The 285,901-nt window shown below is 47.0% G+C and overlaps 2 protein-coding genes and 3 long non-coding RNA genes across 15 annotated transcripts; 3 read left to right on the top strand and 2 right to left on the bottom strand.

The window, feature by feature from the left end:
* Positions 1-45,565: 45,565 nt before the first annotated feature.
* Positions 45,566-69,132, bottom strand: LOC127479953 (uncharacterized). Its single transcript, XR_007907733.1, has 3 exons — positions 68,668-69,132; positions 67,054-67,162; positions 45,566-45,602 (listed from the first exon to the last, which is right to left on the bottom strand). It is a non-coding gene; the product is annotated as an uncharacterized LOC127479953 (long non-coding RNA).
* Positions 69,133-69,556: 424 nt separating this feature from the next.
* Positions 69,557-91,490, bottom strand: SEC16B (SEC16 homolog B, endoplasmic reticulum export factor). 2 transcript variants are annotated; one of them, XM_051805842.1, is made up of 26 exons: positions 91,357-91,490; positions 89,744-90,077; positions 88,402-88,508; positions 87,764-87,869; positions 87,533-87,647; positions 86,527-86,656; positions 85,439-85,596; positions 84,792-84,853; positions 82,951-83,086; positions 82,166-82,396; positions 81,403-81,500; positions 80,371-80,452; positions 80,139-80,256; positions 79,729-79,840; positions 79,436-79,541; positions 78,641-78,781; positions 75,713-75,826; positions 74,990-75,062; positions 72,606-72,857; positions 72,080-72,150; positions 71,565-71,693; positions 71,291-71,398; positions 70,390-70,471; positions 70,189-70,286; positions 70,000-70,077; positions 69,557-69,658 (listed from the first exon to the last, which is right to left on the bottom strand). In XM_051805842.1, the coding sequence occupies exons 2-26, from the start codon at positions 90,010-90,012 to the stop codon at positions 69,590-69,592; spliced, it is 3,045 nt and encodes a 1,014-aa protein (XP_051661802.1). In that variant the 5' UTR covers positions 90,013-90,077; positions 91,357-91,490; the 3' UTR covers positions 69,557-69,589. The 2 variants fall into 2 exon arrangements, with proteins under 2 accessions (XP_051661802.1, XP_051661812.1); XM_051805852.1 differs by having other exon boundaries at positions 71,565-71,690.
* RASAL2 (RAS protein activator like 2) lies at positions 91,432-275,499 on the top strand. 9 transcript variants are annotated; one of them, XM_051805739.1, is made up of 19 exons: positions 91,432-91,628; positions 197,723-197,850; positions 204,928-205,051; positions 231,470-231,576; positions 242,604-242,713; positions 251,160-251,313; positions 252,864-252,962; positions 253,770-254,324; positions 255,996-256,140; positions 258,724-258,868; positions 259,741-259,977; positions 260,721-260,922; positions 263,245-263,444; positions 264,718-265,579; positions 268,898-269,032; positions 270,383-270,585; positions 271,039-271,126; positions 273,153-273,183; positions 275,050-275,499. In XM_051805739.1, the coding sequence occupies exons 1-19, from the start codon at positions 91,619-91,621 to the stop codon at positions 275,178-275,180; spliced, it is 3,666 nt and encodes a 1,221-aa protein (XP_051661699.1). In that variant the 5' UTR covers positions 91,432-91,618; the 3' UTR covers positions 275,181-275,499. The 9 variants fall into 9 exon arrangements, with proteins under 9 accessions (XP_051661699.1, XP_051661671.1, XP_051661653.1 ...); XM_051805711.1 differs by lacking the exon at positions 91,432-91,628 and adding an exon at positions 116,617-116,933 and having other exon boundaries at positions 263,266-263,444; XM_051805693.1 differs by lacking the exon at positions 91,432-91,628 and adding an exon at positions 116,617-116,933.
* On the top strand, positions 95,146-97,278 carry LOC127479902 (uncharacterized). The gene is made up of 2 exons (XR_007907713.1): positions 95,146-95,572; positions 96,964-97,278. It is a non-coding gene; the product is annotated as an uncharacterized LOC127479902 (long non-coding RNA).
* On the top strand, positions 102,191-114,405 carry LOC127479918 (uncharacterized). 2 transcript variants are annotated; one of them, XR_007907726.1, is made up of 4 exons: positions 102,191-104,012; positions 104,524-104,606; positions 108,680-108,781; positions 111,876-114,405. It is a non-coding gene; the product is annotated as an uncharacterized LOC127479918 (long non-coding RNA). The 2 variants fall into 2 exon arrangements; XR_007907725.1 differs by having other exon boundaries at positions 104,524-104,671.
* Positions 275,500-285,901: the final 10,402 nt, after the last annotated feature.

The raw sequence follows: 285,901 nt of genomic DNA, 5'->3' as shown, positions 1-285,901 counted from the left end.
GGGGGGTTAACAAGCTCCAGCTCCTGCGAGCAGCCAGCGTTTTTTGTCCTTTCCTATTAGCTCACCCGAGCATCCCCAATCTGAGACACAGGTTCCTACGACAGATGGCCTTATTAGTGCCCATGTATGGCGACAAGGAGACCACAACAGGTGGCCCAGACAGTAACTGAAACACTTCACCCCACTTGCCCCAAAACAGGCTCAAGATCACGCCAAGGGCAACCAGGATCGAAGCACGAAGAAGATGTCATGTGTAAGTAAGTCCAAATTACCCTTGCGTGCCTTCTGCCCTGTTACGGTCCCAGCTGGAACATGTTGTCCAGTTTGGGATGCTGATCTCCCAGACAGTGTGAACAATTGGAGACAGTCCAGAGGAGACAGACAACAGTGACTGGAAATCTATAGGAGATGGCTGGCAAAGAAGGATGGAAAGCATTTGTGATGCTGAGCGTAGAGAGGATGGAGACATGGTTACAGTCTTCAGACAAACAAAAAGGAAAGGGAAAAAAACCACCCAAAACCAATCCTACCTGTGGAAAGGACAAGAAATCCTGAGCTTAATTTAAAACAAGGAATCTTTCAGTCAAACATTAAAAAAAAAAGCTTTCCAAGTGTACAGACAGCAAAAGCACCATACACTTGTCAGAACTCCATTGCTTTCTTCAAACATCCACTGTTAAATTAAACCCTTTGGGCTATGCTGCAGAAGACCCCATAACTCAGCCGCGAGGCAGTCGAGAGAGTTACGAGCTCATTCTGCACTGTGACGTGGGGAATGGATAGTCCAACGCCAGTGAAAAAGAAATTAATTTCCAGGCCCATCATAAAAAACACCAAAAAAACAAAAAGCCACACGGCAGCTGCTGCTCAGAGGGACCTTTAAAAACCCTTCCAGTGCGAAAAGGTCAGCGAGGGAGGGAGCAGGCGCGTGCTTCCAGGGCTGGCAGGAGCTGGGGAATGGAGAGCAAAAATCCACAGCAAAGCTGGGCCTGCTGGAGTGGTGGAAAACCAGAGAGCAGAGCAACAATACCCACCTGTCCTCTGTAAGGTGACTCACCCACCCTGCCCAGCTGTGCTGTCGCAAGACCTCCCATGGAGTTTTGGATGCTCTCTCCTCCGGCACACACAAGTCTTGCTCCGAGATCAGGCCATTTCCATGCTGTGGCTCAGGACTGAGCCCTGCAGGTCGACTCTAACAGCTGATGGGTGCCAATAGGAGGCAGGAGCACGTGGGTGCTCTCAGCAGCTGGAGGAGGAAGAGGTTTGGGATGTCCATGTCCAGCAAAATAAAACAGTACATGCACTTCTACATACCCAACCAAATCAAGAGTATATTTCTACATATCCAACCAAATAAAACCCAAAAGAGGCTTTTCAAGCCTAAGGCCAGCCTGGGTGCCCTCAAATTCTCCTGAACTTTACTTGGAAATGGGATTTTTACAACCCTCCTTGGATTTGGGTTGTGGCTGCCTGCTGACCTCTGGTGTGAGTCAAAAATACAGGCATTTTTCTGTCTGCCTCATCTTGGGTGTGCTCTGTTCCAGACAGACTGGCTGGAGCCAATTCTTGTATCATTTCTCCAAATTTGTCCAAGCCAAAACTGCTTCTTGTGCTCCGCGGCCCAAATCTCCATGGATTTGAGCTCTTCATGTATTTTTGGCTGGATCTGGAGTCCAGGGAGCTGAGAAATTCTTGGAGGAACCAAACTCTGGCTATTTGCTTTAGTACTCATCAGAAAACACAGCACGATACAGATCCATGATAAAGCATGGATCTGATGGAGAGTCCCATAGTGATGCAGACAAGGTTTTTTGCAGCAGGTTTCACTCCAGATTGAGCTATTCCAGCACGCCAGACCTAAATTTTAAGCCCAGAAAAATTCCTCCTGAGTTTCTGCTCACACACTGACCTGTGTTCGTGTGAGGCTTGGCTCAGACCATCACACCCACTGTATTTTGCAAGACTAAATGCAGTCAAAGTCAGCTCACATGAGAAGAAACTTCTGGACGTCTTCCACCGCTCCTTTTCTTGCATGTAGCATGGTGAAACTAGGAGACATGTTTGCAGTGAACTATTATCCTCAGCATTCTGCTTCCTGCTTTGTTTATAGAGACTTTGGGGAGATTTGTGTGCCTGGTGATGAATTATAGGGAGGAAGACAAACATATTTTACTGTTCTGGGCAAGGAGTGCTGGAATCCTGCGGACATCTGGAGGAATTATTTGCAGAAAATTAACGTTGTTTGTCATTTGCATGATGAACTTCTGGATCCCAAATGAATGATGGGAAGGAGCCGGTGGGAGATGCTCATTATCCCTGATGGAGTGAAGCCCCTTGACACGATGCTAAGGTCGCCATGATCTATGGACCTGCTGACTGACAACTGCGAGAGCTCTGGAATTGAACACACGGCATAACTGGGGGCGTAAGCGATCTGCCACATTAAATGCCGAGGCGTTAATAATTGTTGCTTGCCTCTGATTGCCAGAGTTTCGGATGCACTTCTTCTGGCTGCCTCACAGGGCACGTTTTAACTCCTTCCTGGCTCGCTTCGGGGGAACTCAACACTCAAACACACGCGCAGGTATCCAGGCAGCCTCATGGATTAAAACTTCCAGGCTTTCTCGTTCATCTCTTGATGTGCCTTTCGGGATCATGCTCCCAGCAGCTCCCTGACACAGATTCCCCACCTCTGCCTCTGCAGCAGTTCCAAATCCCAGGTGGCAGCACATGACGTGCCATCACCAGCCCTGCGCTCCAATTCACAGCGTGGCAGAGAAGCCCTCAAAGTTTTCCCAGCACTCCAGTGCAGCACACCTTGTTCCTCTGTATGTTAAATTTGCCTCTTGGGAGCCAACTTCAGGTTTCTCTTCCTTGCAGCTCTAACAAGTGCCGAAGCCAGGGAGCAGCTCTTGGAGAGCTGGGAGCACCACTAGCTGCAGGGCAGGGTAGCAGGGAACCAGAAGAGTCGAGTCTGAGAAATGTCATCTCACCTAGGACATGGCTCTTGGTCTCTTTGAAAAGCTGAAATATTCTATGATCTGTTTCTGAGTTGTTGCTTCTAAGTCCTCTGAAATCAGTGTTTCCCAAAGTGGGGGGTATGTTCCACTCTGCTTCCCAAGGAAAGTAGCACAGGTGGGGTGCAGAAGGGGTGGGAAGTCTTTCCAGAGGAGCAGAGCTGGTACATGGCACTTTTATTCAAGGGGAGGTAAGAAAAGCAGAGGGCACCTGGGCTCAGATTGAATTCACTCACAGAAGCACTGCCTCAAGTGCTTTCATAAGCTCCTCTAAATTCATTTCCCAGTGCTTTCACCCCCTATCTCTAAGCAGAGAGAGCAGCACTCCCCTTCCTCACAGGGTGCTGGGAAGAGGAATTCACAAACATTTCTGAGGCAAGAAAGCAGAAGAATGTCTGCTTGATGAAAAATGTAATGAAATCCCAAACGTTTTGGTCACCAGGACCATCCCATCATTGCCATACAATGAGGAAAGCAAGGGAAATTCTCTGCTGCAGACCACAGCCTCCCTGGGAGCACGAGGGGGCTGGGACCTGAGGAGGGATGGTTACACTGACAATACTCTCCGTGCAGAGGTGCTGCCAAAATACACTGACACCTTCTCTTATGTCTAACGAAGCGCCACGCTGACTGACATGGACAGAGAAATTCCTTTCTGGAACATCTCTAGGCCGTGATGGGATGAACAAGTGGATGGGGTGACGCAGTTTGACTTCGCCTGAGAGACAGGGACGAGAGCACCCTATGGATTTGGGGCAGGGGTGGGAGAGGCAGCACCATACCCACCTGTGCTTTGTGAACAACTGCAGCTCACGGCATGGCTCCACTCCAAGTTCCTTCCCTCCTTACTGGGGCTGGAGCTGAGACAGGGAAGAAAAATGAGCATCTGGAAGTCCATATGAATAAGCTAATGCCGCAGGGCTGTCAGTCATGTGCTAATACCCTTAGCTAAAGAAACATATTGATCCTGATTGCCTGGAATTGCACTTGAAAAGGGCTGGGTGACATTTCCAAGGAGACACGAGCTACTTTCAAGTCAATTAGCGGCATTGGAGGATTCATGCCGAGGGGACACGCTCACCTCCGAGGAATGCCAGGAGAGAATGAGAATTGAATTAAGCCTTTTCATACACCGAGAAACAAATCCTTTAATGGCCTGTAACAGCTGACAGGACACCCAGGGTCGCCAAAAGCATGCTGGCAGCAGCTAGGTGAAGAAGCTTCCCCGTGATGAAGCTGGGGACTGCAGAGCAGCTGAATCACTGCGAAGGGCCCAGGAGGGCAGGCAGAGCTGCACAGGGTAATCCTCCAGGAAAAGGGAACAGGAGGAAGCAAAGTTTAAGTTCCATGTCAACAGTGCGTGTAAGGCTCCTCATTCCTCTCCAGGCACCTGATCTCCCTTGGGGCTCAACGGGAACGTCACAGCCAGCACATGTCACGTACCACTGAGCAGCATGACCCTCGTGGAACAGCATTTAGATGAGGTCTTTTCCTCACTGCCTTCCCCAGAAAATTCCTTCCTCCTATGGATCCTGGAGCCTAGGACCCCAGGCAGGTTTGAAACCAGTACAAGAAATCCAAAGGTGGGGAAATTAAGGTAACACTGCAACCTCTCTGATTTTTCTATCTGCGGGTGCTCTGACCCACACTTAGTTTCCATGGTTCCTTTTATGTTCCTATAAACATGAGGCTTGTACCTGAATTCAAGGCTTTCTGGACAGCTTTACAGAGATGATTTCCTGCTCTCTCACAGCAACTGCAGTCATTCTGTCTCACAAGCCAGGGAGCACAACCCTTCGATCCCTGTGCAGGAGGGTGAGGAGCTCCAGTGAAAAGCCTTTCAATCCTCCTGCAAGGTGAAAGTGTCCCCACCAGCTACAGACTGACTGAGAAGCCTCAGACCTGAACAGGTCCCAAGAGTATTTGAATCTTCCCGAGCATGGCACAGGAAAAAGAAAATGGAAAGAGAAGCCATCCCACATGTTTTCTCCAGCCTCAGTTCTGCAACCTCTCAGACACTGTGGGTTTCCCCGTGGTAGAATCTCTCAGCCATGAGCTCAAAGACATCTTCAACACACTGGTGACATTCAGAGGCCCCAGAAATGCCAGTGTTTTCTTCTAGGTGTTGCACCAGCCTGGGGAAAGCTGCCCTTTGCCCCCACCTTCCAAAGCTGAGTAGTTCAGCTAAGCCTAAAAGCCCAGTCAAGTCCCCAGCCCCTTCCTCATCCACCCACCTACCCCAGGGATGCTGCAGTAAGAGTTCTAATGGGGCCAATCCTTCTGTGCTGCAGCAGCATAAGTTTAATCATGAGATTTTCTACCCATCCTTGCCACGATGCAGGTTTTCCTAGTCCAGCACAAACCAAGACCCTCTCAGTGCTCCCCTGGCTTTCCCACCTCCCCTCTTCTCCCCACTGCTGCTCTCCTGAACTGAGTGATAGAGACAGCCAGCACCAGTCCCAAAGGAAATAAAATGGAAGTTGTTCCTTTCAACTCAGCTGAAGAAAAGAGCCCGTGTTTATAAACCTGCAGGCTTCAGGCAGAATAAATGAATCTCCTAATAGCCCCTGCAGACAGGAGGAGGCTTGGGAAATGGATTCTCCCATGGGCTTGCCATGGAGAGTCCCTCCGAATTTTTAACCGAGCGATTTCTCACCGGAGTTTCTTGCGTGGCCAGAGAGAAAATGAAAGCAGAATTCTGACACACATCCAACAAGCCCTGCAGAGCCAGGGCCCCTGTTCTTTCGGTGACACCTCGGACCACAAACGTCTCTCCAAAGCACAGCCGAAAAGCTCAAGAAACCCATTTTTCCACTAGAACGACAGAGTGCAGAGTGTCAGGCTCATTTTGCAAGGACTAGTAGGAGCCTGGATCTCAATTAAAGCTAGCAGGGCTCAAAATAGCCTTTTGCAGTATTTGCAGTCTGTAACATAAAGCCTGGGTCATATTACTGAAAGCACCTGAGAAACACAAACGGCTGAGGCTCAGCTTCAAAGTGACCTTTGCTTCAACACCTACATATTTTCCTCCATGGATGGAATATGGTTAAAAGCAACACACAACGACCATTTAATATACTGAAGAAGTTGGTCAGACCACACTGATGCTTACAGGTAGAGAGCTGATGCACAGCAGTGACTTTTCCAAGGCTATCCAGTAAACCCAAAACACAATCAAGACTTAACCCCAGGTCTTCCAAATCCCCTCTCTTCCCCCCCAGACCATTGCACTTTGCTTTTTGCTAGCTATTAAAAGCCAGCTGAAGTGATACAGTATGGCTGCATGGACATGCTCAGCAACCAGTGCTCTAGTGAGGAGCACAGCCAAGAGAGAGAGAATCTGTTCCCTCTGTGAGATGGGAAGAAAGTGGAGGGGCACAGCAGGGTGCTCCTGACAAGATGGGAAGGAAAGCAAAGGGTTCTTTTTATTTTTCTTTTTTTTTTTTTTGCCTTTACTGTGAAGAGATGTCTGCACTTCACTTACTAACAGGAAGGCTCAGCCCCAGCTAGAGAACAGCAGGAGGGACTAAGAAACAGGGTCTTCTCACCGTTTCTCTATAAATACCAAGCATGAGCTCCTGCCCATGAAAGCAGCCCATTACATTTCTGGGGCGCTCTCACCCAGCCATACAGGAAGCCAAACTGATTTAATCACCCTTTCTGGGTTTCAAACAAAGCAACATCATCTCCCCAAACACCAGCAGCACAGAAGAACCCACCAAGGGACTAAAACATGTAAGAAAGTCACCTTTGATTATCCCAGAGTCTGTGGGGGCAAAGGGAATGGTTCAGCTCACTTCCAGGCTTGAAGGACCCCAATCTCATCTGCATGGAAATGCCACCACGTGTGCTGGCCTATTTTACTGTGTTTTAATAAAAGAGAAGTAGTTTCCTCTGCTGCAGAGCACAAGATGCAGGAAGGACTGGCCCAACCACACAGAAAATAGTCTGCCATGGTGGAAGAGGATCACGGATGCTGTAGGAAGGGAAGGAGGACAGACAGAGGGACCAGAGGTGGATGTGCTTCACTGGCCAGATGATGAGCCACTGGGTTGATGGGTGGATGGAAGGAGAAATGAGCAGGTGTCTGGGGGAGCTGGAGGGATGGGAGAAGGGGAGGACCTCCACCAAGTTTCAAAGCTGTTTGCTCTGGCCCCAGTTGCCATTATGAATTTCTTCTGCCCTTGGCAAAGATGATTCAAAACCCAACCTAGTATGAAGCTGGAGGAGGGTTCAGGTAATTTTTTTTCCACAGCCAGCTTCAATTCTCATCAAATCCCAGTTCACCCCAGCAATCCCTGTTGCAGCAGTCTCAGCGAATCCAACAATCCCAGGAGCCCACATCCCTGCACTGGGAAAGGGCTTAAACACACACAGCCCAGGGGGAGATCTTCCCCTACCTTCTCATATCTAGACCTGAGGGTTCAGCTTTGTCTTCTTACATAGATATTTTCGTGGAGGCAGGAGAATTAAGCTTTATTAAAATAAAGGCTGTGATTCTCTCTGTCACATGCACCCACGACACGGGAGTTCAACGTGACATGTATCACCAGGAGGGCTACCAGCAAAACTGCAAGAACTAGTAACCAAAAGGCCTGGGTTCAGCCCAGAGGCGAGGAAAAGACACAACATGATGAGGGGCTGAACATCTTGCAGTGCTCTCACGTGTGTCCTCGGGTCAGGTGTGGAGCCCAGACAGCAGTGGAACAATGCTGATCGTGTTTCCCTCACCCTGTGCCATTCATACTCTAAGGCTGTTACAGCTGCAGCCACGTGCTCCCCACACAGCTACAGACAGAGAGGATTTTATTCTCTCTGGAGCTAAATCTCTAATCCAAAAACCTATGGATAAAAAACAGAGTTGGGAAAGGAAGCCATGACCAGCTTTCAGCACCCAAGAAAGCCTGCACAGCCGCCTGGGTGCCAATAGGACAGAGATAACGATACTGAAGTGAAAAAAAATCAATTGTTCTTTAAAAGCTTTCTGGGACCATTAGTTAATTAAGCTGCCAACAGATAAAGGTCTATATAAAATGCTCCGATCACCTTCAGCACCCAAGATTAAACAAGAGGACTCGTGTGCACCCCCTGCCTACCTGCAGATTCCAAAACTGTTCATTCTCTGCATGCTCTCCTACTTTCACAGAGCACCAAGAGTTAAAAAACAGATCCACACTCCTCCAGCAAAAGCAAAGGCACTGCCAAGCACAGGAACACCAGGGAGAAGGCAGGCACGCGGCTTGCAAGCTGCCCAGCTTTATTATTTCTTGAAACAAAGACATCTCTTAGTGCAAATATTTTTCAAGGGGTGCAAGAGATTAAATAAGTGTGACAAGTCAGACACATCCATTCTCCTTTTGGGATCATCACCTGGGAGATGTTGAGCAATTTATTGCTTTGCCCATCCCAGGTGTTCCTGCCCTTGGCGGTGGGGGTCAGAACTAGATGATCTTTAAGGTCCCTTCCAACTTGAACCATTTCAGGATTCTATGATTTTATGATTCCAGGCCCACCAGCAGCCACATTCCAGCTTTCCCCATAGATGTTGACGTGGCCTCATTATCCCCCAAGGAACAGTGGACCTACCCCATCCCTGCTATGCTCCAGTGGCCTCAGCAAAGTTAAACTCAAATAGGGCCCTTCTAGAAAGTGCTCCCCTCCACAGGGTAAACTGAAAAGGAAAAAGGGATTTGGAAATCCAAGAATGATGGGAGTAAAGAGGGACTGTCATCTAAAGACCTTCAATTACAGGGTGTTCTTATGAAAGCCACAGAGCACCATGAGGTCTCGGCAAACAGGAAAGTCAAAGACTCCAATTACCTTTTTGAAGACCCTTGAAGAGGCTACAGGGCTAAGCAGTGCTCTCCCCAAACCTTGCCTTTCCAGAAGTGATGGCTTCCCGGGGCACCTTACCTTGCTGATGACCCACAGAGTCCTTGCCACCACATTTCCATCCTCACATTTACATCTCGCTCAGGAGCTGAAGCCAAAAGTGGTGTGGTTTACACACATCTGCTGAGACGAGGAGCATCATTTCCTCCTGGCTCCCCACGTGAATCACAGCCCCCTCTGGGCAGTGCAGAATTGCTTTTGAAGAGCAGCTAGAAACACTTCAGCACTTTCTGAACAGATGAAAGGAGGGCTGTCGAATCCAGCACATTCGGGGGAAGGGAGAGCTGTTGCTTCCCGAAGGCTGTTTACAGCACCAGCCCAGACTGGCTGGGGCAGCACCAACCACTGCGGCGCCCAGGGAAAGTCACCAGCACCACCCCACACCTGTGTTTGCCATGGGAAGGAGCAGAACATTACTCAAAAAGCATCGAGTTAACATTCAAATCCCAGGAAACTCGTACCCCCCCTGCTGCCACCCGGGTTTTCTGAGGCTCTGACTCCCAGCCCGCTCGAGTCAGAGCTGGCCCCCGTTTTTACAGCTGGTTGGAGGGCAGAGGCTGGGAAGCACGGAAAGAGGACCTCTGGGGGAGGACTTGGGCACGTCCCAGTACTTCTCTGAAACAGAGTAGTGGAACAAGCTCCCAGGACATCACTACAGCATGACACGGATGCAGAGCAGTGCACTGGTGGCAGCAGAACCGCCTTTAGGGCAGTGGCACCCCAAAACCAGCAATGAAACCTTAAGACAGAGCAGTAGCATTTTACCCTTTGTTTATCCCTATCTACCAAGGCCTTTCAGCCATGCACAGCTTAGGAACATCTTTCATTCCTTTGCTTAAACTCTTTCCAAACCCATTTAAACTTCAGCATCCACAGTATCCCATAGCAATGAGTTCCACAGTTTGTGGCATGGCAAGCAATTTCTACTCTTGAAACACCCCCAGAGTCATTTCACTGCAGATGCAGAACGAGATGAAAAAGCAGGAGGCAGTCTGGAGGAGAAGAAATTAAACCATCACAGCTTTAGGAAGAGCTGGCAAGGAAAGGTTAAATGAACTAGGTTCATTCAGCCTGGGAAAAAAAAAAAAAAGAAAAAAGGAGAAGACTAAGGCACAGAGGCATAACAATCCTCCAGTAGCTTGCAGGTTATTAAGACAGCAGTCGATTGTTCTCTGTGTTCAGTGGCAGAAGAAGAAACAATTTAACTCGGAGCAAAGAAAGCTTAAGCTTAGACATTTAAAAAAAAAAAAAAGACTAAAAACTTTCTCCCTAGAACAGATACAGGGAAGTTGCAGAACTTTTCACCAGAGACTTCTACGTAAAGGTTAAACAAACACCTGTGTGGGGGGAGAGAGGTAATTGATCTTTCCTCAATGCCAACACACGGAGTAGATTATCTGCAGAGGCTCATTTCAGCCCTCTGTGATGCCAACAACAAACTTTCTAACTGCCTTCTTCATGCATTTTTAATTGCATTTTAATTTTTGTCCTTGTATAGCTTGAGACAAGTGTAAAAAACGAAGCTGTGGCTAATAAATCAGAAATTACATGTTTTCCATTTCTTCAATGTAATAAAAAGATGTAAAAGTGAGAACAGATATATGTTAAGCTATACAGTTGTGCCAATAAATATGCATGGGTGTCGCGTCCCCTTTTGCTTTGCCAAAAATAGTACCAAATTATGCCAACCAATGAGAAACCAGGTTTCATTAGGAAATGAACTTTAAAATACAAGATTAAAACGTGGTTTTTAAATCAAGATTTCCTGCTTGCTGATTTAAACATGATTAAAATGGGTGATTTAAATCAACCACCCTGAACAAAACATGCCTCCTTCTCAAGCCTTTCAAGTGGAGAAGACAGTGGTACCCTGAAGATCAGTCAGGTAATTCCAGTTTCTACTGCTCTGCTCCTTCTCCATCTGAGCAGTCCTACCACATCAATCCATCTTCTCTGAAGAAAAAGCAGTTTCCATCCCCAAACCTGACAGTCCCAGTCCCTTTCCTTACCCTTCTGTGGACCTTGTGCCTGCAAAGTTCTCCCGCCCAAGGAGCATCGCCAAGAAATTTCAGGCTGCCACAGGATCAATCTCAAACAAACTTCCCTGTGACAATTATAATCAGATCCTCCCTGGATGCAAATAGTGTTTCTGAGCGTGGGCTCCAATCACAGCTCGTGAATAATTATGACAGGATTTCAAAACCTGCCCTCCAGAACAGGAGGAATGTGGAATCAACATATCTGCTCGAGGGGCTGGAGGTACACGGACAAGAAGGGAACTTCTGCCTGCCAGCAAGACACGGAGAAGGGATACCCAAAGACCTCGTTACAAATGGATATTGGATATTTCATCCCAGAGCTGGTCTGCAGCATCAAGGCTGCTTCACATTTCTGCAGAACATTCTGGTCCAGGGATGGGCAAGTCACATCTCCACAGTCCCATCACAGACTTTATGTAGAAGAAGCTTTCCCAGAGCTCTAAAGGGAGCTCCAGATTGCAGAGATCCTTTGATTTTCAGACAGCTCTGTCAAGACCATCAGCAGAAGTACAAGACACTGGTGTTTCAGCATGCTCTTGTCCATCAGAACCAGGTTGAACACCAGTTCACTTCCCTGGGCCCATGGGCACAGAAGGGACTGAGAGAGAAAGCAAAATCCATGGGCAAGACACCTCCCAGCTTTCTCTTTCCTCCAAATCAAAGATCTGCCTGTGGTTCTGAAGATTCCACAAATGGATCCCATTAATTTTATTTATTTACTTATGTATTTAACTGATCTGAGCTACAAGGAACAGTAAGCCACCAAGGAAGCTGAACTTCCATTACTGCAAAGCCACAGGAAGGGATCCAGTCTACCTGACCGACCTCCAAGGGCCACATGGAATATCCCAGTGCCAGAATCTGCCCTTCCACATATAACAAGTGGAGAGAGGTACCCTGAGCTAAACAATGCAAACTTCCCAGCACCAGCGTGTGAAATGGAAGGTAGCTTGAGATAACAGCTCTGGGAATCACAAAGATCTCAACCCCAACCAGTCCATCCAGGAAGGAAACACCTCATGGGCATTTAAACTGTCTTCTCGTGGCAATTTCAATGTAACAGAGTAGGAGCGGGAAAAGGCATCTGCAAGGATGGTGGTGGAAAGCAGAAACCAGGACAAGTTGAAAGAAATAACCAGAGCGTTTCAGAGGGATTGGACAGCACAGAATTAACTTGACATTTTCTCAGCGCATACTGAGATTTCATCAGGAACAAAACAATTCTACCAGATGACATTGCAGCACAAATCCACCAAACTGAAAATTCAGGATTTCATCTCCACTAAAAAATTTAGTTTTCCTTGGTTTGGCTGTTAAGAATCAAAACTCAAAGAAGTCTCAGGATTTGGAATGTTTTTTCTTCTTTCTTGTTTCTTATTCCTGACATTAAATGAAAAAGAAAGAATGGCACCCAGGCAGGGTTCACATGCCTTTCCCTTCCTCCACCTCTTATAACTTGCCAAGACTGCTCTAAACAAAAAATAAAGTGAAAAGAGAAGCTAACTCACATTACAAGCTGCATTTGCAAAAAAGTCGAGGAAACTTTGAATCAAGGACAGAATAGGAATGAAAGGCAACAAAAACACTACTAAAAATAAATTTTAAGCTCCTCATTAGGAGAAGTCCTTCTCCTGTTTGGTAAAATCGAACCCTTGGCATTTTTTTTTTCTTTGAATTGATTGTTGTGCTGTTTTGTGTGGGTTTTTTCCCCCGTTTAATACTTCCCTCTGCATTAAGCTAGACCGCACAAAAGGGCACTGGGCAAGTCAGGCTCGAGATTTTCAGCTTTGGCTGAAAATCCAAAATCTGTTGTTGATTGCTCGGGTAGAAGAGTAGAGAGAGAGAGGCCAGAGTGAGCTTTAAAAACAAATTCAACAGCCTGAGAGGCATCTCTTTCCGTCTGCCATCCCAAGCAATTCTCCTTGCAGCATGAGAAGCAGGCCAAGACCTGAGCATATTTTGCAGATCCTCCTGTGATTTTGCAGACTCACCCCGCGATGAGGGGAAGAGCCACTGTCTCATCTGCCTCTCCTTTCTCCCAGCAAGCAAACTGACTGCCTGGCCCCGGATTCTGTCATTAGAGACAGGAGTCGTTAAGAATTCATGCCCGCTGCCAACACTGCATTTTTTGGAGAGGTCCTGCACTCAGGCAGAACTAATGAGCAGGCAAAGAAAGAGAAGAGCAGCTAAAGCAGAAAACACGCACACAAATACAGCCAAAATGAGAATGCAGACTTATCTGTAGGTCCTCTCTCCTCCGAGGTACTTCGGCAGCACCGCATAATGAAATGTTTACCCGGGGGGGAAGGATGATTGTCATACCTGTTATACGGATGGGGAGGCTGAGGGAGGAAGGATCTAACCGTGCCCAGACGGACTGGAGGGCTGTGTTCGAACTGGGGCCAGGTTTGAAAGGACCGATCCTGACATATTCATTCAGCCGAGCAGACCACAAGGTGAAGGCAGTGCCTTCAGATGGCTCCGAAGGCTGCGAATTCTCAGCTGTAAAAATAGGCCAGATAATACCTGTCTGAAGGGGTTTTACCCTGCTGTATGTGCAAAATGCTTTGCAGTCATTGGACAAAGGATTTTATCAAAACACAGCCAGAGGCTGGTGAGATATTAACCTCCCCCTCTTCCAGCTACGGCGAAAAAAAATCCTGCTGGTTTCTGGGAGCAGAAGGCAGCGCTTCTTCCTGCATTTCTGTGCGGAACAGCCAGCCTGTGGAACATGTGCTTGCCACTAATAACAACCCTAACTGCAATGGAAGAGCAGAGAACTTAATCACATATAGAAATAGGACACGCGGAGACAGGATTCACAGAGGGACGGGCTCCCTTTGCACCCATAGAGCTGTTTACATAATGAAGGATGCTCTGCAGTGTTCACATCTCCGTGTACAGCTCTGCTGAATTGATGCTGCTGGAGAATCGTAACGAAAGCATTTCTCACTCCCATCTGTTTCCGTTGTAAGCCATAATGTTACAGCAGCATTTATTCCTTCTTCTCTTTCTCTTCCCCTGCCTGCTTTTTCCCCAAGCATCCAATTTTTTTAGGCCTATAACCCTGAAAATGATGAAAGTCTCCCATTGATTTCAATTGGCTTTTGTTTAAGGGCTTGATAGCAGAGAGAAAAATTGAATGATCATTCACTGAATGAGACAGATTTGGCCCAGTTCCCCAGCTGGTGTAAATCAGCACAAGCCCACAGAACTCGGGGGCTCCCTGCCCTATGCTGATGGCTTAGTCCACTTCTGTGCACAGGAGGAATTTTAATGATGCTGCCCTGCCTAGATGGCACATGGACCCAGCGTGCAGGTTTTAATGCTGCTCAACGGCTCCAGCTCAGGACTGTGCATGATCCGCCTCACTCACCTTCGGGACAACCTGTGCCATGGGCTGGCTGCCCAGGTCCTTCCCAGCAGAGAGACCCTGCCCCCTGCCATGAGGTATTCCAGCCTACTGGATCATCGCTCCTGGCAAAAGGTAGAGCATTCTGCTAATCCCAGTATTCCAACCAGGATGCTCCTAATATGTTACACCAATACTCTGGACTGTGGCAGAGGAAGGGCAGCACCTACTTATGTGTTTGTTTTGCCTCCTTTCCTCTCCTTGCTCACCAGAGGGAATTAGCCCACCTGGTATGGGAGCAGGCAGACTGTGCTGGCAGCAAGGTAAAAGGCACAGGGAGGCTTTGCAGCAGCACATGCCTGAGGCAAGACAAGAGGCATACCAAGACAACTCTTCCTTAAACTCTTCCATGCTGCTGCTGGAAATCCCCTGGAATTACCTTCCAGCTATGCTGCAGATATTCCTTCTCTCCATAGCCCACCTGTAGGCCTGTCCAACCTGAGCAAGGTGCTCCTGAGAAGGGCAGGAGAGGATATGGTACACTACAGCACTGCCATCAGGGTTTGGGGTCTCAGTAGGAGCGAGGAGGCAGGACACAGGGTCAAAGGTAGCCAAACCTCTGCCAAAACATGTTTTGCCATGAGTTTTCACTTACCTAATTAGAGACATACTACAAGAGACAGTCTGGAGGAGCAAGAATCATTTGTCTATGAACCTCTAGCATCGATCAGCTGGATCTTTCTTTCCTGACAGAGGAGATTGCTATGGTAGCCCAGGAAAGGAAGGGGAAAGCCAAAGCAAAGAAACGTTCATGCTAACAAGAGGAAAATCTCCCCTGGCTGGCATGTCTCTTGCTCACCTTGATTAGTCGAGCAGGATATAGACATAAAATTACAATTGCTTCCTCCATTCCTCCTTGCCCCTCCCTTTGTGTGGGGAAGATGTTAAAAACGTCAGGCTTGATTTACCCTGACACACTGACTGACTCACGACAGCCATAAATCCTCCCTACCAAACCAAGCTCTACCTGCCACACAGCTGCAGATGGCAGGGGGAGGAGGGGGGGAACGCCGTCTCCCCCTCTCTCTGTGCACATCAAGCCCAATAACTTCTTCTTTCACCCACCTCCAAAGAGGAGACAGGCAGCTTTTGTTCAGGCAGCTGACGCTGCTGCGCGAGTGTGTTTTAAACAAGGCCACGCGATCTCTCCTTCGCTCTGTGCCTGTCTGTGCTCATTTTTGTTGATGCAAAGAATCCGGGGATGTGCTGGAGCACACACGTTCAGCTCAATCTGACCACTGCCAACTGAATTACAGCTCAATTTCACCAGGGTGATTAGCTTCAAAAAGAGTAAGGAGAGAGGGGGGGGATGTGGAAAAAGTAAACGCCAACCTATCCTTGTGCAAACTTCCCAAGCAATAGCTAAAGTGTGCTTTGGATAGGATAGCAATAGAAAGCTGTAGCCAGGAGGAAAGGAACAGGGGTAGATAAAAGAAGAGAGGAAAAGATGTAATAGAAGTGGATGCGGTGCAGTCTGGGATACAGTTCTAGCACATCTCCAGAGGCCGAAGCAGTTCCTACAGGATAGAGATTTTCTTTTAAAAATACTGATGGGCTGATTTGCAGAGCCGTCTGCCTCTCAGGTCTCCCACAGAAATGACTCCTCAAACATCATTAACATGTGTACACTGCTGACAAAGCCTTCCAAATATGACCCCGCAGCCACACTGCCCGACCACGGCAGCCGACTCAAACAGTGCCCAAACGAGGGGTGAAAAGGATCTGCCTCCCCTGCCCAGCCACCACACACCATCCTCACATCTCAGAGTTGGGATGACACTCACACACATGGCTCTTACCTCTCGAGGCCACTTCAGCCCCATGGGCTGGTGGTGTCCTCCACGTCCCCGAGGCTGGATGTTTCTGGTGGGAATCACGATGTGGCATCATCGCCCTTCCTTCATCACCTGCCCTGTGCTCCCTCATGGCTCCAGTCTGATGTGCTGGGGGAAGACACTGGGACATCCATTCCTGAGGAAAGACAGTGCTGTCAGTCAAACCACATCCTCCAGCTCCCGGCCTCCAAGCCCCGGCGTCAAGACAAGAGGACACAGCAGGCACAAAAACATGGCCACAGCCTTGCCGAGGGGAGGAGAGGGAAAAGGAGACGAGGGATGGGATATCTATGGCCCTCTTCTTGTTGCAAACCCTTTGGCTACGTCCAGCATCCCCAAGGATCTGCCTTCCATGATGATCTAGTCCTGCTTCACCTCTAATTCTCCCCTTTTGGACTCCACAGCAGGATGTGGTGATGAAATACATATGTACTTATGCATGTCAGGAAAACTGACTTCCCCTCATTTTCTTTAAACCTTTTACCTAATGAGTCCACTGGGTAACCCTCAGAATCCAAATCCATCCATGCCCCCTCTTCTACTCCTCTCTGGACTGTACATGGTTTGATCACCTCCCTCTCCTCTGTACTCATCCCCATCTGCCCCTCTACTCAACAAACACGTCTCAATCTGAATAATTCCCCTCTGCATGGAAGCTCCCCCTTTGATCACAGGTTTCCTATACTCTTCCCAATAAAGGTAGTCACAACTCCAGCAGGGGCAATTTTAGAGAGACAGCTTCATTCTCACCCTCCTGGTACCACATCTAATTCCTGGGTTTGACCACTCCTGAACAGAGGTGAGACATCCAAAACCCACACCAATGCTGGCAGGGCAGTGGCCACTGTGCAGAGTTATTGATGGAGCCCAGCATCCCTTCCCACAGCTATTCCAGATACTGAAGGATCAACAAAATTGGTCATGTTGTACTTTCAGGAGGTTGCTGGAAGGATACTTTGTCAAATTACTGGAGGGACCAACAAGATGCATTCTGGAGCTTGGGGCTACTTGTATTTACTAGCAGAACCACTACTGAGTTTATATCTTATCTACAAAAACAAACCCAGAAACCTCTCCATCCCAAGAGGGAGAAAACACCGTTTGCACAGTACAACACAACACAACAATTCTCAGTGACATTGGCATGCTGAGCTTCCTTTTGCAACCTCCTGGTTAAGAAAAGTTCCAAAAAAAAAATGTGTGTTGTGCGATAAACAAAAGCAGCCCAGCTGGAACTCCTGTGATACAGAATCCTGTTTCTCTGTAGTTATTTATAAACTCTTCTTTCCAATAGTCGGGAGCTTCTTAAACTAGAGCAGATCAATACACCTGAAAAGGTAGAGGCAGATCAGAGGGAATTAGATGACATTGGTGTATGCATCTTCAGAAATTGGAAGAGCTGATCAAAATGGATAAGTCAGAAAAGCCTTTTTTCCCCCTTTTTTTTTTTCAATTGGGTATTTTCTCCATTTCCAAATGAAATTTTTTAAGTGTTTGTCTTAAAAAAAAAAAAAGAAAAAAGAAAAAGAAGCCTAATTCCTTTTCTTTTCTTTTCTCATCCCCAAGCCCAAGTAATTTCTAATCTTTCCCACTGGTAAATGGCAGAAGTAAAATTTATCATGGCTTTGGGAAGGGTGGCGGGGAGAAATCTGACACGGGTCTTATTTTCACTAATTTTTTTCCACTCAGATCCAGTCACTGCTGGTTTTTTTAAGCTGTTCAGAAAAAGAAAAGCAAAAGCCTTCTTTTCCCAGCAGAAGCACTGCAGTTTTTGGACAGATGTGGTTATCCTTCATGTGCAGAAACCTTACGGGCTTCCCGGCTGCTGAGACAGACCGGAGATCACCCCCAGCCATGGGAATGCGAACACAGCGTCAGGGTTTCTCTCCTGCGAGGCCACAGAGGGAGCCCAACTCTCCAAGTTGCCTCCCAGCCACTTCCCCGGGCTGTCTGCAATCCAAATCAAATCACATCTGACTTCAGGCCAAGTTCGGGAAGCTCGATTATCTTTCTCCCCCTGCACGATGGGAGATGGCAGGTTGAGGGGAAAGAGGAGGAAGGAGTGAAAAATTAACACAAGCACTTAAGATGTTATGAAACTGCAATATGCATCTCTAGCCTGGCCCCCGGTCCTCCAGCCCATACATTATTTAACAGAAAAGAAAGCACAAATGAGCCAGAACAATAGCCTGAGGGTGGGAGAGGAATGTACATCTATATATATATATATATTTAATTCCTTAAACCATGCCCATTAGTTTTGTTTCTTATTTGGGATACTGCATTAATCATGCTAATATTTTACAGCCGGGCTGTACACTTTAGCCATTACTTTAATCAAAGCCATCAGCGTACCCAGGAACACGCTACCAGGTGGGAATAGCTGCTACCGCTCGCTGTTAATTACTTTGCATTTTACAGCAATCAGCAGCAGGGGCTGAGATCATAATAAATTCATGACTTATGGGTCCATAAAATCATTACCGTAGGAAAATATGTTTTATCAGGCATTCGTCGGGCTGCTGCTCAGAGAGAGATTTCTTGAAGGAAATGACACCCATGAAATTAAACCGATCCTTGCAGTCAGCAGAAATGCTAATGTGGGCACAAACAGAGCCGAGGTTTGTGTGGAGAGGAGGGAGGGGAAGATGGGGAAGGATTTTGCCAGCCTGGAAGGAGGGGAGGTGCTGGGGGAAGCCTGCTCACACCCAGACAGGCGGGACAGAGGGAGGGCTGGAGGGAAAGGGAAGAAAGGAGAGCAGGATGCAGGGCTGCTAAGGAGTCTCAGCACCTTCACTGCCACGGCCTGAACCTGCAGCAACGATGCTCCATGGGGCATCTACACACCGGGACAGAGAGGGAAAAGTTACTCATGCCCTTATAACAGGAGAATCACTGAATCAGTCCTGAGTTAGAAGGGATCCATGAGGACCATTGGGTCCAATGCCTGGCCCTGCACAGAATCTCAGCATGTGCCTGAGAGCACTGTCCAAATGCTTCTTGAACTCTGGCACGGAGATAAAGACACACCAGTGAGCTGATGTGCAGCAGCTTCCTCAGCCCGGGCTATACTCCCTCTCTGATGGCAGTTTTCCAGAAGGGAACACAACCCATTCATGACTAATCACAAAGTCTCTTAGCTTAAACAACCCACCTGTGGCTTTGCACACAGGTAACTACAGCTTGGCCTGAACTTCCTATTCCCAAACCTGGTCAGCTGAAGGCAGGAGTTTTAATTCAATCACCTAAAAGCCCAGGCAGGTTATGTGGGATGCCAGGGATGTGATCAGGGCAGGACCTGCTCCACATGCAGCACGGCAGTGCCATCACAGCAACGTCGAGAGCAGCAGCGAAATCAAGCAGTGCCAAATTGACATAAAGCAGCAATAAAAGGAGCCTCAGGATTTGAGAAGCATGAAAGGAGCCTAAATGAACTTGCTGAATATTTTCTAAGCCTTTTCTGCACTCGCATAAAATCCCATGGCACCTCCAGAGTCATTAGCCCTGCCAGTTCCTAAAAAACAAACAATAAGTTCACTTCTAATTTTTTTCTTTTTTTTTTTTTTTTTCAATCTAAGATCAACTGAGTTTTCTTTGGCAAGAAGCCACTGGCTCTTTAGAACTCTCGTGTTTCTTGGCCTGTGAAAATGAAAAAGTGAAATGCCAACTAGAAAATACCCCCAAAGTGTTAAATTGGCCAAGGCCTTGTTTTTTACTCTTTGTTTCACTCTGAAAATACTAAGGAAGCTCAGTCATAGCTGGTTTGTTTGGTTTATTCGCCTCTTCCAATTACACTGTGCAAACAGGGAACATTATTTAGTGTTATTTAAGCATGAAATTATAACAGATCATTTTAAATATCAAGGCCCTAAAAATAAATCTTTCTATCAAGGCACAGCAGGTCTAGATCTACTAGCTTGTTAACATCCACCAGGGTGGGCAGAAGGCAGGAAAACCCCAGTAGAGAGCTCAATGTTTAAGAGATTTGTTTCTTTCCTTTCTGGGATCATGAAAACCTGAGCAGCTCAGCTCTAGGACTGCACTGGGATCGGAAGGGACACGGAAGCAGAGCCAACAGTGCAAACCTGATGTGCCCCAGACCATAATCCTGCACAGTGTCCTGGGCTCTCCCACTTCTACACAGCCCAGAGGAGCAACATCAGCCTGTGATCTCCAGGGAAGATCTCTCTGGGTCTCACCTCCATGAGACACGGTCTGTGAGAGGGGTTTTGTTATTCCTTCACCTCAGGTGGCTTTCCTAGAAGAAAAGGGTGCCTGCAGCATCTCACACAGCTCTTTGTGGTATCTACACCTGCATTCCATGGAGAATGGGTCCCCATACCCTTCTTGGCCAGACCACGTCATGGTTCCCTCTCAGGGCACTGCACCTGCATTCCTTTCCCTAAAAATCTAGGGAGACACAGGAAAACACAGAAAAAAATTAGCCCATACTGGCCAAAAAGAGAAGCGAGGGACCTCCACCATGGGAGATGTTCCCAGGTCTAGTTTAAGCTCATCAGAGATTTCCACACTATAGTCCAATGAGCCAACACCATACAGAAATAACAGCCTGACACCAACATTCATTCAGCTACATTGTCCTACATCAAAATGCCCTCAGTGTCCTACCTGGGGCCTCAGAGCAAGCCCCAGGGCTCGGGTTGCAGAAATGCTTGTGCCAAAACCTCCTGTGCAGTCCCATCAGCCACAAAAAACAACCCCAACCCCACCCTCCAGCCCCACATGGCGAGTTCCCATCCTTCTGGACCGGTGGCTGGATCAGAGGTGACGTGCCAACAAAAACTCTTTGTGTAGAACAAGCTGCGGTTAAGAGCAGGTTGCAGAGGAGCTCTGCTGTCCCCAGACATGCTGCTTTTTCTTTGCACACTGTCTTTACCTTAAGAAACCCCAATCACTCTAATCCCTGGGAGAAAACTGCTCCAAACACAGCTCAGACAGCTGCTCACTGCTTGGCGTCGCTGGCCCGGCTTCAGCTCTGGCTGAGAGCGAGCAAGGAGGAACCAGGACCTGCAGCCAGGTGCTCCATCAGCTCCTCAGGAACTCCTAATCAGCCAGGGCAAGGAAGCCACAGCCTCTCTGTGGGATAAACTGGTTTTCTTTGGGTTTGACATCTCTAGTTAACCCCTTCCCTACCTCTCCAAGTCCCAGGAACGGTCCACACTTCAAGGTCTCTCTGTATCAACACTCCCCAAGATTCAGAAGGGCACAAAACACAGTGAGCCATAAGGAAAACATTTGCCTAGAAAATACCACACTCCAGCCAAGCCTACCTTCACCCTCAAGGAATTAGCCCAAATTACTTGGGCTAGAACCCTCCTGTGGGGCCAAGGGCTGGACCATCCCCTTTTTGCTTCCCTGTAGTGGGTTCCAGGTTGGCTGTTGCTATTGGGGCCATAAGTAACCTCCTCTGACAGGTGCTGCAGCCTGGAGATTTCCCCTTTATGGTCCTACCTGGCTATAAATATCCTTTTCTTCTTCAGGGAAAGAGCGTCTGACCAGAAGTGTATGAAGCTTCCTGACAGGCTGGGAAAAGAGAAGAGGTTTAAATGTCAGCTAAAACAATCTTCATTTTCTTTTCTAAATTTGCAAAGCTCCCCGAGTCACTGGAGTGAGGCATTTGCCTGTTTGAAGTTCAGCCTGAAAATCCTTTTGCAAAATATTTGCTGAAACACAATAATGTTGGAATTGGAGGGGATTAAAACGGCTTCAGTCCTTGCCCCATCACCCTGAAGCCCCTCTTTAAGAGGGTTTCTGTAAAGGCAGAGACTTAGGTCCCCATGTCTTGAAGGCACAATACAAAGGAGAGAGGGACAGAAATAAAAACGTAAAGCTCCTAAACATCACTATTATTGAAATGCCTCATTTGACATTTTGACTGTTTCAATTAGCTAACAAGGAACGCTCCACTTAATCCACCCTCAGATACTCAAAGAAACCAAGTCTTTCCCTTCCCCCATACCAGATCTGGCCTGGCAGCTACTTCCCAGCCTCAGGAGAAATCCCAGCCCGGGTGATGGCTCCTGCCCTGGGGGAGCCAGCAAGGCAGAGCTACCCAGCCCAGTGCTGGCTGACATTAGGGAACATCCTTCCCCCAAACCCCACCTGCCTTCGGGCACAGCCTCAGAAACTCCAGAGAGAAAGCAAAACGACACCCAAAAAAACCACTGCTAGGGCCTTTTCTCACCATTTTGGGAAACAAAAGAGGAATGTGGTACTGTCAGACCATCAAAGAGGGGCCTCTCTCCCTCATTGGGATCAACCAACAAGGAGCCCCAGCTAGTTTGACCCGCGTCAAGATGAAAAATCACCCACAATGATTCAGTACCCACAGGAGAGGAGGAAACACCGTGAAAACACTTCCCACCTCCTGCACAAGGTTCTGGGCTAATTCCACCAGCTTTATTTCTCCAGGATTTACTCCCTGCTGCGATTTTATGCCAAGGAAGCTGGAGTGCCGGGAGCTCTCCCGTCGGCACGTGGAACGGCCGGAGCTTTCCTCCTCAGAGCGTTTTACGACCTTTAAACACACACACAGACGCTCCCCATCCCACGGGTGAGCTGCTGCCTGGAAGGGGGACTCGTGGCCACTGCAGGGGAGATGCTCCACACTCCATAAAGTCAGGGCGGTCGCCTCAGGCTGGGGGAGCTCTTGGGGAGATTGATTATCCCACCAGGAGCACTCTGATTGCCTTGGGCAGAAAAGCAATCCACCAGCTCTTCCGTGGCTGGGCTCTCACAGGCAGCTCTGCAGGCACCGACAAGAGGATTTTCTCCCACGTTTGGAGGTGGAGGAGGGGGCAAGGAAGGAGTGACACACGTAAAGCCATGCAGATGTTTGGTGCCCACAGGACAACACCTCACCCAAAACACTGGAGCCCTGGAGGCAGTGGACTCTTACAGACCTCACTCAGGCAATGCTGTCCCTCCTTTCTTCCTGTTTGAGGGGATCAAGAGACTGAGAACAAGAAGTTGCATTGCTGGGTTAATGGTTAGACTTGATATGAAAAGCCTTTCCCAGTCTTAATTATTTAAAGTGGATTTAGGTGTGGAGAACTACCACTGACACCCCCTTGCTCTAACTACAGGGACTTCCAGGTCCAAACTGGAATCTGGCAGAGAGGAGTAGGAGCCACCGACAGACCACAGAGCAAGGTGGAGGCAACATACCAAGAGTCAGTAAAAGCCCTTTTTTTGGCCTAAGACCCAGGTTTCTCCCCTCCTGCCCATAAAGAATGCCTGGCACAAGTGATGGAGCAAATCCTGCCCACTTTGTGTGAACCACAACCTCGACGTGTTTGTTCTGTCCCAACTAAGGGCAATACTCTCCACGGGAGAACAGCAAAAGTGGGTCCATTTGGAATTGCCTGTTCCACTGCTACTTCAATAACTCCCAAACCTGTGGCAAGCACAGGCTATGTTAGCAAGAGATGGAATTTCCTCTACTTATGAAAAAAAAATCAAAACAAACACAAGTGTTTCCAGGATCACCTTTCCCAGTTCAATCTGCCTTCCTTCTGCATGGAAACAAGCTGGTTTTGAGAGTTGTGCCAGATGTCCCCAGCTCCTGAATACCAAGTGAATTTCCATCATGTGGGTCTCCACAGCAAAAGGCTTCTGCTGTAGTTCAGGAAAACGTGTGTGCCAGGCAGCACTCACTTAAGTGAGTGTGAGACTGTGCCAGGAGAACAAATGGCTTATAGAGGTGCAAGAAGGCTTTGTGGAAAACTGACCCTAATCCTCTTCTGAAATAGCTTGGCTATCTTTGAGCTCCGAGCCCCAACAAAAGGCACACAGACTATGGTAAATAAGACCAGTGAGAAACTCCACATCCCTGAATCCAGCCTCTGAGCAGTGCTGCAGTTATATCAAATAGTCACTCCTGCTCAACTTCACTTTAAATCAGTCCCAGTGCTTCCCTGTTCCATGACTGCTGGAAGGGATCTGTACCTTCTGGCTTGTCACCAATCTCCCAAGCTCATGGACAGCCCATAAATAGCTGTCCTGGTGCCAACATCTCTAAATAGTTCTTCTCCTGAAGTGCATCACCTCTCAGCCTTGATTTTGTGAAGCCAAACTCTGTGTGATGGGATGTTCACGCCTCTGAATTTCTGAGCAGGGCTCTTTATACCCTGTTCTCGTTTGACTTCATTGGTCTTGAGAAAGATTGGCCAGAGTACCCCCGCTATTCCTGAGGTGGTCTCACCAAACCAGCTGGACTAACAGCAAGACTAACACTTCCCCCCTGTCAAGCTTGGTGCTCTGATCACTTCCTTGTGGAGCCTGTTCCAGTACCCAAGCTCCCTCTGGGTGAAGAACCTTTTCCTAATGCCCAACCTAGACCTCCCCTGGCACATGTTCATGCCATTCCCTCATATCCTATCACTACCTCATTTGAGCTTTACTCCTCTGCTTTCCCACCACAGAAAGGCAGTAGGGAGAGATAAAAGAGTCCTTAATTCCTGTGAAAGGCAGTTGAAATCCCACCAGCTCAGCCCATTGCCCAGGAGCTCCCTTACCCACAAATAGAGCTGTGCCTTCATGAAAAAAAAAGCATCACTGGGCCTGCAGAAGTGACCTGGCAACAACTCCTCCCTCCCAGCCTCCCAGACAATCCTCAGGCACCAAATACCTGGTGCATCCCAAGCAGAGGCACCTCTATTAATCACAGCCCTGTGCAGTTAAAGTTATTTAATTCAGAGATGTGAGAAGCTGCTCAACTGTTTATGTCCAAGGGTTAAACTTGCCCCAGCCGCACACTAAACACATTTTTTACAATCTGGCAGTGATCCTTGCCTATTAAGCATCTCTGGCTTCAGAGAAGAGATATTGATTTATTTCACTTTTATGGCTGGAGGTATTTATTCCTATTTGCTTTCTCACTTCTTCACCCCAGCTGGGATGGGGGAATGAGGAGGAGAAAAAGAGAAACATTACAAAGCTGGTGGAGCCAAGAGGTGATGACTCACAGTTTTCTGATGGAGGGCACGAAGGCTGGGACAAGGGAGGTGGGGACCAGCTCCGGGGCTTGGTCAGATTTTCTCACAGCTTTTATTTTTGCGATGAAAAGAGGAAAATATGTGGCTGGAAGAAAAGGAAATCACATCAAACTTCAGAAGGAAGGTTCCTATCGAAGTTGCGTCCCCACAGGGTGCTTTGTGAGTTAGAGCTTGATTGATTTGTACCAGCTAAGGACCTCAGCAAATCTCTCCTGTGGGAAGGATCTCAACACTTTCCTACATCTCAAAGCCAATCTAGAAAGGAAGATAAAACCATACAGCTGCAAGGGAGAGCATGGACTAACATCCCTGATTTAGCCCATTCCCATACTGCTGCAGACACCTATTTCCAGGCAAGACTCCCGGGCACTCCAGTGTCTAACACTCTCTTTCCATCTCCTCCTGCTGTAACTGATGCTGGAACTGGCTTTGTTCTGCAGGGCCAGAGAAAACACAGATTGGCATTTGCACCCTTCCAGATGTTCCTTTGCAGGCAGGTGAGGTGCCATGAGACGCCTGGGGACGTGATGAAAGCAACAAGAGGACAGTTCAGACCCTCCAAAGCATCTCCAAAGCAGATGCTCTGGCTCATTGCATTACCCCCATTTCACATGCCCAGCTTGTCCTGCCTCCTAGTTGGGAGTTTGCTCCTCAAAAATGCCAAAAAGTCACTCGCTATAAAAACAATTTAAAAAAAAACTCACATCCCTTTTCAGCAGCATCTAATATCAGTGCATCAGCCTTAAGCTCTGCCACGGAAACTTCTCACAACACAGGACCAGACATAAAGCATCCTGCTCTCCTGTGGCTGCCTGGACTACTCTGGGGACATGATTTAGTGGTGAACACAGCAGTACTGGGATAACAGTTGGACTCAATGATCTTAGAGCTCTTTTCCAACATTATCAGTTCTGTGATTTTTGGTAGCTGGCGAGTCTTGGAAGAGGAGGATTTCTATTCCCAAGTGCCTGTAATGTGGATTCAACACACGCCTGGGGTCTGTAGGCACTATCTTGGGATTTTTGGGCACACAGATCATATCTCAATGTCTCAAATCCCACAGCACAGAGTATGGGGACAGAAAGTGAGCAAAGGCCTGACCGAAACAGGGAAAGCTGAGGAAAAAAAAGGGAGGTGAGTGCCAGGGGCTGTGGGGAAGAAGAGTAGAGGTACCTGGACAGGAGAGATGGAACAGGTCCTGCTGCAGCAGGGAGAGCTGAAAGGGGTTTGAGGGAGGTGGGAGGTGCATTTTGGAAGCTCTTGGGAGAGAAGGGTTGGGAGCTTCAGACCCAAAACAGAGGAGCAGCAGCTCTCAAAGTCAGGGCTGGAAAAAAACCAAACAAACCCAAAACCCAAACAAACCCAAATCAAAATAAAAAATTTCCAAAAACAAACAAACACCACCAAAACAAAACAAACCCAGAAAAGATTTCTGGGCAGAGCACAGAGCCATTCAAAGATCCCATCTTTGCACCCCTTTTAACCTGCAAAACCTGGAGTTTCCTATCAGTCCCAAAGGCTGCAAATCTCTCCCAGAAGCCTTGTGCATCCTCTGACAATTCAGCCCAGCCCTGGGAAAGCAGAGTTTGAGCTCCCATCCTATCTGTTTATTTGTCATCCCTCCCGCTTCAAAGCGAAGCCCACATTTCCATTCGTCAAACACAACATGCAAATTCAGAAGGAATGAAAGGAAGAGGTGGGCTGGTGGCAGATACGCGGAGCTGCCACTGAGCGCAGCCGGTTCACGCTTCATTAGCGTCCTCTCTCACCAAGCTGCGAGCACAGCCCTGCAGTCTGGCTACGCACAGACAGGGAGGGAGGGAGGGAGGCACGTTTTCCATTTGGAGCCCATCTCCCCCCCCTTCCCAAACCCGGCTAACCCCCGCTGAGGCTTCCTTGGGCTCAAAGGTGCACACTTGTGCTCCAGCATCTCCCGCACTAGTTAAATATACCTTCAGGCAAACGTCAGGAGAGAGCCCAGTTTGAAACTTACTGCGTTGTCAGGATGACAAGTGCTCTGCCAGGCTGTTAAGTCTCTGCTGCCCTTCCTGTGTCTGTTCCCCCTCCCCTTCTGCTCATTAGAAGTTCCCTTGATAAACCAAGACTGGGTTGTTTTTTTTTTTTAAATCATTTAAATGTTTTCTTAACTTCAAAACATCGACAGCTGCAGGACTGAAGGAAGAAGAATGATGTTTTTACACTGATCCAGACAGAGATTCAGCCCACTGTGACACAGCACAGCGGGTTCATGGACAGAGAAGAGCCCCAGGGTGTTGTGCTGGTGTGGCCACAAGCAGGAGCCCAGCCTGGAGGTCTCAGTCCCCAACATGGGCTGGCTGCTGCTGGCTCACCCCAGCCTGGCCATCCTGCCAAAGGAGTTGGGAGCCAGTCATCCCCTCAGCTTTCTCCATTCTCACCTCCAGTGTGATCTTCAAAGCCTCCAGTTTCTGTCCTCTACACAGTAACCTTCATAACCCCAACCCGTGTCTACGCAAAGCTGGAGTCCAGGATGGATCCAGAGTCTGGATGACACTCATGAGCATCAACAGCACAAAGCCAAAAGTCCTGATGAAGGAGCCCACAAGCCAGGCAGGAACTCAGACTGAAAGACAAGCACCTGGAGGCCCAAAACACAGGGCAGGGACAGAGCCCAGCAGCCAACAGCTTGGTGACAACTGATCCCAGCATGGGATGCTGTGACCTGCAGAAAAATCTGTCTCTCTGTCCTCAATGCCTCCCCTTTACCCTCAGTAAATTCTGCTCGTGGCAGCTCCTCCCCACAGGGCCCCACCAGACCTCAGGGCAAGGGGGCCAGACCCTTACCCCTTCCTCCAGCGATGGCACGGAGTCTTCCTCACAGGGAGAGGCACTGAGGGTCAACTCTGTTCTTGGCTCTCTGCAGGGGAAGATCACCAGTTTGGCTTTCTCCTTTCCTGGCCTGCTTCTCAGCCTTCCATGCCTCCAGGTCCTTGGATTTCTGCTCTTGATTGCTGGATCTTTTAAGCTTATCAGCTAAGGATGGAATTAAATGGTTTTGAGAAGCAGAAACCAAACTCTCCTTGAAAACAAGCTGATGCACTGAACCTTCCTACAGGCCTTTTCTATTGCATCCTTCTGCCTGGGTTCCTCAAGGCAACAACATAACTCCTTTTCCCTGTTAATGTGCTGGAAAGCACCTTGACAAGCAGCCCATCCCCTGGAAGAGCCTGCTTTAAGTCTTGGATGAGCCATGGAATCAAAACAGCTTGAGAGGGGAGATGAATTCTCCTCTTGCCTTCTTTGACTTCAGTAGCTTTCACAGCATCTCCAAGCAGCAGGAAGTCCTGCAGCTGCAGCTAAATGGCCATGGGAGTCTCCCTACCTCACCTGGGCTTTTCCCACGTGGTAATCCCTTCTCCAGGGCTGGCTCCTACTCCTTCTCTGTGAGCACACACAGCATCTGGCACTGGGTCTTTAGCCTGCACAGGGGCTTCTTGGTGCCACTGACAAATAAATAACCATGATTAGCTCCTCTAAACGAGCATTCCCATCTTCTAATAAACATCGTAAAAAAGGAGAAATGAGCCTTAATTCACTTTTATTGTCACAACTGACATGTTGCAACATCTTAATTGGACTGAAAAGAGTTTCCAGTAAGGAGATGCTGTTTAACTAACTCATTAGCAGCAGTCTGACAGAGAAGGATGCTCCAGTTTTAGGAGGTGAAAAATAAAAACTGATCCCACTGATTCCCCACCTGTTCATGCCCCAGATAGCCCCAGGAAGGGATACACTGAAGAGTCTCTTCTTTCTCAGGCACACAGTAGAGTGTAGCACACACCCAAACATCTGCCCTGTGTTCCCTTCCACCAATCAGTAATGACCCCAAAAAGGCAGCTACCCTCAAATTGAAAATATTTCTCTAGGCTGTGCTTCACCTCTTCTCCAGCAGCGTTTCCACCCTGAGGTCCTCGCAAGGTCATGGGAAGGAAGGCAAGGATTGTAGCTCCTCACTTGTCTCCTCAAAAAGCAGAGGGACTGCTTTGCCTCACATACAAAAAAATTAACCCAGAGACTGACAAAATGCCACCCCAACAAGGCAAACTTTCCAGTAAATTCTGAAAGCCTGGGGCTGGAATGGAAAACGCAGTGTAGATGTCACAGCCCAGGATCAGCAGCACCCGAGCATCTCTGCCTCGGACAGACAGACAGCTCTGTGCCAGTTGTTCCACCCAGCAGATCTGGAGCAGCGCCTGGCTGGTTTACTCCAGCTCTCTCTGTCCCAATGCAGATAAATTTAGTTTTCTGCTCTCGCTGCCTGGGGAAGAGCAGGGAGGGGGAGCTGACATCTTTCAAACGAGACCTTAAAAATAAGCTGTCTGCACGTCTGGACGTTGAAGAATCCCAGGCAGAGCTTTGTCTGGATAAAAGAGCTCATTCCAGCCCCCTAACCAGGAGGTACCCTAACCAGACTGGTACCCACCCACAAACAGCTGCAGTCATGACAGGCATTTCTTGCTGTGCCCAGGGAGCTCTGGGGGTGCCACCACACTGTGTGTCGCATACACATCTGGTGACAGCCCCTGCTCCTCGTTTCTTAAGCTCTTCACAGAGATTTGGAGGACAGGAGCCAGAGCAGAATCAGGAATAAAGCTCCAGATTGCCCATTTTCCACAACTGTCACCCACTCCAGTCACTAGCCCGGCCTCCCTTCCAGCAAGACGCTTGCTTTCCCTGGGGCTCAAAGCTGCTCTGTAAAGGCAAGTAAGCATTTGATAAAGAAAATAACAGGATGAATAAAACCATGTGGTTGTACAAGAAAGCTTTTGCTCTGATCTTTAGTGCTGCAGTATGTTTTGACCTACTATTGCAAGACTCAGCTACATCTTCCCTCCTTCCAAACGTGACAGAAGGCAAAGAGGAAGCCGCGGCTGATGCCGCAGAGGCCTGTGCTGGGATTCCAGCTGACAAACAGCCTCAGCAGGGCTGCCCACACACACACACACACATACGGATTAAAACCCACACCCTCCACTCTCCTGTCACCTGCAGGAGGAAGTGCACGGGTAGGTACACATATACACACATATTCTGGGCATGATTCCCCGCCCAGACACTCCGTGAGGCACCAGGAGCCTCCAACAGGTTTGTACGCGAGGAGAAACACACCCACGAGATGGTATACTTTGTAATGAGGGCTGACATTCACCAGCTACCACAAAAATCCTGCATTACCAAGAACAAAACTTACAGGCAGAACCACCTCTGCTTGGCCAGGGCAGTTTTACAGCAGGGTGAATGTGGACACAGGCTCCAAATGGTCCCAGTAGTGATGGACCTCCCAGTCACCTAAGACATATGAGGAGCTGAGGTTTGGTTTGCAAGTGGCATCTGCTCTTGTGTGGCATCCAAGGGGCAGATCAATGATTCTAAGTGGCCTTCATTGTACAGCCTCTCCAAGCTGTCTGGCTACTACACAACCCCCTGGTTGATACAGAAGGAAAAGGGGCACTTCGCACCACTATCGGAGGCTCGCAGAGTGATGAAAACCCCAAAAGCACTAACAAACTCCTGGGATCTCACCCAGGACAGGATTTCAACTCAGAGGTTTGTTCTAGAGAGCTTTAGCACCAGCTCCTCTTCAGCATGGGCAAGCTCTGAACCACACACAGACTGAGTGCATTTTGCAGTGGACTCCAAACCCTTGCTGGACATGCCTCATCTGATTTACTATTGCTGCCAAGGAGAGTGGATTTATTCCCAAATTTAGCAGCTGCCAAATCAATGTGAGAGTGTTCACAGGGGGATTTGCCACAAGCTTTCGTTAAGCCAGGGCAGGACTTGCACATTGAACGGCCCTTCCCTTGGGAGGCACCAAGCCCACAGCAAGCAGTGGCCTTGCTCCATCACAGCATTGGCTGCTCATTAGGTATCTCAGTCCTGCCTAAATCCAGTGGTGATCCTCTTCAGAGCTGGTCCCTCACCCTTCACAGGTGACACAGTGACAGGAGACAAGGAGTTGACACGGAAAAGAGGACTTCTAAACTTCAACCCCAGTTTGGCATGCAGGGTGCATGGCAGCGGGTTTATTTGTCAGCAAACAAGTCTCCTTTCTTCCAATCAACTCTGAGGCAATAAGAAGTGGGTTTCAACATGGCATAAATCTGCCAGCAGCATATCAAGGCTTCAGAACAGCAAGGGCACAGACAATTGTCCAGTGGAAAAGAAAAAAAAAAAAAAAAAAGGTCAGAGCAGTAACTCTTGCAGTGTTTGTTCCACAAACAGAGAAGGTTTACATGGCTTTTCTGGGCAATTATTGGGCGGGAAATAAATCTCTACAGAAACTCATCACCTTCCCTCGATTTTTGCAGCGGACTGTCTCTGCCTCACGCCCCTAAGCAACGTCCCCAAAATGCTTTGCAACAAGATGTCAGTTACACAACCCAAGGCTGAGCCCCAAGAGCTGGTGCAGAAGTGTATTAAATTTAATAGCATTGCTCCAGGTAATCTATGACCGCTTATAATCAATTGTCCATGCCCGCTGCAGCATGACTGGAGCCATTTTCCCAGGCTGCAGGTGCAGGACTGGCAGAGAAATCTTCTGCATAGGCTGGAGCAGGGAGTGAGCTCTCACATGGCCTTGAGTGCACAGAGAGGTTGAGACAGGCAGCTCACCTCTGCTGCCACGCTCCTGGAAAGCCAGGGTCTAAAGTCTCCTGGATTGGAGAGCCCTGGCATAGGCACGCCAAGTCCAAAGAGACTATTATCTGTGCTGGGGGGAAAGCAAGGAGGAGCCAGCCTCTCTCCTTTGGCATCAGTTCAAGGAGGCAAGAAAAGGATCACTGTCTGGTTTATACTGAGGGAAATGATGCACAGGGAGATAGGAATGATTTCTCCTCTGCTGTGGCAGAGCTGGGAAATTATCAGCATCTCCTGCAGTGCCTGAAACCCCATACCCATTCCATACTCTGCAGCACCAGAGTCATTCCACTGCTCAAGACCAGCTCCAGGCTCCTCCACAGCACTGGCAAAGAGGAGCATGAGCAGCCCCAGGTGAGGGGCCAGGCTGGGAGAACCAGGTCAGGCAGGCATAGGGGAGAGGGAAGGGATAGAGAGCAAGAGAAGAGCCATGCAGGTAGGAAACACTGTGACACACATCTCAACACTTCCCTTGGCTGAAGCAGTAGGAATTAGCTCAAACCACCACCAAAAGCTGAAAAGGAGATGGCCTCAGATCCTAGGTCAGTTGATATCACCATACCTGTTCAAGCAAGATCTGGGTCTATTTCTGGTCCACAAACCAAACCTAGTCCTCACAAGGTGAGGGCATACATGGATTCATAAAACTCTGGGGAGCCACAACATGTACAAACAGGTGGCCTGATCCCTTGCTCAGACCTTTGCTGAGTATGGTTCTTGCCTTCCACCCTGCTTGGCTCTCCGGGGAACCTTGACAAGGGGCTGGATTCTGTTGCCAGCTCCCAGGAAGGGGTGTAAGAGGGGAAGAGTTACAGCATTCCAGTCTACACGTGCTGCATCTCACAGTGCCCAGAGGCAGGAAGACATCCCTGGTTCTCCAGGTCTTCCTTTCCTCTTCTTGAAAACAAATTGGGTTGAGTCCATGATAAAATGTGGTCAGGAGATGCCAAGTGAGCTCAGTCCCAAGCTGGAAGCAAGGCTGTCAGTGCAGCCAGTGAGGGACAGCAGCCTTCTGGCTCCCTACATCCTTTCTCCCTTGACACTGATGGACAAGGAAAGTACCTGTCACGTTGGCATCCCAGAGAGAAGATAAATGCAGGCCCTGAGGCATGCTCTCCATACAGCATCACAGCAGAAGCCCTGGGAAAGGAGGAGGGTAGTGAGCCCAGCATCCCCCTCACTCAGGCACTCAGCAGTGCTCTTTGCAGGGAGGAAGGAGGTAGCAAGTGACAGCTCCAAGTGTGCAGGAGTTATTTCAGTCCCTTCTCCAGCAACATTTTCCTTCCCTAAGCTCCCAGCTCTCCTCCAGCCAAAGACAAGGCCCTGTTTCCACACACTGAGAGGAGCAGACTTTTCTGTCAACATCCTCAAGCACACACGAGAAACAAGCTGAGCATCAACAACACTAAGCCCTTTACCAGCAGCTTCCAGTCACAGCAAGGGACTCCCATCACCTCCAAAATCCCTGGTACCTCCTCGACCAACAGGCAGTTTTCCAAGTGATCAAGCCCAAGCCAATTTCATCACGTGGAGGGGAAGGACAGCCAGAAAACTACTGTCCAGCCAGCTCAAACCGCTGGTCCCCTGGGGTCACAAAATCCCAGCCACTTTCACTGAGGAAGCGATAACAGGCAGCGGGGTGCTAAGCTGTCCACTTCAGATTGGAGTTAATCTCGGAGCTTCTCCAAAGCCTGGCACGAAAGGGAACGGTAGAGCTCGCCTGAGAAGCAGTTGCTGGCCTCCTGAACAGAAACATTGCCATCTAGAGGCCCCTTGCCTTGCCTGTGGAAGGGCTTGGGAGAACATGGGAGGAATTTCCATGCTCCCCAGGCACCTGTGCAGTAGAAGAGAGCTGCTAGCAGGGACAGGAAACCTGAGGTTTGGGAGTGCAGCATGGGCCAGACTCCATGAGATTTCAATCATCATTGCTTAGAGAGCTTTTGGGGATGTTGAAACACTTGGGTCTTTCTTTTGTCCTCAGGAGAATTTGGCCAGAGCTTAGGTAACAGTCATTCCTCCTGTTTTGGGGTGTCTGAAGGCTTGTCTTGCCCTTGGCAACCCACCTGGAGAGACGTGAGCTGGGGAATCTTACCTACACCCACGGGCAGACCTTCCTGAGGTGACCAAGATGTCCTGTGGGGAGACACCACTGTAGATGCCTGTGAAATAGAGATGGATGTGAAAGCACCTGGCTCAGCACTTTGAATCAGGCCCATACTCCACAGAAAGACATTCTCCAGAACATTTTTTGGCCCACACTCCTCTCCAAGTTAACAGCCTCTCACATGCTGTCTCTATCAGACAAGACCAGAATGGCACACCAACCAGCACATCCTCATCAGCAGAGAGAGGCAGGTTCTCCAGAGAGGAACACTGTTCAGGCAGCAAACAGCTGGGACACTTGCAGGGTTGCTAGCAGTGTCCTCCACTGGTGTGTTCAGTGCTGCAGAAATCACATCTACCCCAGTGCAGGAGGAAGGGGGAAAGCACAGCAGCCTCTGTCCTTTCCAATGACACATTAACAAGCAGCCAAGGCCCAGCATTGCTCCTGTGGCTGAGATGGTGGCCTCAACAGCAGGGGCAAGCTGGACAAGAAGGTGGGTGGACCATGGGTGAGAGAATGCACCAGGGAATTCCGCTGAGGTCAAAGGCAACATCCTCATTTCAGGTAAACCAAGGCTGGCCCACTGAATCCATCAGCTGCAGACTGGATTGTACCAGCAAAGAACAAGAACTGGAGCATGCAGCCTCCAAGCTGGAGAAACCTCTCAGCTCTACAGAGCAGCCTGAAAGCAAGGAGCAGATCTCTGGCACTTCACCTGCTGGTCTCACCCTCCAAAATCCCCAGCAATAGCAAGGGCTGCACTACTGTGCAGTCACTATCACACCCAGAGAGTACCTGGACCCCTCTAACTCTGCCCCATGGTGAGCAGGATCCACCACTGCAGTGGTGTGACACATGCCAGTGCTCCCTCCACCTTAGCAAGCTCACCTGGGAGCATCAAGCACATCCTCAAATCCAGACCAGTGCTTAGTCGGGAAGCTTTTGTCAGCAAAGATTAATTTCTGTGGTTTGCAGGTTTCTACCTGAGCTACCTCAGAGCTTGAGCTCTCTGGGGAGGAAAAGAAAAAGATAATAAAATCCCCTGAATGCATTGATCAGAAAGAAAGTCTCATCGGGTATCCTGCAGTCCTCTCACGTTTTTAAACTGGTGAATCACTGGAACTACTGAAGAAGAGAAAAATCGCCCAGCCTGAGCCCTGGAAATCTCATCTGGGGAGGTGAGAAACCAGAAAAACACACTTGAGCACAGGTTTTGAAAAGAAACCACTCTTCAGCCTTAATTAGGGCTGGTCCAGGCCAGGCAGCCATTAAGGTGCTTGTGCAGGGAGCCGTGGTTAGTAACGGATGAGTAAGAAGACACACCGGGATGTAAGCAACCAGCGCCTTCGAGGACTGACTCCCCTCTTCGAGGGGAGGCTTCTTGGCAGCTTTCTCTTCCTCTCCTCCACGGTCAGCAGGCTGGTGATGGATGTCTGAGTCCCAGCCCTCCCCTCCCACAGCACATCATTTGATTTGCCGCAGACGCGGGGCTGGAGGTCCCCGGCAGCGCTCTGCGTGCCAGGAGAGGTCACCGTCTCTTTGAATAACGTCTTCGTGGAGTGCCAAGAAGTGACATCAAGCTTTGCCCCTTGCCACCCCCCTGGCATCCCAGGGATGCTAGTGAGAGTAGGGGTTAGAGGAGGCGCGTTCCCCGCCGTCTCTGGCTGCCCATCCTTGATTTATACCTGCTGTGTCAGACGGACATTTACAGACCTTGGCGTGGCTGCACTCGTTGCCTGCTGGCACCACGGCTGGCGGAGAGGGATGGGGAGATTGGTCTGCTCTATGCCAGCCCAAGACCTCCTCCACATCCCCTCCACAGAGGAGAGCTAATCCCCTTTCCCTTCCCCTGCCAGCACTGCTGGGCTTGGTCCAGGGTAGATTATTTGCATTATTTTATCATCTGTTTGCGTGCTGGTGTTTAACAGGAGAGCGTCTCCTGGAGTGAGACCATGCAAGAGACCATGTTAGACAACCCAAAGCACTCAAAAGATTTGCTGCTGAGGTCCTGAGACAACATGTGAGCCAGCATCACACTGGCACAAGAGACACATATCACACAAAAGGCACTTGCATTCCTGTATTCCTTTCCCAAAACTTCCCCCTCCATCCCAGCACAGACTTGCAAGCCTGTCTTCTGCTCTCTGACCCCGCTTTGACAGGCACAGCTGGTCCACAGATCAGCAGATCAGACAAACAAGTGATGGCACGTGGCTCACGAAGCCAGAGAGGAACAGCCGAAAGACAAAGGAGAGACCCAGCACAGGGAGAGCACAGAGAGAGCCAGCACTGTGAGCAAGGACCCCTGACCCCGGGTCGAGGGTGGGAAGCATTTGCACTTTCAAGTTACTAAATGGCCTTACTTTAAAACAACCCTGAATATCTCATAACAGGACAATCTACAGCTGTGTTTTCTCCCTCTTCCCCTCCAAATCCCACTTTTGCTGCTGCTCACCAGCCCAGACATGAACATACGTTGAGCAGCCACCTACAAACACCATGGAACCCCTCTGAAGCCAGTCAATATTTATGGTGGCGTCTCTGCTGTCCTCTCCAAGTGGCAGGACTCAGGGATGATGGGGGGGTTGAGGGCATCAATACAAGGCTCTCAACCTGAAATTACAAACACTGTCCCACCGCTGGGTCACTCACCACAAGATCTTCCACCACCGCAGCCAGCTGGGACCCTCAGCAGTTTTTGGCTGCAAAGTCAGCATTCAGACAGGGCTGGTGCTGCTCTCCCAGCCAAGAGCTCCACACTCAAAAACCAAACTGCAGGTAGAGGAGCTCCGGGATGGGTGGAAAGGGAGGGGGGGGGAAATGCTCACTTGTCCCTGGCAAAACAGCACAGCAGCCCCAGCAAACACTCGGCTTTGAGGGCAGAGGAAAGCACCGGCAGCTACAAATTACTAATCAATGTCGGGTAACAACAACAGCAGCTAATAACGAAGGGCTGATCAGCTTACTATGGCAGTAATTATTCCTGACACCAGCCCTCAGAAGGAGCATCCAGGCTTAGCACACTGTCTACCATGATGATAACCCAAGATAACTAGAGAAATTTTGTGCTGGAGAAAGGGAGGGGGAAGAGAAAAAACCCTCAGCAATTAGCAAGACTTGTGGCGCTAATTACACTGTGAATGGTGTGCATTGTGCATTAGCTTTGTCAGAGCTAACTGAGCCTTCCCTGTGACACCAAGGAGGGATGAAGTGCCAGCACACCTTTCACAAAGCAGTGGTGACAAACGGTTCTGGCACCTGGTTATTTTTGAGAACAACACAACTTGCTGCTCCGTACAAATCCTTTGCCATCATGATTGCCTGGGGAAAAGCCTCTCACCTCCTTAGTGTAGGAGCAGTTCAGCCTCTCATCACATCACTGGGCGGTACTGAGCCCACCTAACCTGGGTACAGAACCAGTTCAGGATGAGATATAGCCAGCACAAGACTAGAAATCTTAATTCACCATCATGTCTAAGGTGTGTACCTTGAAAACATGCCGCGTTCACCCACAGCCGCTCAGGATCCTGCGGCCATGACGCTCTGCAGCAGCCCAGGCACAAAGATCCCCATCCCTTCCAGCACAACTAATGAAGAGAAGTTTCCATCAGCGTCCCTCCACCAGCACAGGAAGAACTGTTGCACCCGGCAGGGGTAGCAGAGTGAACGTGTGAACACATGTGTGCTTCCCCCACGCGTTTCTCCCTGCTAGAACAGCGACAAAAAGATCTCACAGCCCCCCAGGTTTGTGATCACACGTGTTTCTCACCCACCTCTCTCCAGGCAGGTGTAATTAAGTGCACCGTTTTCTCGCACCCTTCATTCCAGGGGGCTGACAAATTGCTCTCTCAGCAACGGTCTGTGTTTTACAGACGTGAGCTTCTCGGCGAGGCAGCTGCTCCAGGGTGTGGGTCACTGGCACATGGAATTGTGAGTTCCGTGAGTCCAGAGGTGAGTGAAGAGGCTGCAGCACTGCTCCACACAGATAATGCAGTCACAGCAGCAGCAAGGGAGGCTATAGCCAGTTTAGACCTTGTCCTCCCAGGACCTTCCTTCTCCTCCAAGGCTCGCAGGCTTTGGCACGTTAGAGGGAATGGGAACTTTACCTTGGCCGTGGGGTCTTTGCAGAGAGCCTGCACCCTTGTCAGGAATACAAACCAGACTGGCAAGATCCAGCACTTTGAGAGCTGCTCATCAGCACAGAGTTTTGCGGTCTCCAAACTTCCTAATACTTCCCAAAGGTGAGTCCTACTCCTCTCCCTCCCTGCAAGCCTGTGCCAGCCCACCCTTCCCAACCAACTCACAAAACTGTGACACATCCCACGATCCTAATACAGGGCAGCGTCAGGGGGACACAGCTACCAACCCTTGCACAAACAAAATCCTATTACAGCAGGGATCCTGATTCCAGCCTTTATTTACAGAAATTATTATTACAAAGGATCCTGAGGGAAATCACAGTGCTGGGCTGTATACGCTGAATTCATCATCACTAGGTAAGAAGCCTCATAGTGTTTTGAGACACACTGAGATGCAAATAACATCTGAGTTGTATGTCATGGAAGAAGGGGAGAAGAAGGGGAAAAAAACAACCACAGCCTAAGCTGTCGCAGGAGGAGAGAAAGGGAATGGCATGTGTATTTCTTTTGTCCAGCCCAAGGCAATTTCTATCTGCAAGGTGCACTAAATCCTTTGCACCGCTCGATTAAATTTACAGCTGACCTAAGCAGAGATTGTTGTTCTGCCAAAAAAGAGCAGCCCAGCCTCAGCATTCTCCCAGGGCCAACGGCCATGGCCCCGTCCGGGCACGTGGGCAGCCCAAGGAGGGCGAGGAAGGGAAGGAGGAGGAAGATGCTGCAGGGCTGGAGCAGTTCAGAGCCACTACCAGGTCCCATATCACGAGCAGTGCCAGCACCGACACTGAATGCTGTGCTGGAGCATCTGCTCTCAGGTGAGGGAATACAGATGAGGAAGGGGAGCAGAATACCACTGCATCCTCCTGAGATGCCACATTTGGATGTGCAGGGAAAACCAAGGCATCAAGCATTCTGGGGGACCTTCCTGCCTGCAACTCATGCATATCCCAGCGATGCTCGAGCACCAACACGGTCCAGCAGTCAGAGCATTCCCCTGTCACATACCTCGACTGGCTGATAGGAGCAAAGAGGGAAAAGGATTGTGATGTCCAACAGGGAACAGACAGGTCTTCTTGGGGCAGATCAACCTGTCAGATTCATGCTGTTCAGGCATACTGAGAGTGAGGAGGAAGAAGAGTAAGAGGCATCTGACCTTACACAAACTTCCTAAAATTTGCCAGTGAAAGCAAGCGAGGCATCAAGGAAGGGGAGGTGGTCTATACAGTGAGATCTCATGACAACACTGCAGTCTGGGTACCATAACAGCATCAGGGTTATAAATCTGAGAGCTGACACCAGACTGATTCTGTGGATCACACCAGGCAGCACTTGAGTGACGCACACCCACTACAGAGAGACCTTCCACAGGAGAAAGGTCTTCACCCTGCAGATGCTTGGAATAAACAACCCATCATCACTTTGCTGGTACAGAGCCAGAAATGTTGACCTTAATGTCATTTACACAGGCCAAGCATATCCTCACAGCCCCTGACCTGCACACATTTCCAAATTATGTTTTTTTCAGCCATTCGCATCCACCTAGAAATTAGACACTCCAAAGAGTCTCCTCATGGAGAAGCTTCTGTGTCACATCATCATCAGAGGAAGGCAAATCCTGACAGACAACAGGAAGGTCCCACCAGCTGGCACCAATCTCTCTAGCAGAGAACCAGGAGAAATGGTGCTGCTCATGGACAGCCCAGGTGGGACTGGCACGTCACAGAAGGTGCAAGCTCAAATGCTAAGCCAGACTTCCAGAAACTGTGGCTAGAACCAAACTATTCCTTCTTTGTGTCCTCAGCCAACTTGTGTCTCCTGCTGCTTTCTCCACCAGGAGGAGAGGCCGTGGTCTTCCTCACATCTATGGACTGCAGCCAAGGCAGCAGCCTGGACAATGCAGAGCAACACAAGTGTTGGCCCCTGCAAAGCTGTTCATCAGCATTTCAAGGTGAATCTGACAACACAGCTGGTTTCCTAAGTGTTAAGAACATGCTTCATTCCAGCCTTTCATCTCAAGCAACACTCAGCGCCAAAGAGCAGCTTGCCAAAAGCAAAAAAATCACATGCAGGACGAAAAGCATCACCCCTGGGAAATCTGCATCCAAGGAAGGCTGGAAACCTCCCCCCCAAATCTGACAGAATTCGAATCCCTCCCCTGCTGAGCCAGTCTCTTTCAATTTCTTCAGTAGATGCATTTCACGCCTCACCTGCAGAGCGACTGTTTCCCGGGAAAGGAGGAACCATGGAGAAGTTTGAGCACGGCATACAGCCAAACCTGGATTGTGCCTCTTGGTTTTTACCGCTCCCCCCCCACTGAGGCGTGTTAGGAGTGAGATTTCAGAGAGCCCAGTGAATACTGTCCCTGCCTGAGCCCCCAGCCAGCAGCCCTGAGCTGGCAGGAACAATACAGCCTCTTCAGGAACCCGTCCTGCTTATTGTCTCCTCACAGCACAGTCAGAGGCTAAACTCACCCTCCAACAACAGAGCTGCGGATGAGTCATCCTCGCTGCTGGCAGCTGGAATGATAAGGATGAAATGGCATCGCTTATCAACAATGAGGTGGCTGCAGGACCCCTGAGACAGCCCAAAACTGGTACTAGGAAACAGCCCAGAACAGGGACATTCTCAAAAGCCCTCAATCTTTTGTCCAACTCCTACACAAGCTCAGCACTGCTTCAAAGCCTAAAACCAACTTACACTTATCTGCTTGCAGAGACAGCAACTGCCTCTTGCAACTGCCTAAGGAGGATTAAATACTGTGGGGCTCAATGATAATTTTAGCACCAAATTGCAGCAATTTTTTAATGTTTTCAGGTTGGGAATCCTGCAGGGTCAACAGAGGTGGACTCACAGACCACAATGGCTCTGACTAATCACAGCCAGGCTGGCTGCCTGGTTAAAGACCTGGATTACTCCAGTGGGAAGCTGATCCTAATTTAAACTCAAACCCATGTTTTACAGCTTCACATGGCAGCTGCCAGGCTCTACCTTAAGTACCTTCTTTGTGACATAGCTCTTTCCTCACACTTCTGGTGAGCCACTAAGAATCAAGATTACTAGCAAGGTCTCATAATTGACAGGTGTAAGACAGACAGTGAACCAGTGTGATACACTAAACAGCTGAGCAACTAAACCTGCTGGTTAAAAGTACCTGCAGCAGAACATCAGTCTTTTGGGGAGGTCTCCTTAAGACAGCCCACGTTAGTATTTATTAATAATAATACCTAATAATACTAATATCTTTCCACTCACACACTTTTCCCTCAAGATGCAAGAACAGGAAGCCCATTGCAGAGAAAGAGCCACACAAAGTACTGGATATTTCAAGAGCACCTCCCCAGTTCCAAAAGCAGCCCCTGATGTAGCCCTTGGCCTGAAAGACAGGTGCCTGTATTCCTATTGCCTGTGGAACCCTGAAAAGTCACGACTCACCAGAATTTTCCCCCCTGGAATTTGAAGCATAACAACCTAGATGGTCATTAAGGCCCCCTGAAGTCCAAACCATTCCAAGATTCACAGTGGAGTGGGTATGTGAGAGATCACCTCTTACCCAAATATATATAATTTTGGTTGACAGCTGTAATGGACATCAGAGCCTTGCTCTCAGTGGGATATTCATCTGGAGCTCACCTCTGCTGGATCAGCTGTCTGACCGGAATATAAAGGCAGGCTTGGCACTGAGACTGGTGCTTCAGGGACTGAGAGCTGATGCCTTCCCAAATGGCCAAGTGAAGCAGATAAAGGAGCTGCAGGTTGATTTGATGATTTAATCAATAAGATAATTATATTAATTCAATAGTTTGATACCGAGCCACTTCCTTTCTGTTTGATTTAACTGCATTTCAGAATTTTCATGGCTGAGTTGATCAAATAAATAAAATGGCAAATTTGTGCTAATTAATTAATATCACATGTATTTTCCTTAATTATGGATTGTGGGAGACCCAGAGGCGGGGTGTGCTATCACCCAGCAACCACATTATCACAGCCATAGATTTGTATCTACAGTCCCCACACAACCAACTACCAGTGCCAAATTCATCCAAAATGCAGGATAACTGTACCACAAGGGGACCTGGCAGAGAACAGAGATGCTGGTGCATCCAAATCCTCTGAGTGTGGGCATTTACTCCTAATACAGAGAGGTCCAACCACTTCTGGTAATGGAGCAAAGACAGCTTAGTATCTATTTACAGGGAAAAAGAGTAAAGTGTCTTCCTTCAGGAGACTGGAAGAGTTTAGGGGTTCATTTTTTAGCCTTGTACCCTAAGGGAACACCAGCTAGAGAAGCCAGTCAGCACCAGCACCACCCCTGCCCAAAGGCACAGTTACATGGCGAACTCCATCCCTACTATTAGTGCCCCAGAGAACCACTGTAAGAGGCTGAAAAACCACGGTAGGAACCTCTACCTTGTTAGACTGTAGGGAATCCCTCCCCAAGGCAGGGAGGAGATACCAGTAGCCACTCTCCCTCTCACAAAGGTACTCCTCCTGTGGTTGGGCAGCCACGTTTGAGAAAGCAGACTGAAGATGCTGGGAAGGCTGGTGCTGTCTGCAACGACCCTTGTTTTTTCTGCCTTTCCCTAGGAAGGACAAAAAACCACACTCCCACACTCCTGCCTGCAAATGTATCTATAGAGTAATTCCCAGTGTTACTACAACCTGCTTTCAGGCTTGATTCTTTCTCCTCCCCCTTTCTCCACTTGAAAATCCGCCAACCCCTGACACTGCCAGGAGAGTTGCAGTAAAGGTGATCGTGGGTCAGCCTTCTTCAAACAATTCCAGGGTCTTCTTGCCAGGTTCCTCTCTGGGTAATACCATCCCTCCAGCAAGGAAGAAAAGCCTCTAATTAAAAAGACCTGGACAGCAACCCACCAGCTCCCACTCCTGCCCTGATCAATGAAGCTTGCTAATTAAAAGCAGTTGACCTGAGCAAAGAATGGCTTGGAGGAGATTAGCCCAAGGGAGACAAGATTTAAGAATTAAATTACCTGACTGGTCTGTTTCATTTTATTTTACAACCCCGGTTTTTCCTCCTCCCCCACGCAGGTAAATAGTGGCTTTGAGGACTCAGTCCCAATTTGTAAGAGCAAAGGAGCAGAAAACATGGTCCCGCTGCTTAATTCACTGTCAGACACCACAGGCTGAGTTCCTGGGGCTGTCGGAGCAGCTGCTCTGTCTGATCACCAGGTGACAACTGAAAAACGGGCCTGGTGGCACCTAATTTCTCCAGTTTGATTAACTAGTCCTTTGCACCCTGTCACATCAATGGGGCTGGGAACGAACACATGGGCAGTGCCTCAGACACTCGCCCCGACTCCACAGCCAGGGTCTCGCTGACATATTTATCTCCTCCTGAAATCCCTGGGACATTTATGCCCAGCAGTCAAAGGGAGATGACTACAACCCAAAAGTAATAGTGCTCAGGTCAGTTCCCCATTATCTGGTTTGATCAGTGACTCACCGGTTTGAGGATCCCGCCACACAGGGATATAAAGTAGGTAGGAATTCCTAAGGCAAGCCTGCACACAGCAAACACTCCAAGTCTCTTGTCTGGGGTCTTGCAGGATGCACTGGAATAGCAAGGAAGCTCTTTATAGAGCTCTCACACCTTATTTTCAGGGTTTCTTTGCCCTGCTCACGTCAGTAGGCCACACAGGAGCTCAGCACCCTGTTAATAGGAGGCAAAGGAGAAGAATGTAAAGCTTTCTTGCTTCAGGAGAATTGGATGGAAACACGAGTTTTTTTCCCCACACAATCAGAAATTCCAGTGCAAACACGAAATATGTTCTCCTTCAAACACCAGTATTCAAGGGCCTTCACCACAGGATAACTTTAAGGGGATTTGCCCAGAGCATATACATTTGCACGGAGAGAAAGAATATTCTTGAGAGAAACAAGAAGCTTCCTCACCAAACACTTGGGATTTTGTGTACATTCCACACACAGTTTCAGCATTCATTTTATGTTTAATATCACTGTCTTGGAGCTGAGGGGAATAAGACCAAGAGCAGGAGTCATGGCAATCCGATTTGTATAGCTTATTAATCCACTACCCTTTTTTCTCTGGCATCCCATTTATTTCCTCTTCAGCTCTGGTGTGGCTGCAGAGCCCAAAGTGTCTCCCCATAGTCCTGACTGCTGATACCAGACCTGCAGAGCCCTCTCAGCCTTCACTCCCCAATGATTATTCTCTCTCCTTTTCACCTTCATGCAGACTGCAGCAACTTGCTCACCATTTTCCAGCCAGCACAGCTGGACATGCCTGACACTGGACTGATCATCAGAGCAAGGCACTTTCTATTTCAGCTGCAATTCCCAAAATAAAATAATACTCTATTGCTTCTTCCAATCCCTTGGAAAAAAAACTAAACACTGAGTGTAGGGTGAGGAAGAAGTGACTTCCACAGCATCCAGTAAAAGGAGTTGGTCCAGAATTAGGACCCTAAGATGCTACCTCCACAAAAAAACCACAATGCCAGGCAAAGAAAAAACAATTCAGAACCAGAAATCTAAACACAGCCAAACTACATCTCAGCAAGGCAGTAATTCCCATTCTTCTCCATCAAGGAAAGCAGCACACAGGCATGTAATAACAGACATGGAGTCAAACCCAGATCTGCTGCAAAACCAGAGCTCTGACTCCGAGGTGCCCTAGATGCCCATACAGCTGGTAGGGCTCACCAAACCCACGGGGATGTCATGGCCCAGGCACTGTTTAAGCTGCATAAACAAAGATGTCTGAGATGTTAGAACATACTGTTACTCAGCCCTAATTCCCCAGCCTCTGCCCCTGAAGTAATCCCACCATTTTTATGACCAGGAGGGAGCCAACTGCAAACCCAACCACTTTTCCTTATGAAAGGAAGAAATTTTATCACAGATGCAGCAAAGCATCCTCATCTGACCTGTGAAACAAGAGATTTCTCTAAAGCAAGTTGGTCTCTCCAGCAACACCTCCTTCCTGCCCAAAGGCAAGAGAAGTACAGGGAGGCATGAAAAGAAGCCGTGCTGGATATTCCATCAGAGGAGGGTGCTGAGGACGTGCAGCCCCTTCCAGCTACCTGGCTGAAATCCAAATGCTGGATTAGTGTTTCTGGCACACTGCTACCAGGAGGCAAAGGAGAGAAACTTAATGCTTCTTTCTGGCCTTTTGGATCTACAAACCCCTCCCAGGTATCAGACAGCTCAGTCCAAAGCGAGGCCAGAATCAGAAATGAGACACACTTGTCATATAAAATTTCCAGGTATGAGGAACAAAGCTGAATTTCTACCAGGCAGAGATGCTGTAGTAGCACAGCAGCAGCTGGGAACTCCAGGCAGGTGAAGGTCAGGGCTGCTTGGCATCCGTTACAGTCAGGGGCCTCTCAGAAAACCAGAAAGAGCAGAGGATGAACACTTCCCCTTGGCAAGCTCGCTCCTGTCCAGCTGGATACAATGGGCTTTGAAGGTTGGAAACTCAGCAGGGTTGGCTGCAGTGAAACAGGGAGAAAAAATGGAAATATGGAAGAAGAAAAAAGTTTATCTTCAAAAACAAAGTGGTTTTTGTTCATCTTCTCTTTGGTCACCAAGTTAACTCCAGCTGTGGCTTGGGTCTGGGGCTGAAAGGAGAATGGTAGCTGGAACCCCTGGGAATTGGAGTCACTTATGTGTCTTCTTTGTACAGAGTTACAGCTCACATAAAAATGAGGGTGGCAAGCCCTGAAGGTGCCCTTTAGCCACGTAAAGGGAAAAGTGCTGCAAAAGACAGACCTTGATAAAACACATTCCAAATGGGGACACATTTGGCATCCCTCAGGGTACGTGACAGCTGTGCAGGCAATCATCCTGACAGCACCAGGCAGGGCTTGGGCTCTGGCTTCAGCCCACATCCATTCCATGGGTAAGAACAAGCACAGGGACTGGTGTTACACTCAGATTTGGCTCTGTCCTACTTCTCCCACCAAATCTCCGCAAAAGCAGCGGTTTTCCACCTCCCCCCTTGGACACCCAACAAGGATCAGCAGCTGGAAGCCCCTTACCACTGCCAAACCCAGCACCCAAGGACCTGCCATCTGTGTTGCAGCCTGCCTTTTGTACTGATTTGTTAAGTTTTTGCCCTGATTGCACGCCTCGGGCAGGCGACAGTTGCTTTGTGCAGGACTTGGAGGAGGGAAGTTTTACAGCTTGGCTGCTGCCAACGCACAGATGTTACAGGCTGGGTCACGGCAAGGTGCTAAAGGCCTTCAGAAATGTTGCAAAGCATTAATTATGTTCCTGCAGCTGTTCTTTAACCCTCGTCCATGTCTCCTTTCTTCCAGGGGCTGCCAGAAAGACAACTGTGAACGGGAAATCAAAGCAGGAGGCTTTCAAAAGAAGTAAGGCAGAGTCTTTAAAGGTTAAAAGAAACAGCACCCTGCAAACACAGAGCTTTTTTAAAGCTGTTTGTCCCTGCCACTTGCTGGACACCTCCTCCCACTTCGGTGCAGTCCTGAACTCCAACAGTATCCAAGGTGAAATGGAAGAGGTCACCCAAATTCTGACATTTCAGAGCACGTCTCAGCTGGGAGGTTGATCTATAGGCTTGGGGATGCTTTGTCTCGCAAGACTGGAAGGAATGGTTTGTGGCATGGGGTTAACCAGCTGTGCAGATGCAGAGATGAGATCTGGGAGGGGTTTTCCTGGTCTTCCACAGGTTTATGTGAACCTGTCAGAGCAGGTCTGGAGGAAGCCACGGGGGTGCTCAGAGGGATGGAACACCTCTGCTATGGAGACAGGCTGGGGTTGTTCAGCGGGGAGACAAAAGGGCTCCAGAGATACTTTAAAGCCCCTTCCAGTGCCTGAAGAGGCTACAAGAGAGTTGGAGAGGGGCTTTGGACAAGGGCCTGGAGTGACAGGACAGGAGGGAGTGGCTCCAAACTGAAAGAGAATAGGTTAGATTAGATATCGGGAAGAAATTCTTCCCTGTGAGGGTGGTGAGGCCCTGGTACAGGCTGCCCAGAAAAGCTGTGGCTGTCCCATCCCTGGAAGTGTTCCATACCAGGTTCAATCTCCTGAACTCACCTCAGGTTCTCCAGCCCCCTTGACAGCCACCATGGGGTCCCTGCAGAGGCACCTCTCCAGGCAAGGGGAGTGTTGGAAAACCTGGAGCTACTGCTGAGAAAGCAGATCTGTCTCTACATCACGGTGCTATTGAGAGCTGCCACTGCAGGAAAGCAGAACTAGTTCATTAAGGTCTGCACCCAGATTTCTGAGCCCTGCTGAAAACCAGGACCAATGGGTATCCACACACCACCAGGGCAGCCATTCCTGTGCTAAAACTGCAGCCTGCCTGGGGAGGCACCTCGACACCCCACAAACCAGGGGTTCCCAAGGGGAAAGTCTGCCCCTTGCTAATCTACAGACCAGCAGCAAATTAAAGCCCCAGCTCAAACATGGGCATTCATGGACATAACATATCTACATGGGCCAGGCTGCAGCTGTGCCACAGGACCATGAGTGGGCTGATAAAACCCACCAGGCTCCTGGAAGGCCTCTCCCTCCCCTATTCCCAGTGCTTTAAGCTGCAGTCAAACAGAGCACAGCTCCTTTTAAGACTTGCAGATGTGTTTCTGAGTCTGGCTGGGCAGCCTGTGGTGGCGAGAGGGAACGAGATTGCCTCTGGAATCCTTTGTGCTGCAGCTCTCCGTGCACAATAGGCTCCCACACACTCGGGGGCTAAATAACTTTTGTATGCTAGAAATGAAGAAAGGGGGGGGGAGAGGAAAAAAACACAGGCACAACAGCAAACAAACGAGCTGAGAGTGAGGTGATGGGAAAAGCAGGCGGGAATAGCTATGTTGTGCCCGGACATACATTCCAAACAGCATCTTCCACGTTCAAAAGGGCATAAACTAATAAAGAATAAGTTTTTGCCTGACAGCTCCTGGACACGCCTTCAGTCGGGGGTCCTTAGGACGCAGCACGATGGCCAGGGCTTGAACCTCTGCATAATGGCCCCAGACAGCTGCAGATACCCTCAGCTGCTGCTGGCACAAATGTTCACTCCTCTGCATCACTTCAGAGTGATGATAACTAAAAAGAAAAGAAAAAAAAAAAAAAAAAAACAAAAAAACCCACCAAAAACCAGTGTACAGGCCTTGAAAGGGAATGCAGGATGGAGTTAAGCACTCTCAGCCCTGGGGCCATGTAACACCAGACGGAGCTATGCTGACAAGTAGAGATTCCTCCAGGACCCTCAGCCCAGATGCCCAAATAGGATGAGAGCCCTCCCACACCAAAGCAGTGAGCAATGGCTTTTTCCCCTGCAGTAACACCCCTGGGGAAGCCTGACCCTGAGCACACATCCATTTCAAGCAGGACTTGGGGATCAGCAGTGCCACCCTAATAGTCCCTGGGTTTGGGCTTGCCTTCCTTGAGCAGCTGCCCCAGGGCAGCCAGAGGTGGGCCAACACCAGATTCCCACTGAGACAGACCAACAGCCAAACAAAATCAGATTAAAGGCTTTGCAAGAGCAGTTTTTGTGTTAAGACATTTCCTGATACCCCTTATGACATTTAAGATAAGACTCCTTAAGGTATTTAAGACATTCTGCTTAAATATCCAGGAGACAATGTCTTCATTTGCCTAATCGAGCTCTGGAAACCACGTGGCCCAGGCTGGCTATTTTAAAACAACATTCAGCTGAGGCTTTTGTTTCCGACAGAATAATTTAGCACCCTGCTCTCGCTGAGTACTCTCACCCCCAGGTACCAGAGCGATCAGAAAATCACACAAGCACAGATTCATTAAGGGTGGAAAGGACCTCCAAGATCACAGAGCCCAACCAATAACACAGCAACATAACTCACATCACCTGTGATCCAGGAGCAGAAACTCCTGCCTGCCCAAAACAGCCCCCCAGCAGGGACAGGCAGAGAAGCAGCTTCTCCAGCCCCCTCCTCCAAACACCAGCTTTCCTCTTTCGGCTTCTTTTTTTTTTCCAGCATTCTTTATTTATTTTTAATCTGGGGTTGGGTTTTTTTTCCCCCCCCCGACTCCAAGTTCAAGTTATTTAAATTTCACAGAGGGGCTGACATCTTCTGATGGAGATGATCCCATCGGTGTTATTGTCTGGCTGCAGCTTCTGGGAAACAGGCAAAGGCACGAGGGCGGTTGCTGTTTTTAACCGGAGGCCGCGTCTGACTCGAGCGTTTGGGGAGTTAATGAGCACTGTGCAGAGGGAGGGAGGGCTGGCAGAAAGCAAACAGGGAAAGCTTCATTTTTACATTTCATTATTTTTATAAGAAAAAATAAGCCAGGGATCTTAAGGGAGGCATAAAGGGGATTTTTAAAAATTATTTTCTTTTAATAGCAGAATTTGCAGCTGGAAGAACCTGCCGAGATGTCCCGTGCCCAGAGGTTAATAGCAGGAGCTCCATGCAGGATATCACAGGTTACCTTGCTCTTCTAGTCAAGATGTGGAAGGGAGACACCCCTCACCCTATATTAGTGGGTCCTGTTGGGGATGCAGCTGCAGTCATGGTCAGACAGGGAAAGCTTAGACCTCACCTTCTAGGAATCAAGACCTGCACCAACTTGCAGGGTACAAGGAGTAAACCAGACCTGCTAACATGAACCCCAAGGTATTCACACACACACAGAGTACAGCCCTAGAAGACAGTCCTCCATAACTCACCCCATCCATCCAACACCATCTCAGACACAGGACGGATCTGCACAATGGGGGTCACAGTCTCCAGGCTGCCCCAAGGACTGCAGGCACTCTGGGAGCTCCCTCTCCAGCTCTGAAGGGGGTTCAGGTCACTCAGTGGGTTCTCAGCACCAGGCAATTAGTCTCTAGAAAAGATGGCTGAGGCCAGCAGGCCTGACACTACTCCCCTTAAAGCAGCAGGGAAGAGGTTAAAAGAGAAGATTTATGGGCATATATCTCTGCCAGAACCACCAGGTGATCATGTGTACACATTTCTCTACTCTAAGACCTAATTTTCCACCATTTCCCTTGATTTGCTGTTCCTATTCTCCCATTTCCTTGATTTAGGGCCCAATTATTTCTTGTCCTCTTGCCAGTGAAACAAAATATTTCATAAGCACTCCTGCTGCCTCTCCCCACTCCCTCCCTCCTTTGGATGCTGGTTTCAATGCCTGACTCATGCTTCGTGTTCTGTAAAATTTAGAGTATTTTAGTGAACACCTAACAATGATTTTACCATTTTTCTCAGTGATACAAATGGGATTTGGCACCAAAGAGCTTGCTGTTGGAACTTAAGTGACTCTGTGGCTGCCACAGCTCTGGCAAATCTTTGCAAACCAGTCCCTAGGGGTTGCCACCTGGACATGACTTCCTTCCAGTGAGTTCTGTCCTTCGAGAGGGATGAGCCACACATCCTGGGCTGAGCTGGTGGTGACTCTGTGCTAGGACAGGGAGAAGGGCAATCAAAATCTATAGTTCACCCAGGACAGCCCCAGCCCTCCAGGGAAGAGTTGGGAACTGCCATCCATATGCAAGGGAGTCCAGGGTCTGGTCCTTAAGGATATAGAAAAGCTCTGCCCTCATTAAAAGAAAAATAAAGAATAATGTCTCTGGTGGGTCCCCAGTCTAAACTTCTAAGTATAATCAAATCTTTCAAGTGGTTCATCCCAGTTGGACTCCTGGGACCCACCCCAAAACCACAGTAATGGACAGACTGGCTTCTGTCAGCCCACAGAGCACCAGTCCTTCAAAACATTCCCAGGGAAACACCCTCTCCTTCCCGTGGAACAATGGTTTTACAATAGATTTCCATCCTTCTTCCTCCCACTTGCCCAGGCTTGCACAATCACAGCACATAGCATTTCTACAGCATCCTCCTACTAGTTCCCATAACCACATCCAAACCTGTCACAACACAACACAACCATGAAAAAGACAGTTAAAAGTTCTATTTCAATATTGCCAACTTTTCTCAAGGAGATGTATCCAAAATGTTAGGTGAGATGGAGCACAGATCAAATCAGGGGTTCCTTAGGCCTCGAGCAGGGAGAAAAAGCTCAAGATTGCTCCAAATCATGTGGAAGAAGGACTAAAAATTGGGTCTCCTCTACTCTCAACTCATGCAGACCCTCAGGAACTCAAAATTCCATGACCATGAGCTGCTTACCTCTAACTGCACAACACAATTCATTCAGCCTTCCCTTTTTCCTGAAAAAAAATAAGGAAACCACTCACTGGACGTGGAGCCTTTACATCCAAGCACCATCTGAAAAGTTTCAGATTTGAAAGTTGTAGCTCACCAGCTGGCTCTAACTCTGTTCACTCTCCAGAAGGGATGTCTCCAGCGATCCCAGTCCTTCCAGTGTTCGGCAGTAACGAGGAGGAAACGTCTTGAGAAGAGGATGAGGAAGAGGGGATAGAGCTTGGTACCCTCTTCTTAGTTATTTTGAGCTATGCCTGTTGTCTTCCCTCACACACATGATAACAGCACATGGAGAAGTGTCCAAACCTGATTTCATGCTCAGATTTGGGGTCAAGCAGGCAAGAGAGTTGGACACAAGCTGGGAGAGGCAGAGCCCTGTCAGAAACCAGGCCTTGAAACACTGCAATGGGAAGCCCTAAGAAGGTCAAAGCAACTGTTCACACATCCCAAAGCAGGCATGGGATTTGGTCTTCACACCCACCATGGCTGTTGGCAGCTTGTTCACACATCTCACAGAGCCTGGAGGACAAGCTGAGGCCTGTGATGCTGTTTAGCCACTCCAGACCCGCTGCTGTGTTGTGGGGTTGGGCAGCTTCACTCCAAAAAGCTTCACAAAATAATTGACCACCAAATGCCACCAGAGCGAGGACACTTCGGTCCTTGGTAACCCAGAAAAGGGCTGAGGTTCGTTGGGGGGCTCTTTATCTGAATTTAAGAAGCAGAAAACTAGCCCTAGCTAGACACAGCAAGTAAGAAGGGAAAAGAGGGGAGGAAGAAACCTGAGAAAGGCTCAGCAGACTGCCTTGTGCAAGGCCACAGTCTCTTCACAGCTGGGGTTATATAAGGCAAGACCCCCTCTATTTTGAGCATGCCCTGGGAAAAGCTTCTGGGACCCCATCTGCTATTCTGCAGGGCATCAAACCTGCTCTGGACTCCCTCTAAGGATCAGCCCAGCTGAGGGCCACTGAAAGCCACTTTCAGCCTGGGGAGGTTTGGGGATCAGCACCCCCCAGATCTGTAAAACCCGGAGCCTTTGGAAGACACCAACCAGGGTAACTTCATCCCTCTTCATAATGTGGTATGATCAGCTCTCTAACTGCACTGGCCTGGGGGTTGGTAGATTAATGTCACTTTTCATTTATCACGTGGCTGTGGCTGGCTGGAAGCATCACCTCCAGGGGAGGCTGACTCACCCTAAGCACACTGTTTTCCGTAGGGCCAGTCCTGTCCAGTAGACCAGCTTCCCTTCAAGCTGCCTGTCAACCTAGCACAGGCTGGACAGCCCCTAAAGCTCACATACCACAATTCATATTCCTGGCAAGTACCATCACAGGGCTTAAACCCCCTGAAAAGGATTGGAAACAGTAAAACCTGGCCATTAGGGTAGTTTTTTATGGGATAGATGTTCTATGTTGTAAATAGTGTTTAGAAGGACCATTACACCCCCACCGCTGCCCTTCCTCAGACGAAGGAAGATAAATGTCTAGATGGATGTTCATAGCCCAGGGCAAGGGAAATACATCCTCTGGAACAGCTGGGAGAAGTATTGGAGAGCAGAGACAAACAGAGACTCCGCTCAGAGGCAGCACCATCAGCTTGCCCAGCACCAATACACTGTCAGACCCAAACCACCTGCAGCAAACCCACACCACAGCCTTTGAACCACTCTCCCAGCAGCTCAGGTGCCGAGATGTCAGGGAATGAGATGCTCATTAGAGTCCAGCCCTGACCCTGGACAAAACAGCAGTGTCTGGAGTGGCTCAAGATAACAAGACCACCCTGCTGACAAAAGAAAGCTCTCCCATTTGATTTGACCACTCCAGAAGCACGGGAGGAACTGTGTGGTCCCCAGGGAGCTCACTAAGCCAGCATTGCTGTGGGAAGCGGGTGCCGGTGCACCAGAGTTTAAATATAGCTTCAAAAAAAATAAAATCAGCCTCTACTCTATCAGATCAAGAGAAAAGTGTTTGCAGGGTAAACCAAGACAGGAGTGCTTGCTTAGATTTATGGGGAAGTGGAATAACAAGTTGGAGAGGTCTGAACCCAATCCATCCCCTTGAGTGGAAGTGTAACTACATAACCCTGAAGTCCAGCTACAATTTCCTTTGCAGCCTGGCGAGATCCCAGAGGTCCCTCCAACATCAGCTACTCTGTGATTCTGTTGGATGCAGGATTAATGGTACCCTATTTTGATGCTGGGAATAGGAGGGATATGGTTAGGGCCACAGCAGATCCTCTACCACTTGTCCCACCTCATCTGATTGAATCCAAACCTTTGCTAGAAAGGAGCTCCAGCACTTTCCCCAAAAGGAGCTGTTAAAAGACATTTACAGCCTTGGAAGAGTAGATGTCCACCAGAGGTCAGTTTTTCCATTCATTTATGGGATGGATCAGATGAAAAGAAACAGGGGCAACACAAACCTTAAAACACGCAGGTCCTCAAATGCTGAAATATTTCCCAGTCTTTTCATTGCTAGATTGGGGAAAAAAAAAAGAGACAGCGGGGAAGAAAGATGTAACTTGGTTTACTGGACGCTCCTAATCGAGCTCCAGCGTCTAGGATCAAAGATTAGTTGATTAAAATCCAATTTCAAAGCTTATTAACTTTTGAATGAGAAATGCTGCTATGGTGAGCTTACTCGGGCAGGCTATTTCTGGCTTGGCAGAAGCGGCTGGCAGGGAAAAACAGCTCTTTGCTTATCAGCACCCAGCTTAGACCCAGATGAGGCAGGAGGATTTCACCTCCTCAGAACACTTTAAATCAAGACTAAACGAACAGAGGGACTTCCCTTAAGCTAGATATTAAAACCACCTGGGCATTTCCCCTTCAAGCCATCACAGCTCGTTTGAAAACCATGCAGAGCCTTTGTGTTGCTTTGCTAAATTACCCAAAATTCACTTCCCTGCAAGGTATTCTGGTCAGGCTGAAAAGTGACAGCTCTGACACGAAGTCTCTGTGTATCTTCAGCCCATGTCCTCCTTGCCCAAGCAGCTCCTTGTCCTTACCACCACAACCAGCTCCGTCCCAAAGCACAAGGCACAAGAAAACCTTGGCTCTGCCAGCCGAGGGAGATGACAAGCCAAGCTGAGATCTGCTTGCCACAGGGTTTTATCCCAAGGGACATAATCCCAACTCCTACCCTAAGAACCCTCCAGGAACCCAAAGTATGTTTTAAACAATGCAAGATATGGCATCATTTAGGTTAGAAGAGATCTCTAAGATACAGGGTGGACCTGTGTCCTGGAGCTTTGGAGTCGAACATATTCCTTGTCCTAAGGACAAATGAGGGTTAAACACTGCTCTTTGGGGAGCCAGTTCGTCCCATCCCCTCCTGTGTGAGCTACACCTCACAACACTGCTTACAGAGAGTTTCCCCAGCCTCTCTGCTCTTTCGTGGGCGCAACGACTGTAAAAATGAGAACTGAATCACACAATTCCATAGCAAACTTTTTCAGGTGCCTGTTTTTCCCCCTCAGGTACACAGTTTTGCAGAACATCTCTCATCCAGGGAAACAGTATTTAAGGCCACCTGTGCCCAAACAATGGGCTTCACCTCCTCTGCTGAAGGGACTGAGTTTATCAGCTGAATACAGCCACTGTCTAGATCAGCTGTTGATGGGGACTCAGACCTGTATGGCAAAGGTGGCAGCTGTGAAGCACCAAGGTCTGGACTCTTGTCCTGCTCACGCTGAGACACGTGATGGATCCTCAAAAAGCAGCAGGACAAGCAGAGGTTAACACCAAAGTGTGGGGGGCTGAAGGCAATTTGTGCTATTGTACATTAAAGAGGGAAGGCAGCAGGCAGTCTGGGTGACCAAGTTCGCTTTGAAGAGCGGTTGGTGACAGCTCCGTGACAAATACCTTGTCTCTCTGGGAGGCTCAGTAGCTTTTTTCCCCGTCTCCTGCTCCGCTCCAGCAGACACTGCCCAGCACAGCGTGGCTGAAGGAGCTCCACTGCACCACAGGCCTTTCACACCCAGCTCCAAACAGCCACCAGACCAGGAAATGACACAGCAAACAGCGACGTGGCCCTGGTTCAATTAAATCTTATCTTTAACCAAGGAAAAAGGAGAACAGCCTTACAACCTGCCACCGGTACACACAAAGTATGCAGGAGCTCTTCAAAAGGATTTCTGCTCCTGCAGATCAGGCACAGGCTTTCAGAAGAGGAAAATCAGTTATTTCCACACGTCTTTTTGCAACACTCAACCAGGTTCCTGCAACACATAACGCCTCTGGGGAAGGGAGCAGTGTGGACAGCACAAACCAAAGGCCCTCCTGTTCCTGCCAAACCCTGAGCATAACAGGGAGAGAAAAGGGTATAGCAGCAAATTCCACCTGTACATGTGCACAGCAGGGATCTAGTCTCTGAAACTGAGTCCACAGAAAACTCTGAATAGAGAGAAAAATGTTGGTAGAAAATGTAGTAGCATCAGACCTCCCTGCTGGTGGTGAAGCAGCCACTGCCTTGGGGAAAGAGCATGTGTTTCTCCCCTAAACTGTGCAGAGGTTGGAAAGGCACAAAGTTTTTTCTATAAAAAACAGCTTTTCACTTAAACTACCTCTACCACCAGAGTCTGACTCTCCTGTTGTGCAACCTATGCCACCACACCAGCCAAAAGGGCCAAGGGTCCTCACACAGCCTGGGAAAGGGCCAGGAAGTCAGCAGAGGTTTGGAAGTGCCATCCTTGAGCTCCACTGCACGCTCCCAAGACCAGTGACCCTGCTCCCTCCTGCCAGCTTACCCCATGTACTCCAGCAGCAAACCACAACCAAGCTGTGAAACAACACTTGGAAGCAAAGACAACACCAGATCAGCCAGGCAAACACTGAGGAGAGGTGACAGTAACAAGGAAGGTTATGTTTAGCTTCACATCTGTGCTGTTTGGAGGCTGTCTTCACAGGGAGGAGAAAAAAAAATAGCTTAAGAATAAATCTTTTACTTGGAAAACATCCAGCCTGGGAATAAAAAACAAGAGTCTAAGAGAATGAGTAATTGAATGGAGAGAGACTGTTGAACAGGAGAGGTCAGGGGATGCAGGGAGCACACGCAGGACCACCAGCACGGGGAAGATTTGGGGAAAACAGCCATCCTTGGGGCAGACAGACATGGCCCTGCACCCCTAGCCTGGCTTTCTCACCAGGGTCATCTTCTGAAGGGGAAGGAATGAAGCCCTGCGCTGTTTCCACTTCTCACAGACATACCCCCCCTCCCACAACAGAGGGAAACAGCTTCATTCTTCCCTGAACTCTTCCACCCCAAAGCCCAGCAGAAAGTCAGATGCCAGGCAGGAACTAGGAGCTCCTGGTGAAGCTCCTGCCCAATGTGGAACACATGCAAAGTCACCGAAACCAAGTCTCAGTCTGGAACCAGCCACATCCCACAGCAGCCTAACATCACAGAGACCACCTGCACCTCCTCTGAAATGCCCCAGTACTTCCCTCTCTCTCCTCATTCAGCCCCATCACACCAGGTCCCACCTGGATCACATCCTATTGCAACAGCAAGTGTCAGCAGAGCAGTAGAAAGGCACCAGCTCAAGCACATGACTGCAAGCACATTCCCACCTAGTCTTCCAGTGTTCCAGCATCCACCAGGAGTCAACACATCACGGCAGCAATAGAATCCCTCCCTGCCCACTGCACTCCAGTCCCAAGAAAGCAACATCATGCTCAGATAGAATTCCACGCAACCAACCACCTGGGCCACATAAGCCACCTCCAGACAGGCTTGCCAGGGATATTTCCCTACTACTGCTTCAAAGCCAAGTGACAGATCTGAGCCCCACTGCTTTACAGGTGGCTGCAAATCCAATTTCCTCCCCAAAATCTAGGCATCTTTCCACCTGCCTCTACCCCATGTAAGGATGGAGTGACTTGAGAGATGAGCCCAAACACCACTTAGCATTAACCCTCCACGTTCCAATCAGAACCCCAAATCTCTAATTTACTTTATCCTGAAGTCACTTAAATGTAAGCATCACTTCAGGTCCTACTTGTGTATTTATTTTTTTCTGGTTGCAGATATAATTGTTGTACTAAGGGCAGCGGTGCTGTGATTATAAATACCCAAACTCCCATGCCTATGTATGTGCAGGCACGCGTCCACACACGCTCCTTCTCCTACCTCTTGAGAAATGGGTCTGTTCCGCTTTCTTCTGCTACTGATAAAATATTGATTAGGGAATTTGAAAATTTGAAATGATTTAGGAGTCCCTGGATGGGAAACGTAATGTACTGCGCCGGTCGCATTATGAGCCATCCATCACCTGTCAGCAAGCAGCAAGAATGTGACAGAATCAATACAAACGTGTCTGAAGATGGGTTTAATTCATTTCCCTTCCCCCTCGGGCCATGGCTGGAGCATCCCAGCTGGAGGAGGAGGAGGGAGGCTCGGTAACACCAGCCCAACCTCAACCCACCCAAAATGCAAGGGGGTCAAACCTCTTCCTTGGCAGCCCGACCACATCAGGGCCAAGGGCCAGGGTGGGTAACCTTGGCCACGCTCCCCAGGGAGCCAGGAATTGCTAAATGAGACCCTGAGGGCTGCATTCAGCTGCCCCTGTGCCCTTAGGTGGTCTGGGGTACCAAGATCTCCACGTGGGTCACAGCTCCTGCATAGCTCCTACTGAGGCTGCTTTGACTGACTCAGGCATGTTGTTATTTGTCTGTAAACGCCACCACCCCCCCCCCCATAGCTGGTAATTCCAGCCTCTCCCAGAATTAAATCCAGCACATTTTACCCCATGGAGCACTCCCAGGCACTATTCTGCTTTTGGAGGGACCAGACTGGGCAGAAGACAGTATGAATCCCCCCTTACTTCCCTACTTCCCTTCTGCATCCCCCACCTTCAGTCAGCAAGGCCCAATCCAGCTCCTTGTTACACCACAGAGCTTGGTCCTTAAGTATGCATTGTTCTTACTATCGAGAGCTTTAAAATAAAATAAAAAAAGGAAGGGGGCAGAACCCACCCGTAGGGCCATATATCATCCTCCCGCATTTTGCGGATGGATTCAATTGGCCTGTGATCCTATTTTGCAGATTCCCTTGGAGCACTGTAATTCATCCTGCAAGGCATTTCAAATGAGACCGGACAGAGCACTGGAGGAATGACAGGAGCTGAGCTCCCCGGGAGCAGGGAGGGTGACCAGGCAGGCCATTGCTCACGTGTTATTAGAGTTAATTATTCCGAGGGCACACCACAGGAGCTGATGGCAGCACAAGGGCAGCACAAACAAGGCCAACAGAGTGGCTGCTCCCAAAAGCTGCTCCTCAGCTCAAGCCAGCCCACTGAGGACTGCAGCATTAACCCTGGCTGCAGAACACATGGTGTGCCACGTGGGATGGAGTCAGGGAAAAGGGGATGTTCCACACCACAAGACACCCTCTGACCTGCCAGCTGAGGGGTGGAAGACCCAACAGCCTGCTGGGGGGGAGCAGTGAGGATCTCCAAGCTTCCCCCTTGACTCTCTCTTCATCCCAACAAAAGGAGGACAGCACTGGCCAACGGATACAGGAGCAAACACTCATCTTTCGGGCAGCATTTTTCTCCTCTGTTCTTCTGCTGTTGATGTGGCTGCAGGTATGGCTTCCTGGACACAACATTCTCATTTATTTTGATTTTAATTCCATTATTTAACAGACTGCAGAATCCTTGGCCTCAACTACTGCGACTGTGCGATTCACTCTGGATACGTCCCTTCTACCTCACCGTCCCTAATAGACTCCATAAACGGTTTCCAAATCCAGCAGAAGTGGTCTATTTGCTGCCTAGTATACCATGTAATCTTTTGCAGAGGTGGTATTGATCTTATTAAACCTGCAGCCTTTGAGTCCTCAGATGTCTCTCAGCATTTGCTCTCCTACAGCAAAGCAAAGAGCCTCTTCCAGCCCCACAGCAAGGCGCAGTTCTGGCACCAGCCCACCCTGACCCGGAGACGAGACGATCACTGCATTCCTGAGAACAATTTAATAGTCAGTAGAGCCATGACCGTAGGGTACTTAGTCAGAAGCAATACCTCGTCTCAAAAAGAAATGTCTGAGTCATTTTAACTGTAAGGGACAGAAATTAGGGACTAATTCAGGCCGTAACAGGTACTGAATGCTGAGCTCAGAAGCAGCTCTGCTTGTGGCTAATGGATTTTGCACAGTGAGACTGGCTCAGGGCTCTCAGCTCATCGCTCCAGGACGCTCACAAGACCCACTCGCAGCTGCTTTGCCAAATTTTCCTCACCCGTCCACAAAGGGAGAAACTCATAAGATTATTTGCACGGTCCCTCTCCAAACAAGCAACCCTTCCCACAGCACACAGGCTGGCTTCAGATGAGAGAGGAGAGGCTGCAGGAGGCTGGGCAAGGAAAGAGGCATTAAGATGCAAAGCACAAAGTTGGAGCTCTCTAAAAATATATACGTATACACACACACATCTGTATACACAAGTACACGAAGCTCACCTTCTTGGAGGGAAGGCAGCACCACGGTGTGCTGGGAAGGCAGAGGCGTAGAGCACAGTCTGAGCAGATGTTTACCTGCCAGAACATCAGCGCTGGGTTATGTTCCCAGGCTGCCCTGGCAGCGACATCCAAGGAGAGGACAGATGGCAGCTCCACAGCGGAGTGTTAGGACCATGACTAGCGTCTTTCTTCTAGACAAGGCTCTGGTGCTGCCAGCTTAGAGCAGTCACTGAAGGAGGGGGTGATAAGTGGCCACTGTCTGGCCCAGAGGCGCTGGGGTGCCGAGCAGAGGGGAGAAGGAGGCACGGCTTCCACCCCTCCGACACTCACACCGACCCAGTTGTGTCAGCCCCTCTTGTCAGCACATCCGTCACCGCGCCGGCTCCCGACGGGGCCGCAGGACCTGGGAAGGTGGCTGCACATGTTGGACTATTTGTCTTCTCAGGTTGTTGGGACAAGGGGTCTGACAGCCCTATTAGTTATCTCGCAAAGCAGAGCCCGAACACATCCTTGGAGAGGGGGACGGGGAATAACCCCAAGGAACAGCAGAACACCAAAGCCACATGGCTCCCATCTCCCCAGGGAAAGGCAAAGCAGCAGTACAGCCTGAGAACTGAAATCCTTAGTACATGGGGAAGAGCTCTGGAAGCTGAAGCTTTCACTCATCACCTGTCATCTTTCCTTAGCCAAGAGTGAGTTGCTTCTGTTAACGGGCAGGGATGATCCCACACCTTTGGCACTGACCTTTTTGAGCCCTGTTCTGGGATGTGCCCAGGTCAGGATGGGCTGGGAGACCTAGACTATTCCTGCACCATTCCCAACTAACTCGAGTCTTCAAGAAGGCACAGCATTGTTCTGGGAACCAGCCACCCACACACATACACACTGCTGTGAGGAAGAAATATTGATCCAACAGCCCAAAGTAGTCATCCACACCTACGTGGTGCCCACACACCCTGGAAGCAGCAGGTAGGAGCTCTCTCTACACCAGAGGAGAACTGGGATGTATACAACAGCTCATCAAGACACTCAAAGCACCAGGCACAGAGGTTGGATGACTAAGAAGTGTACTACAAGTCTTCAGGACACATCAGTGGGAGGTGTTGCTTCAAGAAGACAGCAGCAGAAGTGCCTTGCTCCCAAAACTGCCAAACCCGTGCTCCTTCAGCCAGTACAAGTGTTTCCAGTGCACACCTACACCCAGGCCGGGCATCAAGGCAACTCCTGGCTCCCATCTGAGCTGATTTCTAGGTAGGGATCTCCACATGAGTGATTATAACCCAGCTAATCACTGTCACTCAAGGCTGCCCCCCTGCCCTGCCAGTACCTCCAGCAGAGCAGAATCCCAGCCAGCACCAGGTCCAGGATCTTCCCCAGCCTCTCAGGACACAGCCAGAAGCCAGAGACCAAGCAATGGCTTTGTAAAATGGAGCATGTCGTGGGTGGAGAGGAGGGGAAACAGCTCTTTGAGCTAATAATTTCAATTGCCTTGGGAAAACAGGTTGTTAAAATGATAGAAATAAATGGGTTGTTTGAGCAGCCTCAGAAATGCTTTCAGAAAAAGCTTCCAGGTAGGAACATTGATTGCAAATACTTATTAACTGCTCCTTCATTATCAAAAAGAGATGTGATACATATGTTTACATATTTTGATGCATTTTTATTAATCCTACTTACAGTTTAATTCTCTAAACCTGCCCAGAAGAACTGTCACCGAGTGACTCCCTAAACACAGCCTCAACTTCTGCACAGGGAGGCGTGGGCATTGGAGGAATCACTCGAGCATCTGCCTGTACCAAGGAACACATGGCACCAGTCTTAGACCTGAAATGGCTCTTTTGATCCTGGCCTCCCAAAAAAAAGGGGGTGGGGGGTGTCTCACTTCAGAGGAAGTGTGGTAAGGTCACTTACCCACCCTTGTCCACTCGTGACAGCCGTCAACCAAGGTCCCTCTAACTCCCTCCTGTCTCCCACAGCAACCGAGTTGATGCTAATGCAAAGAGCTGAACAGAAGGTGGAACGTGGAGGTGTTTTCCCAGGACATTTCTCCAGCTCCTAGCAGCCCAGCACTTACAAACTCCCAAGCTGTAAATCGCTTCAGGGCTGTGTTTAGGCCCATCATCAAGAGTTATCTGCCATGAAATTGCCAAGTTCCTTTTTAAAGGTTCATGATATTTTTCTGGCCACCACAAAATCCCAGGACAAGTTTCCAGGGTTGAATTAGTTCCCACACACACAGAGTATGTAAAGCTGTTTGATTTAAACCTGCAGTCCATTATTTTCTTACCCTGCAGGAAACAACAGACAATTTCCTCCTAATCACCTTTTTGGGTGATTTTATTAGTGTCTCAAGTCCTCCTCATTGATATCTTTTCCAAGCTGGTGAGTCCTGACCTAGGCTACCCTCAGATGGGAGCTGAGACACCACGAAGTTACATAAAACACAGCTCCTTGCTCTTGCCAGTCTCTTCTCCAGCAGCAACGTCAGTGGGAGCGATGCCCTGTGGTGGGATAAGTGTTCTCCTCTGGGGCTCCTCACTGGAGCTGCTCTTCCCACAGAGAACCTGAAGGTCTGTTTATTTTAAGCAGGGCTTGGGACATGCCCAGGCAGAGGACAGGCAAGGAGGATCCCTGCCCCAAGTCACTGCTTCAATCAGAGATAAGATTTCCCTCCGAGGGAGGGACAAAAATCCTCACCTCCTGGCTACTTTGTTTCTGTCCAAAGCAGAGGCATCCTGCTGATAGCCAGATCCCTGCAGGCTTCCACAGCCTCCATCCCCCTGCTGGAAGCAGTGGGTCCTGTCTTGCCCTCCCTTCCAGTAATCCTGCCTGAGGACTGCAATGTTCCAGCCCCAGACTGCCCTCCGAGTACCAGAGATGCTGGTACGGTCTGCAGTCTCCACCTGCCACAGAGATCACAGCCAGCCCACGAACACATTGTTTTCAAAAGCAGCAAAGTACTGCTGAAAACCCCGGTGTGCCGCCGATTCTTCATCATTAGCACCTCGTCCAAGAGCACACACGGCACAGCTGGGGCTCGCAGGAGCAAACGGGAAATGTCCTCTCTCCACGCACGGCTCTTACAGAACGCTTTGTCAGCAGGGGAAACCCAGCAGGGCCCAAAGCAGTGGGGCTCACAGGTGCAAACCGGCAGGCACAGCACATCCCATGGCCAGCATTCCCTGGCTAACACTGGTTCGAGCACTAAAAAAAGCAGCTGCAGTTTTCTACACCCGTTGCCTCAGTGCTCCGGTTTTCACACCATTAGAGTAAAGGCACCAGGTCACAGCAACCAGATGGGTTTGGGCACTGAGCTCCAGGCCCTCAGTGTCTCTGCAGGGTCCCAGAATGGATCCAAACTCTTTGCTACAAAAGCTCAAGTCACCTGTTGGCCAAACCCAGGCTTATGCCTCAGCCACACACCTTGTAGACACCTCTGCCAGACAGCCCAACACATTAGGCCCAGAATGCCATTCTCTGTGTAGTTCAATCCTAATTCAACACCTACAAATCCCACTGAGAAGTGAGACAGAGCATCTCTTTTACCAGCAGCCAAGCACACCCAAAGCTTTGGGCTTGTCTGTACAGCCCATGCAGTATTTCCCCCACAGAGAGAACACAGTGGCAGGACTTTCCACACACACAGACCTCATCCCTCCCTCACTGCAACTGCGTGGTCCCAGGGGCCTTAATTATCCAGCATCCTTCTCGCAGGGAGCTGCTCTCAGGGAACATTTGCATGTTCGACTCCTCTGGACAGGTTCCGAGGCAGGCAGCTAATCCTCTCCCAGGTCTCAGTGTCATATCAATTTCCCCGTTCGAAGCTGAGCTCTCTCCATCAGGGGTTTTAAACTAATGAGACATACCAAGGCCTTCAACTCTGGGAATATCAAATGCAGTAGGATTCAGTTTCGTTTGATTTTCATGTGGTTTTCCCTCTGTAATTAACACCAGACAGCATCCAACTTCTCTTCACCCTACCGCTAGATACCATCTCTGCTCAAGACAAGCATGACAGGAAAGATGATGCTTTTACCCTATGCACCCAAAGGCTTCTAGTATTTTTTTTTTTTGCTTTTTTCTCCCCTTCATGAATATAATCCACATCCTCAAAGTCATATTCAGACCTTGAAACCTCCAAGAGCAGTGGCACAGCTCCCTCAGGGCTCACAGGTACAGCAGCCCCTCCCGCTTCTTACTCATAAGGATTATGCTCCAGAACACAGGCAAAAGGTCTGAGAGGATTTGGGAGGTCAGTCTTTCCTAAGATCCTTAGGGGGCTCAGGGTCTCCAGTGTGCCCTAGCAAAGATGAGAAGCATGAATCATAGAATCACTAAGGTTGAAAATGACCTATAAGACCATCAAGTCCAACCATATCTGTATCCATGTGCATCCTTCCCTAATGCAGCCCATTAGTCTTCCTACTGCAGCAGGTTTTCCACACTGCTAAGACACAACAGTTTGCACTGGCCATAGGCTTAGAGATCACACAGGCCAACACCCACCTTTTTTTAAGCCTAAATGAGCTCAGTTGTGCCACATCCAGCAGGATGTGCCAGAAAGGCAGTGCTCCTTTTGATTCAGAGGAGTTTGGAATGGTCCCTCAACGTAGCAAGGGGCTGCACAGCAATATAACATGGTCAGGAAGGGGCAGTTCCTACAGGCACCAGCATTTGAAGGTTTTGAGGGAAACGTGTATATTTGAGTGCCCATTACTAAAACCAGGCACTGCCAAAATCTTATGGCCTCAGTTCAGCAGAAATCCCTGCAGAAAGGGCTCCCTTGCAACCTCTATAGCCAGGGAACACCTGAGGCAGGAGGGGAAGATACTACTCTTAAGCAAAAGCAGAGGCAAGTCAGGTCTGCATTACGCCAGGAGAGAAGCAGATCCTTCGTCACAGACAGGAAAATAAGAGTCACCAACCCTCTTCCCCACACAGCTTGACTCTGGGCTCTCACTGCAGGAGCCACAGAAGGGTTTAGAGCAAGATTTGTGGCGCTCTCTCTCTCTGTTTATCTTTTGGGGAGCAATTTTGCTGCCATTCGAGCACAGATATTAAATATACTCTTTTTAAAAGCACAGTGTACTCTGTGATATATTCCACAATAGCATGTAAAAAGCCTCTTTTTTCCAAAAACCAATTGTTTTATTCACAAAAGCTCAGTTATCCTGACTTTTCCACACAGCGTAACAGAAGCTGGAAGGGACTTGCCTGGACTAAAGCAGCCTTCAGATTTAAGATCATGCTCTTCACTTGTACTTATATAACAGCCACATCCCATTCCTAATGGTGATTTCCATACCAGTAGCCCAAAAAGACCTTTTTAATACAAGTTGCATTGCATCTGCCCTCTCCCCAGTTCCACCTCGGAAAACTTTTAAAGTTCTGTTAACCAGATCATTTGCCACCTGAAGCTGCAACCATCAAACTCTCCTGCGCCTGCAGCACCCAAAACATGCCCATGGATGTCTGAGGGATGGATCCCTCCCTTGCTAATGCTCACAGTGCTGTGCCCCTGCTTTGGAAAACACCAGCCCAGCCTCATCTTGCTGTGACAGGAGCCTGCAAGTTCTGAGTCCTGAGCAGCACATCGGAGCAGAGTTCACCAACACTTTATTATCACTCCATCATGGTGTTCCCTGCGCTGCCCAGCAGCTCCAAATGAGCCCTCCACGGCCGTGACAGCGCCACAGGACCACCGGGGTTTCATTAATATTCATGTCCCAGTGACACTCCAGCGAGCAAGGAAAGCTCGTTTTCGCCGGCAGATCATTAAACCGAGGGAAATGAGTGACCTCGTAAGACCAGCTGCGTCACCGATGTCACCGGGAGCTGAAGGGACAGCGACAGGGTCATCACCCAGCACTTCTTTTAATAAATAACAGCTCTAAATGAGCGTGGCCTTGCCATGCCCTGCGGGCCCCACGTGGAACTGAAGCATCACGCACAGAGATGCCCGAACTGCAATGCCGGGCACGGCAGTGCCTCCTCTCAGCAACCCTGACAGCAGGATGCTGCCGGAGGAAGCCAACTCCAGCAGACCAGGTGTGTAATTCTGAATTAAATCTTTGCTTTGGGCACAGTCAGCCCAGCCCAGGGAACACACGCACCTCCCTCTAAGGGCGGTAGCGTTTAGGAGCACCCCAGGGCTTCCTGGAAGCATCCCAGCTCAGGGTGTTTAACAGAGAGCTTCCCCAGGCAGCACTGCAGCACTCCACGTGCGGAGACTGGATCTCGGATTACAGCCCCTAATTGCTGCCATCAGTCACGGTAACAATTAGCATCAGGTTAATGCATTTCCACAGCTCTCAGGAGAGGACGGGGAAGAAAAAGGGAATCTTAGTCCCGGTTTACCTCGAGTTCACCGGGAGGCCATAAGAAAGCAAGTCACGGGCAAACCTTCCAGGCACCCAGGTTCCCCCAGGATTCCTCCAAATAAACCAAAGCCCCACAGGAAAAAATCTGCTCCTCCAGCCCTCCTAGTCCAAGCAGACAGACTACCTCTACGTTTGTACAGGAAAAACCTAATGGAAGATCACCTCTCACAAAAAACCGAGACACCACCATCACCCACAGCCGCTTTGTTTTTTAGTTCCTTCACTGATGTTGATCCCCAACTCAGGTGCACCAGGTAAGGCTGATTCAGCCTCTAATCTTTTATGACTCTTGATCTCCAAACCCCCCTGGAATGGAGAGTGCAACAGGCCACATTCAAGCAAGGAACCTCCTGAGCCCCGTGTGCATGGCTGCACACCAAGCTGCCTCTATGGGGATTTGCTTACTTATACTCTACTTCAGAAAACTTTTGCTAACTGACTCCTTATAACCTCGGGGATCAAGTGTAGAGTCAGAAACTAAAGATCTGAGGAGCAATCCTAAAACCACAGGATTTATTTCTAAAATTATTTGCCAGATCTGCAACTTCCTCAAGCAAGAAAAAGCCCTGCATTTACCATTTTCCTCCAAAAAAGAGACTGCCTGAGGAACAGGACAAACCATGTTCAGTCTTGGAAAAGCAGGATGTTTAAAGCCCGAGCTGAGAGATTTACACACTCACAGCCTCTTTAAATCAGCTCAAAGGTCTGGGGGGCTGCAAAAAGCCTGTACAAAGCCAAAAGGCAACAACACACTGCCCCCTCCAAAGGGCTGCCCAAAGCATCCTGCAGCTGGGACCGAGGGACATAGAGGTTTGTGGGTGAAGGGCTGCAGCACACCGGGCTGTGAGACACACAGCAGGGTGGGGGTCCCTCTCCCTGCACCCACGGTGCAGAAGCATCCCAGAACTAAGAGCCCCATCCTCAGGAAACTCACCGGAATTGTGTGTTGCAGTCAGCCCGACTCACACCAGCACAGCATCCCGGGCTCAGCCGGTCACTCCCAGCTCTGCAGTCCTGGGAGCCAAACCTGGAGGCGAGCGACCCTGGAAAGAGGGAAAGCCAGGTAGGGGCACCTATACCTACCCAGGCAGGTACCTCGAGTTTGCATCGACCTCGATACTCTGTTTTTATTAAAAGTCAACAGCCCCAGCGCTGCAGAGGCTGCGGGTCTGGGGGAGTTTTAAAGCCACCCGCACATTCCCCCACTGCCCCCTGCCCTCCCCGGGGCTGCCCGAGGCAGGCTGGACCCGACCCCACGGGCTGGCACAGGCGGGGTTTGGCCCCACAGCCCATCACCAGTGGGCTCCAGCCCCACAGCCTACAGGGCTTGGACCCCAGCCTTGCACCACGGGGCACCAGCCCCACAGTCTGCCATCAGTGGGGCCCGACCCCACGTGCTGTCACGAGTGGTCCACAACCCCAGCGATCTGTACAGGCAGGTTTTGGCTCCCCCGCTCCCACAGCAAACAGGGCTTGGACTCACACAGTCCATCACAGGCTGGTCATGACCCCCCAGCCTGTCACGGGCGGGTCCCAACCCCACAGGCCATCACAGGCAGGTTTCAGTCCCAGCTCCACAGCCCGTCACGAGTGGGACCCAACCCCATAAGCCTGCCACAGGAAGGTTTTGGCCCTACGGTCCATCACAAAGGGGCCCCAGCCCCACGCCGGCTGCACGCCGTTCCTGGCCACACCTCCCCAGCGGGTCGTGGCCCCACAGCCCCTCATGGGAAGGGCGGAGCCCCGTCACGAGCCGCGCGGGGACACGCCCCCAGCTCCTCTCCCGACGAATGGGCGGTCCGAGATTAGCATACACCGCAGTGCGCGCTGGGAAGCGCCGCCCTCACCCTGAGCTAGAAAGAAACAAGACCACTGAGGGTTTATATTGCCGGGCAAGCAGACGCTGAGGCGTCCGGGGGAAGCTCACCGCCGAGGCCACCACGGGGTGCGCGTCACCCTCGCCCCGCCTCGGGGAAGGTCTGAGGGAAGGGCCGCCCGCGGCCCCAGCAGGGCCCCGCCCGCGAGGGGCGGGTGAGCCACCAGCAAGGGGGGGCGCCGCGCGGGCCGGCCCGGGCAGGAGAAGCCGCGGCGGTTCCCCGGCGGATGCTCGTGGCCCCGCGGCGCTTTGAGACAGACTCACGGCCGGCAGCGCTGAGTCCAATGGGTGAGGTGGGGCAGCGCCCCATAACCCAATTCAGACTACTCTCCCCCGGACGCCTTTTTTTTTTCCGTCGTTCCTGTCCTTCCACACCTCCCCCGGACACCGACTTTTCAGCCCTGTAATTGAATTTAAACCCTCAAACCGGGGCTCCAGTGGAGGGACAGATAAAGGGACTGAAAAAAAAAATCTCCCTTAGGAGGAAAGGCTGAGGGAGCTGCGCCCGCTGAGCCTCGAGAAGAGACAGCTGAGAGGGGCGTGTACATCACTGTGTACATGTATCTAAAGAGAGGGGGGTGCCAGAAAGGACGGAGACAGGTTCTATCTCTGTGGTGCCACACAATAGGGTGAGAGGCAACAGACAGAAACTGATGAGGAAGAACTTCTTACCTGCGCGAGTCACCGAGCACTGGAACAGAAACCAGAGAGGGTGCCGAGTCTCCCTCTCTTGGAGATATTCCAGAACTGTCTGGACACAACCCTGTGCCATGTGCTCTGGGATGACCCTGCCTGAGCAGGGAGGTGGGACCACTGCAGTCCCTTCCAGCCCGACCTGTCCTGTGAAACACCACCACCACTTATTGACTTGAAATCCCCAAATCTTATTTTGCAACATCCCCCACCAAATGGGTGACAGAGGCTGGGCCTGCAGCAACCGGATACCCTTTTTTTATCACCCTGCCCAAGTTGTTGACTTTAAACCCCCAAGCCTCTCCCCACACTTCATTGACATTAAATCTCTCAATCTTATTTTACAACAACCCTCCCCACAAATGGATGGCAGCCCCCAGACACCTGTTTTTGTTGTTATGTGAGTCTCCAAAATCCTTCTGCATCACAGAAGAGACTCATGCCCCCTCCCCTTGTGCCTTAGGAGGGTCTCCAAACCTCCTCTGATCGAGCTGAGCACCAATAACTCCACCAAATCTGCACTCAGTGCTGCACTGCCAGAGAGACACGAACCCACCTCGTAACTTACACAGACTCTCCTCAGGGAATTTAAACACTCACCCTTAGGCTCCTCCCTGCTCTAAAGACCCCAGGTGAACTCATTTAGTGCCAGCTGGATGATTGCAGAAGGGAGGCTTCACAGGTGGGGTCCCACCTGGGTCACCAAACTTCATCCCACCCCCCCAGCTTGTATTGATTTCAAACCCACAAACCTCCCCCTTACTTTACCAGGTTCCCCCCACAAATGGTTGGCAGACGCTGCCAACCTCTGCCACCACCCTCCCCCTCCCCAAAATAACCACAAACACCAATTTGGTTAAAAAACTTCCTGCAATTGATACGTGCCACCCCTCCAGCCCCCTCACAGTGGGTTGGGGTAGCGGCGCTGGGAAAGCAGCCTGGGTTGGGTGGGTCTGGCAGCAGCAGCAAGCTGGGAAACAGAGAGAGAGAGGTGGTGTAAGCGTCGGTTGTACCCCAAAATGTGGATTTGCTGCATCAGGATGCAGCCACACATAGATCCGCCCCACCACTTCCATCCTCTATCACTCTCCCATCACTGTCCTCCACCAATTCATTTTCTTATAAAACCCCTCAGACCTGGGGCTGGTGTCCCCCAAGTCCCCCTGCCCACGGCAGATAGCCTGAAATCTGGCATCACCCCAAAAGCCAGGAGACACCCCCCCCTCCAAACCCAGAAGCTGTCCCCCCAAAGCCAAGAACCACTCCCAGCCCCATCCAGCACCGCCCAACCTCTCGGGGAGATGCTCTCACCTGAGAGACCTGGGCAGGGTTGTAGAGGGGGATTGTCCCCAGTGGTGGGAGAGGCCCAGGGTAGCCTGCCTGGAAGGGCTGAAGAGAAAGAAATTTAACAGCCACCCCCCAATTTCAGAGCCTCCCCAAGCAGAGAGGTGTCCTGGACACCCCTCATCATGCACAGACACATCCCCCTCCTCTCCTCACCTGCTGTCCTGCTGACTGCCCTCCATCCCTGTCCTGTGAGCCTGTCACCTCCAAGGACACTGGACTAAAACCAAAGGTATTTTGAACCGGTGTTCCTCCTGGGGCAAGAAACAACAACAAAAAAACCCCACACCTTAAAGTCAAGAGAAGATTCTAAAAGGTTGTTGGGGAGAGGGGTGAGGGGACCTACACAGCACCTACCGGGATTTCTGGAGAGAGGCTGAGCCAAAGGGTTTGTCCCAGCTGTGAGAGGGGCATCGGGTGGGGATGGCGATGTCCGCTCCTGAAACCACAGCCACCCGTTTAGAGCAGGAACTCCTTGTGTGGTGAGAGAACCCCTGTGCCAGGTACCACACACCACACGTCTGGGGTCCCACTCTGCACCCAGTCCTGCTGGAGAGGTGCCCCAGGAGCTGCAGGAAACCCAGCTAAGGAGTGGCTACAGGGTCAGGGTAAGCAACCCTGCCACAAAGGTAAACCACCCCACAGCTCTGAATTAGGCAGAAGGCTGGACACCAAGCCTGGGTACAGCATGAAGGGCCACCCAGGTCCATGGATCCTCCTCCATTCTTCATTTCCTGCTAGTTTTGGAATAATATCCCAGAATTTCCTGCTCTGGGACTGTAGGTCTTTCTCAACCAGGAGGAAACTTTCAGGGGTGGTGGACCTAGCTCCAAGCCCACCCCCAGGGATGTGACACCCTGAGGACTTGGCCAGGACTGGGATAACCACACATGGCTGCTTCCCCCTTGCTGCTGTGCTTCCAATTAAAGAGCTTTTCCCATCCTTTCAGCTCCTAAAACCTGCCACTCAGAGCTGTGTTCTGCTCCAGTGCAGAGCAAGCAATCCCCGTGGAGTTTGCCAAGGGCTCAGAGGACCTCCCACATTAAAGAGGCTTTATAAATTTACAATTATTATTAATCAAGGATTCACTTCCAGGCTGAAAGGGCTCCCAGTCGAGCTCTGTCCCCACACAGAAAGGGACACGGCCACAAAGAGCTGGGCAGTGGCACAGCCTCTGGATGAGTACAGCAGCAGCAGGTGATGGGGAGATGTGTCATGTGGGGTGTCACCAGGGCCAGGACAGCATTTTGTCCCCTACCTGTGATTCCAACATGGAGGAGTCTGAGTCTGTCTCGGATGAGGCTTTGGGAGAAGTTTCCTTGGTGGGTTTCGACCGAAACCAGCCAAACCACCTGAATCCAGAGCTCTGGGAAATGGAGGTTGTCACAAAGGAAAAGAGAGGAAAGGGATGAGGTGGTGAGAATGCCCTGGGGCCCCCCCAGACACCTGCTGGGAATGGGCACCGCTTTGCCAGGGGCTGGGCTGGCAAAGGGACATGCAAGCTCAGAGCTCAAGGCTCATGTCGTGCTCACCTTGTCCTCATCCGGCTTCTCTGCCTCCTCCTGGGCAGCGTCCTCGCTCTCCGAGGAAGGCCGGCTGTCATCCAAGGAGACAGTGGAGGTCTCCGAGGCAGTCCGAGTCCTTGTCTCTAACTCCTCCTGCTGTCACAGACTGAAGCTGCCACGTGCTGTCCCCAGAGGGGCCACACAGGGCATGGTCAGGGTGCCCCGGGAATCCTCCATGCCAGGATTAGTGGAGAGCATCCCTAGGGAACCCTGCATCCCTTACACAGAGAATCCTCCATGCCAGCATTAGTGGAGAGCATCCCTAGGGAACCCTGCATCCCTTACACAGCAGGTGTAAGCAGGAGCACACACAGCAGGGCACAGCCAGGCACTCCAGTGGTGGGAAGCTGTCCCCCAGGGGGACCACTGACACCATGATGGGGGGATTCTGTGCACGTTCAGTGTGTGGAAGGATAAGCCACCAAGTCCCAGATTCCCCCAGGACCCCCAGTGGGATGGTGTCCCTGGCCCCTCTGACTCACCTGCTCTGCTGGGAAGGCTGGCTGCACGCTCCTGGGGCACAGCAGGTCATCCCAGGGCTCTCCACCTCCTCCTGCAGGGCAGAAGGGAGGACAGAGTCAGGGTTTGACCCAAGGAGCTCTTATGTATCCATCACAGCTATTTCCAGTGCTTCTATCATCCCATCCCAGAGCACAGTCACCCTTGTGGTGGCCAAGATGTCCCCCAAGAGATGCAAAAGGCCATTTTGGTCCCTGTCCCTGCCAGCACCAGGGAGGTGAAGGCTGAACTGGTGCATCTTAAAGGCAATTTCTAAGGAAGAAATTCTTCCCTGTGAGGGTGGGGAGGCACTGGCACAGAGAAGCTGTGGCTGCCCCATTCCTGGAAGTGCTCAAGGCCAGGTTGGATGGGGCATGGAGCAACTTGGTCTAGTGAAAGGTGTCCCTGCCCATGGCAGGGGGCTGGAACAAGATGAGCTTTAGGTGCCTCCCAGCACAAACATTCAGGGATTCCGTGATTTTTTCGGGGAAACAAGGCAGCAGCACTCACCTGCTGGCGGCACTGGCTGCGGAGGGGGCTCAGCAAAACCCCCTCCTGGAGGGGTGTCTGTTCCTGGGGAGGATGTGGGGGGCTGCAGCTCTTGGCCAGCACTGAGCAGCGGTGATTCTTCAGCCTGAGCAGGGGCTGGGGACCAGGGGGACACATCCTCCTGGGAGCTGGGTCCCTGGGGTGGCACAGATTGGGACCACGGGTCGTACTGGTAGCCTTCACTCCGTGGAAGCTCACTGACAGGCTCTCCATCTGCAAATAAACCAACAAAACCACACCTCAGGAGCTTACAATTTTTATAATGTTTATAATTCCATCAGACTTCTGCACAGAATTATCCCCTTCTCCCTTACACATCAGTGGGAGCTGGGGGAAGGAGGAAAGACCCCAGGGATCAAGCAAGGGAGGAGGTAGGACACAGCACAGCAGCAGGAACCTTTCAGAGGCCTCAAGGAAGGTGGGCTGGGAAAGACAGGGGGGGAAAAACCTCCTGGGAACGTGCCTGAGGTTGCAAAGGAGCTCAGAAGGGGAATGATATGGAAGCAAAGAGCCCACAAGCAGCATATGCACCAGAATTTCAAAGGAGCCTGGGGCCTTGAGCCTTTTCCTTCATTCCTGCTGCACATTCTGAGCAGGAAAGAAAATTCACCAGGAAGTTTTATTCCTGCTCCACAGCAGCGCCCATGGATGAGTTTCTTGCTTTAAGCAGATTTATTCAGGGCTGGGTTTTTATTTGAAAGGCTGGTTGAGCAAGTGGGATTTGTTTTATTTAACACACACACTGGTCCCAGGTGGGAGTCCTGTTTATTCCAGCTCAGCAGCCTCCTGCCAGAAACACACTGAGCCTGGAAAACTTCTCTCCCATTGCCATGAAACATGGCAGGCAGGACCCAGATCCCATAGGGAAAGACTATGGCACCTCTTGGATGCAGTGCTACCAAACCCTCTGTTTTGCTGCCAGCATTGCCTCCAGCTTGCTCAGGGTTGGCTTCAGTGAGCTGCTCCCACATGGCCTGGAGATGCTCAAGACCCACAGGGAGGAGGATGGATGCTCAATTTGATGCTGCCTGGCAAGCTCAGCTGGAAAAAGTCAGGGAGGACAGCCCAGGCTATAAGGATGGAGGGGGAGGTTGTCGTGACCATGTGGATATCCCTCTCTGGCACCTCATTCAGGCTTTGTCTTTCCAAGATGGATGGATTCAGCCCCAAGCCAGCTTTCTCTGCATGCAGAGTCCCTCAGGTGGTGACTCTGGGCACCCTTCACAATGAACAAAAGGGCCAAGCGTTGGCAAAGTGAGCTGCAGAGACCACACCGAGCAGACTTGACTGCTTGGAGAAGCCAAGCCAAGGGGATCATCACACCTGGGACTTCCTTCCAGGGAAGGAAGATCATAGCCTCAGTCCTGATAGCAGCAGAAGGCAATCAGGATTGATGATCCTTTTTACTACTTGGGAAAGCTCTCTGAAAAGGAATTTGGCAGCAGCAGGGGAAGCTGATAGGAAGCAACATCTTGAAGGAATTAGTTGTGTTTCATCCTGTCTGCACCAGCCTCTGTTCTCCACTCTTCAGTGCCAGCATTCCCAGCAGAGAGCTAGATCCAAGCAGCAGCAAGGAGCAGGGGGCTGTGCAGAGGTTCCCAGCTGATGGACGTGGATGTGAAGCAATGCTGATGGGTCACCAGCCCCTGGCTTCTCCTCAGTGGGAGATCCCAATGGATGCACTGTCCAGCTGGGAAGGGAAAGCTCTCCAGCTCTTCCCTTCACACCAGGGAAGGGTTGTGTCCCTCATCCTGGTGTCTCTTGGCCCTCTGTGTGAGCTGATGCTGGAGGGGACTCTTGGGGTCACCAAGAGGCAAAGCAAAGGGGTCAAAGAGGCAGCAGGGAAGGGGAAATGCTGGGGCTTCACCAACAGGCATCCTGCAGCTCTGCACACAGCAGGATGAGCTCCTTCCCAAATCCTTCACTCTGTAAGTGTGAAATCCCTTTAGTTCAGCTCCAGTTTGCACCCTCACAGGACTGCCTGGGAATGGGGCCATCTCCCCTGAGGCTCAGCCAGGAGGCACATCCCTCATCCAGCACCCACCCCCAGCTCCTCTTCTCCTCCCACAGCACCCACAGGGACCCCTGAAGCTGTGGTAATTAGGCCCAAATTACTCAGATTTTGTGTGAGGACATGAGTATCAACCCCTCACTTCGCAGCCTATGCCTGAGGGATGCATCCAGGCAGGAGCAACCTTTGAGCTCTGGGGGATGCAAGGAGCAAGGAGTAACTGCTGGAAAAAACTCCAGGGAGTGGGGAGCTGCTCCCCAGCCCGTGACAGCACAATTCCACATATGGAAAAGCCTGCTGTGGTGACCACAACCTGCTGCTTCATTTTCTTTACCTGCTGTGGGAGGAACAGCACAGGAGAGCTCTGGCTGAGCAGGGACCACCTCTGGAGGAAGGTCATCTTCCACCTGCAAGGAGTCAGAGGGAAAACATGACAAAACAGAAAGAAAAAAGGATGTCACAGAGCAAAAACCAAGGAAACCACAAGGCCAATGTAAAGGAAAGCATGGTGCTTGTGGGTCTGGGCCTCACAGCCTGCACCAGACTGCAGGTGAGACCTACACCAGCACAGAGACAGCTCTGTCCTAGCAAGTGAGGGTGGGCTGCAGCACCACTGGGAGCAGTCAGGAGAAATGAGATGGGGAAGGCCACAAAACCAAAAGCAGGCATGAAACCTGAACAAAAAGCATTCATCCAAGGACCAGGTATAGCCGAAGGACCCAGGAGTACACCCGCGAGGTGACACCCCACCAGTGTCCTCTGCAACATCCTCCTTGCAAGGGGAGATTATCACCCACCCACACACCAGCCCCTGCCTGCCCCCCTTGAGCCAAAAGAAGGAGTGTTTTCTCTGCTGTGAAGCTCTGCTCACACTGAAGCTGCAGGTCCCACAGCAGAGCCCACATCTCGGGGCTCGCAAGCCGAGAGAGAGGACGCCGGGGAAACAACAACCTTTGAGCATCCCTCCTTATCCCCTCAGATTGAGGACAGAGGAGGATGCTCCTGCAGACAAAACAACACAGACCAGCTGTCCCACTCCATCCTCACTCCTCCTCACCTCCCACTCCCGGCAGCAGGCTCGGAGCTGCTCCAGCCAGTCGGGCTCCAGTGTCTGGTCCTGCTCCGGCATCTCCAGGAGCAGAGGGTCGGAGAGCTTCAGCCTCTCAGCCAGCTGGGGGGCCAGGAGGACAACAGAGATCATCACACATGTCAGATCCACAGGGATCAACTGGGCACACGGGTCAGGGGAAAACAGCATCACTTCACAATATGGGGGTAAAAGTAACACCAGCCTCTTGTGCAGGGCTTTCTCCCTCGCCCACACTGCCACAGAGGTGCTGGCCCATCCTGTGCCCTGCAGGGAGTCTCAGCAGGTCCACAGAGATGCCAAAATACCTGTGGCCAAAATGCTCCTCACATCAAACAGGCAGGTAACTATCATCATCTTTTTCCCACCTAACAGCCAGCCTGGGGCACTGCCAGGTTTGCAGGACACCCCACCAGGAGCCCTGGAAAGAGCCCAGCCTGCAGGGCTGTGCATCAGCCCCTCACCTACCCCACAAGGATGGGCAGGAGCTGGTGGTTGTCTGATCTGTGCTTACAAATCTCTGAGAAGATTTCACAGCCTCCCAGGCCTGTTTCCCTGATGCTTAACATCCTTAGAGCTAAAGAGTTTTTTCTTAATATCTAAGTGAAATCTTCCCTGCTACAAATTAAGCCTCTCTATCCCTGCTCCCGTGGAAGCTTCGGGGACAGCCAGGCAGCATCCCCAAAGAGCAGCCTCCTGCATGCCAGAGGGCTGTTATCTCATCCCCCGGGCCCCTTCCCCCCCCAGCATATCTTGCCTAGAAGAAATAACCCCGGGGCCTTCTTCAGAGGTCATTTCCTCCTCAATCTCTTATCACCCCAACTCTCCTCTACTGCGCTTGCTCCAATTTGGCCCTGTCTCCCAGTCAGGACATAGTGCCCCAGCCAAGACCCCTGAGACCCCAGCAGAGGGGGATTATCACCTCCTTGTCTCAGACATGCAGTTTTTGCTCTTAAAACCCTGAGTAGCACTGTAACATTGGCTTTTTTTTTTTTTTTCCTTTTGTATCAACATCCTGTTATGCTGCTGCTCGGTATTTTTTCCATACTCCACTGTCTCCCCCAGGTCCCTCTCTGCAGTATTGCTGCTGTGTGTTTAATTCCTCCTGCAAAAGAGGAGTCCTGCTGCCCTGGCTGCAGCCCTCTCAGTGACATGGGGCTCCAGCTACCATCAATGGAGCAAGAGGTTCTTTTGGAGCAACCCAGAAGTCCAGGGTGAGATGAAGGGCTCCCTGCAGAGCTAAATCCCAGCCTGAAGGAATTGCTTAGACAAGAGTCCAGTTTTAAGACAGCTGGATGATGGGAGATGACACTCAAAGCACTGCTCTTCATCCACATCTTTACTGAATTTTCTCTTGCTGGCATCAACCCACTTCTTGGAGGTTTATCAAGTTATCCCCCAGCTCCTTCATGCTCATTTATCTTTGACACTTTGCTATGAGGTTGCTGCATCAAGGGCCACCAACAGCCATCCAGAGGTGACTTTGCAACTCAAAGTCACACAGGTCTTTGCAGCTCCACAGCACACAGGTCTCAGCTATCCCTTCCACACTATTCTCCATCAGACATTTCTTTCTATTCCTGAACTTTTTAAAAACAAACTCCAAACGAGCAGAAAACACACTTCCCAACTCTGATGTTACAGCAAGACACGACCTGCACAGCCAGAGCCCAGCCTGGGACAGGGCCTGGCCATGGAGAGCAGAGTAACCCAGCACCCAGCCAGGAGTTTGAACTCCCTACAGACCCACTGTCCCACCTCTTTACAAACACACCTATGTTCATCCTAAATCAATTGCAGGAAAAAGGAAATTATAAGCATGATTACTCCTAAACGGGAGGAATGTTTAATCCAAAAGCTAATGTGCACTTTGATCCAATATTAATGAACCAGCACCTGGTTGTATATAGTCCCTAGCTTCAAAAGAGGGGAAGTCTTAATCAAACACTAATGTGTATCATAATTTGTAACACAGCCTAAAACATCAAAGACAAGAGCGTCTACGAATGCACTAGTTTTTCAGATGAAAGTGTTTTCTCCCAGGAGAAGCATTATCCCCAGCAGAACAGCAGATCTGAGAGGCTGTTACACAGTAAATAGGCTTCAATGATTGGGGGGGGAGGGGGGCCGTGCCAGCCAAGTTTTGGGTGATTTCAGCAGCACCTGTTTCAGATGGGCATCCTTGCTGCCCCTCACCTCAGGGGCACCACAGCTTGTGCCCCTTTCATGGAACCACAGAATGGTTTGGGGTTGAAAAGGACCTTGAAGATCATCTCATTCCAACCCCCTGCCATGGGCAGGGACACCTTCCACTAGCCCAGGTTGCTCCAAACCCCATCCAACCTTGTCTCAAAGGATGGAGGAAGGCTTAAGCAGCCCTGGCACTGCCCTGGTGATGTGCACAGAGAGGACAGACCTGGTCTCCCTACAGCTCCCAACCTTCCCAGGGAACCTGGGACGATTTGCTTCACCCCTCCCTGCCCCAGCACCCTCCTCATGAAGCAGAGGACTGTGCTTGGTGCTGCAAGCTGAGACATGCTCCTACTCACTGTCACTCCAAAAATGCTCCCAGCAGGTAACCAGAGTCATGGGTGATGTACTGGAAGGGAAATGTGAAGCATTCCAGAACTAAAAGCATCTTTTATTTCCAAATAACTCTGCCCCTACTTGGCAGTCAACAAAATTCCCTTGCTTTCTACCCTAAATCCGTGGGGATTAGAGACCCCAAAGAGGTGTTGGCTTTGCTGTGCTCCACCCACACCAGGCAGCAAACCCTGGGGGGCTGCTCAGAGCTGCCAAGCACTGCCAGCCACAGGAGAAACCGAGGATGCTTCCCACCACACCAGCTCCTGAGTGGGTATCACACCCTGCTGAGGATGAAGGATGTCCCAGACTCACCTTCATCACCTGCTGGGCCAGGACAGGGTGGGTGGTCGGGTCCTGGTGCAGGAGCACCATGGAGATCTGCTCACAGTACTGCAGGGCCTGGGCTGGCAGCCCGTGGTCAGCCAGGCGGGAGGCATAGAGCAGCTTGTACACCTGGGGAGAGGGAAACACAGGGGAGCAGGGAGAGGGACAGGGATGTGCCTGGGGGTGCCCTCTGCCATGGCACATCATCCCAGTGTGACTTGGAGCACTCAGATCATGGGTCTCGTGACCTGCAACTCAGGGGCACTTCCACCCGTTCCCATGGGGGCATCCAGCCCCACCCCCTGAACCAGGCAGGTGGTGGGGAGAGCACAGCAGCTCCATGGAGTCACAGAATGGTTGGGAGAGACATTAAAGATCATCAGCCTCCCTGCCATGGAGGCAGAGACACCTTCCACTAGACCAGGTTGCTCCAAGCCCTATCCAACTTGGCCTGGAACACTCCCATGGATGTATCCACCCAATCCATGCAGTGCCTGAGGCAGCAACAGCCAGGTGCTGGTTTGCCATGGGACAAGCCCATCCACCACCCAGAGAGCAGGAAGGCAACCAGACCTGAGCAAGCACTGATCACACACACTGTGCACCCCAAAATCTGCCCTGGGTGACCCCCCTCTGTGCCAAAGCAGCCTCCCCATCACTTCCAAAGCCCAGCAAGGGAACAAGCCCCAGGAGTAGCCTGAATTCTTGGCTTTATGAGGATGGGTTCATGTTTTGGGGCAGGTCTGAGCTGCTGCACAGGATGTACTTGAGCGTCTCTGCTACCTGGAAGGGGAGCAGGAAGGATTCAGGCTGTCGTAGCTGCTGGCAGTACTCCAAGATTTCCATCCTCTGGATGGCCTCCGTGCTGGCAAACCGGGCAAACACCTGGCTGCAGGGAAGAGTAGGGTCAGCAAGCAAGAGCAGAGGTCCCTGCCCAAAAAGCCCCACACAGCTTCCATTCACAGCAGCAAAACCCCAAACAGGGATTGCTCTGGCATAGGAGTGAGATCCCAGGGGTGGGCAGAAGGTGGGACAGGTGCCCCTGGCAGGAGCATCAGCCCCCCGGGCTCGCTCACCGGTGGCTGCTGCCCAGCAGGGCCATGCGGGCTGCCTTGTCCCCGAAGTAGCCAAAAGGGATGTCTGCCATCAGGTAGCAGAAATGAGCTGCTTCAACTGCTCCCTTGCTGGCTGGATGGGAGTGAAAAGGCAAACATTTAAGTCCTGAGACATCACACGTAGTCAGTGTTGTGCTGGAGGCCCCCAAGCTCACACAAAAGCCCAAACCCAACAGCCCTGCCTTCCTCCTCTGTCCATGCAGACCCCAACCCCTCCCTTCTCCGTGTTTTTTGTCCGTTTTCCCTGACTGCTGATTTCTGTACTTAGGTTTCAGTTCAGTGGTAGAACTAGGGGAGCCTGAGCAGCTCCAGCTCTGATACTGTAGGTGCCCACTCCCCCATGACAGCTGCTCCCAATGGTCTCAGCTCACCCAAAGTGTCTCCCATGGTGACGATGGCTCGGTGGTTCAGCTCCACGTCTCCAACCTTGTTGGACAACATCACAGCCAGGTGGGGCCTCCAGTCCCCCCACGTGGCATCGCCGCAGCACTGGAGGGAGACGGAGGAGAGCAAAGGTGAGCAGAGATTGTCACCACAAGGTGGGTGTCACAGGCAGGTGACAGCACAGGGGAACGTGCCAGGGGCAGCCTCCTGCTCACAGACCAGCGCTGCCTGAGGGATCCTTCCTGACATGAGCTGGAAGAGGGTCTGCAGGGGGTCATTGGTGGCCAGTGTGCTGGTGAACCTGCAAGGAGACAGCAGAGATAGGGACCCCAAACCCTCATTCACCTCCAAGGGCATGTCCCAAATGCTCCATGAAAGTGACGTCCTGAGGGACTTTCCAGCAAATCACAAAATAGTTTGGATTGGAAGGGACCTTAAAAGATCATCTCATTCCAACCCCCTGCCATGGGCAGGGACACCTTCCACTATCCCAGGTTGCTCCAAGCCCTGTCCAACCTGGCCTTGGATGCGTCCAGGGATGGGGCAGCCACAGTTTCTCTGGGCAACCTGTGCCAGGGCCTCACCACCCTCACAGGGAAGAATTTCTTCCCAATATCCAATCTAAATCTACGTTCCTTCAGCTTAAGCCATTCCCCCTTGTCCTATCACTCCATGTCCTTGTAAAAAGGAGGCAGAGAGGATCATCAGCCCACGGGGATGACGATCTGCATTACCTCCAGAGCAGGCAGGTCTCCAGGACAACAAGGGATAAAACCTCCTTAAAAGGATTTGGGTTCCACAAGACAGAAAATTTCTGCTTAACTCTCCCTGAAGGGATCAGCCCAATCCAGACTAAGTACGTTAATTCTGCCAGAAAATGTTCATACGAGTGGGATGAACAGCTGGGACCAGGCTGGAGCACAGGGAAGATGGCTCAGCTCCCCCTGCCCCGTGGCTGCCTTTGCTAGTGCAGAGGTGAAGCCAAAGACTCAGAATAAATCAACACCACACATCCAGGGAATGGCTTTCCTCCTGCTTTCCAGCCCTCACTTGGTTTCTCCTGTCCATCAGGAAGACTGAAGGACTCAGGCCTATCTGGATGAATGCTCTCTCCCCTCTTTGCCCCCTCTAAAAAGCTCCACCTGAAATCAATGCCCTTTTTGCAGTGCTCTGGGGCTGAGGGCACTGAAGGGACAGCAGGCTTGGCAAAGCCATGGAGCATCACACCCTGCTTTGGCTTCTCCCACTTACCCGGTGAGCACCCAGCTGTAGGTCCGAGGGTCCATCTTGCTGGAGAGGAAGAGGGCATGGCCCCACAGCTGGTTTCTCATGGCCCAGACCAGAGCATCCTGCAGGCCAAGGGGGAGGAGAAAAAGGGTTTGCATTAACTCTGCTTCCCTGCCCTCCTCCATTGCCAGGGAATCCTTTGCTCCCCCAGCTCAGAGAAGAGCCCATAACTGCTCTGGCTGTAATTAGTACCCTTCAAAAATCTCTTCCAGAGAGATCCCTTTATCTTTCTACCTTGAACAATTACAAGAACTTGGACCTTCATGGCAATATTGTCGCTTGGGGATTTGCAGGACTCCTGATTTTCCAGCGGTCTGTGCTGCCTGCTAGCTCTCAATGCCACCGCTGGGGGATCCCAGCCTGGGCACTCAAATTCCTCTGCATCCAACCCTCCTGTCTTCTCCTTCTGCCTTAGGTATCCCTGGAGATCATAGCTGCAGATGAGGTTGAAACTGGAGGATCTTTAAGGTCCCTTCCAACCCAAACCATTCTAGGATTCTATGAAACTAAAGGTGCAGTGCTGGTAAAAGCCTCTGCATCACATCTTCACTTGGATCCCCCATCCCAGTTCCCAGTGGTGGGAAATCACTGCCAAAAGCCCTGTTGTACAAACACAATTTGAAGGGTCGATCCCACAGCCACCTCTTGGCCACCCTTCCCTTTAAAACCCACCTGAAGAGGACAAACCCTCAAGCCCCATCTGTCCTGGGTCCCACTCACCACTTACTTTCTTCCTGCCATAGTAGAGGAGCTTGGTGAACTTCTCCACTATCTGTGCCTGTGTCTCCACCACGGGAGGGACCTCCCCGGTGATGAGGTCCAGCGTCCCCGCCTGCCGCGACGCCCACTCGTCGTCCATCAGCCCCACCAGGTTGGCTGCAGGCTCCTGCCTCTTGTACTTCTCCTCACGCCTGCAGTCCTGCATCAGCAGCTCGGCCGTGTCCGAGCCCACCATGGACTGGGAAAGGGAAGGAATGAGGCACTTGGAGGCTGCCCCACAAGCAGAGGTTGATGGCCCTTCCAGCCCAACACCCTCACAACACCCACATCCTCATCCCAGCGCATCGCCCCAGTCAGGTCAGCCCTGGCCACCAGCACACAGGTTTGGAGAGAAAAGGATTCAGCACAACTAGGAACACCTTCACTGCACTCTCTCTGAAGACCTTATCCACCTGCTTCCAACAGGCAACCACAGATTAAGATGGGGTGGATTTCCATGGATTAAGGGAACAACCCCCTTTTACATGCAGGTGCTGGCTGCTCAGCGAAGGTGGTACTAGTCCCTTTCATTGGGTTGGTGGTGGTTCCTGAGGATCAAAAGCAGTCACAGAGAAGAATTTGCTCCAAATATCCAGGCAGCATCAAACTGATGGATAGTGCTATGGAAATGGGATTCTCTTAAGGTACATGCCCCCCTTAAAAATAGCTACTGGATCAAGAGGCACCTACGGGATATACAACTTGTCTCATTTCTCAGATCAAAAAAGTCATCTCCTTCCATGGGATACCTACCCCATTCTGCCTGCAGAGGAGGACCAGGAGTTTCCAGAGAAGAGCTGAATCTCTGCCCCTCTGTGTTGAGGGGTCACAGCCCACGGCGATCTTCTGCTGGCAAAATGTCATCACATCCACCTTGTGCAGATCTTCCCTACAGCACCAGAGAAAGGCATCAAGGAAACCCAAGGCAAAGCAGTCTAGGACATCATTCAGGCTTAAAGAGTCCCCAGGTTCACTGATGGGAATGCCAAAGGTTCCAAGCAAGAGCTGGAGAAGATCCCCAGTACCAATGACCACATAGCAGATTTAAGCTCAAAACCACCCAAATTTTCTCATTATTACAACTCTGCAGGTTTCTGTGTTTCAGGGATGCCAAGTGCATTTCAAGCCCTCTCTGTGCCCTCCTAGTAATATTTTCCTCCATCCATCTGCAAAGAACTCAGTTTTGCTTTGCTGGGCTGCCATTACATCCATGGATGTCTGAGGCTGCAGGAGCAGGCACAGTCTGTTACTTAACTGGCAGAGTGGAGGGTCACACTTGTGACCACAAACTCTTTGGGACTGAAACATGAGCAGAAACCTTTAAGCTGGTTGCAAGTCAGGCAAAATTGCTGTTGTACAATAAAATTGCCAGAGAGTTGGAAAGAAAGCATGGATGAGACAGGGGAGAGAGACTGGGGATGGGGAGAGAGATGTTGATCCTGATTCAACCAAACCAAGGTATTATATGGAGATTCCCAACATACCCTTTGGCACGAGTGGTAATCCAGAATCATAGAATGGTTTGGGTTACAAGTGACCTTAAAGATCATCCCATTCCAGCCCCTGCCATGGGCAGGGACACCTTGATCTAGACCAGGTTGCTTCAAGCCTCATCCAGCCTGGCCTTGGACACTTCCAGGGATGGGGCAGCCACAGCTTCTCGGGGCAGCCTGTGCCAGGGCCTCCTCACCCTCTCAGGAAGCCTTTCTTTCCAATATCTAATCTAAACCTACTCTCAGTTTGAAGCCATTCCCCCTTATCATCACTACAGTTCTCAATGAAGATTCCCTCTCTGTCTTCCCTGTAGGTCCCCCTTCAGAGACTGAGAGGTTGATGTGAGGCCTCCACGCAACCTTTTCTTCTCCAGGCTGAACAGCCTCAATTTTCTCATCCTGTCTCCATAGGGGAGGTGCTCCAGTTTCTTTATCAACTTCATGGGCCTTCCCTGGACTTTCTGCAACAGTTCCCATGTCCTTCTTATGCTGGAGAAACCAGAACTATACTCAGTATTCCAAGTGAGGTCTCCTGAGAGCACAGTGCAGGGGGACCTCCAGGTCCTCTACCCAGCTTCTGTGTATATGCAGCCCTTTTGCTCAGTAAACAGTTTTTCCTTTTCTCTCCCTGCTTGGATTGTGAGTGGCCTGAAACACACTGTTGTAACCAGTACAACACAGACACAACTTGATGCAACACACCAGGGCCCACACTGGATGAAGGCACATTCTGTGCTCAGCAGTCTCAGGGGACAAAAACCTTAGGAAAAGCTTAACCACAGGTTGACCCAGGACTTTAGACTTACAAAGAGATGCAAAAAAAAATCATTTTTCTGGGACATCAGTACAAAATAAGGTCAGACATACAAACCACATGGAACACACACCCCATGAATATTCAAAAAGGACCCCAAAACATCTCCCTTTATCCAAATCAACCCACACAGCATCAAAGGGGCTGGGATCCCACCCTGAACTTAGATGTGGCCTTTGCAGATAACTCAAAACCACAGGGACCCTGGAGCCTGCCTTGAGCTCATGTCTCCTCTGAAAGAAGACAGCCAGGAGGACACAGCTCCTGGACCTGTGGGTGCAGCATACCTGGCCAGGGGCCCTGGGAAGGCTTGCAGCTCCTCCAGCTCTTTTGTGCCATGAAGGAGTGCCTGAAAAACAGAAGCAAATTCAGCAGCTGGACTCCAGCAACCAGGCCAGCCCCCCACGGGCAATCTGAAAGCCAGTGCCTTGGCCAAGGGCTCCGTGGTGCCAGTGAACCCACTGTCTGTGCTGCCTTAAGGGAAACCCCGAGCACAGACCCTGAACCATCACACGGACCCAGGGCTAAAGTCCAGGAAAGAAATGCCTGCTGAGATGGCATCTGCCTCCTTTGGGAGGAAAAGTAGGAGACTGAAATGCTGTGGTAGGCTCTGGGGATGGATACAGCCTCAGGAAGCACCTCAGGAAGGGTGAGTGGAGTTGTCCCTCAGAGTTACAGAGCACATCTGTCCCCCTCCATCAGAAGGGATCACTGCAAGCAGGTGCCAAGGGTTACAGAGGTGAAGGCTGAAAGCAGAGCCTGGCACGATGCAGACTCAAAAATCCACGTGAGATGGAGAGAAGATGGGAGCAGGGGACAGGAAGGCTGCTAAGGAGGCTATTTGGGTGATGAACGGTGTTTGCAGCCCTCAGGGCAGGAGGAGCCACTCCAGCGAGGGGACCAGGGGAGTCTGGGGGTCCAGGCTGTGTCATACCTCCAGGCTGTGCAGCTCAACGTGGGCCAGCTGCCCCTCTGCAGGGTGGTGGGGACGTGGCAGCACCAGGTGTCCTCCAGCCCCGAAGCACAGCGACGTGTGCGGCCGAGAGAACTTGAGGGGAACGGCCAGGGTCGGGGTGGGCACCAAGGGACCCCCTGCAATGACACACAGGCCACTGTGAGTCCCCTCATGCCAACCTGTAAGGACTTATAGAGCACAGCTGCCTGTCTCAAGCACTGTCAAGGCCACAGAAAGAACTTGCCATAGGATAAGCCACCCCAGCAGGAACGTGAGACAAGCACAGGAGGGAGGAATCTGCAACGGGAAGGTGCTAATTCCAGGCTTGGCAAGGTGAGATCTGGTTAGCACAGCCTGGTTAATGCATCCAGACAAAAATTCCACTGTGGCAAGCTGTGGGAAAGCAAGCAACTGCTCAGACACATCACCTCAAGTTATGGGAACAGCATCTGCGACCACCTCATGGATACCCAGAACTTGGACTGTATGAAGTTGGTATCCCCAGAAGAACAACTCCAGGACTCCCTCCACTAAGAAGCCCAGGGTGAAGAAGGACCAACAGGATGCTGCTGGATCCACAGGTGGTGAATGTCTTCTGCTTGGTATCTCGTATCTCCTCCTCTCCAGGCCCTTTCCTATTTCCTTCTCTCTCTTTACCTCACATTTACTGTTAAATAAAATCCATACTACTGACTTCAGCATATGATCTACTTTGCACCTTAATTCAAGCAGAAGTGTCTGTCAATCAGATCAAAACATGACTCCACCTCACATCCACTATGGAGGACATGACCAGCTCCCACCTTGTCCCACAACTTCAGTAGCTCTCCCTTGACCCCCCTATGCCAGAACTGTCCCCAAAAGCAGCAGGTGTGCACAATAGGTCCTGCACCTACCCAAGCAGAGCCCCCAGACCACGCTCCCACCCCACAGCCCCACAGTCACACCTTGTGCCTGCAAAACCTCCTCCAGGAACAGACCAAAGCTGTGAGACAGCCAGTCTCCTACCCCCAGCCATTTATTCCTTTGCTCCCTCCTTGTCAGATCACCCCCCCCCCACAGCTCACCTGTTTGTTCCACGTTCCAGCTCCCTGGGAGCACAGGATCATACTGGTCGGCACCGTCACGGATGTACTGGCTGAGCTCGTGGCTGCTGGAGCTGAGCCCTGACTCGTGGTACTGCAGGAGCAGGCTGGGCTGCAAGGAAGGGAGAACACAAACCTGGCTGAGGAACAAGGGACACCTCTGCTTTCCTGCTCCCAGGGCAGTGGGACAGCTCTGCTGCTCCAGGAAAGTGCCCAGCGGGAGCGGCAAAGCTGATTCCCAGCTCATGCCCTGCAGCATCTTGGGTTTATCCTGGCACATAACCTTTGCAAAGGCTTGGAAAAATAATTTACATCAGGCACTGGTCTAGCCTGACAGCTGTCCTGGCCCTAAGATGAGCTCCTCAACACAGCCAAGGAGATGGGGCTTGAGAACCCAAAAAAGCATCACCCAGGACTAAAATCACCACAGCAGCTTTGATTTGATATTTTCATTTGATGTTTTAATTTTTCCTTGGCAAAACAGCAATCAGGACACAAGTGTGATGGAGCAGGACTGGTTTGACGGAGCTGACACTGACACACAGCTGCCAGCTACCCAGGGAAGACTGAATCACGGAATCATAGAATTTTTTAGGTTGGGAAAGACCCCTAAGATCACTGAGTTCAGCCATTAACCTAGCCATTTGCACCACTACCCCAAGTGCCACACCTACGAGCCTTTTAAATCCCTCCAGGGATGGTGACTCCACCACCTCCCTGGGCAGCCTGTGCCAGGGCTTGACAAGCCTTTTGGTGATGACTTTTTTCCTAATATCCAACCTAAACCTCTCCTCCCAGCCCGGGAGATGGAGTTCATAAACACTAATAACCCATTAAAATAATCCCCAGGGACTGTTAGACACTGAGTGCAACATAGCAAAGTGTCCCTTTTCTCCTCAGCTGGAGTGGGGACAAATGAATTGCTCCCCAAATCTCTGGGAAATCCCCCAAGCCTCTTGTCCTCCACCCCTGCCCATACTGAGGTTACCTCCTGGGGTTGGCCACCAGCCTCCCCTGAATTGCTGCCAAGGGTTTCTCCCCCTACCCCTTCCCTCCTGGCAGCCGAGGTGTAGCTCTCCTCGTGGGAACCATAGGTCTGCATCCTGCAGGTGGGAGCAAAGGGAGACACCCTGAAGGTCTGAAATTTTGGAACCAGCCACAAACCCACTGATTTTGTGGCCGATGGTTGCCCCAGGTTGCCCAGAGTGCCCACTCTTACCTGTCCTGCCCCGGGGGGCCTGTGGCCAGGTTGGGGTGGTAGCCTCTGTAGTAGTGTTGGCCCTGGTAACTGGTGCTCTTGCCATAAGGCTCTCCCTGTCTTGGGTCTAGAGAGGGAATCAAGATTTAGCACCACCCCTCCAGAGCAACAATGAAGAGCAAAAGAAAAGCCACGAGTCCAGCAATCTGCCATGCACACCCCATTTGCTTCCAAATTATCCTGGCATATTGGAGGTATAACACCCTCCTGGACATGTCTGTCAACACAGCACTGATGTCCTCTCCCCTTTCCTCCCTTCCCTTCTGTTCAGCCCCAAAACTCCAGGAACAGCAGAAAAGAGGCCCTGGCCACCATGATCACACAGCACCATCAAGCTCAGCCCGGAACCAGGAATGAAACAGGATTTTAGCTGTGGAAATGAAGATCAAACATTCCTTGGGTGGACCTAGGTCCTGCTCAGGTTTCCTAAATGCAAACTGGCAGCCTGTGCTGCACAGGTAGAACACCACCCAGGAGTGTGAGCAGGAAAAAGCCCTGCACATGTGCAAGCCCTGGGAGAAGAGCCCACCCCAGAGAAAGCATCACTTCTTCTGCAAGCAAGCTGCCTCCATCCTGAGATCCAAAGGATAAACCCATACCTCTGTCACCCTGCCAGGCCACCGGCTGCCTCTGGTGGCTTTGGTAGGGATAGTCATCCCTGTAGCTGGCTGCTGGATACTGCCAGTGGGGGTCTTCATATCCTTGCCTGAAAAACAACACAGCATAATCTGAGGAGGGAAGGGCACCACTGTGGGTTCTGGACCACATCTGGGGTTAAACCTGTGCAAAGAATGGGACCTTTGGAGGCAGGAATGGGGATGGAAATAAAGCCAGGCCCCCTGCCCAGTGGCAGGGCCAGACACCGATCCAGCATCGCACCTGGAAGGAACAGTAGGAGGCCTGGATACCTTCCCATCCCCACCTGTGAGAAAGCTGTGCACTGAAGTCTCAGGTGATGCCCAGTTTCAGAGAATCACAGAATGGTGTGGAGTGGAAGGGACCTTTAATAGTCGTCTCATTCCAACCCCCCACCCAGCCTGGTCTTGAGATATTCCAGGGATGGGGCAGCCACAGCTTCTCTGGGCAACCTGTGCCAGGGCTTCATCACCCTCACAGGGAAGAATTTCTTCCCAATATCCCATCTACCCCTGCCCTTTGGTAGCGTTAATCCATTCCCCCTTGTCCTGTCACTCTATGCCCCTGTTACAAGTCCCTCTCCAGCTCTCTTGTAGCCCCTTTAGGCACTGGAAGGGGCACTAAGGCCTTGCTGGAACCTTCCCTTGTCTTTTCTGCCAAGCTCTGGAGCTGCTGTGCCCACAGCTCCCAGCCCAAGCCACCCACCTGGCACTCAGGTTGCTTAACCCTTCCCAATTTACACAGGGATTTGGTCAGCCCTGTGCAACACCCCCTTCCCAGCATGAGCATCATTCAGCCTCAAAACCCCACGTGCCCACTCCATAACTCACCAAGGGCCATAACTCAGGAAAATCAACCCAAATTTGCCGGAGCACTGAAGCTCTTTCTCAGCACCAAGAGCATCCTCCAGCCCACATTTTATCCATCCACCCTCTGCTGTTTCAGCAGCTGAGCTTGCAGGCTGCCTCTTGCTCCCGTATTAGCCTCTGCATTTTTATTGTTCACCTTGCACTTCGGAAAAAAGGACTGCATTTAATCAAATCCGCGGGAAAAATGCACCTCGGGACCGAGACGGGGCGTGTGAAACGGCAACCACAGAAGCCACAGCTGGAAGAAGAAATCAGAGCTACGACTGCCACACAGCCTTAAACACACAAGTCGGGGGCTGCTTTAATAGCCGAACATCCCCCGCTGACACGCTGCTTCCCTGCGCAGCCACAAGGGCAGGACCCGCGGGCGGTGAGACGGGCGATCCCTGTTTCAGGAGGGTTTTGGAGGAGAGGGGTCGGCGGGAGCAGCTCTCACCTGGAGTAGGGCGGGCTGGGGTAGGTGCTGCCGTAGTGCTCGGCCCCCGAGGCCCGTCTGCGGGTGTCCCTGCGGGGGGGGTGTCCCTCCTCCCGGGGGTATCCCGGGACGTGGCTCCCGTCCCAGGAGCCGGGGCGAGGGGGATGCCCTGCGCGGAGGAGCTGCCGCCGGAGCGGGGAGGGGGGGCCGGGGTGCCCCTCTGCCCAAGCCCCCCAGGCTGGAGGCCTCTCCCGGGGCTGGGGGGGCCAGGCAGGGGACCGGGGGTCCATCACAAGCTTGCCGGCAAGATCCTCTCCGGTTTGGGGGAGCTAAAGTCCCAAACGACTTTGGCGGCCTGCAAGGGAAAAGCCACAGTGTGTTTGATCAACAGCTTTTCACTCCCCTCCAAGTCCCCCATGGCAGCTACTCTCTGCTTTTGGGAGCATGCTGGAAAACCAGCATCCTTTCCAAGATGCCCAGAGGCAAGGAAAAGCCATCCCCACATCTGCCTTAACTTCAAGGTCCCTATAAAACACCAGCATTAAATAGGCCGTTTTTGGAAGCATTCTTGAACCCTAGAATGGTTTGAGTTGGAAAAGACCTGAGAGATTATTTCATCCCACCCCCTGCCATGGGCAGGGACACCTTCCACAATCCCAGGTTGCTTCAAGCCCCCTCCAACCTGTCCTGGGACACTTCCAGCAATGGGGCAGCCACAGCTTCTCTGGGCAACCTGTGCCAGGGCCTCACCACCCTCACAGGGAAAAATTTCCTCCTAAAACCTAATCTAAATCTCTCCTCTTTCAGTTTAAAACCATTGCCCCTTGTCATATTGCTACAGGCCCTGCTATAAAGTTTGTCCCCATCTTGCTTATAAAGCCCCCTTAGATAGGTGCCATCCAGGCAGGATCCTCCTGCATTCCCAGCTGCAAAGCACCACTGGTCACAGGCCTCCCAGACAGGTGAGAAAACACCCTCACCTCTGTGACACAGCAGTGAAACCCCATTTTATACGTGGTAGGGAGGGGATATTGTCAAAGCTCTGAGCAGGACAAGATGTTATGTGCAAAGAAATGAGTAAGGACAGAGACAGGGAGCAGTGGAGCTATGCTCTTGTGAGCTATGGGATGGGACAGCAACAGGGATTTCTCCTCCTGCCTTTCAGGTCCAGAAAGAATTCCAAGTAGACAGCAGAATTAATTATTAATTATAACAGTTCCATGCAGAAGAAGAGATTCTAAGGAGAACCCAAGTCAGCACACGAGTGAAGCTCCAGCTGCCAGGGGGGGAGTGTCACCCTCGAGCCCCCCTCATCTCCTCTTGCAGTATTGGTACCCAAACTGCCCCCATTACCACAAGCCTCCCCAAACACTGGCAGATGGTCACACACTGTCTGAACCCCTCCTCACCCCTCTCACTCAAATTCTAAGGCACTTTGTGGTCATTTCAGGACTGGAAGACACACAGGTCTGAACAGAGGTGGTTCAGGTTGTGCCCTTCTAGGTGAAATCCGGGTAAATCCTTGCCCTAAATAGTCCCCAGGCATAAACACCATTTCAGTCCCACCGAGGGGCCCCCCAGTTTTCAGCCAGAGGTTCCCACCACCATCCACCCCCCACAGCAGCCACACACACCTGCTTAGAGGCCGCTGGGGCTCTTCTTCCACTCCCTGTTGCCACTTCCAAAGTCCAATGCCACATGGGCCAGGGGCAAAGGGCAGCCCCTGCTCCTCCACCCCAGAGCGGCCGCTCGCTCGGCTCCCGGGGGATCTAACGCTGCTGCTGCATCCTGAGGGTCACCTTCCCCACCCCTTGGGACTCCTCTCACCCAAGATAAGGAGCACACAGCCCTCCAGGCTCTAAACAAGCCAGACATTTCTCCTGTGGAGTTGTTTTAATGCCACGAGGTAAGTCCAGGCAGATAGTGATAGGGCAAAGGGGAACGGTTCTAAACTGAAAGAGCAGAGATTTAGATAAGATGGTAAGAGGAAATTCTTCCCTGTGAGGGTGGGGAGGCCCTGGCACAGGTTGCCCAGAGAAGCTGTGGCTGCCCCATCCCTGGAAGTGTCCCAGGCCAGGTTGGACAGGGTATGGAGCAACCTGGGATAGTGGAAGGTGTCCCTGCCCATGGCAGGGGGATGGAATGAGATGAGCTTTAATGTGTCTTGCACCCCAAACCATTCTATAATTCTATGAAATACCCTCCCCTGTAAATCCTCACACTTCCTAAATAATAAACAAAACCTTCTGGTTGTTAGTTGCTAACTAGTTGTTAGTTTAATTCAGACCCAGCCACAAGAAAAGTAAAAAACATCCATCCCTCCATATGCTGCCCAGGGCAGAACTTGGCTAGGATGGAGCTGGGTCCACTCCAGCTCTGCCTCAAATAAGTCATTATAGCACTATAATGGCCTTGCTTTATAAGTGACTGGGGATTCCTGCCTGGAGGCCCTCTTCCAAACTCACCCAGGCACCTTAAAAACTGAAAGGACTAAATTAAGGCAAATGGCACCACAGAAAACTGCAGTAAAAGCTACTTATAAGATCCTTCATCTGCCACCCAGCAATTTAGCAATGTGCCACTTCCCCCTCCTTTTCCAGCACCTCCAAATTACCTCCACCGTGACACCACAGCACTGATTGATTTGGGATTCACAGGCAGGAGGGTTTGCTTTGCATCACGGTGGCTCTGTCAGAAAACCCCTCTTCTAATGATGTTGAAAGACTACATATATTATAGCTTCAGACCTTGAAATTTCCACCCTACTGGGAGAGCTAAGAAATTTCCCCTGTTGATCCTAAGAAATAAGTGCTTGGTCTCTGCAGAATTCAAGATCTCAAGTAAAAAAAAAAATACCTTTAGCACTCAGCCGTACCGAGATCCGACTGGGAGAAACACGAACCAGGGAAGTGCTGCCTTCATGCTGCTGAGCTGCTGCAGTAGAATGAAATTAGGCTTCTCCTCTCCATTTCACAGCTGCCCTTCAAAACTTTGGGAGGTTTTGAATGAAGTAAAAGGTCTATTATGGGCAGATCAGGTCTCGGGGCAAAGCTAGAAAGTATCCCTGGAGACCATGAGAAACCCACTTTTAAAGTATATAAATAGATATGATATTTTACACATATAAATATAAATATCATAATTCCACTTGGTTTCTGGCTAATAATTTTAGGTTTCTAGCCAAGAGGTGACTGCTGGATGTTTCCAACCCATTTTCTAGCAAGAAGACAAATCTATACCAGGAACCTGCAGGGTTCCATCAGCATCACATAAGGATGTTGAGAAGGAGGGTCAGTTTAAGTTAGATGTAAGGAAGGTTTTTTTACAATGAGGGTGGTAAAACACTGGCACAGCTTGCCCAGAGAAGCTGGGGATGCCCCATCCCTGGAAGTGTCCAAGGTTAGGTTGGCAGGGCTTGGAGCAACCTGGTCTGGTTGAAGACGTCCCTGCTCATTGCAAGGGGCATTGGACTAGATGACCTTTAGAGATCCCTTCCAACCCAAATACTCCAACTCTATGATCCTCAGGCTGCTGTTGCCAGCCTAACCTGGGGGATTTAAATTGCAAGGAAGATTTGGGAGCTTAACTTGCATAAAAGCCACTGCAACTTGTGATGGTTGTGATTGAGATGGGTGGAAACTCTGTTCTGGCCCATGCTAGGGAAAGAGTCAAGAAATGCCATCAGCAACACCAAGCTTTGAGCAAAAGTAGTTTAAAATGGACAGCAGAGGAGCACTCATTTAAAGGCAGAAGGAGGAAAGTGTGCTGGGAGAGGAGAGTCAGAGGATGGAGCCGGGGAATGAAAAGTGACAGATGAAAAAACAGAGATAAAAGGATCTGATGGGTTAGAAAGAGGGAAAGAAAAGGATCTACAGTGCTTTAACTACATCACTTCTGGCCGAGAAATCACTACTTTAAAGGTTTCACAGCTTTCTTGGAAACCCAAGCCCTGTGCCCCAGGACTGCCACCGGGCTCACAGGAGCAGTGTGATGCAGGCAGCACACACTACAGGCAGCATTTGTCACAGAGCTGAAGGGACACCGCTATCGCTTCAAAACATCGCGGTTTTTCTGCTTTAAAGGGTTTCACGAGTGTTGTCACAGTAACAAGATTAGGTGGAAAACATTTTTCTTCGTGTCCTCCAGGTGCCTGTGCAGCTCACTGGGGCCCTGATCACAGACAGACCCAGACTGTCGGGTCAGTTCCCCCCCCCACACCAAACCCAATCTCATCTAAAACCTTTGTAACCTAAGACTGGAAATCCAGATGGCTGCAGAATCTGAAGCTATTTTGAGGTGATTTATGTTGCTTCTAATTGGTTCTGAGACAAGATTATTTTTTTTAAGCAACATTGATAGGAAGCTTTGTTCATCTCTGAGATTCAGCCCTCTAGAAATGTGAGACACATATAAAAAAAACCCACCACACTTTTTTTTTTTTGTGGAGATGTCTTGACAATCACGCAGGGCAGAAATGCAAGCAGCAAATGAGCGACATAAACTGTGAAAACTCATCTTGAACATTCTGTACAGCAAAAACATCAGCCCTGAATGCACTGCCAGCATTCACAACGTTTGACAGTCTATTACATGTCACACAGACCAAGGAAACCAAACCCACTCAAGAAACCCAGGGCTCAGGTTCCCCAGACAGGCTGAGCACCTGCACCAGCATGGGGAGAGCCCTCATTCTCAATCAGTCTCAATGACAGCTAATTAACTAATTAGTTTGATCGCCCCTCCCAGGCTCACAGGGAAGGAGCGGTGGGAGCTCCTGCTCCACCTGGGGGTGGCATTTGGAGCTTCCCAGGCCAGGGACATCCCACTGCGAGAGAGGGGGTGGCCCCTAAAGCAGCCGAGATGGGGTCTGCTCCCACCTGCAAGCCACTGCATCAGCACCCCCACGTGGATGCGATCCAGCCATCACAGCATCACTCCACATCCTCCTGCAGTTCGGGGGCTGAAGTTCCCACCGATGGTTTTGCACCTTTCTTCCCCACGTGAGGTGGTTTCCAGCTGGGATGGACTAAGCTGTCCCTCCCCACCTCCCTTCTGCACACACACACAGCCACCTTCGGCAGCTCCCAGACATGCCTATTAATTTTTGGAGACTTAGGCAAGAATATTAATTGCATTCCGGAGGCATTCAGCATAATAAGAAAAAGCATTTTATACCCTGCGTTGTATCTGGTGAGGAAGCAGAGCTGCACAAAGCTGTTATTTGTGAAAATCAAAGCACATCCCCAGTCTGGCTGCAGCAGAATAGTGACCCCCAGCCTCCTGCATGAGCTCCTGTTACAAAGCAAATCCCAGAAAACTTCCTAACCTTCGCCTTGCTTCGTTCCCACTTCAGCCAAACCTCTTAACTCTTGTCTGTGAATACCAAGTTCTTGCTATTTGCATCCCCCACCCCTAAAGGAAAAGGCTGTGCTGCTCCTGCATCCCATCACAGCAGGCTCTGCAGCACCTCACCTGGCTGGACCCACCATGGGAAGGGATTGGGAATGCACAAAGGGCCCCTGGAGATTCGAGAGCTAAACCCAACAGCCTTGAGGAGGTCGGAGAGTTTTCAGTATTCAGATCCTCTCGTTTTCCTGTGCAACACCCCTTATGTTTTCCCAGCCATAAAATTGATGTTTATCTCGCTTCTAACTGCCTTACAGAGATCATTACACATTGCAAATTCAACCATTTGCAGACAAAACGAGCATGGAGCAGCCTGGGAACTGTCACACCACCCCTGTTGCCTTGCCACATTGTGATGCCTTACAACCTTTAAGCTGAAAATTAACATATAAAACCAAGGGACCTGGAAATATTTGTCGGGCGAATGCAGAAAACCAAGCAGAGGTAATTCTTCCACCCACCCCACCCCCTACTCAGCCAGGGAAAATTAATTTTTAAGCGAGACAAATTCTGCAGCTCCTCCTGTGGCATCAAGCAAGAAAAAAAAAAACAAAAAACAAAAACAAAATAACCCAAGAGGAGGTTGCTTTTCCTCGTCCAAAATCTCCTTGCTATGTGAAATGTCCCTCTGGATCTGTGCCTGTCGGAAGGGACAGAGGGGACAGAAGGCAAAGAGGGGGATGCAGAAGTCAAAACAAGCCCCAGTGGGTTCAACTCCTGTACGTCCTGGTGTCTGTGCCATGAAGGAGCAGGGAAGGGATGCTGAGCTCTGCCCTCCTCATGCTGATGCCCTCAGAGATTTCCACCCCACTCACTCTCAGGTGCCTTTATTGGTGGCCACAGTAAAGCCACAAGCCGGACACAGACCCTCTCCCGAGGTCTCCAAGTGCTGGAGCAAGGAAAGCTGATCGCTTGGAAATCTTTAGCCCTGAGACGTTCCAAGGGTGTCCTTTTGAAAACATTGCCATCTTGTGTCTTTTCAGGCACTCAAGCGCTGGTTGCCTTCACATTTGAGTCCATTCAGGAGCTTTATTACACACAATCAGGGACAATAAAGACCCGTGACAGTTACAGATGGCCTGGCTGTGTCCTGTTCCCACTGCTACCTTGTAAAGTTGGACAGTAACGTTTCCCTCATTTTTTTTCATCTCAGTTTATGAGTCCTCTACCATGAAAAGCCACTTATGCCCTCCACAGTTACATATACCATATCCTTCAAGGCCAGTAAATCACGGTCTCGAGTCATGTCAAATTTTGCGAAATAAAGCTAAATTGCACTTGTCCTCTAAGGCAAGAAGCTGCAAAATTGAGAGAGAATGAGCTCTGTTCAAAGCCAGGTTCCTGGCTGGCAGCCTCCCATGATGTGCAGAGGCAAGGATCACCAAGAACCTCTACGTGAAAGAGAAAAAGCCTGATAGCAGGGAGCCCCTCTGTGCCACCCCAAGCTGCCTCCATAGTTTTTCTGGAAGTTAAAATAGCCCAAGGTCACACTATTTCCCTCTATAAACTGAGCTCCAGGGCCCCACGGGCAGAACACAGAGGTCTGGGAGCAGGACAGAGCCAGGTTCCAGCAGCATTTATTCACTGAGGCTTGTTGCCTGGGCTGGATCTGTGGTTGGAAAGAAAACTGGGGAGCTGATGGGATCATAGCTTCTTGTTTTAAGAGGGCTTTTTTTGTGCAGACAGAAGTTAGAGAAGTACTAGCACAGCAGGGTTTTGCTCTGCTGAGCCCATCTGGGCTCACTCAAAGCGCTGGGCACTGCACCAAGAAGGGGGGAAACTGAGGACAAAAAAAAAAAAGCTTTGACCCCAAACCTACCCTTTACATTTTTCAGGGGCGCAGTGACTTGTCTTTTCCCTTCTGCAGCAGAGTTAAACTTTCATGAAAGATGAATTAAGCTGGAGAAGAGCCAGCTCCAGGGACAGACAGCAGTGTGATGGAGTAAGAGCAAGGAAGACCCAGACAACTGGTGTTCCTGCTAATTCCCCTTCCCTGCATCCCACACTGCCAATTTTTAGGGAGCTTAAATTGCTCCATCCCACCATGGCAGAGCATCCAGCCTGGCACAGGCACTAAGCAGCTCTTTCACCATTTCCCACCAAAAGGCACCGCTACTTCAGAAAAAAATAAAGTTTATTCCATGGTCTAAGCTCAGGAGTCTTCTTCCCTTCACAAGGGCACCTCATTCCACACCACACGAGCCCAGAGCACAAGGTACAAGCTCTACACGTGGAAAAATGCCTCCCTAGAAGCAGGAAGGATCCAAGATACACACACACACAAAAAGAGGAAAATTATGAGTAGCCATGACAGAGACAATGAAAAGCAAAAAACAACCCGTGCCAGATCCTTAGCTGATAAAAACCCAACGTGCATAACACAGCTTCGGGCTGGGATACACTCAGCCCCCTCTCTGAATGTTAAATGGGAGCATATGCATCAGTTAATCAGCAGCACAAGACACAAAGCATTTTGTACCTCCTCGCCACGAGTTGTGCAATTAAAAGGCTTCTCGTTCAGGCACGGAGAGAAAAATCAAGGGACTTTGGCTGTGAAACATCCATTATTCAAAAGTGTATCCATTATTCAAAGTTTTTCTTAAAATCCCATTGTCAGCTTGAAAGGCAAAAGAAAACAAGTTGCTGAAAGCTGCGCTCTGTTGATATTCCACTCCAATTTTTGCTGATTTTAAGTACTAAAACTCCAGACATTTCGAGGAGCTAAAGAAATCCTTCACAGCTCCTGAGCAAGGCAACACCTTTCTCAGGTAGTGGGTAGTCACAAGCTTCCACACACACACACACTTAACTGTACCTAGCAGGGGTGTGATACACCCTGGCCAGCAACACACTCCTTTTCCCAAATTGCTCAGCTGCCCCAGCATGAGGCCAACAAGCATCTCACACCACCCAGGAGCTTCCACGTAGGGCTCCATAAACCGCCTCAACTGTAGAAAATATTCAGCAAGACCAACAAATTATGACACATTACCAACAGTAGAATATAAAAATAAGGATTTACCTCCTCTAGGAGATGGAAAGCATCAGGTCCAGGCATCAGGCATCTTTGTAGGGATGAAGTGGGTCCTAAGTCCAGCTGGCAAGTCAGTCCACAGGTTGGAATCAGGTCCAGGGAAAGCATCCAGGCTAAACATGCTTGACTACATCCAGAGCAGCAAGGTTTAAGGCAAGGCTAGATATACTGAGGTAGAGACTGCTGCTTCTGCAACTGAGCTTACAAAAGACAAAAAAATTCCCCCCTCCAGGTGGAAGTTATATAGAGCCCCAGCCTGTGGGTGGGGATGCTCAGCTGAGGCCAGTCAGGGCCACCAAAGCTTATAAAGACACTCAGAGGCCCAGGAAGGGCTTACAAAGAGGTGGAACAGGAAAAGGTGGGCCTGTGCTCTAGGGTTGATTGCTAAAAAGGAAGCTAAAATGCAATAATTGTTGCAGTTATGTATAGTATAAAACCTAAAAAATAGTCCAGAGTAGTGAGACAATAAAGATGTTTTTTCACCTTAAATAATATGTGTGAAAAAACAACAGGAGCTTCAGAAAAGTTTCTCTGTCCCTGAAGAGGTAATTCTATAATGCATAGTAGTTTCTCAAGGCTTCAAAGTTCTTTTATTTGAGCAAAGGAAGATGAAGAGAAAGCATGGCAGAGGTAAGTAGCATTCCCTGATAAATACCTGTTCTAGTTGTAATAATATATCAGAATATATGCCATTAAGGAGGCTTGAAATCAGCTTATTCAGGCTTTTTGTATGGACTCTGTGTAAGTGTGTGGAGCCTTCTGTGGTGTGACCTGAACACACCAAAGACACAGTTTCTCTAAAGCAAATTGACAGAAGGATGATGATTGGAGACTAATAAATGTAGTAACCTGGGTACAACATATAAAAGCCCTTAAATGCTGCTGGAAGCTCAGTGAGTGCCCCAGGGCCAGGGTCCTGTCGCACTGACTATTTTTCTGCTGTCAAACTACCAGCTTTAGGTGTTGCCAATAACTCGGGGACAGCTTGATGTATAAAATGAAGGCATTATTCAGCAGTCTGTGCTGACAGCTATCTTTAAGCAGCACATTTATCTAAAGTACAGTGATGCTTCAATAGTGGGTACCTGTAGAGTGCTTCCAAGGCTCTAAAATGAGCTGGATGTTATCTGCAGGATGGCTATGGCTTACAGCTTATTTGGACACATTTTTTTTTTTTTTGCTGCAATGGGTCATTTTCTGCTATTACCAGCGAAATAAGCTTAAAACCCACTTCTTCTGCAATGAGAAGCTGTGCGCGATGTGATGAATTTGCAAAGCTTTTAAAGGACGGACGGGAGTTAAGTAACTTCCTCCAGGACCTAAGGTGCTGCCGAGCAGGACTGGGAACCACTGCTGCACCCAAGGCAGGCTGAGGAGGGGCATTGCAGCAGGGGAAGCTCCGTGGAACCGGAGGCAGCGCTGAAGCAGCTGGTGTAGCCGGGGTTTGTGATGCTGGAACAGCAGGGCACAGCACAGACAAATTGCTGTCAGATGAAACTGTTCGGCTGCGGTGACTCCGCAGCCCGTTGTAGCTCAGGTTCCTCTCGTTAAGCTTCAAAGAGTCACAGACGGCTCGTTAGCGGAGATTCGGGTTCCTTTTGTTTGCGGCGAGTCTCATAAAGGAAACGGTGTCTGCAATCGACCCTCCTGGGACCGAGCCGGATTGATGCAGGGCCGGGAGCACACTCCTTCTTTCCAGGCAGGAATGCCTGGGAATGTGGTGGGCTAGGAGGAGGGAAGACAGGAGAGCGGTGTCCCTTCCTTGCTGATCACTGCTGGAGGCAGGATGGGCTGGGGAGTTCGTTCCCTGTTCAAAACACGCACAGCAAACCTTTATTCTGTCACCTTTCTCGTTTTGGACTCACGTCAGATCAGACATTTCTGTCTAGCTGCTCGGATACCTGCCAGAGCTGTAACTTCCTGGAGTTTGGAAGCGTGTTTTGTGCTGGTTCTGGAGTTTTGTTTTTAGAAATTTTAGGAATAGGAAGAAAAGGCCAGTGGGGACTGGTGCAGGAAGGATAGGTGAGACCTGTGTGGCTGTGGACAGTGGCTGAGCTGCAGAGTCACCTCTGGATGGCTTTTGGTGGCCATTGGTGTGGCAACCTCACAGAAGGTAAGTGAGCAGGAAGGGCAGAATGAAGCAAGGGGAGAATTCGGCATCCAAGTCTGGGCTTTCCATTCCTGGGATCCACTACTGCTGTTGAAACAACTCAGGACCAGACCAGCTCCTGGGTATTCCTGTGTTCTACATCCCTGAGTGTGCTGGGTGGTGGCTATATAAATATTTCTGTGGAGCTAAGCTGTTACTTAAGGATTAAAATACCATCAAATAAGTAAAAAAATTATTTGAACACCTTCAGAGGTGCCCGCAGGGGGAAAATGCAAATGAAGGCACATCAGGATCCACTAATCCACTTCTAAAGTATTATCCCAGCACATTATTCTTTAAGAACACAAGCCCTTTGGTAAGGGAAGGAGTGGGGGTTTGTGACATTGCCATTAAGCACTTTGCAATCCTGGCCTTGCAGTCCCCAACCAGGAGTTAATGACTCCCTGGCTCCAACCCAATGAAAGGAGATTAAAAAGGGTGAGGGGAAAATGGGATTTCTTGATTCAATATTTTTGTTTCTTAGAGAAGTAAGACTCTGGAGACTTCTGTGCCAGGGGCCTAATTGCACACAAAACCCTGCTTCTACAAAATAAAGGAGCTTTGCTAAAATATTCTGAGGAAGCTGCTCCATGCTTACCCCTTCTAGTTTGGAGAGTGCTTCAACATGGGCATGGATATTTTCCTCCTGGCAATACTGGGAAATGGAGGAGATAGAGGAAAAAATAGAGAAATCATATTCCTGGTAGGGACTTGAAAGGCAGACAGATTCTTGGGAAGCAGCAGATTATGGGGAATAGAGGGGATTTTTTTTCTTGAAAAATCCATTCCCACACCAACCTGCAAGGAGAGGGAGGAAAGAAGATGGATCTACTAGAGGTCTTGCACCTTGTCTTGAGGCATGATCTGCATGCTGAGGAGGGCTTTTATTTCAGTGTGACTTTCCAGAGCTCCCTTGAAGATGTTTAGATGGGATATTGGGAAGAAATCCTTGCCTGTGAGGGTGGGGAGGCCCTGGCACAGGTTGCCCAGAGAAGCTGTGGCTGCCCCATCCCTGGAAGTGTTCGAGGCTAGGTTGGATGGGGCTTGGAGCAACCTGGGATAATGGAAGGTGTCCCTGCCCATGGCAGGGGGTGGAATGAGATGGACTTTAAGGTATTTTCCAACCCAAACCTTTCTGTGACTCTGTGTCCCCAACAATGGCCTCGATGCCATGCCAACTGCTTTGCTGCTTGTGAGCATCTTCACCTCCTCTCTCTCTGCCCCAGCTGCAGTTCATGTTGTGGCTTGTGGTGCTCTTCAGAGCCAGCTCATATTTTGTGTCATTCCCAGCTGCCACTGTCACCTGAGACCAAAGGTATACCCACCACCCCATGCAGAAGCTGCTCTGCTCAGAGAAGCCCAGAGCAGCTCAGGCTGGAGGTGTGTTTGTCATTTTATTTATAGCAAGTGGGAACTTGAGGCCAGTGGCCAAACACTGTATCTATTTAAAATACATAGATGGCACAGCAGACAAACATGCCATTCATTTCTGAAAGGTACAATATATTTCTAAGCCATAGGAATCCCCCTGCCCTCAGGGATGTGCTGTGGGAAGGAGGGCAATCCCCTCCCCTCTGCCCCAGCACAGAGCTTTGATGTAGTGAAGTGAAACCTTCTGCTAAGTAGGGACTTGTGTTTGATGCTGACTTTACAAGCAGGAGTACATTAACTCCAGGCTGTATTGGAAATGTCACTCCTGTACTGTTCAGGCAGCCTCCTCTGTGGAGCAGGGGGAGGAGGGTGGCATGGATCAAGGTATAGACATGATTCCTGCAGCCTGTCCCCTCCTCTGCTGCTGTCTCTGCATGGATATCAGGACACAGCTTTATCTCTATGGCTTTGTCTGGGGCCACTTCTGTATTTCAGAGGAGCAGAGAACTTGGCAATTCCACTGGCAGCTGCTACGGAAAATTCCACAAGCTGGACACCCCCACTACAGCTCCCTGGACAAGGCAGAGTGGCACAGACCCTGCCCCTCACAGCCAGAGCTGCTGTCCTGGAGCCCATCAGGGGAGGCACACACGGACACTGAGCTCCTCTTTGGTGAGACAGCTTTGTGATGGTGCCTGCCCAGGATGCTTCCCAGGGAGGGGAACAGGGAATTCACTCCTCACTGCATGTGGCCCATGGGCTCTCAGCTCTGAACAGGTTCACCAGGAATGTCAAAATTCTTTGCAGAAACTTTGTGTTGAAGAGTTTTGAAGCTCATACTGCATCTGTGTGGGTTTAGCTTATAAGAGTTGCCTTTCCTGCAGCCCCTTACAACTTCCTACTGATGAAATTCAGCGGGTCAGGGCTGTTCATTGAATCTCTCCCTGGCTATATCCCACCTGGGTGCTGTGCAGTCCTCACCTCCATGGGACCTGCATGCTTTCCCCTGCTTAGAGGGAGGGAAAATCAAGGTGCAAACCTGAAATGATCCCCCCAGCTTATACAGATGTGTGCAGAAGAGACAAGATGCCAGTTTTTTTTGACAGCTGAACGCACAGGTTTGGGATTACACTCCACGTGCTGCCCTTTGAGCAGCTGCTGCTGCCACTTACCCTGGTTGAATCCATGTCCTGTGGTCAAGAACCAGCAAGATTGTGACATAGGTGTTTGATGTCCTTGGAAAACACCTTGAGGGATCTGCCACAGCATCTGCTTGAAGACCTGGGACACAAGTAAACTCTGTTGAGCTGGTATGTGGAAGTTTGGTTTAATAGTTTTTACATCTTATAACAGCCCACTGTTTGAAAGTCCCCTTTCCCCCCAGGCATCCCACTCTGGCAGTGGTGCCAGGGCAAGAGAAAACAGTAATCTGAGTTTGCAAGGCAGCGGTTCAGGCAGAACAAAAACCTTGAGCAAAGGGACAAAAGTCTTTGCAATTTTGGAAAACAAAGACTCTGTATCCTCACCTTCTGATCAAGGACACACTCTGCTGCCACGGCTTTAGTGCCAGTCACACCACTTACTCTGTGTCCCTGCCAGAAAACCCGCATTGGATGGGTGTCAGGAGAGAAATCACATAGCCCTGCTGTTCTCTCTGAATTAAACATTTCATTTCCCCGTGTTTTCCGGAAGAACTGTGAACAGCTCACGCTATTTCTAGTAACAGTCCACTTAGCAATCGCTTTAACTGCATGTATTTATCCCCCTCATCTTTCGAATGTGACTCCTCCATCAGCAGAGCTCGGCAACCCTCACCCACATCCACCACATCACATCCACCACCGCGATGCCGAGGCTTGGTGGGGGCAACCTCCGTGGCACAAACCTCACTCTCCACCCACAGTGCCCGATGAGGGACCTCGAGCCCATTCCCAAACTCCTGCATTCCTGCGGTTTTTTACCTCCTTCACCTCGCAGGAGGGCCGAAGGCTGGGGAAGTTGCGAGCGGCAAAGCACCGGGTGGGCAGGAGATGGCAGCAACAGCCCAGCAACCGCTTTGCCTCGCCGGGATGGGGTTTCCTTTCCTCGGGAATGCCGGAGCGTTTTTGCGGAGGAAAGGAGTCGTTTTCACACCTTTGGACTTCGGAATTGCGATCAAGGCGCAAGAGACGCCGCTCCTGGACTGGAAAATCAAAGGAGGTGGCTCAGCGTGAAGGATTTGGTGCGAAGAGGAGCACATAAGCATCGCCTGTGCAGTGAAAGATGTTTGTTCTTCCAGTCTGTGTTGGTCATTACCGGAGACATCTGTGGATTGTAGCTCCTGGGTGCAGGTACATGAGGCCCGGCAGATTTTAAGCATGGTTTTCCTGACACATGGGATGTTGTCCCGTGGGAGTTGGTGGAAAAGGAGCAGCACACATTGAGGAGCATTGTGGTGCTGGGACAGTTTTGTGCTATGCTTCAGTTTGGGATATTTGTTCTTTTAGTCTTTGATCATTACAGGAGATTTGTGTGGATTTGAGCTCCTGAGTGAGGTATGTGAGGCCATGGGGATTTTAAGCTAGACATCCCCTTTCCCCAGTGCAAATAATTTGGAAAAATAAAAAGCACACTTTCAGAGCTCTGCTCTTTCAAGGACATGGGAGATAGGTCCTGAACACGCCACAGTGGTGGGGGTGCATGCTGGGATGTGCTGGCAGATACTGGAAGTGACATGTAGGATGGGAGTGAGGTCTGAACATCATGCTACCTTGCATCCTGGTTTTAATCTTCCTCTTTCCTTATGTCTTCTACACCTTTTGCAACCTGCATGTAACCTTTGTTTGCACGTCCTGTTCTTAGGCCGCTTCGCTAGGATGGGATTTACAACATCTTCCAGCTCTGCTGCTGCTTCTCCACCTGGATGTTTTGGACAAGTCACTTCTGTAAGTTGTGTCCACACTTGTAAAAAGGAGGCAAAGACCCTCTTCTCTGTAAAGATCCTGGAGAGGTGAGGAGAGGTAACTTTTTCTTGCTAATGCATCATTTAGGGGGCTGATTTGAAAGCAGGGCTTATGCTGTTGTAAGGTGTTGCCCAAATGCTACAAAAAGAGGCAGCCCCTCGTGTTGGGGAGAGTTTCAGGGCAAATGGACGGGGCAGAGGCTTCAGAGAGGGGGCTGCAGGCACTGTCAAATTCCCTCAGCAGGGCTTTCTCTGGTGTGTGGAGCTGGTGGCCACTGCCCTGGCAGCAATGTTTGCAGAGGGACAAGAACAGCGGGAGAGATCCAAAGAAAAGAGGGTGCTGGAGAGGGAGATGATTTGAGCTGAAAGAGGGAAACAGAAGAACAGCAAATCCTGGAGATAAGACCAGGCAGGGCAGGTACAGGATCCCTTGAGAAACATGATTGATTTACTTCCCCAGTGTAAAGGCATTAGATTGTTCTCAGGGATCCATCAAATGCCACAATTCTTTGCAGTGATCACTGTACGTGGTGGGGCTGCAGAGGAGGGGATGGGACATCCTGCATAACCAGAGGCATTGCCAGCTTGGTAGCCCTGAGCATCCCCTCTCCAGGAGGCTTGTCCAGGATGCCCACCCTGAAACACAAGACCCTGCAGGAGGTAAGACTGAACCCTCTGTCCTCTTGCCAGGGCAGTGTTTCATAAAGCCCTTCCAAATAAAGCTGAGGAGTATCTTCAGGGTGCTCCAGCATGGTGGTGTAGGAGCAAAGATCTTCAGTGCTGGGCTTGGGGGGGAAGCAAAGGAAGTCCTGCTGTGGGATTGAGCTGCAGGCACCCCTGGGGGAGACTGAGTGCTGAAGGGGAGAGAGGAATGGATGGGGAAAAGGAAAGGGTGCCTTGTCCCACCTCAGCGGTACTTGAGAGGCAGAGTGGGGTTGTTGCAGCTCCTGGCAGTGCTGCCCCCAGCACAGCATCCCAGGACACGGCTGCCCACGTGGCTGGGCGTTGAACACCGACTGAGGCTTTCAATACTGGGTAAATACAAAAATGCTGGGTCAATATTTAGAGCGTCTGAGTAGATCTTTGCAGCTCCGGTGAACCACACCGGCAGAAAACTTTGCAGAGGAGCATTTTGCATTCCAAAGGCTAGATTTCTTTTTTTTTTTTTTTTTTTTTTTTTTTGCAGTGAGAGAGTGTTCCTCTGCAGGAGCACGTGGTGGTTCCCAGCAGCAGCAAAGGGCTGCGTGCTGCCATCGCAGTGTGTCATCACACCGGTTTTCCCGATGGAGAAACCAAATATGCAGGGGCCACGGGGTTGAGTCAGAGCTCACAGAGCCACAGAGAGATGGGGATGAGAATCCCTGATCTGCTGACTCTCTGTCCCATGGTTTAACCACAAGTTTGTCCCTTCCCCTCAGGGGATCTCGCACTCCAAAGCTGTGCTGCCTTTTGCGCATGATTTTTGGGAGAAAACTATTTTCAGAGAAAATAATGTGCTGCTTGGGCTGAAGCATCTTATAATAACTCTCTGTCCAGAAGGCAGATGGGAATGCATGCGGGGGAGGGAGTATGAGACAACAAATTTGGGTTTGGAGAAGCCTGTGTTGGCTGTCTGGTACAGCTGTGACCCTAAGAGGGAGACCATGGTACATCCAGCACTTACTGCTCCAGGCAGCAGTTACCCCACAGAGGCACAGGGCTGGGCTGTGCCACGTGGACAGCGTGGCTCTCCATCCCATGTCCTGCCATGCCTGTTCCTTGACAGGGAGTAAACTTTGCTGGCTGACTGTGTTGGAGGCAGCTCCTGCTTGGCAGTGGTGATCACACCACCTGTGTGTCTTTATCTTCAAGTGAAGCACGTGTTTGCACGTCATCATCCTTTTGTTTGGCACTCAGGATGGGGAAGAGAGGTGATTTCCTCTAATAAAATCCTGCCAGAGCTCCAAAGATCAAAGCAACAGCTATGGGACTGCCAGACAGGATCTGTGCCCTGATCAGAGCTCCAGCTGATGTGCCACAACGTGGGATGCACTGCAACTGAATGGGTGTGAGATTTTTCCATGTATCCCCTTTTTCCTTCTAGGATTGGCTCCAATTAGTGGTATTTTAGTAGCTTAGGGAGAGAGTGCCTTTCCTACTGGGGTCATGAGCCCTGGTGCATTGTGGTGATGTGAGGGAGGAGGGAGCAGGCTCAAGCTGAGTGCTGGTACTGGTTTCAGATATACTGTATTGTTACTAGACGTGCACAGCTTGGATCAGAATCCTGCAAAAGGATCATGAACTGGCTCTTCTCTGGGGCAAGTGGATATTAAAATATCAGCTGTGGTCATGGAAGATGCAGTGCTGAGACTACACTCCCATGGAAAATATCCTACATATCTCCTGAGTGCTCAGTGTTTGTCAGTCTGCACTCGTGCACAGGGAGCCCTAAACATTTTGGTCCGGACCTGCAGAGGTGATCAGGCAGTGCACACCTGGAGAGAGGAGGTTTGTGGGAGCACTAGCTGTGGTTTGGGAGTTCAGGCTGCTGGGATTAAAGCTGTGGAACTGCAGGGCAGTCACAGCATGGGCTCTCTCCACATTATACACTGTCCTTCCCCTCTGCCCTTGCCAGGCATCAGCCCTTACCTGTGAGCTGAAGTGGACAACTTGAAAAGCCTTTTGCTGCACCTTGCCACGGGGGGGTCTGTCAGCTCATTTCATCCATCACATAAGCATAAGGCAAATAGTAATTGCTTCTTGTCTCTGCTGTACAGGGCTGCTTAAAAAACAGGGGCACAGCCATGAAGTGTCATTGCTGTGACATTTTCTGGCCAGAGAAAAAAAAATGCTGCTTCCCAACAGCTTCCAGTTTCCCTCCCATAGGCAAGGAAGGACTCACCTTAATGTGCTTGCCATAAAGGCAGATGTAACCAACCTGAATGACTGTGAATCACTGTGCCCCTGCCCAGGATGACTGTCTGGGGGATGGACTGGTGTTTCTTGGCCAGCAGTGTAGGAAACAGGATGGCCAGCTCCTCCTTGAAGCCATTCAGATGAAATTGAGATGAATCCCTGGTGGAACCCTCCTGGCTTCTGCTGAACTATGACACAGATGGGTCTGGCTCACTGCATGCAGCAAAAGCTGCTTAATTAGAGCAGCAGCTCAATTTATTTGTTTTGGATCGTCTTTATTAGCCATCCCTTAAGCTTGTAATTAAGGGCAGAATAGGGACTGTAGAAAGGGTTCCATCCTATGCTGCTTGTCTTCCCCCTGAGTGTTGCTCTGGTCTGCTCAGCACCTTCAGGACTCTCTCCTGTACAGACAGCACTGCTGTCACCTGCACTCCAAATGCTTGCTTTATTCCTGGAAAAGCTGAAAGGAAATGACAGTATGTTTATCCTGGGACACTTTTAATTGACTGAGGTAGAACATCTGATGCCCCAAATGCTATGTAGGCATAGTAGGAGCAGCAGGTACCCCCTGGAGGGATGTTGCTGCCCATCCCTTAAAGTAAATACCCAGGCAGGTTTGTACTCCCTCACCCGGGAAAAAGAGAGGAACAAATCCTTGTGGAGACCCTGGCAGGCAAAACAAAGGCCTGCAGAGTGAGACCTGAGGCTCACCTGGTAACCAAGGAATCCCAGACCTTCTCAGGAGAGAAGAAATGCAAAGAAATGCAGTCCTCAGAAATGCAAAGCTACATCACTGCCCTGATTGTGGCTGTTATAGTCATGTGTTTATAACCTTGTGTTCAGTGGAGGTATTGCTGTTCAGGTGTTTCTTCTCAAGTGCCCAAGGTGTTTTTATGGTTTTCAGTCTGCCTCTGTACCCCTCCAATGTCCTGGATCTCTTCCCTGCAACCCTAAATCCCGGTTGCACTCTTTGGGCTAAAGTGCTGCTGTGACCAGCACCACACAGCTATTTTTCACTGTAAGGCAGTTCCTGCTCTGAGACTGAGTTTTCTTTTGTATGATCCAATTCTGGCATTCCTACAGTTTATTTTAATTCGAGTTGAACTACATTGAAGTACAAGCATTGGCATGTAGCTTTAATGACCTCTGTGTTTTCAACAGGGACTGAGTATCTCATTCCTGTCACTGTGACCTGCTCCTGGGTGAGGACGCACCATGACCATCAACACTGTGGGGCAGGCTCTGCTCCCACGAGGCTCCCAGGTGAGAGGCAGGGATGCATCTCCACCCCAGGATTTTTGCAGGTGCCCTCCTGGTGGGAGGTAGGGCTGGACTTCGCTTTGAGAGCTGACAGCTACAATCAACTGCTTGTGTGTGGTCCAGGAGGAAATTCCCCAAACTGGCATCCAGCCCCTGTAAAACCACAAGCAGCTCCTGTTTGTGGTGCAAGGGAATGTGCATTGACTGCCAGGGTCTGCTCACAGGACAGGGGAGAAGGCTGGAGGTTCTCTTCATGTGTATGTGAGCTGTTGTGAGCTCCAGAGCACTGTTCTTCCTTTATTTGTTCGAACATCTAAAGGAACAATAGGTTGGAGGACTGGGAGGGGAGAGGAGGAGTTTGCTCCTCCTTTCTTGTGAAATGTCAGCATCTCACAGAGCTCTTGATCACTCGTGTTTGGTGGATGATTCCACTGCCTGCCCCCTCGGTTGCAATGGTAAATACGGAAGGGCAGCATGGGGAACCCCACAGCAGTATTTTTATGAAGAGCCATGTCCAGACTACACCAAACGAGGTTATTTGTGTCCTGGTACAGCCTTTGTTTGCAAACAACAGCCTCTCTAGGTAACCACACAACAGAGCACAAGTGCCTTGTTATTTGCATCTGTCTCTGTTCACAATAGGGAAGGAAGGGAACCCATCTGTTTGGGCAAGGGAGACAAAAATATAGCAGAGAGAAGTTGATTAAATTCATAATACAGGCAGCCCAGAGAAAGAATCCCGTGTTTCTGGAGATGGAGATAAATCTAATGATTATTCTTTGCCCCAAGTTCAAGCCATCTAACTGGGAGACTGACAAGAAAAATAGGGACAAAGAAATCATTCCTTCCTTGTTGGCCTCGTTTCTTGCTCAAAGTTAAAACCCAGACCTCTTTGGCTGAGCACAGTCCAGTAACTGCACCCTGTCACTGACCCCCACGTCCATCCCACGACCTTCCCTGCACTGACTCATCGTGGCATCTGCTGTCGTCACCTCCCCAGTGTCCTGGGGACCAACTTCATCACAAAAAAAGAGCTGGTTCAAAGGCTACATTTTTAAATGCCAGTCCTGGGCTCCCTGAAGATGATCCAACCCACTAAGAGAAAGCTGGCAGGTTTGTCACAGTCTTGCCTTTGCTTGTTAGAGTCAGCTGGAGAGTTTTACAGATCTGTTCTGAAGGTTGCTGGAGGCTGGTTATTTTGTTTTAAAGTCAGGGCAGCAGCAGACAGACAGCCACTATTAAAAAGAGAAATTAAAAAAAAAAAGGAAAAGCCATTTTGACTTTAAAGCCAGCTGACTGCTTTTGACTGCTGAAGGATTTATGTCTGGATATTCCTGACCTGCAAGGCAAGGGGATGTGTTGTCAGAGCAGAGGATTTGAGCAGCTCCAGCAGACGGAGAGGAACCTCCACCTTCTTTAACAAAGGCCCTGTGCTGACTTGTGAGTGCCTTTGATCAGATTTCAGGTACCCTGGCACGGCCACATCCAGCCATTCCTTGAGCTTTTTGGCCTAAGAAGAGATCTGGAATCAGAACTTTGTATTCCAGCACCAGCCTCTTCATTTCCCTCTTCCTCAAATCCCATGAGAGGGGGGAAAAAAAAGTCAGTGCTGTGCATGCCTTCACACTTGTTTTTCATGAAGGACTTGGGATGAAGACAGATTTCACCCTAAGAGCATCCCATTGGCAGGATAAGGTGCTGTTATTTCAGGCTGCTCCCTTAGTCTCCTCTGAGTAGTTTTTCTCAGGTTGAGAGGATGTTTCTTAGCAATTAGACAGAAATTGGCTGGTTTGGTGCACTTTGGACTTATTTTACAAAGGTATCCAACGTGCTGCAAAAGGGCTGGCTCCAAGGAGGAAAAAAATGTTTCCCAGCTAGAAGAGTCGTAGAAGTAAAGAGCTCACAAGGGGTCAGTTGGTCACCCCTCACCCCAAGCTGTCCATGGAATCACCAGGGTTTATTTTTGGATGATGTTCTCCCAAGACTGAGTCATATTTCCTGCTCAAGAGTTGCTCTGAAAGGCTGGTGTTGCAGGAAGGGTCCACATTTCTGTCTGACTCATGCAATAGGCGGGAGTGGCCCTTTCTCTTGTGTTCGAGTGGACTTGGATTACCAAGTTCATATGGAAATTAGAGCTGAGTAAACAAATATTGATCTGCCCAACCTCAGGTCACAGCTGAAAACAATGTTCTGAGGGAGTATATTGAAGGGGCAGGATCCCATTAGATGGTTATAAAGGCAAGGTGAAATTCAATCCTGCTCCAGGGAGTTTGCAACCTCAGTATAATCAACAGGAGCATCTGAAAACCCTGGTCTAGTTTGGGTTACAAAAACCAGTGTCTTCGAGTGGTTCCTCCTCTGGTAGCTGTATCAGAAAATGATTAATAAATGGTCCAGACCTGCTCAAAAGAGGAGGGTGAGTGACAGCGAAATAGCTGTGTTTTGGGGGCATGCAGGGCTAGAAGTGGATCGGGATGGGAGGAGACACCAGCCCATTGGAGGGAAAAGCAGGGCAGTGGGATAGACTTCCTCGGGATGACCCACACACCACCATCGTTCAAGGGATGAGTGTTCCTTTTAGACAGTGACTTGCACTGCTGAATGTGCAGTGTGGTAATTTTCCAGGTACTTGGCCATTTGACTCGAGGGGTTTTTTTTAAGCATGCTGGATGAGATGTGATGTCTTGTGAGCACTGGAGTGGAGGCAGCAGAGTGGATTTTTCCCGCCGTGGTGAATAAAGTAGGACATGTTGCTTTCCCGAGCGGAGTCTCTGACCCTCCCGTGTCTCTACAGGGTCACAGTTTATTTGTGAACACCTTACAAAGAAAAGCCAGGGCTTTTCTCAATGGTCTGAATATTCCTCTAAAATCCACACTGTGACTTTGGAGAAAAATTCAGGCTATTGAGATGGGTGTATTCAGGCCAATGAGGCTGGCTCATTGCAGGTCTGATCCCTGCAAGATCTCTGGGATTACTGAGAAAATTCATATTATTTTCCCAGTCACAGAATGGTTTGGGTTGGAAGGGACCTTAGAGAGCATCCCATTCCAACAAACTGTCTAGTCGGACGGATTTTCCCTGTTTTCTCTCCACCAGGATAGAAGGACAGGAGCAACCATCCATCAAGGCACATTGTCACCAGCCCGGCAGACAGCAAGCACCAAGTGTGGAGAGGACAAGCTCTCACAAGTCCACATTTTTCTGTGGAATTGCCCTGGTTCCTGTTTCACGGGACAGCAGCCTGGCCTCGACCCGACAGAGCAGGACAGGGGAGCTTGAAAGGGGCTGTCGAGGGAAGAACAGCTGAGAGCTACAACGATCCCAGTGTGTGTATAAATAGAGACAGGGCTGTTATCCTGATGAAATGAGACCAGATGTTTCTCCCAAATCCCTGCTCTCTGCTAGTGAAAATTATAGTTTAGTTACAGCAGGGCGAAGCGGGCAGCAAAATGTTTTAGACCTACTGATGTTGGGAAGTCAAAGGGGAAAAATGCCTCACTGGGGCGGGGGATACCATGCCCTGTGATGCAGGGAGGGATTGGGCACGGTCAGAGTGGGTGAGAGCTGGAGGAGCCCCTCGCTGCCTTTGTTCTATTTTGCTGCTTCCTATCCCGGTATTAACGGGCTGAGTTTAAAGCCCATGCTGCGACTGCCTTTTGTGAGGTAGAAATTCAGTGTCAGCACATGTATCCTGGAGGCAGTTGGCACGAGATGAAGGAGGGATGGCAGCAGCAGTTAAAACTGGGCCTTGGCTCTTTAATATTTAACTTTCCCCGGTGCTGTTTTTTTTTTTTTTTTAATCAGTTTGTGCATTATCTGCCATCCCCGTTCAAAGAGGGTTTTAGCACAGAGATTTCAGTGCTTAATCCCAGGGGCAGAGAAAGCGGAAGAGCCTCTCTGAAGGTTCCAGGGCTCAATCTGGCCTCAATTACACCAGCCTAAATCAGCAAAGAGTGGCCACGATGGACTTTGATGTGACCGCGTCGGGCTGGAGGTAACAAAATTAGGAGTAAGTCCCATATCTGTCCAGGAGACGCCTCTGGTCCCTAAGGCTCCATCCATAGGGAGTTCCCAGGAGGATAGAAGCATTGCCTGGCTGGCTCAGAATAAACGTCCACCTTGGGCAACAACCAGTGCCTGGCCGTGGCCAGCTGCAGATGCTTAGGAAGGGATATCGGAAGAGGGAGAGTATAAAGTGATCCTTCCTCCGGCATATCCTCCCAGCTCCTGGTAATCAGCAGTTGAGGGACTTCCTAAGCCGGAGGTTGCATGAATTTGTGTAATCCCTTTTGTTGTCTTTTTTTTTTTTTTTTTAATCATTATTATTCATTTATACTTTTGGCCTCCACGACATCCTGTGGCAATAAGTTCCACAATGTAATTATGTGTTGTGTGAAAAAGTACTTCCTTTTGTCTGCTTTAGGCCTGGCTCCTGAACATTTCTCTCTGTGATCCTTCGCTCTTGTGTTGTGAAGAAAATGGAAAAGAATTCCAGCTCCATACCAGACCTCTCTTGACCTCTTCAGACTTCTCTGTCTTTGTTTGTCCCAAGGTTTTGTTCTTCCAAATTGGAGCTCCTTGTTTTTCTAGCCTTTCTTCCTCATATGGTATCTATCCCATCACTTCCACTGTCCTTACCGCCCTCCTCCACGTCTCTTCTCATTTTATTATTGCCTTTTTTTGAGATAAGATCACTGAACTGAGACTTGATCACTCCTGAAGACACGAATTCATTCTGCTGGAAGAAGGTCAGCTCAAAAGGTTTTTTTTTCCTCAAGTCACTCTTGTGTAGTTCAGTTTCTTCTACAACACGTACAGTCCTGGGCTTAATGGAAATACATATGCAGCTCTCTTCAAACACTTGGATTTGACCTATTCTGAGCAAACCTCCAGTCCTAGTTTAACTAGAGCCTGTGGGTTAATGTGACATCCACAAGTAGATCAACTAATGGGTCTGGTTTACACGAAGGGAATTTCATGTATGTGCTTATATTACTGCTCATTTATTCCTTCACAAATCCCCTGTGCACGACTGGTGGAGAAGGCCCACAGCCAGAACAGCTGAGCTGGTGAGCATGAAACTCGGGAGTCTCTAATTTCCAGAACATCTTTATTTATAAAATATGTCTATTTTTGCTCCTGTCATGCCTGCAAAACCAGCCTTCCTATTTTAGTCATCCCTGCCCTTTATTATTGTTTGTGTTGCCCCAAACCTCACAAATGGGGCAGGAGAATGGATTTTGTCTCCCACTGCTGTGTGAATTTCAGAAACCACACTAGCCAGTCCTTCCAGACCTTGCTGCTAGGATGGCTTGATCATACTTGCAGGTACAACCGGTCCTCACTTGATGGGAACCAGTTGCTGGTGTCTTGCACTGCTCCTGAATAAATGTTGTCCCAGGATTGTGCTGCAGATTTTAAAAACTCCACTTTTGGCAGTAGCTTAGCAGCCACATCCTTCCCTCACAACACGCCAGCTCCTCTCCTGCTTCTCAAAGCAGCTTCATCCCCTTGCCCACTGTGTGCCTTGGGCGAGTTTCCCACAGCAGGGAGACAGCCCAGACTTGTGTAAAGGATGGAGAATCTCTGGGAGAGTAGGATAAACTTGAGGAGTTTATCAGATCGTGGCCCCTAAATGATAAGCTGGAAGAATATGTACGTTGTTATACTATCAGCAGCAGTGGGAATGAGCAGGGGTAGAGAGAATGTAGGAGGGGGAAATTGCTTTTCCTATTCCTTTACGGTATTATTATGGCTTTTTATGCAGATATCTGCTCTGGAAGGAGTATTCCACACACCCTCAGCTCCCAGAACTTTGAAACCATGAAGCAGAACATATTTTAGGGTGGGAAAGAGGAAGGAGAGGTTACTGGGTGTGCTGCTTCTGTGCAGAATCACCACTGGTGGAAGGATAAATCCTCACCAGGTTTCATCCTGGTTTAACTCTTCTTGTTTGTGGGAGTAATTTTAAAATCCTTATTTCCCAAAGAATTGAGGCTGACACCATCAAGCTCACAGGATCTCTCTTTCCCCAGATCCTGCCTCTTACCTCCTACAACCTCAGGAAGTGCTGAACTTGCTGGTCTGTTTCAAAGAAAACAAACAGAGGAATAAAGGTCCAAGAGCTAAATAAATCTCTGCAGGAATAATGAAAATTGGCAGCAAGGTGAAGCAGAGAGATCCTACAAGCCTCTGCACTGAGGGTGTCCGCCCTCTGCTAGATACCAGGTGTGAATTTGTAGGAAGCTGGGTTACATCTGTTTTGCCAATCATGAAACAACAAAACATTTGGAAGAAGGAGGTTTATTCATTTTCCAATTCAGCTTGGAAATTGCAGCAGGATGCGTGTTCCCAACATAGAATGGAAAAACTGTGATGTGAACTCATGTTGTTTCTCTCCCAACTGGGTAGAGAATGACCCAGTTGTAGGGCAAGATTCAGGTCGAGCTCTCAGCCAAGCATGAGACAGAAACCCACAGGAAACAAAGTTTCATCAATTAATCATAGGGCTGGCAGGACTTTTTTCCTCCACTGAAATAGTTAATACACCTTCCATCATGGACACAACTATACTGGTGTGAGGGTGCTCCAACCCAGTTGCATCAGGAGGGCATCGTTCGCTCGCTGCCACTTTGCAAGCCCTCAGCTCCCAAGAGGAACTTTTGGGAATTCCTAAGACAAACATTCAGGCTCAGGCAGCTGATCGGGACCTGCCAAGCTGCAGAGCTCAGGGAGTTACAGCCCTTTCTGAGGGAAGCTACTGCTCTTCAGCAGTAACTCACTGTCTGAACCCTCTTATTCTGCTCTAGTGCAAAACAAAGCATGGTGAGAAGGTGTGGGAGCCGGATCTCTTTTAAAGCAGCTGAATGGCAGCGTAACTGCCAGGGATCCATACTCATTCCACTGCTATTGCAATAAAGAAAAAAATTAGTGCCTTTACACCAAGGCAGAAGTTGTGTGCAGAGATGAGCCCTTGGACACAGCCTGTGCTAACGGGGATAATCACTGAATCTACGCACTTGGGTGAACCTACACAGTTCATACTGATCAGGGACAGGCGTGGATTCAGTCCAAGAGATCACAGGGATGGAACCCAAAGCAAGCTGAACCCCTTTGCCCATCTTCCCTGAAAATTCCAGTCACGATGCCATGATTTAAAAGACAGCGTTGGATGCGTGCTTCACTCGCAGCTATTTCATCCTAGATTTTTAGGGAACGTGTACCTTAAGCACTGGGAAATTCACCAAAATAAAAAACAGAAATAGAAAACTAAAAGGTGGTGTACTTAGGGAGGTCGGTAAATAGGCATTCGGGACAAAACAGCCCGCAAATCCCCTAAATGAAATGGATTTTATCAAGCCAGTTGTCCTCCTTTCCCTGCAGCACATCTTCCCGTGCACCTGAAAGAAACAGGCTGCGTAAAGCGCATGAAAGATTTATCAGTCTCGGTCAGACGTGCTCTGCGCCCGGGAAGCCCCACCTCGGTAAATCCATCTCCCTCACGTTCCCGTGGCGCTATCGGGAGAAAGGGCCGCTGCGGGACGCTCGTGGCCGTGCCCCCCGCCCCTCCCCGCGGGATTATCCCGATTAGTACTTCTTTGGGATGCTTCTCCCGAGCCACAGCTCCCCTTCCACCGCTGCCCTCGCGCGGCCGAGGGGAGGGGCCGCTCGGGGGCCATTTTGAAGCCCCTCAGGGGCGGCCACACGGAGCCCCGCGCAGCGAGGCGGCCCCGGGATGGGGACGGCGGGGGAAGGGGGAAAGGGAAAGGGCTGCCGGCGGCTCTGAGAGGAGGAAGGGTCAGAGCCTCAGCCGTCTCCCACCCCTCCCTCAGGGCGGGCGGGGCGGGCGGGCGCGGGGGCTCCGCCCTCGCTGACGCGGCGGGCGGGGAAGGGGCGGGACGCGGGGATGGAGCCGCACTGAAGGCGAAGCGCGGCCGGGGCGCAGCGCGGGCGGCGGCGGCGCCTTCTTATCCCCCCCCTCCCCAATTCCCAGCATGGAGGCGCCCCCGGGAGCGGCGGGCGAGCCGGCGGGATGGGCGGCGGAGCCTTTCGCGGAGCCGGAGCCCGGCGCGGAGGAGCTGGAGGCGGGCGGCGCGCTGGACCGCGTCCTGCGGGAGTCGGTCTGCCAGCAGCAGGGCTGGGTCCGCGTCTACGGTGAGAGGGGCGCCGGGGCGGGGAGCGGCGGAAAAACTTCCCGGCCCCAACTTCTTTCTTCCTTTATTTTCTCCCCGCTTCCTGAGCTCCCGAGTCTCTCTTTACCCTCCCCACCTCCCTTCCCGGAGCCGCCGGTTCACCCCAGCCCGCGCCTTCCCCTGTGGCGGGGTGCGGGATGCTGCGGGGTGGGATCCGCGTCCGAGCCTTTTGTGTGCCCGCGGTCCCGGGGTGCGGGTGCCGGCGGGGCTGAGCGCTGCCGTCTCTAATTAGCATTAATGAGGCACTGAGGGCCTGGGAGGTGCTGATACGGTGGGTCCCGTCGCCCCAGACTTACTGGTCTGTGTTGAATTGGCACGTTTATTATTCATAAAAGGGATGTTAAAATCTCTAGCAGCGCAGGACGCGGGGTTGTTTCCCCTTCTTTGTCAAACTCTGCCCGGTATGTAACCTTTTAAAATTAGCTTGATTTATGTGGCCTGGCCTCTGGTTTGTTTGGGCTCCCACAGCTGAAGTGCAGTCGGGCTTAATCACTCCATCAGCACCTAAATAGTGGAAATTCTGTTTTATCTCGTCCTTGTCTCTCCCTCTTGTTTGTCTTGGTAATCTAACGATAATTACTCCCAGGCTTCAGAGTGAAGAGCACTGCTGGCAGTATCTTGTTTTCCCTCCTGTAACAAATTTGATGGTCAAGCCTTGAAAAGGCGCCAGTTGTGGTGTGTGCTCGTGTTACCTTTGTGTAATATTGTTATTGTTGCCCCATCCCTGGAAGTGTTCAAGGCCAGGCTGGAAGGGGCTCGGAGCAACCTGGTCTAGTGGAAGGTGTCCCTGTCTATGGCAAGGGGTTGGAATGAGGTGAGCTTTAAAGTCCCTTCCAACCCAAACTGTTCTGTGTTTCCATGATTGTGGAGAACCTGTAAAACCACTTTTTTATTGGTACTTTTTAACATCAGACCCTGTCACTCTGATGATTGTTCCTGTCGTTTTCCTCCCCTGCCCTGAATCCCAATGAGATTCCCCAGGTTTTCCCTGCCCTGTAAAACTAGAAGCAAATGCTCTCTGTTACCCGTGTCATTGATCTGTTACTGGTTGCATTATTCCTGAAACACAGAGATGACATGAATAAGTTATCTGCAAGAACTCTGCCGAGTTTCTTGCCTGATGACAGGTAATTATTGTGAATACCACCAGCCTGAGCCTTTGCACATATCAAATGAGGAAGATCAGGCTGCAGCTTTTCTGGAGAGCATGGCCTGTTCAAAGACCTTTGTGTTTATTTTGGAAGCTTGAAAAGCTGGTGCAGTGGGACAGGGTTGTCTGTCTACTTTCTGTCTGGTACATCAATGAGTGAAGTTATACTTAGCACAATTAATTGTAATAGAAGTTTGGGATTTTTAGTAATTTCTGCTATGTCTAGCTTGCTGCTTCTTGCCTAGCTTGCTTTTGTTAATCCCAGCCTAAAACTGAGACTATAAAATGCAGCTTTCCACAAAAATACCTCTCTGCAGCTGTCAAGGGTTGCTGCAAAGAAAGCAGATTGCCTTCAAGTGGTTTGTTTGTTGAAAACACTTTCTAGAGGTAAAATGAGAATGTACTTAAGAAGAGGATGTCTGGCACCGGGCTATCTGATTGTTGCCCAAGGTTGTATCTTCCATGAGTGGAAGCAGGAATGCGGTTTCAAAATTAGCCACAGTGAGGAACATTGCTTGTTGATAAAGTCATATGTTGTGATGTGTTTGTAGTCTGACACTAACGTGTAGATAAATAGGAAAAAAATTCCCTGTGATGGGGCCCAGCCAGCTCACAGGCTATAAAAATCAGGGTGGACTTCAAGCATGTAAAAATACATCTCGTAGCCCAAGGACAATAACTAATTATTCCTAGTCTGTGTTTAGAAACAGCTCATTATCCCTCTCCCTCGTAAAGAATCTGATGGAGTAGTGTCTTCTCTCCTTCCCTGAGATATTGCCATTGGATTAGCTACTATTTGTTTGTTTCCTCCTGCTTATTAGCCTTTTTTTTCTTTGCATGAGCACATCTGGAGAAGTTTGCAGACAGTGAATCAAGCTGAAACTGTGCCACGTTTGTGCACAGCTAAATATGGGTTACAAACCTATGAGTGACAAGTGTTATTCATAGGATTAAAAGTAAAGCCTTGCACAGTTGTTTGAGGAACCACAGCAGCATAGCGAAAGAAAACAGGAGCAGAAAGCTTAGCCTTATTGTCTGTATTGTCTGATAAACAATGAGAACACTAACACTAATTATTTCACCATGAATGGCTGGGGGAGGGAGGGAAGGAATATCTAGCACATGAAAAGTGGAGGAGCATTTTCTGGCACGGCAAGAAACGAAGCTTTTGATGTCATCACATTTCTTTTCCAACGTGTCTCTATGAACGTGGGCCACCGTGTTGGGAAGCTGCCCCGAGTGAAAGGTGACTGTCTGAAAAGTGGCCCAAGGAGTGGGAAACGTGTATTTTAAAGAAAAAGGGTTCAGCAGGCGCTTGAAGACAGACAGCTGTTAATTTCTGTGCGGCTCTGCTCGGCAGTGGTGTGCCATCCACTTTGTGTCTATCCAGGGAGGTAATTACTGGCACGAGGGGAGCTGGTCTGGTTGCAGAGCCTGTAAAACTTCGTCTGTAAGCACAGAGAAAAGAATTCAGCAGTAAAGTCCTGTCATTACTGGTCTCTGCGGCTCTCGCCAGCAACATGACAGTGATGTGAATACAGTAGGACTTTACAATGTCTGGGATGTGATTTCAGTGTGACACTGAGGTCTTGTCTGACTTCACTATGAGATCTAAATCACAGTCTGGCTATTTTTGCATTTCCTGCCTTAGCTGCACCAGTTCCAAGGGTGGCTGTTTCATTCTGCGTTCTGGAGGTTCCACAGCCTCTGCTTTAGGGAATTAGCCGGGACATTATCATGGAAATACAGTTTTCTTACTGAAGGACAGAGTTTGAAACATAATTAGGTTCCTCTAACCTGATGTTTGAGTAGTGGACAGGAGCAGCAGATTTGCTCGTTGGAGTGATAGGTTTAATTGCTCGTGAAACACAAATCATGTGAGTGCTGTTAGATGATGTTTCCAAGAACTGGCTTTGACACACAAGTAATGTTTCTGTAAAATATGTATTGACATGTGTTCTGGGTGACAGCTTCCATTCAGACTCACGGCGTGTGTGTAACGGGTAGGAGGGAAGAGGTCTCTTGCCTGGATTAATGGTATGAATTTTTTTTCTCTGCACAAGGGATAACTGACTTTTGAAAGCACCCACCCGTGCTTCAAGGTCTTTTTCTCTACTCTTTGAAACAGGTTTTGGGAGGAGGAGGCAGGGGAATAACTGAGCTCACAGCATTCTCAGAGCTAACTGTGAAAACAGAGTGATTACGTTGCCTGGTGTGGCTGACTGAACATCCATGGATTTTGTAGGAATGAATTCTAAAGCCAGCATCACAGCATTGGTGTTAAATGTTGCATGTGATGGGGGCAGAATGGGTTTTTGCCTGACTTACAGTCTGTGTCTAAACAGGTTGTAAACTTCTGTAACGGGTGGTTGTCAGGTTTGTTCTCAGTGTGCCTGCTCTGAGCTCACTGCAAACGCTCCTGTGCTAAAATTGCAGAAGAGTTGCTGAAACAGCACAGGGAAGGGTCTGTTCTTGAGTGTTCGTCCTATGGACAAGCATTGTTGCTCTGGGGCTTTATCTGGACTAGGAAATGTCTTTCTCTTTTACCAACAGTGCTAAATGATGATGGTTGTTGTACAAACTCCAGTGCAGATCAGATATGGACATTTTCATCACCTTGTCCTCTAATCCTGGGGGGGCAGTCTGGAGACATTCCTCGCTGTCGGAATGAGCCTCCTCACCCCCCTTTCTCCTGGCAGAAAGAGAAGCCTTTTCCAACACAGGCTAGAAGTGATCCATGCCTTTTCATGGATATTGATCTGCAGGCGGAGCTTTGCTGACTCTGACTCTAGAAAAAGCCCCAGACCCCGTGCAACCAGATGGAAAGGCCTCTTGGCTGCCTCAAGCCCGAGTTCCAGGCTTTTAAGTACTGGCCCTCAGAAAATACCAGGCTCAGGCTCAGGACTGAAGCCACGGTAATGCACACAGTGTCATGTGGAGACTGAAAAATAGCTGTGGCTCAGGCACTGAGCAGAAGCATCTCCCAGTGACATTCAGTTCAAAAGCCCAATTCCTGTGAATTATCCATTCCAGCAACCTGTTGTCTTCCTTGCTGAACTCTTGTATATCAATGACTCTGTTCTCAGGGGTTTCCGGTTCACTATGGCTTTGTAGGTAGCTTGACACCTACCTTTTCTTTTTTGTTGTTTTTTTTCTTCCTTTCATTTCTTGCAGTTGTATCTAAAAACGCAAAGACCCTCTCGCTTTGGGATGAGCACCAACAGGCTTTGGTAACGAGGAGCATCTCGTCGTCCTCGTCAGCACATCCTCTCCTCCCAGCCCTGCTCGTGCTGCTGGCGGGCGTTTTCCGAGGTGTCCATGCGGGAATGTTGGGTGTGAGTCCCGCCTGCCCCTCCGGGCTCCACCCGAGCCCGTGGAGGTCCCACCAGGTGGCGGCATCTCCATTGCGGTGGTGCCGGACCTGCCGGGACGCCCCAGGATGCCCGAAACGCGCTGGGATATCGCCTCCTCTCCGCTCCCAAACCTCATGGTTCACCCCTGCCAGCTCCCTTACAAGCAGCTGTGTGACAAGGGGGAGGTGGGAACAGTGTCTTTAGTGTAAAAACCCCCAAAAGACTCGTAGACGAGGCGGGCTGATGGGTGAGGTGGCTGTTACAGAGGGTTTTCCCCTCCTTGAGGTGCGTGGGCTGGGTTTTGTCTGCTGCTGCATTTCTGACTGTGTGGAGCTGCAGTTCCTTGCAGGAGAACATTTGCTATTAGGCAAGATTTAGCTGCACCTGCACCTTAAATCCTGTTGAGACCCTTGGAAGGCTGGAAGGGAGCTGGAGAGCTGCAGGGGGAGTGCAACCAGTCTCGTGTTGGAAAGTGGAGAAAGGTCAGTGTTCACCAGCGTTTCTTTCCCTTCAGATCAATAGGATTATTTTTAACTCGCCCAGAAAGTTGGTGCAAAAGCAGGCTTGGGAGATAAACCTCTTTGGGCCGGGAAATGTCATTTCCTGTGTGTTTGGACAATGCCTGCTGTGGTGATATCTGACCTTATCGTGGCCTTCAGGTACCGCGTTAAGGACAGACGCTAAATACCAAAGGCATAAAGCCTTTGTTCGTTTTGTTGAGATGGTAACTGACAGTGATTTCTGGTTGGAGCCCCCTTGTAAAAGGCAAAGTTTAATAAAAAACGAGGTTTTAAGTGACTGCATTTGCTACAGATGAAAAACAGTCCAGTGTGCTGTGGGCAGAGATGCTGCTTTCCCTTGCCAGCCAGCAGCAGGGAGTATCAAAAGATGTGAGTGAAGTGCTCTTACAGGTGATCTGCTCGTGCCTGCTCTGAGGCAGCTCCTCTGATAGCCCTTTTTGACTCCAGGGAATTTTTACAAGCATGCAGTGGGTGAATTATGGCTCCCCTGTGCCAGAGCAGCTATTGAATCTCTGCTCATTTTCTTGTGCCTTGGCAGTGGTGATTTGGAGGGCAGCTGAGGGCTGGATACAGCCTGTTTTCTTTTTGGTTGCTTTACTCTCAAACTTTATTGCAAAATTAGCCCTTTGACGTTCAAACTGCTAGCCCTTCCTCTTTTTAAGGAACATTCGTGTTAATTTATGCACAAAGGGATTTAAAAAAAAATTTTTTAGGAGTTTTTAGCTGGACTCTTTCAGCTGGCTGTGTTGTGGCAAATGTTGCCTAGGTTACTAATTTATTAAGTCACTTAAATATTTGGAGGGATCAACAATAGTAGAGTGTGCTGGGGAAAATGAGGATGACATTATTTTAAAACACCAGTTTCCTGACTCCTGTATTTCAGTCACACGATTTATCTCTGGCTAAACATTTTCATGTGGTGCTGTTTCCTATTTTTAAACAATAGGGGAAAAAAAAGGGAAGATAAGAAGAGCGTAACTGTGACCCATTGACTTATTATGAGATCATGGATTCCTTTTAACTGATATTTATAGATTTTTATAAAAAAATAGCTGAAATGGCAGCGTTTTCTGGTGTATATGCCTTTTTAGCCCCAGGGTCAGAAGTTAGGCTCTCATCTGAATTCTTTCGAAATCCTTTGTGAACACATAGTAATCATGGAAATACAAATTGTATCTGCAAGGAAAGCAACCAAGTGAAAGGAAAAATTACTGCATTTTGGTTTGTAAACTTCTCACAAAGTCCTTTGAGTGCTTTGACACCCCCCTGTCTCAGAAAGCCTTTATAAAAGTGATCAGGAGGGAATAGCGTTTGTTAATTCTCTTTAATGGGGTTTGAAAAGGTCAGAAAACGTAGAAAGGCTCTTCTCCAAGAACTGGGATTATTTTTAATTATAAAGCAAGTTGGAGCAGTGCGAGTAATGAGCTCTTGGAGGTGAAGGGGGTCTTTGCATTAAGTAAATGTAAAAACCAAGTCCTGGATTTAGATCCTTTATTACCTAAAGGGTTTTTTGTTATTTTTTTTTCTTTTACAACTGGGGATACCCCATTAGAAATTAGCTCTTACACTGCAAGCACCGGCAGGCACTTAGTTAAACACATTAATTCTGCGAACTGTGGGAAAACGACACCCATTTCAGCAGATGTTGCCGTGCGTCTGCTGCGGATTTGCATAAGAATGCACAGGCTTCTCTGTGAGTTTCTGGCTTGATTAAAACTTGCAGGCACCTTTTCTCTTCCCCTGGTGCCGCGTCTGCATTCTTGGATATTAATGGTTTGCTTGAAAATACCCCGGTTTTCTCCTGCCGTTGAGATAATTCGTTCTTTTTACGTGGTGCTGCGCTGTGGATGCGCTTGGTGTTGTACAGACAGAGGCTGCTTTGCTTGTCTTTTGGAATTTGTAGCCTGGACCGGAGAAGAAAGGATATAGAAAACGTAACAAATGGCAAGTGTGTTTGGAAGTGGATGGAGGATTACACGGTGGAGTATCAGGAGCTGGGAGGGGATTGTGTGTATTCAGTCCTGGCTTCCAAGGAGGTGTGGGAATGGAAACCGGGTACAGTGGGGAGAGGAAGAGAAGTGTTGAGGAATCTGTGACTAAAAATGATCTCAGACTTAATCCCTCCCAATGTTAGGCTTTCATGTAACAGTCCGAAAGATTCAGCAGGAGCTCTTCACCCCGGTCCTGTTCCCAGTCTGGATGGCATGAAAAAAAAGCATGGAAAATTCTCTTTTAGATACTGTAGCGTTATTTGTGAGAGAGCTTTCCATACTCTGATAACAGGGAATTGAAGCAAGGTACTGGGAGGCAGGAGATTGGAAGAGAGGATGAGAACTTGTGTTTTGATGTGAAGTTTACTACAAGGAGAGAGGAACTTGACATGAAATTTCCTACATGGAGTGAGAAACTTCCGAGGAATTGACAGTTTGCGTTCGTGACATCCACATGTAAACAAACAAAGCCCACCACCACCTGCTGGGGCTTCAGGAGCTGTTTTGTGTCAGCACTGCTTTTAGGGCTTTTTTTGGCCTGAAGGAACCAAAGGCAGTTTAGCAGTATTCCAGACAAAGCTTAACGCTCGAGGAATGCAGGTCTGGAGCTGTGGTGCCCCGTGTCTCCTGCTGGCCATGGCTTTGTGGAGGCCTGGGAGCCAGCAGAGCACTTTTGGGTTGGCCAGCACCCGAGGGAGCAGCATACCCTGCCAGATGAGTTAGCACTGCCTGCATGCAGCACCTCCAGCTTGGTCCTTTTATCAGCTGCAAGGTATTCCGTGGTGTGGAAGTGAGAGGGAAAGGGGGGAAACACTCTTAAGGCAGCGGGGGCTGCAGGGCTGCTGTTGGATGGCAGTGACCCAGCTTGCACCAACAACAGCTTTGAGCTCTCCTGTGAGAGCACTGATGTTCCCCAGCTGTGGAATAGCAGCGTTCATGTTTATCTGAATAAGCTGGGAAGCCTGGACACTCATGACATATCCATTTTTTGGGATATCCTTCACAGGAGAACTTAGAGTGGCTACCTGGAATATAACAGCGTTTAATAATATAACTGTGTTTTTCCTCTTGGGAAGCACATCCTCCTTTGCTAGTGAGGGTTTGGAGGAAACACAGGTGGGTTTGGTACTTCTGGAGGGGCTTGTATTCAATCTTTGGTCCTTGAATTGCAGATAGAGTTAAAAACCTGCCTGCTTTCTTCAGCTTCTCATTGCTTGAGTCAGTGGATTGGCTTGAGATAAGCGGCGGTAATTCACACCCTCATTTAGCTGACTCTTTAGTGCACTGATACCCGCCTCGACAAGATAGGGTACAAATGCCGCACCAGTCAGCACCCTGCCTGCTACCAGGCTTCCAGGGCAATGTGTGGAGAGCAGCAGTAGCCGAATCCAGGCCTTGAATCTCATTAAGAAATTAAATGATCGCTTTGCTTCAGTTCTCTGTCCCGTTTTGTCCCGGCGAATGGTGCCTGCTTCGTTAATAATTCCAGGCTCAAAGGAGGAAGGAGCAGCTTCTCTCACTCGCGCCATTCATTGCCTTGCTGTGTGATTGCATCCAGGGCAGTAATGGTTTTATGGGAGAGGGCTGCTCTGAGCTGGGAAGGTGAGGGAACGAGGCACAAGTAGGTCAGATAACTTGTCCAAGGACGTACAAGAAACTTGGCAAGAGAAGTCAGATCTCCTGAGACACCTACAGTGCTTTGCTTGCATGCTTTTGCTTGCACTGCTTTGTGTTTGGGGTACCTTTAAGCCTGCTGCTGTACTTGGATCCTCTGTGACTATTAATAATCCTCTCAAATACCCTATTAGCTGTCAGATCTGTGGGTCAGCAGGGCAAGATGCTCTCAGAGGGGAGACTTTCATTCAGGTGATTACATCTTACTCCTTTTTTTTTCTTTCTTTTATTTTACTTTTTTTTTCTTTCTTTTCCCCCAAAAAGCCAAAGGTAGGGTTTTACTGACCTTCAAAATGTGTCTCCCTACAGTGTGATAGCAGGCTGGACTGCTGGTATGAAGGAATTTGGATAGCCAGCACTGATTAACTGCTCTTAATTTGTGAGCGGGGTCAGGTGTTTGCCTAAATCATTATTTTCAAGTAGGTAACTCTTCAATGTAGACTGGGGGAAGAAAATATATCACAGGTCGAGACTGGAAAACCACAGAGCAATGATTAAACCACCTCAAGCTCCAACATCCTTCCCATGGCATTTGAGACCCAGTGCCACTGAGAAACACAGGTTTTGTTGAGTTTGCCAACGTTTCACTGACCCATAGTAGTTTTCTATCTTAGGGATTTTATCTTAAGAGTACAGTGCAGTGCAGGCACTAGGAAAGAAGTGGAGACAAAAAGCTTCCTGAGAAGATGTTTATTTACCTTATGAGGTTATATTTCAGGCTGTACAGACAAGCTGCTGCCTTCCCTGGGTTTCCTACTCTCTTGAATATACTGGAACATGTACACCACGCACCAAAAACACAATGTGCTCACACTTGCTAGGAAATCATTAGACTTCCTCATCAAATAATACTAAGTATTTCCTATTTTGAGGCATGTTTCTGTAATTATTTTCCATCTTTTTTTTTTTTTTTTTTGTTCAGGGTGGTTGGGTGGTTGATAGGTTATCTTGGAAAATAAGACATCAGGAAGGTAATCAACATCTTTCTAAACCAGGTTTAAGAAGATTTATCTTCTAGATGGCATAGGCTTGTGGGGTCTCTTTGTCTCTGACAGCACTTGTTTAGGATGCCAGTGAGTTGTGGGGTGATGGATTACCCTGCTGAATGGATTTCATGGGGTCCTTCCCTGAATCCTTCCATTAGCTAAGGAAGGCCTTGCTCACTGAAGTTTTCAAACAGCCTCAACTGCTTGGAGATAACGAGTTTTATATCCCATATAGTGAGGTAGCAAAAAAAGTTTTATGGTCTTGCCATAAATATTTATGTCAGTTTTCTTTCCCATCCCCTTGGCTGGCCACTCCTCTGCTCCAAGAAGCTCCTCTGGTTGTTCCTGTCGAGTTGTGTCAGCAGCAGCACAGCAGTATGAACAGAGGCCATTTCTAACTCAGCCATCCTCATTTTGATTCTAGTGGTTGCTCATTTCTCAATTTATAACCATTAAATCATTATAACCATTAAATCAAATTGAAGAAGAAAGCCCCCTTCTTTTTTTTTTGTCAGCCCAGACAGGCTTTACAGACGGAAGTTCAGCATTTTCCGCTCTAATTTCTTTTTTTTTTTTGGACTTACTAATAGGGAAGTCAGGAATGTGAAGTAAACAGCCTCTGTTCGCAGAAATGATGAATGTGCAGGAGAAGGGAAGGATGATAAGAAGGAAACAAATATTTTTTTAATTCCAGACCGGTGCTGGAAATGGGGAATTTTCATGTCGTAAAAGTCAAAATATGTCTGAAACTTTGCTGGAAAAGAATTGGAGAGGAATGCAGTAGTAACAGTTTAAACCTAAGTAGTATGAAAAGGCATTAATCTTCCCAATTCTGGCACAACTTGTTCTGGTTTTTTTGGTTGTTTTTTTTTTTATCAGAACACATTGGCTTTTTTTGTGTTAAAAACCAGAAAAGGGTGAAAATACAAAAACTGTCTGAAAGAGCAGCGTGGCTGTCAATGATAAATGTGTGTTTGGTGTAAGAGCAGCACTCACCTGAATCACTGTTCTCCAAGTTCTCTGGCTCCCGATTTCATCAGGGGGTTTGGCCGGTTATCTCGAAATGTGCATTTTATTAATTTGGGTTTAATGGCTCTCTTGGCACCTTTAACCTGATCTTATATCTGATGGTGATATAATGATACATTGTCAGTTTTGTCTAATTGTTACATGCCCTAGCCAGTGAGCAGCTGTGAATTATCCATAACTAAAAAGGTGGTTATCTCCATAGTCCTGTTTTTTGACTTATATTTAAAAAAAAAAAGTTTAAGCCCTGTCAATATGAAGAATTTGAAGTGCAATAGCTACTACTATCCAAAGACCATAAGTGTTTTCCTTGCATCCAAACCCCTTCTCGGGATGGGTTGGAAACCAGACAGCCTGGGGCACAGCAAGAGCTCTGATGGGAGTGAAGGTGGTTTCCCATATGAGCAGGTTCCTATAAACAGGTGCCAAGAATTAAATTGACCTGCTTCTTCCTTGCTGAGAAACTGCTTGCCATGATTGCAGGTTACATTAGCTTTGATGTTTCATTAACATTTTGGGGGAAAAAAAAGGTGAGAGTGGACTGCTGGGCCCTAGTTCTCCCTGCATTCAAGCTGATGAGGTTTTCTAGCAGGCTCTGCAGGATTATCAGAGATATCTGCTGGCCAGGCCGTGAGGTCTCCTGGCTGACATACCCAGCCAGTTGTAGAACATAACCAACACATCTGTTTACAGATCATTCTGTACCTAGATGGCTCCAAGATAACTTGAGGGTGAATCTCAAATTGAAACTGTGGTGACAGAGGGGTATTGGGGGGTTGATGCCCAGCAACATAAATCTTTGCTGTCAGGTCTGCTATGGTTGGTGGTGGAGTTCAGTAAGGTTATCGTGAGTTCAGTCTAAAAAGGATGCAATTAAGTTTAAAACTTAGAGGAGCTTTGCAGACTTACAGAGGAAAAGCTGCAGTGTATCACTTACAGTGTGCTTAAATTTCATCCATTTCATCAGCTTACCAGTCGAAATGTCCTTCTGATTTCCATTTATAATAACCACTCCATTCTGTAGCTGACACAGGATCCCTCCCTGTTTTGTTTCCAGACTTTATTGATGTGGCTTCTTGGTGACCTACTTGCACCGCTTTAAGGTTGCTTTTTTTTCATTCCTTTCCAAAAGGAAGTGCCTTCCATGAGAAATGTTGGAAGCTCACTAGGCAGTCTTTAATACTGGGAGATGAAAACCTGGACCAGGCTGAGTGGCCTTCTGCCTACACCCAGTCACCACTGACTCTTGGGGACTTTCCTTCCTGAGCTCTGTTGCTGACCATTCTGAGACCCTGGAGGTGGGTGTTTGGAGAATTAGGGAAGGAAATGCCTGCATTTCCTTGGAGCTCTCATTACTCATGACTGGAATTGGTTAGCCCTGTGACTCTTGAGGGCACTGTGCTGGCCTCTTGCCCTTGCAGGGGCCAGCAGTGTGTCATGTGCTTATTACTTAAGCACTTGCACAGCTGGAGGGAGGAGGAACATCCCAGTTCTTACTCCTTTTACTCATTCTGGGTATTCTTCCTTTGCATTGCTCCCAGTGTTGTTTTTTTCCCTGTAGTTTCCACTGGTGGTGGTGATTCAGTTTGAGGCTTAGCTGTATCTCTCTTCAATTAGTGGTGCCTTTGCTTTTTATCTGGGGCAGGAGGTATGTGCTTACTTCTTTGTGGGCACACTTAAAGGCCAGTTACTGGGATGCAGATGGGCAGTTTTCAGCAGATACATAACATTAGCTAAGTCTTATGGAGGGCTTAATGCCTCGTTGGAAAAAAATAATTCACTTGTGTAATTTCACAAAGTGGATGTAGCATTTGTAATCATCGTCTAGTAAAACTGGCTGCTTTTCCCCCTCCTGCTGCATTTCACTCGGGTGTCATGTTGGTATAAACACTAGTTACCCTAAAGAAAAATCCACCTCAGTCCTTTTTCTGGAACCTTGGTGGCTTTTTGGTTTCCAGCAAAGGGTAGCCAGATTTATTTTTTTCGTATGTGTGTGTGGGGGCCTCTGTTATAAAATGAGCATGCTATTAATTTTAGCTGTGCAGTTTTTGCTTGGAACCATGAGGGAAACTGTTTTTGTGTTTGGAGATGTCAAAGGAATTTCAACAAAGGTGATGTTCAGCAACCATTAAGGTCTGGAGATGAGCTTGTGTTCACTCCACTGATGTTGGGAAACCATGAGGGAAACTGTTTTTGTGTTTGGAGATGTCAAAGGAATTTCAACAAAGGTGATGTTCAGCAACCATTAAGGTCTGGAGATGAGCTTGTGTTCACTCCACTGATGTTGGGTGTGCAGTGCCCTTAACCCTCTCAGGAAAACCTTTACCAGGAGGTGAATGGAGACCTTAAACTACAAGAGATGTTCACTGGTGCTGCAAGTAGCAAGGAATTGGAGGAGAAAGTTCTTGTAGCCCATTGGTATAAGTCATAATCCTCACTGCCTTCCCTGTTGCCTTGTATCGTGTTTAGCTGGACCTGGAAGTGGAGTTATGCTTGTAAATGGAGCGCTGGAAGAGGCTGAGGGGCTAAAAACACAGCTACAAGTAGCTGCACTGGAGTAATTCCCCTGGAAAGGCAACCTGGGGCATTGGGCTGAGCATGACCAGGGCTCTGAGCTTAAAGGAGCTGCGTGGGATTGGGGAGAAAATGCAGGATTGAGCAGCTGCTGGGGTGCCAGCTGCAGGACGGTGCCAAGCTGAGTTACCCAGCGCTTTGCTGCATACACCAGCTATTTCTCCATGTTTCTCGCCAGCAGGATGCTGAGTGGAAGAGGAGTGGTGCTGTTTTTGTTGGAAGCAACCTCGGTACAAGAGGCCATGCTGGTCCAGAGGCATGGCATGTGAAAGCTGTTAGTGGTTTGCAGTGGTTTTAGGATGTTCTTTTTCTCCGGTTGAAATATCCAGCAATGCAAGTGAAACATCAGTGCCCACCAGGGACATTACTGAGTTTTAGACCCTTTTTTTTTTTTCTAATCTTGCCCTTCATCAGCAGATAGGAAACAATGAATGCAAATCTATTCCCCAACACGTGCAAATGCATTTTGTTGCTTGGAAGCTGAGCAGGAGCTCTGATGAATTATCAGCATCTGATTCCAGAGCTTTGACAATCTGCAATCTCCTTAATATTCTGACAAGCCACCGTGGGTATTATTCCTCTGTGTTTTTTCCTCTTTTGTATTCTTGAAACCCATATTGCAATCTGAATACTGTTGGTTTAGGATTAAAAGAGATATTGGCTGGGTCTATGATTTGCTCAGTTTTCCTCTGACAGCAGAAAGGGGGAGAGTGGATAGAATGATTCTCCTCCCCCCACAGTAGAACTGAAGCCTGAATTAGAAGCAGCTTTGAAAATTGAAGAGTTATCTGCTGTTCTGTTCATAATTGTGTCTAATATTGTGAGTAGCAAGGCACATAAATTATTCATGCGAGGAAGAAATCCTCAATAAATTTTTCTTGAGGAACCACAGCACTTCCAGGGAAAAAAACTTTTTTGCCTGTAAAGATTTTAAACAACTCTGCTCTGGATTCTCTGGCCAGGAGTATTATTCCAGTGACAGCCTATCTTTAGAAATAACTGCAGATTAATTTACGTGTGTTTTAAAATGTAGCTCGCTTACCCAGATGGCAATTAGATTCAAGTTAATGGTAATGTGGGATCTAGAGTAGCTCTCCAGCCTAAGGGCTGGCCATTTTTGCCATCCAGCTGTTTTCCAAATGATTTATTTCGTTTTCCCACTTGGGTTCTTTGCCCCACCCCTCAGCTTCACTCTCGCTGCTCTCAGTGCAGTGTGGGAAGAACAGCTGCACTAAGCAGCTCCAATAAATGACTTTATTAGAATTAGAGCTGTGTCTGCGTTACACTGATGCCAAAGGTCTTAGTTCATCTTGTAGCCTCTAAAACGGGTTGTCATCGTTTCCACACTGCCTGCACACGGTGGGGAAAGGCAGCTCTGACTCAGCCCCTGGATAAATGGGGATACAGGGAGCCGAGAGCCGCTGCCAGGAGATTTGTTCAGGCTTTGTCAGCGGCCAGAAATGTCTCTTTCCCCACTTATTGCACACTGAGTGTAACATGCAGACCTGCTTTAAACAGCTCAGGAATAAGGGTGAACTACCTTTCTGTCCGAATGATATAAAAATGTCCTTAAGATTGAGGATTTAGTGTGAAAATTCAGAGGAACAGTACAAATGTTATCCTAGGACACAGCAAAGCCAGTGCACCATCTCAAAGCTGCAAGCTCTGCAGCATTCCTCGCTGAGAGAAAGAAAATGAAATGAAAAATCTTTCTCTTTTCAGGTGTTCCAGTGAATAACAGGCTCACGAGTAGGGAGTTACCTTTTGTTAGTTGTGGAGTAGCTCACATTTTTTATGGCAAGATGAACATTCCTTGCTGCTTTTCCTGGTTCTTTGAACTTTATGGCATTGGAGGTACCTGCTGAAGGCAGTGGTGGTGTGTGCAATCCCAGGGAAGCCGTACCTACAGTGTCCTGGAGGTGGAGCACAGCAAGTCTTGGAGGTCAAACTCAACTCCAGGATCCACCTTGTTATGAAAAGTCTGGAGGAGGAGGAGGAGGAGGAGGTGCTTTCTGGCACCTGGAGAGGCCTCACCAACAGGCTCCCTTGCCTGGGAGGAGGGTTCAGTTGGAAATGCTGCCTCTGGGCTTCACTTTGAGGCTTCCCATCCTTTCATATCCACTGGCTCAGTGTCAGCTGCTGCTTGTATTTGTCTGGCCTTTGGATCAAGAATGCTGGAAGCTCAGTGCAGAGGACCACCACCGGAGAAGCACAGTGCCCAAGTGGTGTGACTTCTGAGGGTAGCAGGGAAAAACATTTCCTCTTCTGCATTTTCTCATTTCTTCTATTTTATCTGTAGCTTGTTATTTCTCCAAATTAGTCTCTGTCTGTTCTACACCCACCATGGCTCCTAAGCACAATTTTACCCCTTTTACAGTACAGCCCAAACAGCTTATTAACATCATTCTCACTTAACTTGTGAAGAAAGGATTATAAAGAGTACACTTTGTGTTAGTTGTCTTGTCAGCCTTATTTAACATCAGTACTTAAAGTATTTCACTGGAACACCTCCACCTTTATTGTTAAGGAGTGGATGTTTTTGTGGCTGGTAGGCACAAGGTATGAGCTTCCATTCACACATCTCTGCCGTTGCTTTTTTGCTCTCACTCAAATACCAGTTGTTTCTTTTGAGTAACTTGCACAGTGGCAGAGTGGGTAGAAAAAAATGGGGTTTGATTTTTGTCCCTCCTAAGATGTACCTTTGTCTTGAAGAAAAGAGAAATTGGTATTTTTAAGCCAAATAATGTATTTTCAAATACACTGTGTTTGGTTTTAGGGTTTGGGGTTTTTTTTAGCTGTTCTACTTTTAACTGGAATTCTGTGGGTGAAGTGCTAGAATAAAACCCAGCAGCAGCTTGATGCTGTTCACCCACTCTGATGGTAAAGCAGAAGGAAAAATACCAAGGAAGCTGGGGAAATGGGCAGCAGCCCTGAAAATCCAAACTCTTCCTAATCCCTCCCTTATTCCATCGTGTTACTGCACTCTTAGGAGTTCACAGGCAGCCTGAAAGTAGAGGCCGAAGTTCTTCAAGGGAGATTTGACAAATCCACCTGTCAGTGTCACCAGACAACTGATTTATCATCCCTGACAAGTAGAAAATTGCTTTGACTTGTCTGCAGGACAAGTAAAATTTAGTAACAGTGATGGGTTATTTTAGAAATTGTCACGACCATGTAAATCCTGTTATCTCTGTAACCCAACACTAGCGAGTTCTGATCTGTAAAATGACATTAACTTGCTTGGAAAAAAATTTTAAAAAAGGTCTCATATTAACAGATAACTGGACATTTTCCCCCTTCAGTTCATTTTTAAATCCTGTTGCCTTTCAAAGGCTGACACTTCTGTCTCTCAGCCCTGTTCCTCTGGTAATAGAATATTGAAGATGTCTTTTAAAGAAAAAAAACCAGCATGTAGCTACATCACATCATAAAACACAAAGGAAGAAAGTCTGCTTAATCTGACAAAGCATCAGTGTTTAGGCTGTAAGCTCATTATGAGGCTTGTGTAGTGGGAGCTGATTTTTTCAAATTAATTTCTATGATTACCATAATAAACATTTTAATAATATCCTTCCCTCATATCCTCAGCAGCTGAATATTTCAGTAGGTTATCTGGTCTTTCACAGCAGCCTTTATCCCCATCAGCTGTGCATGATCTGTTTACAAGAATGCTTATAGGTATTTCCAGTTTAATTTCATGTTCCAGGTTGTGCTGCTTCAGCAGTTTCTCTCAGTGCATTTGAGATGTTCCCAGAGAACACTTGGGGGATATTGAGATCTTTGAATTTCTAATTTTATTTGGTAGTCAATGCAAAGGAGTTGCATCTTATTGTATTTAAATCTTTCAAGTGTCTGCAAAACGATTTGCTGTAGCAAATACCCAACACCCCAAACACCGAGGCTGGTGCTGCAGCATTTTGTTTGGTATGTGTGTTATTTGCTGACAATAACAAGTGAAGCTTTCTGTTGTGCTGATGCTGTGACTGAGAGGTTGGGGGAATCTGGAAAGTAGGAGTGGGGCACTGTTAAACTGCCGAGATTTGTTGGGATTAGGGATCTGTGCAGTGCTGCCTCCAGCTCTGGGGTCCCTGGCACAGGAAGGACATGGAGCTGTTGGAGCAAGTCCAGAGGAGGCACCAAGATGATCAGAGGGCTGGAGCAGCTCTGCTGTGAGGAAAGGCTGGGAGAGCTGGGATTGCACAGCCTGGAGAAGAGGAGGCTCCTGAGTGACCTAACTGGGGCCTCTCAGTGCCTGAAGGGAACTTAGAGGAAAGATGGAGAGGGACTGTTTCTAAGGACCTGGAATGACAGGGCAAGGGGGAATGGGCTCAAATTGAAAGAGTATGTTTAGATTGGATATTGGGAAGAAATTGTTCCCTGTGAGGGTGGGGAGGCCCTGGCACAGGTTGCCCAGAGAAGCTGTGGCTGCCTCTGGATCCCTGGAAGTGTCCAAGGTCAGGTTGGATGGGGCTTGGAGCAGCCTGGTCTAGTGGAAGGTGTTGGGGGGTTGGAATGAGATGAGGTTTAAGATCCCTTCCAACCCAAACCATTCTGTGATTCCAAACCCAAAACTTCTGCCAGCTTCTTCAAGCTGGTGAGCTTTCAAGCTGTCGCACCACGTAGGTTTAGTCTTGCAGCTCAGCATTCTGCTCCTGCTTTTCTTCACTCACAGCAACACTGGAAATGTCAAAAAATATCATACTGATCTAAGCATTGGTCATAACATACTTCTACTGGGATCCTTTGCTTGCATCCAAAACCTTTCTTGGTTACTGGCTCAGTTTTCTGTAACAACCTCATGTACAGTGTGTTGTCCATGATTACTCCAACACTCCTGCTTCCTGAGTCCCTTTCCCATCAGTAGCTTTGAATATTTCTCCTCTTGCTCAAGTGTCACTTTGTCTGACACTCCACCAAGCTGGTTGTCAGTGAGCAGAGGAGCTGCAGCACATTGGTTGAGAGATCTGAAAGCTGTGTATGGGAAGCCTAGATGAGCATCTGAAATCAGAGTAAAATCTCCCAGCAAAATATTGTCTTAATCATCAGCTCTAGCGTGTAAAACTGATTTTTCTCACCTGTCTCTTTTCCACCCACGGTTCCCCCTCAACTCCTGTCCTCTGCTTGGCCCTGCTTTTTGGGCTTTTGGGGGTGGGACACCTATTTTCAGAGCAAGATGGGCTAAGTGCAGTAACTACATTTACTGACCTAAGAAAGCCACGGAAGAATAATTTAATAGTTGTCAAAACCTCCTATCAAAACCTACGTAGCAGAAATAAAGTAAGGATAAAATGTGTGACATTTTTGCAGTGATTACATCCGTTAGTACTGAGGAGAGACAGCAAAGCCTAGATAAGCTTTGATTTTAGTTTTTTTTTTTCCCCTTTTTTTGAAGCTACCCGGCTGCTGGTAAGTGACAGTAATATTGCTATTGTGAGGCTTTTTCAGTGACAGCTTGTCAAGAAATTATATACTCCCAGAACTGCACTATTTTAAAAATAGGGGGTGATGGAGGATTGTGTGCAAATGAGGAAGTAAACAAAGGCTTTGGAATTTCAGCCTGATGAAGAGGAACGTGTTCACCCCTGCAGGAAGAAATTGTTTCTAAGAAACTTTTGAAATAATGTAGGAAGAAAACAGCAGTGCTTAAGCCTGTGACCTGCTGCACACTTTGAAAGTGTTTCAACATCGACGTGGATACAAGCAGTAAAGATGGGAGATAGGAGCTAAAAAGCACTTCTAATGAAAAAACTGATAAGACCAGAAGAAACAGGTTTTGCTGTTAAGATGAAATGCTTCTTGCACTTGCATTTTAAGCAACGTTTTGCTTTTTAAAAAGCGTTCCAGGAAGGCAGAGGTAAAGCAGGAGACGTGATAATTACACAAAGAAGCTCGTTCCCTTCTGACATGTCACGCCAACCATTAAGTCAGGAGATGTGACGAAGCAAGTTTAGGAGGTTGTTTTGCTAAGCATGAGCTGTTCATTGGTTTTCCATTTTATTTGAGTTGTCGTTTCATCTTGTAAAATCAGTGAAGGCATAAATACATACAAATATTACGGCCTTTTAAACTTGCCCTGTTTGTAACGAGAGGTGTAGGAAGCTGCCGCTGCCTATTGACCCTGTCCCTCGCAACATCAATAATAATATGTTTATTTTTCCCCATCTCAAATGTTAAGTTGTTGATTTCAGTGGTTTTGACCTTCGTTTCCTGTTGGAATGAGACATCTCTTTTTTTTTTTTTTTTCTTTCTTCTGCTGCTTGGATTTGGAGATCGACCATCAGGAAGCAAAATTTTTTGCTTGTTTTAAGCTATGCAGGGCATATTCATTCCATGGTTTTTCTGTCCTCTGTTTCAACTTGTAATATCTCAGCTTCCTCCTCATTTACTTCAAATACATCCAAAAAAAAAAAAAAGGGTTGTCTTTCCTCTCGCAGGCTTTAAGCTTTTAGTAATGCTGATGCTATTATTATCAGGAGACTGAAGTTCACAGGGTGATGATACTTAAGTGAGAAATAGGCAGAGTGTCAAGGAATTACTTTGTTATTGTGCTCAAAGATCTTTCTCGAGGGCAAAAGTTAGAAGTTCAGCAAGATCCAATCACTGATGTCAGGTTTTGAGGATAGACAGAAAGCAGACTGACAGTGGGATAGAAGGAAGATGCACAGCATCTGCTATGCCTGAAATTGTACAGACTCTGTTCAGTAAACCTGGCTACTTAGGCTAAATTTTACCGTGGTTTTGATTGTTCAGTTAAACATTTGAAATAGATTTTGGCAGCTGCCTTAGTTCATATACATGTGATTGGTTCCTTCATGTCTTCATTTTTGCTCTGCAACCTTGTTAAGCTGATCCTTCTTTCAGATAGCATCATTAAAATATACAGACTCATTAAAAAAATGCCAGGTTTCTAATATCTTCTTCACATAGCCTGTGTGCATCTGCTTTTTGTGGCAACAGTGTGTCCAAGCTTATCTTTTTGTCTTTTATTTTCTGATTTTTTTTTTTCTTTCCCCCAGTGTATTATCAGCTGTGGGAAGTGAACCAAGAGAGAGGGACCCCTGCATTATGTCAGGGCTCAGGACTTCAGGGGTGACTTATCTGAAGCCTTGCCTGAGTAATGGCTCTGTCAACATTTGCTGAAGGGGATAAATTTTGCTTCCTTGGTCACAGAGTACCAGGTCCACTTTTCCGTCAGCACCTTTGACTCTTTCTTTGCTGGCTCAAAAAAAAAAAAAGACAAACAACTTGAGTAGCCTGTAGCCAAGTTAGAGGTGGAAGTACAGCACATTTGAATCCTGTCTTCATTTCAACAGTGTTTTGGTTATATGAGATGGAAAAGTTTTAGTTGCTCTGTGTCTGATTGGTATCAGTGCATCACAGGCACTCTGCATCACTGTTAATATGCTGAAGAATAATGTTCTTCAAATTAAACTTTGAATACGTTTTCCCTCTATTTCTTATGCTTGTGATCTGAGAGAGTGTAGTATTTCTTTCTCTCCCGCTTTCCTCCTTCTCCCAGGCTCTCACTGTTCCTAGACACTGAGAGATAAACAGGATACATCAAAGACTTTTATCAGGTTTGCATGCAGTGACCTACCAGACTCCGTGGATGGTGCTCTGTAGGACAGTTACCCGGAAATTTGGGTGCCCTCTTTTAGGATTGACCCACTACCTCCAAACTGTTCTGGCTCACTGACCTTGAACAGTGTATTTGTAGAACATTTGCCTTTATGAAGCAAATCTACCAGATCCCCCATTCCCCAGCAAGAGGCTTTCTGTCACTCTAATTCCCTTATCATAAACACAGCAACTTCAGTGACCCCCCAATCCTGGCCCATCTGTCTCGGATTTACTAGAATAGTATCATGGTTTAAATAACATTCCCTCCGTTTGTGGAAGCAAACATTTATTGTTTTATCTGCAGGGAGAATTGATGAATATTAGTATTTGCAGGGATAAATGTCATTTTATCATGGGCTCATAGCAATAACCCTTCTGGCTGCACCTGCTGTTTGAGACAAAGTGCAGGGAAAAGTGACTTCCAGGTTGACTTCCAGTCCAAGAGGAAAGCCAGCACTGCTCTATCTCTAAAAATGACAGGTTTATAAATGGGTTTTTTTTCTTAGTTTCAGCTGTTTGTTTGAAATTTTGAGTTTTATTTTTGGGATCAAGTGCCTATCCCAACTCCTTTAACTGACTTGTCTCCCGGATTGGTTTTCCCCTGTGGGGAATAAGGAACAATAACATGCTGCAGCTCAGGGACACGGATTGTTTGAGTGCTGTACCATGTGAATAGGCATCCTTAGTGATCCAAACCCTCTGCTTTTTTAATCTACCTAGCACAGACCTGAACTTGGAGTCCCTGGTTTTTGGGCTGATTTCACAGGTAGCGAAACTTCATTTTCCAGTTTGACAACCTGATTTTACAAATATTGGGGGAAATCATCCTACAGTGTAACTAGCAGGAATAAAACCTTTTCTGTAACTTTCCAGAATCTTTTCTGCTGACATTTTTTTCTTGTTACAGTACTTTTAGCAATATTTTTATATCTACTTTATTCCTGGCTTGTAGCAACTGCGAGGAATCTTTTAAATAAGGACAGTTGTTAGTGTGTGTGGGTTTGAGAAGTTAGGAATTCACAGCCACTTGTATGTGCAGGAAAAAATAGCACTTTTTTTTCCAGCCTTAACTGTTCCATGATTTTTGGGGGAGGGCAGGGAGGCATCAGGCACTTCCATGGTCATTTCATGCTGCTCGATCCCTCTGCCCCCTCCATCCTGTGTTGGATCCTCTGCCTGGTTTAAGGCTGTAGGTCAGTGTTGTAAGTCAGTTTGTGCACATGCTCTGCTTCATTAGAAAGCTTTATTAATTAGAGGCTTCTCATATTCTTCTCTTGATAGTTTACTGCTCTCACACTCACTGATCCCAGGAGGAGGTGGTTCACCAAAGATACAGCCAGTCCTGCTGGAAGGAAAGGTACTAACCTGGTTTAGTGCTGGGCAAAGGCTGCTGTGAATTTGACTCTATTCATTGATTTGCCACTCCCAAACAAATGAGTAGTCTGTCCTTTGTTGGATCACCTGTTTACTAGCCAAAGTTTAGGAATAGAAGGGAAAAAGTAGTATGTGTGCTGTTGAAGCAGCTTCTAAACATGTGATTATAGGGTTAGAAAGAAAATCACACAGCAAGAAAATGCCAAGTGCAGATTAAACATGAAAATGAGATTCTTCCTGAACTGCTCTGGGAGCCCAGCAGCACGTTCTGCTGCTCCTCGTGGGGTTTGCTGGCTTTGGGATTTCTTCAGGTTTACAATTCTCTTGCTAGAATTGCTCCTGAGTGCAACCTTCTCCTTTAGCCTAAAATGAAGTGGCCCAGTACCTGTGCTCTGTCCAGGCTGGGCTTTGAGAGTTGGGTGCGAGTGTGGGAGCAGGATAGTTGTCCCCTTGCACTCTTGACTGGGAGGAAAACCAGGGCGAGAATCTTTTCCTGATTTTTCCTCTTAATTTGCACATTACTCATACATCTGTAGGCTTTTTGCACCGTCTGTGGGCCCTCAGTCTGTCTCTGACTGTTTCTCAGGGTTTGGGACATTGGTTGTCCCCAGATCTCATTTGCTTCCTACCTGCCCTCTCCCTGTGAGCATTGCACGAAGGCCAAGTGTGACAGACACATGACAGCTTTGCCATTCCCTGTTGGGTCTTTTTTTTCCCTTTTAAACTACCTTCCTTCCTTTCCCACCACTTCTTTTTAGCATTTTTAGCCACTGTAAGGTTCCTGCTATAATTAGCTCTGAGCATGACTGTTGTTATCTTTACAGGGTTTAATTTTTAAAGGATGGTCTGGAGGAAGTAATGCTCGTTTGGCTGAAATCCTTTTATTGTTCTGGCTGAGTGGCCAGCTCGGTGATCACAACACACAACAGACTTGTAAAAACTTATCTGCTTGTCCTCTTCAGGTCCTCAGCCTCGGTTAAGGGTTGTGATGCACCATGTGATGTACAACTTAAATATTATACACACACCCGCCCCGCAATGCATGCGCTGGTTTATTTTCATTTAGTCTGGATTTGTATAACTTATCTAGGTCATCAGGATAACTTTTTACCCTGTTGTCCATCCTTTTCCTTTTAGCATATGAGTGAATTTTTTCTCTGTATTTACTAGTGTGGAATTAAAAAAAAAAGAAAAAAAATTAAACAAGATACAGTAACTTTGACTTCACCTTGCACCATCTTGCAAACAAATCAGCGGCTATCGCCGTGCCCTTCCCAGAACTGGGTGTGGTGGCTGAAATAAAACATCTCTGGAGTACAAAGAGAACACAGCCCTATTGTTTCAGGGCAGGCAGAAAGATGACTTCTGAAGGCTAAAGTGTGGGGTTTGGTAGTTTTTTTGTTTTTTTTTTGCGGGTGTCTTTTTTTGTGTGCTTTTTTTTTTTTTTTTTAAAGTAGGGTTTTTGTGCTGCTCTTGCCACTTTTTCTCCAGCCTTTATTATGTTATTGATTATCTAAATAAAGTAATTTTACAAGGAGCCTTCAGGGCCCATCTCTATAATTTGAAGCTCTTTTCGAAGTATCTGCTCCAATTTAATTGAAGAATTTCAGCAAGTGGTAGCTTGGCTTTGAAGTGTTCCTCTGCACTGAGGAGGGACTGCTCCGAAGGAGAACCTCCCTGGGCAGTTGCCTCAATATTTAGCCTCAGAGAAATGTTCAATATCCCTTTCTCTCCCTCCCCCTCATTGTTTTACACTCATGCTTGCAGCTATCTTGAATTTCATTTTTAATTTTCAAGTTGAGATTTTTTCCTTATGCATTTTATGCAGGACTCAGTCTTGTGCCTTAAAATCAGTCTAGATTTAGTGCCTAAAGAGCAAACGGGGCAAGAAGGCCTCCTGCATAAGTGATATCGTTTTTCTTGCTGAGTAAACCTGGTTTTATGATCATTTCTTTGCTGGCAGCAGTCCCAGAAGGTTTCTGACTGGATGCTCATGCCCGTGTCCTGCTCTATGACTTTAACCCATGGATGGGGTCTGAAGTGTCTCTGGTGTAAGCACAGTTCCTCATGGAGAAATGGTGAACAAAATAGCTGGACTTGGCCCAAGGATGACTAGTGGAAAGCCTGAGGATTGTGTTATGCAGGAGAAAAGCCTTAGGGACTGTAGGAGAGTCCCTGGGATCTTGGAGCTTTGGCTTCCCAGAGAACCCTGGATGGTGGTGCAGCATAACTGGAGATAAAAGGCAAACCACACTTAATAAGAGCATAATTTATGATTGTGGCCTCTTGTGCCAAGTCACCACGTGTGGAGATGGTTGTTCTCAGCAACCTAAGGAGTGGTCTTTGTGTTTATGATCTCGTTTGCTCCAAACACTAATTGACACCGAGCGTGTTAGAAAGGAAGTGATTTTGGGGTGGGTTTTCCCCTGAAAACACAATGGAGTGGAGTGTGAGCTTCTTCCTTTGCAAGCACCTGCTGCCATGAGGCATTAGATGTCCTTGAGCACAGCCCCAACCCTGGCATTTCAGCAGGTCTCTTACTTATGTGAGTTCACGTAAAGCAACCCCTTGACAGTGCTTAGCAACATTTTTCTTTAAACTTTTGTTTTCATTTGCAGTCAGCATTGCTCACTTAAAAGGTTTCCCATTAAGATCTGCTGCTACTTCTTTTATATCTGATCTTTCAAATGTATTCTTATGTGGCTTTTCCATCTCCCCTGTGTTTGTCCTTTGGACAAAATGTGATAAAAATGGCTGATTAAAAAAAAATTATACTTCAAGTACTCTGCTTTACTACAAACCTGATGATAAAAAATTTAGAGCATTAACATCTTGACAGATCAATCATTTCAGGTTGTTTACTGCAGTGGACTAATGTTTGATCCTTCAGTCTTGTTTGGAAACATAAAACTAGAAATTTTAAAAGCTTACTCTCCGTTTCAGACTGAAAGCTTAGGCTGCATAAAATCCAAGTCCGGTAGAGCACCATGTGCTGGTCAAATGAGAGAAATATTTGACGTCCCTCAGCTCTGGTAACAAAAGGACCATAGTGTGTGGAATCCCTGATGCCAGCTGTGTTGAAAGTTGCTGACTTGGCCTGTGGCTGTTCCCTGCTCATACAGAATTACACTTTCATAGGCACAGTCCAAGCTGTGTGCAGTTTTCTTTTTTTTTTTTTTTTTAAAGAGAAACCAAACATATGCACAAATATAAGCAGAGAAGTATGTCAAAGTTGCAAAATAAGAAGCAGGCAACAAAGCATGTTTGTTTATGAGAGTGTCTTTGTGAGTAATTTTGGTTTTGACTATGGTCTACCACACCTTCATTTCTTGATCCCTTTTTCCTTTTGTTCATCTTCTCAAGTATTGCAGCTTTGTCTAATTCCTTGAAGGGGAATGTAATAAAATGATAGTATTTCTAAGGAATGCAGCATCACATCTCTGACTGTACAGCCTTGCTCATGTTTGCTCTCTCACTTCTTGGGCTCTGCTACATGCTAATAATCCTCCTCTTCAAAGGCCTTTTCCTGTGTGTTGAGTTGCATGGAATATAGAGCAGCTCCTGCTAGGTGCTTTTTTTCTTTCTCCCTGTTGTAATGAGGAGAGGTGAGTAATGGAGAAGCATTTCCTCTTTTTCTAACCACTGTTAAAAACCCCAGAACAATCCACATGTCCAGAATGCAAGTAGGGCTGTTATTTGTGAAGATCAGTGTGTTGTGCCATAGAGTGTTGAAACAAGGATGAGAGCCACGCATGGATTTCATTGTATCCATAGTGGCTACTTGCAGAAAGAAGAGATTGTGATGTTCTTCAGCAAAATTAAGTATTCCCCCAAATATTTTCATTTCTCCAGAATCACGGTCTTTAACTGTGGGACTCTGATAAAGTGAAATCAATCTGAAGTTGTAGAAAACATGCACATATTTTATGTGATTAAGTTAGCTTGACCTGAGAAAGTAAATATCTGTTTTACAGTGTTGTTTACACAAGAAAACAGTGAGGAACACATGTTTCTTTGAAAGATGACTCTTCAGGCTACAACAGAATTTTATTAGGGGGCTCTTGGGATCGGTTTGCTCTACAAAATGCTTTGTGCTGCAGTAGTGATTCTCCCCGTGCGGAGGAGGATGGCTGGTGGGGTTAACTGTCAAAGGGCTGTTGGGCTGAGTAATTCCCTGACACATCTTCCTTGCTGCAGGAGAAGCTGCCTTCTGAAGTCAGAATCATTTTCACAACAGTAAAACCGTAAGGAAGTTGCAGGGCCCAGATTTTTGCTCCGCTAATGCAGTTGGGAAACCCTCCGATTTAAAGGCAAGCTGAGAATTTCTATGGCTAATCTACTATATAAAGGCAAATTAGAGTTAACTGATGTGCTTCTAAATGTGGCCTGTGTGAAATGAAGTTCCTTGTAGTGTAATGTGTTGGTTTTTTTTTTTTTTTAATAGCATGATTTATTACTCTGTAAGTAGGTAATTCCTCGCTGCCGATAACCACATGGCCGCTCTTCCTTCTGCCATCGCCGCTCCCTCGCAGCACTAAAGTGCCTTTCAAAATGCCATTGATTGAGTTGTAGCCCCTTGGGGGGCTGTATTTAGACTCTCTGTTAATAGATCAGCTCGTTCATGTAATTACCGAACTCTGACAGAGCAGCTTCTGGAGCTCAGTGCACGTTATCCCTTTCCATTTGCATCCCTGGGAATCGCAGGACAGCCCTTCGCGCTCGGCGAGGAGTTGACGCCCTTGGAAAATGGAGAAATCGTTTTGTAGCTCCCAACAGACCTTTCAATAAATATCAGCAAGTTCCGTTTGTCCATGAGATAGACAGGAAAATATTTTCCTACTGATTTGCGTTGTCATGACTTCATTGGCTTGAAATGACACCTTCTGGAAGTGCCTCTCCTGCTGGGATGCACTGGAGTGACAACTCCTGTCTGCATCTGGAATGGACTTCACCAAACTTCCTGGCTGAAGGATGCCATGGGAAGCCATACCTGGCTTTGCAGCTGCTCCATTCACTTGACTGTGGGGAATACTGGACGGTGCTAGAGACAGGATTTATTTCCTGAGGCACTCTCTGTGATTTTAGTCGTGTTTCAGCGTTATGGAGCGGGATGAATGAGGCAGTGCAGGGACAGAGAGAGAGAGGCTTTGTGGTTTTTATTAGCAACAACTGTGCAAGCAAACTTAATTTGGCATTCTGAGGCCCGCTGGTGGTGTTCCAACTTTACCCCTCAGCTGTTGCTGCCTGCATTGCAGAGGACTCTGTAATCCAGCAATTCCTCATTGTCTCCAGCCCCTGCCGTTTATAAGTGGGACTCAGGTTGCAGAGCAGATTAACTGAGCATTCCCTTTTATTTTTAATTCTAATACGAGCATTTCCTCGAGCCATTGGAAAAATACACCTGGCACTTACTAGCCTGGAGATATGTGCTTATTAACTGAGGTGGAAAATACCTGTATGATCTTGTCCCCTATGGTTTCATAGGAAAGAAACAGTAATGTGCACTTGGCTTGTGACACTTCCTATATTTCATCTATTCTCCTACTCCCAGAACAACCAGTCTGGCTGTATTCTTTCTTGTCTTCCTCCTCTCTTATTTCCTTCTTCTGTAGTTCATGGTATTTCTCATCCTGTCTCTTTTGTCTGTGTGCTTCCCTTCCTTATTGCTGTCCCAGGTGCAGCAGTGGTGCCATCTTGCTGATTTTTCCTATCCTTTTGATAGTGATGTTCTTTAGGATATCTTTTACCTGCACTCTTTTTCAGTCTGTGGGAGAATTAAAAAGGTTTGCAGCAGCTGCCACTGAGGCCAAGCCTTCTCCCTTCTCTTCTCTCTGTGCCAAAGTTTTGGGACAGTAAAAGTGTGAGTAAAAAGAGCATTTGTGGGTATCACTCACCCTTCCCCTGCTCCCTTCAAACAGTCATTCTACATAAAAGCATTTTGCACAGATGATTCTAGCTGGTCATTGACATGCCAGTGGTGAATTAGCTTTTGAAACCACGCTTTGGGGGTCCGGGGTGCCTTTTGCCTTGCACGAAAATGGTATCCCAGAGCTATTTTACACCAGTGGGGAAGGCTTGTCTCTTGGGAACTAAACTTTTGGCTGCCTATTGCTTCCCCTGGTTGCAGTCCAAAAGAGCCTGTCAAATGCCTGACTTACCCCCCTCCTAGAAAAACTTGAGCAACTTTGGCATGACATCAGCCAACATAACCCTGAAGTTTTTCAGCTGACTGTTGACTCGGTTACACTCGCAAGAAAGCAACAAGTGGTTGGGTCAACTCTGCTTCAACAAACTAAGGCAACTGTTGCTTTTAAAGATATTCCCAATTTCTGCAGTAAAATTAGCATCCTGCTTCGTGCTTTTTCACCCTTTCCAGACAAACATTTTAAGACGAGGAAAAAGAGGAAGGTAGGTGGTTTTAATTCTTGCTTGGTAGCCTCTAATTGTAGTTCAAGCAAAAGCCCAGGACTACAGGCATAAGGGAAATTCCCACATTTTCATCCAGTAGCATGGCTGGAATCTAGTGTGAAGATATGATGTGCTTTTTTTGGGCTACTATGCCTTGTAGCTTTTTTTTTTTCTCTCACTTACTCTAACATACAAGTGCCTGCCCCGTGGCAGAGGTGTGTGTGTGCTCATGTAAAGATCTCCCTGGGAAAACTGATGAGGAAGAGTTGTGTGAAACAATTGACAAAAACTGCCTTTCTCTTCTGCTAAAGGAAAAACAATTGCTCCATTAAACTGCACATTCAGGCTTTCACACAGCCAATGTGTAAATCCATGAGTTTTCAAAAAGGGTGGTTTTGATTCCCGGGATGACTTGGGATGGAAATGCTCATTTGAGGGAAAACAGCATTGCTTTGCCCGTGGATTGCCATGGGCTTTTAGGGTTATTTTGGAGAGCAAATTACAAGATTCTCGTGCAGTTCTAAACTCTGTTTTCCTTACAGATGTGCTCAGGTTTAGGGATTGAGGGTGGGTTTCTGGCAACCAACAGCAAAGGTCCGATCTCTTACGCGCTCACAGCCATTAAACGTGTCTGGTCTGCGATGGGGGGAGAGGGAGATCCTGGGAAAGAAAGGCAGAAACCAGGCTTAAGACTTAGGGCAGTATTTTAGTATTTTAAGAACCATTTCCAACAGGTGAGAGGAAGAAAAATTGTCCTGGGTTAAAGAAAGTTGTTTTTTTTTGGTTTTTTTTTAAAGGGTTGTTTTAGTTGGCTGACCTTCTTGGTAAAGAAAACCCTTATGTTAAAGATTAATATCTGCATCCTCCTCTTATCGAATTGGCACCTGCAATAAACCTATTCCAGACCTCAAGAATTACCAATAGAGCTGCACTGAGTAAATTTGATATCACCAGGGGGTGACTGAGAGAGAGGGAAATGGATACCTTTGAGTCTCTTCTACCTTGCAGAGCAGCCAAAGCTGCAATTACTGTCAGTTAACTGCATGTTTGGTTATTTATAAAGATAAGGTAGCTCACTAACAGAGTAATAGCAGTTTTTCTATTTTACCTTGGCAGTATCCTACAATAAAATAGGAAATTTATTAGCATACTAATGAATTATGTAGTCTTTCTGTGGCACACCAGCAAGTAAACTGGGTGAGGAAACACTTGCTCTTTTGTCTTTTTAGCATCCTTTGGCTGGAAATCCTCCTCTAAAACAAGAGGTACAGGGGAGGCTGAACTCTGATGTATTTTTCTTTGCACTGGTGCTGGCAACAAAATCATTAATCTCACCTCCCTGCAGAGCCAGTGGCAAGAACTGGGAACAGTCCTGTGGTAACAGGGATCAGAAGTGAGATGGATGTTGTGCAGGTGCAACAGCATTTCCCCCCTGTGCTGAACACAGAGTTATAGAAATCCACTCCTGTCTCTTATACACAGCCCAGAATTATTTTTCTAGAGAGATGCTGTGTCCATTTCCAGCTGATGTGCATCTGCATTGGGCCAAGGACTGCAGAGTCCTGTGTAAGGACCATGCAAGTATGTAAAGACTGACCCAAGCACACATTTCTTCTGTTTCACCCCATTTAATCCATTGTAGATACCTCACTTTAGCTTCCCATCCTCGATCTCCCTGACCTCCCTCTTCTTTCCTCCCTTCATCTTTCAAACACGTGGAGCTGTGATCTCTTAATAGTTCATTTCATTTCAAAGCACCTTAACCTGCAGAATGAGCCGCTGGCTGTTTGTTGTTGGCTTCCCAACGATTTCCTGTTTGTCCGGGTGCTGGGTTATTCACTCGGCAGTTAAGGGAGGCAATTAGGCCGCTGAAAGCTCCTCGTGGCCGAGATGTGCCAGGCTGGCACAGGGGCTGTGTGTCAGCCACAAAGCCTTTCTCCCTTCACTGGCAGTTCACACAGTTCTTTTTCATCTTTCGGTTCAGATTTCTCATTTTCTGAATTTAGCTTCTTGTCTTTTCTTTTTCCTTTTTTTTTTTGTTTATTTTGTCTGGCTCAAATTGCAGCACAAAAGCAATCCTTAATATGTCTTTCCTTGCACATTTATGCAGAAAATTGTCAGTCTCCCAAGGGAGGGAGGGCAGTGGGAGAGGAGAGAACAATCTGCAAATTCTTCCTTATCAAAACCTCTGGTTGACAGAAATTAAAACCTCACTCTATTTTCTCTTTTTTTTTGAGTGCACCTTAAAATACTGGATGAACTTCAGCAAAGTTAATTTGCTCATAGAGAATGTCGTGGCAGAGGTGAGAAACACTTGTCACCATGTAGACTGTATTTTGGGGGATTTTTTTGCCTCATCCTTGCAGGTTTTGTGTGGAGATAGATAATTGCAGGCACTAGCAGTCTGCCTGTTTGTTTTGCCACCACCTGTAGCTGCTTATAGGACAAGGGGGGATGGCTTTAGGCTGAAGGAGAGTCTGTTTAGATTGGATATTAGGAAGAAATTCTTCCCCTGTGAGGGTGGTGAGGCCCTGGCACAGGTTGCCCAGAGAAGCTGTGGCTGCCCCATCCCTGGAAGTGTCCAAGGCCAGGTTGGAGGGGTCTTGGAGAAACTTGGTCTAGTGGAAGGTCTCCTGGCAAGGGAGCTGGAATAAGATGAGCCTTAAGGTCCCTTCCAACCTAATCTTTTCTAGGATTCTGTGTTGCCCTGCTGACTCCCACAACTGCTTCTCTGAGGACAGACATGAGATCCCCTCTGCTGACTCGCTCTGAGTTAGTGAAAGGACCTGACCTTGTCTTCCTGTCCTCTTCTTTTCTCCTTCTCTTCTTTCCCACTGTGAAATGTGCAAACATGGGTAAGAGAAGCTGCAGGGAGAAGGGGACTTCTTCCAGAGGATGTAGGTTGCTGGGGAAGAAAGGGAGACCGGATTTGGGGAAGGAGCCTGAGGTTTGAAAGAGCTGAGATAAAACAGCTCTTGGAAACCTCAGTGAGGACTGTGCCACGTGTGTTCAGAGCCCACAGCCATGGGGAACTTGGGTGTTCAGGGAAGGAGGAGCCTGAGCTCTGTACTGAGAACTTGAAGAGCTGCTGCTGTTAAGTTCAATTTTGCAGGCAGTAGAAATCCAGATAAAGTATTGAGCTGTATTTTAGAGAATTCATCCTGCAGGAAAGGGTGACTCCGTGTTTGTGACTTCTTTACAGTGTTTTGGTTTTTTTTTTGTCCTATCAAGAGTTATTAGAGACATTTGGTTTTGATATCTTAGATTCAAGGAGACAATCTGTCATTTCATCAGCACATTTCTGGAAATGTATGTGGTTCTCCCCACACCCCCCTCCTCCCCTCTTGCTATAGATGTCCTGTATCAGTCACAGCAGCACTATTGCTGCCTGCAGTTAATGATAATTTCCCTGTGTTTTAAATTTTGCTAAAGCAAACCAGAGACATGGAACTGCTATTGGCATTTAAACATAGAAAATAAATATACTTCTGCTCCCAAATGAAGACTATCTCTGGAGACAAATTTATAGCGATCTCCTATGTAGTCTCAGTGCTCTTTTCCTTGTCTATCTTAATTCCTAGTTTATGTGCAAACAGACGTGGCACTGAAAAGGCTTAAAAAGTTGAATTTTTCAGTCAAATGATTTTTTTCAGATTGGACACCGTTTGCTGGGGTGGGAGGTCAGGAATTGGTGATTATCTGAAGAGGTAAACTTTAAATATATAGCTTCCTATTTTTTTGAATAATAAGGGTCTTTGATCTGTAGTGTGTTTGGGGTTTTTTGATGGTTTGTTTTTTGGTTTTTTTGTCACAAAGAGAGTCTTTGAATGCAGACTCTGCAAATACTTTGATCGAAGCTATTAATGCACCATTGATTTCCTCCATTGACTTGTCCATTAGATATTTAATCTCTTCCTTTTGACAAGTGTGTATTTCTCTGTTTCAAAAGCAGCCTCCCACTGTCCTTTGCACAGTGGGAAGCATCTCCTGCTGGCTTTGTCACTTTGCCAGCCTGGAGACTTGGCTTCCAAGGGCAGTTGAACACTTGGACTCTTCTTGTCCTTCTGCTGGAGCTGGAGGAGTTGGGGAGCAGATTCCCCATTGCATGACCATCCAAGCCTGGTTAATCTGTCCTGCCTGAACAGGGCATGCTGTGATTCCATGGTTTTGTTGCCAAACCCGTGGCAGGACTGATGTGAAAGGAATCACAGCGGTGTCCTGGATGCTCCCTGCCCCGTGTGCTTTCTTCTGTCCCTCCTTTCTCTTTACTTAGGCCAGTTGTAAGAACGTTTTGTTAGGTGGTCACCAGTGATGAGTTTTTTTTAACAGCAACTGCTGAACTGCATGTGTTTCACAGAGTTCTGTTAAACTCTGTTTCGAAGAATACATTTCACTTAACCCCCCAAAAAACCCCATAAAAATGAGGGATGATCAGCTGTCCTGGGGTCTGCACAGGCAGGGACTGTGGTTTTTGAACTTCTGAGACATCTCGTTAAGCTGAATGCCCGAGAAACAAAGTGATTTGATTCACTGCTTATATTTAGTATCATTACCTACTGCATTAGGTTCTGTTCTCTTCCAAGCATTAATGGTTTTGCTCAGGAAGGTTAACAGGGAAAACGCCCAGCAGAAGGCATTTTTGTGCTTATCAGAGGGCAAAAGCGTGGAAAACATCAGGTCACTGTGCTGGGTGTCAACTTGTTTCTTTTTTTTTCTTCTTTATTTTTTTTTAAGAGTCTGCAGAAGCAGCTTTATTTAAGGGTGGGGAGAGGATGTCCTTCCTTTTTGGTAAAGCCTGTAAAATCAGAGGTGCTGGTGGATCCTTAGAAGAACAAATGTGACCTGAAATCACAACACCCTCTATATGTCTTGGTCCAGAATCCTGTATCACAAATATGTGGATCCCAAGCTTAAAATGTATCCTGGGATCCTAAATACCCGAGGTGATAATCTCTCTGGGCTTGAGTATATTTGTAATTGAAACAAAAATTCTAATTACTAGGTTTATATGTAACATTAAAAGTATGATTGACCTTGTATTTATTCCTTGTTAGGAACCAGTTTTTACTGTGACTGTCCATAGTCACATGGCAGGCTAGGGGGATGGTGCCCAGATTTAAGGTGCTGCTGGTGAAACTTTAGTTTAAAGCATTAAACCTTTGAAGATTGTTTGCAAGTCTTGGCTGCCAAGAGAGCCAAAATCCTAAGGTCACCTCAGGGAATTGCATGATTCCTTGTGTTTCTGGGGCCAGCTGAGGAGCTGTAATCAGCTTTCACTACAGAAGTGTAAAATATACTGTCTAATTTGATGTGTAAGAGGTGAAAGCCCCAGCTATTGGGGAAGTGGGGTTGATAGTGGAAGCCAGTGGAAGAGTTTGAGCACAGCTTTGCTGGTCTGAAGCCTGTGTGCTGCTCTCCATTCTCCTCGGTCCCATCTCTGTATGTCACAGTGTTGGTTTATCCCAGAAAACCCCTTCAAGGGGCCAACTGACCAGCCTCTTCTTTTGACCTGACCTTAAATAGATCCCTCATTCAAGCCCATTTTTCTCCCCCTTATGGGGTGTGGGAAGCAGCAGAGCTGCTCCCACATTTTTCCCTTTCTGAAGCACAAGGGGCTGTGATTCCTCAGAGCGCTGCTGCTGGAAGCAGCCACGTTTTCTTTTCCTTGCTCCCGAGGAGTCTCATCCTGGGGCTTGTTATTTTTACTGCGTGGAACCCCCTCATAACCAGGCTGAGGAGCCTCTGCTGCCCGAAGGAATCGCTCTGTTCACTGATACAAATTTGAGGCATCTCCTGAGATTCCCTGTGACAATCCCGTCATCCTGCCAAGGAACCCCCGTTAATATTCATGTGGTAATTGTTTCAGTACTTGGCAGAGTCGAGGGTGTTAATGTGAAGCCTTCTTTGGCTGACGGGTATTAAAGAAGTGATTTATGCTTTGTACTGCAGCAGTGATTTCATTACACTTGAATTAAATCCTGAGCGTCTTTCAGTGGATGTGTGCATAACATGGACACTTGCATTGAGGCAGTTGGCTGCTCTATTGGGCTACACAAAACTCTCCCCTGTAAGAAGGGCGTGGACCTGCTGGTGCAAGTCCAGAGAAGGACCATGCAGATGATCTGGAGAAGAGGCTGGGGCACCTCTCCTGTGAAGAGGGGCTGACAGAGCTGGAGTTGTTTGGCCTGGAGCAGAGAAAGGGCTCAGTGGTCTCCCTGGAGCTTTCCAGTACTTGAAAGGTCTACAAGAGAGCTGGGAAGGGAATTTTTACAAGGGCCTGGAATGACAGGACAAGGGGGAATGGCTTCCAACTGAGAGAGGGCAGGGTTAGATTAGATGGGATGTTGGGAAGGAATTCTTCCTTGTGAGGGTGGGGAGGCCCTGGCACAGGTTGCCCAGAGAAGCTGTGGCTCCCCCATCCCTGCAAGTGTCCAGGGTTGGGCAGGGCTTGAGGCAACCTGGGACAGTGGAAGGTGTCCCTGCCCAGGACAGGGGGTTGGAAGGAGATGATCTTTTAGGTCCCTTTCAACCCAAACCCAGTCAAGTGAAGGGGAGCAAAGACAGAGGGATGATTTCTCAGTCCAGCTCTTATGTGCTGGCAGCTTGTTCCTGGTTAATGGCAATGAAGGTTTGAACTGTGTGCAGCTCTTCTGTAATGAAGTGTTGCTGCTCAAGCTTGGACAGTGGAACAAGGAGAAGGAGCCCTTTGGCAGAAGGCTGCTGAGCTTGCACACTGCTTGTCCTGTGCTCCCCTGCCTCTCTGCAGTTGGACTTCTCTTATGGACAGGATTGTTGTGAACCTCGTCCAGTGCACCTGGAAAGGTTCCTGTGAACTTTCTGATTCTGAGAGCAGCACTGTTTCTTTTTTGACCCTAACCCCTTGATCTCACACTTACCTGAAGGGATAGCAACAGCTTGATTGTACTTTACTTTTGTAAGAATTGGATTTCTTGAAAGATGAGGTGGAAAGAGGAGGGGAGGACAATGCAATCTGCTGTTGCCTTATTAAGAGAGTAAGAAAAAATGGAGAATCTTTTAGTAGCCAGCTTTGCAAGGTGGTAATTAAAAGAATGTTTGAATAGTTGCAGCACTTTCTGTGCTTCAGTTTAGATGTAATAAAGGTCTTTTATGAGATAAGTGGTCTTTGATAGAAAGATAAATAAAAAACATGTCTGAAAAGGCATAGGATGGCAGCTGTTTCAGAGAGGCACTTGTTACCTACCACCTTGGGGCTAAGGATTGCCCAGTGCTGGCTTTCTCCTCACTCAACCTTTACCACAGAGGTCAGGCAGTGCTTCATTAGTGTATCAATAGAGGGACAGTCTGTGGCAAGAGAGCTTTTGTTGCCAGCAACGGGGTAAATGTTAGAGCCCTCTGGATCTGTGCAGAAGGGTTTGGTGGTGTGCCTGGTGTGCGCTGCTGGTGTGTTCTGTGTGCTCAGAGGTGGAGCTGCCATGAGGTAAATGCCTCAGAATGGTGGGGAAAACCCCTTGGAGACTAAAGGAGCTCGAGGCCGTGTGTGGTGAGGTGGAGATCTCCCAGAACACAAGCAGGTTGTGCATGAAACACACCTGGGGAGGATGTGTTTGACCCCTGCACACAGACAGACACACACACACATTCCAACCAGGCAAAGCTTGTTCCTGGAGAGTCGGGGGCTGGCTGACACGTGGGCTGACCCAGCCATCCCTTGCTTCCCCATGGCTCCTACCATTACTCCCACAAGGTGCAGCAGTTGTAGCTGCTGGTGCCTCCTCTGGGGCTGGTTTCTGCATCTCTCTCTCTCCCTTCTTTGCCTTCCAGCCCTGGAGTGCCATGAACACTTTTCGAGTCTTTTGCCCAGACGCTTGGAATGCTTATGGGACGCTTCGTCCTGGAAATCCAGAAGCCCTCTCCAGAGGAGGAAGCAGCGTCTCCTGTTTGTCTTGAGTTACCCTGTCCCAACAATGGCCTCAGAATTTGCCTAATTTAAAAGCCCAGTTTTAATCTGATGGGAAGATGTTTGTGTATTTAAAATAGTTATTCCTTGCCGGAGCCACTCCCTGCTTTTGTCCTTCGCTGCTGGACTTTTCGGCTTGGCTTAGCTAACGTGCAGGGCTTGTTTACAGCCGAGATACTGGAGCATGAAGAAGGAAGTCAGTCCCTTTAATCCTGATTCAGTTCCAAGCTTCCTGTGCGTGTGCATGCACGCGTGTGTGTGTGTGTGTGCTCAGCCTCGTTCCTTCAGATGCTGAGCAACCTCAGTAGCAAAAGCCACGGGGCTGCTGGAGGAGCAGGGACGAGATGCAGGCGTCCCTTTTTACCTCTTCCCCCTGGTTTGGCCCTGAGCAGGTTTAGACAACACGGGTAAAAATTCCAGTATGGCAAGCCTGGTGAGGAAGGTGCTGGTGCAGGCAAAGACGTGGAGTGGTGAGTACGAGAAGCATCTTGCCTGATGGGAAAGATAACTGCTCCCAGGGTTGGTTTGGGTGCCTGGGAGGAGAAATGCGGGCAGAGAGGTGGTGGGTGCTGCTGTTGTTTTCATCTTTGATCTCCAGTGTGAGATGGCAGCCTGGAAATGCCAAAACCTTTGTCCGTGGACAAGATGTTTATCCAGAGGAATGTGTGTTTGAAGTCTGTTCCTTAGCCTGCCCTGGGATTTCTGCTGTAGCCTGGCTCTGTAACAGCAGCAAGTCTCTCTAAATAGGGTGGCTTTTGGTGTGGGAGGTTTTTGGGGGAGAGAGGAGCTTGCAGGAGACGGGCATCTCAGGAGCATTTAAACCACTGTGTCGGTTGTGACTCTACCAAAAGATGAGGTTGTGAAGAAAACAGTGCTAATGAGCTATAGGAAAAACTATTTCATTGCTTTGTTCTTATTCTTTTGGTTTGGTGGCAAGTATCTAACTGGATTTCAGTAAGGTGCTCTTGTGTTGCATGGTTGCTGAAATTGTCGTCAGCTGTGTTGGATATTTTGGATTTTAAAATATTCCAGTAGCAGCACCAGCCAGTGCCTGGGGTTTTTCATTTAAATTTATGGTGTTTATCCAGCTCTTAATTGTGCAAATTAAAATAATTATGGAGTGTGATTACACGCATACCTGGTGACTGGTTTTGGGAGGCTGTCTCAAATTTCAAGAATTGATTTTATTAGCCTTGTGTCTTGCTGGTGCAAGTGCCCTTCTTGGTGCTGCTCCTCTGCAGAGCAGACATCAGAGACTGCCTCAGCAGGAAACAATTTCTGCAGTGGCATATCTGAGGGAATGAATCTTTAATAGGGCAGAAGGCTCTTCAATGACTCGGGCTAATTAGGACTGATTAAGTGAGTTACTGGAGACTGAAACCACCCTCCCCAAGCAGGACAACTTCCATGCTCCAGGCTGTGATAAGGGCTGGAGGGTACAACCTCAGCCACATGTGGTGAAGTCTGTGCAAGTGCCAGTTTTGTTCCATGTGTGAACTTTAATGAAGGAAATTAAGACTTTAGGGTGAATTACTGGCTTCTGCCTTTCTCTCCTGGGGCTGCAGCTCTGTGTTTGTGGAGGGGACAGTTCAGGCACAAGCACATCTCTTGTGTAGAAGTTGTGGACTGGATGTGGCAAGTATTGCATTGTCCTTCTCTGGGAAGGTCTTGTTGTCCAATGTTATTCCATTCTAGCCCAAACATACAGGTCTCTTTTCACTCACTCAAGATTTCTCAGAAATTTCTGCCTCTAGGAAAAACGGAGCTATGACTTGAAACAGAGTATTCACCTTGGTTATGCTGTGACAGATGTGGTGTGACAAATACAGGAAACTGTAGAGATGTCCTTGATCTCTCTGTAAATAGCCTGGGACACTGGATAAATTAACCAGTCTTTACAGTAAGAAAGTGAGGGAAATAAAATGTCATGGAAACCTAGAATGGTTTGGTTTGGAAGGGACCTAGAAGATCATCTCATTCCAAACCCCTGCCATGGGCAGGGACACCTTCCACTAGCCCAGGTTACTCCAAGCCCTGTCCAGCCTGGCCTTGGACACTTCCAGGGATGAGGCAGTCACAGCTTCTCTGGGCAACCTGTGCCAGGGCCTCCCCACTCTTACAGGGAAGAATTCCTTCCCAACATCCCATCTAACCCTGCCCCCTGTCAGTTGGAAGCCATTCCCCCTTGTCCTATCACTACATGCCCTTGTCAAAATTCCTTCTCCAGCTCTCTTGTAGGCCCCTTTTACTTGCTTCAGAGATAAGGAGAAGGGAATTATTTCAGTTGAAATTTCAATTAAAAAAAAAAGGCAGTCTGAGAGTTAACAGAGGGGGTTTTTTTATAGGCAAGTCTTGCAGTGACTAGAACATACATTTACCTTGCTTAGATTTCTTCAGAGAAGTTTTAGCCCATCAGTGTTTGAAAGCACAATTCTTTGTTGAGGGAAACATGGCCAGTAGGGTAACATGTAAAAAGTCTTGGCTTTATAATTTTCAACATGATTTCAGGATCCCTGCTGAGTTGTGTTGTGTTGGTTAGGGTTTGTTTTTTTTTTTTACTTAAATCTTATTATTTATGCCCTGGAAAGGTGTGTTAAATGCATTTTTTTTAAATACCTGCAGGATGTTAGGAAGTCGAGGATGCTGGGAGAATGAGATGAAACACAGCTGGTGGGAAGGTAGAACCTGTTGGGAAAAGCACTTGGATAGGGTTTATAAACACAGGCACCCATTCTGTCCTGTGGAAAGCGTGGGCTTGAAGCCAGTTTGGTTTCTTCATTTGGGAAATTTTGGTGCTGGGTTCTGTAATCCCAGCCTGCTGCCCAGATCTTCCTACTGGACCATGGATAGAATGAACACTGCAGTGAGAGGTCAGATGGAAAAAGAAATGGCACAGGAAGGAAACGTTAGAAAGAAGCATAGAAGATACTTACAGTATTTATTTTCCAGTGTTTATAAGAAAGGGGAGCAGTGAGGATACAGTTCTACACCTTACTCTGTGTTCTCACTTTTTTTTTGGCAGAAAAGCTGCTGCAAAAGAGGCTGGATGAGCATTTTGTCTTTACAATGTAGAGTCTGTGTTTGATTGCCACTCTTCCTTATTAACTCTTCTCATGCCATTAAAAATAATATTTTCTTTCATTCTTAGTTGCTGGGGAGATAATTACTCTGAGGAAATCTGAAAGTGGTTTTGGGTTTGTGGGGTCCAAATGTATGTATTTGGTTAGCCATGGACAACTCACAGCAACTTTTAGAGATTTCAGGATTAATGAAACAACATCAGTCTTTAGAAGGAACCTTTAAGTGGTGACTTTTGTATAAGAACAGATGAGATGAATATTCTACATACTTTGAGACAGCTGGATTTTGAATGAACCGCATATAACGTCGTATTTTAATACAATGTAATATTTCAAGTAATATTTTTAATGCCTCCTATTAATGTATAAATATGTTTAAGGTTAGTTACGGTAGGGAACTTGTGAGCACTTCATGAAGTGGTGGTGAAACTCAACATCCTGAGCTTTTGATCTTTATTTAAACCAAAAAGGTTATAAAGTGTCATGGTCAAAGTCGGCAAATGGCATTTTGCCAGCCTAACAAATGCTGTTGTATTTATCTCTCCTCTCCTGAGATCCCTGCTACTTTGAAATACTCTTTAGCTGGCCTGTCTGCTGGTGTATGGCTGCAGGAGGAAATGCAAACCACGTTTTAAATTGGAGATAAACCGAAATGAGCTTGAGCTTGCCTTATAAATCAACTGAAACTGGTTGTCCTTTAACACCATTGTTTGCCTTAAAAAGGATAAAAATGCAGACTGGATGGAAAACTCAACACTTTTTAAAGAATAGCAAAGCAGCAAAAGCTTGCAGAGAAGGACTTAGCTAAGCAATATCCTTTGTTTTCTAACTGTGATGCCCATTGCTGGAGCTGCATCTCCACAAAGTGCTGCCGTGTCACCTGGAGGAAGGCGAGAGGCTGTTAAGTGAAAGTTAAAAGTTGTCACATCAAAGCTCTCAAATAGCAGCAAAGTAACAGCCTTAATGGTTGCACCATCTGAAAAGTTGCTGTCTGTTGGCAGGTAAGTAATGGCAGAAGCAGGAGTCTCGGGTACCTGGGAGGATTTTATCTGAGCAAGAGGAATATCTTCCATCTGAGAGCGCTGAGGGTGATGTGTCAGGGACCTTCACATTTACATAAAATAGTGTGGCTCTTAGAGGTGGTACCCCTGAGCTGTCACATCAGAACCCACGGCTGAGGGAGCTTCAGGATTGATTTAATCACCTGAGTGCAGTAACATTTATGCTGCCCTTTCAAGTGAACATGTTTAAAATGTATTTACTAACAAAAGCATCTCGCTTAATGACTATCTTGCAGTGCAGGTGTCAGAAATACTCTGAATGTGGTTTGCATTTAGCAATGCTTCCTTCTGCTGTCATGGAGCCATCAGAATCCTGTCTGCAGAAAAGCTTTTAATGTTCTCAAACAGATTCTTTCTCTTCCCCCCCCCCCCCCCCCAAATAATGTGTCATTGCCTTGTATATTCATTGTTCTGATGAACCTCCTAGGCAGGCACAGGACGTTGTGTGTTATTTCCTCTGCAGACAGATAATTGCAGGTGGGAGAGGAAACTGAGTTGTGTAAAGTACAAATTCTTAAATAATGTGTATAAGTTCCTATTTCTCTTTGCTGGGAACTTAATATATCTTTTACTTTTCATTTTCTTTAAACAACGAAAAGATTTTAACCTCTAAAAAGCAAAGTTGAGTTAGTAATAAATCGCTTTGTCAATGAATCATATTTTCTCTGAGGATACCTGATATTAAATGTAACCTTTCTCCTGTTCTTTATATCTCTGTATCTCCTCTTGATGAAGGGACTCCAGTCACTTTTCTTGGGGGAGGTAAATCTGCAGTCACTTTCTGACATGACAAAACACCAATTATTGCTGCTGGTCTAACCACTGGAAGTATTGGGGTTCACTTGTCAGTGTATTCTGTTGTTATCATGATTAAATTCGTAATCCTGAGGGTTGTTACCTGATAACAGTAAAGGAGAGAATTAGTTTTGGATATGAGGTTTCCAGTCTTAGTAGGGCGTGAGAGGAGATAACAAATGAGATGATAGTTTAGGATAGAGGGAAGAGTGAATTTAAGATGAGTTCTGTGAATGCTGGAGGTTACTTCAGGGCTGAAAGTTATAATTAGGCTGGTCAGAAAAAATACAGACAATAATTTCCTGCTTGTGTCTGTAGATTTTAAAGCTTTAAAAGTCCCTGTATGAAACTTTTGCCGTCCTCAGGTACTTTCTGGGACAATCACAGGCAGCAGCTAGTTCTCCTCTGAGCTAAATTCAGCTTTTTCCAGACTAAGTGCTCAAAATAACTATTCTTGCTAAATTGCAGCTTTCTAGCTGTCAGATTTCAAGAGCTGCCCATCAGTCCTCGACTGTGTAAGGCCAGGTAATGGCAGCATTAGACCTGTCTGTGTCAGAAGCAGCAGCACTGGAATCTCTTTGCTGCTGCTCGACTCCCTCTGGAATCTCTGGAGTTAAGATCTTGAGATAATAAACACATGCTCCTTCTCTTCCCTTCCCCTTCCTCTCTGTCTTGTTTCCCCTTTTGTTTCTGGCTCTAAATTTCTGAGCTGTAAATGCCCATTTATTCCTCCTTTAGTGAGAAATTGTGTTGTGTGTCACTACTCTCTTTTGTATTGCTGCATAAATTCTGCCTAATTTTCCCTGTAGTGCAGTTTGTGGTGATTGGCTTCAGTTCTTTTGCTAGGAGTGCTTGCATTTAATTGTATTGCATTTAATAATAGGAAAAGAATGTGAAAGCAGTGATTTCCCTTCCCCCTGGCTTTGGTGGGATTACCCAGAAATTGCCACCTTCTGTTTCATTCAGAAATTTCCTTAATATCCGTGTAGCACAACATTTAGAGATCTTAAAGGTAAAAGAGCTGCAGCTTGTATTTTAATTTTCCTCTCATTGCCAACTTCAAAAAAAAAAAGAAAATGTATATTGATGTTAGAATAGGTATTTTTGGCATTGTTAAATTTACTGAACTGTGATTCATTTGATGGTCTAGAGCTGTGATTATAAGAAGGACTTCTAAAAATGGATTGAAAGCAGGGGTCCAGGTGGGTGATCTCTTTTGTTCAATTCAGTGATATTCAATCTCTTAAAATACAATAAATTGAAATGGAATGGAATGGCTATGGACTATTCAGCTGTGAAAAAAACAGTGGATACAACAGGAAGGCTTGTGTGATTTAATCCATCTATTGGCTGTGTTTGATAGTTGTTGCATGGGAAGAGCAGAGGAGAGTGAGTGGGAAAAGTAACTGAAAAAACCCAGTAGGGCAGAATAATGGAGGACAGAAATAAACCCAACCTTTTTTTCCCCAGTGAATGTGGCAAAGATTCTGAATAAGGAATTGATGTGCAGTCATCTCGGTATAAATCATGCACTATTTCTGGAAAACTTCCTGTAGACTTGAAATCCCACTGCAGACTGATTTCATTAAGAAAGTCAGTTTAAGAGGTATCTGTGTCCTCCCACCTTTGCTTACAGTTTCCTTGGATGAGCCACTTGAAACCGAGGAGCTGTAAATCCACAGTCCCCCAAGTGAAAGGTTTTTAACAGCTCAGAACAACAAAGTGCTCCCACAAGGTCTCCTCAGAGCCAGAGCTTCCCCGGGGTACCACAGCAGCCTGGTGGGAGCAGCAAGCTTGGGATTTGTTGGTCTTTGCTTGTACTCTGTGATCCAATAAATGTTGAGTTGATTCTCCCTGCACTTGACAGGCTTTAATTATCCTTCTGCCAAGCTGACCATTGCAGCTTTGCAAACCTGGTCTCTGTGTACCTGAATTTCCACCCACGCCACCAAGACATGCTAAAATGGGTGTGTGTTCCACGGTTTGAATGTGGTTTAGTGGTTTGGCAGGAAATGTGGATTTTTATGCACTTGATAATAAACCTGCTTAATTAAGGCACAGTGCAAGTTTTCAAAATGGCTGGGATTTGGGGGGGGGAAAGTGTTGGGAGATCTTGTACCCTGTTTTGTGCGTGCACAGTGAATCACGGTGTCAGCTCTGGGAACAGAGCATTCCACTTCTCAGCTGCTTGGGGAACATCATCTGTGTATGGAACAAAGCAAGTAAGAAAACAGGGAGAGAAGAGCTCATGCCTTCTGTGCATTGGAAATACAGCCTGTATCTAACATTTACTGACCCAGAAAGGAAAGGCTCAAAAGAGAACTTGTTAAAATAACTCTTTTATCTAAAGAGTGTTTAAAGGGTTATTTTAGATACCAACAATTAAGGTTGTCTGAAGTGTAAAAGCAACAGTGTATTTACTGTAGGACAGTAAATACCTTTAGCATTATCAGCTCTTTTCAAGCACTTTGGTATCAAGTATTTCTTACTGATCCGTGGGAGTCCGAGTCCAAAAGTGGGATGGCAGATGTGCAGCTTCCCGTGGTGACATCCCTGTGTCTGGTGGATGAATATATTATACAATCCTAGGGTGGTTTGGGTTGGAAGGGCTGTAGAGCTCATCTCGTTCCACCCCCTGCCATGGGCAGATTGTCTTGCACACTTTTCCTGTCCTGGCTCCTGTGTTCTCTGGATGTGAGAAGTTCCAAAGTAGGTTTGACAGGTCAGTTAAAAACCATTAATAAATGAACTGAAAAAAATCCCCCAAACCAAACCACAGCTTATTAAACTCTCAAGGTGATTTGTTCAGGCTTATCTCAAGGATTGTCTTTTTGTATTTAATTGCAGCAAATTGTATTCCTTGAGGGGTTTATATTTTAAGAAGATAAGCCCAGATTTATCCCTTTTTTCTTTATTCCAGTTTATTCCAGAGTAATAATCAGTTTTCTTCTGTCAGTTTTTTAGACAGTCAGGAAGGTAAAAGAAGGACTTGATATGCTTGACAGCTTTTCAGGCAGGAGGAACTTGATTTTTGTTTTGATTTGGGTTGTCCCCCTGGATGTGTTTATACAGGGAGGTGAGTTTTGGCCTCTGTTGCTGGACATCAAGCCAACAGCAAGGTGGTAAACTCACAACAGCTTCTCCAGGCTCTCCAAGTTGTGTGTCAGTCCTGTGCACCAGCACCTTTCAGTGTGCAGCTGCTCGTGCCTCACTCTGCTCTTGGGATCGGTGAGGGCACAGCTGCCCCGAAGCAGGAGCCCGAGGCATGGGTTGGAAAGGAGATTTCTGTGTGTGTTCCACCACCTTTCCTACCTTTCCATGCCTGGTGTGAGCAGGAGCAGCACTAACTGGATCCCTGTCCCCCTCCTTCCCTCTGCACCAGGGTTGCAAGTGGGGAGAGAGCTGTTCTGAGCTTTGGGATCTTTTCCCTCCATCATTCCTTTACTTTTATCATCTCTGCCCCAAAATTCTTCTAGCTGATGATGGTAACAGGACAGCCTGTTTTGCAGGAGCCTTTACCAGTTAATCTTTGGTTCAGAGATAAGTGTAGGAGAAGTTTTACTGACCCTAAGACCTGGTATGGGTTTTCATAGTTAAAAACTGGATGTATTAGTATGGGATAGAAGCGAACAGTATAACCCCAGTTTTGTGTGGGGTTGACCTGTGGGGCTTTTGCTCCGTTTGTAGCATTCCCATGAAATCTGAGGTCGGCATTGTCCTGCTCCATCCTCACTTGGTGTGGAACAGGAAGCGAGGGCCTTGCCTGCATCTAATGAGGTGGTGTTGGGAATGCCGATTTCTGAGGATTTCCTGGCCTTTCTTGTTTTTCTGGAAAGAAGAAAACAAAACTTTAATGTGACAAAAAAATAAAATCCTTGTCTGTCTGCCTCTTCCCTTGCCACTCCCCACCACTTCTGCCTCGTGCATGGCCAGCCCGGGGTGGGATGTTTCCAGGATCCTTTTTGAAGATATTTATAAATAAGTTGAGCTCCATATGTTTGTTTTTTGCCAAATGATTCCTTTGCTGTAAGTCATTGTATTTCTGTGTAATTGATCTATGGGTGGCAACTTGCATTTAGGGAGGGAAGTTGCAAATGGGTTTGGCCCTTGGTGTGCAAACATCGAGAAAGGAAACAAAAAAATAGTTTGACAATAACCTTCGTAATGACATGAGGAGAGAAACTTGTTTAAAAAAATCCAAGTTAGTTTTAACTTGTTTTGGAACAACAAGAATAAATGGGATGCATAACTGTGATGGACTAAAATAGTGGGCACAGATTTCTCTCTTCCAGCCTCAGCCTGCCCAGCAAAATTGGGCCTTACTTTTTATAAATATCAATAGATAAGAAGGGCGAAGGCACTTCAAGTGCTGAATATTTTTAGCGAGGAGGAAAAGCATTTCGGCAGAGTTCCTTCCCATACGTTACGGTCATAAATCCGTTACCTTGGTGAGCTTCAAAACAAATCAGCATTTCAGGTTCAGTGGCCTCAGCACGTAGGTTTTTTTTTTCCCCCCTCCCCAACACAAAAGGGGTGAACTCTCCGTGTTCCTGCGTGGTTTGGGGAAAGAGGGACTGTGTGCTGCAGGCAGGAGTATCTGTGCTGGAAAGCCATATGAGTCACAGCAGGGCAGGGGGAGCGAGTGCCCTGCCGTGTCCCACGGAAGGAGATTAGGTTAAGACTGCAGCCTGGACTTAGCAAAAATTAGAAAGGATAATGCTGCATTAATTCACTCAGGTCCGGCTTCTGTAGCACAGTGACAAAACAAAATTAGTAATAGTCTAAAAATATAACCCTGAATAAAAGAACTTTCTCCTCCTTTTTGCCCTGTTCCTCCTCTTCCCCTCGCTTCCTGCTTCAGCACCCAAAATTGGAAACGTAGAGTGGGTCTGGAATGGGATTTTTCTTCCTCCCCCCCATGCCTTCACTTGAAAAAAAACAATTTTTTTTTTTTTAAAAAGCCTGTTTGTGCAGCAGTGACTCAGTCCTGCGGTGCCTATCTGCCCTGTGTCAGGCATGGGGCTGTCTGGGGAAGCGGAGTGTGCACATACCCAAACTGTGAGACAAGCTTTGAAATTGCACCAAGTGCGCTCCGAGCATCGAATGTGCCGGATCACGCCGCGAGTCCTGTAACAGCCAGAGCTCTCCTGGCTCCCAGTGGAGAGTGGTCATGCTGCTCCAAAAGGGGAGAGAGGCCAAACTGCACATTCATTTGGATAATTAGGTAAACAGTAAATAGGAGAAGGCTGTCTCCTACTCAAACTTCATTGTTTTTTCCTTAAAGTCTATATTTAGATTTGGCAACCAGATTTATCGCAATAATTGGTGCATTGTTTAAACAAGGTCACTGATGTGTGTGCATGTTTATCTCTGCTTAACTGGATTGCTTATTTGAAGTAGAAATACCTCCAAAATTATTATGCAGAGCTCTTGAAAACTTGTGTGCTCGAGTCCCGAAGCACATGGTCTTTATTAGAAAATAGATGCAATTATTCACGTTCGGTTTTGCAGCTTCAAGTCCTGAGGGATTTGTGCATAAAACTGTGGAGATTTGATTACATCCTGATTTTATGTCTCACTGGTATATGAGTGTTTCATATGTGTAAAACCTTTTTATAAGGCATAGATTGTAACAAGTTCCTAAGTGAAGCCAGACGGGTGCTGTCCTGTCTGCTGGAATTGGAATACACACGCTCATTAATTTAATCTAACTTTGGTGGTTGCTTGTGTGTTTATAAAATCCAAAGTGCCTTTGTGTTTTGTATTTAAAGCAAATATTCTGGACTCGTTGGCGGGTTGGTTTGAGACTTCAAGATACAATTTCGAAATCCGGGTTTATTGTTCACAGCAGTTCTGTGCCACTCTGTGAGGATGGAGCACGGTTTACTAACAGTGCTAGTGTGGTCGAGGTAAAAATAGCAAATATCAGCTCATTTTCTCTTTTAATGATGAAGTGAGAAAACAAAAAAAGAAAAGGCATTTCAGAAATGTCAGCTGGAGAGGATTTTGCTCTAAGCAAGAGTGTGCCATTCTGGGGGGGTTTGTTTCCTTTTTTTTTTCCCCTGGTCCTGTCAAACCTTTTGGTGAGAATTAATTTTATTTTTTTTTGCAAGGAAAATAATTGAGAATTTATATATTATTTTTTTTAAGAAATTGCAGAACAGTGGCTAGCTGCTGGAGGTGCTGCTTGTGCAGGCTTACAAATAAGACTTTGCGTGCTCAGTTTGGAAGGGATTTACCTCAGAAACAGGCAGTTCTGTGGTCTGGTATGGCAGCATTCACACCTAATGAAACAAAAACAAAGTCAATCTGGAACTTGAAAGAGAAGTGATCTCTGGTACAGTCATAATGAATAAAAAGACATTGAAAAAATATGAAGTGCTTGTTGTGATGGCTTGCTGGAGGACAGGGCTTCAGCCTCCCTACACAGCTGGCACTGACAGCATTCCTTGGGATGGCTTTGCTGGCTGGGGACTCTGCCTGAGATGCAGTGCCTTGTGCTTCATGCAAATCCTTTTTCACAATGTCCCACTTCTTTCTTTTGCCCTTTAATGGGGAAGTGTGTACATGTGTCACAAATTTGTTCCCTAAGCAGTCTCTGAAAGAGGAATTGTTTTCTTTCCCTCCTCCCATCCTCTCTGTCAAAGGTTGAAGTTATTCTGTATCTTTCTCTTCTGGGGAGAGACTCCTTTTGTACATGTTACCATCAGACAGGTGTTAATATTAACTTTTGTGGGGTTTCATTTAAATTCACAGTCCAGGCTTGAGTTAGGACATACAGGTTCAGCTCTCAGACATCACGTGGCTCATCACAAGCAGCGTCCTACGCTGGACATCTTTAATTATTCTTTAAATTGCAAACACAGGAGGTTTTAGTCAAGTGCTCCTTTCTCTCCCCGAGCCTTGTGCTGTTTTGGTGCCTGCAGGTCACCTTGTTCCATCCTGTGGCTCTGCCCACTGTTGCCAGTTGTGGAGTCTCCTCCAGCGCTGGCGCCGGGCTCGCAGCAGGCTCAGGCTGGCAGAAGGTACATCTTCATTTCAGCGCTTCATCACTGTCCCTGACATGTGGCTTCTGCACTCATTCAAGACTGTTGCTGACAGACAACCTGTGGAGACAAAACTTTCTGGTTAGAAGGTCATTTACATTTAGTAAATGCTCTTTTTTCTCCTCTTTTGGTTATTTCTTTTACAACTTTCTCTGTGTGGTGCGTAGTAGTCGGTTCTACAGCAACTGGAATTTTACACAGACCCTCCTTCCACACTGCTTCTAAATGTTTTCACTTCAGACTTTTGGCATTCTGAGATCCTGGCATGTTTCATCATTCCTCCCTGTGATTCATTTCTCCATTTAGATAAAGGTTTAATCCTAAACTCTGGATGTCACTGATTTATCGTCCGTTGTTGCACTTTAATTTGCTGATATTAACACAGCATTCTGGAAAGGCTGCAAGGTGGGTGTTAGGATAGTTCTCATACAGCTCAAGGAATTTCCCTACCTAAAATCAGAGCCTAAAAGAGTTGTGGATTCGTAAATTCTCCCTTCTGGTTGGTTGTGTGCCCAGCTCCCAGTGCCACAACTTAGTGGTGCACTTGGCAGTGTTGGGCTTATGGTTGGATTCAATCTCAAGGGCCATCACAGCAGACACAGTGTTTCTATTACTGGTGATGTTTAGATGGTAAATGCAAGAATTTAATTTTACATGTTGCTGAAGTTTGTTCTTTGTTTATATACACCATAAGAGTACACTCTTCAATTATTTTGGAGAGTATTTTCAATTAGCTGCTGGTTATCTTTTGCTGCTACTTGGCTTTACAGCGGGATTTCCAGTGTTTGAGAAGCTTGTTTTAAAATACATTTACAAAGCTAGTATTGTGTGAAGGAGTTGTTAATATAAAGATAGTTTATTCACTCTAACAAGGACAAAATAAGGCCAACAGAGTTACAGCAGTTAATTAAAAAAAAAAAAGCAGAATGGAGTTATAAACCCAATTCCTGATATCCTTGGTGGAGACTAGAGCTGGTAGGTCTTATTTTTGCATCAGTCTGCAGTGAGGATGTGCTCCTTTATAGTTACACAAAAATAAAGGCTGGAAATTTTATGCAATTATTATTGTGTAAATTATTCTATACACACATATATCCAATATGTGCACCTGCTATTTGAGAATAGTTACCAAGACCATTTTTGTGATGTTTATCCATTAACTTGCCTATATACTATAACTATTTTTCCTCTCAGTAATGTTTAAACTGTAGCTGGTTTGACACACGGAGGGATCACATATAGCAATAAAACTGTGTTCTGCTTTAGGATTGCAGCAGTAATGATTTTTTTTTTCCGCTCCACAAAAATCCCAAACACTACAATTGAGAAAGGAGCGGGGTGATGGAAAGGTAATTTGGCCTGCTGAAAAACAACACCATTAAAAACTGAAATCAAAAGCTTGTATATGATATTTCCAATGGTACCAAGCCCAACCTGTAATCATCAAGAAATGGATGTCAGGGTGGGCATAAGCACTTTTTTATTTATGTAGTCGAAGTTTATGCATTTATATAAATATATCGATTTATTTATGGAGTTGCAAAAGTTGTCAGTGAGCAGTCAGTGTGTAGCTGTCTGTCCTCAGTGGTGAAGCTGGTGATCTGTGGCTCCAGAGGGTTTCCTGCCAGCCTGAGCTCCCTGTGTGTGTCTGTGGAGCCAGACCTGTGGGAGCAGCCGTGTCACAGGCCAGGGCCGAGGGCTTGCCTTCCTCACAGAATCCCCTAAATCTCTCCAAATTCCTGAGGCAAGTGCCACCAGTGGCTCCACACAGACCTTTTTGCTGTTGCACCTTTCCATGCTGTAGAGGGATTGCCAGAGCGTTCACCTTCAGGCCATACACTTGTTTATTTGCACCAGTGCATGTTGGTAAACCCTTGGCTGTTTGGGGTGGCTCGCAGCTGTGTGTGGGCTCCCTCAGCCGCTGCCTGAGCTTGGGTGCCTCTTAAATGTGCGTTTTTATGGCCCTTGAAACTTGGCATGGCCGTGTTTGGTCGTCAGCAACGACAACAGAAGGTTGCTGGTGAAATTAAAACCTGGCACGGCCGTTCCGCAGGTTTATTCGCGACGTATTGAAATGGGGTTTTCTTGCTAACTTTTCCTGGCATCCACCCAAAGCCCAGCATCTCATAAATTTATGTTATCTCTCACTGCTCTGCACAGGAACAGCATGGAAAAACAAAGGCAGGAGACTTTCAGGTGGGGAGTTCGTATTGGCAGGGAAATTGTAGAGGGAATTAAAGAGCAGAAATCCCAGAATGGGTCAGGTTGGAAGGGACCACATTGGCTCATGTGGTCCAACCTCCCTGTTCAAGCAAGGCCATCCAGAGCACATGGCACAGGATTGTGTCCAGACAGTCCTGGAATATCTCCAGTGAGGGAGACTCCACGTTGTCTCTGGGCAGTCTGTTCCAGTGAGTGGTCACTTGCACAGTGAAGAAGTTCTTCCTCATATTCAGGTGGAAATTCCTGTGCATCTCGGAAAGTTTTTCAGTACCTGCCTTCAGAAACTGGACCGTGGTGAAAGCAGAGCCGAGTCGGGCTGCATCTCTGCAGCTTTGGCTGTGGTGGAAGGTAAAGGGCTTGGAAACACAGGGCAGGGATGGTACAGCAGTCACAGCCTGACTTGGCACTGGAATTTAGAGGAGGAAAATGACGTGCTCTGTGGCATTTGAATGCCCTGGTATCACCATTTAGCTTGTTCACAGAGGCATTTCATTCTCAGCATGGTGAAAACAGCATATCTTGATTTATCTGGGACAGGTGAGCCTGCAGTGTGGTCACTGGGAGGCTTTGCCAGCTCAAAGCTTGGGAGAGGCTCAGGTGGCAGCTCTGCTCTCAGGAACTCTTAATTTGGGCTCAGTAATCGATCTCTGTGTTCCAGTCATGCGAATTCCAAGTCACTCCAATCCCAGAGTCACACTTGCTTTTCCAGCCACTCTAGTCCCAAATGCAACAGTTTTTAAGGTGCTATTTCTTTGGTCCTCTGCATAACTTCTAAACATTAATTAACACTAGCTTTTAAGTGGTCAAGAAAGTCAGGTGCACTGCTCTGCCCTGAGCCGAGGAAAAGTGATATCCACCTGCAGGAAATGTTGCAGGGGGGAAACAGATGCATCTTGGTGATAGGAGATGGGAAGGGGATGTTAGGTCATTAATTACTTAGCCTTGCGTAAACAAAACTTAATATTTTGAAAAGTCTCTAATTTAAAGGGAAGGAAAAATCTTTCATCTTCTGTGCTGTTCAGCTACATGTCAAGTTGGGTCAGTTGGAAGACTTTTGTGATGATTTTTGCTTTATATATTGATTACTCCTCCGTGAACTGTTCCAATGCAGTGAGTACTTGGGCTAGTTTTGAATGGGCAAAGAGTTAAGGGGAGCTCAGCTGCAAAATCCAGGATCCCCTGTCCCTCTGTATTTCTTCTGGGAGGATGTAGGATGCAATTTGGTTTGCTTTTTACAGGTTAAAGCTCTTTTGGTGGCTGGTAATTTGGGACTTAAGCTGGGACCTTCTCAGAAGTGATGTTTGCTTGACTTACTGTCCTTCTGAATTAGAAGAGAGGACTTGGTTGAAAACCCAGGTGTGGTGAATAAATGTCCAGGGTTTATCATGGATTTTATGGCTGTGTGGCTTAGTTTTGGTTTTTTTTTCTTTTTTAACTCTAATCTTTTTCCCCTTTCTCCCAACGTGTCTTGGCCAAAAAAAAAATTTAAAAATGAGAAGGTGGTAAGTTTGTGCTTGGTCCTAAACTAAGTTAAAACAGAACAGCTCGGTCATGGGTGATTGCAGTTCATATTTTTCTTGATATGAGCTATGAACTCAATTTTTACACGTTGTAGAGCCTTTACTCAAGCACTACACAGCTTTCAGAGATCAGCATTAAACATTAATTTGTATCATCAGAGACAGGGTCTCCCTCCAGCTGCTTGGCAATGATGCATTTGGGGGGTTTTGTGGTGTTGCTTTTTTTATTTTTTTGTAATTGACTGGTCGTATTTATTAAACAACAGACACTCTGAGGAACTGCTGGAGCTCCGTGGAGCAGAGCTGGGTAGTTCTTTTGGAAAGCTGAATGGTGGAGAGGGGACTTCCCACGCAGGAGGCCCTTGCCAAAGATTTATCTTCATATGCTCAGTGCAAATGTGATGCTGCTTGTGTACGTTCTCTGTGAAATGTTACAAAGTTAAGAAAGATTGTTTTCCCAATACAATCTTAAAGCTGAAATGCAGCTACCATTCCAACATATCAAATCTGCATTTTGTGCATAAATTATTTAAATAGCTCGCAGTAGTGAAATATATGCTGTTAAACATGTCAAGTGGGATGATTAAGTGACTGGATTGTTAGGAAGAAAATAGTAATTTTCTAAAGCTAAATGAATGATTTGGCACAATGAACTGCAAACACTACCAAAAAAAAAAATCTGAGGAAAATTTGCAAGCAGAGGATCACGTTTGTAGGCAGTTGGTATTAAAAACAGGAGTGAAAATATTCTCAAGATTTTCTCGAGTTAATTGACAAACTCCTTTCTCCCACTGACATTATTCTACCTGCTGACAGCTGCGTGGGTGGCTGGGGATCTCACATCACTAATCCACTGGCAGTCACTGCTGTAAGCTGATTTCTTTGTGATAGTGAGACTATGTAAATGCTTCCCAGGATAAACTGCTGCTCTGGAAGGACTTGGGTTTTTGCCTGAGTAACTGGACTGCGGATCAAGGAGAAAGTTCTGCCACGTGAATTACTGGCTTGTGTGTTCTGTGTACACAAGAAATGCTGGAGCCACTTGAGATCGGTTTTGACTCGGTGGCCTTGGATTAGTGTAGGCAAAGGGTTTGTTTGGGCATCATCATTGCTACTGATGATGTGTATAAAGAAGGGAGAGGCCAGTTTGACTTGAAGCCCAGGCTAACATTTTTGAGTTGGCAAATTAAAAGTATTGTCTTATTGGTAGACTAAGCAAACTTGTGTATCAGTGGTTTTATGTTGATAAACATGTAAGCCTTGTATGCCTTTCTATGAAAGCACTTTGAGAAAGATCCTTTTACCCTCAGAAGAGTACACAGGGAAATCTCAGCGAGGCCAAGGCAGCTGGGTAACTTTTCTTTGATCACAAAATGCATTTGTCTGAGCAGGGGTAACATGAAATCAGAAAAAGTAAAGACCCATCTCAATATTATTCAAACTTCAGCCAAACTGCAACTTTGATGTTCCTGGGCTTCACTTAGAGTGCTTATTGAAGCCTTTCTCTGTATTGTTAAGTCTATACAGAGCTGTGGTCCAATCCCTGGCCACACCAATAAAAATAGTTTTAAGTAGAAGTTAACCCATAACTGGTTTTGCACGTTGCTTTGTGCTGTAACTTGATCTGTGGTTAATCTTTCTGTGTATTCCCTGGCTGAAATGGGTGGTCTGGGTGATCGGTGTAACGCCAGCTGTACTGGGAAGGAGGGGAAGGGATCTTTCCATACAGTCAGGCATCCACAGGATGGTGATGGAAAAGGATGAGAGCAGCCTGGTGATCATCTCTGTCCTCATGCACTGACCAGTGTCTCACCTAAAGTTCTGTCCTGTCCAAAGTGCTGTTGTAATAAATCCCTGCTTCAGAATTGTCTTGATGCAGCTGGTGTCATATTATGAGTTGAGTCATTCCTCGCTCATACCAGGTCCTCTGATAGGGCAGATAAGGGCTCTCAAATGCTGTTTCAAACCATGGTCTGAGTGGGTGCTCAGCCTGGCTCTGAGATATTAGCAGGAGTTAGAAAACAAGCAAACCCCAGGGGGACTTCAGCTACTGCGCTGTCTGTCTGCGTTTTCTGCCCTCTCCTGCCCTTCTGTGCTCCCAAACCAAAAGTAGATGTTGATGTGTTAGTGGAAATTCGTGCAAGCAAGGCTTGCAGAGCTGACCAGAAACCCTCCTCACGTTCTCAGCTTTCCCTGCTGATTATGGGCTGTGCCATTAGAGTGAACCACATCGGCATCTGTCGGATTTATCCATAAAGCCTCCTTTACCAGGCTGCCTAATTCAAAGCATTTGTCCAAAGCACCACTGGCACAGTAGCAGGAATGGGCTCAACGAGGAAAAGGAGAACCCGTTGCTGGAAGGGGTGGCTGATCCAGTAACAGACCTGGTTAAAATCGGGGCCCTCAGTGCTACAGTGTTTGCCTCAGTCTTCGGAAACGTGGACTCACAGGCCTCTGTGCTTGGTGGAAAGCATCAAGGAGAACAGCTCCCAGCAGTGGGTAAGGGTCAAGCCAGGAGTCACTTTAAAGAACTCAACCCACGTGAGTCAATGGGGCCAGATGTGCTGCATCTGAGGGTGATCAGCAACCCCCGGGATCAAGAAGCAGAAGACAAGAACCAACCAACTTTTTTCCAGGTGGAGTCTCCATCTCATTTTCACCTTGAGAGTACTAGTGTCTCTCTGTATTCACTGCTTCTTGTGCTTCCTTGAGACTTCATTGCTCTGGGTGGAACTTGTAGCAGTGTTCTGGTTTAGGTGCATTTTGTCACTCCACACTTGTGCTGTGAGCAGCAGGACTTCCACAAAGCACAAGAGGCAGCATCATTATTTGTTGCAGAATTTGCATTGCAGTGTCTTGAGCTTGTGTCTGAGGTTATTTGTTGTGACTGCTTAAACATATTCTGTGATTCTACGATATGGTGATTTTAAATTGTTGCTTCTTTTGCTTCTGATTGAAAAGTCTGACTTGCTACTGAAGAGAGAGATTATTTTTTGGTGTGATGGAGGTCTTTGGGTAACTCCATCCCTGTTCTAGGCAGGGATATACACTTAAGTAAGGAAGTGTTTGCATCTGCAACTGTCAGGAATGCACTTTGGCTGATGAACTCAGCCTGGCTTAAAGGCAGGATCCCATAGTGGGTCGGCTAAGCTTTATTGGTCTGCCAGACAAGATTATCATTTTATTTAACCAGAGAAGTAGTTTTCATTGTTACTTTATTGCCAAGGGTCTGTCAGCGTTTCCATTATAAACCCCCTATTTTCAGAGATTTGAGTAGATTGAGATTTAAGTATTCTGGTCTAAAACTTGGTAAGCGTGATCTTTGTTCACCAGCGGATATTTTCTTTATGAGATTTTAAAACAGTCAGCTGTTTCTTAAATTGTAGCAAAGGCAAGAGGGATTTTTCCTCTTGGTTAGACAGATAGGGCTATTTTTTTCCATCTCATTTATTCCAGCTAGATTTATAAAAAATAACCCCCTGTTCTGTTGCTTAAAAGAGGAGGGAGAGGGAGGAGAAAAAGGAATAACTGCCTGCTGCCCTGTTCTGTTTGCCCTGCCTCAAAACCTTCCCTCTGGTCTGTGTTTGGTGAAGTCCCACCCACCCTCTCAGTCCCTTTTCTCCTCCCCTTTACTTATTTCCCTTCAGTGTATTTACACTCTCACTGCATTAAGTTGCAGCGTTTGTTCTCCTTACTCCATTCCTCCCCTTTGCTTTCCTCTCTGGTGCTTCCAGCGCTCGATTCTGATGAATCTGCCTATTTTATCTCTCTCCAAAAGGCAACTCTTAGGTATTCTGAAGTGATACAACATACCTGTGGTAAATAGAAACTTTACTTTATACTTAACTGTATATAGTAATATGCTCTACTGCTTAGCTGAAGAACATGTGCATGACTCATAGTCGAGTATTGCAATTTTTTAACCCTTTTCTGAGGCTTTGCTGCGTCTCTGGAGCTGAGTACTTTCGCATTCCTTTTTCTTTTTTAAGCAAATCTTTAATGTAGACCCGAAAAAAGCCGAAGAGCACTGTGGGTTTTCATGGCTGGGCTCTTCTTTTTAGTCATTTCCTGAGTGCTTGGTGCAGAGATGTGACAGTGCAGGAAGCGGCAGCGAGCTCGGCGGGGCTTCGTGTGCCCTTAGAAGTCGGTGTGCCGTAGGCGAGGGCACATCCTTCTTGTGGAGATGTAGGAATACCTGCTTTGGGGATTGATGCTGAAGGTCCTCAGGAAGAACTTCTGCTGTCCTGCAGTTCACAGCGGTGAACAAAGTGACTGGGGACGTGAGATGGCGAGTGAGGAACTACGGCTGCGTGACTACTGAGCAACGAGGAACGTAAGTGAAGTGCTGAACTCCAAGGGGTGGAAAATGAGTGCTTTCAAAAAGCACTACGGTCTCTCTCCCAGGACCTTCAGAAGATCTCTGTCAGAACAAGATGCTGGCGCAGCTGCCTTGAAGGACTATCACTGGTACCACCAAATGAAAAGCAAGAAGTTGAATAAACAAATGAGTTTTGACTCAGAGAGAGCTCTTGGAGTGCACAGGTGGCAGACTCATCCTTGGCTTCCCTGGAGGATAAGCAAGAGAGAGGGCTCCTCCAGTCTGAGAGGGGAGCGCGGCGATCCAAGGCTTGCCAAAAGTTCTGCAAGCGTGGATGCCGCCGGTGCCGATGATCTCCATGAGAACCCGGCTGAGACGCTTTTCCAGGCACGGACCAGACCGTTTCGGGTCCCCTTCAGCCGCTCCCTGTCCGAGCCCGTGCCGCACACCGGGAGCAGGAGCGCGAAGCCGTTCCTGCCAGCCGCGCGCTCGGTGGACGCCGAGCAGCAGGGATATCTCATCCGGGGCATCTTCTCCTCTCTCTCAAGCGGCTTTTCCAAGATAATGAGTCGAAAAGGGGAGCCTGGCGGTGAGTCCATAAACGAAGGGAAGGCAGAGGATGATGAAGTTGATTTCAGTAGAGGTAACGACCTCATTTTTGTTTTGTTCTGCTTCTGTTTGTGTAGCAGGCAAGTGTAGGGGGACATTCTTTGGGGCATACAGTAGTTGTTTAAACTGTTTCCTAACTTGGCTTTATTAACATGACACTGGTCACTCTCTGATGTTCTAGCTTAATTTTTAAAAAGCAACTGAAAAAGGGCCTTTCCTGATAAGGAAGCGGTATGAGATGTTTTGGTGGATGCTTAAAAACTTGGAGGACCCTTGAAAACAAGCATCACGTGGTGGTAGCAGTAGCATTTCCCTCTCAAGTGCACCCTGTGTGTGGTGCTCTCAGTCCTGCAGGCACGGTATCCTCTGTGGTGTTGTGGTGCCCTGATTGAGATATCAAGCCTGCTACTGTCAGTGAAGTACTAAGGAGAGAGAGAGAAGTTAAGCTGTCTTTCAAGCAGTGTTCCAGGCAGTGGAATGGCTCTAGTTCCTCATACCAGATTCTCCATTTCATAATCAAGCGGCTGAACTGGTGTCTGCTCTCTGGTAGATGCCAAGGACAGCAGTGTTGCAAGGGTTTAGCCAGCTGGGATTGAGGTCAGCAAGATGCCAGTCTGAGATTTCATTTAAATCTACTCTGCTTATAATAACACTCATAAAGCAGGGGGGGGGAAAGGGAAGGAAGGGGAGAAATTTGCTTTTTCTGCTCCTGGGCTTTCTGTAACTCCGTGGTGGGCTACCCGGGCTGAACCTGGTAACTGATGGTGGCTGGAAAAACATCCACAAAGTTTAAATTTGTAATAAAACCAAAAATAAACCTTACTTCTCCCCAAAACCTCAGCACTTTTCAGATTATCGTATTAAAAGCCTGATAACATCTGGATCCAGTTGAGACTGCTGGACAAGTCATCAGTATTCCAAAAAATTCAGTAGTAATAGTAGTGAAAGAAGAATATACTCTGTCTGCAGGGGTGTTCAGTCTTTCATTCCCTGTGGAATGTCTCTGACAGGCTTGTGTTTGCTACTGGAAGCTGTCACCTTGCTTTAAAACAAAAACAAATGGCCAAAAAGGAGAAATAAATAAGGAGGAACTATATCTGTTTGAGCCCAGTTATGTACAGTCACTGATTTGTTTCTCCAGGACCTTTCCCAACAGGAATTTGGCTTGATGATGCTTGTTAAATTGTGTGGAACACATGTAAAAAAAAAAGGTAACAGAACGACTTTTTTTCCTTTTCTGTTGAAGTGTTTGGTTGGTTTTTCCCCCTCCTCTGTATTTATTCAGATTAGGAACAAAGGTTTCTCCTGCAGGCTCCCACTGCTGTTGAGACTTCCTGGGAAGATATTCTATGTGTTAAAAGCATTGTGGATCAAAATCTCGCAGTATATGAAGGGCAGAACATCCTGTAGTTCCTTTTTTTCCCTCTGTTCTTGTGCACTTTGATGGTTCTCTCTTACACTGCAAGTATTGCCAGTCTCTAGGTTATTGGGATGCTTTGCTTTTAGCAGTCTGAAAAGTAAACAGAAGAAAAGGGATTATCTGTGAGAAGCCACCACTAGGTAAATACTTCATGCCAGGTATGGGACAATGACTGAGCCTTTGTGGCTCTTTGGGGTCGGCCAAACCTCCCTCTGAGCCTGCCAAAACTGGTTTTGCAAAGAGAGTCACAATTCAGGAACTGAGAGAAAAACAATGGGTCTCTAGATTAAAAGTCAAACTCTCTCGAGGGAGGAAATAGTAGCCGGGAAGGTGTTTGGGGAAATGAAGTCACCCATAAAATCACCTGCAATGGCCAGGTCCTGCTTGAGGTCCTGCTTGAGGTCCTGAGCCACTGTCACAGGAGAACAGAGCTTTTGGTGGGATGGACAGACTCCTCCGTGGAGTTTCACTTCAGCCTTTGCCATCCCAAAGGTTCAGCCTCTGCTCCTTCCAGCAGAGAACAGCTTGTGTTTAAGAGAACTAGTCCAGCCTGTGCAGCCGTGTGGGATATGCAGCCATAGGACAGCTAATTGCTAACCACTGGTTTTATTTTTCCTTAAAGAGCTGCCTGTGCTGCTGGGCAGAGGCTCCTGCCCCACACAGTGCTGTAGGCTGAGACCTGCTGAAACAGTGGTAAAAGCTGTGAGCTCCAGGGGTTTAGATCTGAGGTCTGAGGGAGGTGATTTGAGGATAAAAGGGCTGAGAGAAATGTGCCTCCTCTGTCGTGTTCTTCAGCCACAGCCTAAATGCTCAGAAGGGATCAAATCTTGTGTTCTCCTTTCAAATACCACACTAGTTTAGTTCTGGGGGGAAGGGGAGGGTGTCACCAAATTGCCCAGTGACTGTTTTGGTGCTTGTGTGGACAGAAGGTGTCTTCCCATGCCTACCATCCTGTTTACTGTTCAGGATAAAATCCAAGAAAATGGATCTCTTCCTCTCTACAAGAAGTAGAATTTGGAAATCCTCAGGCCAGCTGAGGACTGTGATAAAAGTGCTGAGGCACTTTACTAGTCACAAGATGGTGTAAGACATTGGGGTTTCTCTGAAGTATGCCAGCAGTTTTACTTGGGAAAGCTTGACCAAAAGCCTACCAGGAAACATCAGTTGGGACAGAAATTCTTGTCACTGTGACTCGAACCCAAGAGGACCTTCTGTGTGTTGTGAAATACACAGTGGGAGAGATGAGCTTTGGAGTTCAGCCAGGAGAACCTGGAGATGAATTTCTGCCTCCCTTCTATCCAAGGAGCCAAGTACTTTACTTCCACAAGCTCACTTAATTAAAAGTATTTCCACTTTCCTCTGAAACACTTGGAGATTATCAGCTTTTTAAAAGTTTGTCTTCCTTCCAGTGCTTGGCTGGCCTTTTTTTTTGCTTCATCTCTGCACCAGAGTGGCAGAGGAGTTCTCTTCTTCAGGAAGTGCTTACCTCACAAGACAGGGTCTGTTGTTTTTATGGCAGCTTGAAGAGGGAAGTGGGATTTAAAAAAGAAAAGAAAAAAAATAAGATCTGGATAAATATTTTCCAGTTGGTCTCACAGTCTAAGAAGCATGTTCAGACACTGTTTCATCGGTTCTTGGCTGTGGAAATCCCTCCTGGATGGACTCACTCATCCTCTGAGGCGATGAAAGGATGCTGAGCCCCGGGAGAGCTGCCTCCCTCGGCTCTGCCCAGAGCTTTGGCGAGCTGCAGAGGCTCCCTGGAGCGCGTGGCAGACTTCCTGCATCCCCCTGCAAGTGTGGGTTTGGGAGGAAGAGGACAGATGGAGTGGACAGGCAGCAGGAAGAGCTGAGCTCTTTCCCAGTGCGCTGCGTGGGTCTTCCCAGGAGCAGCCTGGGCCGGGTTTGGGTGGGAATGAAGTGCTTTTGGTGCCACTCCTAGAGCCAAGCATTTGGACAAGCATTTCCACCAGAACGGGCAAAGCCTGAAGGTAAAAGGTTTTATACCTGGTATTATTATTTGCAAGTTAAGAAACCTAAAAACATTTTGATTTCTAGTAAATGTATCAGCTTAAGGAGGGAGAATTGTCATTCTGATAAACTTGTTGATTGTGAACATGCCACAGTTTGGGTAGAAACAAGATAAGGAAGGAGCTATGGAGACAAAACCTTGGATCCCAGGGTTGTAGGTGAGCAGCTGCACCTGTTCTTATTTCTGAGTATTACGTGACCTTTAACACTCTTGAGAATGGGTTTGTGAGAGAGTTCTCAGATAACATTTATTTCACTGGTGCTTCTTATCTGGATCTCAGGGTGGTGTGAGTTTAATTGTAGATTGATGACAAAATAATCCCTCAGTAGAATCAATTACCTGTATCTTCCCTGGGTGTCTCTGATTTGGTCTGGGGGGGTGAGGATAAACACTGATTTTGTTTGTTTAGCGTGTGTTTGCTTTCACAATTGCTCTCTTGTTAATATTTTTATGAAGACAATTCTTCAGTATTACTTCCTTCTCTTTCTTCACCTGGAATATGTTTCTGCAGTCTTTTAATTTTTATTTCAAGCTTTCATTCATTTTATAGAGGGTTTTTGTGCCGTGAGTGAGAGAGAATATTTTATATCCTTGCTTTTCCAGAATTGATTTTGGGTTTTTTATAATGCACTGAAGTTATTCAAACCCTATGCTCTTTATAATATCTTTACACTCTGGATTTATAAATTTTATTTCTTATGTATTTCCATATAAACTTATTTAGAGATTTGTATTTTCCCAAAGCCAAGGCAACTCCGTGTTCAGATTTTTTCAACAATTCCCAAAATACAAAGCTGTTTCTTCCTGTCCAAGTAGAAATTTAGTATTTGTTACTCGTTGGAGCAGGTTTTTTATATTCATGTTTTTAAAACCACTTTCTCCTTTTAGAAGCCCTTCTACTGACTCATGTTCCTCCCTCCACTCCCAAATCACTTGTGCTCTTAAGTAGTTTATTTTTGGTGGGGTTTTTATAAGTGAACTTTTACACAATTGAGCTTATTCATGTGTTCATTTAAGTGCTGTGCAAATGCCTTGTGCTGCAATCCCCAGTGTTGTGTCACAAGGTGTTCAAACTCCATCTTCAATTATCAGAGAAGATCCAAGATATCTGCTTCTACCTAATCCCTCATTGCATTAAAACCACTGTAGTTTTTTGTAGTTAAAAGTATGAAAATAACATGTTGCAGTCCAGTGTTGCTCTTTTTTAAACTCTGTAGCGTGGCTTTGTGGTAGTTAATGTTGTGTAAATGGTATATTGGAAATTACAGGAGGGTGGGGATGTGCAGGGAACATTTCTGGCATTTAAGTGCTTTGAGTATCACTTTAACGCTCCCCCCCTTTTCCTCTTGCCTGGTTCATCCCAGGCATTGTAATGTTTAAAGTGGGCAATAGGCTAATAGTCTTCAGCTGAATGTTTATGAACACAAGATAATTAGCCATAATATCCGAAGCCAATAAAATTACGCTTATCTGATTTTAATTACACTTAACAAATGGTGCCTCTAAGAAGGTAGTTTCAGTTATTTCAGTGTTGCCTGGTGATTTTCATGTATTTAATCCCCAGACTGCTTCCTCAGAATCCAGAAATTCACATTCAGTGGGATGAACGAGGACGTTTATATTTTTTAAGAGCTATTTTCTGACTCGATGAAATCACAAGTGACTGACAGGGTGTTGTGTTCCAGGTTGCTGTTTGTTGTTTCTGTGGTCTGTATCCCTGGGCCTGTCGGGATGTTGTACCTTATGTTGCTGGTGCAGAGGAGTCTGACAGCTGGAGCATGCAGGAATATTGTCTGTGATTACCTTGATCATGAGAAATTACTGCACAGGAATTATCTGAGGAGAAGGTAATTATGTTCTAGAGACATCTTATCCTCCTGTATTTTCTTTGCAGGGAGAGAGGGGATTTGAAGAGTTGCAGCTCTCTCAGAGGCAGCCAAAGAGTGGAAATGTAGAGATTAGGAAAAAGGGCTCCCGGTGAAGTCAAGCTTTGGGGTTTTGGTGGGAGAAGCTTTTCCTTTGATAACAGGCCAGACTGGGTCGAAAGGAAGTGGCTGGAGGAGGAAAAACAGTCTTGGCTTTCCAGAGGAGAAGCTGTGTCTGGAGCAGATGGATTTGGAGTCTTTGGCAAAGCTCTGTGTTTCAGCTGTTGACTCTCCAGAAGGAGAAGCTTCAGCTGTGAGACCCAACGGGGCAGGATCTCCTGGAGGGCAGCGGGAGATGCTCCTGGACTGGGGGTGTCTGTGGCATGTTGGCACCTGCCCCACAGCCCAGGAGGGGCCCAGACTGGTCCTTGGTGCTTCCCTTGAGGAGTTGGCGAGCCCAGGCTTAAGAAGTATGAAAGAAATTGTGTGAGACTTCTCTCAAAATTCTGTGTTCCAAAGACAGGCCTAAACTGCAGCTGCCAGAGGGTGCAGAAAGGGGAACTGCTGTACCCAGGGGTTCAGTCCTTGCTAAGCTTATTTGACACTGGAAATGGGAGCCTTAACTCCTGTAGACACGTGCATTTGGGGCCCGTGGCGGGAGGGTGAGTTCTGCCGTGGTGAAATTTTCTTCAGGCAAAGCTCCCTGGTTTGCATCTCCACAAATCCTGTCCATAATGGAACTTGGCGCGAGATGCAAATTGCCTGCGTGCTTACAAAACGAGCCCTTCCTAGGCACATTGACCCTTTTTGCCTTAAAATAACAAACCCCAAGGAAAGTATTTGGGTTTTAGGCCTTTGGTTTTTTTCCAAATAATGAATGGGGTAGGTTTGTCATGCTAATAGTGTGTGATTTGGGACTCGAAGCAATGGCATTTTAGAAGTAAACAAGTATGTGCAAGATTCTCTCTGTGCCCTTATTTATCCCATTGCTTTGCTATAGAGTTACTTGATCACTTGCCTTAACTAATTAACTTGTATCATCGTTTAGCCTCGTGCTTTCTGTGGTGATATTTTTCTCTGTGGTGGTTACTCAAGAGACTCTTTAGACTCTTCTGAAATAAATACTTCATAATCCTGTAAAACATTGCTTGTTTAAAGGAAGCTGTTTATGTAAACAATAGGCTAATGCATGAAACTCTTGACATGTTAGCATTGAAACCAACTGTCCCCTGAGTGGTTTTGTTCTTACTCTGAGGAAAGCTGAAGCTCGACATCTGGTCTTCTGTGGGCGAGAGAGCTTATTTCAAGTTATGGGACCGCTTGTTCAAGTGCAGTCAAAAAATATTTCCTACAGAGAAGGTGACAAAAAAAAATTACTGAAATAGCTCCTCAGAGCAGCTCGTGTTTTGGAGAGCAGGCATTCTCTGTGTTCGTTCCTTATGGGGAATAAGCTGGTCATTTTAATGTGTGCATTTGGTATAGGAGCGTCCTTCTCAAAACATGGATATTTGTCAAGGAATGTAGTGATAGGGTAGGAGAACATGGCTTTAAACTGAAGGAAGTTTCCATATTCAGGAGACATTCTTCCCTGTGAAGGTGGTGAGGCCCTGGCACAGGTTGCCCAGAGAAGCTGTGGCTGCCACTGGATCCCTGGAAGTGTCCAAGGCCAGATTGGATGGGGCTTGGAGCAACCTGGGCTAGTGGAAGGTGTCCCTGCCCATGGTAGGGGGGTTGGAATGAGATGGGGTTTAAGGTCCCTTCCAACCCAAACCATTCTGGGATTCGGTGGTTCTATGAAAAACCACTTGTCTGAAAACTGATGCAGAGAGGAGCCGGACAATTGGCAGTGACGTGTGAGAACAGGCAATGAACAAATCCAATTTTGCAGCTCAAAATGCATCTGTTTGTGTCAGCTGCCACCACATGTTGCTGTTGATGTTTTCTGTAGGTTTGAGACATAGGGGATCAGAGTTGTGTGCTTTTTTAATACTTTCTAGTCTTTGTATGAAGTTTGAACTCTAGTTCTTGAGATGTGTTTATTGTGCAAAGATCTCTGATTCTTTTTGCCTTTCCTTTGTCACAGACAAATCTCTCTTTGTAAAAAGTGAAATGCAAGCAAGTTCACTGTCAAGTCCAATGGCAAATTGTAAGCAGACCTGCTTATTCATTTTTATGTCTGACTTCAGCTGCTTTTGCATGTTTTATGGGTACTGAAGTGTTTTCCTGCATCCCATACTCTGACTACTCCCAAGTAAAGTCTGAGATTATTGCATACTTCTGTGATGTTGTCAGAGTTTTAGCTGCATCTCCCTCATCCTAACGTGAGTTGCTATAGATTTCCTTCTACTTACGTCTGTGAATTTACAATCCATTTTCACAGAAAAAATAGCAGCCCTTTTAACATAGGCACTCTTAAAAGCAATTTTCCTCCAGCAGTCATTTAGCGACACAGATGCTTTGGCAAGCGGTTTTGACAAATTACTGCAAAAAAAATCTGCCAGACTTTAAGCTCTTGCAGTGTGTCTCCATCTACCTTCTCTCTCCTGCTAGCTCTGGCTGCACTTGGACAGGAGAAGAGGCTGTGTTGGTGACAGGGCTCCAGGCAGTGCCTGGAAGGGAGGAAGGTGAACACACGGATCCGAACAGCTCCTTTATTACCCGTGGAGGATATTGGCTGTGCCCTGTATAAATAACCTGGCTCAGTAACCAGTTCCTCTGCCAGCTTTCTGAGGCAGTGAAGCCTTGCATGCCTGCTGTACCACAGTGCTGCCTTTGCAGGCTGGGGTGGTGAGTGTGTGGTGCTCAGCAAGGGGAGGGCTCTGGCTGCACCACTGTGGTTAGTGGTATGTTTCCTGTCTGCCCTCCTGTAGCCTGATAAAATGAGTGTGGTTCAAGCCACTGATGTCTTGAAATGACAGTCCCTTCCTTTATTGAGGTACCACTAAATGATACTGAGACTTAGTCTTACAAATACAAGGAAGTTTTGGAAAGGAATGGGAGGGAAAGGGATAAGTGTTCAATCTGCTGTGACAGAGACAAATAGTTTTCTTAACATTAGTTTTCATTAATTCCAACTGTGACTTCCACCCCCACTTACATGTGCAACTGTCATGTGAGGATTTGACTCTTTTTTTTTTTTTTTTTAAAGTTGTCTCAGTGTTAGGGGTGACCTGTGTCAGTAAAAGCATTTTAATCCAGAGGACTTGTCAAAAGCATGGGGCACCTGGGAGGGGGTCAAAGACACTGACAGGGCGGGAGGTGAGGCCCCTGTGCCTTTGTGGGGTTAGGCTTCAAGAGGTTTGTATACCTTTCATATGTCTTTTTTATATCTTTTAATACGTGATCTCAAGGAAGTGGCTGAGATAGTCGCCCTGGTACTTCAGCAAAGTCAGTGTACATGATTAATTATCAGAGAAGAGCAAACCAACATGTGCCAGTAGAAGATGGAGCAAAATTTTCCATGGCTTGCTCCAGCAGAGACAAATCCTGTACATGTTCAAAATCAATCTGGTGCCCTCCTACACACTCTTTGGGTGCTGGTGAGCATGGGACAGGGTTGGGGAGCTGAGACTGCTGTTGGATCTACCCAGATCCAACACAGCACTCTGCTAATGACTTTTTTCCCCCCTCCTAATCCAGATCCCTGGCTGCTGCAGCCCTTGTTTTAGCTGTGCTAACAAGGTAGTTTTTAGCTGGTGCATCTGCAGCAGCAGGGAGCAGGTTGCCACAGAACCTGCCCGAGGAGCTCATTGTAATGACAGTTCATTAGCTCCTGCTTGGATATACTCTATTAACTGTAAAAGGGAATGACTTCTTTCCAGGAAGTACGTTTTTCCTTCTTTATTGTGGAGTTTCTTCTGGGCTTTCTGTGAATGCTTTATGCCTGTAAGCAGAAGTGAAGGCCCTTAAATATAATTGTAAAATACTATTTGGTTTGTTGGGGGGAGGGGGGATTATATGTGTAGAGCAGGAGTTTTGAGTTACTTCGACAAAAGACATGAATGGTTTAAACATATTAATTGAGAAATTTGTGTCTGCACAGGAACCAAAACAATTTACTGGGTGCATGTGCAGCATCTTGTAGAGCCAGGAGCCACCAAATGCAGGAGCCTGGCTGTGCTGTGCAGTGTATGTGCCCAGACTTCTGACACCTTCCTGCTGTTACTGTGGAAACTATAATTTCCAACATGGCCTTGAAACAGGGGGTTTTTTTGTCTGCAAAAGGAGACAAAGTCTGCATATGAGGGCACAGACTGTTGTTGGATTTTCATGGTTGTGCTTGATGTGGAATCGCATGTTCACGTGGATGCCGGTGTATTTATTTTAATGGTGAAATTCCAGGTGGGTGTGTTATATATGCACTTAGACATATGCACCTAAGGAGACCTATCCTGAGAAATGGAAACTAGAGAATGCAAGGGGAAGGAAAACATCCTGAGTCAGACATTCCTGTTTTGTCAGGTACACACAGAGAAAAAAGTGGCAGCGTAGAGGCTCCTCAGACACCCTCCCTACCCCCAGCAGGGCCCAGGCTGAATTAAAAACACATACAGCCATCTCCACTCTAAATAACTTCTGCATGGCTATATAATTTCAAAGAGAAATGCTTTCAGGGTGATGATAGGTTTTGTCTACATCTGTAATGTCTCATTTGTCTTTGGATACCCAACAGCCTTCACTTTGTTTATTCAGAGCTCAGCAAACATGGAGCTGAATGTACTTTTTCAATGATCAATGTAAATCAACGTGAAAAATGGAAATCATTACAGAATACACACACACATATATATTTAGCGAGGTTTGGTAGATTGATTGCTCCTAAACCTAGAGCTTGGCTCCTCTTACGTGCAGAGAATTCACAAAGAGACAGCCATAGCCCAGGGACAGCAAAGTGTGGTCACTGATGGATAAAATAAAATTCAAGCCTGTTTGCATTTTAATGGATTTTAATCACATGAGAGTTTGGGAAAGAAAAAAAAATTGATTTTTTTTTTCTCCTTTTCATCATTGTGTCTGATTGCTTCAGGGCTAACAAAAATGGTCCCAGGTACTGAGATATCATTTTCAGCTCTTGTGCTGTTACTTAAAGAGGCTTCTGCAAAGACAAGGGATGTGCACAATCATCATTAGTCACGGAGAGCAGGACAAATGGTACTGGGCTGTAGATGTGGCAAGGAAAGCAGAGTTTAAAGTTTTTGGCAAACAAAGTAGTAAGGAGGAAATGAACAAGATGCCATGGATGGTTTTTATCACCAGAGATTTACAAAAATAAGTCTGACATCCATCAGGGGCTGGGGGTAGGGTACCATCCAGCTCTAACCATGTGGAAGCAGCACCATCTGTCTCCAGCAAACTAAAACTCTTGGAAAAAGAGAGTTGTTCCTTAGTCTTTCACTCTTGGGTGCTGCCTCTCATCTGTTTGTCATTCCTGCTGTCTGTGGCATGATCTTCATATGTATTTTTAAACATTCCTGCTTTGTGCTGCTGGCAGGGACCAGCTCTGCCTGGTTCACCACCCCTTCCTGCTGTCTCTGCTGCTGCCTTGTTGGCCACTTGCTTCCTCTGAAACTCCATTCCCTGTGCCATAATATGGTGGAATTCATCCCTCAACCTCCCAGGAATAATTTTCTTTTGTTCAGGAACACCATTGCTAAGACAGCTGAGCAGAGTATTTTGTGATAGTACTGTCACTTAAAGGGGGGGAAAAAAAAGGAATAGAGGAGCAGAGCGTGTGTAAAACCCGAAGGTATTTTATGAAGAGCAGAAAATAGAGGAGCTCGAGTTTTCTGCCCTGTATTTTCTTTTGTTATGTCACTAAGTGGGATGTTTGTGTCTGTTTATACTCTGATTTCATGTGTGTTTTGAAATCTCATTGTACTCAGTGGTGGAAAATTGGCTGCTTAAGTAAAGGCATGTTAAGGACAGCGCTCTACAGTAGCTGGAAGGAAGTGCTTCTCAAATGCATTGTCCAAGTTGGTTCTAGTTAATAGTCTCTTGGGTATGTGAACTTTCCTTGCCTTCTCCACCCGTCTTCTGGCAGCAAACAGAATTCTTAGCATTTCAGTTTAAAAATAATTAATAAAGATCTGTGCTGACCTTCTAAATTGTTTCCCAATAGGAGTGAAATGTATTTCAGTAATAATTCATAAAATCACTTGTGTGGGTTGATTATTCCTACTGCGGAGGGCAACACCACAAACCAGCAGCATAAAGCAAATCCCTACAAAATATTATAATTATTGTGTTTGTATAAAGCCTCCCCTCTCCCTTTCCCCCTGGTCTGGTTGGATTTACTGTTATGAGACATGGTTGCGCAGCAGGACTGCTAATTAGATGTTATCAGGCCTGTTTCTGCAAGGTTGTGACCTATAAATTTCTGTTCAGCATTGCTGTAGGAAAGACATTTTCTCTCCACTGGTTGTTATTTATCCTTACTGGGTTCATTTGTTCTCCTTCTAGGATTTGGGAGAGGAGCACCTGTGGCTTTACCCTTTGGGTAGGAGGGGGTTTGGATTCGCTCTGGGAGCTTCGTGCTGTCAGTTTGCAGAACGTTTGGGAATAAGTGCATGTTTGTTCTTAGGCATTAAATGTAAATATGCATTAAAATTTTTAAATACAAATTTACAATACAGAAGTTTGGCTTAAAAATACAAATCAGCTGAAAAGGAGCATAGTGAATAACAAGAGGTTTGGTGCTCACGAGGGTTACATTTTACAGGTTTTGGGGAATATAGCAGGAGTAAGGAGGAAAACCCTAAGTAGGCTAGGGCTCAAGGATGGAGAGTGTTTGGGGTGAGCATGTGGGGTTGCCTTTATTCTTCACAGCCTAACTTTACTGCAAAGAGAAGGAAACACTAAGTAAAGGGAAAACCTAGCTGAAGAATACCTGAAATACTGCACCCTAGCTCCAGATCCTTTTAATTAGCTAGCCCATCCTCAAAGGACACATTAATCATGCTGCTTTGGGTTTGCCAAAAGCACAGGGAACCTGCTCCACCTGTTTTGGTGGTACCTCAGGAGCCTTGATCTGAGCATGGCAAAGATGTCCAGACCAAGCTGGCCTGCAAGGACGTCCTTCCCCAGCACGGGGTCAGCTCAGCACTTGCAATTCTCTGCCTTGGCACTGTCATTTCTTCCCATATTGCCTCTTTTTTTCACAGTTAGTTTCCCCCAACATAGAATCACAGGGGTTGGAAGGGACCATAAAGATAATCTAGTTCCACCTAGACACCTTCTACTAGACAAGGTTGCTCAGGGCTCTCTCCAGCCTGGCCTTGAACACTTCCACACAGCTTCTCTGGGCAACATCATGCAGAGTAGGCAAGAAGAGAGAAATCACTCACTATTCTGAAATTCTGGAACAAAATTGTGCTTGATTTGCTGATATTGATGTGTTGCAATGTGGAGAGAGAGCAAAGTGCTTCAGGTCAGGAGGCTCCTGAGCCATGATTCCAGCCTGCCACTCAGTGTCCTGCTTTGACCACATTAGTGGTAACCTCCTTATGGTTAACCAAAGGGGATTTTTCTCCCCAGTCCAGCTTTCCCTCCCTACACCAGATACAATACCTGGGTTAAATTACACAGGGAAAATAACCTCACATAACCTTTAACTGAAGGTTAAAGGCTAGAGCTGATAAGAGGTATTACAGGTCATTGCTGTACAGCATTAAATGTGGGATGCAGATTATTTGCCATGAGACATCTCTTTGCATAAATAAAAATATGGCTCAGGATCCCCACTGCATTTATGTAAGGTCCAGTCTCCTTCCTCTAAAGTTTTCTGTCTGAACAGTCTGTAAAGGATGAAAAAAGTCCAATCCTTTTTTATATTAGTGTTGAAACACTGAGGTGCAGGAAGACTTTTCAGATGTGAGCGAGGAAAATGGAATGAGGAGCGTTCTGCTGCTTTTGTGTGAGGTTTTGTCTTTAAGTAGGTCAAATCAACGAATTGGTGTGTAATAGCTGGTTCCAGGTTCTCCAGAAAACATTTTGAAGATGCCAGAAGGAAGCAGAGTGGGTCTGTCTAAATAAACGTCATGGGGAGTACTGCAGGGCTTCTTTTACATTTTATTTGAATCCCTTGAGGTGGTCCCTTACTAAGTCATTTGTTTTAAATGGTTAAAATAAGAAAACTAACTTTAGCCTATATGCCTGAAAGACCTGGTTAATATGCAAAAAAATGCACATCGTTGTAGTAGATTTTAGTGTCCTGTGAACTCTCCCTTTGACAAGGGAAATCAGCTGCCCTCTATGAGACATCAGCAGTGCTCACAACTCCTACGTTCTCTTTTCCCAGAAGTCTCTTGAGGCAAAAACCCCAAACCCAAAAGAAGCTCCCAGTTGCCCATGTCTATACCCAGGTGTGCAGAAAGGTTCAGGCTGAAAATAACTAAAATTGTACAGTAGTGACAGGCTGGGCAGTGATGAGCGAGCATTTGAAACACCACGTGAGAGCTTTGTGGGGCTTATTATTCTTTGTTTTTCCTTTATTCCTTCTCATCATAAACTGCACCACACACAAAGAGAGTCATCTCATCACCTGGTCTGTTTTTGTGGCTCGTTGCCTCCACAGAAACACTTCTCTACCTTTGCCCTTCCCGTACCTCCCTCCTTGGCAGGAGAAAGCAAAAGAGTCTTGCTCTTCTGAAACAAATAAATGTCAGCTGGCTGATGCCTTCTTGGCAAGGGTGGGGGTACAGCTGTCTGTGAACCTTTGGTGCTGGTGCTTTTGCCAAAGCTCTGTGCACTGCTTGTGCCATGCACATCTTTAGCTTTGACCCCAAGCACACCGGTACATTTTTTTGTGCACCCAAAATGTGTGCAGGAAACCCAGCAGCATTTGCTTTTAAATTGTTTTGCTATTTTTTTTTTTTTTTTGCACAGCTGCCTTGGGCCAAGGTCCTTTTTAAGTTCAGGATGCTTTCCCTTTCTTCTTATTCCTTCACTGTGGCAAAAAATAAAGAATGAAGAGGGAACAGCCCAGTCTGGATGCCTGGTGTTGAAGGGGCTGTGAGATGGAGATTAGGGGTTGGTGAGAGCAAGCACAGCAGAGAAGAGAACAGGGGAGGGGTACAGAGCTGGGTAAGAAAAGGACCATGCATAAATTAAGAAGAAAAACTGCAGATTTTTTTTTTTTCCCACAAATAATTAACTTTTCTGCTGTTCTCCACTTTCTGCTTTCTAAACCTCTCATGAAAGCCTCTCCATGCTTTGGGGAGAAGTGTCACTTGAGAGTCTTCTCAGAACTTGGCAGCTATGTAATAGGGGCATGTAATCTTTTATAATCCTCTCTACAGGTTTGTAATAACCATTTCTGTTTTGAGATTCCAAAGTGTTTTGTAGGCCAAGTGGGAATTTAACTGTGAGAGGAAAATGTACTTAATATTCAGGAGCAAAGATGAGTGGTCCTGGGCAGGGAACGAGACCTGAATGAGAAGGAAGGCAAACCTCCTTAGCATTGTAGGAAGGGTCACAGCAATGGCTTTGAGCAACTGCAGGTTATTTGAAATCTTAGGTATCCTGGGAACCAAATTGTTTTCTTGCAGGGATGGCAGCTTCTGCTGTGGTGATGTCATGAGATTTATGAGGCTGCACAATGAGCCACTTGTTTGCAGGCGCTCAGGGGGCTGGGCCGAGCACAGAGCACACCTGCCTGCTCTGTAAGGTCCCCACCTTGATTGGGCTGTGATTGCTGGTCCCACTTGTTGAGCCACAGGTGATTGCACGACTGGGAGCTGCTGGCACCCATCCGTTTGAGAAGGTGCTGATGTCTCCTGACAGGCACATCCCTCACGCTGCCTCTCTGAACCTGGCAGGGTGCAGGCCATGGAGACAGGGACGTGTCTCTGAGGGAAGTGAGGATCAGTTACCCTTTGGAAGTTTAGCAATCGGCTCTGCAGCGCTTAAGAAGCTTAGAGGAGCTCAGCAGTGTTCAAGCTAATTGGTAGCTTTAAACTGCTATTAAGGGCTCCCACACCTTTTGCTCAAAGAAGCTGCACCACGTCAGCGAGCGGGTGCAACTTTCTGCTTTCCAGTCAGAACTACCAGGCCAGTTGGAGCTTTATATGCCTAATTTTTGCTTCACCTGTTAGGTCCTTAGCTCTCGTTTTTTTCAGACTTTGCAAGAAAGCTTGGGAGTGTTGGCACGCTCAGCATCTGCTCGCTAAACTAGTCGTAAGATTTTAAGACTTGCGGTTTCTCTTTTGGAATGACTCCACGGTTTTTCCTTTTGAAAACAGGATCCCGGCGAAACTGCTCACATGGCTGTGACCTAAATGAATTTGTGCTCTCGAGCTTCTGCAGAGCATTTGGGTACCGGGGAACACTGAGCCCTTTCAGCGAATGTCAGGGGCCGAGGGTGGCAAACGTGTTGGCGCAGGCCTTGGGGAAGGTTTGGGTTTGGAACTGTGTGTGTTACAGGGACATCTTGGCTGATCTCTGCCGTGGTCTCAGCCTTGGTGTGAAAACTCCTGAACTGTAGATAAGTTCAGTGGTGACGTTGCAAGAATGGGGCAGATGTATTGACTGGGGACCAAGGGAAGTTGGCAGAGCTGCCTGGGAGCTCAGCTGGGGGAGTGAGCCGGCTGTACCTCGCTCGCTGCCGGCGGCTCCCGTACAAACAAGTCACATCTCTCCTAGGGAAGGATGTGAAGGGGTGGGAATGATGTCAGCAAGGAGAGGAGAGGCAGCAAGAGCTCATCCTGCTGCGAGATGCCAGGTTTGTTGAACAGTAGCACTCTGTGTTTTGTCTCCTGCTGGTTGCAAAGGAGACAGCCCTTGGCTGCTATTAGGTATTCACTCATCTGGTGGCTTATTCCTTCCCACGTAAAAATTGCTCCTGACATATTTCCTTAATGCAGAAAATCTGTGGGAAATTTAAGAATCTGGCTGGTAGCTCTGATAGTGGACAAAATGTTGGTGCTCATTGAGCGTTAAAGGTTCATTTTTCTTTCTTGGTGTTGAGGTGAGACTGCTGCACGTGAGAAATTCAGAGCAGTGAGGCTCTCTTCTCCCATCCTATCCCAGATCTTGGCAAAGCTTTCCAGCAGCTGGTGGGGAAAAGCTGTGCCCTGAGCTGTTGGCAGAAGAGATGCACAGTCCTCATTCAGAGGAGGGGAAAATCCTCAAAACCTTACCCGTAAGCAGTGAACAGCAGATACCTTCAGACTCCCCTGCTCTAAATTTTAAGAGATTCCTTCTCCCAGAGCTGGCAGACTGTAGGGAAATGGAAGCACACACAGCAAGCACAGAAATTGCCACAGTGAGATTTCTTTGAGGATACAGGGCACGAAAATGCACCTGACTGAACTTTATTGTTTTAATCTGTCTGTGGCTCATGAGAGTCTTCAGTGGAAGAGTGGAAAACCAGTCTCGAGGCTGTGTCTGATCACTGCCACTCAATAAAAGAGCAGTGGAAAGTTAATAGCTTAGATTGGCAAGATTGACCTGTACCAGAAAAATTAAAGATCTCGTGAGGAATGTGTGTTGCAATGCCAAATACGTTGGAATCTGAGAAAGTCATGGCACTGGTCATGGCTTCTGCCAGCTTCTTAAATGCCATTTTCACCTGCTTAAACCTTTTCTGGCTTTATTCTGTGCAGAGCGGATTTTCCAGGTAGCGTTTGGGCTGTAACCAGTTGGCGTGAGAGCTTTGGGGAATCTCTGAAACCTGATGGTTTGACTTAAGCTTTCTGTGCCTCCTACCCACGATATTAGATGTCCATGTGAGAATTTGGTTATCATTGCATGCAGCTGCTGGGGGAGAGCAACTGGATTCAGCTGAACTGAGGGCTGGTCACTGCCTGTGTGCTGGACTTTGTTGAGTGTGGATATTAAATGTAGCGGGAAGAATTCACACCAGATACTTACCTCTGTAATAACATCCTATATGAATAGCGTGCCTCTCATCCCAGAGGATCTGCTCGTGCTTTCTACGCTCAAAATACCACCTGCTTCACCACAGAGATCTGTTGCTGACCACGAAAATGTAGGTAACTCTTCACTGAAATGGTGCTGTGCCACAGAGTGATTTAGAGGGGCAAGTGAGCACTGCCATATCCCACAGTAGCTATGAGAAGCTTCCTAGGAAACCTGCACTCACTGCCCACTTTGTGGTTAGAAACAGAACCATTAATCTTACCATTTTGTTTCAAATGTGTGCTCGTTATATCTCTGAGTGCACTGTGATTCAAAGAAGAATTAATCAACCTTGAGAGCATCGTGTTTTCTCTGTAGCATGTGAGTCTCTGTGTTGCCACACACAGTATGTGCTGAATTTTCCTTGTATTATACCATTAGTCATGAGCCTTGTGTGTTCTGTTTGGGGCATTGTGGTGTTTGTTTGGACAAACTTGGAGGAGGAATGTCCTTTCCTCTTCCAAGCAAATTTGTGCACCACGATAGGTTTTTCTTTGAACAGCTGTTTTCTGTAGCGTCTGCCTGCACTGCTCTGATCCTGCTCCTATCAGAGACCATTGCATATGGCTGGGGGTTGGTCTCAGAAATAAGAAATGTAAACAAAACCTATATATATTGGCATGAGAAAAAGTGGAAGTTGTCTTGATTGTGCTTTTCCTAACAGACCCTCGGTGGGTGACCTCTGTTGTCATCTGCTCTGTGTCAGTGTTGAGATTGTCCCTCTTTCAGCTGGGCCAGGATTCCTCCAACGCCTGAATTCTCTTCTCTTCTACATCCAGACCCCGCAGATCTTCATCTGAGCATCAGCAGCTGTCTGAAATAGCTGCACATGCACACACAGCTGTGTGTCACAGAACTGCTGTTGCTGTTTATTTTCTCTCTCATTAGTGACTTCTTTCATGGAAATCCTGCCTTGGTACCAGACGCAGGTTTGGGGGAAGGAAACATGTCAAGACGTGGTTTATTTCCCTTTCTGCCATATCTTTCCCTTGAATCCCTTTATGAGCTTTTAGAGGTGGTGTAAGTTTAGTGAAAGGACTCATAATTGCTATTTATCTTTGAAGCTTTGTGTCAATAGTAAGGCTTGTTTCAGCTTCTGCTCAACTTGCTTGATAAAGGTTCAAAGTGATGATTATTCGAACTGGACTGCATGGTCATGCACAGCTGGGTAGGTTGGGGTTCTGACAAGCTCTCAGATGACAGCACTCACCTAAAACACTTTCCTCTGAGTCCTGTCTCTATGGTGAGTACATAAAACACCATGGAAACATTGACATTGGGTAAGTAGACCTGTTGTCAGAAGGTGTTAGGGCTCCTACTAATCTCTCTCGGGGGAAAAAAATTCCTCCCGTCATACAAACTTGGCCACTCCGTTAGTTACTCAGCTGCTTGGCAACTCCTTGTTGGAAATACTAGGAACAGAATATGGACCCTAATAAAGTTGAGGAAAATTTGGCAAGTATTTCAGTGAGCCCTTGATTTCACCATAGGAAGAGTGTGGTTCAAAAAAAAAAAAAAAAAAAGCTCTGAGACGTGCCAGGGGTGCTGTTGTCATCACTGGGATGGAGGGTTATTTCTGTGTTTTTATTGATGGCAAGTAGAGTGCTTTTTGGCAAAGAGGCTGAAAGAATGAATTTACCTTTAATGTAGTTTTGTTGGCCTGATTTCTGGTAATTCTGTCCTTTTCACTAGCTCTGAGGAGAGAATATGCAGCTCTTCAGGTTGTAAAAGAGCAACTGGGGACTAAATGACACTGGAATGGCCGTCATCTCTTGGAAATAATTTTCTGATTCTGCATTTGGAATTTTAAGGAAAAATAATTGTTGCGTGCTTGCAATGGAAGTTTCAGAAGTGTTCCCATCTGATAGCACTGTACTGCTCCCTAAATACTCCTAAAGTGCCCTCAGTTGTCATGAAATGTCCTACCCTGTCTGTGGGGATTGGCTTGGCACTGGCTCCTGCTTTCCGTGTTCCCTCGCCCTGCACCACTCAACACTTCTGTTGTTGTGTGATTATGGCATCGCTGTCCCTCTATTCCACAACACCCCCCCGTTTTTAAAAAGAAGTTCTGTGCTTAAAAAATAATGAGGTATATATTGTCATCTAGATGAAAGAAAGGGAGCTTTGTGGATATTTATAACATGGCTAATGGCATTTCAGAGCCCCGAGGAAAAACAACAACGTGGTTTCCAGTCTTCAGCGGTGTCAGACGTTCCTCTCAGTTCTGTAGGGAGGTACCAAGAAGGGGATTTTTTTCCAAGCTGTTACTTAACTGATATTAGCATCTGAAGGCACATAAGGCCTGACCTTTAATCCTGTGTGTAGACTGGCTGATCTGCTTACTTGAATGCCTCATTGTAATGGTGCAGAATGGAGAGGATTGCATCAGACCCCAGAGAAATCTTCTGCCACCAGAACTTGCCTATTGAGGTGTGTGGCTGCCTGAGCCCATCCCAGTAACATCTGCAAACTCAGAGCTTTCAGATGCACCTCCCTGATTTCTCCTCCAGCTCCTGTCCAAAACTGCATTCATCAGTGAGTGATCACTCATCTCCAAAGCTCAAGCCTTGCTGTATGAGCTGATAGGTAGTAGCCCCTCAGTGAGAAAGGACAGCCCTGACTCGTGGTCTCTCTCAAAAGTTGAAGTGCTCCTAGTTACATGTGGAACTTTTTGCCACTCACTTCCATAGTGGTGTTGAATTAGTTTTGTGGGGCCTTAGTGGAAGAGGTCAGTGGGTTTTATTACATTCACATGAAAAGCTGGGGCCAAGAATGTAAAGTGAAAACTGAAGATGAAGAGTCCCGGAAAGCAGAGCAGGGTTTGTGAGGCGACCAAGTGTAAATGTGATACTGTGCAAAGTCCCAAAGAGTCTGCTGTCTAAACTGGTAACGTGCTTCAGAATACATTTTGAAGTCACAGCTGTTGCAAGAGGCTCCAAAGATATCAACCATGCCGGAGGGTGAGCTGAGAAATAATTCAAATAGGTGGGACTGAGGCACCAAAGCTCCACTGCCGTCCTTGTTGCAGTGAGCTTTCTTGGAACACGCATCCAGCATCCCTGTGGTTTGCAATGTGTGCTTGCAGCACCAGCTTTGGGCAGAGGGCTGAAGTTATAGGACCTGAGACATCAGAAAACCAGCTCACGACTGCTCTTTGCTGAAGAGAGCGCTTGGTCAGGCTTGCAGAGGTGGTGAGGCTGTGTCCCGACATGTGTTCAAAAGGATACCGATACCAACACAAAATGTTAATGCTGTGGAGTTCTCTAGTGGTGATTGACAGCTCCAGACACTGGGATGGCATGTCAGTCTGCCAGCAGCCTGTGGAAAGCTGTTCTGACGTAGCCAACCCACTTGGCAACAGAGCTGTGGCTGGCCCGCGGTGCCTGATGACTCAGTTCAGTCCTGGAGTTGTTATTGCAGTGGAAGAAGTCGTTCTGTTCTTTAATTCCTTTGTGCAGCCCATGGATCAGTTGGATGGTATCCTGCCAAGGCCTCTAGTTAGTAGAAATTAGAACACGAAAATCTTTTGGGGCTGGGCAAGTCGTGACTGTAGATTCTGCGTTGGAGCTGATGGTCCAGAAGGGAGGGGTGTTTTTTTTTTGCCGTAAAAAAGTCTACCAGCAGCTCAAAATAGAGTTTACTTGGTTATTGCTCAGCATAGCAGCTGGAGGCACTCTCGCTGCCAGCCCACCCACACGAGCAGGACAGGGCACGCACGCCTTCAGCCTTTTTTTCCCCGTGGTGATTTATCATGTGCTTTCAGTACCCAGGAGACGAGATCCCCAGAGCTCTCATGTTCCCATTTCTGTTGCACACTTGTGCCCATGGCTTTGTCCTTCTCCCTGATCTTGCCTCTCCCAGCCCATTGCTCGTACATTTGTTGTGCCCAGGCAGGGCTCTTCGGGAAACCAAGGTCTAAGCAGGAGCAGAGGTGGTTTTATTCTGCATCTGGTTTGGTTTTTGGTTCGACACCACGTAAAGGTGAGATGTAGTTGTGCCAAAAATCTCTCTGGAGGGTTCACATCAGTAAGATGGACAAATATATAACTTGTGGGAGAGAGAGAGTCTCTGTTGCTCCAGGAGTTTACACAAAAGCACTTTTGCTTCACAGAGGTTGTGGTGGTTTCCCTTAATCATGTTTACACCTAAACAGAGGTTTGGGCAATTTTGAGAGACACAGCATTGCTCATCACAACTGCAAACCGAGTTGTGTTGGGCAGGTAACAGTGTGGAGCCTGATTCTGCATCTCAGCTTCTTCTCTGAATTATTGCACCTGAAATAAAGGGAGCAAAGGTGCAGTTTTTTATCATTCAGAGCAGTAGGAGCCCTCTTCTTTTTCTTGCTTAAAGGTATCAAGTTGGCTGTTTCAAGCATTTTTCTGAATGATCACAAAAATCCTAGTGCAACAGTAGGTTGAACAAGGCACCGAAAGCCATATTCCAAGTTAATTCCCTGGCTCTGGAAGCTGACACATTTCTTTCAATCTGGGGGCAAAACTGTGGGAGAAGAGCACGAAGGATGTTGCATCTCTTATTAGTGATGAGGTGGGATTTGGCACACGCGGGGTCTGCAAGGAGTGAAGTGAGCTGGAGGGGTTCCTTACTCCGGGTTTAGCGCTGGCACTGGGGCTGGCTCTCCCTGGAAGGTGCTGGGTGTTTGAGGATTCGCTGGCCTCTAGTGGTGACGCTGGAGAGACGATACGAGAAGCAGCGCGTTTAGCTCTGTGCACGTTGGCAGGTGCGCGAAAAGGAAGGTAATGTTGCAAAATGTTTTGGTTTTGAACATTCAGTTTGCTCCTGAAATAGCTAAAGGAGGTCCTGGGCTCCTGTGCAGGAAGCCCCTTGATTTTTGCAGTGTCTGTTTTAGACCCCTTAAAGGTGTTCCAGGAGGGACTTCAGGAATCCCCACAGTGAGAATGGCTGATTTTTAGATCAGTGCAAGCAGAATTGTGTAGAACTAGAGGGCAAGATAAAAATGAAACTTAATATCACAAAGCAACCAAGAGTTAAACTCAGAGCTTTAGAAAGAGATGAATCATAGAATTATAGAAAGGCTTTGGTTGGAAGGGACCTTAAAGCTCATCTCATTCAAAACCTCCTGCCATGGACAGGGACACCTTCCACTAGACCAGGGTGCTCTAACTTGGTCTTGGACACTTCCAGGGATGGGGCAGCCACAGCTTCTCTGGGCAACCCGTGCCAGGGCCTCCCCACCCTCTGACTTGAAACCGATTGTACAAAATGTCTTGAAAGTGTTTTCTAAGTTGATATGTCACATACCTTATCATTCATACAGCATTTTGGCTCCTATGAAGAGGGTTCTGTAAGTTGGCTGCACACCTGAATTCCTAGGGCAGCTTTCTCTGCTCCCAGTTGTACCTTCCTGTTCCATGGCTTCTGCTGCTTTTGGGCAGAGCTGCTTGGCAGTGAAGTCTGTCTGCTGCACTTGTTCCCCTGCTTTGCTTTCCCAGCCTTGGAGGAAACTTGTCAGCAGCGAGAGGCACCGTGTCATACTCAGCTCGAGCCTGACTCTTACAGGAAATTGATTTTAAAATAAACTGTGAAAGATCATCACTGGGAGCCAAACAAGTTGGATTATGTTTTGGTTTGGTGTCTTGGCGGTTTTTGGGTTTGTGTTTGTTTGTTCGTTTCGGGTTGTTTGTTTGTTTGTTATAGTTTTTGTCGCTGTAGTGGCAGTGGCTAAATAAAAATACACAATTTAATTGAGTAGATTCCCCACCAAAAGATGCTGGTAAGCCCTTCTCAATTAAATGCCCATCCCCTTGAATTTTGCCTTCCATTCTTCAAGCCTGCCTTCCTTGATCCCCATCTTCCTTCCTATATCTCCCCATCCTTAGACACAAATAATCCACTTTATTAAGATTTAGAGTACATGCAAGGCTGTACCCCTTTGAGCGACAGTTCTGAGAAGGGAATGGAGAGAAGATTAAGTTTTCATAAACGCTCTTGGTCTTTTGTTTTCATTATATTTCAGCCTTTGACAAAGACATTTATATTCATCTCGGGTATTGCCATTTTTGTAAGCCATGCTCTAGATAAATAAGTATTCATAGTGCACCTTAGGTAGTGTTCCACATGGGTGCCTCCCAGGATTCCCATTTTGTCTCATTAAAATGCTGAAACAAGTGCAGAGTGCAGTTTTGGTTCTCCTCTGGCTGCAGAACAGCGAGAGCAGAGGAGCTGATTAACGACACGTGCTAACGACTCCGGCACTGTGGTTTTCTGTTTGCAGATGTGAAAGGACCACCTACACACAGACTGTCCTGTGGCCAGTCCCCCTACACTGACATGACAACATGGGAGAGGAAGTACTGCATCCTGACGGACAGCCAGCTGGTGCTGCTCAACAGGGAGAAGGAGGTGAGAGGAGCTCACGCTGGCTTTTTTCAAAGGCAGCTTTTTTTTTCATCTCCCCCTTAGTTCGTTCATGAATCTACTGAAATATGTGCAAGGGAGAAAAAGGGAACTGAAGAAGAAATTTTTTTACTGTGTGGGTGGTGAGCCCTGGCACAGGTTGCCCGGGGAGGTTGGTGATGCCCCATCCCTGCCAGTGTTCAAAGCCAGGTTGGATAAGGCCTTGAGCAACCTGGTCTGATGGGAGGTGTCCCTGAACATGGCAGGGGGATTGGAACTAGATCATCTTTAAGGCCCACTCCAACTCCTTAATTATCCTATGATTCCATGAAAAGGGGAGCTGAGCTGTCCTTTGTGTGGATGGTGTGGGGCTCAGTTACCAGATGCCGGGTGCATGGAAGAGGTGTCAGCAAGCTGTGTGCAAAGGCCCTCCTGGAGTTTTACAGCCTGTCTTTAAGCCTGCCATTACGTCTTCCTATGTTATTGCTGCTTTTAATGGTGGTTAAAGCCACCACAGCTATGTAAACCTGCCTCCTTACATCACTGCAGGCACAAAGGTAGGGGAAAAGTGAAAGCTTTTTATATATCTGTAAATTTTAGCCTAATACCATAGTTTCTTGTATTTGGAGATGACCTGAATTTTTGTGTTTCTTCTTGATTCTGTTGAAGCCTGAGACCTGTTTTTGGTGTAGCACTAAATATTACTCAGCTGTTCTCAGGGTTATTTACAATTTATTTTACAAAGAAATATTGCCTTTCATGGGGAGAGTAGGAGGAAATGGTTTAGAGGAGGACTTGATTTATTGGAAGGGAACAACATCAATGCTAATGTGTGGGAGAGGTGATCAAATGCAGTGAAAATGGAAGGCCCATTTAATGATATTTGCTTACTGTGTAATTCTTCTTCTAGTCTGACAGGACTGTCACCTAAGGAATTAAAGTATATACTGAGGGAACTTAAGGAGATGTGAGAATCATTCCTAAAACTGTGCTGTACAGGCACAGCTGGGCCAAAAGGATGCATCTCATTAAAGAAATGTAATTGAGAAAAACACTGGCTCCTATCACAAATAATTAACTGGAGGTGGTAATCATGCACTTAGGGGTTCTTAATTTCTCCTACCACAGACAGTGAAAAGCATTTTGCTGGGAGTAAGATGAGTCTTTTGCTTAGATCCTGAGGAATAAATGTGGGAAGTTTGATATAGCACTGGTATGTTAAGGCATTATATACTATGTTTAAATACCACTCTGCTTTTTGTCAGAAGCTGAGGAAATTCAGTATCAGGCTACAGAGAGCCTGAGGTCTAAGTGCAGCAGTAACCCCAAGAAGTCAAGCAGTAGTGAAAATCTTTGCAGTGTGCTCTCAAAGGAGGCTTCCTGCCCTGTGACAGTGAGAAATAGCTTGTTTTGGGAAATGCTGCATGCAGATGGTCCAAGCAGACATGCCTTTGGTGCAGGTGTGGCTCCACATGCTGATAATGTGATTTGTTTCAGGAGCTTGTAGCTGGAGTCAGATTTGCCAGTCTGATTTTCAAGTAATTTGTAACTACTGTGAAGTGAAAGGAAAAAGGGAACTCCTTGCAGTCAGGTGTGCTCTGTAGGAAAATGAAGGGTTGGTTCAGTCTGGCTTGTGAGTCTGTACACAGGGCAGTGTACAGACAGCCCCTTACAGAAACACACAGTGTATACAAGTGCTAGTTAAGAGAGGGACACAGACCTGATACTCTGGATTTACACCTTCTTCTAGTTTTTCTGCAGTAGAAATATCCCTTTGCAGCTTTCATGAGGAAGGGAAGGGGAGGCAGCACAGTTAAATTTTTCTTGGCAAGTCATTCAGAGTTGAAAGAGGCTCCATGAAATGTGATCTAGAAGTGAGAGTGCACAAAGGCCTAAGGCAGCAGTGGGGAGAGATGCTTGTTAAGAGCATAATGATGGAAAAGTATGTAGGAGGGGAATCATAAAAAGCCCCTGGGTGGGACCACAGGTACAGGGAGCCTAAGGAACAGACCAGCTGAATGAGGAAGAGGGAGGTTACTTAAAGAAGAGAATTGAAGATTGTTTTTAGAGAAAAATTATTGTAAAGGTGATGCTGGAGGAGGTGTTTTGTTAAAACAAGGTGATAGGCAAGAGGAGCTGGAGAGGTTCCTGCTCTGAACATGATAATTGCTGATAGACTGAGTTGGTCAGGATATCTTTGGACTGCTGAAGAGGATCTTGGAGTCAATGTGAGGGACAGAATGCTGCCCATCAGTCGACTGGGAAGAAGGAGTTGATGTGACGAGCAGGGTGCCCTTGCAGCCCAGAGGGAGCACGTGCATCACTGCAAGGCTGACATAGAGGTGAAAGTCTGAAGCATCTCATTGTATTCTCTGTGCATCTGCTTTGTTACTTCATGGAATAAAAATCTAAGAAGTTTGGCCAGAGTGAAACTGGAAGGGAACAGAAATGTTTAAAGTTTATAGTACTTTGTAAAATCACTCTGCAAATCTGTGTGTCCAAGTCAGAAAGTAGGAAAACAGATGCAGAATGCAAACAGGTGAATGAAGGAGGTCTTAATGGTTTCAGGTATAATGCTAAGTTTGGTTTCTTGCAGTTAATGCTGCTAAAAATCTGTGCAATTCATAATGCTGTATTTTAAGAGGAAATAGTAAAGAACAGTACAGAAAGAAACAATGTAGTAAAGAAAACTCTTCTCTCATAGTATCCCACTGCTATGGATTTTTTTTCAAGGCAGTTTGAATGGAGTATGTGCAAGAGAGATTTTATGCTGTTCAAGAACAAGAGTAGGCTGGAAATCAGAGACATTTTGAAGTACAGCTTGATCCAAAAATATCTGTAATTACTTAGACAGAAATAGTCTGGCAGTATCACCTTGTGCAGCGTAGGAAAATATTAATTACTTGACACCTTGTCAACTTTATAAAATGATTGTAGGTGAGACTGAAGAATGAAAATTATTAATGAAAGGAAGAGATCAATGCCCAAAATGTAAGAACAAAGAAAATGAATCCCAGTAGGAACATGAGACACTATTTAGCAAATAAGGAGTCCTGAATGACAAGAGATCTGCAATTACTACAACACATCCTGGTGGGATAATATTTAACATCATCTTCCAAGACAAGGAGAACAGGTCTAAGGTTGATGCATGTACAAGTCAGGTATTTCTAACACAAGGAAGATTTCCCCCTGTCAGGAAGGTGTAGATGTTTTCATACTGTCTGAAACCTGTTCCACTTGGGGAGGGAGCTGTGAGGGCAAGTAGAAGTGTCTGCAAAATCAGTGCCATTTAAACAGGGATTGGGGATGAGTTAGTGTTCATGAAGAGTTGTTTCAGATAGACAACACTGTGCACAGCACTTCTATGAGGGATGTGACAAATGGCTGCTTTTTAGGTAGTCTTTGTCAGTAACTTGGCTGTGGGTCCTGCAGGGTGTTGTCGTCGTGTGCTCGGTTGGAAATGAAGATGAACAACACTTTCCACTGTGTTAGACTCTTCCCTTTTCCTCCCTGCACCCAAACCTTGTGTTTCTTCTTGGATTTAGGGGTGATTTTAATCAAGGGCAAAGGACAACAAAGACCTACATTGGCTGTGACATGATCTGCTGCTTACTGGTGGTGACAGGGGCCAGCAGCAGGATGACTGGGATGGGTTTTCCTACTCTTCCATCTCCTGTGGCTGACAACAGTAGTGGTATGCCAGCAGTGATCCCAAGGGAAAACAGCAAGAGCAAACACTGATGTGTGGGGCCCCCAGGGGATGCTCTTCAGAAATACCCACTGTCATTCTCTAAGGACTTGTCACCTTGGGACCTCGCAGCAAATACGTTTTACCTGTAAACAGGAGTTTGTCAAACCTGAACCCAGTCATAAGAAAAGATTTGCTTCAATTCCCAAACAAATTTAATCATTTATTTTCCAAAAGCCCAGAGACATGTTTGCTATCAACGTTTTTAAAGTGGATTTCTACGTGAAAATTTTAACCAACTTCTGACTTTCTGGAGGAAGGTAAAAATTAAAATGAATTATTTTACTGTCTTGCTGATGTGATTCCTAACTTCCTGACTATTAGTTCAGAAAAGTCTGCAAGTTCTCAAGTTTTTGTCTTGAACCACTCTTTCAAATCTTGCAAATTGTTATCTGCAATGAAGAAACTCATTTCCCTACTTTTTTTTAAAGAAACTATCTCAGCTTGCCTTTAAGAGGCATTAAGTGCTTGTAAAGCTCTTACTCCTATTTCTTCTGAAATCTCCTTGTCATCAAATTACTAGAAATCCCCAATACAGGCTTTTTATACTTAAAAAAGCATGTTCAGTGTCAGGTGAGCTGGGATGCTGTCCAAGGGCTTACAGTCCAAGCTCTGAACCCATCGTTGATAAATTGTGGAATTTGTGAGGGAAACATAACCTGTGATGAAAATTGTTAAGATTAGCAAAATAATCAGTATTTGGACTGTCCTTATGTACCTTTTTGTCCCAGAGTTACCCTGCTCAGAGTCCAGCCCTGAACCAGCAACTTGAGCATGTCAGCTCAGGGTCAGACAATTCCCAGGTTGGTGAGCAAAGAACAGGATAACAAAGCTGGATGGGTTAAAAAAAAAACCCTGCTAAAAGGCTGAATCACCATTAGAGTCCTGACTCTGCAGGACTGTGTCCTTCCCTTTGATCCTTTGCCGAATTTGCTGCACTGTCAGGGGCTAGAGGAGTGTTGGGAAGGTTGCAGATGGCTGACTTAGTCTTTATGTGCTATTGATTTGTGCACTTCTTGTGTTTTGGTGCCTCCCAGTCCATGAATCTGTTTGCCTGACCACAGGCAAGCCAGCAGTTTATACACCTGTTTAAAACACGTCCAGCCCCCAGAGATGCAGAGCTGTTGATCAAACTCATTTTGCATGTTCACAAAGCTGTATCTTTACAAGCAGGATGGTCTCACTCTAAGTGACAAATACTGGTCCTGTAATCGTGGAGTTAGTTTTTTGTCAGTATAGATTGAGATTATGGTTTTGGAGGAGCTTTACCTAAAATAACAAAGCATTTTTAAGTCAGACTTAAGAGGCTCAATCTCTGTCTTTGTGCTACCCTGTGGCAGTAAGTCAGCACATCCACCGTGTCCCCATGGATATCATTGCTGGCATCAGGGTGGTAGTAGTGCTTTTTTTTTGTGTCAGTGGATTAAAAGAATGTTCCTGTCAACCCATATCTGAAAGCACACACAGGTACTGAAGAGGTGTGCTTGGAAAAAAAAAAAGGTACTGTTCATTTCTTGGTGGAAAAAAAATCCAATAGCAGAGAAATCCATCACACAGGAGCTGTATTGGTCTGGAGCAAGCAGTTAGGGAAGGGTGCAGCAAGTTCACTGAGAGAGGAGGATCACAGCACACCTTAAAAGCATCCAGCAGGTACTGGTAATAACTGATGTGGAAACAGAGCTCGCAGCATCCCAAAAATGCTCTGAAGGAAACTGGGAGAGGCAGTGGACCAGAAGAGAGTTTAGAAGGGAATGAGACTAAATGGAGCCTCCAGATGAGAACTGAAAATCTAATATGTGAACTTGATTGAAGGAATGTGGCATAAACTAACAAAATTAGTCTCTGTTTAACTTCCTAATGTGTTTTTGCCCAGAGATCGTGCAGCAAAGGAGCTGCCGTAAAAATCTACCAGCAAAGACAATAGTCTGAACAGAATAAGCACAGGGGCTTTGGGAAACTTGTTTTGAAAAATGACAAATAGACCAGCGTGGTAATAAATAGCATTTAAAAATGACCTTAAGAGAATGCTAAGTGCTTAGAAGTCAGGAAATGCCAGAACTGGTTTGTGAGGGCCATTGTAGTGCAGCCTGTTCCTAAAATAGTGCAGTATCTCGTGCATCTTTCACAGCCTTCAATGCAAATGAATGATATCTTTTTGTTTACTATTAATACTGGTTTTTTTCAGAGATGGTGGACGATGTGAAAGGATAAGCAGCACAGGAAATGGGATGGGGGTTTCTATTCCTTTAGCTGCAAGCGGTCTGTGACGTGTCTATGTGAAAAGAAATCGCTGTAGTCCATGTATTGCAGTTGTACTGAGGTGTTTTGGGCCTCCCTCCAGCCCCTGGATTCTACATCTCCCTCATCCCTGAGGTTTCTCCCAGCTTTTGAATATATGAGCTTAAGGTGGCCCTGCCAGCCTACAGGTTCCAGATATGGTAACAGACACCAGACTGTTGAGCTTTAGGGATAAACAGTTTATCTCCAAACAACGTTGTGGTGACAAATACAGGTGAGGAGCACAATTACCTGGCTGGTTACAGCAGTAATTCAGTGGCACAATTGTCCAGGTTAAAACAATTGCAAATCCAGTAAATCACCAATACTGAGCTCAGTTATTATCTGTTATTATCTGACCTTGCAAAGACCTGCAAAACCACGGTCATAGCCACAAGGACCTTGGTAGGAAAAGGTTCTTCCCCCAGAGAGTGGTGGGGAACTGAACAGGCTCCCCAGGGCGGTGGTCACAGCACCAAGGCTGCCAGAGCTCAAGGAACATTTGGATGATCCTCTCAGGCGCATGAGGTGACTCTTGGGGATGGGCCTGTGCAGGGCTAAGAGTTGGACTGGATGATTCTTGTGGGTCCCTTCCAACTCAGGTTATTCTGTGACTGTGTCTTTGGAGGAGGCTTTCTGCAGCCGGGGCCTGTCTGTGCTGCACCGCTGGCCAGCAGGCAGCTCTTGGAAGTTTTGCTTTCCCAAAGTTTTGGATGTAGCCATCTGCCTCTGCCTGACTTGCCCAGCGTGGAAGCAGGCAAGGCTGGGCTTGGCATTGGGAAAGCAGCCTCGAAAGGCAGGACTGCCTTGTTATTTGGATGGGTGGGCTGTGTTGTGACTGGATACCTGTGGAGTACAGGGTGCTGTACACCATGTGCTCCTCATCACTGCCACACTGTCCTGGGGAGCCTCTGGAATTCTGTAAGTCCAGAAACGCCAAACTATGCCTGAGAATTACTGCCACGTGAGCAGAAAATGAAGTTCCTCATCAGGGTGGCGTGTTAACAGCGTGGCCCGGTGGCACAGTGACAGCTGTTGGCATGGTTTTTCCGCAGGTGCCCACGGAAGGGATGCCGGAGCCGCAGGATCCTTCCCGCGGGCGCTGCCTGCGCCGGACAGTCAGCGTCCCCTCCGAGGGCCAGTTCCCCGAGTACCCGGCAGAGGGGGCCGCCCAACTAGGTAAGGAGAAACCAGACACGGAATTAATTGAGAGCTGCGAGTTGTGTCAGAGGGCACGTCAGCCTGGAGAGATGGGTACCACCGCCGGAGGAGGGAGGTCCTGCAACCCAGGCTTTGGGTGTAAATACCTCCGGCAAAATCACCTCCAAACAAACACCAGGATGTATCCAAACACCAGGGAGACTGTTATGGGATGCCAGAGAACCATGGCTGTCATTGCACTCAGGAAGCTTTGTGGCTGTGTTTTTAAACTTACTGGGCAGCCCTAGGGTTTGCTGGATGCAGGTCAGTGCAGTGCAGTTTTTGCAGAGGGCTGTAAGTGGTTCCTGCTGGTTTAGAACTGTTAGGTGGTTGTGTTTTACCTCACCTCTGGAATTTCCTTTGCTACGTATTTTCACAACAAGCACCAAATAACAGGTTTTTCTCTAACTTACCTCATGCCTGTTCAGGGTGCAGTTCCTAAAAGAACCAACCATCTGCCTGCTGTTGGCTATAATTATCCATGTTGAAATTTAAGGAAAGCAAAAGAAAGGGCAGGTATTAAAAATCAGAGAAAAAGGCTTCGTTGCAGTGGTTTCCCAAGTCCAGGTTTGGCCCAGTTCCCCCACTTTATTCCACCACACCTGTGGTTGCATAAAGAGCATCATTCCAGCTCTTTCCAGAAAAAAGGAAGAGGCAGCAACCACATACAAGTGAGCTCTTCTTTCTCTTCCCAACCTGTGCAAGAGGCTTTCCTTGGCATTGGCTGGTGAGAACTGGGAGCAGTTTTCCCTTAGTTCAGCTGTGAAAAATGTCATTCCTGGGAGAGAGTAAGCCATGAGGAAAAAACATGAATCTCTAAACATAAATCAGCCTTGATAATTGCTATTAAAGGTGAAGAGCAGGTAAGGTATCTTGCATTTCACAGCCTCAGCTGGGTTTTTTCCCAAGAATTTTATTCTGTGAGTATATTGCACATGAGTAAGTAAAATCTCACTCTTGTAGATAGTTAATTAACACATTGCAACCGTAGTACTTATTTATTTGTACTTGCCAGTAGCACTATGTAACTCTTACTTATTGGAGAAAGGCAGATAGGGTTCTTTTTGTTTTTCCTTTTGATTTCTTCGATTCCTGGGTTGGTAGTCTGAAAGGAAACAGGGCAAGTTGAGGATTTAGGAGGCAAAACTGCAGAATACTTTGGGATTAGTGACATAAATAGAACCCTGACTGGATTTGTTTGTGACATTTCAAATGCACCTCTAAATGCCATATGAACAAATATTCATTCTTGTTTGGAACTAAAATCAGTTTTAAGTATGTTCACACAGTGTTATAAGCAAAGTACTTATTCCAGGTGTGTGGCTAGTGAGATGAATGAGGAATTGTATTGCAACCAGCCTGCTCTAGGCAATGAATATTATTTGCAGCTCCATAGGCTAGAAAGGCCTTTAAAATCTAAGATTTCAATGCCTTCTTCTTCTTTACCACGTGCAGAAAACATGTAGAAGGATTTCTAGACTTCACTGAGCATCTCAGTAGCTGGAAATCCCAGTGTTCTGTTTTTAAATGGAACCTTGTAACATTCTTGTTCTCGAATGGCCACAGAGAATGGATGACTCTGCTATTTGGTGTCTGCCTTACTATGTGTTTTGCTACAGTTTTAAATGCATGTGGCATTTTGTAGTGTGTTATTTGATGTTTGCCTGACAAAAATATATTAAAAGTACAAGAGTACGTGGTCTTCTCCATGTGAGAGCTGCAACTGCAGTGAATACAGATGTCACAAAGTGTGTAGCTAAAGCAAGTGGGCCTGCAGTGGGAGGGGGAACTTGAGCAATGCCCACACTGTGAGGATGGATGAGGGAGAGTGGGAGGGAAGGTTATATATAATCCCTGATTGCAGCACCCTGGGTAGTTCCCTTGTTTTCACCTCTTGGTTAAAAATGTCTCTTGTCACGATTACAGAATTCCTGCTAATGGAGAAAAGTGGGTTGATAGCAAGCAGTGGGAATAGCTTTGTGTCAAGATACTGAGCCAGAGGACACACTAATGGAGGGAACCATTGAACATCTTTATACAGGGAAAGAAACAGATGGTGGCAGCCAGAACATATCACAAGCAGTACAGATAACAACTGCACTAAAATAGCTTTGGAATGGACACCCAAAGCTGAAAGGCACAGCAGAGGCAGCTACAATATCTAGCAGAGAAATTGCTATGCAGGGCTGATAAGAATATTGAGCTCGTCCTAGGGAAGTGTGTAGATAACATGGCAACTGCAGGTGTTGCATCTTAGGATGATATCTGAAATTACTCCTTGCAGAAGAGCTCCTGAGGAATGGCTGTAGTGCAGAGGTGAAGGCATAGCAGTGGCATTTGCTTTTTTCCCTATGTAAGGTTGCCATGTCTCTCTTGTGATTAATGGATACATTTATTAAAAATAATTAGAAGGAGGGGGGGAACCAGGCAGTGGAGTTCTTTTTCATCTGTAGCAATAAACTTGTATGAGAATCTTTTTGTTAATGGAAAAACTGGAACAGCACATGTTCTTCAAGGGCTCTGCATAATCAGCAGCAGAACCCATTCTGCAAATTTCTGTGGCATTCTCTATAGCATTATGCACACATCCTTGCAGCACCATTCCTAGGAAGTGTGTGGGAGAGGAACTGCCCACGTTACAGCTGAGAAGCAGAAGGAAAAGATGTGTAACCCTCCAAAGGTCAGCATTAAGTCAAGTGTGCTTCACCCCAGGGCTGCCGAGCCCGTCCCTGCCGCCTCTCTCCTTTTCCACCCTGGCTGCAGGGTTGGCTCAGCTGCTGGGGAGGCAGCTGCTGAGCCACCACGGTTCACAGTCCCCTGTGCTAAGATAGGCACCAATTTCCACATACTTCAGTACAGTAAGCTGTAATTTGTGATGGTTCAGCAGCTGCCAGAAGAGCAGCTGAGCCATCCCTTCTGTGCAGGCAGAAGCCACTGTGGTCACCCTCGGATGAGAGCCAGAGGGGCGGACACAGAGATGAAACACGGCATAGAGAGGGACTTGTTTAAACACTGAAAGCTAATAAGATCATTTAAAAACTAACTCCAGAGGCACTCAGCATCTACTGCTGGCTTAGGAGCTTTCCCTCTGCTTGCAGGCATTGGAGAGGCTGTTGCTAATGCTGGAATTCTTAATTCCTGTCTGGAAGGTGCACTGTACACAGAGTTGTGTCAGCAAGCCATCCGTTAAATATATGCCATGAAATTTCCTTGGTGCCTAATCCCTATCATTGTAGTAATACCTCTGTGAGTGAACAGGCACACTCTAAATATGTCATTTACTTGCTAGGATTTCATCTTGGCAGCACTTACTGAGAGGAGCTTCCAAGCTAAAAATGTAGCTGTAATTTCTCCCTAACTCCAGCTTGACAGTCTCTATCCTTCTTTCAAGTGTTATTTTCAATGGGCCAATTCTCTTATGAAGTGTGTTGCAGGCCCTGGAGACCAGCAAAGAAATGTCACAGGAAGAGGAACTCAAGCTGGTCCATCTCTGTTTGCCTCCATTTCTGCTTCAGATCCTGCTCTTATTTCTAACAGGTGTATTTTTTCCTGTTAGGGAGATTACATCCTTTAAAAGGATCATTGTTTGTAATAACATATTGGAATTAACCATTCATACGGTAAAAGCATGATTCAGATTTCCACCATTCATACTGTTAGACAGGCTAGTAACAGTTATCACTTCCTTTCCCGAAATAATCCTCTTCTCTCTTACTCTGCTTCCTTCTCACCACCTGCTCACAGTAAATGAGAGCTGTTAAAGAGAATACAGAGAAAAAGTTTGGATTCTGGCAGCTCTGTGGCATTAATAAGAGATTTTTTTTTTTTTTTGCCTGCATGTGTGAAAATATCAGGAGGGATTGAAAGCGAGGAAAGGCTTTGTGTTTGGTCTTTGTTGGTTTTTTAAATGTTAAACTATTAGAAAAGAGCTTTGTGTTTGGTCTTTGTTGGTTTTTTAAATGTTAAACTATTAGAAAACCCTCTCTCAAGGAGAGGGTTTTTGAGATTCTCTGATCTTTAGAAAGGCTGGCGTCGATGCAAATAAATTTTCATTTTGTATTTTGGATACGAAGTCATCCAAGAAGAAAATGAAGACTGTTTCACTTGTTGAAACAAGTTAACCCTGTTTTTCCTCAGTCTGAATGTGAAGCTCTTTGAGATTGCTGAAAGCAGGTCGGGGGTGAAGATGCTCCTTGCAACCTTTAGTTTTGCCCTCACCTTGAGTCACTGGCATTGAGAATGAAGCACTGATCTGTTCTGATGCCAGGCCCAAACTGCATTGTTACCAGGTGAGCAGTTAGCTGGGCAGAAATCCTGCCTCCCTGTAGTTCTAAAAGTCCAGAGGCTTGGAAATGGAGTGAGCAGATCAGTTCAGCAGCATCTGGTTTCATTGCTGCCTGGTGTGTATCCCTTAGAACAGCTCCTGCAAGCCTCTGCTGAGCCCTCCTCCTGGGGAGGATTGCTCCAAGAAAACACCCAGCCAGTTCTCTTCCTTCAGGTGAAAACTTGGCAGGAGAGAACAGACAGGAGCTACAAAGATTTCTAGGGTGATTTCAGTAACTGCTGGTTTTGAGACAAAGTTGTTTACAACTGAAACAATCAAAGCTGAGCTTTGCTTTCTTTATATTCCAGCTGGAATGACTATTGGTGATGAAAGAATAAATAGATTTACTCTGTGCTTACCACATAATTATGATCCTTGTGCACTACGTTTTAGGATTAATACCTGGAAAGGGTTACTGCTTTTAGAGGAGGGGAGAGGAAGACAGTCTGTTTTAGAAAAAAGAGAGATTGTTTGTGACCTGGTCAGTGGAAGAATCTGCAATGCACAGATTTTTACAGATTCAGTAAAGATTTACTTAGGCAATATGCAGGAATTTGAAATAATGGAAATCCTGTAACTTCTAACAAAACTATGCTGACCAAGAGATCTGTCCTTCACCTTCCACCACTCAACTTTGCCTACAAAGAATACCTGTTAGAAAGTAGGGGTGAAAAAATGTACTTTACAGCTCCCTGTATCTCAGCTGTAGAGATTTATGACTTGTCTTGATGAAGTAATTTTCCCAACCCCACTGCCTGCTTCTTCACCGTGCTGCCATATGCAAAATATCCATCTCCTGTCAACTGTTATGCATGGCAGGGATACAAAACAGGGCTTTGGGTTTAGCCCTCAAATTGAGGGGTGTGTTTAGCAGTATCTCTGGCAGGAAGATGGATTCAGATGTGCTGACTTGACTTGTTTGCAGCTCGCTGGGTTTGCCCGATCTGGGCTTGCACGAGCGTGTTTGTGTGTGCTCGTGAGGGAGCTGCACATCCTCCCCTGTGCAAGCCCAGGATCTGAAGGACCAGCTGCATTTACTGCCAGTTCCCTTGATTGTGTAATTTAGCAACCCCCAGTGAGTGACTGGGGACTTTTTTTTTTTTTCTTTTTGACCTGTGCTTTGTACCAAAAATCTCAATTAAATGTCCCCAGCAGCTGAAAGGTGATACTTTAATGAGGTTGGTACAGAAAGAACCATCCTGCACCTCCAGGGTATGATGTCTGTGGTGTTTCCATGGGCTCCAGGTGGTCCTGGGCATGTGGAGCCCCACGGCTCTGTTCTCTGCTTCCCTTCTACCTGGACCTGCCAGTGTTGCCAAACCCATATGCGTGGGAGCCTTCAGTGAGCCAGGATCTGAAGCCTTTGGCTCATGTAATTACCCAAACAGAGTTTGCTAAACAACTCCATCCTTTGCCTGCTTCACTCTCTGGTGCCTTGGGTCACAATCTCCTAGTGCTGTCACTTGGGAATAATTAATAGGGAGTGTGGCTATGCCACGATCAGTTGAAACTCCAAAACTTTAAGTCTTCAGATGACATTGTTTACCCATCATGTTCCATCCCAAAATGCAAATACATGCAAACCACGAGCTGCCTTTTAAAAAACCTCCTGTGAAATCCAGCTGCTCTTGAGCTACTGTGTGAAAAGTGTCCTGCTATCTTCTGCATCCACAAAAGAGGTTAGGAAACGTTGGGAAAAGCCCTGAAGTAATGTGAAATTTGGACAATGTACAGTGCAATTCGCCTGCCTTGGAAGGATGAAGAGTTTAGACAACTCTGCTTGAAATTAAAACTGACTCCAGGGAGGCTGGATGTAACAAACAGGATGCCTGGATCTCAGTGACATTCCCCTGGGCAATGGGAGTTATTTGTATACAGAAAATTGCCAAGCTGCTATCTTTCTTCTTCTATAACACAAGCGAAGCCAAAGAATGTTGGTTTGTTCTGAGGGCTGCTGAAATTTTATTCCCTTGCACACAGATCATCTGTGCTGAAAGCCAACTTTCATCATGGAGCAAATTTTATCTGTTTAGAATCTTAAACCTTTTTAGGGCAGAGATTTAACATGGGTATGAACACATAATCTTAACTTTCTAATATCGACACATAATCCATTAGGGCCTTTTTTTTTTTCCCCTTGGAAATGTATGTTACATCCCTGCCCACTACTTCCAGAGCACACACAAAAAAAATCACTTTAGAGATGTTAAAATTTTGTGATGTGAGCATCAAGAACACTTTGTAAGGAGAGCATGTTGTGCAATGTAGTAATTGCTAAGACCTGGTGGCTCTTGGGCCATTTGGGGCAGATATGTTGCCTGTGTTCTAACCAAACCTCAGTTTATTTTGAAGGAAGCTATAATTTTCCTTCTTTTTCTCTAGAACAGCAGTAAAAAGTTATTCATTAAATTCTTTAGAGAGATCTACCTTAAATCATGCATGAACTCACTGTGGATTGTTCAGTTTTGTAGCTTCTCTTTTATAGTTGTTTGATCTTGTGGCAAAAAGTAATTACACTTCAGCCAACCATGTATACTTGCCTTTTTTCCTTCAGTAACAACTGGCTTACCACTTAATGGAAAATTAGCCTTCCTTCCTGCAGCCTGAATTTCCTTATCTTGTCTAGAGTTAATTTGAACTGTTGAACTAAATTTAAAAGTCCTGATGTAATTAAATCTGGTTCAGGCTTCAGTATGAGTTGCTGATCAGTTTATTGCTTTAGTATAAATTGATACTCGACAATGCAAATATTTATGAGATTGGATTAGGTGCCTCTAGTTTGAAGTTAGTATGAAATGAAATACAGAAAGTTTTCTCTGCTGTGCACAGGGATGTGCACACTCCTGTCTCCCAGCTCTCCCAGCCCCCTTGGTGCTGGTTCTGTTCCTTGCCAGGTGGATCGATTTGACTCCACGCAGCGGGATCGTGTTCACAGACGTGTGGCCTTGGTGGGTTGGCTTTGAATCTGACCTGGTGGATGTTCCAAATTACCCCTGGTAGCAGCCCCAAGTTAGAGGGTGTGCTGTGAAGCTGCTCTCTGTGTTAGCTTTGATCTAATGAGCTCACAGGAGGAGAGGAGCCACCCCACAGGCACGTACTGGGTGTTTTCCTGACCTGCCACCCTTTTGTCACGGATCCCTGTTTTGTAGCAGGAGGGGAGGAGAGAGTTAGACCCGTGATTTTTATCTGCAGAACGGACAAAAACGTTTCAGCAGCACAGCAGAGAGATAATTTACTTAAAGGAAAAATACTGAAGCCACAGAGGAAAACTGGGCTGTTGAACTCTGCTGCAGTTCAGCAGGAACTCTCCTACCAGGCACCTCTGTGTCACAGGCAAATCCCTGATTCCCAAAAGCAGCCTTGGAGACGGAGAGGACCGTGTGTTCTAGCAGTGATTAGTGTCCATTGAGATACAACTGGTGTCCAGTAAAGCACTTCTGGCTACAGGCTAATAATTCTTGAGGCGTGTTTGAGACCACTTTATCTTGTATGTCACCCAGGGAAGAACTGAAGGGTTTTCCTGCTTTATTTATTCTTCCTGGATGGAACTACAGACATTTCCTGGACCTTTCAGTGAGCTGGATGCAGTTTAGGTGAGAGTCTGACCACTAAAAACTCTAGTTATCTCACTTGATCCTCCTCACTGATGGTTTTCCTCTGTTCTGTGGCAGGAACAGGCTAAAACGGTAGCAGGGAAGCCTTGATATTTGAACCAAAGTCAAATAATATTATCAAGGGTTTTTAATAATTTTTATTCAATGTAATAGTCTTTTGGAAATAACTTTTATTCCTAGACTTTGCAAATTACATTTCAAATTTCCTAATCTGGGTAGATTAGGATACTGGGTAGATTAGATTAAGAATACTTCCAAATACTTGTATAATCTACCTTTTTTTTCCTCCCTGATTTAATTCCCAAATTCACTGTCTCTTCTTAAGTCTTCAGCAGGTGTATTTGTTTGAGACTGACAGATCCTTCAGCATTTCAGAAATCTTTTTTCTTGAGGTACATACAGCAAGTTGTAAGATTGACAAAAATAGATACTAGGACTGAACCTTCCCACGTCACCAAAAATGCCTTCTTTGTGAGAAATAGGCAGATGATGACCTTATTTCAGAGCTGGATCCAAAGTTTGAACCCTTCTGTTTGAACCTGATTTTAAAACAGAGGATTCCTAAGTGACGTGAAAGGAAAAAGGAAAAAGTGGAAACAAAACCTGACAAATGAAAAAAAAAAGTTTAAAAAAAAAAGAAAACACAACAGGATTTTCCCATAAAAGCATTAGAACCCTTGAAGAGATGTACAGGTTAACTTTAATGTCCCATTCCTTAGTTTTTCCATCTTTTCCCTCATGCCCTGTGGTACACAGGAATTGTCTGATGTTGCTCCACCCTCCAGAGAGATGCTTTTCTGTGGTGCTGCTGTGGATGTAGCTGGTACAGAGCTCTGGGCTGAAGTGTGCTCTGTAATTACCATGGCATTCATGGGGTTTTGTGGTGCAGGGGCGGTGAGAGAGAGGAGATGCAGTAGCTTATCAGCTGTTGCTGCTCTCCTACAGAATCTGGCTCCACTGTGATCCCAAGACCCTTTTTCCTGCTGTTTCCAGGGCATTTCCAAGCAGCAGGTCAAACCAATTTGTCCTTTAGTCTGTTTATTTAGTTACACTGGTATGTTTTTTTTTTTTTCCATTCTTTTCCAGTGCTGCTCTTGGTGCAGGATCCCGGGGTGTAGTTTAATAATTGGCTTTAAAGGGCAAGGGAGCAATTGCAATTCTCTGTTATTTGTTTTGCCCTTAGTATTGTTGAAGCACACATTCAACAAGTTTCTTTCCCGAGGGCTAGGCTGTGCTTTTCTTGCAGATCTTTCACGTGAGCCTTGGCAAGAGGTAGGGAGGCCAAAGCTACTGTTTCTTGCAGGGTGTGGGAAATTGCTGGCCTGAGAGAATGTGCAGAACCTCATCTTAAGTAACCCTGTGACAAACGAGGTAGTGCAAAGAAGGACTGAATCAGAGGAGAAGGTTGCAGTGCAGTCAGCTGGCAAAATCCGAGAAAATTAGAAAATAAAAATTAGAGAAAGTTAGGAAAAAAGTACAGGAAATTAGAAAAACAAATCACTCGCTCTCAAGAAGAGCAGAAAGTAGGAGAGTGTGTGCAGCCCCTTAGCTCTTGGTGAGCAATTTTAGCCTGTTTAGCAACAGGCTGAACAACTTTGCATTCCTCCTGTGTGTGTGTTTGTCTGCTTTGGTTCCCCCCGGCCCAACTGGCAGGTGGGATCTGCTGGGAATCAAACCATGAACTTTTAAACTGATCCAACTTGACACATTCTTCTGTCAGGGGTATTATAATGTAAAGGACAGTATGATGGCAGCAGTAACCAAACTCTTTGTAGGGTTTGGCTTCTGTGCCTTAAAGAGCTATAAATAAATAAAAATGCTATGCCTGGAAGTTCAGCTCTCAGCACTTCTAAATAAAACATAAAAAAAAAATAATAAAAAAAAAACAGAGCTCAGGAAAAGGCATCTGGTATCAGGCTTCACCATTTCACTTTCAAAGCCACAGATCTTTGAATTTAAAGCCAAAAAAAAAAAAAAAAGGCAGTGCGAAAAAACAAAGGGGGGGGGGGAAAGTTCCTTGTTTGTTTAAGTGACTCTTGGGGCTTTTTTGGTGCTGTGTATTTCCTAAGCTGTGGAAGCATTTGAAGTGGGGAAACATCTTCAAACGAAGTGCAGCTTTTCAAACACATTCAGATGTAGTTCCTCGTCCAGCTGACGAGATGTTTTCATCTTGACTGGCTTCTCGCAGCCCGGGCCGTGTATGCAGTGATATCACCCTCTTAAGTTTCCCTGGAGCTGATTTCAGACTCGGGACTCAGCTGCTTGAAATCCCGGAGTTTTCTCAGCATCGGGCGGGTTTTCACCGAACAAGGAGCGTCTCCTCCCGCCCCACCTGAGCGCTGGCGCTGCCTCCCTGCTCCCCACGCTCCCTTGGGACAGGGAAAATGGAGCGGCTGCCCATCCCGGGCAGAGCACGCCGCTGCTTTGGGGGAGCGCAGCGTTCATCCCCTGCGCTGGGGGGGAAGGCGAGCGAGCGGAGGGCGGCTCTCGTCCAAGGCGAGCCAAGGAGCTGAATAGAGAGGCTGGCGCTGGACGGCTCCGGCTCTGGCTTTGCCGCATTCCAGCCCGGCTGAGGCAGGGAAACAGCGCGGGGCAGGAGCGTGCAGAGGCTCCGCTGGCTTTTTCTGCTCGGCATCCTGGCAGGACCATGGTGGAGGTAGCAGGATTCCCACAGGATGCAGCGCACAGGTGAGACAGATCCCTCCCGACACCGGCCGGGCGGCATTTCCAGCGAGGCAGGTTTGGGTGGGAGGCACGGAGGTGTTTTGCTGGGGATTTAAAGTGACTGAACTCAAAGAAACTAGAAACTGGAGGGGGTTTTATCCATGTTCCATTTATATAGCAACTCTCTGCTTTGTTATTTCAGCTTTATATGCAAGTTCTTACAGTTGTTTGCATGGCTTCAGGGGGATGACTGGAAAAGTGGATTATTGGTACTTTTTTGCTCAGAGGTGCAGAAATGTTACTATTCAAACATCACGTAGATGCTAAGATGAGAAACAAGTTTTTGTAACAGCTTTCAGAGTTATAACTCTGTTTTATTGCCACTTAAATCATGAGGCTGTTTTTTTCCCCCTCTCATTATAAGCCTTTACTTACCTCACACGAGTCAGTACATTTTTAAATGGCATTGGATTTCTGGATAAGGCCAGACAGCAGCATTCCAGGGCACACTGTGGGGATATTTGTTGGTGTTTACTTGTGGCTGGCATTGCGTGATGTTTCCAGCAGAGGATATTGCCAACCTGGCTTCCTGTCCTGCAGCAAGGGATAGTAAATCAAAGCAGTTCAGGGAATCCTACAGGTTGCTCATAAAAACAGGAGGATTTGTTTTCCTATATTAGCAATGCTACTTGCTTTTCTGGCAGCTTTTTTTTTTTCCCCCAAAAATGCATTAAGTGATAGCAAGCTGAAAAGCATTTCGATTTCCTGCCTTTTGATAGAGTTAAACATTTTTCAGTAGGTACCAAAGCAATAAATGTTGTCTAAGGAAACCGGGAGTGGAATCTCCTGAGTCAAATGTTTTCTACCTTGGAAACCTCCTTTAATAGGTGCTGATTACGACGTCCTCCTCACTCATTTTCTTCTTCATCTGTAGACAGGCTGAATGCTAATTTACTAACTTGGAGAGACTTTTTTGTTTGCCTGAACCAGTGGGCTTGTTCTGCAGCTGCCTTTGAATTACATGATCAGAAAATGAAAACCTTCTGCCTTAGCTTTTTTTTTTTGGGGGGGGGGGGCAAACACGTGTTTCTTTGAAAAACAAGCAAACTTTTGGCAAACTGCTCAGAAAAGCTCAAGGCACCACAAGGCCCATCACTTCCAAGTTTCATTTTGGTGATTTTGGGGTGGTTACCAGGAGGTTCCCTTCAGAACTTCCTGTTTCTTTTTGGGGCTCTTTCATATGATTAACATGTTAATAGGGTAGTGAATTAAGAGTACAATACTGGGCAGTTGTGGAAGGCAGACGTGAGCAGCAACTTACATTCCTGCAAATTCTTCATGTTGTGCCCAGCTTTATCTGATACTCTGTGGGTGCTCTCCCTCTTTCTGAAATCCCTTGGGAGGGGAAAATGGTGTAATTGCAATGAATGCTTGAGGTGACTTGTGTCAGAAAGATCTGTCATGGCTCTTTAAAGCTCATGGGAACAAATCAGCCTAAGTTGTGTGAAAGCAGAAGGCAGAGGCATTCTGGTATATTGAGCCTTGACCTGCCCCTTTGCCATTTTCTGATATCTGGGAATAAGTGTAATATTGGAAGCCAGAGAATTCTGGGATGCAGCAAGTTACAGGGTAGGGGTGGCATTTGTAAATGGCTTGTTGGCACCAAGAGAACGATTCATTTTCCAGCCTGTAGAGGTATGTGCTTGTCCAAGCTTTAATTCTCCACAAAAGGAATACTTCCTTTTATCGAGGTTTCTTGGCTAATTGGCATCAGACAGCACAAATGTTTTTTAAGGGGAGCTAATAATGGTGGGATTTGAAACTGGGCCAATGGCAGAAGGGAGACCTAATGATCCCCTTCCATTTAATTTTCTACATAAATGGGTGACTGCTTCTGGTAAGGGAGAGGGAAATCTGCACAGGAAGTCAAGAAGCAAATGATGCAGCTACAAACAGTGCTAATGGTTTCAGCAGTATCATCTCCACATATGAAATTGCCTACAGACTTGGAGTATATCTGTTATGGCTTTAATGGGAAATGGTGCTGAAATTATCATGGTAACTGCAAAAATTGGGTCGCAGAGTAAATGGCTGGTTCTCTGAGCAGATGGTGGCAGCTACAAATGGCTGGGGTGAGTCTGTGTAGAACCACAGAATCATTAAGGTTGGAAAAGACCTTGAAGATCATCAAGTTCAACCATTAACCCAGCCCCTCTGAGGCCACCACTGAACCACGGCCCCAAACACCACATCCACATGTTTTTTGAACACTTTCAGGGATGGTGACTCTGCCACTTCCCTGGGCAGCCCGTCCCAGTGCCTGACACCCTCTCAGTGAAGAGATTTTTACTGATATCCATTCTCCCACAGCTGAACAGTGCTGCCCCTTAGGCAGTGGGTCTGCTGTGGTGACACACAACATGGCATTTTTCTTTCTCTGCACCTGCAGCGTGCTCAACAGGGACTTTAGGAGGGCAGTGCTGGGACATGGACTCCTGCCAGAGAAGTGAAACACCTCCACCAACACATTTGCTCGGAATCAAGTCTCTGGGCAACCTTCAAAAGTGTCACCAGCCACAAGCTTGGAAAATGCAAATCTGGCTTAGAAAAGAGGAGATTGGAAATATTTTTTCTATCTGTTTATTCATTTTCCTGCTTGTTTTGGTCCTTTCTGGAGTAGGCTTCAGTCACATTTCCAACTTCAGTTGCACTCAAACTGTGATAGCCAGTTCCCTTTTCTAGAATAGAGGTTGTAATTGTCTCCACATTTGTTTGATTCCAGGAATAATGGCTACAGAAAAAATGCCAACTGTACAAAATACAGCATAATTTTAATGCCACTTTTTACGTCATTCACACTCTTAAAGCCCTGGCCTGGGATGTCCTAAGGTCACTCCGAAATGTTGGCTATATTCTCCAGGGGCATTCTCACCAGAGTGTCCAGGAAGAAGCTTTAAGATATTGCATCAGTCAGAAATTAAGCCCATGTCCACAAGATGGAGGACTTGGTATGTCCTTGTAACAATTCCCTAAACTATGGAGTCTCTTCCCTTGCTGTGTTTCCTTGTTACATCACTAAATCTGGTCCCTAATTTGGGAACAGATTAAAAAAACCTTCCATGTGCTGCACTTTCTCTGTTGTTTGGCAGTTGCCTTGGGCTTTGGCAGTTGCCTTATTTTGGTGCTTATGTAGAGATTAACAGTGTCTTCCTATAAACACAGGGGGAACTGAGTAGTAAGAGGGAGGGAGACTACATGATTCAGGGGCAGGGGTAGGGAACCACTGCTGGTCACAACCACGTGTTCTCCGAATGCTTCTGCTGCATACCTGGTAAGTGCAAGCCACGTGCTTTTGGGCTGCTGGACACCAAGAGCCTTTTGCTGGTGGTTTTGTGTCTCATTATCTGGTGTTACAAGTGCAGGCAACTGTCTTTTTGGTCTGTGCCAGTCAAGCAGAGTTCAACTCCCACCTGGTGGTGTTGGCAAAGCTGCGGTTTCTTGGCGTAAAGAGGGAGCGCGCAGTGACCTCAGGGTGGAGTAAAGCTCCCTGTTGGCACGGCACCCTCAGCCCTGCTCTGCAGGAATCGCTGGTATTTAGGCTGTGCTGAAAACAAGCAAGTCGAACTCGTTGTGGGAGTGCTACGTCAGGCTGTTACCTTGTGCTAAACCTTGCAGGAAGAGGGTAAACAGTGCTTAAGTTGAGGGGATGTTGTGGCAGTTGCTGTGTGATCTCAGCAGAAGCTTAAGGAGAGTCATGGTCAGTAGACTATTGTATATTGATCATGATGAATCACATCCCAGAACACTTGGAAGCCACCTGTGTGGATCTTAGGCGTTTTGATGGCACCAGAATATTGCAGACTGAACAATAAGGCAAAAACACCCCAAACCAACCACCTCCCAAACCCCAGCCCTCACAGAGTTGTTCTTTCATTTGTTTGCTTGTGGGAGGTGTCATCCAAATGACCCTAAATAAGAAAAATCACTCCTGGCTGTTTCCCTGCTCTGGTTGAGCCTCTGTGCCCAAGGAAAAACAGCAAGTCAGGATGTAATACTAGAGAGCAACAGGAACGATGGAAGCACGCCAACAAAACTGCCTTCATCAATTATTTTCACAAAATACAGCACTTTTGAAGACAGGAGTTGTGCAAACTCTGTGGCCTGCAAGGTGAGCAAGAAAAATTCTTGGGGAAAAAAGTCATCGTGTGAATACCAGCATTGGGAATTAAGTACCCTTTACACACTGCTCATTAAATATATAGCTGGGTGTATTCATACTTCAGTACAAGATGTCTGTTGACATGAGGCATATGGTTCACAGTCTGGAAAGGCACTCCAGAGTGGATGGCTCTGTAAATAACGTCTTGGCCCTAATTTGGAATTAAATTAGCTTAATGTTTTTGGAGTGGTCATTAATAGGTACTTACAAACCTACCATCCTGCTAGCAGTGTAACTTAGCCGAGTCCTTTGGCTATTCTGAGAATGCCTGAAGTTGGATTGAGTACAAAAATGTAATTAAATTGGTGTGGAAATGGAAAAAAAAAAAGGTTGATTCATCAGTGAAGTTCTGTAAATCTGTCAGTTCTGCCCAGCAGAAATACCTGTATTATTGTACACTAGAGAACTTCAAGGTTTGTTGTTTTTCTCACCTTCATTTTGAGCCTTTCTGTCCCTATTTATCTTTCCAGGCTGTCAGCAGGCGTAGCTTTTGCTGCCCCTGGATTCCTCTCTGCTCCAGAAATTGTTATTTAGGAAATTCTCAGCGCGTTCGCAGCGCTGTGTCACAGCTCTGCACGCTGGCTTTGCTCAGGTGGCTTAGGCCAAAAAAGTTATCCACGTCCCAAAATAATTGTGAATCCTTCCACTATGATTCCTGACACAGAATGAGTTACTCAGCCTTGTCCATCGGGATGCTCCTGAACTAGATCACGGCGTGGCTGGAAGGCTGTTACATGGCAGTGCTGCTTCTCAGAGCAAAATTACTTTCATTATGGATAGGCATTTAAAATGATTTAATGCAGGAAACAGAGCCCTTTGGATATAGATTTGACATTTTTAGGTATCTGGGAAACTTATTTTCGAGCCAGCTGCTTGTTCTGTGCTGTGGCTTCAAAAATAGGATTGGGAAGTTAGTACTGCTTTGCATTTTTTCTGTGGCAAAATGCCTCAAATAACTATTCTTATTTCCTAAGGGGCAGGTATAAAGGTGAGTAGTTTTGTCTGACACATGACATTGATCCAGGAGCTGGAGAAACAAATGTTTATTGTTTCTTGTTCACTCCTAAATTATCTGTAAAACATTTTGATAAGAATGACTTGGGTGTACAATATCTAATCTACATTGCTGTGAAGACATCATCTACTGACTAGAGCAATATCCATCAATCAGTCTGTCAGAGCCTGTCCCTAGTGCAAGGAAGACCCATTTTTCCTCCTCTTGTAAGTGCCTCATGCAGAGAACATTAATACATTATGATTTATACCACCATGACTTTTTGCTTACAAAGCATCTGCATCACAAGGCATCTGTGCTCTATTATTTGCATATATCATGAATTATCACTTACTAAAATTCCCGTAGAAAAATCCGAGCATTCATATGCTTCTGGGTAGTTTCACTGATCAAGAATGCTAATTTTTAAATTCACAGGATGGCAAAGCTGCTTAACTTCACAGGTTTCAGACACATAACTGCAGGAGAGGGACATTTGTGACAACTGCAGGAGCTCAGTCACTGAGGGTAATGCAGGGAATAACCGGGAAGGGATGCACACAAGTTTTAAATGATTCGTTTTATATAAGAGGTTCCAAAGCAGAAGGGCTTGGTTTAATTTCCAGCCTTGTGGACTCATCTGCTTTTGGAGCTCAGGGGTGAGGGAGATGAACCCAAACACTTTGAAGAAGTTTTCTGGCGTTCTCACCTGCTGTTCTGTACAGCAAAATTAGCTACTGGTGCTTATTCTGGAAAGCAGTCTCTCAAGGCAGACATTAGCTGCTTCTTGCTCCTGCTTTTTTGGTTGTTTTTTTTTTTAATTACTGCTTTGCTGATCTCTCCCACCCCTCTATATTTTCCATAATTCCACTTGATAGAGCAATTTGTGTCTGGATTTGCATTGGTTCAACAAACTCCTGCAACTCAACTGTAGGTAGGTCTCACAGCATGAAAATAAGTTAGTCATGTTTTGAATATTCCTCTCATGCTAATTTGCATGTTATCTCACAATCTGGCTGTCCTGGAAAATTTGGACAAGTCTTTTGGATAGGTTTTGGTAAACTCTAGAGCACAAGACCTCCTTTATGACAAATTTAAGAAGCTATTCACAGTGTTTCTTTGGCTGTGAGCAGCACCACATCCCTCCTGCAGCTGTGGAGCAACTTCAGTCTCTGGTTTTCTTGCAAAGCAAGAGGTTTAAAAATCAAAATCTATGCTCCAGAGGAGTTTGAAGATATATTTGAAAGCACTGTTTGAAACTAAATGTTCAAAGGATGTAAACAGAGAGGAGATTTCTGATACCAGAGTTTGATAGTGGACTATCAAAGCACACAAGCATCAGCCAGAGCCCAGTGGTTGGGAGATGAGGCTTGATAAACTCAGTCTTGGAACTAAGGAGCAATTTGCCAAGCAGGAGTGAAGTTAACCATTGGAACAGCCTACCAAGGGATCAGGCAGGCTCTTCATGTCTTTCAGTGTCTGGTTACAATTGGATGTCCCTTTCTCTGGAAGACAGGTCTTTGTTCAACTAGGAATAATGCAATGAATGGATGAAGTCACTGAAGGTGTTTCAAGTCAGGTTAGATGGATTTGGTGTTTCTAAATGTCAGTGGCTCTTCTACATCTGTCTATCACTTTAAAACTCCGGGATTTTTAGTGGGAGTGCGTTCATGACTTAATTTCTTACAAGGACTTTGTAATTCCTGCTTTTGTTCTGATGTGTATCTCCACCTTCTGACAGTCCATTGCAGACAGGCTTCCTGCGTGGTATTGTGAGCTGTTAAACCACACAAAATGAAGATTAATAAGAGGAGAGTATTTATGCAGGGTTTCCCCCTCTGTGGGTTGCCCCAGGAAGGTTAATGCACAGGAGTGTTCTGCTTATCAAAAACTTCAGTGTCCTTTCAGTTCCTGGTCACATCCTCCTGACTGAAGTCTTTGCCAGTTCTACCTCCATATTTTTACAAAGTTTTTAATGCTCCCATATTTTAAAATACTCCAATAAGCCAGTGTCATATTTCCTATTTAATATACTTCCCCTGTTATCGTGAACATTATAGAACATTGAAAGAAATTAATAAATTAAGTTATGATACAAGATGAGGCAGCTAAGGAGGCAAAACAGGATTTGCACATGATTTATACTCCTAGAAAGGATGCAAAATTGGTAAACATTTATGGGAAATCAATACTCTTAGCTGTGTTTTCCCTAGAACCTTTTATTTATGGAGTTGATAGTTAATATTGCAATTTAAACCAGTTTTTAATGGGAAGTCAGTCAGGTGGTTGTGGGCACAGTATTTGTTAAGGGAACTAAAAGTAAGAAGCTGAAAGTTTTCATTTCATATTGAACAACCAGATAGACAAAAATAACATTCTAATCCTTTCTCTAAAAGTGCTTTTATTCCATTCTTATTGCAAGTAGATTTACATCATCAGTTTGCTCAGTCTCAACACAAAGAAAGGGTTCTACTTGTAAAAGTTGGACCAAACGTGATCCTCCCACACATAGAGGGAAATTTGTTGGAACAGCTCATTTTTGGGGAAAAAAAAATCAGCTGTTTTTGCATAGATGGGAAATAGATCTCTCTACTGCTGGATTTTCTGTGATGCAGGGAATGTTTCTGGGTTTTCATCCCTCAGTTCACGTTGGGGTGGGGGGATGTGCTTGTTCAGGGGGACTGCTCAGCTCAGTCTTCACACTGTTGTGGTACCTCACTCCTGAACAGCCTGTCCCATGTTCCCTCATTAATTGGGAATTCTGGAGAGCATCTGCCCTGCTTGGCAGGTGTTTTATGAAAATATCTGCCCTGCACAAACAATACTTGCTACAGGTTGTCTTAGTAATTGGAATTTTCTTCCCTGCTGGGACTTGATAGCTCTTTTTTTTCTTCTTCTTCTTCTTCTTCATTTGTTGGTTAGTATCTAATTTTTTGCTTTGCTGATCTAATGGACTTTTGGTGTCGTAGTTTTAGCTTGGGTTTTTACTCAGTGGTCAGGGAATGTCCTTGTTTGTAATAGGGATTGGCAACTGTATAAATTATTTAAAATAAAGACAGGCTCAGAAACTGGTGAACAAAAGGCGGCTGTCTCTTTAAAGAGTGCAGTTTGATCAGCGCATCAGCTCCATCCCCTGAGGACAAAGGCAATTTTGATTTGTGGGGCCCGGGAGTCCCTCACTTACCAGGAGTCGGGAGTCGTCTCTGCTCGTGCCTGTGTAAACCTGTAAAACGCTCTTTTGTGTAGAATAAATCACACGCTGTAACATTTAAACGCTGCCACAATTAAATGTGACCCTTCATAAAGTCACAGTGACGAGTCCTCATTGCAGAGCTGTGCAGAGCTGTCTAGACAGGGCAGGATTATTTCCAATTTATCTTCTTTTTTTTTATTATTATTATTTTTTCCAATAAATAACCACCCGTTCGTGTTGATGACTTCCCTGAGCCCCCAGGATGCTGCTCTCTGCTCACCTCTCTCCTTTGCCCCGGTGCAGCCCTGGCTGAAGCCAGCGGGGCTGCGGCCGCGGGGGAAGAGGAGCAATTCCCTCTCTCCCAAGAGGAGCAATTCCCTCTCTCCCAAGAGGAGCAATTCCCTCTCTCCCGCTGCTCGGCGCTGAGGAAGAGGAGCAGTTCCCTCCTCTCTCCTGCCCTTGGCAGCCCGCAGCAGATTCCATTATTGCCGATCAATGCCGCCGCCATGCAGGAGGAGGGGAGAGGGAGGGGTGGGAGCTTCCTACCCACAGATTGATCAACCTGCCATTGCATGAACAAATTCATTGTAAGGAAGGCTGGGATGCTGGGATAATAGCTGGAGCAGGAAGGGGCTTGTAAACAGGGGAATGCAGGCTCGTCAGTAATGGGGAGGGGATTTAAATTGCCTCTGAGCTTGCTGTTTTTTCTTCCAGCATAAAGCATAATACCTGAGCCTTCAAACAAAGCCAACACTGTGAGGGATGGTAGGAATGCATTGCACGTAGCTGGTGAGCTATTGTGCTCACTTATTTTGAGCTTCTTCAGCACTGAGACCTATTTCTACTTCTTATTTGAACTGATTCTATCATAACCTGCTACCTCTTTTGGATTTTAAAACCTCAGTTTCCCCTGCTCCTCTTGGTTTTGTTTTTGTTTTTTTTTTGCCTTCCTTCTGTTCCTGCTTGGACTGAAACCTGACACAAAGGGACAACAAGTACAGATCCCACTTACTGCTCCCACCCATGCCTGCTGTGTCAGATGTAGGGTTGAGGGAACAGAGCAGGATCACGCTCCCATGTTGTCAGTGTAGACAATAACTGGAGTACTGGAATCCCAAGACCATCAGCTCCTCCCCACCCTTCCTGCCCTACTTCGTTCACTTATTGTGTTCTGTATGGAAAAGTTTTCTGGCTGGAGAATCAGTCTTCTTTCTCCTGGGCATGTGGCCGAATGGCTGGATAGCAGCACGGAAGATGAGAAAAGCCTTCTCTCATTTCTTGGTACGGTAGGGTACTGACTGTGTTTTGTGGGGTTTTTTTTTGGTTTTTAGCACTTTACTGGGAAGCCTTTACTACTTTGGTGCTTAATTTCCTCAGTCCTTCAGTTACCTGACCTTATTTCTTTTTAAAAGCTTTTAAGTGGTGTGCAGTTGTTAATTAAACTTGGTTACAGCCTGTTTGAAGTAGTTACAAACACGCTGGGCAAAGGTTAGGTTGTAAATGGGCACGTGCAGGGCAGCAAATGAGCTGAACTGGACTAAACTGTTACTTACTGCTCTGTTTTTCTTCTCTGTGCCTTTTGAGGAGCTGATCACTGGGTTCAGCCCACTTCCACTCATTTCTGTCAGCTTGCCTGACTCCTGGACTGAGTGATGGCAGTGAGATAAATCAGGGGAGACTGGTCAAAGTTTTCCTTCTCAAGAGGAGAGATATGCAGATGCATTTAGAAGAAAAATTCTCAAGTGGCGTCTGAACTCTGGGACAGTATTTAAGGTTCAGTGACGTCCCTAGGATGCCTACAGTACATTGGGACTTTTCCTGTGTCCATAACAATAATTCTTACTGCTCAGGGGCAAAATCCTGCCACTGTGAGCAAGGGGGTGCTAAGGCTCAGAGCAGCCTCCTGGGCCACGGAGAGGAACAGGGAAGAGCTGTTGAGCTTTGCTGCATCCAAGAGCCAGTAGTCCCTTGTGAGACAATCCCAAAGGATTGCTCTTTAGAGAATGCCTCAATTCACAGCCCTCTTACAGAGAGTAAAAAGATTGGTTTGGAAAGCTGTGGCTCAAGGCTGTTGTTTAATAACAAGGACAATAAATATTGATATCATACTAATGTGTGTCTAAGTCATAAGCCTCTAAACAAATTAGGCTGCAGGAACAAGTTACCATGAGTCAGCTGATCGGCGTTAATTGTGTGTGTACAATCTCTCTGCAGCAAACACAAGGTAATTTGAATTAACAGGGGCAGTCCAAGATCATTAGGAACTAACGAGGACATCAGCATCTCCAGGTCGTGGGCAGTAGCTCCTTGTGTGTGCTTTTGTGTTGGCACAGTTGTCCAGGCAATTTGTTTGGCTGTGTGTGGAGTCAACATTAAAGGAGGCTTTAGATGCTGCTGCATGAGGAGGTTAAAAAGGAACAACTATCCCAAATTTTGTACATGCCACAAGAGGATTTGTTGAGCAATTTAGGGACATGCATCTGTTTAATTTCTGACTGGGTTTGCAGAGCTGGAGGATTCATTCCTCCCTTCAAAGTGAATGCATCAGTCTAAGAACAGCTGATGTTGTACTCACTAAATGCCATATACAGTTTCCTCTGAACATTCAGCAAAAAGAAATTGTGAGAGTTTGTACTTGAAACCCAAAAAATTTTTCTCTCCTGTGATATTCATGCCCTTTCTTCCAGCCTCCTCTAGTATTCATCTGCTTTGCCTGGTAGGTCTTGTCTTTCAGACTGTGAAGTCCTTTAGGAATCAATGACTTAAATGTCTTTTAAATGACTTACGTGTCATTTAGGTTGCTTGCTTTGCACCTTCTGAACTGGGCACTAGTTCAATTACACTTTTTTAATGTACCAGCACAATGCAAGTGCCTAACACCAACAGAATTACCTGTCTGTAAATTAAAAGTCTTTTATAGTTACCTGGATCATCTTCCAAGACTTGTCTTGGAAAGCACAGTATCTCCTTTTCAAACCCCTGCTAATGGAGTGGGAGAGTTTTTGATCATAGTTGGTATCTAGCAGTTGTTTGATGCTGGAGTTCTATAGCAAGTGAGCTTTGCAGGGTTCCCTTTGTGTTTCCCTTTCCAGGCTTGGCAGCTTTTGTGCACTTTTTGTGCACAGTGTGCTGTGACTTGGTTGCATTCACTCTGATGTATCTTCTTGTGGCTTTCTTCCCCTGTCTAGTTGCCTTGATAAATGTGGAAAAGCTATTTCTGCGAATTTCCATTTTTTTCCTTTTAGTTATACCTTGCAGGATTTGCATAATGTGTTCTAGTCAGAACACAAACTTGGACTTCAGGACTTAAAACAGATCAAGGGGTTTGAGTTTGCTTTTACCCTAAGCTTCTTACACAGGCATTTAATGACATTTTTATGACAGTCTGTGAATTGGGCCCAAGTCTGAATTCTCCTCAGGTGAGCAAAATGAGAGGGAATGCTTATTGCAAGATAAAACATTAACATTTTTATATGTGAGGCTTCCTATTTCATTGGGTAATACCCATCTGAGAGATGCTGTTCAGATATTTCTTCCTCTTCTTGTTCCTATTCTGTCTCCCAACCCTTCCTACCTGGTGTGGCTTAGTCCTGCAGAGATGGGTACTTTGTTTAGTCTCTGCTTCTCCCACACAGAGAAAGAGCTCTTCATAGTGAGAATACAAACTCCCACCACAGCAAGGCTTGGATTTCAAGTGGCCAGGGCACCCAGCAAAAGGAAATTTAGGTTAAGCCCCAGAGCCATGTGCTGACCAGAGGCCTCTGAGGCTGCACCACTGTGGCAGAGAGGGTTGCCTTCAAAGGAGGGCAATCCTCACCACTACTCCGAATAGTAAATGGCACCTGGCTTACACAAACCTGCCTTCTGGCCAACAAAACAAGCTTTGGTATTGCTGAGGGTAGAGTGGTGCAATAGGATGGGAAAAGAGACCTTCCTGCATTGTATCCTTGGGCAGTTCCCTCTTCAGAGGCATCTGCCACTGCAGAGTAATTGGCTCAGCTACTTTGGAGCTGACTATTACTATGTAGTAATAGCAAGTAAATACTTGCTTGCATAAACATTTATTTACATAAATATTACTGTGTATCACCAATATAGGAGGTGATAAAAGTGTCCCACAGGGATGTTTATGACTCATTTGTTTGATGGTGTAGCGAAAGGTGTCCCTGCCTGGATGATCTTTGTGGTGCCTTCCAACCCAAACCATTGTAGGATTCTACCATTATTTGTTGAAGGTTGAAAAGGGGAAGATCTATCTGCCTTCTTTTTTTTTCCTTTTTACCTTTTTTTTTTCACCTTTCTTCCCAGAAACCAGGAGTGGCTGAAAAGGGTTTCAGATTATTTTGATGGATAAACAATGTGATTTATCTGTAGCCTTGGTCCCTGAGAGTGAGCAATGCAGAAAGCAGTTGTAATTTAATACTAAGGTGGTGAGAGGTGCATTGATTTTTACAGCAGGTGAAGATTATGCAAGAGCAGCCCCAAGCATTACCAGTGGAGCAGGGGAGGGAACTGTCTAATTTTTTGCCTGGTGGTGACAGTATAGATTTCTTTTACACGACTCAGCAAAAATCCTGTTCTACGGGTGTCACAGCAAGATGCTTTAGCTTTTGATTTCCAGTTAACATTTCCCGACAATTTTGCTATATCTGGGTCTTCCTTTTCCTAGGGACTAAGCATGTTTATTTACTCTTGTTTTTTAGAAGGAGAAGAGAGGGAAAGGTAGTTTTTACTTTGTTGCAGGCACCTAGTGAATATTTTATTTTCCCTTCTCCAAATGCTACGTTTCTGTGATGGCCTGAGAAAAGAAAAAAAACTCATTTTACTGATGAAATCTCATTGTTTTATTTGCAGAGGACTTGGATTGCTGCTGGGTGCGTGTGGGGGGAGAGGGAAGGTGAGGGGAGCCAGGGCACATTCCTTGTGGTAGCTTTTCAACTCCATTCAGTTCAAACTTAAAACTCTTTCCCAAACTGCCCCTCCTGCAGAACGTGTGGTTGGAAACGGTGGGGAATTCGGGCTCCTGTTTTCACTTATGACTCAGCAAAGTTAACAGACTGTTTTAAATTACCGGGGCAGCTTTGATGTGATTTCCTGCGCGTGAGAAGTGGATAAAGCCAAAGCTATTACGTTACATGTTTTACTATGCAGTGCAACATAAAAGGTGCTCGCTCTACCCCCCAGTTCCAAGGGAATATATCGCTCCCGTCTGCCTTCCTTACGTGGACAGCTGGAACGGCAGAGGCAGTGTTTTGAATCCTGTGTAACACAGCTCTCTCTGGGCAGGGCAGGACTTACAGGTGCTGCAGAAAATAAAGTTTCCTTTTTGTATAGACAAGGGAGGCGGCTGGTGACACTAAAGCACATCTTCAGATAAAACTGGCAGCACTGCAGAGGCTCCTGAGACGGTGGGACTGACTTGAAAACCTTGGGCTGGCACTGGCCCTGCTCCAAGGGCTTTGTTCTCTAAAGGTGCCTTGGTGGGGACTTACCCCTCCAGCTCTGGAACAGGTGATGCTTCCTCAGCTGTAGGAAAAAGTGCCTGATGTTCAGCTGCAGGAATCTCTCCCAGAGGGTCTCGTTCTGACATGGATACCACGAGCTCTGACAGCCCGGGATGTGCTTGGTCCGTGTGAGAAGGGCTCGTGCATCCTCCCCACGGCCAGCAGTGCCCTGCCCATTTCCCAGTGTGTTACACTTTCTTTGCCCAGTTTAGGAGGCTGTTCTCCCTCTTGGTCCTTTCCCTCAGCAGACTGAGAGGCTCAATGTCAGCCGTTTGGGGTTTTTTGTGTTTTTGTTTTTTTTTTTTAAAGATAAATATCTACCGTGTGAGACACTAATACTGCAGGGTCCAGACTCCTCAGCCTCCCCTCCGGTAAATGCTCCATTTTGTCGGTCCTCAAGCATCCATGGGAGAGACGTATTATAACTCTGGTGAAATCAAAATCCGGTGTGCAGAGACATCACAAGTAATGTTATCCCCGAAGAAGGCTCCTCTCCTTTTTTCCCCTTCGGCTCTTTGGAGGCAAACGCTGCTCCTCGTGGCACCAGCTGGCTGTCTCTCTCCATAAACCCTGCTTGCTTTTTTTTTTTCTTTTTTTTTTTTTTTTTGCCGCTGTGAATCAGGATGTACAGCGAAATTTTCGGGAGAGCGGAGGGAAGCCGGCAGTTGGGCGTCTGTTAATAGCCTGAAAGTAAGTAATGAGGATGTGCAGCCGGAGCGATTGATTGAAGAGCTGCAGTCCTGTGTGCTGCTGCCTCGCTCGCCTGCTCCCCGCCAGCCCCGGGGAGGGAGGGGGAGCAGAGCCCCGGCGCTCCCGGGAGTGGAAGGAGCAGCGATCCCCAGGGCCAGGCGGGCCGGGAATGGAAGTTTGAGCTGCGGCTGCTGGCTCCTGGAAGGAAAACGGCAGGAGTTCAAAATGTCACTGGCTGGAGTCACGGCTCGCTCCTTCCCTTTGAGATTCGGAAGATAACAATGGACTCTCTACTAGGAAGTGGGGTTTTCCCTCCCCGTGCTTGCTGGGGGGCGTTTTGGAAAGCTGGATTCCTTAAAGTCTGGCAATTGAGCTGGAGATGGGCAGCACTTGTGATAAAGGTATCTGTATGCATATATATGCATATCTAGCTGTATATAAAAATGCATTTATGTGCAGTATATGTGTGTTTGTGGAGAGGGTCGTAATGCTGTGTATACTTTATTATGCTATTATTCTAGTATTTATACTAGAAAAACATATCAGTGCAGCTTTTATGAATATTTGTGCTCGTCAGATCAGCCTGCATGGATTTAAGATGCCAAAGTCGTGTCTTAGTAAGGTCATACTGCCAGAATGAGGAGAAGTTGACCTATTTATTTTTTTTTATCTGCAGAGATATATATGTCATATTACCCAGGCACTTCTAAGTCTTCTGCTGGTTGCATGGTTTGAGCAAGTAGTGGGATCACACACGACCAAACTTTGACCTTTGTCAAATTGCATTCAGCTGGGACTAAAATTGAGCTTCCCTGGGTCTTGATTGTAATTATCTGTTAATTACTGCATTGCTTACGCAAAAAAAATTAAATTTAATAAATATATTAAAGTTCTCTGAATACTGTCTCTCAGACAGTAACAGAATATTAAATATGTCTAGGTATTGATCTTTACCAGCATTTTTAATTTTAATTGCCTATAGTCAAGTCAGATTCACAACCTGGGACCTGCCAGTGAAAGTGCCACTGTAATTTAGTAAGTAAATATGATCTAGAGAAATAGGTGGGTTAGTTCAGCAGTTTAGTAACGCACTTGAAACTTTGCTGAGGAGTCTGTCCTGCAGAGCACAAAACCTGACTATTCCCCACCCCCAGGCACCCATTCACCACCTTCTTCTTCTTCTTCTCTTCCTCAGAGGTCCCGGCAGAGAGATCTCCTCGCAGACGGAGCATCTCGGGGACCAGCACCTCTGAGAAAACCAACTCCATGGACGTTCCCAACACCTCTCCCTTCCGAGTACCAGTAAGTGTGCTGTGCCTGCCCTGCAAAGGGGGATCTGTCTTGTGGGATGGGAGGAGGAGATTAAAATATCACAGTGTAAACCAAGCTGGGGGGGAAGAAGGAATATTTAGTTAATATTTCTAGTTGACCAAGGGGGCTCTGTTGTCAAGTGTCATGTATTATCAATGATAATATCTGGTAGATCCCAAGCTTGCTGCTTTTCATTGCCTCGATCTAAAGTTGCAGATAGTGAAACATCAGAGTTAATGTGGGCAGCGACCTATATAAATACTTTTGAAGTCGCCTCCAGGGATTGCATTCCATATTCAGTGTTGACTAGGAAAGAAGTTCCTTTAGGTTGGCGATGCCGTGTTATTTTCCCCTCGTGCCAGTGAAGTACATAGAAAATTGAAATGGCTTTATAGCTTATTCAGAAGCTGATGGAATTTCTGCAGGTGTGTTAATTCCTCCTTAACTCTTCAGGTTTTTTTGTCCTGAGTTTGGTTGGCTCTGAGTCTGCATGAGAGTTTTTCAGCTACAGCCTGGATTTTCTTGCTTGTCTCAGTCTTTGGTCAGTGTATCCAAAAGCACAAAGGTATTTCTATTATTAGACAGAGGACAAATGCTAGTAATCTGCCTACTTTAAAACCTGAGGAAAACCAGGAGAAGAATTAGCTAGTGAACACTGGAGTTTTTTGGATGTTTGCTATGGACATGAGTACCATTTCTGGACACAAGTACCATTTCTGCAGCTTTGTGTATATATCCTTGCTTTGCTTTAGATAACACTCATCCCTTCTAAGCACACTTCCTAGCTCCCTTTAGATCCAAATGTGTGTGAAACTTTGGTTTTGGATAAATCCTACGTCGTGTCATTTAAAAAATAAAATGAAGAAACAGCCAAGGATTTAATGAAAGCTGTTTAAATTATTAAAGGATTAATGTTGGTCAGAGTTTCTAGAATACATGGTATTTAAAGCAGCCTGTTAACTCATGATTTATTGGAATGGAGAAAAGGACAGGGGATGCAGTGAATATACTGGGTATCCTTACTTGGTCCCTTTTCAGAGTCATAGAGTAATACAGATTGGAAGGGAAGTCTCTGATCTATCCCCTCTTAAAAGCTGGAACAACTTACATCAGGGTGCTCAGGGCATTCTCCAGTGAGGGGTAGAACACCTCCAAGGATGCAGAGTCTTGCTCAACAACCTCCTCTGGTGCTTGACTGTCCTCCTTGGGAAGAATATTCCTTTTATAAAGGCTTCCTTGTCAGAACAAAACCTGGACTTCTAACTGATGTTTGTTGAAAGACCATGAATCCCGTTTCCCTTTAGTTCAAAGGACACCTGAAGTAGCAGTTAAAGCAGAATGTATTGCTTAGCCTTGGGAAGGGAAAGCTCTGAGGGAAATGTTAGCAGCGTGTGTAAATACCTGATGGAAGGGAGTAAAGGCGATGGAGCCAGGCTCTTTGGACAAGAGCCCCTGAACACAAATTGAACTGTAAGAAATCCCAGTTAAACACAACAAAACCCTTTTTTTTTTTTTTTTCACTGTGACAGAGTACTGAAACAAGTTGTCTGGAGAGGTTGTGGAGTCTCCATCCTTGGAGATATATTCCAAAGTACACTGGGCTCAGATCCTCCTAAGCATCTTGCTCTAGTTTACCCTGCTTTGAGCAGGGGGTTGGACTAGACAATCTCCAGAGAATGTCTTGCCATCTCAGCTATTCTGTGTTCTATGAACAGCCCTCTGTCACTTCAGAGACCTGTTTTCTGGGTGGTACTTGGGGAGAAAAGGGCCTTGGTCTAGTTGTATGTGAAGCTGTTACACGAATATTCTGTTATGTCAAGTTCTGAGAATTTTATCCTGAGCCCATGGTCCACAGAGTTCCAGGAAGATTTCTGAACTCTGAGAGCCTTCAAAAGTCTGATCTTTTTCTTCATCTATAAGAAATTCTCTGCTCTCTCTGCCTTCATGTATAAGTAATAGCCCTTGCCTTTAGATGTGTACATGCATTGTAGTAGTTTTTGTCTGACAACTGCAAGCAACCTATCAGAACTGTTTGATGACTATCTATATTGTTTATTTTATATGCCTCCTTTTTTTGGGACAACTTTTTTATGCTGATCTTATCTCTTAAGTAAAGGTTTAATGGTTCTCTAATTCTTGTCTAATAGTTCTCTGATACTTCTTAGCTCCTGCTCCCTTTCAAATCAAGGACCTCGCAGAATGTTTCTTATTTTCCCTGGTGGCGTGCTGGGCTTTTAGGACTCCAGCAAACAGGCTCTGGAGGCAGCACATGGATGCTTTTTTTGGGCATAAACCAGCACAGAGCTAGAAGCTATTTGTGCCAGGTGGAGCTGGATTCTGCTGCCTTGTCTGCCTGACCACCTGTATGCCCAGGAGCAGAATGCACCCTCCTGTCCTTCTCAAGGGGACAAGGCTTCTGGCTTCGGAGGTTTTGCTCTGAGTAACCCATTTACACTCTGTTAGTCCTTAGCAGGTTGTGGTGCAGGTGGGGGCTGAGATCACCCTGTTTTAAAACATGCCAGCTTGTGATCTGCTTAAAAGAGCAAGCTGCAATTAGAAGTCAGATTGCTTAAGAATACAGATGAGCTCAGGCCAAAACTACTGAAACCAAACACGCTGTTAACTTGGTGGATTGGCACACACCTAATAGGTGGGTGAGAAGGTGGGGAGGAATCATGTTTCTGCCTTGGGTTGATAATAAGAATTTCCCAGCTCTCAGAAGTAGGAAAGGTGACTTGGGTGCCTCATGGAAGTTGCAGATCAGTGGTCTGGGAAGAGCTGCAAGTCAAGGATGTAAGAGGTGCCTGTAACAGCTTTGAATGTGTGTCTGTGAGGTTGTCTTTATTTGACAGGGATTTATTCTACATATAAAGGAGATTAACAGTAAGAGAACTCGCTGTTTTGTTTCTCCAGACGTTGTCACCTCCAGTGCAGGTTGGAGGGCCAGGGGCAGCTGCAGAGTAATGCTGTCTCAGTTGTTCTTTCCATGGCCCTGACTCTGTGCCATACCTCTTCCACTCACTGCTTGGATTTCTAACAGAAAGCAGCTTAAGGCAGGGGACAGCTTAACCTTCTTCCATCCTGACAGAAAATTATGCTGAGACTTTCATAATAAGTTGCTTTTACAGCTTTTTAAGTTTGCATCTCGGAACAGCTATTTAAAAGCTGTCTTCTCAATAGGACAGTGGCTTCCAGCATGTTCTGTGCAGGTTTTTTCCTTTCAAACACCAGGCAGTGGTGCTCTCTCAGAACAAGGCATCTGTTTTTTTAATACTGCTAATTGGCATTGCTTTAGCATCTGGAATTTTGATTTATAACAGCATAATTGTCTTTAAGCAAACATTTCCTCAACGAGACATTTTCTAAGTAGTCTCTTCAGTGGCTGTGGTCAGTGAAGGATTCATTTTAAAGGGCTGATGTGTAAACTTCAGGAAATTTGCCTTTCTACCTCCTGCATGTGCACTGGAGGAAAAGATGTACGTTTAAACTTACTAGTGTGTGAAAAGCAGAATTTCAGGAGTTATACTCTTCTCTAGGACAAACCACCACATGGACCAGCATGTGCCATGTGTTTGTGAGGGTGGGGAGGCCCTGGCACAGGTTGCCCAGAGAAGCTGTGGCTGCCCCGTCCTTGGAAGTGTTCTAGGCCAGGTTGGACGGGGCTTGGAGCAACCTGGGATAATGGAAGGTGTCCCTGCCCATGGCAGGGGGTGGAATGAGATGATCTTTGAGGTCCTTTCCAACCCAAACCCTTCTATGATTCGTTCTGGTTATCTCACTGAGGGGATTAAAGGGGATTCTGCTAGCGCTGACACTGCACAGCACAAGGTGTGCACGCAGAGAGAAGAGCTCTTAGTGCTTGTCCTTTTTCTTCCCAGTTTCCCCAAATACTCTTATCCTCAGTTAAAACATCAGCCTCCATCTAGGAGCTGTGTAAATTGCCATTTGACAATTCTCAGCTGTTTCAGAAATGTGCCTCCTCACATATAGACAGATGCATTCTGTTTATATATATAGAAAAAGCCGTATTTTTAACAATGAGTACTATTTGACTGAACAAATAGGGAGGCAGAGGGAACTGGCTACAAGTAGGCACCGTGACACATAAGTGGGCAAGGAACCAGCTTTTCCCTTCCCACACACACCATGTCCTGGCAGCGTCTCGGTCTCCGTGCATCCCGTTCCCTACTGTGGCACTGTGGAGCACTGTGGCAACCTGACACATTCTCTGCCATTGGAATCTAGGATCAGGGGTAAATATGAGGTTATCTACATCTTCAGACCTCCTGCAGTGGCAGGATGGAGAGGAATTGCTGAACTGCTCTTCAGACTCACATTGTGCTCCCCGGTTTTGGCTCCTTTGGGGTAGGGTTGTTATCGCAAATAATATATAATTCATCCATGTCTGCTGGCTAATAGGAGAAAAAAAACAAAGATGAGAGAGAGGCAAAGAAACAAGTGCAAATGGGACAGGAAAGCCAAACGCAATCTTTGAAGTAAATAAAATGATTTTTATAGAAACCCTGGTGGAGGATATTTGCAGATCGCCTTCCTTGGTCTGTTTCTGGTCGAGGGTATAATTGGATCTATAGAAATGCTGTCTGCCTCTCTGCTCTTTAAGAGTACAGCTAAATGGAACAGAAGACAATGCAGCCAGCCCAAGTGAAGGTCAAAGCTTGATGAGATCTCGTGGCTGCCCAGCCTCATCTTTTATGCAGTCAGCAAGATTGTTGCTCCTCCAGAGCTCTGCTCTGCTCCCGCCGCGCTGCCAGGACAGGACAAGTCTGAGCTGTGCTGGCTGTGTGACCCCATGGCATACAAGTACATGGTTTTAATTCTGCATCAGCACCAGTGCAGAGCTGGAATTGTTGATTTGGATTTTGTGAGGCAGCACGGCATCCTCCTTGAAAAGCTGGCTGTACTCAAATGTGTCCCCTTAAGAGAGATGAACATTTTTCCTTCCATTTTCCAGCTTTTCTTGCTGTGACACTTTTGTTTGAATCTGGTCTAATTTTTTATCACTTGCCTGTGATGTGATGGCTTAGCTGTGGTGGCTGTTCTGTGAATTTTGTGTCAGAAGGCACAAATGGGTGACTGACTTTCTCCAGGGTGCTCACTAAGCTCTCATCCATATCTTCACTCTGGAACAGTGCTGTTCACAGGATTTATAACCCTCACACTGTCTTGCTGCCAAAGCAGATTTGTTCATTACATCAAACTTTAGTGTTGAGTCAGATGATGGAGATATCCAGGCTGTGACACTGTCTGGTGGACCTCAACAGCAGGAACATTATTCTCATGTTTGGTGTAAATCTGACTTTATCCAATTCCTTTTGTTCCTTAGTTTATGTAGGGAACTGTGAATGTACATAGCTTTAAACACTGCTCACATTCCAGCTGTCCTTGGGTTAGCAGTATTTAAATATGTACCGACTCAGTCTATTCTTCATCTCCGTAACAGTCAAGTTATGCAAAGTTTAATTAATGCATCCTCTGCAAATTAGTCCTTCTGGTCTTTTTATCACTTTTCTTGCTCTTGTGCTTTTAATTCCCTTCGATTGATTCTCCAAGTTCTGGAGCTGAAGTTCACAGGAATGCGTGTTACCAGTTTCTAATTGCTCCCAACCCTTTGTGTCATTCCTCTGTCCTCCCCAGCCCTCACTTCACCTCCTAATTTAATACAGCTCAGTGTAATTAATGTGCTGTTTAACTTTTCTTCTGGATGATTAACAAGGATGTTAAGCAGAAGCAAGTAGTGCCACTATCCCCACCACATCCCATTGGACCCTTTTCTTCTACCTTGATACCTTATCACTTGTTGTAATTACTCTTTTTAGATATTCCTGCAACCAGGTTTGTGTTATGAGCTTTCACAAAGCTCATTTCCATTAATTTTTGTAATTAGCATGTGTGCTGTGTTATCAGAAAGTGTTCTGAAGTGTTGGGCTGCTTACTGGCTGCATGCCAGGGGACTAGGGAGCCAGGGTCAGGAAATCATTGCCTGCCCTTCCTGACAGGCTCAGATGACCTGCTTCTTATCATATGTGTTGTCTATCACCGTTGCTTTGTTGTTCTTCAGCCAGACTTCTGACCCATACTCCTTAATCCCTGGATAGGGGCTTTTAAGGATGCTCTTTCCTTCTGCTGTGCCCTGTTGTGGGCAGGTCCCACAAGGGCAGCCAGGCTCTGCTCCCAGTTGTGTCCATGCTGAACACCTTGCTGAACTGGAATCTGAAAAGCTGATTTGGCCCTCCCTGGCTATCAGATAGTTCTTGCTTCTTCATGAATTTTCCAGTTGAATTGCCAGTGACTTGGAAATGTGATTCCTGTAGTACTTTTGACTGCATATCACGCAGAATGCAAGCAATCTTATAATGCCTTTTATTAACAGGTGTATTATTAACATATCCCTGTTACAGTATCCTCTGCATTTCCTTGGGTTTCTTATTACTGTTCCTAAACTTGTTCATCCTATCCTGCATCCCTCCTGTGGCTGTAGACCGTTTTTCATTGGAAAGTTGAAATTGTTATCCGGCCAAATCTGCAGTGCTGTCCCATCAGGGGAAAAATATCTTTCCTGATCCTTGCTGTTGATCAGCTTGTGTCCTGAAGCATGATTATTGCTCACTCTTGTTATTTTTAAACCTGACTAATGCAGCTACATATGTTATTCTTCCTTATATAAACACATAATCCTTTTTTAATCTTGATGAAAAAATTTGTCTGTATAATATCTTGTGGTGGAGAATTGGATGGGCTCATTTATAGGCAGCATTAGGAAAGGTTTCCTGACAATCAGTGAAACGTGGCTGCCTCTCATGTGAAATTGCCCCTTGGTTTTCTGATGTAACAGGGTGCATGAGGAGCTTTGGTAATTTCCATTCTATTTGTTTTATACATCCCTAATCCCTTCTTGCTTTTGTTCCTAAAATAAATAGTTGGTCTTTAAAACATATCATTTGTAAATCCCCCTCTTGTCTGCCTTTAATCAGTTTATACTTCTGGAGTTCTGTTTTGTTCTAGTTTTCTTGCTGAGATGAGAAAATCAGGAGAGTGATGCATTAGTGTGAGAGCTATGGCAGATTTACATAACAGCACTTTACTTTTATCGGGCTTTATCCTTTGTTTGTACATTCAGACATGTTTTTTATTGTTTTCTGCCTGTGCACAAACCACCTCTTCAGTGACATAGTGCCAGGTTTTTTGGGTGGGTTGATGGTGGAATGTGACTTTGTAAGTCACTGTCCTGTTCTGTATATTGCCTCCAAGGTGTACCTAGAGTTGTTTTCCTCTGCTTTTCTACTGTATGAGTGGCTGAGAGACTTTTTGAAGGCACTTGCTGCTAATATTTTAATACTGAGGGTTATCTGGCTCGTAAGCAAACTTTTCCACCTCCTTGCTGGTTAGATTGGCCTTGTGATGTTGTTTTGTAGGGAATTGTTAACTTCTGCATGTTTGCTGCTCATTCCTAGAATATCCTGCCAGTTTTATCTTTCCATTTTACAACCTGGCTATCTTCCCCTGCTTCTTTGCCTCCCATAGCTTTACAATGTTGCTGGCACAGGAGAGCATTTTCACTTGGCTATGACATTAATTTTTTTTTCTTGATAGCTGCTCGTGAGCAACTTGAGAAATAAAATGCTTCATGTCCTCACCACACACAGCAGCGGGGAGGCAGCTCTGCTGTCATCTATAGTCACTTGAGGGTTGTCTTTGTACCCATCCAGCCCTTCCCCTCAGAGAGAATAAGTCTCATCGCTCTGTAAATGAAGTTACCCACCTGGTGTCATTAATAATGCATTGGTGCTCCTCATCGAGAATTAAAGATGTTCAAGATGCGTTGCAGGGCTCCCAAAGGCAGCATGTTTGTCCTCAGAAAGAGCCAATGTAGGTAACAGCACTGAGTCTGAGATAAACCTTTTTATCACCCATTTCACCCTGGTTTTAGTGCTTTGAAACTTCCACTAATGCCACTGCGCTGTATCGATGGATAATTTGTGTTATGGTTACATGCAGTTTTATTTGTTCATGGCTGAATTAACCTTTCCCTTTCAAAACAACCAAGACAATCATTATTTATTATGCATGGGCTGTTCTCCCCAGAGTGAGGAATCGTCGTGTGTGTGGGGAGCAGCAGCCAAGGAGTTGAGTAGCTCCTGCTGGGGCTGTGTCTGAATTTGTTGGACAGTTCATGTGCTGCTCTGAGGTTAAGGACAAACAGACAATTGTTTGTCAGGCATCTTTGGAGTGAGCATTTCCTAAAGCCAAAGCTGCCCTCAGCAACCACCTCCCCTGGGTTGCAAATACTTGGGGGTCAGAGTTTCTGTGCTTTCCCCGTGCAGCTATGGAGGGAAGTTCCAACAGCCTGGTGGATTATCCCATCTCCTGTGGAGATTCTTGGCAGAGTGACAGTCAAGTTGCTTAACTTCCAAATAGAATTCTCAGTGGGATTGAATTATTTTTAGATGTTGTATCATTGGGATTTCTCACCCCAGTGCCTGATGCTTTTGGGCGAGATGACGAACCTGCCCTGAGCCTGTTCCACAGATTGTGTGTGCTCGTGTTCCACTGCTTGCTCTCCCCGTCTCTCTTTTCCATCCCTGTTCCCCTAAACCTCCTGTGGTTCTGAGGGGAATTTGTATGGAACTTCGTCCCGCTACGTGTGACCCTCAAATCTGTCTCTCAGGGGATTAAGGCACAGTTCTTGTACAGTTATTCTCTCACTGGTCTCTTCTTGAAACACTGTGTTTACATGGTACTGATCGCTTCAAATTGCATCCTAGTTGATTCATCCAACCAAATATTTTGTGCTTTTTTTACTGAGAACATCGTCTCATCATCTCTGGCAGTTTGAGTAATAAAATTACATATTTTTTTTGTCTGAGAGTGTTGGCTTAAGCAGTAAAATTCCCACTGTTTTTAAAGAAATTCCATGACGATTCTTAAAGCTGAGAGACTTCATTCCATTTAGGTATAAGAACCACACAGGAGTCTGTTTTGTGTTGAAATAAGTATTTAAACGAAATACCTAGACAATAAGAAAAGCAATAATGGTGGTTTTGTCTTTTTAATGATACAAGCTGCATTATAACCCTTGGCAGGGATTTCTTCTCTACAGTAGCATGAGGAAATAAAACTTCCAGTTAGGTGGTATTGTTGCAGATAGGAGCTTATTTTTCATCACTGCATCCTTTTTTATGTCTGCATTCAGTGTTTAAAAGCATTTCCTTTGGCAAATGGAAGTCGGAAAAACTCTGCTCAGTTCTGGCACATGTGAATTTTTCATGCTGCTCCCAGGTTGTCCATCTGTAAGCACTGGCCCTGCATGAGCTGCCAGCGAGGTACACAGAGCAAATATTGCAAATGTTTTCAAGCCTTTGAAGGATGACCAGTAAGAACACCCTTTGTTTGAATAACTTTTATCTTTAAATATGTTTGTATACCCTATTTTTTTTTTTGTACTGTCAGCTCTGGATAGCCCTGTTCAACGCCAGACAGCATGTTTGTTCCATTGGGGAGTAGATTATGTTCAATTAAACCTGGAACATGTTTCAGTAATGCTAAAGCAGTGCCAATTTAAAATTGTACATGCACACGAAAATGAATATTCACCGTCCTTCTCTGAGCGGGATTTGGAATGATTTGATAGAAATACTTTTGGACCCCTGCTGAATTGTGTCAGCTTTGTCTTATTTGCCCTTAGGGGGAGAAAAACATATTATTTCATGTTTGCAATTTGAGAGGTGCTGGACTGAAGCCAGGGTCCACCAGGTCTGAATCCCTGTGGCTGGGTTTGTTACCTTTTATGCTGAGAGGTCAGAATATATGAAAGTGCCTTTGAAAGCGCTGTGCATCCTCTACTTGAATTCCAGCAGTGGCCCCAAGAGAAGCCCAAAAGCATCTATTGATTACAGGGGTTTCTCAAAGGCACTTTTTCAATACCAGGACTAAGGAAAGTGCAAGATCATGGGCAGAGTTTGAGTGGCACACACAGCTGAAAATGCTTCATCCCTTTTGACAGTACCTTTTCCCCCAGCATGCTGTGTACATTTGGGGGGTGGGTTCTTGGGGGGTTTTCCCATATTTAGATATGAGGCCTTTTCTTTTCCACTGTATCAGGAGAAGACAGAAGCTTTCACCCCTGAGGAGCCTGCTGGCTGGCAAGCCCCAGAGGTTGAAGGGCAGCCTTAAATGCAGCCCTGCCTTCAGATGCAGAAAGCAGACTGCCCTTCCTTTGTTCCCTTCATCTCCAGAGGTTTTCCAGACTTAGCTAGACCAAGTCAGAGTTAGTCTGACCTAGTGTTGGCAGTACACCCCCAATGAGCAGGAGATGATCCCCAGAGGCTCCCTCCAACTGACATGGCTTTGGGCTGCAATTGTTCCGTGAACAGCTGTATTTTGAAGACAGATTTCTTGAAGATTTAGTTTATTTTTAGATCCTAAGTAGATTTCTGAATTGAGCTTTCCTTGATACCAATATCATAATTGATATCTGAAGTCACTGGTGTGTGAAATCTTAAAATTTTCAATTCTGGCAAGTGAGACTATTGAAACTTCAAATTCCTGTAAGATTTAACGTGCTATGTCTAAATTAAAAAGGAAAACCTAAGTGCAATTGCGGGCACAGTAGAAGCTCATAGTAAAAGACATCTGTACTCTTAAGCTCACCAGGAATTAAAAACATGGCATGTAAAGGGGAAGTAGGAACAAATATAATGAAGAATACTCCTTATTGAGTTATAATCGTGGGGTTTCTCTCGTATAATAGCCGGAATTCATTGAAGTGCCCTCGTAATGTGAGCAGTGCTAATTATTGCAATTGGAAGCTCTCACATCCTGGAACTGTCACTGACAATCCTGCTCTGCCTTTCTTGCTGCTCAGAGGAATCCCAGAGCAGGCTGTTCTGTAATGGGCATCACCGGGAATCGCCGCTGCCTTTGGACTCGGAGGCAGTGCAGGGATTGATTTATTACCGGCATCAGTTTCCCTGCCTCACTTCTGCAACTTCTCATTTTAGGGCTTCTTCAGTAAACGCCTGAAAGGATCCATCAAGAGGACAAAGAGCCAGTCCAAGTTGGACAGGAACATAAGTTTCCGTCTCCCATCTCCCAACAATTCCGAGGACAGGTAAGGTTCAGTGCCTCACACAGCACGTGTGAGCACTCCCAGGAGGAGAGCAAGGAAGGGATTTATTGTGCAGCTGGCAGATGGGTGGTTTGTGGACTGATACAAGTTACGAGTTTAGTGTGCAATGTACTGCTGATACAGGACTGCAAACTTTACTGCTCTGAACAGCTGTCAGTAAGTTCGGGTTAAGCAGATGGACTCCAATACCTTTTGCTGCATCCATCTCAAATAAGCTGCAGACTTCCAATTCCAGGATACAAAGCCATGGGATTGATCAGCTTTACAGAAATTTACCTTGCTGCAGGCAGTGCTTGCCTGCAGATAGTGCTGTGGCTGAGATGAGGAATTGTGTTGGTGTGAGCAGGTCGGTTCCACCAGCGCTGGCAGAGCCCTGAGATGCACAGTGCAGTTCAGGCACACCAAGGATCCTTGCTAATGATTGCAGTGCTGGTATTTTAATTATTGCAGTGTTACTACGATGAACAGACAGTCTGTTTTTCAGAAAACTGGAAGACTCAGTAATTTCTGACCCTTTCAGTGCTTCATTTGGTATATCCTTGTTTAGTTTTTGGCTGGCGATTCAGACTGGGAATGGATTGTATATGAGGCAAGCAAAAGCTCTTACACATGGTGTTTCCTAACTATTTGTAAAGTTTCTTGATCGTTTTTATTAACCATTACTCTGTGTTACATTCCACAGTAGCCCAGCAGGAGAACTAGACTGAGTGAAAAACAGGTTGCCCCGTACTTGAGGCCACGCCAGGCTTCTGTGATTTTTACATTGTTTAGTGCCTTTCCCCTTCTCCTTTAGCAGAGTTGAATTCATTAGTTGTATCCGTCATGCTGTGCTGCTTCAGTCAATGGTGCTGTCTTCTCCATCTGAAAGGCAGCACCATAACATCAGGGAGATAGCAAGGCTGGGGTTGTTGGAGGTCTGTTAACGTCAGGAGTTACAGCAAACCGTGCTGCTTCCCAGCTATGACTGTCCATGTGGATGGCTTTGCTCCTGTAGTCATGGTAATGTCCACCCAGTCTGCTTTGAGTCAAGTTTTCTTATAAATCTTTATTTTCAGGGTGTTGCAACGTGTACCTGTTATTTTTACTGTTGTTTGTAACCAGCTTTGCTTGAATTTTTGTAATAAATAAAGGTTGTCCTTCCTGAAGTTGGTACTTATACTGGATACTTGCTTCTGCACTGTCAAGGAAGTGCTGTCATTCTGGGAAAGCCAACAAATGTAGCTGTAATTAATTCCTACAGCTTTGGTTTAAGGCATGATGTTACACGCAGCAAAGTCTCTTTAAAAATAGATCTACTCCCTGTCCCCTTCTACTCCCTGCAGGTGTTGGCACAAATTATCAAATAGACTTGAATGAAACGTGGATTTTCTCTGATGGCCTGCAAAGCATAAATTCCAGGTGCTTTGTCACATGGTGGCATTATTGAACATAGCAGCTGACTCTAAATTCGTGAGGAGGAGTTGCCACTCTCTCACCTTCTGTTCTCCCTGTGTTCTGTATGAGTCCTGATCTGTTGCAGCAAAAACTTTCCTGTCCTACCCTGGTGAGTCAGCCCTTTCCCATTTTAAGCAGGTGGTTCTAGGTGATGTCATGGTGTTACACAGGTTTTTAGGGCCAGGTTGACTGATAGTATTTCTCTTTTCCTGTTCTGACAAATACAAGAACCCTGCCTTCAAAGAAAGTATTATACAGTTTTATAAATTAAAACCCTGCAAGGATTAGAAGGAAATAGAGGCTACTGTCATATTGCTTTCTCATGCTTTTGAGATCTTTGGGTCCTGCTAAAAAAGTGGAGATGTTTCTAGATAAATATCTCTAAAATTCTGAAGTAAGGAAGATTATTTATCCTGGTGTACCTCAAGATTTGGAATACTGTAACACTGCATGCCATGCTGAATGGGAACAGAGGATGGATGCTGTCTGTTCAGAGTTGATTCAAAATAGGAAGGAGCCAGGAATGCTGTAGGGAGCATTGATGGAGATGAGTTGCTGATTTTTCATAATCAGATTTTCTGTTCCAGCAGAAAGCAACTGGCCAACCTCTGTTTTCTGGCTTTTAACTCTTATTTCAGTGTGTCTGGGTTAGTGGCTGGGGGAGTGGAGAGAGCTGTGGTGCCCCTCCAGAAACGTGGATCTGCACATTTAGTTTACAAGGCACTAATATGGAAAAACTCAGGCTCTGCTGGGTTGTGACCCACAGCAGGTGTGGATGAGGCTCTTCAGGTGTGTGGCCAGCACAGCAACTCACCAGGTTGCCAAGAGCTCTCTCCATGAGGTGACCTGGCACCGTGTCACCGCAGCATCTTCCACAGCTTTTCCAGCCTGTTTCCTACTGCATCCTCTGAGCTTTGCAACTCGCCTGTTCGTCTGTAATGTTTGTCATTATTAATTTGTGACATATTAATGAGTTTGTTACGTATTAATGAGTGTCATTAATATATAAAACATGTAAAAAAAGCACGAGAAAAGACTTAATGAAAATTACATTTGAAAGGAGAGACCAAATTAATATTTTCAGTTTGCGGGCAGGAATTTGAGAGTATTTCCAAGAGGACCAACAGTTTTGTTTACTGTGAGGGAGCAAAGATGGTTGGGGACTGGCTGCATATGGTCTCGGTGACTGCAGTAAAGCCCTGCAGACAGCTGGGAGGGTTTTGCCCTGTTGGGATTTAGTGCCACGTGGGAATCCTCCTGCTTTGCTGAAAGTCATTTCATGGCATTACGGGATAGTGGTGGCGCGGGGTCCGTGTGGAGCGCAGGATCCGCCGTGTGCCGGCTCGGAATGGGCCCCGGCGGGTTGCAGGGCAGCAGGTAACCATGGCTCTGGGGTTCATGGTGAAACGGTACCACTCCTCAAGCAGCAGCTTCTTCTACTTTCGGTGAGTTCTCGCTCCTCCCTCCCTGTGTCTTTGCAGTGAGAAAATAGCACAGGCAGTGTCAGTAACAGAGGCAAAACTTGCCGGGTTTTTCGGGTTCGTGCTAATTTAATGCTGGTTTTTGAAAAAGGGTGGGGGATTTTCACCCTGATTTAGATGTCAGGATAGAAATCTGTTACACAATGCGTTATTAGGGCTTGAGTCACTCTGAGCTTGCATTCATTCACTATATCTGTTGCTATCAGCACGCTGGAGGATGGGGAAAGGGGAGGAGTGGTTTGTTTCCGGAGAGACGCCTCTCTCCTGATTTGGTGGACATAGTTCTTTCAGCCAAGCGTTTTTCAGTCCTCACACAGTTGTTTGGTTTTCAGTGAAAACTGAACAAGATCCCAGTGCCTGTCACAAACCTTCCCCTTGGTGCTGGCATGCCTTGACCCTTTATTAAAAACATGTTTCTTTATGGCTGATGCTTTTGTGCAAAGCCTGAGCTCCTCCACGTAGCATTCACCTATAGTTTAGCAGTGAAATGAAAGTGAATCAATTGAGCATCTCTGGTCCATCACAACAAACCAACTGGAAATGTTAATAGCAGAGACCAGCTGACAGAGGAGTGGGGAGAACTCTCCTGCTGAATTTCTGTTAGACAAGCTGTGATCCACAGGGACAGTGGACAGGCAGGGAAGGGCTTTGCAAATCCAGGATTCAAACAGTGAGGCTTTGGGTAGGACCTTGGCAGAAAACAGAATCCCAGTGGAAGACTGAAACAATAGGCTCAGAAAAAGCCTAATCTCACCTGAGTAGAACTTGCAGCTAAAAAAGTTACCCTAAGTTTCTGATTTTTGGAAAAAAAAAAAAATTAATAATGAAACTGGTTAGACTTGTAGAATTGTTGACCAGGTAATAGGATGTTCAGCTAATTGGCAGTTGGAAAACGAAGCAGGGTGTGGTGCCTACAAAATGAACGCTTGGACAGAGAAACCTGATGCTGCAGCCCTGGCAGAGCAAAGGTGTCTCGCAGGTGATGCTGAGGAAGGTGCGGTCCCGCTCGGCAGGGCTGGGAGCTGGAAAGGCAGCGGGAAGCCCACTGCATCACAGCCCAGGCTCTCTCTCCTGTGACTTGGCAGAGTGGCTAAGTATTGAATTTGCCTTTCTGATCTCGGGGAAAGTCTCTCTGAACACACGGGGACTGTGCTGGAATTACTTGGAGCGTGCGGACGTACAGCGTCCTGCAAGGCCGGGTGGAGGCTTGGCTCTAGTTGGGTGCTTGGGCTGAGTTCTTTCCTTTTGCACCAGTTTGGTAAAAGAAAGTTCATTTTTAAGCGGTTATTTTTTTTATCTTTTGGGTTATTTGTTGTCCACAGGCTTGTTTTCCAAGCAATGTGGTGCTCTCCCTGGTAAGCTCAGTAATTGGAAGTCTTTTGTGCCTTGTAGGTTGGCTTTTAAATAGGTCAAAACCAGCAGGAGAGCTTCATAACCGGAGCAATTAGTATTTTAACCCTTTATCCTACGTGCCTTATAGACAGTGGAATATAATAGAAGTTGGCTGATAGGCTGCTGTGTGCCATGGGTGGCCACTGAAAGCCAGAGGTTCCTAGTTCCTAGCTTACAACTGAGATCTTCCTGTCATGGAAAATTACTGAATTACGGTGTGCAAGGAGAGAGGGTCAGCTAGGGGCTGGGTCAGCAAGATGGGATGGTTGGAGAACTCTTTTTCCAGTATCAGTCACAGGTCAGTGGTTTGGGGCATTGTATGGGCTCTGATTTAGAAGGAAATTATGCAGCTCTGAAGACCAGTACCCCAAAACATGTGAAAAGAGGTGAAAAGTTTGAAATGTTCCCTGACGTGCTCCTCGTCCGCCTGTTTTTCCTATTGGAAAGAAATTATGGAGAATACCTGTGTAAGAATTATTTGGTGCTTTGGTAACTGTTTGCTCTGAACGCCCATATAGTTCCTTTATGACCTCTGGTGTAGATAAAAAAAGCAGCAGGATAAAAAGTTGACCACGGGAGGTTAAATGTAATTTAAAACAGGATTTGTGTTGTTAATGGAGCTGTTTAACAGAAACAGATTTGTACAAACGACCCTTCCCCCACCTTTTGCATGTGTGATCTTCCTGTTTACAGTAATCTGCTTCCCTGGGATTACCTCTCTCCTGGCAGAGACTGAGCAATACTCATTTTACCAGTAGCTTCCTACCTAATACAGGAAGGACCCTGTTAATCCAGCCCCTTTGCTGGACATTGGGAAATAAATTCATGGCATCTATGCCAAAGGGAAGCCAGCAAGCAATTTTCTTTCCTTGTTACTGCTTCAGCATATCAGATGAGGCTTTAAAGCTGCAGAGAACTATTACTTCTGTATAATTATTGCCTAAATCGATTGGGATGCTGCTGATTTAGGCACAAGTCAATGATCTGCTTTGCAGATCTATCAATAGATGAAATCTATACCGTGGTGCTTACAAATGCATGTACTTGTGTTTGTAAATGCATGTGGTTGCATCTAACCAACAGCTTTACGACTGTTGCCTCTGATGTTTGTGGAAGATACAGTGCCAATTCCAAGCCACTTAATCAGTTTATTGAGCTGTTTTAAATACAGTAACTTCAAGGGATCGTTCGAACAGGGACCCTGAGTCAACAAAACGACCAGTGCTGCAGCTGCTCTGCAGCAAACCCAGCTGCTCACAGCTGACTAGTCAGAGGAGCGATGGAGCAGAAGAGATGCTACTACAAGGTGTAACTTGCAGGATGGGACGTGGAGACACAGAGTGCAGTCACTGTGTGTACCTGCCCTTGCCCCTGCCCTGTCCCCAGAGGCTGTTTGGAGGCTTTCTTGGCAGATGACTCGCTCTCTCCCTCTGGCTTTAATGACCGGATCTCATCAAATTCATAGGAAAGGACGAGGAGGAGGGAACTTCCCTCTCTGGAAAGGTCACCTTTGCCACGTCTGCGGAGCGGCCTCCCCTCGCCTGCTGCCCCTCCAGGCTGCCAGCCCCCCCTAATCTCCTTAAGGGAGGCTGTGTCATGGCAACATGGACCTGGGAGCCTCTCCCGGGAGCCTCTCCGTGCAGGGCCGGTGGGAGCGCAGCCGCCGAGGAGAGAGCTTTCTTCACTGGCTGCTCTCCCGGCCCCAGCCTATCTGCCTGGCAGGATGTTCCTCTGAAATCTGTAACCTGAGGCTTGAGGAAGAGCTCCTCTTGGATTTGTCTTGTGCCTTTCTTCCTCCCCCCGGCAGGATTTCTTGTCTGAGATGTAGCCCAGAGAAGGAAGTTTGCAGGGAAGGGCCGTGGCATGTGGCACCGCAATGGTTTGGGGATGCACTGCTAAGTGGCTGTGCAATTGTTTCGTGTAGGTCTGCTTGCCTTACCTTGCTCCAAGTGCAGCCTCCACTGAACTGAGATTTGCAAAATCTCTTTTTCTTTCTCCTTTCTTTGGTAATTGTTTATCTCTCCCTCCTCTTCCCCCTCTGTGCAACCACTCCATGCTTTCCTTCCTCAACCAGGAGCTGGCTGCAGGCTCTCAGCACCCAAGCGCAAGGACTGGAATCACTGAGAGTTTGGGGCAGGGACAGAAGCCAAGTGACCTCAGCAGTGCTTTCCTGAGAGGAGAAATTAGAGAGGATTTTGCAGAGATGGCATTAAAGTGGTGTATTGTGGTGTGTTTATTTTAGACTTGCCCTACCTTAGCTGCAGCGAGTGCTCAATTATACATGGCTGAGGTTTTCGGTTTGCGTTGGTTCAGCTGCTGCTGGAACCTGTTAGAACAAAGCACAGCCTCGTACCAAGGCTGCTGCTTTGCATCTGAAATCAGTGTCTTTGGAATATTCCTCCCATCAAAGGGTTTTGCTGGCTGCACTTAGGTCATTCAATATATTAAAAGGGAACAGAGTTCTCCCTTACTGTGTAATAAATCTTATCGCGTGTGAATCTGCTCGAATACCTTCAGCGTTTCACTCTGGACAAAAGAGCAGTCAGGTGAGCTCTGCTTGCTGCACTGCATGTACCCTTTGTGGTACCCAAGGTTTTGTTAAGAAGCCTTTTTCAAATGCTTGGAATTTTTTTCCTCTTTGTTTCCCTATAGAGTTGCTCACAGGTAGGAGAATTTGGATTTTGCGAAGGAAGCAGAATATGAGTTAGGTTTTTTTTGTATAAGATTTTTAAAGGCAGGATACAAAAAATACTTACTTTTCAAAATTAGGGAAAAAGAGGAAATACTCTGAGGATGGACACAGGAGCACCACCTTTCTCTGCATGATGTGTAGAGAGCTGATGCCTCTTTCCTTTCACATCTGTTCCTTGTGCTCAGTCACACTTGCTGGATGGGCAGCTACATTATGGACACACTCTCAGGGATCACCGAACATAGGGACTTCAATACCTTTACAAAATCTAGACCTGCCAGGCAAACAGCAACTTTTCTGCTAAGCTGGGACTCTGTGCTCTTCCTGCTTGTTGGTCAACTGTGAAGGCTTTGACTGGATTCCAGCCAGGAATTTTTCTCAGGAAAAATGTGTCTGTGCATGGCATTTACCTTGAGATGCAAGTTGTGCCTCAAGCATTATATAACTTTACTTGCAGGAGCTTCTAGTCCAGGTGTCAGTTTGGAGTCAGAAGGAGCAGAGATGGAACCATGTCACCTATAAATGGGCATGTGTTGTAGTACTGTGTGACAGCAGAGCTCCCTACTATGCACAAATGTTGCATTAAATCAAACTGGAAGAGAACAGAAAGTGTTAGAACACGTTTTCTAATGCTGCTGTTGATTGCCAAAAGCTGTGGCATGGTGGAAGGAGGGATATGTCTTTGAGAAATATTCAAGAACTGGTGGGGACAAAGAGAAGGCTGCCTTGATAAAAAGGTGCTGTGAATTTGGGAGATGCCAGCTCTGGTGGAGCTCGGGGGTCTACAGGACAGTGGACTGAAAAGGAGAAGCCAAGTGCATTAGTGAGGAGAAGTTAAAAGAGAATGGATGTATCCAGAAAATGGGAAATTGTTCAAACTGGAAGAAACCTGAGGAATGTAGGTGACTGACTTTAAAATTATGAAGTGGGAAGGAATTTGCATTTTTTTACTTTAGTGTAAAGGCTTTGTTTGTTAAAAATCAAGTGTATTGTGGGGGGTCATCTGCTCTCATTCTGCACTGGTTACGGATTTAGAGGTCCATGTGCTTTTTGCTGCTAATACACAATATTTTTCCACTACACTAGCTAGTAACAAATATTTTCAGTAATATGTCCAAAGCTGTCTATGGGTTTTCTTTAAATTTCAGCAGTTAAATTCTGAACTTTTTGTTTTGCTGTTTTTCTTTCACTGACAGCTCAGCAGCTACAATTTCTAGGTCAGTGGGAATGGACTTCCAAGGCATGCGTAGCTGGATATTCCTTTGGGAGTCTGAGGTTACTGGCCTAATGTTATTTTCATAAGGTTTGCAGACTAATTGCAGAAGTTGTTCTGAATAAGCACCAACAAGCTGCAGCTTTGTCTGGGATCTTGCCAGCTCTTTTGGTAATTGTGAGAAAAGTGATGTTTCCTTTCCTTCTTGTCCTGCAGACCACGTGAGCTGCCCAAGCTGAAGGAGTCCCGTTCCCATGAGTCTTTACTGAACCACGCCAACACCATAGAGACTCTGGATTTTGCAGCAGAAGAAGCAGTTTATGTCAAACCACTCCACAGCAGCATCCTTGGACGAGACTTCTGCTTTGAGGTGAGCTCGGTCTCCCTGAGCCCTCAGAGATCACTGCTCTGGGCCTTGGGAACTGGAAAATAGATTGGCTGCCGTGGTGAATTTTGGGTGGGGGCTGTTGAACCAGCACGTGATTTTAAAGTCCTTGAAGCTAATGGCATCAATCACTCAACAGAGAGGAATCTTTTTCAATTACCAGGTCTCCTAATTGAAAAATCTCTTTAATTCGATAAATACCTGAGCGTGTGTGGTTTGCATGCAGATGTCCAGCTGATGCATGCAATGCAATGAACCTGCAATAGTCTGGGCATAAACTGTGTGTTCACGTCCAAATTCACCTAAAATTAAATTCAGAAAATTTACTGTAACTGAGAAATGGACTTTCCAGTCAGAGCCCCCTTCCATTAGCTCAGCCCGTTCTCCAGCTGCCAGAGGAGAAGCCTCAGTAAGCACGGACGTGTCCCTTGCACTGTGGAGCAGGATCCAAAGATCCTTTTGCTGTTTCAGCACAGGCTGCAGGCCGTGGCTCCGAGCTCTGCTCCGGGAACAGGCCGTGTGTGTGAGCACAGTCCTCCCCTCACAGCTCCAGCAGGGACTGTCACACGGAGTCATGTGTGTGTTTGGATGCAGCTGAGCCATCGTCACCTGCGGTGGCAGGGCCGGGTGGCTCTCTGTCTTCTGCAGGATTAGTCAGATGGGTCTAAACTTCTGGAACAAAGATCTGTTTACAGCCTGGAAAATTCTGGCAGTAAACCAGCATATCAAGCTCTACTCCCTCGGGATGTATCCAGGAACTGTTCCTGTTTGCTTCGGCCTCATTCTTCTGGTTGGAAGCACTTTGCAGCTTGCTTAGGTTTGGGGAGTTGGGTGGAAAATACTGGCAACAGCTTAGCTCTGACGCTGCAGCCTCAAACTGCTTTGTAATTGTGTGCACAAATGAATGGAAAGAGTAAATGAGGCTTGTCAGGCCACGTAACAGTGCAAGAAACTGAGGTGGTTCCCTCCTGTGGGAAAGCAGAGCTGTGTACGGCAGTGAGTGTCACTGCTGCAGCAGAGCACAACTCCCTCAGTTTGTTTTAGACTTTTGCTGCCTGTGTGGGCCCTTGGAAATATTTTTTTTATTTACTGAAATCATTGTTGCCAGTGTGTTTTGTCTTATATTAATGCATTGTTTATTCTGCCTGTCTTTACCCTCTTGGTAACTGAGTCATCTGCCTTTGGGCCTTAACAGGAAAAACAGCAAGCTTTAATAGCTATGGATCAATTAACAAGTGTTTAAAAAAACATAAATTAACTGGTTGATTAAAGCTTTGTTTAAAAGTCTTTAAGAGGAGCCTCTGCTGCTACTCATATGTTTGTTTAGTTTTATATAAATTCAGAGGGTTTCTTTGCTCTCTTTGCATTTTGTGGGCCTTTTAACCTCTCTCCCTGTCAGGCTGCTGTGCTGTTTCCCTGCCTTTTTCTTATTTACTTTGTTACTCGAGCACTGCTTATCTCCTCCCTTGCTTTTTGCAGCCTCTCGCATGTCTCCCAGGCTTGCCCGGACTCAGCCTGTCATTTACTCGTTGCAGGTAACCTACTCCAAGGGCAGTAAATGCTTCAGTTGTTGCTCTGCAGCAGAGAGGGACTGGTGGATGGAAAACATACGCCGAATATCGCAGCCGATGAAGGTAACAGAAACTGCGGAAATAAGATTAGTGGGGGAATGGAGGTGGTATGATTGGATTTTAGTCCGGTGTACCAGGGCTTCCCACAGATGCATCCTCAATTAATTTAGTCTGGGGAGCCGTCCGCTCATCCGTGTGCCCGAAGCCGCCGTGTGCTGTTCCAGGGAGTGCAGTAGGTCAGACCTTTAACGGGTAAACACACGCCCCATCCCTGCCCCAGGGCCCGCCTGGGATCCTGCGCGCTGGATTTCTGGTGCCTGTGCCCCCGAGCGTGGGGCAATAGCTTCCTAAGGGTCGTGTTTTACTGCAGGGGCCCAGTTTGGGGAGGGAAAAAAAAAAAAAAACAAGCAAAAAAAACCCCCACAAAAATAAAAGTAATTGGAGCTGAAGTGAGAAGGGGAATCGGATAAGTCACTGCATAGCTGGCGTCCTGCCTTCCAGGGACAGGCAAACAGTGCTCTGTTTGGGAGTTACTCACAAGAGTAAACAAGGCAGTGTGCCACAGCAGTCCAGCAGCTTATGAGGGGCTCTTGTGCTGCATGTTTCTTTTCTAAGGTATTTCAAATATAGCTTTTTAAGAAGAAAAATGTTCTAATCCCCGCCCTTGACATACAAAAGACATCCCTTTGCCTCTGTTTTGGAAAGTGTCCAGTTTTTCTAGAGATTCTTATTCTCTCTGGATCAGACAGTCTGATTCTGAATTCTGACACTGTCCTTACCTTGGACACGAAAGGCAGTCCTTTGCTGCTGCTTTAGAAGACAAAACTTTTGGGGATTTGGGATCAGAACTGAGCTCTTTCTTCTGCACAGGACAATTGCCGTCGAGCTGAGAACGTGCTGCGCCTCTGGATCATTGAGGCCAAGGACCTGACCCCCAAGAAGAAATACTTCTGTGAGCTGTGCCTTGATGACACTCTCTTTGCCCGCACCACCAGCAAAGCAAAAGCAGACAACATCTTCTGGGGGGAGCACTTTGAGTTCTACACCCTCCCACACGTTCAGAGCATCACAGTTCACATCTACAAGGATGTGGAGAAGAAAAAGAAAAAGGACAAGAACAATTACATAGGGCTGGTCAACATTCCCACAGCCAGCGTGACCGGTCGGCAGTTTGTGGAGAAATGGTACCCCGTGAGCACGCCTACAGCCAACAAGGGGAAGTCAGGGGGGCCTTCCATTCGGATCAAGTCCCGTTACCAGACCATCACCATCTTGCCCATGGAGCAATACAAAGAGTTTGGGGAGTATGTTACCAGCAACTACTCCCTGCTGTGCTCCGTGCTGGAGCCTGTGATCAGCGTCAAGAACAAGGAGGAGATGGCTTGTGCCTTGGTGCACATTCTTCAGAGCACTGGGAGAGCAAAGGTAAGCACAGGTGACTCCTGTTGGAGCGATTCTGGCTACTGATGGGTGATTTCAGGTGGAAACTGGGAAGCCCATGGCCACAGGCAACAGCAGAAGATGCTCTGTACAAAGCGTAAGCGTGAGGAGTTCAGAACTTCACGTTATTCTAAAAATTAGGGCCTACAGCTGAATGTTCAGGAACCTTTCCTGCATTTCCAAAGTCAGGATATAGGTTAAGAGATAAATAAGCAAGAGATTGGTAAACTGGAGAATTCTCCATATAGAATCAGTGATACAATAAGTCTGTGATACAGCGAGCAGCGGGTGCCAGCGCTGAGTCAGCGCTGAGTCAGCGAATCGATGCCGACATCGATTTGGCCGGCGTTTGAACAGCCACTTGGAGAATCTATACTGAGTTAGTGGTGATCCCACCTGCCCCAAGGATGTTGCTAGGACTTCTGGGTGCACACTGATTCCTTCAAATGGACTGTGGGAGAGTTATCCTGCAGGTCCTGGGGAATTCCGAGCAGCATTAAGGGACATTGATTTGTCTGGGTGCCGCCTCCGGCTGGGTGTGTGAGCAGTACCATGCTAAAGTCAGCTCCTTGCAGTGAAGCCAGTTAGAGCAAGTTAAGCCCAACCAAGCACAAGTCAGAGGGACAGAGATGTGGAAGGATGGCCATAAGCAACGTCCAAGGGACAGCCTAATTTAACTGTTCCAAAAAGGTCCTTTTCTGTTTGCATAATCACCTGCCCCTTGACGTCCGTCTCGGGAAGGCTGGTGCTCTGTGACAGCGTGTGATGGGAGCTCGTTCCTTAACAAGTTGTCTGAGAGAAGCTGGTAGCTGGGATTGTATTGAAATCCTACTGGGAAACAGGCTATGGATTCCTGCAGTGCCAACTGTTACAATTTAGCATTCTTGGTGTGTGAAGATTTGAACCTCTGTTTATGGGAAGCACTGAGTGGCTCAGGCTGCCATAATCTAAAGCTCCAAAGAAGGTACATTTCCAGTTGCTGATGGGGATGCAGCTGGATGTTCCCAATTGGCACCAGGTGAAAAGAATTCTCTTGGATTTTGTTGAAAAGAAACAGCAATAATGGATTGAAAACCAAGAGTACTAAATGTCCTTGACTCACACAAAGTTATCATTTCAGGAAATAAGTATTACTGTAGAATTAGACCTTATATCAAGAGGTTATTGTCTGTATCAAGGCTTGCTGATAGTTCCTGCCTGGGCAATTGAATACAGTTCAAGTTAAGTCATATAGATCCACAGCAAGTATGATAATTTCTTTTTCCCCAGATCCTGAACCACTTTTGTGGTTTTGTGAATTTAATTTATTATGCCATTCTCCTTATTTAAATTTCACCAAGCTGTAAGAACTTGTGCCTCACTTTCAACCTGGACTTTTAAGTCCAACTTTGTATGGAATAATCTGTATAAAAAATATAAATATAATAGCACAGTTTCTTTCACCAGACAAAGCCACAGTATAATAAACCCAGGAGGAGCTGTACTATTTCCTTGGCCCTCTTTTATGTGTCAGCTGCACCCTTTGTCCCAAGCTGAGCAATTATTTTCAGTAATCCTCTGGCTCCTCTGTTTATCCTTCCTTCTGGGCTTCTGCAGTCAGCCTGGCACGACTGAGTCTGGTTAAAGTAACCTTTGCCATCTGACCTTTTTATTCAGGACTTCTTGACGGATTTGGTGATGGCTGAGGTGGATCGTTGTGGGGAACACGATGTCTTGATCTTCAGGGAGAACACACTTGCTACCAAAGCTATTGAGGAGTACCTCAAGTTGGTAGGGCAGAAGTACCTTCAGGATGCACTGGGTAAGAAAGTCTGGTATCCAGACAGCAAAATACACTCTTGTCTTGCTCTCAATGCTCTTCCTCCAAATGGAGGAGGATCCTCTTTGGTATCTGCAGGAGTAGCACCCAAGGCAAGGCAGGCTTGATTTGATGTAGCTGAGTCCCTCTTAAAGCTTGTGTTACCACGTTATATCTTTCTGGGTAGCTTTTCTCTAGTGTGATGAAAAGGTATAACACTGCAGTTTCTTTGTGGGCAATGGTGATTGTTCCATCTGATAAACAAACAGGCTTAAAAAAGGGATTTTGAAAGACAGTCCTCACAGAAACAAGGTCAGGGAGTGAGGCTGCAGGGCTGCTGAGCATCCCAGGGCAGGAGATCAAGATGTATCCTGTCAGGGGAGCCTCCTGCCTGTGTTTATCCCAAGTGCTCCTTACTCACTGCCTCATTAAAACTGCCTGGCCAACCTGGAATCTCTTACTCTGTTTCCCCCACAGAGTCCTAATGTCCACAGTTATGTGCTGGGGTGGATTCTGATAATTGTATTATTGTCCCACTTCCATCAAAAGGTTCTGCTCTAATCATAAGGCACTGCCTTGGGAATTCCTGTCCACACAAATATAGCAGTAGCACACTCTTTCCCAGACAAACCCTGCAGTCAGCTTTTACCAACTCCGCACAGTCTTCATTATCCCCAATTGCACAAGGAGCCACCCATCCCCCTGCTGTTTCTGGGATGAGGAAAGCTTTGGAAATTGATACAAGGGAAACAAGATCAGGCCAAAGCCAAGTCCCACACCACATCCTTTCAAAAAAAAAAACAAGATAAAAAAAAAAGAAAAAAAGCCAAGCAGCTTGCTTTCCCAGCAGTCTCGCTTGTCCTCAGCAATCCCAGACGCTGGCAAGGCATCAAGGAGATAGCTGGCTAAATTAGTGCTCCAAGGGTCAGCATAGTCAGGTCTGTGATTATATCCAGTTTGGCCATTTCTGAAGCATAATGAGCCTGTTCTGGTGCTCTTACTCTCTCCTGGGTGGAACCACTGAGCATAAGTGGCAGTCGTAGGCTCTTGCCTGGTACGGGGAAACGAGCAGCGTGGTACTTTGTGCTGTGCTTCCCAGCAGGCTGAGCCATCAGCTGTGGGACCACTCCATTATATCTGACTGCAAGCTCCTTAATGTGCAGTAATTGCATAAAAATATTTTGACATTAATGACTTCTAATACATCATTTAGCACTGAGTGATAAGATGGTAAATCATAGACAGGGGAGATGGAAACATCCCCCTAAGGTTGTCCAGCCTGTCTGTATCTCGGGGCAACGTTGCTCATGACAGTATCCCCATCTAATTCTTTACCAAGTTCTAAATGTCATTTTGCTCAGCTGCCATGTTCTGTGAAAGGATTAATGGCACCACACTTGGTGTTAGAGTTGTAACACATCTGTAAGGACATATTATATATGATTAAGGCAGGGTCCTGTGGGCCACTATGAGTAAGTATCAAGTGTGTTGAAGGAAGAAAAATACTATCCAGTAAACAACAGTTAAAACAGAATTGGCTCAACAAAAGTGATGCCAGGAGTTTTGCAAAGAGGTGATCTAGGTGCCTTTAGCCTGAAATTTTTTGGATCCCATCACAAAAAAAAAAAAAAAAAAAAAAAAGAAAATGTGCTGCCTGCTTTGCTTGCAACAAGACTGCTGAGTTGAGATTTGGGGAGGGGTGGGAGGTGTTTAAGGAAAACAAAGGCTAAAAGCAAACCCCTTTTGCACAAACAAGCCTTGGTGTTTGCTTGGAGCCAGCGAGATCATCAGAGGAGATGAAAGACGTTGAATCATTGAATCAATGAATAAAGAGTTTTCCTAGTGAACACCAACAGTTTGAAAACCACTTGGTGTGCCTGCATATAGAACAGGGAAACTAGTGAGCAGTTCATTCCACTATGTCAGACAAAGGCAACTTCATCTGGTTTGTATGTGTGCAGCTTCTGCTGTGATGCTGTAAGGGGAGGGTGACAAATGCCAGGGAGCTTGAAAGATGCAGGCTATAAAAGTGCTGTAAGGTGCTGATATAAGAGGCTGTGAAAATTAGCAGCATCTAGCTAGAACTCAGGTATTACTCTTATTCAAGAGCAAGGTGACACTTTTTAAAATTAGAAAAAATTGCATATTTAAAAATAATATAAATAAATATCGTTGCCAAGTGCGTTTCCTGGGGAAATTATGAAGACAAATAACACAGAGCTTCATTTCTGAGGCTGTGGATGATTTTATGGTTGATAACACGGTTTGAATACAAAGTCAGATCCTCCTCTTTAGGCCATAAGTGAAGTGTCTGCAGGGTTGCTAAGCAAAGCCATCCTGTTTTTGCACCTGTGCTTGGGGACAGTGAGGGCACAGGAGGCTGAAGCATCAGAGCACTGGCCGTGCCCTGCTCGGACAAGGCTGGGAGGAGTCATGTCCCCAACATCTGGTGTCTGGAGGCTGTACTGCAGACACTGGCAGCAGGACAGGCAGTTGCCAGGGGAAGACATAATCAGGATTTAAAGGTGTGTCAAGTAGGCTTTTCCTGTATCTACCCCTGTTTCTCATCCTCTTCCCTTTTTCCAGGGGAGTTTATCAAGGCTGTGTATGAGTCAGATGAAAACTGTGAAGCGGATCCCAGCAGGTGTTCTCAGAGTGAATTAGCAGATCATCAGTGCAACCTGAAGATGTGCTGTGAGCTGGTCTTCTGCAAGATTATCAATTCCTACTGGTAAGGCATCTTCCCTCCCCTTCTCCCTGTTTGCTCAGAGGGTGCCTCTTCCTCCCCTGACAGTGAGAGAACAGCAGTGGTTCAGGGAAAGAGCACAGACCCATCCATCTTCCCAGCCTCCCTTCTTTTCCTCCCCTCCACCTTCCTACGTGTGCCACCACACTGCAGGTGGAATTTGTGCCCAGGTTGAAAGGTCCCAGCCCACACACCATACCCACAGGAGCTTCTGCCCAAATCCGCTGCCAAGGGAACACGTACTGAGTGTAACTGGATAAGGAGGGAATAAAATGAGAAGAAAGCAGCCCAGCTTGAACTTGGCATAAAAAGCTGCAAGTTTTGATGTGTACAGAAAGCTTTTAGACGCTTCAGGTGTGTGGAATTGAACAGGAACTCACGGGGAGGAAGCGTCAGCAGAGAGATTTCTTTTAGTCTCTGTTTCTGAGGAGCAGTGAAAGAAGAGGGGCCTTTCTGCTTCAGAATGAAGCACATGCACAGTATTGAGAGCTTAACAAGCGAGGTAAAACTGTCAGTTATGGAGATGAGTTCAGTTGTTTTCAATACTCCACCACTCTGTCTGCTCCAGGGTAGCAATGGCTGAGTAGTTCTTAGCTTGCAAATCAGCATGTCTGGCTTCACTTAACTCATATGAACAAGGGATGCTTTAAAGACTACTTAAGTATCACCAGATTAAATGGGGATCTATGAATAGATGCCTAATGACATTACCTAGCCTAGAGAGAGAAAAAGGGGAGGTGGAAAAAAGAGCTGATGATGTTTTCTCACAGATAATTATTGCAGGTGACTGATCACCAGTTCAACTTCTTGCATCTCATTGCCAGCCTGATTTTATTTCCTGGTTTCTTGTCTTCCAGCGTGTTCCCTCGTGAGCTGAAGGAGGTCTTTGCATCCTGGAAGCAGCAGTGCCTGAACAGGGGCAAGCAGGACATCAGTGAACGCCTGATCAGTGCCTCTCTCTTCCTCCGCTTCCTGTGCCCTGCCATCATGTCCCCCAGCCTCTTCAACCTCATGCAGGAGTACCCTGACGACCAGACCTCCCGCACGCTCACCCTCATCGCTAAAGTCATCCAGAACCTCGCCAATTTTGCCAAGTAGGTGCTGGCAATGAACCTGAAATCCGTGGGGTGCAAGCAGAGCCCTCGTTCCTAGTCGTGCTCACAGCCAGCTGATTGTCTGGTAAACCAAAGCCAGTTTAGAAAAGAAGGAAACTCCTCACTTAGGTGTGAACACTGTTCCCCTTGAGCCACCTCAGATAAATTCTCCTTTTCACATGCAGATTGGAGCTGTGTTGAGTTCTATGGAGGGGACACGATATAAAACCAACAAGAGTCATGCATTAGCATGTCAGTGTTTATGCTGTTTCAAAAGGAAAAAAGCCTGTTCCCACCCAGGATCATGATTTTCCTCCACAGTTCCCAGCTGAACGATACAAAGGACATGGCACATCTCTTACAGGGGAGCAGGTGCAGAAAAGGGAAGGAGAGAAAGACTGTCTTGTGGGAGAAAGGGAAGAGATGTGTTGAGCCCTTGATTGTAATATGAACAGTGCATCAGTAGTATTTAAATAAGTCCAAGAAAACAGAAGTTGTCCATGTGGGTTTTTTCCTCCAAGGTTTTGAAATTTTCAGATTTTCAACATCTCCAGATTTTGGAGTCAAAATCTCCAGGTTTTGAAATCTCTTTTTATTTTTTATTTTTTTTTTAAAGACTCCAAATCTTCAGAAAGGCAGGTCTAAAGTGAAGTGTTTAAGTAAACTGTCTGCAAGCACTTGCACTCCGTATTTTGTGTGGAGGTTATTGACTGGGTTTCCTCCCTGGCCTCCCTTCCCTGCAGGTTTGGCATCAAAGAAGAGTACATGGCCTTCATGAATGAATTTTTGGAGCACGAGTGGGGAGGAATGCAGCGTTTCCTGAGGGAGCTCTCTAACCCGGATACCATCTCCAACATGCCTGGATACGACGGCTACATCGACCTGGGCAGAGAGCTCTCGGTGCTGCATTCCCTCCTCTGGGAGGTTGTGTCCCAGCTTGATAAGGTAAAGCCCTTTGGAGGCCTGGGAGGGTGGATCTAGGGATGGTATCGTAGCAACAGTAAACACCAGGAAATATCAAGGGAGCAGCTTTGCAGGGGAGTGTTTGGTGGGGGTGTTTCACAACCGTTCCTTCCGCGGTTTGGGATCATGGCCTGGAGCGGGGCGTGTGAAGTGGTTGGGCTTCGGCAGCACTGCAAACACTTTGTGGAGCCTTTAGGAAGGTCAGGTGGTGAAGGCAGCGCTTAAAAGTACACCTGGAATTCCCTGAGCAGCCAGTCCTTTCTCATAAGCGAGCTGGAAGAGAAAGGGAGGTGTTTGGACAGAGACAATGGCAACGCTGCAGTGCCCTTTTGGTGCCGAGGGAGATGCTCTGCTGGGCTCTAGGCCCTCCCCCAGCTCTGATGGAGGAATGTGTTGGCCCTGCAGAACTGTTCTCATCAAGGACCTGATCCAAAGCCTGCTGAGATGGTCTCATTTCCGTAGTCTTTGATTTTGGCATACAAGAGGATGCCATGTGAAAACCTGGATGCACTCCTGGGTGTCATCCTGTAACAAAACAAGATGCTTTCTGCTGTGGGTTTTGCTGAGGTCCGGGTGCAGTGTCCAGGTTCTGTTCTGATCCCAACATTCACCACCAACAATAAACACTGCTTCCATTTAGCTGCAGAAGGAGGAAAGGCAGGACTTTGCTTTTCCTTAGCTATGTGGCTTTGCAGGATCCAAAATCGTTAAAACCTTGATAGCAAAGGTAGTTGATAAGGCCCAGAAAAGCTGAGCTGTGGGTCCTTTTTTTTTTTTTCCAAGTGCTTGGAACTGTTACATATTTCAACTTTTAGAGATGCATTATTTTGTCCGTATTCCATTTATCTTATTCTTTCTTTTGAAACTGGAGAGGAGAGGTGAATGGCAATGCACTCAATATTTTTACTGCATTAAGGTTTGCCAAAATAGTTATTTGTTGGGTATCTATTTTCTCACAGTACATTATTTAAAAGAGAAAACGAAAAACTGAGCTTGTTGTATCAGAGTAAATTGAAATGTCCTTGACTCAAAAAGACTATGTATTAATCTCTTGTTTGATAACAAGTTGTGATCTTGTTTTTCCATTTCCCTCGTACGTGCACACAGTGTACATTCCAAATGTATGGATCTGCATAGCCCTTTCCATAGGTCAGACATATGGATCTATCCTAGCAGGCCCTTGGGAGCTGGTATAGGGGTTTGCAAAAAAGAGAACTGAGGGGTAAAGTTACATGCAATACAGCTTTACTGTAGGGAGTGACTGGGAAACAATGAGAGAAGTCACCTCAGCAATATTAATAGCCACAGAAGTGCCTGTAAAGAGACCTCTCTGTGGAGCCCAACTGAATACCTGCTTACAGGAAAATAAGGGTATCTTTGAGAAGGACATTGGTTTTGTAGCAGAGTTTTACTTCTTGTATAAACCTGCAGCACCTTCACCTTCTTCCTGCAGTCCCAAGAGCCTGGAGATGCCCTGTAGCTGATATCCCAGCAGTGGCCCAAAGGGGTGAGAAAGCCACAGCGTGGAGGAGCAGCCTTCCTTGCTGAAGGCCCGCTGCTCTCACCCCAGGCCTGGCCAGCACTGAGCTAAACTGTAACTGCAGCCACACATTTAATCCCATGCTGGTGGGATGATATTGGGATGAGGATCTTTGGTGCTCTCGTGCAGTTATTTTTCACGTGTAGGTAGGGAAGAATGGCTTCGTTGTTGATAACGGTGCGCCAGGAGAAGGCGTCAGTGCAGGATGCCAAAAGTGAAAGGCTTATGAGATGAAAACCTCCCCTTTCCCCATCACCCTCAACCCCTGTGATCCTCTCATGATCCCCTGGAATGCTGCATCCCCTTGTCTGTTGGCATGCATTTCCTTTACCACACGACACCCTCTGCCTGGAAAGTTCCCCACACTGGCTGGATCTGTAGCCTTTGAATGCCCTTCAATGAGCAGATGCCATAGTTTTCACTTTGACCTCACCCACCCTGGACTTAGCGTGCTTTGCATGATAGTTTTGCACTGGAATGGCAATAGTTTTGTTTTATTGAGCATGATTTTTATTTTTGGGGGGTCAATCCTAATTTCTTTTCTATTTCCTTTTCTTTCCTCAATGTCTGCTGCACCCCGTTTCGTCTCCTCCATCCATCTGGTCGCCGTCGTTGCGCTGCTCCATAACACACTGCATTCCGATCCTGGCACACCCGCACACAACCACCCACCCTCCTTCCTTCCACCTCCATCCCTCCGCCTCTGTGCACCGGTACCAAAAATCACAAACCCGGCGGATGTCGCGGTGCTTGTATCCAATTAGGGTGAAAATTCCTTCCTACAGGCAACCGTGGCAAAACTGGGACCCCTTCCTCGTATTCTTGCGGATATCACAAAATCAATGACCAACCCCACACCCACGCAGCAGCAGCTGAAGCGCTTCACTGAGCACAGCTCCAGTCCAAACGTCACGGGAAGTCTCTCCTCGGGACTTCAGAAGATAACCGAGGACCCCACCGATGGGTATGTCCCAGCCAGGGCTCGAGGGCAGGTGTGGGGGGCACTGTTAAACCTGTGAAGAGCTGGAACAAGATGATCTTCAAGGTCCCCTTTCAACCATTCTGTGGCTCTATGATTCTAAGAGTCGAGCACTTCATCACCTGAACTGGCTGCCCAGCCCCGCTGTGGAACGGGGAGCTTGGGCCTCTCTCGGGGGAATACACGCTCCCAGTAAGATGTGCACAAGGTGGCACTGGGGACCTGAAGCTTTGGACTTAGCCAGGACTCAACCACATCTCTGGGAGTCAGTGACTTAAGCTGCTAAAACCAATTTTAGGATTTACTGCCAGCCTGGGTGTCCAGATGCACAGTCAGCCATTGTGTTTCCTTCTGGCCATCGGGCTGCTTATTTACTGCTGATGGAAAAACTGAGCTGTAGGTGGAACTTATTTCTTGTGGAACAGCAAAACTAGTCCCTGCTGTGTTTAGTGCAGCATTTCTTCTGCTGTAACAGCTGTTAATCTGGAGCTGTGACACGGCAGAACTGCCAAAGAGCTCGGCTGCTGCGGTCTCAGAGTAATTTTTGTGCTGTCAGGTACAGGGGCCAGTTTTGTCATGTGGAATTCTCTGCCCTCTGAGCTTACATCCAGATATACAGGAGCCTTGACACAACTCCTGCTGAATTTTCAGACCTCCATAATACATGGAGTCATAGAATCATTAGGGTTGGAAAAGCCCTCTAAGATTATCAAGTTCAACTGCTAACCCAGAACAGCCAAGGACACCACTAAACAATGTCTCCAAGTGCCACATCTACAAGCCTTTTAAATCCCTCTGGGGGTGGTGACTCCACCACCGCCCTGGGCAGCCTGTGCCAGGGCTTGACAACCCTTTGGGTGAAGAAATTTTACCTAATACCCAATTTAAACCTTCCCTGGCACAACTTGAAGCCATTTCCACTTGTTACATAATGCTGGCAAAGGGTTAAATGGGATCTGATGTCTGCTGGAGGCAGAAGGGGCTAAGGGGGGAGGACTTGGTGGGAATGGTTTGGATTTCACCTCTGAAAAAAAAATAAAGATGAAGCACTTCTTGAATCAAACACAATTCTCCCAAGATAAGCTGTAATTAAAGAAGAGTGTGTTCTGACTTGCACACAAAATGCTCATAAAAGGAAGTCTAGTTCCTTGAAGCTTTCAGTGGGGGGAGGTTAAATGAGGTAGAAGGACTTCTCTGGGACACATCTCTTGGGGTCTTGGCTGCTCAAAAATTAACCAAATTCCTTTCCACTCCACAGGGACATAAACAGACTGAAGTCTCCAACCCAGGAAAATGTAGATGGACATTTTAGGGGCAAGACCTTACTGCTGGTTCAGCAGGCATCCACCCAGAGCATGACATGCTCGGATAAGGATGAGAAGGTAAGTGTCTTGCCCAACGGACGTAGCATCTCCCTCATGGACCTGCAGGACCCTCACACGACCCACGGTGACTCTGGTTCCATGATGCACGACGTGCCTTTGCGCCTGGCCGGCAGCCAGCTCTCCGTCACCCAGGTGACCAACATCAAACAGCTGTGGGACACTCAGAGCACCCCCCAGAGCGCTCCCCAGGTTCGGAGGCCTCTGCACCCGGCTTGGAACCAACAGGGCAGCCTCCGGCCTCTCTCATTCCAGAACCCGGTTTACCAGCTCAACAACCCGAGCCCGCCGATGGCCAAGGCCTCTGTGGACTCCAGCCCGGAGAACCTGAGCACTGCCAGCTCCCGGAGCCGCAGCAACAGCGAGGACTTCAAGCCCAGCGGGCGCAGCAACAGCAGCCTGGAGGACTCTGCCAAGCGCAGCTCGCAGAGCGAGGACTCGGCCCGGCGCCCCACGGGCACGGACAAGCACGTCCCGGTGGTGCTGCCCCGGCAGAACAGCAGCAGCCAGGCCCAGATCCGCAAAATGGACCAGACCGTGCTGGGCACCAGGGCCAAAACGCTGCACACCCTGACACACAGCCCTTCCCTGCGCAGCACGGGCAGCATGTCCGGGGCGTCGGGGGCCATGGGCACCGAGCCCATCCAGAACGGGAACCGCTCCCGGCACCAGTCCTCCTCCTCCAGGGAAAGCCCCGTCCCGAAGGTGCGGGCGATCCAGCGGCAGCAGACGCAGCAGGTAAGGAAAGCCTGTCTCCAGGCCTCTCTGCTTGGGGGTTCAACCCACTGCTCCTTGAGCTGCAAAGCCTCCTGACCTTGGAGGTGAGCTGAATCGAGAGCAGCAGCACTTAAGCCAGTGGTAAGTGTAAGGACTAGTCATGCTTGTCACCATCATAAGCTTGGCAAGCCAGCTTATCTCTTACTCTGGGATGCTTTTGTACTACATTCAAAAAGAACTGCTTTCCATTTACTAAGGTAGCAGCAAGCCTGCTGAAAGAAACAGAACTGGAAACATTCCCTGAATTAAATGAAGAAAAAAAAAAACAAAACAAAAAAACCAAAACAGGAGCAGCTTTGTTCCGAATGGAAGTTCAGATTGCCACGTGAGACTGAGTTTGCCCTGTGGTGCTAATTTAAAAGCAGAGCTGCCTCAAAACAGGGAAATGAACAAAGATAAAACGTCGCGGAATAAACTGCTGCCAAAGTAACAAATAAGCACGGCTGTCTAAAGTGTGGAGAAATCCATATTTCACCATGATGAAACAATCTCTTGCTGGTCCTCAAATAAGTGCTGTTTTTTCAGTAATCATCCCAAACTATGAATAATGCAGATATTTTCTGGAAATGAGTGCTTATATCTACCAGCTCCTAATGCGCTTTATCAGTTGTTCATAGGCAACTCTAAATCAAAGGTTTCCTGTCAAAAAGCCAACATTCCTTTACCATTTTTGAAAGAAATAATGATAATCCTGTTGTGATTTGCTGTGTAGGAAAATCTTTTCCTGAGTTAATTTAAAGAGAAGTTTAAACGCTCGGCACTGCAGTGAAGGTAAAAAACTCGATGTGCAGGTCAGAGGTTTTGCAGGAGGAAGGCTTTTGGGCTGTGAGGTGAAGCTGGCAGAGCAACCTCTGCCCAAGGTTTTCCTGCTGTCCCTGTCAGTGGAGCGTTCTTGGCAAACTCCTGAATGCTGCAATTAAAGGCAGAAAATCTGAATGATGCCTGGGAACCCAGGAGCAATCAGGGCTTCAAAACTACTTTGATACCTGAAGCTCACTGAAGTACGAGACCAGAAACACTGAATCACAAAGCAAAGCTTTAATAGGCCAAGTTAGTAACACCCAAAAAAGCAATTGTGTATTATTTGAAGTGGGTATGTTTGTGCCCTCCTGTGTTTTACATTTGGGCATAGAGGCATGGATAGGTGTTCATGGAATACAATCAGGCCTTGTGTGGTGGTGGTGGTAGGGCATTTTTAGGCCAGTAACAAGGATAAATTTGAAAGGGATGTGCACCCACTTATTTTCCCACTCTGTTTTCTATACTAATTGTTTCCACTGGATTCATTAGAGTACTTGCTCCTGCTTTGTTCAGAGAAATCAATTTGTTCTTTCCTTCCCCCCACCCATGAACAACGTCTCAAAGTGTTGCCAAATCAAGTGGCCAACATTTTTTTTTTGAGGCAAATTCCATTGCATGCTTTTAATTGCAAATTTTGTTGTGGAATTCCGTTCTTACTTAAAAAAGAGAAAGAGAAGAGAGAAGTTGGGCATGTTCTTTCTGGGCATGTTCTTTCTAGGCATGTTTTGTGGGCGTTATAATTGTTGGACTCTGTTCTCTACAAGTCCCATTTGTTTCTGAATATAGAGCTGGGCCCTTTGTTTTCTGGGAGAGGTCACTTTTTGCCTTCCATTTCCATTTAGGAGGTAGGTGGGAACAGAAATGTCAGTGTGTTCCTTTGGAAGAGAGGCAAAGAAGGGAATTAATACATGATCCTAGCAGGCTGGTTCTTTTTTCCCCTTTAGTAGAGTATATAACTCATAACCCATTAGCATGTGAAGTGCTTGCCATCCACTTACTCTTTGTTGGCTTTCAGAGTTTGGCTGCTGGAAGTAATCTGTCCTAAACTTGCAAGGTTGTTTGGCCAGGTTTGCTGTTGCTCAGCAGTCTGGAACATGGCTGGGCATGGACTACTTTGTAGTCACATTTCTGCTTTCTCAGTCCTCCATAGCTCCAGTGAATGCTTATCCATCGCTGCTCCTGATTTCTCCAAATACTCACAGAGCCAAAGTATTTACCTCTGGGAAGAGCCTGTTGGTGGCAGAGCCACACACACAGTTCATGGTCTCCCTTGCTGTGGCTGCCTGACAGCAAATGCCATAAAAATAAATCTGAATTAAGGAGCTTTACCAGGCTGCCACACTATACCTAAGGGGCTATTAGCCTTTCTGCTGTGAAGACTTCCTTCTAGGGTAAAAGACCTCTGCTAAATACAGGGATTTTTGCTAATCCTCCATCTCTCCTTTGCCTTTACACCCGTCTTTACTGAGGCTTCTTCCATGGATGCTCAGGACAGCTGGGCTGTGGCAGCAGATGCAGCACCTGCCAGCCCTGTCCTCCTGGGAGGAGAAACACAACGGGAGGGTGACGTGATCCCTGACTCCTAAAGAAGCTGTCCCTCCCCCATGGAGAGCTCCTGGCTGAAACTGGGACTTCAGAAGCCCCAGCCAGGGAAGATGTTGCACTTTGGTTCAACATGGGGCCAGGCAGGGAGCTGAAGAGCTGCCTGGGCACAAAAAGAAGCTGGAGTTGGGGGGGGGGAGTTGATCTTTTGCATTTCTCAAGAACTTGAGACAGTATTGCTCTTTCAGGGGTAATTATGCTAATGCCTGTGCTTATAAACTCGTCTTTGTCCATGAAAATTGCTTGGAATTTGTAGCAAGACGTGTTTTCCCCAGCCAGGCGGAGAGTTTCTTGTTGTTTTTTTTCTTGGCTCCCTTTTTGGATTCCCTTAAAGAGGAGAGAGAGCCTCCAAAGAGGTTGGACAGTTCTCCCAGTCAGCACTGCTATGACATTGTCGCACCCCCCTGCCACGTTAAAGTCCTACTGTGCTGTCCCAGATCCAAGCTGTGCAGTCCCATGCTCCTCTCTAGTCTGTCCCAGCCTGGCTGAGGAAGCTGCTCCCAAGTTCAGCTCCTCAGCACTCCAGGGAAACCAACCTCTCCTACCTGTGAGCAAAGCTTTGTCACTCTGCTTTCTCTGTGGGAGACATGGCAGGGTGAGAAAACCTTACTGACAGTGTGGCAAAGGCGAGAACAAGATTGGGGAACAAGAACTTAGAGAGAAAGAAAAATTTCTCAAGTGCATTGGTTTTAGAGGGATTCAGGTAGTTGCTGCACGTCTGGAGTCAAGGGAGGATGGTGTATCCCTGCAGGAGAGGTTTTGGGGATCCTTTGAGACTGACAGTCATGGGCATCTTTCTCCTCCAAATCAAGGGAATTTTGGAGCTGGTTTGTGTGTGGTTTCTCCAAGGGATGCTTACAGCTGTCTCTGCCCCAGGTGCAGTCGCCTGTGGACTCTGCCACGTTGTCACCGGTGGAAAGGACGGCTGCCTGGGTGTTCAACAACGGGCAGTATGAGGAGGCCAAGAAGGACACAGCACAGAGCCTGGAAGATGTCAAGCACGCTGAGAAGGTAGATTTTATTCTGTGTGCAGCCAGCTCAGGGGTACCAGCGAGTCCTGTGCACCCACAGCCGAGCTCGGACGGGCTTTCAGGCCCTGCTGTCGCAGCGTCACGGGTTTGCACTCGGGTTGTATTGGCAGAGCTCCTGCTGTACATGCTGCCACACATTCCTGCAGTACAGCATCCCATAGCACAGATTACAGGCTGCAGCATGTCAAATGGGAGCAAACTGACAGAGCTGAGCTTGTACATCACATCTGGCACCTAGTGCATCGTGAGTCACGCTGCCCGAGTGTATTACATCCTGCTCAAGTCATTAGTTTTTATTATTTTTTATTTATGCGCTACAGCTACAACATTCTGCCATTCTTCTCTGCTTGCAAAACATTTTAGTGATCATTAACTCTGTAAAAAAAAAAAAAATCAGGGTTGTTAACCTGACAGAGGAGAGCTTAGGATGTGCTCAGCGACTGCACAGGGCTCGGTAAATGCAGCTCAGCCTTCATCAGCAGTTGCAGTCAAATATTGTCTTGGGCTTCCCCTGAGGCAAATGCCTGTCACCCAGGTAGTGCAACGTTTCTGGGCTGCATGGAAATCTTTATGATCTGGTTTTTTTAAAGCATATGTTTTTTCAGAAGTAGATTCCATTTTTTTCCAAGTACAGTTACATCCACATGCTGCTGTGGGCATGAAGTTGTATAAGAGTTTTGGTATTTTGAGAAGACAGGGAGTGAGGAGAAGAACATTCAGTGGACAAAGAAGCCGGAACATAAGATTGTTAAGAAAGGTGAATGAACCCAAAACAAAGGAATATGTTGAGATTCATGGCACTATTGCAGAAGTGATTGTCCACAGAGACAAGAAATGGAAGACCAAAACCTCAGCCAGGTAACCTGACAGGCTCTGGTTTGCTCTGACTTCACCTGAGGTTTCATGCCCTGGTTAGGTCCTGAAGAGTGAATTATTTGTGTCCTGCGTGAGTCTGGTTTGTAGGTTTGGGCACCCCAGGCCAGTTGACAGGCCATTAGCAGCATCTGTCTGGGAACTGCTCAGATCTGGAGTAACAGGAGATGTTACGAGTCAGAGCCATGTCAGAGCCCCCCGACTGCTCGAATTGTGCTGCAGAGTGACACCCCACAGCGTGGGAGCAGCTTGATGCCCAGTGGGAGCCTCCCTGCTCCTCTCTGTGTTGCCCCCAGGTTTGCTTGTCACTTCCTTGACTTCAATCAACTTATTTCTCATTCCAAAAAAACCCAGCATCCTCTTAAGAGCAGCAGAGCATTACAACGACCTGATCTCTTCTTTTCCTTTGCATCTGATTTATAAAGTAATACAGTGTAACCCTCCTTGCCCCCTGCAGTACGAGCAGGAGATAGCGAAGCTGAAGGAGCGCCTGCGGGTGTCCAGCCGCCGGCTGGAGGAGTACGAGCGGCGGCTCCTGGTGCAGGAGCAGCAGATGCAGAAGCTGCTGCTGGAGTACAAGTCTAGGCTGGAGGACAGCGAGGAGAGACTGCGCAGGCAGCAGGAGGAGAAGGACAGCCAGATGAAAAGCATCATCAGCAGGTGAGGCTTTGGGAAGTTCGGGAGTGGGGCAGGACAAGCGGCTCCCCTGTGCCACGTGTTCTCTCCATCCCGTCTTAGAGGTGAAGAAAGGGGGATGCAGGTGGGGAAGCTTGCCTGAGATTGTCAGGAGAGCAAAGGAAAACGTTTAGGAATTGTGTAACCCTGGTCTCTGTTGTACTTATTGCAGATCTTTGTTCCTTTGTTTGGAATCTGTACGTGAGATCAGTTTGTCAGAGCAGTTGCATTTTTGGCAGTGTCCATTCTGAGAATAACAAGGTTAAGCAATTGGGAGTGTCAGATGGAGAGATAATCTTTCCTGAGAGCAGCAGAATTCTTCCCTGCTTCCCTTGCCAGAGCCAGGACAAGCACAGAAGTCAAACCAACAGGCCAGAGTACCTCAAACACTTGGGAATAGTATTAAACTGTCCTAATTTGTCCCTCTCTGCTCATCAGACTCATGGCCGTTGAAGAGGAGCTGAAAAAGGATCACGCAGAGATGCAAGCTGTCATTGATGCAAAGCAGAAAATCATTGATGCACAGGTAGGTAAGGAGCTTGGGATCTCCAAGAACTCGTGTGTAGAACCCCTTTATTCTCCCTCTCTCCTGCCCCAGCACTGTTCCCTATCTCCCAAGCCGAGTCAGCCCCTGGTGTCACTTACTGCCTTCTGGGAGAGAATTGGGGTGTTTAATTCATACAGACCTGCCTGACCTGGGCTTTGAGGCAGCCTGGCAACAAATCCCAGGACTGATCACTTCTCCAAAACCTTTGCTGCTTTGTGAGATTCCAGGGGAGTAAAGGAACAGCAGTGCATTGTGGAGATGTTGTTCCAAGTGTGGGCCTGGGACCTCTGGGAAAGCTGTGCCTCACCCCAGCATAGTTCAGCTGCCATGTGCATGCATCTCAGCTGTGCCAGCTCCAAGCATGGCTTTGGACAGTGGGGTCAAGGAAAGAGAATGCTGCAACAGAGCATTGCTCTGGGAATGTCATGTGTGGCATTTCACCCCAGTTGGCCATCCCTGGTAGTCCTGGGGAAATGCCCATTTTCCACAGACCTGCAGTGCCTGCCCTGGTCACCCCAGGGCAGCTGTGGGGAGGGGATCCAGCAGGCAGTGCATGTGGGTGTATCCTATGGGGTCATTCCAGCTTTTCCTCTGTGTCTGTGCTGATCCCACAACAGGACCTGGGACTGGTTTGTATCTGCCTGCCGTGTTACATTTGTGGTATTTGCATTTGGAGGGTCTCTTTCCTGCTTCTGGGCTTTTCAGGAGTTCCAGCTGGAAACTTTCCTTAATAATTTTTTCAGGAATAACCCAAGTTATTTCAGAAAGTTGCTTCTCTACACAAAGAGTGGTGGAGGGGGAGCCTCTATTGAGGCTGTTGAACATGTTTAAAGGTGGCACTGGGGTATTAGAAATGTTTGAACTCAGATGGAGTGGAACTGGAGGAAAATATAAAGCAGCAAAAAGCTGTGTTTTTAAAAGCCTGGTAACACATATTTATAGCAGATTTTTTTTTTTTTTGAAAGATGTGAATGTGCTGGACAGTTTTTTTGGAGGTAGGAACAGTCAGGGTATCTCACTGTTCCACACATGGAATGGCAGCTGATCCAGACAGCAGCCTGGATTCCGAAGGGGGTGACACATTTTTCGACTGCCTCCAGAAGGTAGAAGGGGCACTGAGCAAACATAAAAAGTGAGTTTTGGAGGGGAAGACTTGAGAGATTGTGACTGAGCAAGAAACCTGCCCTTCCTGTTGTTACCTGTCTGTGCCAGGAGGCTCCCAGCCTCAGTGTTGGTTATGGACTAGCAAGGTGGAGCGTGGACCACTCTGATCCCAGTGTCACCAGCTGTCAGAGGGGCCACTGCTGACTTGTGAGACCTTCAGATCCTCAGGGCTGGGGGTGATCCTCCATCACACTTCATAAAATGATACGGCATTTATCACCTGAGGTGGAAATTGTGGAAAAAAAAAACCAGGAGCAAACCAGCAGCATTAATGATTCCTCTTTTAATTTGACTCTTTTTTTCTTGGACAAGCAAGGTCACCAGCAAACCTTAACTGCTTCACTGTCATGGGCATGCCAGGCCATGGGGGAAGTGTAGTTGTCACAGACCTTTCTTGGGTACCTGAGCAGAGGAGGAAACTGGTGAAAGATTCGGAACAGACTCGCCGGAGGAGCCCAGGTGTTTGCTGGGTTCTGTAGCAATCCCTTGAAGTTGTGCTTGGAAGATTTTATTTAGTCTGTGGTTCCTTCAGTGGCTAGAAAAGGAAAGGGTTATTTTTACATGACATTCGTGGAGTTGTAACCCAGCCCATCACACCTGGCTGAAGAGTTAAAGGCTGCCACGGGCAGCACTGACCCGGAATTTTGTGCTTGGTGGCACTGGCACAGGACATGAGCTGTTCTCCTGACCCTGAGCAGCACCTCGGGTGGTTCCAGGCTCTGGGTCTCTGACCAAGTAGGGGATAGGTCTGGCTAAACTCTGTCCTGGGAGCAGCGGAGCTGCAAAAGAGTACTGGCCCAGCTGCTATTGCGAGTGACATCTCCGCTGTGTTAAATTACAGGTCATAAATGGGGATGAGATAATTCCAACAGGCAAGTAAACCCACTCAGTTCTCTAGCTGAGCAGTACCCAGTCCTGGCCCAGCACACTGACCTCCTACCCATTCCAGCTCCTCCCGCTCCCTGTGCCCGATCCGAGCACGTTAGAGATGTGCCTGGTAGATCTAATTTTCCTTTCAGTGAGAAGATGCCTCTACTCACCAAACTCATCCTCTTCAGATGGATTTCCCAAGTGCAGATTTCCAGCTGTTTTGCAGACCAGCTCAGTGAGAGCTCAGCGGTGCCAGAAAACAAACCAGCCTTTTATTCTGAATCCTTGGGGAAAATTCTGCAGAAATGTTTCGGAAAAATTTTCAGACAGAGATATTTTCATTCTAAATTATGTATTCCAGGTGAAATTTAGGAGCAGGAGCTTTGCCTTGCTGAGGACCACATTCCTGCTGAGGCAGTTGTGTTCTGCAGGGTTCGTTTCAGCACAGGAGAGGAAAGGCTTGTAGCTCCCCTGCTCTGTGTTCTCCCTGCTCCCATCAGCTGGATCAGGATGAGGGCCAGGGCAGGCCTCTGTGCCTTGTGCTTCCTCTTCTGTTTATTTACACAGAGCTTGGTCTCTTCAGGGCCCTAACAGAAGCAGGACTTAAATTCTGCCTTGTTTTTGCCCCTGAGCACTTAACCCTGTGGGGGAGCCCGTTGAGAAAAGCAAACATTGCTGTACCACACCCTGATGGGCTGAGATCTGAATCCCAAGCGTGGTAGCTCGTGGGTCTCCTGAGCACTGTGTCTGAACTTCCTTAATGTTTGTACCTTCCCTGCATCGTTTTTTCCCCCTCCATTTTGTTTCTCAATGGGCTGGACTGGGAAGAGTTCCTGCACACAGCTTATTTCAGTCCAGTAAATTAGGCATTCTCCCTTCTCAAAGAACAAAAGCCAATCAGTTGGTAGCATGGAGAGCACAGTTACCTCTCTGCTGACTCTAGTGCTGCTTTCTGTGGCTGCACTGTTATTACTTTTTTAGGAAAGATGAAAATTGTCATTTCTGATTGTGCCACCGACTGTCTGGCTTGTCCCTCCGGTGCTGTATCCCACTGCAGATACCCCACTGTCAACAGGCTGGGGCTGGTGATGGGTTATATAAATTTAGCCCCCATCCTGGAGCTGTCTGCTGAAGGTGGAGGCTGGCACCTTCTGTGCAAGGAGAATCTAACTGGGCACACGGATTCGTGGAGCCTGGGAGCCCCCTGAGCTGGAATGGGTCTAGGAGCAGCGTGTTCCGTGTTTGTTCTTTGTGTTCTGTCGATGGCATCTCCCCCCACCCACTCTGCCCTGTCCCCCTCACCTCCAATAACCCCTGAGCGTTAGCTTTTGGCTGCTGCTTCTCTGTGTTGCTGTTGCACCGTCACCGCAGGCTGCCGTTATCCGCTTTTTTTTTTATTGTTATTTATTTGTTTCAAGCATCCCATGAGTTTACTCTTGAGCACACTCCATCCAAAATACAGAGACTACGGCCGGTAGATACCACTTGTTTTCTCTGCCAGACGAAACCCCCCACCACTTTTTGTTTTCTGCTGCCTGTTTCTGTTTTTCTGACGCAGTTTTAAAAACAATATTTAAATTGGCTGTCGTTGTTATTAACACCAACACACACACACCCCCACTCCGGCTCCCCTGTGGCAAAATCCCGCTGGCTGGGTGGAGCCCCCGTGGCTGGATCAATTCACCGATGTAACCGGGACTCGCTGTCGCGCCAGAAGTCCAGGAGGGCCGGAGCGGAGCCCGTGGCACCCCCGGAAAACAGAAAGAGGCAGGCAGCCCATCTCTCCGGGGAATGTTGGCCCAACTGCCCTCGCCTGGAACCCCCCGGGTGCGTGGGGGAGCTCTGACGCTGTGGGGTGTCTGTTGCAGGAGAAGCGGATCGTGTTCCTGGACTCGGCCAACACGCGGCTGATGAGCGCCCTGACGCAGGTGAAGGAGCGCTACACCATGCACGTCCGGAATGGGAACCCCCCCAAGCTTTCCATCACGGAGAATGGTGAATTCAAGAACAGCAGCTTCTGACCTGCCCCCCCCCCCCCCGGTGCTGCCCACCCGCTCCGAGACCGAGCAGACTCAAGACACCACCACCCCTACTCCCCGTTGTCGTTGTTGTACATAGTTCTGTACATTGGAAATTGTATTGTTTAAAAACTGTACTGTTTGGGGAAGAAAAGAAAAAAAAATTGTTCTAAAATTATTCTAAAGTCGTTTTAAGATTGTATTTAAAGAAATTGTATTTAAAATCGTTTTAAGATAGTATTGTACATTTAATAAAGTATTGTACATTTTTTTTTCAGTTTAATAAAATTGGAAAACCGAGTCTGAAGGGTGGGCTTTGATTCCCCACTCAGGGCCAGGAGAACCAGGCTCCCGAGAACAAGTCCTTCCGGATCACTGTGTAAATAGAGGGAGCTCTTGGGTCGTGTACAGAAAATGCCAATGTAAAATACCAAAAGGAGGTGAATACTGTAGATTTTTTTAATTATTGCTATTTTTTTTATTATTATTATTATTATTATTATGTTTTTCTCTTGTTGAAAGCACTGCAGTCCTGGGAGGAGGAAGAGGGGAGTGTGTGTGTGTGTGTGTGTGTTGTGGGTGAGAGAGGTGAGCAGTGGAGTACCTGAGACAGCAGCTGGCTGATAGGAGGACAGGAGTGGAATGGAATGGATTCCATAGGAAAACTCATCGGCTGGGTTCATTCCCCTCTTCCCCAGCTGCTCTTTAACTGAACGCAAACTTGATAGCAAACATTTTAGCAAGAAAACTGACTCTTGCTGTGTCCTGTACCTGCTTTCAATAGGACTCCAGAAAAAAAACAGTCTTTCTGATGATTTTGACAAGGTACAAAGTGGGAGCAGCAACCTGGTTTCCTTGCATTTGCACAGTCAGGCTTCCCGTCAGACAGAGGGAATCTGCAGGATTTCCTGGTAGGATTATTTCTTTTTCTTTTTTTACTAATGCAGTTTTATATTTTCTGTTTGGAGAATTTACAGACCTGTAAATACTTTTTTAACAATTTCTAGCCAGTCCCCACTGTACACACTGTGCAGCAGCACCCTGAATTCCCTCTCTGCACTCCATCCGGAACAACCAGGTTAATGCTCTCGGAAAGGGCTAATCCAAGGGTGCCCGTGCCCAGCACAGGAGATTCCATATGCAAAATTCCCTTTTTCTAGAGGATTTCTGTATTTTAACTCTCGCTCATTTTCAGTGTTTCAGCCACTTGCTTAGCCAGTCTAGTTCCAATTAAAGGTGTGATCTTCTGTTTCCACTGAAATTTTCCTTCTCTGGATACTTTAAAGGAATGATTTTTTTTTTTTTTTTTTGAGTTCTGTAGACACCAGTTTTCCTTGAGGAGTTTTGACTAAGCTTTTGTCTCCAATTCCTTCCAGTTGCATTTCATAGAAGCATGCTTACAGGCTGTGTGTGAATGGGATATCATTCCAAAGTGACCTTCTCCTGGGAAACAGTGACATTCACAACCTGCAGCAGGTGAGCAGGAAATGACTTTGTATTGTCAATTCTCATGATTTCATCAAATGCCACAATAGTTAATCTGAGAGGGGTTTTTTTTTTTTAAAGCCCCAGTTTCTGGAGTCACGTAATAGCACGTGAATCTTCACTTCCAGTTTTTGCTGTGCATTTCTGGCCCCCAAACTCACAGTAAATAAACTTATTGGAGCAGCAATTGAAATTTTGAATTACAGAAATGTACTGATAAGGAGTGTGATTAACCACTCACACATGTTGTGGAAATTGGAAAAGTTTACTCGAGTTGGAGACAAAAGCTCGAGAGGTGCCTGGGTGTGGGATGTGTCATGAAAAATGCAGGAGTTCCTAAACCAGTTTCTTGCACATGAATTATTGGCACAATACTAAGACCCAGATTTGGTTGTCAGGTTTGCTGGGGTTTTTTTTTTGGAAATGAATGAATCTCTGTGGTTAATGCAGCTGGTGGTGCAGTGTGTAACTTCTGTGCCTGATGCTTGTGTACTTGAGTTACCATTGTCACCCCAGCGTGTTCCGTGACTGTGCATCCATGCAGAGACCCTGTGTCCTGCTCTGTAGGATGGGTGTGGATCAATCCTGGCAAGGCCTTCTAGAGCTCACTAGTCTGCAGCCAGTTGGGGTTGGTGTTCAGTGCTGGGTTCTTTGAGATCAAAGCTGTTCTGGCTGCTGGGCTGTGACTTGGTGCTGAAGGCCGAGGAGCGGCCCTGGCTTGTTTGGGGTCAGCACAGACACACCGGGGGTTGTGCTCTGCATTTGTTCAGCAGTGATTACTTTTCCATACTTTCCAAACTGTCTTCCAGCTCTAGGTCCTTGCTGACCTCTGATATTTTCTTCCTCAAACTGTGCCTTTAAGTTCCTCCTTCCTTCCTTCCTTCATGTCTCACAGCCGTAGAAGCCTCTCGAGTCTGTATTAACCTGTCGTGTGAGTGGCTCTTTGACACAAAACCTTTGCAACCCCCTGTTTGTGGAGTGTTTCTGTGGGAGCTGCATCTCCCCACAGCTGTGTGCTGGAATTGCACAGCTGCAGCACGGGAAACATGTTCCCAGAAGTAGCCTTTTGGGATGGGCATGTGCGTTGCTGACTTGTTGCAGAGTGCAGATAGTGGGGTGTGCTGTGACCGAGGCGTGAAAACAGCTGATCTGCACTGATAGAATGAGGCAGAAGCAGATGTGTTGTTCTGGGAGTGTGAGTCTGGCATTAAATGGGGAAATGCCTTTCACTTGTGCTCCCCAGCGCCCTGGTACTGGCAGAGGGGCTGGCTGAGTTGTGTGGTTTGATGCTGAAGGCTCTGTCTGAGGTGTCCACTTTGGTTTCTGCAGCGAAATGCAGTAGGGGCAGCATTTCAGCCTGGATTTTTAGAGGGGAAATGATCCCTGCCCCAAGATCCATTTGTTTTGGTGAGGTCTGATCACCTGTTTCAGTCGTGCATCACTCTAACAATGTACCTTCTGTGTGTTTCTCAAGCTTGTAGGAAAAAGTAGCGACTCTAAAAGAGTCTGACCCATCAGTGTGGTCCTCACAGCTCGTTGCTGGGCTGGTTGTTTCTCTCCTATTCCAGTTTCTCCCCCGAGGTGCAAAGTGTTCTCCTCCAAGTCCAGCCATCAAGGAGATGCTGCCTGCTGACCCCAGAGGGGGTGAGGGTTGCAGACTCAGTGTTGCAAGACTAGAATTGATCAGCTGCAGCACAAAACTCTCTGCTCCTGGCAGCTGTCTCTCCTGGTTTGTTACCGAGCAGCTTTCCAGAGGAATTTTCAGCCGCCTCAAGCTGACAATATGTGAAAATGCCAGTTCCTATTTCATCCAGACTGATAAAAATTCAAGTGGCACTAAACCACGTGTCTGCTCGGGAGCAGGAGCCCTGCCTGGGCCTGAGCACGTTTGGGTTTAGTCTCGTAGCCAGTGGGTTCTGCAGCAGCGAGGGAGGGAATAGTGTGATGTGTGCGATGGGGAGCGTGACAGACGCTGGGTTTGGGTTTGTACTCTGAGCAAAGGCACTGGGCTGTGTCTAATCCTGTGCAAGGAAACAGATGAAGGAGGGTAGGAAAAATGGAATAGCCTGTAGGAGGAAGGAATACTCGTGTATTCCTCAGACTGAACAGGAAAGTTGCCCCATCCTGGCGTCTCGGTCAGTGCTGGCCATGTTAGTACCTTTCCAGGAGGATTCTTCCCCAACCTCAAAGCCACCCAGGCTTCTGAGTGCTCAGGGAAGCCGAGCAGCCTCTTGTGTGTGGCCTCTTGGCACACTGTGTGGTGTCTGCAAGAGTGTGTGAGAGATGGCCAGAGTGACATGGGATAGGCACTAAGAGGACAGAGGGAGCACAGCCTAGGGGCAGCATCCTGTAAATCCCTGTGCTTTGCAACTCTAGGAATTCAGACCTTTTTTTTTAAGGGAAATAGATTTCACATCCAGGAATTACAAGCTGTTTTTTCCCTGCTGTGTCAGAAATGGGCAGCTATGCATAAAAGCACAGATTCATGCAGCTACACATTTTGCCACGTTCCTCTCCAGTGGCATAACTCAGGCAGGGGATCTACAGGAGCCTGGAAAGGGATGTGTGTACTTTCTAGTTAGAGAGTATGAGGTGTATTCACTAACAAATTCTTTATCCATCTAATAAATTCTCCGAGAAATGGGGTTTATTTTATGTACATGCATTTGCTTTGGGTTGGCTTAGCTTGTTTTTATTTCTCATGATATATTAATCTCATGTTTTAATGCTTGCTTAAGCCCACCAACTTTTGACTTGAAGTCCATCAGTTGTCCAGCCATGCCCGTGGGATGTGTCAGCAATACTTCCCTGTATGTGTGAATTCTGCTTGTGTTCTGCACAAATGTCTGTGTTGTTTCCTGGAAAACAATTCCTGTCCAGGTTGGACCACAAAATGTATTTCCATCAGTGATTGGCTTGGTCAGACACAGGTATCCAGCTGAGTCTGCCAGAGGAAAAAGGGTTAAATTTAGGCCAATGTTTTTAGGTGTTTGCTTCTCCACAGTAAGTTAACTCCCAGGAGAGTGAGCATGTCCTTACAGACCATGCCTGCCAGGAATCCTACCTGTAAAAATAGACTTTCTGTCTCAAGGGCCTTAATAAGAGTGTTACTACACAGAACTGTTTTACAGTGATAGCTCTAAATAATTTATTTTTTATTTCAACAAAGTACACCTTAAAAAGGAATAAACTTGTTTTTCAAGGCGTATTTTTATGCTCGTAGCACTGGACTGTTTGGTCTCTGAGATCCATTTCTGCATTTCATTGCCTGGGTTTGTTCTAAAGAAGATTTATTTTTGTTCTGTGAATAATTTTTGAAGGTTCTTGTAATATGTACAGATATAGATACATTTGAGGACTTTTATTGATATTCCTACAAAGAATACAAATAAACTTTAACTTTAAACAGTTTGGACTCGGTAAACTTACGCTGATTGAAAATTCTGCTCTTCCTGCACTCAGTTTGTGCTTGTGTTTAAGTGCAGAGGGTGGAAGGGAAGGAACTCTGACAGTGTAATGTAACGTCTGGGATGGAGCAACTCCCACTTGGAGCTGCCTGAGCAATCCAAGGGGTCTGGGACCAAGTGGGGCAGCGGGATTAATTCCTGCCTCCTGTTGCTGCGGGTTGTGTGATGTGCTGGGCTGTCCAGCACAGGTCCTAGGGCAGCATCCTGAGTTCTGCCTCCCTGTGCCTGTGACCTCAGTGCTTCCTGAAGCTGGGAAGTATCTGGCATTGTGGAGTGAGAGAGCGACAAGCTGTGGAGACACGGAGAATTGCTCTCTGCTTCTTTTAGCCGTGGGTGTTTTTTTTGTGTAAGTGGTGAAAAGAGAGTTCCCTTGTATTAATTAACATGTTTATTCCTCTCATGCCAGCCCAGTGAATGTGATCAGCCCAGTTTTCCTGTTCAGTCCATTCCCATATTACAGGTTCTCGCCCAGCAGCCCAAAGCTGCAGAGTTGGAGGCACGGACATGCAGAGGGATGTTATTTACAGGTTCGCATAAAACACTGGATTCTAAGCAATTTGCATTTATTCTTGATACGTGTATGAAATCCGGTATATAATGAGTGGGAAACCCTTTCACAGTGAATTTACTGAGTGTAAAATCTGTACTCAAGGGCGTGTTTTGTGAAAAGTCTCTTTATTTTCATCTCACGCGATTGTTCTTCTTTCCGTAGCTTTGGAGCCTGCGGGATGCACACGGCAAACGTGTGGTGCCTCCACCCTGGCCCTGCACCGTGTGCTCTGCTCCAGCCCTGCTGTGTCCCACCTTGCTCCTGCTCAGGCTGCAAGTTCTCCATGCCCAGAGCTGTGTCCCTGCGGGGCGGTGCAGATCTGTGCCCAATGCCCTGGGCAGGAGGGTGGCACAGACAGTGGCTGTGCAGGAGGGAGAGCTGTAAATTCCCACATCCTGCCCCTTCCCGGCAGAGCCACCAGCCTGGGGGAGAGCAGGCAAAGCGAGGCAGGTGAGAAGAGGGACGGGATGGGATGCAGACCTAGCAGGGAAAGCAACCTCAGTCTGGATTTGGGAAAGGGAGCGGGACAGAATCAACAGGAGAGGGATGGGAAGGGGGAAACAGGTGAAGGGTGTGCTGAGTGAAGCAGAGGGGGGAAGGTGAGGGTAGAGCAGGAGCACTGCACAAATGCCAGTGAGGATGGCATTGGGATAATACAGTTAAAACTGGGGGAAGTCTGGGCTTTTCTGTCCCAAACTTGGGTGTTCTGTCCTGCAGAGGGTGTTGAATTCCACTTTACTCCACTGTGTAAAAGTGTGAATATGCAAACTCTTCTCCCATTTCCAGCCATTCTGGACAGTGTGCACAGGGCTCCGGAGCCTGTCCTTGTCACTCTTGCAGTTTGCTTGGGAAATTCCTTGGGGGAAGCTCCCCTCCAAGAGTCCTCCTGCCCGAGGGATGCAAGTGTAAAACCTTGAATGATTTCCGGGGTGCAAGAATTTGTGCTACTGCTTCAACTTAAGCAACAGCTGCTGCTTAAATTCATTAGCAGATGGAATAGCAATTTGCTTGCACTGAGATATGAGTGTCATGAGAAGAGAGCCCTTGGTCTTGCTAGAACCCATCTCACATTGCTGCCCTTCACCTCTCCCCTGGTCCCACGGATTAGATATCCTCATGTCTCCAGAAGATGTATTAAATTCCTGCTGTTTGCTGTGAGAGGTAGATCAAATATCCTGGGTGTAGGCATGAAACCTGGCTACCTGTCGGCCCTTCCTGCAGCCAGTAGGAATACCTTGTCCTGACTCGGCTCCATCCTGCTGATGCGACTGGAAAGGCGAGTTCTGGGGACCTGAACCCACTTTTCAGTAGCAGAGCAGCCTTGGCTGAAAGAGAGGACATTATTCCAAATATTGCAACCCCCGTCCGTGGTGGCTGCCAGGGGCAGGGCACTCGGGATGGATGTTCCCAGCACCCTCCAGGTTTTTCCAGCTTTCATGCTACAGTGTGACCCAAAGGGCTGTTGTGTTACAACTGGGGAGAGAGGGATCATGAGGGACAAATACCCAGTGCTGACCCCAGGAGTGAAGGGTGATACAGTGATGACAGCATCTAACACAGAGTGAAAGGTGATCTGCACAGGGATGAGTGACATTTCTGCCCCCCTTTCTCTGCTGTCCAGGCTTCTGTTGGCAGCAGGGTGCAGACAGTGGGAGCAGTTCCTGCTCTGCTTGGCAAGGAGCAAGTCCTGTGTGCAGTGAGGGAGAAGGAGTTACACAGCTGAGCTGCAGGATGCAGTCATTCACCCCTTTCCCTCCTGCCTCACTCCCTTCGCTCCCCTCACGTGAGTCAGACAACGTGACCCCGCCTGAAACTCAGTTTATGGATTATTCCTGTCAGAGGGGCTGTTCTGCTGTTTTCCCCTTCTCTCCTTAGAGGACCTGCCCTGGCCTGGCCCTGGGCTGTGACACCCTGCACGTTCCACAGCTGTGCAGAACATCCTCCTGCAGAGCCAGCAGCATCTCCGCAGGGAGGAGTTGTCCTTACCAGGGACACTGACTAGGAATGTCCAGTGAAAAATGGCTTTCTGAGGGCCTTGAGAAGCTGCTGGGGGGATTTCAATCCTTACCAGTCAGAGAATTTGTTTTGGCCTCTGGATACCTAGACTGTGTGTCCCTTTTTCCCTGGACCTCAGATGTGGATCCATAGCCTGTGTTTTGCTGTTCAAAGCCTCTCTCTCCAGTAACATCTCTGTGTGCATTAGTTCCCTCAGCACTTTCAAAGGACTCTTTCCAGGACTCAGGACTTCCCCAGTGGGAAGGCAGTGAAAGGGGAGGGCTGACTTCCCTTTTCCTCAGTACCAGAAGGCACTACAGAATTTCGTTTTATATTGTTGGATGGTTTTTAGGATCAGGAATGGCTCAAGAACTTGGATCTGTGTTCAAGATTCATAATTGGGATTAAGTGGAGCACCCCCTTTCAGATTTTTCTCTATCACTGGGAAACTGGAGCTCCCTGCCGTGCCAGGACCTCTGCTCTGCTGAGGAGCATTTAGCAAGTCATTGCTACAGCAACCATTAAGGCTAAAAAAGCAGATAAAATACTTAGCATCTCCTGTGGGGTTGACTGAAGGGCAGAGAGATTGCTGCTCCCTCGGTCACATATTTTTTGTCGTGGATTTTGGTTTTTGTTGGTTTGTTGGAGGGTTTTTTTCACGGAAGAAATACGCTGCCTGTGGGCAGATTCCAGATTGTGGCTTTGGAAAAAAACAGGGAGCTTAAAATGGAAAGTCCATCTGCCCCAACTGCTGACTTGACAACTGTGCTCCTGGAAGGAGCTTGTGCCCAAAGGGAAGGATGGGGAGGCCTAAGAAGGCCGTGTCCTCGGTCCTGCTCACAGCTCCCCACTCAGGGCTGCTCTGTTCATCTCCCTATGTGCTGGTGGGCTCACAGTGCGCGGGGAGTTTTCCTGAGGGGCCAGATGGGGTTTTTTGCTGTGATGACTGCCCTCTGGAGAGCTAGCATCATATTCCTGGTTACTGCTCCCACCTGGATGCAGAGGGGACTCTCCTGGTCAGGGACAGAGGCTCAGTTATCCCCGAGACAGAAATAGTTGGTAAAAAGCACCATTTACTGTTAATAGTGCTGATGGTGGCTTTGCAAGTGCCATTCAAAACCACTAAACCCACCTCATTCTCATGAGCCACTGCTGGCCCCTGGGTGCAGGCTGCAGCCATTCCTCAGGGAAGTTGGGTGGCAGCATCCCCAGACCTGTGTGACACAGGGGTTTGTGTTGTGTCACCCACTCTGGTGGGGAGCACAGCTGCTGCTCTGCCCTCAGCCCAGGGCAGGAATGGCTGCAATGCTGTGGGTCAGGAATGAGCTGCTTTGGCAGATTTTTCCCCTTGGGAAGGAGCTTGGCCTTGGGTCAAGAATACCCAGACATCTGATTTCAGATGGATTTAAGTGCCTTTAGGATCCAAGCATTTGGCTGGTCCTGGAGACTAAGACTGGGGCAGGTATTTCCCTGGTGATTTGGCTCTGTGCAGCTTTCCTGGATTCACACCTTTCTCTGCACTTTGCCCATGTGCAGGACTGTGCTGGTGCAGATTTATTCTCTCTCACTGGGACAGACCTGGTGCATATACCATGCCCATGCTCCCCAACAATACACACCCTTCCAGACTGGGTCAATGAACACTATCCTGGCCTCTTCCTGACCCTAAACAGTAAAAGCAGCTTTTGCTCCAGATACATTTATAAGGTAAAAGGGGTTTTATGGTCCCTCAGTCTTCAGGGCACCAGCAGGTCAGTACTTTGGCTGCTGACCCCACAGACACAAAGCAGGACGCAATTAAACAGTTTGAAAATTTTATATTGACAGTGAAGTTTTTATATCTTCCAGTAGAGCATTTGCAGTTGACTCTGATGAAAGGTGTGTCATTATAAAGAGCCTGTCCTGGTGAGCTTGTCACAAAGGTCTTGTATCAGCTGATAGAGAACGAGGAGTCCAGCAACGTGGAATCTGCTTAACTTACAACTGGCCCCAGCCCAGTTTGTGACAACCTGTCTGCCTTCCCCTGGGGAAAGGAGAAAATGTGGTGAGTCAGGAGTTTTGGCATTATTATTTCAACCTACCTGTAGTTCCTCCATGTGGGGATTGGTGTTTTCGTTGTCAGGGCCCCGCAGGGAACTTGCAAGTTTTTAATTTCATTTTAGTCTCTTCAATACCTGTGTGAGTGGTGGGTGAGTACACGCCACGCTGGTGCCCAGTTTTTCCTCATTTCTCACATTCCCAGTGCATTTTTTGGCTTCTAAGGGTCACAGCTATTGGAGAGGCCTCTACTAGAGTGAGTCTGGAATGAGTTTGATAAATGGATCCTACGAATGCATGACACCAACACACTCATTGCTACAAGTGTTTCTTTAACCACTGCTCCCTTATCAGCCTGAAAAACAAGTATGTGGAGTATCTTGGACAAATACACTTGTGCAGGTGCTGGGAGAGCTGCAGGCCTTATCAGCAAACTGGTTCAGGGGTAACATTTGCAATTCAATCCGCTTGGAATGGCTTTCAGTAAAATGTTCATCTGTCCTGAAAGCCTTAGGCCATCCCTGCTAACTCCAGTCCTCTCTCAGACCACATCAAGATCTGTCACTGTGACAAAGTCCACAGAGACTTCCCACACAGGCTGCCCTCTAATTTATGTCCCAATGAAGTACAAGAAACATAAAAAGCAGGACAGAGCAGATGCTGACCAGCTAAACAGCTGATCTGTTCCCTCCCACCCACAGACTGGGCTGAAATGTTTCTCTTACAGAAGTGATATTTATTGGGAGAAATGAGCTAATTATTAATAGACGTGCAGTAATGCACTGATGTAAACAAAGAGCTCGATGTGAGGAGTGGACACACAGCAATAATCACAGGCTTGGCTCGTGTCAGGAGGAAAGAGCTGGAAAACCATGTCGAGAATTAAAGGGCATTTCAGTCCTTCTGCTCACAACAGCCCATTGCAGCAGCAGGGATTTGTGTGGGGAAGTTGTCTGGTAGGAGCTGTGGTGAAGGATTTCTCTCAGGCTGTCAAACAGCCACTGTGGAATGCTGTGGTTTCCAGTCACTCTGAACTCGGGCTCTCCAGGAATTAGTAGGTATCCAGTATTCAAACCACCCTCCCACTGACTGGGCCTGCAAGGCCATCACTCTGAAACTCGGGAGAGATCTTAATTCTTAAAGAGGGGACAATATTTGTGTCTGTGGC

Source organism: Manacus candei, unplaced genomic scaffold (assembly GCF_025592945.1).
Source record: "Manacus candei isolate 608988 ecotype Guabito, Panama unplaced genomic scaffold, ASM2559294v1 h1tg000005l, whole genome shotgun sequence".
Lineage (NCBI taxonomy): Eukaryota > Metazoa > Chordata > Aves > Passeriformes > Pipridae > Manacus > Manacus candei.
The sequence above is the reverse complement of the archived record's forward strand: the minus strand, read 5'-3'. Positions and strand labels throughout refer to the sequence as shown.

Bases quoted from the DNA above. Each gene is read 5' to 3' on its own strand.
- SEC16B (XM_051805842.1), bottom strand. From the start codon at position 90,012: ATGGACCCCCGGTCCCCTGCCTGGCCCCCCCAGCCCCGGGAGAGGCCT. The intron at 87,648-87,763 runs GTAAGAGTGGGC...TCCCACCTGCAG, and splicing joins GGCCCCCCGGGGCAGGACAG to GATGCAGACCTATGGTTCCC. The intron at 71,399-71,564 runs GTGAGCACGACA...TCCATTTCCCAG, and splicing joins AGAAGCCGGATGAGGACAAG to AGCTCTGGATTCAGGTGGTT.
- RASAL2 (XM_051805767.1), top strand. From the start codon at position 173,679: ATGAGTGCTTTCAAAAAGCACTACGGTCTCTCTCCCAGGACCTTCAGA. The intron at 231,577-242,603 runs GTAAGTGTGCTG...TTCTCATTTTAG, and splicing joins CCTCTCCCTTCCGAGTACCA to GGCTTCTTCAGTAAACGCCT. The intron at 256,141-258,723 runs GTAAGAAAGTCT...CCCTTTTTCCAG, and splicing joins GTACCTTCAGGATGCACTGG to GGGAGTTTATCAAGGCTGTG.